The sequence below is a fragment of the Vulpes lagopus genome, chromosome 6 (genome assembly GCF_018345385.1).
Source record: "Vulpes lagopus strain Blue_001 chromosome 6, ASM1834538v1, whole genome shotgun sequence".
NCBI lineage: Eukaryota > Metazoa > Chordata > Mammalia > Carnivora > Canidae > Vulpes > Vulpes lagopus.
This window is the reverse complement of record NC_054829.1, coordinates 9,125,186-9,351,798: the sequence shown is the minus strand read 5'-3', so window position 1 is coordinate 9,351,798 and position 226,613 is coordinate 9,125,186. Positions and strand designations below refer to the sequence as shown.

General features: G+C 49.6%; 1 protein-coding gene across 6 annotated transcripts; it reads right to left on the bottom strand.

The window, feature by feature from the left end:
• Positions 1-35,325: 35,325 nt before the first annotated feature.
• Positions 35,326-151,521, bottom strand: CLMN (calmin). 6 transcript variants are annotated; one of them, XM_041760135.1, is made up of 13 exons: positions 151,347-151,521; positions 77,124-77,185; positions 72,090-72,185; positions 69,463-69,546; positions 64,201-64,293; positions 62,225-62,415; positions 59,840-60,033; positions 58,358-58,440; positions 55,465-57,126; positions 51,828-52,024; positions 47,983-48,043; positions 47,276-47,346; positions 35,326-45,185 (listed from the first exon to the last, which is right to left on the bottom strand). In XM_041760135.1, exons 1-13 carry the CDS (start codon positions 151,426-151,428, stop codon positions 45,017-45,019), a joined length of 3,045 nt encoding a protein of 1,014 aa, XP_041616069.1. In that variant the 5' UTR covers positions 151,429-151,521; the 3' UTR covers positions 35,326-45,016. The 6 variants fall into 6 exon arrangements, with proteins under 6 accessions (XP_041616069.1, XP_041616071.1, XP_041616067.1 ...); XM_041760137.1 differs by lacking the exon at positions 151,347-151,521 and adding an exon at positions 131,396-131,503; XM_041760133.1 differs by lacking the exon at positions 151,347-151,521 and adding an exon at positions 127,837-128,248.
• Positions 151,522-226,613: the final 75,092 nt, after the last annotated feature.

Sequence of the window (226,613 nt, the reverse complement as noted above, 5' to 3'; positions counted from 1 at the left end):
CCCCCCCAATGCTGTAACATGGGCTTTATTAGGAAAAAAAAAAAAAATTAAATGCAGAGAAACTGTACCGCAGAGGAGACGTGGGAACAAGGACCGTGTTGCACACCTGCAGCCTTCACGCTTAGCACCTACCGCGTGGTTAGAGACCTCGCTGCTACGGGCCGCCAGCGCCCTGGGGGCTCTTGGGCGCTTGAAAGTTGGCCTGTCCCGGCTCAGATGTGCTGGTTGGGACTCCTGCAGGTGTTCTTTACCCCGGGGAGGTGGGGAGGGGGGATGTAGGATATCGCACACTGATCATTTATTTTTTTTTATAATAAATTTATTTTTTATTGGTGTTCAATTTGCCAACATACAGAATAACACCCAGTGCTCATCCCGTCAAGTGCCCACCCTCAGTGCCCGTCACCCAGTCACCCCCACCCCCTCACCCCCCGCCCTCCTCCTCCCCTTCCACCACCCCTAGTTCGTTTCCCAGAGTTAGGAGTCTTCCATGTTCTGTCATTTATCTTATCGAATACATGTTGAAGTGGTGATCTTTGTGTACGTTGGGATGAACATCAGTTTCACTCGTTTCTTTTTCTTTCCTTTGTTAAATGGGAGTGATGGAAGCATTTTAATGTCCTGCGTGGCCCGCATTTCATTGCGGTTGGACAGGCGGCTCTAGGGCTTACAGGCCTGTGATAAGAGTGTGGGGATGCCTGGGGGGCTCAGCGGTTTAGGGCCGCCTTGACCTAGGGTGACCCTGGAGACCCAGGATAGAGACCCACGTCCGGCTCCCCGCAGGGAGCCTGCTTCTCCCTCTACCTGTGTCTCTGCCTCTCTCTCTCTTTCTCTCTCATGAATGAATAAATTAAATCTTTAAAAAAAGGGGGGGGGGCAGCCCTGGTGGCTCAACGGTTTAGCGCGGCCTTCAGCCCAGGGTGTGATGCTGGAGACCCAGGATCAAGTCCCACGTTGGGCTCCCTGCATGGAGCCTGCTTCTCGAGACCTCTACCTGTGTCTCTCGTGAATAAATAAATAAAATCTAAGAAAAAAAAAAAAAAAGAATGTGGACCCTGTGGGATGGGCGAGGTAACTGCACCCATTTTAACCGCTGGAGAAACTGGTTCACCTCCAGCAAGCAAGCAGCTAATGGTGAACAACGGAGGTTAGAACCGCACCCAGGTCGTCTGGCTTGGGGACTAGTGTGCTGTCAAAGCGGTACTCAGATTCGGATCGTTTTTCTACCGTAAATTGGCTTGAAGTTTCACCCAAACTTAGACCATGCATAGGCAAAAACGAGGAAACAGAATGCCCTTGGGCAGACCTCCGTAAGAGCATTTCTTGTATGTTAAGCTTGTGGACAACAGACCTCCCCAGGAACACATATTAAGGCTTTGGGGAGATAATGCTCCGTGAGAAGGATGGCTTCTCAGGGTGAAGATAGGCTGGGATCCACTAGCAGTGGGAGTTTGTGGGCAGGTAAAACTTCTAGCCCCTCCTGCTGTCTTTTCAATCTGTCCAGACTAGCTGGGCTTCTCCATCGGCAGGTTTGTCAGACTTTGTTCACTTATTTTTTTTTAATTTTAAAAATAAGTGGCACATACATATGGTTCATCCATCAAACAGCATAAAAGTACATGTAGTAGAAAGAATCTCTTTCCCACATCTGTCCCCAGACAGGTAACTGGTGCTTCTTATTCTTTTGCAGAAATTTTTTATGCATCTACAAGCCAAGGCTTCCTCATTTACAAAAATGGTAACATGCTATACATACCTACCATACTTTACTTTTTTAAAACATAATGTATCAAGAATATACTTCATAGCAATATATACAGAGCTCCTTGCTATTTTTTTCAGTCACCATTACATTTATGCTGGGGTGTGCCATAATTTATTTAACCAAATCTCTATTGGTAGACATTTAACTTCTGGTCTTTTGCAATTAAACATTGATCCACTTGGAACTGATTCAGTATATGGGATAAGGGATGCATCCAAATTATTTTTCTTTCCAGATGGCTACACAGTTTGCCACTTATTAGCCATTTGTTGAAGAGTTCACTTCTACACTCTGCATTTTGTTCCAATGATCTATCTATTCATGCTCCAGTTGCTGGTTTGTTTTCAAATCTGGAGACATATACTCTTGTAAGGGATAGAGTTTCACACTTTGTTTGGATCACTAGAAATCTTAGAGCTAATATTTCAGCCCATGGTAAGCAATAGTACATTACCATGTGGTATGCATTTTCTGTGGGCTAATTTTTATTTTCTCTTTGCCCTGATTGTTTCCATAGTTTGTTTTATTTTTTGGGAGAACAGGCCAGGGTATAAATATACCTTTGTTTAACACTCTCTATTTGCAAGTAACAGAGACCAACCTGAAGTAACTTCACCAAAAGGGAAGAATTTTATCATAAGGCTATAGGAGCTTCTCACAAAAGCTGGGAGCAGGAATACAGCTACAGCAAAGAATGAGACCCAGGAGTTGGAAAGCTTTCAGGAATTCAAAAGTACTGTCTGTGTCCTTCTTCTGTGATTTTTTTCCCTCCGTATCTGCTTATCTGTGTATCTTTCTCTGCTATCTGGTTTCTCTCTGCTTTTCCATCTACACAGAAGAATACAGTCATTCCCCTATTCAGCTAAAAAGTCAGCCCAGTGTGGAGATCAGAGCCCAAATAAAGGAAGATGGGGTGCAGTCCTGCAAAGTCAGGTGGCTGCTTATATATACAAGGGTACTACACAAATTAAAAACTCTGTTGAGGAAAAAAAAAAAAAAAACCTGTTGAGGATAATGGAAGCCAGATTTCTCACTGTTGGAGAATGGGGTTACAAATACAGAAAGTGGAAAAGCAAGGAGGCTTGAGTGGTCAGATTGGAATTGGAGGTACTGACGTGAACTGGAGGCTTTCAGTATATATTAAAGTATACATATGTATACTTCCTAGCTCTGTCCACTGAAAGAGCATTGGAGCAGGAGCACTGCAATAGCCAGAAGATCACCTAACACCTGGATCTAAGCACTATTTGCCCCTAAAACGAAATGATGAATCACTGAATTATCCTGAAACCAATATTGCACCGTATGTTAACTAACTAGAATTTAAATAAAAATTTGGGGGAGGGGATCCCTGGGTGGCTCAGCGGTTTAGCACCTGCCTTTGGCCCAGGGCGTGATCCTGGAGTCCCGGGATCGAGTCCCACATCAGGCTCCCTGCATGGAGCCTGCTTCTCTCTCTGCCTGTGTCTCTGCCTCTCTCTCTGTCTCTCATGAATAAATAAATAAATACTTTTCTAAAAATTGGGGTGAAAAATCACCATTTGGCAATCATCAGACAAGAACTGCCAGTGTTTGCTAACTCTAGTGGGTAAAAGTTGGAGAAGGAATGGGAGAGTTACATAAGTTCAAAGCGTCTCCCCATAAAATTCTCATGTTAAAACAAGAACATTACAAAAGAGAACCTAGCAGAAATCACCTTACTCAAGTATACAATGTTAACTATCATGCAAAATGTCACAGACACACCCCCACTAGTGGTACATGGTGCAGCTATAATATGGGCTTTATTGGGGGATACTTACATGCAGAAAAGTGGCAGAGTGCACAGGCAAAGCATGACTATTGCGTGTGTACCATGTCAAAGTTTCCTGCAGGATGAGGCCTGCTCCAGCCAGCCAGGGATACGACAAATAGAGCCATAGTCCAACACAGAAAGTGGGCCTTACCCCACACTGCATTACATATTTATGTGTCAGCCTAGTTGGGGTGGAGAAAGTCCTAGTTTCTTCAGATAATAAGAAATATATCAAGGGCAACCCCAAAATAGAGTGCTAAGGAGCAAGCTTACGAAAGACCAAGGTCTACTCAGAAGACCCTGGGAACAGCCTTGCTCACCAGGAACACTGACCCTAACCCAAGGTCTTGTCTCTCCACAGACCTGCTCTGTCCAGCTTAGCAAGCTCCTAGCTCTGCTACCAAAAGAGGGAAGGAAATGAGCTTCCGGGGCCATACAGATTTGTCTCCCATCACTCTCATTGCCAGTGATGTGACAAATTAACATCAGGTGCTACAGTATCGCTTCTGTAGTCTTGCTGCCAAAAATGGGTATCTTGAATCTTATGAGGAAGCATCAGACAAACCTGAGTTGAGGGACAACCTACAATATGACTGGCCTATATTCTGGAAAATTTTTAAGATTATGAAGGTCAAAGAAGGACTAAAATCCAGTTTCAGAATGAAGGAAATTGAAGATCTATGACAAGTAAGTACAATGTGTAATCCTGGTTTGGTTTGGATCTTTTTGCCCTAAAAGGTATCCTTGATATAGTTGGTGAAAAGTGAATGGAGTTTCAGGGTGAAGGGCATATGGGAGTTCTTTGTACTTTTGTATTAATCAGGGAAACAGGAGATATATATATATATATATAGAGAGAGAGAGAGAATTATGAGTTCTTTTAAAAGATTTATTTAATAGAGAGAGAGAGAGAGAGAGAGTATACTTGGCAGGAATAGCAGAGGGGAAGAATTGCCAAACAGACTCCTCACTGAGCGGAGGAGCCCAACATGGGGCTCAATCCACGACCTTAAGATCATGACCTGAGCCAAAACCAAGAGTTGGACGCCCAACCAATTGAGCCACCCAGGTGCCCCAAGAGGAGTTTTTTTTGTTTGTTTGTTTGTTTGTTTTTTTTGTAATAGGAATTAGCTCACCCTGTTATAGAGGCCAAAAAATCTCATAGTCTTCCATCTGCAGAACCAGGAAAGCTGTAATTCAGTCTGAGTTCAAAGGCCTGTCCAAGGGCCCAACTCCCAGGATCCAAAGGCCTGAGAACCAGGAGCTCTGGTGGCCCAAGGCAGAAAATGGACATCCCCACTCAAGAAAAGAGAGAGAATTTATAGTTCTTTTGCCTTTTTGTTCCATTCAGAACCCCAGTGGATTGGATACCACATTGGTGCTGGTGGTGAAGTTTTTGCTCAGTCTACTGAGCCAAATGTGTCTTCCAGAAACATCCTCACAGACATAGCCAGAAATAATCTTTTACCAGTTATCTAGGCATCTCTTAGGCTAGTAGAGACATAAAATTAACCATCAAAACTTTCTTGCAACTTTTTTTTTAAATTATTTTCAAATAAAAAGTGAAATTAAAAACAAGAAAAAGAAATGACACTAAATAATAAATAAAGAATCTGCAAAAGACCTACTGGAACTAGTATAAGAATTTACCAAGATCACTGGATATATATGTTAATATGCAAAAATCATTTATATTTCTATAAATAAACAAATCATTGGCAATTGGAATTTTAAATATAATGACATCAAAAGATATGAAGTATTTAAGGATAAATTTAACAAAATATGCACAAGAATTTTACATTGAAAACTAGAAAACACTGATGAAAGAAAGTAAAGAAGACCTAAATAAATCAAGGGGTGTACTATGTTCTCAGTATCATAAAGATGTCAGTTCTCCACAAACTAACCTATAGATTCTATGCAATTCCAGTCAAAACCCCAGCAGACATTTTGGTAAAAACTTATAAGTTGGAAGATGCAACTACCTGACTTCAAGATTTACTTTACTATAAGGCTACAATAATCCAGATGGTATGGTAATAGTATAAGGACAAATACAGATCAGTGTAAAATAACAATATTTTAAAAAATCTGCCCCTTATCAATGAAAATAACTTCAGTTGAACAGAGGCATTTTCATCTTCAAAATGACTTCTGAACACCCCATCATTGTAGAGTTCCTTAGTGTCTTCACCTTGCTCCACACTTTCCCTGTCTCCTCTTTGGGGGCATTTCTCTTCTTCCCTTGGGGTCTGAGGGTAAAACTTCTCACCCTCCAACCTCTTAGAACAACTTATTGTTTTTTCTCTGGTATAACACGGGCCTCCCAGAAATAGTCTAAATTGATCTATTCCACATAAATACACATGCTCCTAAAAACCAGTGACAGCCCCTACTTTCTGAAAGTCAACAAGCCTCAGTCCAATAACCACATCTCCACAGCTAATGATCCATCAACCCCTAGACACTCCGGTTTCTGAAAGTCCAGCAATCTCTGAACTCCACACTTCCCAATGCCTGTTTAAGATCAGCAGTTTGCTCTGGTCATAAAGACTGTGCCAAATACAACTCTTCATCTCTCTTAAGCCAACAATAAATTCACTCTTTAAACTCAAACATTGAGAGGTGGCCTCTTCCTCAAACAAGTTTTAGAGCTTGCTGACATTCATATCTAGCAAGGGCTCACCCACCCCCATCAGCTTAGTCAGAGTATTTCTCTCCCTGCCAGGACAGTTCCTTTCCTAAAAGGAATTCTGAGTGTCAGCTCTTACAATGTTTTCTCTCACGTTATTAAAAACACCCATTTATTCACTAAATATTCAGTGAGCACTTCCTTTGTAGGAGACACTATTTTGGTGCTAAAACTACAGAGTTGAAAAAGTAGACATGGTTCCTATTCTCATGGAACTTACCTTCCAACAGGAGAAAATATCAAATAATACCAATAAAACTTGATGGTTGCCATAATGACAGACACATATGGATATGGGGCCCTACAATAGGGGAGCCTAACTTAGTCCATGGGGTCAAGGGCATTCTTTCTAAGTAAGAAATCTACTTATAAGCTGAGATCTGAAGTACATGGGGTCAAGGGCATTCTTCCTACTTAGGAATTTCTTACTTAAGAAATCTACTTATAAGTGAGATCTGAAGTACTAGTAGCCAGGTAAAGAGGAGTATGATTTCTAGGTAGAAAGAACAGGATTCCCAAACCTAGAGGCAAGGAGGCATGGCTCATTCCAGGAGCTGAAAGAAGTACAGTATTGACCCACACATAGAGCAACAGATGAGGAAAGAGGAAAATGGCACCAGAACACAAAGGAACTTGTGTATCATGTTAAGGAGTTGCTGTTTCATCTCAAAGATGGAGAAGCCATAGAAAGGTTTTTCAGCCAAAGGTGATAAGGTCAGATACATACTGTTTTTTAAGTTAAAACTCCAGCCTGTGTAGAAAATGGAAAAGAGCAAAATTGGGGTGTTCATTTGCAATAATGTAAAAGATGTGATGGTGTGGGACACCTGAATGGCTCGGTCAGTTAAGCGTCTGCCTTCTGCTCAGGTCATGATCTCAGGGTCCTGGGATCCAGCCCCATGTCAGGCTTTCTGTTCAGTGGGGAACCTGCTCTCTCTCTCTCTCTCTCTCTCTCTCTCTCTCTCTCTTTCTCTCTGACATTTCCCCTGTTTGTGCTCTCTTTGTCTCTCTCTCAAATAAACAGATGAAATCTTAAAAAAAAAAAAAAAAAAAGATGTGATGGCTTTGACCAAGATAGCCCTAGAGGGGAGAGAGATATAGCTGAATTAGAGATATCTGGAAGGTAAAAATGTACGTGTTTTACTCTCCTCTTTTATAGTTGTGGTTTCAAGCTCACCGAGAGTCTGTTTCCTGGAAAGTAGAAGGTGTGATTTGGACGAAGCACCTGCGGGGATCAGAGCTTTGCTATCCGAGCAAGGGCTTGTTACCTCGATGAAGATTAGCAATCTTCACCTCAAGGTTAAACTTTTGTTGTTATTTTACTCTATTTTTTTAATCAAAATAAAACAGCTAAACATAAACCTTCATCTGTTCAAGTAGCATTATCAGATGGAATAAAATGTGGAGAAAAATACGGCAGTCAGGCACACTCCATACCTTTTCTCACTGTCCCAGATCGTCAATCACTCCTCTCTTTAGACTTGAGTAAAATGAAATCAATATCTCTTGGCATCTCCTTTTTCAAGAATCACTTTTGCTCAATCATGTCATTTGCCCTCACATCAGTCCTAAATCCATGAGGCTTGTGGAATTTAGAAGAAAGAACCCCAACCTTCAAATATTATTCAGGACTCTACCAGGGAAAGTCACCCAAAACTACCCTCCACTCTTCTCAGCACCCTGTATAGCTGCCCTATAGAGTTTCCGTGTATTTTCACTCTGACAAGGGAAAATAAAACAACATAAAGACTACAGCCATGTCGTTACCCTATCAGTGTCACAGTAGTATTCGATTGACTCCCCCCACTCATTGGATGACAACTTTCCCATATCTTGGCATTAGCTCTTTGTCACTTGGAAAAAATATATACTACACTCTTAATTTATGTTGGATTGTTACTAGTAAACAACATTCACACAGCATTAGTACTTGCACAAACCAATTTTTAAAAGAGCTTAGAAAGATAAAATCAGGTCTACCAGGATTTTTTTTTTTAATGCAGTTAAACAGAACTATAGAGCTGAACAATGATTTTAGGTAGATTTATTATTCACTCCTTCTTCCTACTAGCATTTGCTTACCTATTCTCCTAGACCCACCAAACTTATCATGGGTTCTCCTTCCAGTTCCCACATTCCAGAGTGTCTTCCAGCAGTTCTTCTGACAGCTTTCCCATACAAGATGAGCCAAGCAAGTCAGAAAAAGGCAACTGCACGGGGTAGCTCCTTGCTGAGGTCTGAAGATTGGGTCCCCCAAACTCAGATGTTGAAACTCTAATTCCCAAGATGATGGTGCAGGAAGTGGGGCATATGGGAGGTGATTAGGTCATGAAGGTGGAGCCCCCAGAGGTGGGGTTATGCTCTTGTAAAAGGATCCCCATAGAACTGCTCGCCCCTTCCACCACATGAGGACACAGCAGGGAGTCAGTGGTCTCCAATCAGGAAGAGAGCTTTCACCAGAAGCTGACTGTGCTGACACCCTGCTTTTGGACTTCCAGCCTCCAGAATGGGGAGAAATAAATTTCAGTTACTAGTTGTGGTTTGTGGTATTTTGTTACAAGATCCTGAACAGACTAAGGCACTCCCTATGTACATCCAACATCTGAAGCACTTTAACATATTGAATATATTAGCCTGCTAGAGATGCCATAACAAAATACCACAGATGGGGGACTGAAACAGCAGAATTTAATCTTCTCACAGTTCTGGAGGCTGGAGGCCTGAGATCAAGGTGTCAGCAGGGTTGGTTTCTTGTGAGGCCTCTCTCCTGGGCTTATAGATGCCGTCTTCTCCGGTGTCTTCACATGATCTTCCCTCTTCACACTCACATCCTTGGTGTCTTTTTGTGCATCTACACTCCCACTTCTTATAAGGACAGACTGGATTAGGCCCATCCATGTGGCCTCTTTTTACCTTAATCACCCTTAACGGCCCTGTCTCCCCCTACGGTCACATTCTGAGGTTAGCAATTAGGGTTTCGAGGTCTGAATTTGGTGGGGACACAACACAGCCCATAACACTCCACAGTGCTTCTGTTGTCACTGGGGTCTCTGGATGCATGAAACGGCCCCCTAGAGGGCCATCCCAAGCTGAGCACTGCTGGGAGCCACCATCCTTGCTTGTTGAGTGTCCACTTATGACCTTATCCCTCACCAAATAATTCAGAGGAAAAAGAGAGGCTGTTGGATGTGAATCTCTTAGATTGGATCATTCCACTGCTCAAAATCTTTTATTGCCCTCATCCAAACTTTTTAATGTGGCATTCAAGCTCTCCCATAACCCAGCTTCTACTAGGGTTTCCCCCTCATGTCTTGCTCCCTGATTTGCTCTGTATGCTCTGGGAACACTGATCCCCTGACCCTGCCATGAAAATCCTCTCCTTTCCAGAGGCAGGATGCCTGGGCTCCTCTGTTTTGAGTGGAGTCTGTAACATAGTTATTTGACAGCTATTTGTTGGAAAGCCTCCCTTGTCCTTGTCTGCAGTGCTCCTTGTCCTTCAAACTTTATGCAAATACCACTTGATCACATCACCGCCCCTGACTCCTCTCCCGCCAATAGAGGTAATGCCCACCCTTGGTTTTTCTCACAGCAATTTCACCCCTGAGTATACAGCACTGATCACATTGCGTTTTCTCCCCTCTCTGCCTCCCTACCTTCACCCCCGGCCCCATCCCCACTAAGCAGAGCTTCTTGAGGGCACAAATAGTGGAGTTTGTGTCATACTCATCTCTGTCTCCACAGAGCACACAGAGCATAAGTAAAAAGGAAGAGAGAGGGAGGTGAAAGGAGGGAAAGAGAGAAAAAAGCCCAAGACTGTGTGATTCCCTATGATTACAACACATATTCATTTAACACACCACTTTTGAGTTATGAAGATCCCTTCCTCTGTTTACAGTTTAGCTAAACATGCCTTCTTCATGCAGTTGCAAGGCAAGTCACACCGTATAGTAGCTACCGCAGGAGGTAGTGGCCCATGTTTTATGTAGCATGAACACATATTGTTTTGTCTGTCCTGGTGCAGCACATGCTTTCTTTCTTTTTTATTTTTTAGATTTCATTTATTTGTCTGAGAGAGAGAGAGAGAGAGAGAGAGAGAGAGAACAAGCATAGCAGAGGGAGGGGCAGAGTGACAGGGAGAAGCAGAGTCCCCACTGAGCAGGGACCCTGATGTGGGGCTCCATCCCAGGACCCTGGGATCATGACCTGTGCCAAAGGCAGATGCTTAACCTACTGAGCCACCCAGACACCCCCAGCACATACTTCCTTAAGTGGTAATTCCTTTTCCTGCAATCCCATCTTCAACAGTGTCATTCTCCCAGACTGCCAGGCACGGACCCTACCCCTGATCTCAGAGTGAGACAGTGTGAAGGCTGGACCAATCACTCTTCACACTTCTCCTGGCCACATGACACCACCACCCTGGGATTTTTCTGGATTTTTCTGCCTGGAATTGGTGAAGATGAATTCCTTTGCTTTACTAGTCAATGTGTTGTAAGTGTATAGTCCTGGAAGCTGCTGGCAGCCACGTTCCCCAAGTGTGGAGATGAATCCATTCAGGAGAAGCAAATGACACACACACAAAAAAAAAAAAAAAACCAGAAAAACCAACATGAGAGATGGAAACAGGGAATGGAGGAGGAAGGAGAGACAGACAGAAGGAGACAGGGACATTGTAAGGTATCCTTAAAACCAGCTTCATCCCATTCTTGCCCCAATATTTTTAAAGCCATTCAAATTGCATTTCTGTCCTTGCAAATAAAAGGATTATGAAAAATAGTAAGCTTGAATTTTCTTTTTAAAAAAAGATTTATTTATTTATTTATTTATTTATTTATTTATTTATTTATGAGAGAAGGAGAGAGAGAGAGAGCACACAGTAGGAGACAGAGGAGCAGACTCCCACTGATCAGAGAGCCAAATGTGGGGCTCCATCCCAGGACCCTGGGATCATGACCTGAGCCAAAAGCAGACACTTAACTGAGCCACGCTGGTGCCCCTAAGCTTGAATTTTCATTGATCCTTAGCAAATTTTCCATAAAATGTGGTAATAGGACAGTATATAAAGTGAAAGAGGGGTCAGGCTCTGTCTCCAGATAATCAAGATGGGAATCCAGCTCCATCTCTTACTAGATCACCTTACTAAGACTTCAGTTCTGTCTTTCATAATGTGTAGATAATAGTACCTATGACTTGGGATTGCAATGAAATATGTGTAAAGTGTTCACATAATCAACATCCTGCAAGTTGTAGTTATCATGAATATTCAAGATGTGGGAAGAATCATTGAAATCAATTCAATAAAAGCGGCAACACATACTTTTTTTTTAAAAAGATTTTATTTATTTGTTCATGAGCAACACAGAGAGAGAGAGGCAGAGACATAGGCAGAGGGAGAAGTGGGCTCCCTGCAGGGAGCCCAGTGTGTGACCCGATCCCAGGATCCTGGGTGATGACCTGAGCCAAAGGCAGATGCTCAACCACTGAGCCACCCAGGCGTCCCTGAAGGAGCAACACATACTTGAGTATGTCTCAAGTATGGTGATTCTTTACCCTCATAATCCCATGCTGGGCACCCTAGGAAATGAGAGAATTGCACATGGTCTGTGCCCTCCGGATACTGACGATCTCCTAGGTGAGGGAATTTTCAAAATTCTGAGATGCTTCCTAGAGAAGCAGTGTGTTTCGGTGTCTGACACCTCAGCAATCAGCCCCTGAGAGCAGGAAATGTGTCAAATCCTCTTTGTACCACATGCACTTTGCACCATTCTGGGCACAAAGTAGTAGTCTAGTGGAAGTGTTCTGGATGAATGAGCCCCAAAGTAAAAGACACCTGTTCTTTGGAAGTCACTGTCACCAAACTGGCTTTTGAATGGACACCAAAGATTATGAAGCAAGCTAGTGATAGAAACAAAATCAGTCCCACCCCAGGTTTCAGCTACAATGTTCTCAAAGTGTACACACTTTGGAGAGCTTGATCATCTGCCAGGGTAAGTGCGAGTTTTTTAGACTGAACTATCCATGTTTTGTATTTCTCCCAGAAGTTTGGTAACTGGGCAGCAGGAATGTTTCTTCAATATCCCCCTCGTCACCTCCACCCCAACTGCAATCTCTTAGTAAAAATCCACGAATGTGTCAAGAATATGCAGCTCTACTCAGAATGACATTTGAGGCTTCCCCCCAAAATGAGCTGCCTCACCTTTGACTATGCCAGGCCTTCTCAGCAGCCCCGGTGCTTCATCTGTGCACTATTCAATTGTGCTGTGGAGCATCTTCTCAGGGACCATTGGTGTCTTTAAAGCTACAAAGGCCTGAATTGGTGCTTCCAGATAGGCTACAGTCCAGTGGCTTGTTGAAGACAAGCTGTTTTCTTAGTTGATTGTTTACTACAGCTTGTCTGTATTGATTAATTTCTTGGGGTGACAATCAACCAAAACCAAAGCTAGCTACTTTATTTTTTTAAGAGTTTATTTACTTTTTTTAAGATTTTATTTTATTTATTTTAATATTTTAATTACTTATTCATGAGAGAGAGAGAGAGAGAGGCAGAGACAAAGGCAGAGGGAGAAGCAGGCTCCATGCAAGGAGCCCAATGTGGGACTCTATCCCAGAACTCCAGGATCACGCCCTGGTCCGAAGGCAGGCGCTTAACCACTGAGCCATGCAGGGATCCCCAAAGCTAGCTACTTTAATTGATAAGGGGATTTTGGGGGGAAGGATACTGTTCAATCCTACAATGGATCTCTGTTATATAAGAGGGAGAGTTGAATAATCCAAGGGGAGGACAGGAAGCATGACCGGTGTGAAGCTCATGCACCATCTCTCTGGCATTCCGCCATGGATATGTCTCAACACCCATAAATCTAGATTAAAATTCCAAATGCCTGGGAGGGAGAATCCAATTGGCCCAGCTGAGGTCATGTATCAAGTCTTAGACCAAGTGAGAGAAACAAGGCTGTTGAAATAAGTCATGGAGCTGTCATGCACAGCATAGTGACTACAGTTAATAATATGCTATTGCACATTTGAAAGTTGCTAAGAGAGTAGATCTTACAAGTTCTCATTACAGGAAAACACATTTTGTAGGTGTGGATGGTGATGGAAGTGAATGGTTTATTGTAGTGATCATTTTGCAATATATACAAATACCAAATCATTACGTTGTACCCCTGAAACTAATGTAATGCGCTACATGTCCGTTACATCTCAACTTAAAAAAAGAAAGAAAGAAAGAAAGAAAGAAAGAAAGAAAGAAAGAAAGAAAGAAAGAAAGAAATATGGCAGTCCAGAGACTGCCACCATGGGCAGGTGTCTTCCTTTCTTGTTGTTTCTTTAATGGATTACCACAAATAGTTATTTTTGAACCACAGAAATGTATTATGTTCCATTTCTGGAGGTCAGGAGTCTGAAATCACTTTCATTGGGCTTCAAGCCAAGGTATTGGCAAGGTTAGTTCCTTCTGGAGGCTCTGAGGGGGGAATCCATTTCCTTGCCTTTTTCTGCTTCTAGGGGCTGCCTGTGTTCTTTAGCTTGAGGTTCCTTCCTCCATCTTCAAAGCACAACATTCTGCTTCCAACACTACATCATCTTCTACTCTTCTGGAGTCAAATGTCTCTCTACCTTCCTCTTAAAAGCACACTTGCAATTACCCCTAGCATTTACCTGGATGATCCAGATAATCTTTCCATCTCAGGATACTTAATCTCATCTGCAAAGTCTCTTTTGCCACATAAGGTAACATTAGTAGGTTCCAGACACGGTTATCTTTGGGGGCCAGCTTTATTTGGCCTACTACAGGGAGGCGGGAAGCTTTCAAAGAAGGACAGGTGGACAAATAATCCCTAAGATACCCACTACTAATATCACTTGATGACTTCGTGTGATTGCTGGGCCCCAGCCGTTGTGCTACATACCCTATACACATTTTTTTTAAAAGATTTTATTTATTTATTCATGAGACACACAGAGAGAGGCAGAGACATAGACAGAGGGAGAAGTAGGCTCCCTGTAGGGAGCCTGATGCAGGACTTGTCCAGGACCCCGGGATCACAACCTGAGCTGAAGGCAGATGCTCAACCACTGAACCACCCAGGTGCCCCTACCCTACACACATTAATGCATTTAATCTTTAGTACTGGTTTAAAAGTTACCATTATCTCAGTTTTACAAATAAACTAAGGCTCAAAGAGACAAGGGATACAGAATATCAATAGAAGGCTCTGTAGATAAGGGACACAGTCACATACCGGTTAGTAATGAATCTGAGATTTAAATCCAAGACTGGCTGACTTCAAGGCCTGTGGCACTAGGCTTAGATTGCTAGGCTGTGCTCCTAAAAAGCCAACCTGTGCTATTTCCAGGTGCATTGACAGGTGGGAGCCTAATACATGCAGGGAGATTTGTTAAGGCAGATTCTTGAGTCAGCAAAGCTTGTTGGCAACAGTCTTGGCATTTTCTCTTCTCTGACAACTTTTCCTCAATCCTTCATACTGCTTCCCAGTATAAATTCAGTCTGTCCTCCAGATTTCCCTCCCCTAGATGAAAGCACATGCTCCAGATCCACCCAACTTGGGTTAAGTGACTGATTCACATCTAAACCTAGGCAATAGGGAAATGGGACCCTATTAAACGTAATTTTGGGACATAATTAAATACATAAATTGGTACCGTCCTAGCCAGATGTGTAGTCGACCCACATCTACATGTTTTGGGACCTATCTCCTCAGGCCCCATTTGTAGACAGCTTATTAAAAGCAAGTAGTAAATAAGACGTTGCAAGGTGTTAATAGGTAATAATGGCCTGTCATCTCTCTCAGGTGTATGTATTAGTAGCTGAAAGCGATTGCAGCAATCACAATGATTTTGACTCTGAAAGGAAACATCACAAATGGTACTATTTCCAGTATTGACAGAGCCTGGAGCTAAGGTATGTGTCTGGGGTGGGGGAAAGAGGGAGCAGGGAACAGAAGAGAGAAAGAAGTATTTTAAGGTGAAGGAGTTTCTAGACTCTTCACACACACACAAAAATCTTCCCATGGTGGGGGCAGGGCACCGGGGTGGTTCAGTCAGTTAGGCATCCGAGTCTTGATTTCCGCTCAGGTCCTGATCTCAGTGTCCTGGGATAGAGCCCTGAGTCAGGCTTTGGGCTCAGTGGGGAGTCTGCTTGAGGAGTCTCTCTCTCTGCCCCTGCCCCCCTTGTGCTCTCTCTTTCTCTCTCATGCATAAATAATTTTTTAAAAACCCCAAGAAGCAAAACTTTGCGTGGGTAAGAACCACCTTTCCACACTCCTAAGGCTAATCATAGACTTCCCACATTTGCTGTTGACTGTCTGAAGGCCTTAAACCCCAAGTCCTTGTGGGGCTCAGCAAAAAGGCTCAGCCTTTTTTTTTTTTTTTTAAAGGTTTATTTATTTATTTTAGAGAAAGAAAGCAAGAATGACAGGGGCAGCAGGAAAGGGCTGGCACTAGGAACCAGATAGGGCTTTGGGACACTAGAACAGCTATAAACCAGAGTCAGCAAGGTTCCCAGGATCTAAAAGATGTTGATGGGGCTGGGTCTTAGAAGATTCAGTCTGTCATGCAGGACCCCATAGCAAATGAGGTTCTCAGGAAACATCATGACTTCACCCAATTTTCCAGTTTGTGATACAGTTCAACCTGGTAAGGGAAGATATTTGGATAATAATTTGGGGCTCCAAGTTACGTGCTAGAAAAGGCTGAGCAGAGTATCCAAGTTCCAGCCCAGTAGGCAAGATTCAGGGCCATTCTTGAATCTTTGCTTAGAGAACTAGGAGGCAACCGAGGCTGTGGGCAGAAGCCCAGAAGCATTGGTTGGAGAAACAAGCATGGAGTAAGAAGGAAAGTTGCAAGTTGGTGGCAAACAGGGGCCACAGACTGGTCATCAGGTGTGAAGCATCCCTAGTTACAGCAGTGCAGCAGCCCCCCCCCCCCCCCCCAGCACCTGACTCACACAAGTGCTCAGCTGGCGGTATATATGGCTTTCTGAGAGCCTGGTCTCTGCAGTATATAGCTGTCAGCAGCACCCAGCACCCAGCACCACCAGCTTCTACGTGGTTTCAGAGTGCCTAGAGTGAGATGCCTCTCCAGGAATGGCTTTCCCCAGCACCTAGATGATGCATTGCCAGCAAGTTCCACCAGCAACTACTCTGTCATCCAGTAAGCCACACCCTGCTCTCTAACAATTTCTGGTTGTCAGTCCTCAGCTCTTTTTACATCTTCAATTCCTCTATCCTTTAGAGCTCTCTTTACTTCCTGCTAGTCAACTCCTTGTGACATAAATCCTTACTATAGTTAATAATTATATTAAACTTTCCCTTTATCTTTGCTTTTTAAACATTTTTAAAAAGATTTTATTTATTTATTCATGAGGGACACAGAGAAGCAGAGACATAGGCAGAGGGAAAAGTAGGCTCACTGCAGGGAGTCTGATGTGGGACTTGATCCCAGGACCCTGGGACCATGACCTGAGCTGAAGGCAGACGCTCAACCACTGAGCCACCCAGATGTCCCTTTGCTCTTTTTTTTTTTTTAAAGGTTTATTTATTTATTTTAGAGAAAGAAAGCAAGAATGACAGGGGCAGAAGGAGAGGGAGAGAGAATCTGAAGCAGATCCCTCACTGAGCGCGGAGCCTGATGCAGGGATTTGATCTCACCACCCTAAGATCATGACCTGACTTGAAACCAAGAGTCAGACACTTAACTGACTGAGCACCCCCATGGGCCCCTAAACTTTCCCCTTTCAAGTGTTTCTGTGGTTTCTGTCTCCTCACTGAGTGTTGACCACAGAGCCTGGGCATGGATTGAAATGTAGAGTATGGCCTATACTATGAGTACCACCCAGTCTCCTTTCCTTTTATGTTATTAGTGGGGATGCCTAAAGGAGGTTCACGGACTCCAAGAAGTCTTTGCATAGAATTCAGGGTGTTCATGAAACAGAATAAGAATAAAAAATCTTTGTTTTTAACTAACCTCTAACTGAAATTTAGCATTTCCTTCAATTACAAATGTAATATAAGTGACGACCACTCTAAGTTACAGCAGTGACTAGACCTGTTGCCATGCTTGCTGTTAATCCAATAAGCACAAATGCAAATATTTCACAACTATTTTTAATGTAAATATTTTTAAAGGTTTTGTTTGATTTGTTGTTGTTGTTTTTTTTTACTTAAAGTTTTAAGAATTCTGAGAAGCAGTTTCAATAGATTGCCAAATGGATCCATAGCCTAAGAAGATTAAGGGCCTTGTTCCGGTGATGGGAGTTTCAGGCAGGCACACAGGGAGCCAACTAGATGCTCCATTTCCCAAAATGCCTTGTAGCCAGTGTGGCCACATGACCAACTTTGGCTATTGTAATGCACGCAATTTCTGGGTCATACCCCTAAAATGAAGATGTTCTCCTTCCCTCTTTTATCCCTTTCCTGGGGCTGGAATAAAGACATGGTGGCAGGGAGCTGGATCTGTCAGGTCAGATGAGGTACTAGAAGCTGCATGTTGATTACGCAAGACCTACAAGATAGAAAAAACTTGGAATCCCATCTTGGAGACACTGTAAAAGCCTAAAATTCTTAGGTGAGAATTAGGACCTTGTTTACAACACTAGTCTTTGGGAGTTTGTCCCTGAATCAATATCCTCATACAAAAAGTCTGTGAAGTGTGGAGAAAATCTGGACAAAATTAGAAACTGAATCCAAATTGTTTGGGCTAAAACCTGCTCTCTTTGATGAGTCTATTTAGTAAGAAAACTGTTATAAAGAGGGAGGATGTGGGCAGCTGGACTTTAGCTGTTTCTGGGTGAGAAGCTAGCAGGCCCTTGTTCATCGTGGATTCCAGTGTCCACCAAGAGTTCATTCTACTCATCCCTTGCCTGGGTCATTTGGGCAATTTCCAAGTATGATGCACATTACATTTAGTCCAAAAGAAGGGATTTTTTCCCCCCAGAATTCCATTCTTTTGTTGCCTCATTCATCCACTAATGCATTTCTTCCTTCATTCTTCAACAAAGGTTTTGGGAACACTGGCCATGACCATATTCTAAGATTCCCCTAGAGTGTGGGGACATAATGGCAAATAAATTGGCGTCTGATTGGCAGATGCTCTTGGTCCAGTGCGAGAGCAGGAGACAGAGGTAAAGTAGGTGTGGTGATATATTAGTGCTTCAGGGTTGATTAATGGGCAACATCGAGTGGACTAAGTTACAAAGGTTCTGATTTAAGGGTTAATGATCTTAAATGCAATACAAGTTTTTCTAGTAATCTCTGGCATTTTGCTTAATATGAAGACATTCAATTACCTAACTTTTCTAAAAATGGAAATGAGAATCTGAAAAGTCAACAAACGAGGACTGCATTTTTAAGATATATAATAGTAATAATAATAAATAATGTGGATAGAGCACTTTTTATGTGCCATTGAGTATGTCCATGGATGGATATTAATCCTGTGCCTGATTAGCCCTTCTCCCAACGTTCTGTCTTGATTAAAGATGCGGCCCAGGTCCAGTTGGTGGCTCCTTATCATCCATTCCAAAGGTGAATTTGAACTTCCCCTTGTGATTCTGTTTCCTCCTCTTTACACTGCCACTGCCCTGGTGGTGAACTTCCATTTCTCTTCTGAACCCATTCCTATAGCTTCCCAACCAAGCTCTCTCCAAGTCTTTTTTTTTTTCTCCAAGTCTTAACTCACTACAATCCACCTTATGCTTTGCTTCCAGAAGATTGTTCTCTTGTCTCTGCCCTGCTTCAATGCTCTGAGCATCTGCAGGATTTTCACTCTGGAGTTTAAGGCCCTCAAGAAGCTGGTCCCCGCTTATGTAACTTCTTGCCCTGACATCTGACTCAGCTTTAGCTGCACCGGGCTACTCTGTTTCCTAAACACATGATGAAATGTCACGCCTCTATGCAGGTGTCAGTGCTGTTCCCCTCGCCCAAAATGCCCTTCCTGTTTTTCGGTCCCCTTAGAAATCCTACTGCCCCATGTTTATCTCACCTGCCTCCTCCTTTGTGAGGTCACCCATGTGACACCCAGTGCCCCGCTGCTGCTGTCCTTGCTCCCTACAGCAAAGCCAATGTCTTCCTTCTCTCTACTGTCAAGGCACATTGCATACACGCACACTTATTTCAGCACACACCCCAGAGGGTGGTTCATCCTTGAGCATCTTTTCAATCTACTAGACAGTAGTTGCTTGAGGCTTTTTCCAGTTCAGAACAAGCAGTCTGGCCTGTGTGAGGCACACCTGCTCTGAACAAAAGACCTGGTCCATCGTGGAACTGTCACATCTGACCATGTCCTTTCATTGGCTTGAAATGCTGGACAGGGATCCCTGGGTGGCGCAGCGGTTTAGCGCCTGCCTTTGGCCCAGGGCACGATCCTGGAGACCCGGGATCGAATCCCACGTCCGGCTCCCGGTGCATGGAGCCTGCTTCTCCCTCTGCCTGTGTCTCTGCCTCTCTCTCTGTGACTATCATAAATAAATAAAAATAAATCTTTAAAAAAAAAAAAAAAAGAAATGCTGGACAGCTGGGGATTAGTGAGAACACCACTGGCCTCTCTTTGTCCTTGCCCCTATTCACCTCTCCAATCCTTTCTAGAAGTCCATTCCTCTCTTATCACTTAACTTCACTGCCATCAAATGATTGCAGCTTTAGGTAAAGCAGAGTAACTTCTCCTAGACCCTAAAATCTTGGTCCTTCCAAGGGTCCGCAGGTCACCAGATGTCAGCCTGGGCCAGGGCCTAGGATGGAGCACTTGGGTGGCTCAGTCCATTAAGTGTCTGCCTTTGGCTTAGGTCATGATCCCAGGGTCCTGGGATAGAGCCCTGCATGGGGCCCCCTGCTGGGCAGGGAGCCTGCTTGTCTTTCTTCCTTTGCCCCTCCCCTTGCTTGTACTCACTCTCTTAAATAAATAAATAAAATAAAATAAAAAGTAACCCTTCATCTAGGAGATAGGAGGGATAGCATCCTCATGTTAATTATGTTTATATCCCTTAGAGTCCAGCAAGGTGCTCTGAGCCTGACATTGCTTACAAAACTCCCAAATTAAATTCAGGATGAAAATAGACAAAGGTCCATAAAAAGTACAAAACCCAGAGATAACCAATTCAAAGTACATACAGTAGATGGAGCTATATATTTCATGGTGATCTATTCTGTATTTCATATATCATGTGAAATTATTAACATTTTGGCATCTATTAATCAGTTCATACTTTTTTGCTTAAATATATTAAAGCACCATGGGGACTCACTTGCCCTGGTTATCCTTGTTAGCTATACATTGTCAAAAAAATGTTTAATTAAAGAGTTTCCCTAAATTGTACTGTGATTGAAAGCAACAAGTAATAGACATTATTAAGAGTCAGAGATAAACCCTAATGTAAACTGTGAATCTCGAGTGATTACAATGTGTCACCATAGATACATCTCTTGTAGCAAATGTTCCACTCTAGTGGGGGATCTTGGTAATGGGGAGGTTAAGTACTATGGGGGGCACAGAGGGAGCATGGGAAATCTCTGTACTTTCCTCTCAATTTTGCCATGATCCTAAAACTACTCTTAAAAAAAAAAAAATGAAACCTGAAAAAAAAAAAAAAAGAGCCAGGATACAATGACCATCTTCAAGACCCTATAGGTAACAGTGCAAAGGACAGTTACATTTCACAGAAGGGAGGTCAACTCTCAAATAAAACGGTCAACTCCCTTGCAATCTTAAAAAAGAAAAAAAGAGATATACTTTTATAAATATATTTCTAAAAGATATTTTCTAAGTTAATCAAAAATGTATGTGAAAATGCCCAAATGTGGTGATGTTCTGTTAAAACTGCTGTATTCCTAGTAATAATAATTGGCGCAATATTTTTGGAAATCAACTTGGCAGGAAACATAAAAATAATCACTCCTTGAACTAGTGATTTTATTCCTGGGAACTTTTGCTAAGAAATACTTCAAAAGGAAAAGGTTAAATTCATGAAGTTGTTTATTATATCATTTTTAAAAAATCATAGTAAAATATTCAAAACAACCCAGATAACAAACATTAAGATAGTAACTAAGCAAAATATGCTTAGTCCATCAGAATGATGGAATATTCTGCAGCCATTAAAATATGTATACAGACCATATAAAGATATGAAAAATGCTTGAATGAAAGGAAGGTTGGACCAAATATTTTCCAGTATAGTCTTATACATGTCCTCTGGTTAAGCTTTGTAAAAATTTTATATAAATATAAACAAGGGGTGAAGTAAATGGAAAAATTTAAATAGTATGTGTATTAAGTGATTACCAGCAGAATTGTGTCCTTTAAAATATTTTTTGTTGTTATAATGGGTTTTTGCAGTTAAAAAATTCTGAATACTAACTCCATTCTTTCACTGCTAGATTGAAGCAAGCAGAGATTTGCTGAGATTCACAAATTTATATCTAAACAGAAAGAATAGCATTATACTTAGTCTTGGAAAGATCTTTTTTTCTTTTTATTGGAGTTCTATTTGCCAACATATAGCATATCACCCAGTGCTCATCTCGTCAAGTGCCCCCCTCAGTGCCTGTCACCCAGTCACCCCAACCCCCCGCCCACCTCCCTTTCCATTATCCCTAGTTCATTTCCCAGAGTTAGGAGTCTCATGTTCTGTCTCCCTTTCTGATATTTCCCACTTATTTTTTCTCCTTTCCCCTTTATTCCCTTTCACTATTTTTTATATTCCCCAAATGAATGAGACCATATAATGTTTGTCCTTCTTCGATTGACTTATTTCACTCAGCATAATACCCTCCAGTTCCATCCACATTGAAGCAAGTGGTGGGTATTTGTCATTTCTAATGACTGAGGAATATTCCATTGTATACATAGACCACATCTTCTTTATCCATTCATCTTTCGATGGACACCGAGGCTCCTTCCACAGTTTGGCTATTGTGGACATTGCTGCTATCAACATCGGGGTGCAGGTGTCCCGGTGTTTCATTGCATCTGTGTCTTTGGGGTAAATCCTCAGCAGTGCAATTGCTGGGTCGTAGGACAGATGTATTTTTAACTCTTTGAGGAACCTCAACACAGTTTTCCAGAGTGGCTGCACCAGTTCACATTCCCACCAACAGTGCAAGAGGGTTCCCCTTTCTCCACATCAAATTGGCAAAGAAGAAGTCAAACTCTCCCTCTTTGCAGATGACATGATACTCTACATAGAAAATGCAAAAGACTCCACCCCAAGATTGCTAGAACTCATACAGCAATTCAGCAGTGTGGCAGGATACAAAATCAATGCCCAGAAATCAGTGGCATTTCTATACACTAACAATGAGACTGAAGAAAGAGAAATTAAGGAGTCAATCCCATTTACCATTGCACTCAAAAGCATCAGATACCTAGGAATAAACCTAACCAAAGAGGTAAAGGATCTATACCCTAAAAACTACGGAACACTTCTGAAAGAAATTGAGGAAGACACAAAGAGATGGAAAAGTATTCCATACTCATGGATTGGCAGAATTAATATTGTGAAAATATCAATGCTACCCAGGGCAATCTACACATTTAATGCAATTGCTGTCAAAATACCATGCATGGACTTTCTTCAGAGAGTTGGAACAAATCATCTTAAGATTTGTGTGGAATCAGAAAAGACCCCGAATAGCCAGGGGAATATTAAAAAAACAAAACAAAAACAAAAAAAAAAAAACAGAGCCGGGGGGCATCACAATGCCAGATTTCAGGTTGTACTACAAAGCTGTGGTCATCAAGACAGTGTGGTTCTGGCACAAAGACAGACACATAGATCAATGGAACAGAATAGAGAATCCAGAAGTGGACCCTCAACTTTATGGTCAACTAATATTCGACAAAGGAGGAAAGACTATCCACTGGAAAAAGGTCTTGGAAAGATCTATTTTCCATCAATAGTGCACATATTTCTGCCTTTAATCCTATATAAATTAAATCACTAGACTACATGATCTTTAAAAGAGGGAGAAATAATATTTTATTAATCTGTTTTCTTCAGACCTTGCGCAGCAGTTGGCACATAGAAGATGCTGCATACAAAGTCTTCATAATCTGTATTCACAGAGCAAGTGGCTAAGGAAATTCCTAAATATGCTGACACTAAACGTTCTTAGTTTGTATCTGTGAAGTTCAAGGATGCCCTGTGATTTACTGCACCTAAACTAAGCTAGGGAGAGTGTGTTCAATGATTGACCTTCCCAATGAATGCCCACTTGATGTAGTCCTAGAAATTGGTCCCAAAATGATCCAGGGAGATGAAGTATCCCTCACTCTTATCTTTATGCAATGAAGAATGAACTTCTCAGATTAGGAGGCAACAAAAGGCTCAGGATTCCTTGGTTCCTTCTGATTGTCCCCACCCCATAGGTGTGGGAAATGGCAAAGACCAGAGAAACACCTGTACATGGAGTTTTATGAAGAGCAAGACTCATGAAGAGCACGTGTCACAAGTCACTTTTCTTGCATCTTATTGGTCTGAAGTTCATCACATGGCCATGCCTAGCCACAAGGAATGCTGGAAATGGAGTCTTTCCTAGGCCATTTGATGTCCCGCCATCTAGAACTAGTAGTAAGGTACAAATAATAGTCCACTATAATGGGATAGTTTAAAGCTTTTTATTATGGAAATTTTTAAGCCTATATACAATGTATAATAAATATCAATGTACCCGACATAAATCTTCAGCCACTGTCAACACTTACAAATCTTATTTCATTCCCACACCCCTCTTCCCCACCACTACCTACTTTTCATGGATTTTAGAAAATTGTGCTAAACATACATAATATAAAAGTTGGATTATTTTTGGCATGACATTTTACCTATAAATATTTCAAAATGCCTCTCTGATAATGACTTTTTAAAATATAATCACAAAATTACCACAAAATTACCAATAATTCGTCAATATGACCTCATTTCCAGTCCATATTAAAATTTCCCCATAGATATAAAAAAAATCTTTTAACAATTCATGCAAATCAGAGTCCAGACAAAGTCCATACATTGCATTTGGGTTATATGTCTTCTAACTCTCCTCTATCCTGGAACATCTCCCCACACCCACTTTTTTTAATGTCATCAATTTGAGCACTTGGTGTTATTCTATATGTTGGCAAATTGAACACCAATAAAAAAATAATAAAAAAACAAAAAAAAAGAAAAAAGAAAAAAAATGTCAATTTATTGGAGACACCAAGGCATTTTTCCTGGACAATAATATTCCTCAATAGATTTTTAACTTCTGTAGAATCCGGTTCTCATGAAACAGTCCTTAGAATAAATTTCTGGAATTTCCTGGTTGAAAACTCATGAGCATCTTGTTCACCACACCCGCAAGTGAGAGTGTTTATCAAGTAGGCTCCCACTAGTCGAGAATTATCCTATAACATTCCTCACAGCTTTGGTGAATGCCAGGTGGCATTTGAAATTATATGCTGATTTAGGATGTGTAAAACAGCGCCTCAATTTGCATTCTGCTAATTTAAAATGTGTAAAGTAGTACTTTTAACTTACATTTCTTTAGTTGTCATTTTCACCCATGTGTTCCTTTAAGATTTGTTGTTGGCCTTTTCTGACTTGACTCTTCAGATCTCTCCTCTGGCAAGCAGTGTACCTCCAACCCCTCGAGGTAATTCTGTAATAACTTCCCGTTATAATCATGGTTGCCACTCATCTTTGTTTTCATGAAGCCAAAAAAAATTGAATAGATTTTATTGTATAGAGCAGTTTTAGGCTTAAGGAAAAATTGAGCAGAAAGTACAGAGAGTTCTTGGGTATGCCACTCCCTGATGCTACAGGTTCCTGATTTTTAAAATCTTGCATTCTTGTGGTACATTTGTTATAATCGACAAATCTTCACTGACACATCATCATCACCCAAGTCCGTACATCATGGTAGGCTTCACTCTTTGTGTTGGGTAGTGCTGGGGGTTTTGGTAAATGCATAGACATGTACCCACGATTACAGAATTGCATAGAATAGTTCCACTGAAAATCCCATGTTCCACCAATTCATCCTGCCACTCTCCCCTGTGAACCTGGGCAACCACAGATATTTCTCTGTCTCCATTGTTTTGCCCTTTTCAGAAGGTCATTACCATAGTTGGAATCACAGGGTGTGTAGCCTATTCGCACTGGCTTTCTTCACTTACCAACTTACATTTAAGTTTCCTCCCTGTATTCTCATGACTTGATAGCTCATTTCTTTGTATCGTGGAAGAACATCTCATTGTATAAATGTATCACGGCTCGTTTATCTATTCACCCTTAGGACATCTTGGTTGCTTCCAAGTTTTGGCAATTATGAAGAAAGCTGCTAAACATCGGTGTATGGGTGTTTGTATGGACAGAAGTTTCCATTCACTGGGGTACATACCAAGGAGCATGATTTTTGGATCATATGGTGAGACAATTGTTAAAAAAGAAAAAACAAGTCCTAATTGGAGTCTTTTGCCCCCCACGATGGCAAATGAAGATTTAAATACAGTTTCAACCTCTTCCAAGAACCTTGTAGAAGTGCCATAAACCCCTCCCCACATTTCCCGGTCAGCAGTAGTGACTCCTCCGCATGATACAAACCCTGCCTTCCTTCCCTTCCCCCAGCAAAAGAAGATGTTCTGGCTGAAACAGTCTTTTCTTTTCTTCTTCTAGTAACTTCTTGCATCACCCTCCTTCCTATGAAAACATTCCGTTTTGTACAACTCCTCTGAATGTCACTCTACTTGCTGGATGGGCTGTTGCCCGATTCTGGAATCGCTTAATAAAACCAATTAGGCCTTCAAATATACTCAGCTGAATTTTTTTTTTTTAACACTGTGTTTAGCCTTGTGGAAAACTGCTAAACTGTCTTCCAAAGTGGCGATACCATTTTTATATTCCCAACAGCAATGAGAGACTTTCTGTTGCTCTGTATTTTCACTGGCATTTGGTGTTGGCAGTGTTCTGGATACTGGCCAGTCTAATAGATGTGAAGTGCTGTCTCGTTGCTTTAATTTGCAATTCCCTAATGACCTATGGATTTGGGCATCCTATCAAGTGCTTACTTGCCATCTGTTGGTAGGGTATCTGTTCAGATCTTTTTTTTTTTTTTTTTTTTTTACTTTCTAATTGGGTTGTTGTCTTACTGAATTTTAACAGGCTGTTTTTGTTTTTGTTTTGTTTTTGTATATTTTGGTTATGAGTCCTTTATCAGATATGTCTTTCAAATATTTTCTTCCAATCTGAGGCTTGTGTTTTTATTCTCTTAATGATCTTTCAAGGTTAAACTTTTTATTTATTTTATTTTTTAAAATAAATTTATTTTTTATTGGTGTTCAATTTGTCAACATACAGAGTAACACCCAGAGCTCATCCTGTCAAGTGCCCACCTCAATGACCGCCTTTATTTTGAGATAATTGTAGATTCACAGGTAGTTGCAAGAAATTGTAGGGGCCAAGGACAAGCTGCTCCGAAATGTTCTACTTTGGCATATTGTTTATTTTATTTTATTTATTTATTTTAAAAGATTTTATTTATATATTCATGAGAGACACAGAGAGAGAGAGAGACAGAGACAGAGACAGAGACATAGGCAGAGGGAGAAGCAGGCCCCAGGCAGGGATCCTGATGTGGGACTCGACTCGGGGTCTCCAGGATCACGCCCTAGGCTGAAGGCGGCGCTAAACTGCTGAGCCACCTGGGCTGCCTGGCATACTGGTTATTTTAAATAAAAAGACACTTAAGAGACAGCCAGTGCAAGGAGGACACTCAGAACTTCCTCCTTCCTCTTGAAAGCAGGAAATAAATGTCCCATGTGAAAGGTACCCTCCTTGGACCAGGAAGCAGAGACATCCTTATCACCAGAAGTGGGAAATTTAGAGCCAGGAAGGCTGAATAGACAACCCCATGTTACTTCTTACTAATTTACTGCCCTGGTCTAAACTAGAATTCCCTACAAAGTAGAGCTCTCAAAGTTCAGCATACTCTTTACTCAGTTTCCCCAATAGTGCTATCTTGCAAATCTGTAGCTTATATATCACAACCAGGAGGATGACATTGTTACAGTCTAATACAAAACACCATGTGGCGGTGACAGGCACCTGACTTGGCAGAGGCAGCAGTAGTGGAAGTTTGCAAAATTGAGCTCCTGTCGCTGAAAGGGCATCAGAGGGGTATCCCTGGTGCCTTTCCCTGGGGCTTGAAGGGGCAGGATAAGTGCAGAGATTTTTCTCATCCAACTTGGGTATTGCTCTTGAAGCTTAAGCTCCAAATTCCATTCTCTACCTCTGCCAACAATCCTATGAGCGAGCCCATATCCCATATTGTATTTACTTATTTAGTTGATATGGGGACGAGAATGCACAGCCTTTGATTATACAAACAATAAACAAACAAAAACTCTCCAGCATCATGAACTACCCTATCTCTACTCTTTTCATTTGCTTCTTTCTGCTTCATTGTCCAGAGTCCATTTCTTTTGCTTGGAACTAAGGATTTTGACCGAGCAATATCCTTAAGACCCAGTCTCTCTTGGACCCCAAGAAACAGAGGTGAACTTTCAAGCACCCGTGTTTACAGGAGTTTTGCTACAAAACTATTCGTGGGAACCAAAAGAACACAGGTGGCCATCTGAGACGATACCAGATTGCTTCTATCAGGGAGTGAACCCATGGGACAGGCAGCCGAGGAGCAAGCAGGGAACGAAAGACACTGAATTTAGAAGAATGATCATCAGCGTGAAAATCTCTCAGCACCAGCCCTTCCTTTGAGGCAATAATCAAGATGCATATTGAGCTATAGCAGAAAATTAGATTTTAAAGAGACCTCAGGGTTAAAACTTAGATCTTCTCATCTGTTTCCTGCATGATGCCTTGGACAAGGCCCTTGACATTTCTCAGCCCATTTCTTCATCTATAAAATGGGGATGATAGTGCGCCTGGGTGGCTCAGTGGATCGGTTAAGCGGCCGACTCTTGAGTTCAGCCCAGGTCATGATCTCAGGGTCCTGGAATCAAGCCCCGTGTTGGGCGCTGAGCTCAGCAGGTAATCTGTTTAGGACTCTCCTTCTCCCCTTCTTCCTTATTCTCTTTCTCCCTCTCAAATAAATAAATAAATCTTAAAAAAAAAAAAAGATAAAATGGGGATGATAACAATCTACCTTCAGGGTTATTGCAAAAATTGAAAAAGAACATCAAGGGCCTGACAAACTTCCCAGTTCATAATAGATACTTAATAAGTGGTCATTGTTACTGGAAAAGAGTGAGCTAACCCCATTCCCCAAGTTGGACAAGGGGAGGCTGGAGCAGACACAATAGCTCCCTCTCCACCCAGTGTTCATTCTCACCTCTTCTCTGACAGGTCCTTCTTTTGCATGAGGAACAACAGTCTTAGCTGCAGAACAGTATTTCCCAACCTCCCTTGCTGCCCAAGGCTGGTCACATCCCACAGTGTCAGCCAACAGGATTTACATGGAAGCCTACCAGGATTGTTCTACTTTCTTCTTGGGGCTTCCTTCTGTTGTCCTGGCACAGAGATGGGAGGCTGGGGCTGCAGAGACCATCTTTTGACCAGAAGAGACCATGAGGGCAAAAGTCACGTGCTAAGAGTTACAGAATAGAACAAACCCCGAGACACTGGTGACATAATGGAGCCACTGTACCTCAGGACCTCCTACTTCAATGGCCTGTGGGGAAAATTAAAGCCTGTATGGTGAGGCTCCTGTGGCCAGGCTTCTACAACATGCAGCTGAATGGATGTCCTAACTGATGTGGAGACCCTACCTACCTGGCCCACCAACCCCCCGATTTGGCTTTTATTTTATTTTTTTTAAGGTTTTATTTATCTATTCATGAGGGACACAGAGAGAGAGGCAGAGACACAGGCAGAGGGAGAAGCAGGCTCCATGCAGGGAGCCCGATGTGGGATTCGATCCCCAGACCCAGGATCACGCCCTGAGTGAAGGCAGGTGCTCAATCACTGAGCCACCCAGGTGCCCCGTGAATTTGACTTTTAGTAATGACTTTAAACCACAGGTCATAGAATATGCCGGGGAGAAAGGGCAGCCTAGACATTCATCCCACTTTTCACATACACAGTAAAGGTGAAAGCTGTTATTATTTTTTTTTTATAAATTTAGAAAAGCTGAAGTTTTGCAAAGCACCTATGTGATGCAGTGTCTCTCTCTGGTTTGAGGTCTCATTGGTCCCTGGAATGCAGCGCTGGCCACCATTTCACATGCTGTACATAAGAGGGCATTTGGAGATTTGCCCCCCACTCCCCTTACCAATTGGTGTCCAGGGCTTTAGGAGTTTTTGAAAGAGGGAAAGAAGTCTGATTTGGTTCAGTTCTGTCTGGTGCTTTGATGCTGCTGGAGGGTGTAGGCTGACTGAAGCCAGGTACTCACCTGTGCCCACATGATCACAGCTGGACAAGATCTCCTGCACCCCTGGCAGCCATAGGCCCTGGGCAGTGTCTTGCCTTGGCAAGTATTCTTCTAGCGGCAGGTGGGCCTACCTGCCAGGGCTGTGCTCAGTGAAGGAGGCTTGAAGCTAAACTGGTCAAGGCCACTTGCGAGAAAGTGCTTACAATTCTGTGGGGGGAGGAGAAATTTCTTTCTACCTTTCAAGGTTCTTGCATGAAACAGATTAAAAGGAGAAAAAAAAAAACCCAGTGTATAATTACTTGCGCACAGAGGCCCAATAGTGAAATCAGGACCTAAAGAAATGACCCAGGCAGGCAGTTTTTATACTTTTAGACAAAGAGAACATGTTTGCGAGGAATTGATGGGACAAAGAAAACTTAACTTTGGGAGGTTCCATTAGTATGCAATTCTAAACAGACTTTGGGCTGGTGTAGTAAATTAGTAAAAAGTGACTCAGGTTGTCTACACAGCCTTCCCGGCTCTAAATTTCCCACTTCTGGTGATAAAGCTGTCTCTTTACCTGCTGGTACAGGGAGGGTACCTTTCACATGCAACATTTATTCCCTGCTTTCAAAAGGAAAGAGGTAATTCTGAGTGTCCTCCTTGCGCTGGCTGTCTCTTAAATGACTTTTATTGAAAATAACCAAAAGGCACATTTTTGCGCAGCCTGCAATTCTTTCGCCAGCCACTTTCCAGAACACTTGGGCAGCCCTGCATGGCGGGGATGGGCCTGATGGGTGCAACCCCTTCCGATGTGAGCTGTAGCGGGGGTGCTTCTTCCCCTTCTCCTCATCACCAAATCACCTTTCTCAATCCAGTTAGACCCTCAGTAGCAAAAGGAATAGCACATGCCTTTAGGAAACAGAAGAACACCACATACTGGCAAGTGCCTTGTACCCTCACAAGCCAACTGAAAGTTTCTAGAAATAGACCAAGACACTGTGATGTGGAAGTTTAGGTAAGTGGTATCTATTTAGTTAATAATTGCTGTGGTTGCATAAGACAAAGACAAAGGTTATCATTTCCCTTTGGAAGGCGGAAGGTACAGTTGGTTTACGGCGATGCTACGCAAAGTGTGAGCCCTGGCTTCCTGCATGTCCTTGGGCCTCTGTGAGGGGAGTTCAGAAACTGAGAACATTGAGATACTTTTGGGGGATGTGATAGCATCACCGTATGTCCACTGAATCTAATAACAAAAAATCGGGGCTTCTTTTTTTTTAATGTCCTTTTAAAATTTCAGTTTTTGCTTATTAATTTATACCATATGGTACAAAAGTTGTTCTATGACAGATTGGAAATACATTTTTAAAAAATGTCCTTTTCCCAAGTAGTTTGGGAAGACCTTGCTGAGAGTTTCTCTCTGTGGACTTTGACTTTAGGGAACTCTGTCCCCAGGTGGGCAAGGCTCCAGTGCACGATCCTAGGCAAGCTCTGTCTTTGGATGCACATTCCTATTAAGAGTGCCAAGTGGGACCCTCTGAGGGTCTCTGGGGACTGAGCTAATGCTTCTTAGCAAGTAATTTTGCCTAAAATGGCACCTATGTGATTTGAAAGCTAACTTTATCTAAACCCCAACTCCAAATAGACTATCATAAGGGGGAGATTTAAAACTATGCTCAGCCTCTAGTTCTTCCTGTGGTCACTACACACAGGCCGGTCTTTCCCCCAGGGATTCTCTGTCCGTTGGCAGAGGTGGAGCACGCTCTGTGAATTACTTCTGCCCTTTTACACCAATTTCAGTAGCTGGGGCATTGCTGCCCAGGCCAGACAGACTCATAGTGTGGAAATGCTGCCGTCTGTTGAGGACATTCACAGCTGTCTGGACATCCCAAGGGTTATTGCAATGATAACCAAAGTCTGCAAGTGATAAATATTGGCTGGATAGGGGTTGAGTTCTAAGAAAATATAATTGGAGCTTTGACTCTTTTTTAAGAGGGACAGACATAAGGACGCTATTCTCATAACACGACTCTCTGCCCTTGGGTCATTTCTTGGGGCTTTTCACAGACAGTAACTCATTTCAATCCTCACAGTGGGCCTGTTGCTATTTCCATTTCACATCTGAAAGATCTGAGACCCCAGGGATGTTAGAGACCTCCCTGAGGTCTCTAGGAGAGCTGACCCCTGGCACAGGGTAGCAGGAGCAGCTCTCCTATCCAGTTTTCTTGCCTGTGGCAGGATGTGGGCCTCAGACCAGAATCCGGGTGGCTGTTGTTTCCCTGTGAGCCCTGTCGGGGAGCAGCCATGGATCCCAGGCCCCAGGCCCGCTCTTGTTGGGGGGCTACAGTTAGGGGCACTAATACAGTGGATGAAGTCTCGTGGCCCTAACTTCTTATTCGAACTCCACTGGGCAGCATGTGAGTGAATTTATTTTATCCAACCTCAACCTTCACATGGGCAGGACAGGGCCCCCCGCCTCCTGGGATATTGTGTTTGATGATGGTGTAGAGAGTCTCTACGGCCCTGGATGAGCTCAAGGAATGGTAGCTAATGGTAGCTGTATACACCGCTTTGCTCCTCAGCTATTCGCTGGCTCCTTCAGGGGCTGGACTTGACCCTATTCCTGTCCTTATCACCAACACTGAGCCCGTGTACCCCAGGACGCCTTCCATGCAAGAGCATTTATTTTATTTTTTTTTTCATGCAAGAGCATTTAATAGAGAAGCTGTACACACGCGGCCCAACTGGACAGCCAGGCCTCAGGCAAGCGTCACCAAGGCTACTAGCTGCCTGCCCCCTCCTACATGCCCCCTCCTGTTAGAAGTCTCTTTAGTTGAGTGTTCAGCCAAAGGACACCTCTCCGGACTCCCTAGCAGCCGTGCTCATGACCAAGCATGGTGATGGGAGGCGAGGGGGTGCGTTATGTGGCTGTCCCACGGAGTCTTAGCAGCAGGGGTGTCTGGCCTCTGCTCCTTCTGACCTCCTACGGCACAGAACATGCATGGGCCGTGTGGAGGCTGCTGGGGGCACGGACAGCATTCTGGCTCCTGAGGACAAGGACGGCAGTCTAGGGACGATGCCACTAGAACGCTGGGGGCGGCAAGGACAGGGAAGCCACCCAGCCAACCCTGGATTGATGGTCTCTCTCCTAAAAGAGACATTAGAACTTGGATCGTATCCGAGCCAGCACTTGTGCGCCTCTTCCGTCAGAGGCAACTCAAATTAATCCTAAATGTTATAACAATTCATGGGAAGGAAAATGTCACTCCATCTTTACATTTGACCTTTTTTTTTTTTTTTAAGATTTTATTTATTCATGAGAGAGAAAGAGAGAGAGAGGAAGAGGGAGAAGCAGGCTCCATGCAAGGAGCCTGATGTGGGACTCGATCCCAGGGCTCCAGGATCAGGCCCTGGGCTGAAGGCAGCGCTAAACCACTGAGCCACCTGGGCTGCCCACATTTGATCTTTTTTATGGCTGAGTCACGCTGTTCAAAATAAGGTAGGACGATAAAGCTGAAACATGACTATGCGCAGCTGGTTATAGGCCTTGGCGAGCCAAGCGCAGGATGTGCCTTCCTGGCACGTCCCCCCACCCCACACCAGGCTTCTCAATGGGGCCAGTCTGATGTGTATCGAGTCTGCATTTTCTCCTTGCCTCCGTTCAAGCAGGGAGCAGGCTCCTCTTGATGCCAAGGAGTTTAGAGATTAAAAATGCAAAGACAGCAAGGTGAGAAGAGGGAGGGCCCACGTGGGGGGCAGGGGGCGCAGAGGTGGAGGCTCCCTGGGATGCTGCCGGCAGTGGCTGGGTGGTGCCCTGGGGACCTGGGATCCAAACCCCACTGGAGATTCCCCAGCCTCAAGGAGGGACAGTAGCAGAGCAGCCAAGGGGCGGTCGGGGCTGGGCCACATCCAGAGTTGACATGAGGGATGAGGGATGCACGCACTGAGGGACGAGGACCTTTGGGCAGAGAGAGAGAGAGAAGGGGCACATCTAACAGGCATCCTAACTTAGCATGCTCCAAATTCAGGCTTTAAGCCTGCCCCTTCCATATCCCCCTACCTGGGTGCACAGCACCCCTGTTGTTCCAGCCACTCAGGCTGAACCTTGGAGTCTTTCTTGACCCTCTTCTTCTCTCACACGCCACACCCAATGTGTTAGCAACTCCAGAGGGTCTGCTTCCAAAATGCAATTGAATTTGGGCACAGGGCAGCCCGGGTGGCGCAGCGGTTTAGTGCCACCTTCAGCCCAGGGCCTCATCCTGGAGACCCGGGATCGAGTCCCACGTTGGGCTCCCTGCATGGAGCCTGCTTCTCCCTCTGCCTGTGTCTCTGCCTCTCTCTCTCTCTCTCTGTGTCTCCATGAATAAATAAAATTAAAAGAAAAAAAAAAAGAATTTGGGCACAGCTCACCACCTCGGTCCATAGCAGTGTCCTCTCTTCCCTCCCCTGTCACAAAGGCCTCCCAGCAGACTCTGTGTGCTCCCCGTGTCCCCCCAGCGTTTATTCTCATGGTGGCACATGTAAGTCACATGTGCTCCAACCTTCCAGTGGGGCCCTAGCTCACTTGGAGCAAAAGCCAAAGTCCTTACGACATCCTACAAGGCCCTGCCTGACCTGATCCAGTGAGCTGCTACCTCTCTGCCTACCCTCAACCCACTGCTTTAACCACACAGGACTCTCGGGTCCTGTGAACATGGCCATGACCCTTAAGAACACGGGCCATGGCCCCATCTCAGTTCCTTTGTAACTACTGCTCCCTCTGCTTGGGGAGCTCTCCCCAGACATTCAAGGGACTGTGCCTGCATCTCCTTTGGGTCTTTAGTCAAATGTCCCTCAAAGAGGACTTCCTGACTATTCATACTGCCCACCTCCCCACCTGCTCCCCCTTCCTGACCTTTCTTCTAGACCTCGATACATATGTGACATGCTGTAGATTTTACTTATTTTGTTCGGGTCTCTCTCCCCTGACTTAGAATGTAAGCTCCAGGGGCATCTGCGTGGCTCAGTCGGTTAAGCGGCCGACTCTTGATTTCGGCTCAGGTCCCTATCTCAGGGTCCTGGGATCAAGCTCCATGTCTGGTTTTGCACTCAGCAGGAGTCTGCTTCTGGAGTCTCTCTCTCTCTCTTTCCCTCGGGCCCTCCCTCTGCTTGCTCACTTGCTCTAAATACATCTTTAAAAAAAAATCATGTAAGCTCCATGAGTACAAGGACTTTGTTTCACTTACAACTGGATTCTCAGCAACCAGAACAGCACCCGATACCTAGTTGGTGTGCAATAAATATATTGCACTACCTTAATTTGGTCTCTCTTTGCCTCACTCTTGCGACCCTGGGATGCACTTACCCCCAAAATGATGTATTAGCATATAAGCTTTACTCCGGCTCTGCTTTCTGGGGAGCCTGGGCTACTAGAGTCTCTTGCCATGGCCCAGGTGGTTGGTAAGAAATAGATCCAGGTTCAGGCAGTGTAATGACACAGCCACGTGGCTGTGCCACATGCTACTGATCTTCTGGGAGGTTCATGTGCAAAGACTCAAGGCGAGTGAAGAGTCAGAAAGGGCACATTCCCAACAATCCCTACAACTCAAAAGCCAACTGGCTTCATTTTCACCCTGGCCACAGAGTCCTCTTGGTTGGGACACGGGAAACATGGTGCAATTTTTGACCAGCAATGACAGCGAAACGCAGGGAAATAAAAGTCATCAAGGAAACAGACAGTTCATGAAATTTATACTTAAAAATTTTAAGAATACAGGTGATTTTCCAAGACCATTCATCATAGCACCGAGCCTACTATTCCTTAATAGAAAACGGTCAAATAGCAAATACTCCAGTTAATTTCCCACAGGTATAAATTATGCAAATAGTCATTTATGTCTTCATTTACAATAATCAATAAATAAGAGTGCACATTCGTACAATTTTTTTTACAAAGATCCCTTTTTACAAAGCTACGCCTATATATATATATATACTAAATAGACAAAATAATCCTTGTTCTACAAAATAACATTTCACTTTTTTTTCCCAGTAGTTCTCTTAGAGCTCTCAGTATCAATAAAAATGTTCTGACATTGTCCGTGAAGCTTAAAAGAAACTATAGCACTGAATCTGTTAAACATATTACAGAGCTTGGAACAAACTCGTATCACCACCCAACAGAACAGGCTCTGAAGAAACCGTTTCCAGGCTTAGTCATCTGTCCGGATGACATTCGGCAGGGAACAACCATTTCTCCTATTTGTCTTTGGCTGCGATGCAAGTGATGTGGGCACTAGGTTATGGTGCAATTTCAGGCACAAAAGGCAGGCCTCCTCCTCGGGGCACCTGCCCCGCAGGTGCTGTGCCCACTCAGGGCCACTCTCCGCAAACGTGCCAGCCTTTGGCTAACGGGATCCAATGTTAGAAAGCAAATAGCCCAACTTGAGTGGGATTTCTGTACCTGTTAACTCGGGAGTCTAGGGGAAAGGGGGAAAAGATGGGAAGGGTGGGAAGATCCAGTCCACAGCTCTTTGTTTCTACGGCTGAACTTTGGCACATGGGATGGGTTTCCTTGGCAAACTGCCTCCGACACAGACTTAATTTAAGGAGATCAGTTTAGGTCCAGGAGCCCTCGGAAGCAGATCTCCCCCATCCCACTCTAACTTTCATTTCTCACCCCTAACCGACTATACTTTTGTTTTACCAAACCCTTTCCGAAGGCACCTTTATCAAACAATAAAGCCGAAAGCAACGTTCTGAGTTTGGGGTTTCACTTCCAAATACAGAGAGATGCACTTATTTTAAGCAAAGAGGTCAATTACTGAGATTAAAAAAAAAAAAACTACTTTGTTAACCCTTGGGTTTTTAAAGCTAGGAAGGACTTTTACAAAGACTTTCCGACTTCTGACCCAGAGAGGTAAATGAATTATTCAAGGTGTCCCAGCAGGTGAACCAGAGCCGGGATGTGGGCCAGTGTTGTCCTACTTTGGAACAATGTCAATTCTCTAGGTTACAGAAACTCCTAGAGTTTCCTTTAAAGAAGTGGTTCAATCCTTGCAGGACGTTTAGGAACGGAGGCCTTTGTGGCTGTTCTTCCTCATAGCACAGCCCTGCAGAGGATCCGCTCCCACCGACTCTGCGTGGGGCTAAACGAAGTGGTGGCGGCTACAAATGGAATAAACCAATCAAAATATATTTCCGTTTTTGCAACAATGCAGAAGTCACAACTTTTAAAATTAACACAAAGGAAAAATAAACATTCCTATCTCACAGCCCAACCAATTATGGCTTCATCCGAGAATCCAAATCCCCCATCCCTATTTTATTTATTTATTTATTTAAAGATTTTATTTCTTTAACAGAGAGAGAGCAAGAGAGAGAGAGAGAGAGAACACAAGCAGAGGAAGCAGCAGGTAGAGGGAGAGGGAGCAGCAGACTCTGCAGGGAGCCTGACTCAGGACTCAGTCCCAGGGCTTTGGATCATGACCCGAGCCTAAGGATGATGCTTAACCAAATGAGCCACCCAGGCGCCCTCTCCATTCCTATTTTAATTATGCTCGGCCCGGCCCAATGAAATGTGTTTGTGTTTTGAAGGACAGTGAGCCTAATTTCCTGCTCTGAAAAAAAAGTATGTTGGAGGGCGCCTGGGTCAGTGGGTTGAGCATCTGCTTCTGGTTTTTGGTTGAGGTCAGGATCTCAAGGTCATGACATGGGAGCCCGACCTCAGGCTCTGAGCCCCGTGCAGAATTTGCTTGAGTCTCTCTCTCCAGCTCCCTCTGCCCCTCCCACCACCTGCACCTGCTCTCTCTCTCAAATAAATAAATACACATATTTTTTAAAAGTGTGTGTTGGGAGTGGAGAGGTGATTAGCGGGGGCAGGGGGAAGGATGGGTAGTTCATCGGTGGCTGAAATTTTTGAGGTTAGATGCTGAGATCTTACTGCTACAGTTTCTTTGTGGTTGTGAATCTGCAGCCATAGGCTAAAACATGAATCGGGGGCATCTTCAGTCATTTTTACACGAGCACGAAGGAGACATTTAAGCGGTTTTGATAAGGAGTTGGGAGTGCTGTGCAGAAATTTAGGAGCAGGGAGAAGGATGCGTGATGGGGCCACCAGACCAACCAAGTCCACCACCTTCCCAGCTCTGGGAATCTCCACCCTCAGTTGCAAACTTGGCCAAAGTCTCAAGAATCAGAAACTTATTTTAGGGCATAACTTTATCTTCTAAGCAGTGACTTCCAGGGTGAAACTGAGCATTTGAAAACTAACGTCCTCTATGTTCTGGGCTCTGGCACTCTCTGGCTCTATTGTGATCTCATTTTTCCTCCCTGGGCTTTAGCTTTGTCTCTGCAATAACCTCCCATGGTGGTCCTGAGGGTCCAATGAATAATGGGCACAAAGTGGCTTCAGTTTGCTAATTATTTATTTATTCTTAAGGAGGCTCCACACTCAGGGTGGAGTCCAATGCAGGGCTGAACTCACGACCCTGAGATCAAGACCCAAGTTCAGACCAAGAGCCAGATGTTCAACTTCCTCTTTAAAAGCCTGGGATTAGATTTGAGACAGAGCAGCTGGTGGGGATGAAAGGGGGCTGGAGAGGCTGCAAGAAGCTCTGGTCAATGGAACATAAGGAGAGGAGGCGACTGCAAAGCTTGGAGAGGAGGGGAATTCAGAGCAAGGAGCCACTTACTGGACACTTACAGCTTGTGGCCAACTTGCAAGGAAGCCTGATTCATTCCACAAGTATGTACGGAAGCTCTGCGCTGCACAGAAGACACTTAGAGACCTACATGATCATCTGGATACCAGGTGACAGAGCAGGGCCTCAAACCTAGGTCTAACGATTCCCAAACTTGCACTTTTTGGATCCCACAACACCTCCAGAAGGAGGAGGAAAGGAATCCTGATGGGTTCAGTGAGACAGGCCCCTGCAGGATGAAAGCTAGACCTGGCTGCTGGGTGCCAGAAATTTCGAAAGCCAGCAGTGGGACCAGCCCCTGGATGGTCGAGTAGCGTTGTGTTTAAGAACAACGTGGTCAAACAGGACAAAATCCTGGTTGTCTCTTCCCCATACACGAGAACGTCTTCTGGCTTGTTGATAAGACAGCCCTGGGCCGACGAGAACTCTTGCCTGATGCATTTTCATCAAGCTCCTCAGAACCAAGTATAAACACACATCAGTCGTCTCCCCGGCTCTATGGGGCCTGCTGATTCCAGGCCAGGCCAGGGCGCCCGGGAACTCAGATGGTCCTCCGGCGACTCTTGGAGAAGCAGGAGCTCCAGGTCTCTAAGCCTTGGCCCGATTACTCCCTCACCCAAGCTCACCCCAAGCCCAAGTGGGAGAAATGACAAGGCCTGCCGGCCAGTGGGGGGCTCTGAAAAATCGGAGCAGGGAGGGCTGAGCCTCACACGGAGCCTGAAGCCACGGTGCCTGCACTCGACAGAAATGGAAGATCTGGGTGCAAAATGCACCCCAAGCCCATGTTCCCAGGCACCTGACTCCTTTCCCCCAAGCCGTTGTCCTTCTGCAATGAAATGCCTGACAAAAGCAGAGTCGAAAGATGTGTAGACTCAACGTCCAGCAAAGCAGCCAGGTCTCCTTTCTTGGCTCCCTCCCTTGGCTAAGGGTAAAGGCAACCTCGGCACCAATTTTCAGCAAATAAGCATGATGTCACCCCTGCCAGCTCCCAGCGTTCAGCATCGCGCCCTGGTGCCTGGACTGTGTCACCGGAGCCACCCTGCTCGCCAGCTGGGAGGGCCAGACCAAGAACCTACTATTGGGTGGCAGCTTCTCACGGCGGCTGCATGCCCAAGATGTTCAATCATCCCCTGGTGGTTTCAGCAGTGATTAGGCAATGTCAGGGAAAGAGAAAGAGCCCAGCTGGACCTTGGAGAGCTTTATGTGCTGGCTTCCTGGCAAGAGCATCGCTGAGAAGGTTCTGGCTTGAAACTCCAACGCAACTCACTTTGGGGACTCCAGGATGTGAAGCTGAGTACAGGTGGGTAATTCGGCAGAGATCCCTGAGGAGGATCTCTAAGTGGGGTGGTGGGGGCACATCTCCAAACTCCAGCAGGCGTTCCAGAGATTGAAAAACTGAGCTTGCGGGAAAAGCATCATGTCACGTGACTGCATTCTAGTGCCCTAACCATGGAAAGGGACTAGTTCTCATCAAAGCAGCTCTGGTGGTTTCTGACACTCAGTAAGATACATTCTTCACGTGTTTACTCTGATTCGTGTTTGAGAGATTAGCTTCCTGACATTGGGAGTCCTGGGAAAAGAGGGAGGAGCAGGGTAGCTTCAGGATGCAGTTGTGTAGAGAATGTGATTGGGAATCAAGAGGACCATATTGGGGTCACTAACTAGCAGTGTGACTAGTCACATCCCCTTCCTGCCCTTCAGTTGTTCTTGCTGCTTGGATGACGTGCTAGACCCTCACGAGATTCCTAAAGCTATAGAAAACTCTAGGACTTATAAAGACAGACCAAAGAAGAGGCCTCTAAATGCTTCTGCCTCCTAAAATGCTCTCCCCTTCCAAGGAGCGGGCATGCACTGTGTGGGGGAGAGGGCTGGTGGCACTTCGCTGCATCCCAGAAAGGGAGAAGCGGCATCCAGGTGGCTGTCCTGGGCCGTGAAGGTGTACTGCCCGGCTCCAAGTCCTGGTGGGAACCCGTCTTCCCACGGAGGCCACGTCTGGCCAGGACAGGACGCTGCGCTCACCAGGTTCCGCACAGCTTACCAACAGAGAGGGAAGACCCTGTTTGCTGGCAAACATGAGTGGGGACTGCTTGTTTCCTAAATGTTTCCACAGGACACCTCAGACTAGAGCTCGTGGAGAGTGGGAGATCTGAGTGTCTGGGGGCAGGGGATGAATGAAGAAGCAAGGAAGGAAGGAAGGAAGGAAAGATCACTTCTTACTTGGGGGGTTCAAGTAGAGCTTTCAAGGGCCATTCCTTCCTCTCTGCCAGCTGGCATGCAATTATGTGGAGGCACTGGCCACAGCTCAGCAGGATGGCCACTGCCACAGCCCCAGCCGGGCTCAGGGTGGGCTCACAGACATGTGCACCGAACAGGGAGCCACCCAACAAAGCGGCAAGAAGGCTCAAGTGGGATCTGTGGTTCAAGATGGTGTGCTCTCATGCCTCATGAAAGCCCATGAAAATAATAGCAAAGGAATGAAGATAATGGGATGGAGAGGGGCTGACAGTAGGCGAGAGATGCCAATCAATGAGTAGCGGGGCAGAGGACTTGACCACCACACACTGGCAGAGGCATGCCATGGAGCAGCCTCAGCTGCAGTCCTACTCCACAGTGGAATCAGGGGGACCCCAACTCGGGAACACCAGGCATAGGAAGGCAGGAGCAAATTAACGAGTCTAAGTACTGACCGTGAGGAGACCGCCTGCTTGGGTCAGGACACAAACACTCAGGTATATGATAGATCTCCAGGTACAGCTCTAGGGTCTGTGCACTGCACAAAGGTGCTTGGCTAAGGGAATAGCTGGGAGTTAAAATCTAGTCCCTGCTCTGCTCCTCAAGCCTTGTCCTAGCTCAGGTCTACATCTTGCTGGAGAAAGAGGCAAAAAATGCCATCTGCCAGTAAGCCAAGTGCCTATGGGTGGCATCTGCCCAAAGGGGCATCTTTCTCTAAGTCATCCACCCAGAGGGAATGCCTTTTATTGAAACTGCATGAGGACACTACATAGGCCAGTAGAAGCTCTATGTATGTCCCTCTTTCTCAGGCAGGAGAGACGTGAAAATATCTTGAAAGAAACACAATAAGCCCTAGAGAAAAGACCTGAAATTGATATGTAGGGTACTCCCATGAAGGGTCCAGGTGCTAACCTGGTGACCATACAGAAAAGCCCACCGGTTGATACACAGAGCTTCCAATTTGTTTTCTGATGTGTCACTCTTTAATATGAAGAGATCCAAAGAACCACCAGGTATTTGAAAAAGCCTGTAATATGAACAACAGAGCCTGAGACTAACCAGGAGAAAGGGAACTTAGAGTAAACATAGATAGCACAGAGGAGCAGAAAAGAATTTCCCCAAACCCCCTGTCAGGAACATCCACAGAGAAAGAAGAGCGGCATCCATGAAACAAGAACATGACACAATAAAACAGGAACAAGAGAATAGCAACAAAACATCTGGAAATAAAGCATTAAATATTCAACCAGTACACGAGAAGATAAAGCTGAATGCCTCTCCCTGAATTCTCCTCATGAAGAATATAACTAAAAAAGATAAAAAATATTAAAGGATTATAGCCTGGAAGGTCCAACATTGGAATAACAGGTGCTTCAGAAAGAAAGGATGTGAACCATCGTAAAAAAAAAAAAAATCCACGAAGTTTCCCACGAGAACCCAGCATGACATCACACCACCTTTGGTGAGGACACGCCACCACCAGAACAGCTCAGAGCACTAAGAAAGGGATCTTGAATGCTTCTTTGGAGGTAGGGAGAAACCCAAGTCACATCTAGAGGCTTAGGGATCTGGATGGTGCCAGAAATCCTAACAACTATGCTGGGTGGGGGCAGTGGGAGGGAGTTATTCTTACGAGCAATCCTATACCCAGCTACCCTTGGGTATGGGCAGAATCAAGGCATTTTAAGGTATGCAAGATCTTAAAATATTTACGATATTTACTTCCCATGTTACCTTCCTCAGGAAGTCACTAAAAAATGTGCCACACCAAAAAATAAATAAATAAATAAATAACCCAAAAAACAAAACAAAGATTATCAAACCAAGGGGGAAAATTTTGGCAAGAAAGGGCGTGTTACCACAGTGCACTGCTTGGCTCAGGCATGAAGGGTCCTTATGCACGCACGCTGAATGGACATGCATGGAATGATGTGATGTAGCCACATCAGGAAAACAAAGTGGGGGATGGAGAGGGGTGAGACCCCCATCCACTGTAAGAGTAAGTTGGAGACATTTCTAATTTAAAAAAGCAAAACAAGTATAAGCATGTTTTGTAGAAAAGCAAAGGCAAATAATAAGAAACAGCTAAAAGGGTTGAAAGTGTTGCTTCCAGGGAACCAGACTTAGGGGACTGCTAGTTTTCATTAAAAGTCATATAGTATTTGTTTCTTTATACACTGTGAGTAAATATTACTTGGATAGGAATTAAAAATCAATTCTTAAAAAAAAATTTTAAAAACCATGGGTTGGTCTTCCCTGTAGGCTTCTCTATCCACCTTTTATATCCAACTTCTTCTTCCATATAAGCCTATACTCAAATGAGATTTTTTTTTTTTTGCCTTTAAAGAAGAAATTTGTTTACAGCCAACTGGAACCAAATGATTTTTAGGCATCTTGCCACTGGGTGGTTTTAAATAATATTACATGTTGTAATGGGTGGGAGAAGCAGCCTAAAGAGATTTTTCTGAGCAAGGTCTAGACTTGCAAAATGAAATATTTGGGTTTGGGTCGGCTCCTCCCTGGTCTTCTAGAGTCTAGTTTAGGCAAGGGCTGCGTGGTGGCAAGGGTTCTGACACATCACACACGTGCTCTCTACTACCTGTACCTTTGGGTTTTCAGTGATGCCAAGGAGCTCATTAATTAGCCCATTTTCCATGGGATGCTTGGCCTTCAAGATGGAACCGCTCCAAGCTCCCGGCAGCTTTCGACTTGGAAGGCTCAGATTTGTTCTAAGAACTAAGAAGGAGAGAAGGCAGGCTAAACCCAGAATGGGATTTTGGCTGTCATCGATTAAAACGTGCTACGTAAATTCCGTGGACCATGCTGGGACTCGGTTAAACTTGAAACGCGCTGCCTGAAATAAGCAAGCGTCTTGGCTTGCTAAGAGAGAGCTGGGATTTCTGGAGGAGGAACAACTGGCGGCGTGGCAGCCGACAAGCTGTCCCTACCATCAAGGGCACTCCAAAAGTCACGGGGGACGAGTGTGAAAGTGCATGCAGCTTCCTCATGGGGAAAATAGGAGTACAAAGCAAAGGTTGTCGCTGGCCCCAGTTTTTGGTTTTGTTTAAATGAGGACATTTTAATCTAATCATTTAGTTTTAGTTTTAGTTTTTTTTTTTCCTGGGACCTTCATGGGCCCAACACGAGTTTCCTCAAAGAGGTGGCAGCTCATGGTGGCACAGGGCGCCCTTGCAAGTCTGTTCCTGGTTGGCTGCGTGGCCTTGGTCAACCTGCTTTGCCTCTCTGCGTTTGGCAGACAAGAGGCTGTCTGAGGCCTCTCCTGACCTAATGGTTTGTGATCATTTGAGTACCACTTGCAGTGGCAGGAAAGATGGGAGGAGGGTCACCATGGCCCTGCATCTTGGAGGGAAGTGGGAGCTGGGGGGTTCAGGGCAGAAGGAAGATGGGAGGGTGGGGAGACCACACAAACTGCCTGTTCTGGTCTACTTCTCGGGGTACCTTCCAGAAAGTCTTTTCAAGAATCCCATCATGACCGACCACAAAGGATGCCCACGCTGTCGCAGGTGTACGTAAAAGGCAGGTGGCGGCTGGGCCACTCCCAGCTTGAACAGGAGCCCGGACTTATTCTGAGCCCAGCCACTCCTGCGCTCCTCCTCTGGGCTTTTAAGGAGCTTTTGGCAGACCCTGTAGGGCCTTGGAGACTGGCGCAGAGGCCTCGGGAGCCATCAGTAGAAGCTGGGGGTGCTGGCGAGGCAAAGTGGGAGGGATCCCAGGCCCTGGCCTGTGTCAGCTGAGCTGAGAATCTAAATTCTCCCCCACTAAGAAGTCATTTGAGAGGGTTCCATTCGTGGCAAATATTTGAAAATCACAGCTTTAACCTCAATTGAGCCGATGCAAAAAATTTACATCCTACCCTTCCCAGCTTCCCCCCAAAAGTAGGCTGACAGAGAGTGCATCACAGCTCACTACACAGCCCCCACGCTTCCCTCGGGCCTCCCGTTCCTGGACACGCGTTCCTGGAGCTCGCAGCTTTGTGCTGCTCGGATACAACCAACAGCCAGATGAGAGCAGGTGCACAGACCCCCAGTGCCTTCACTCAAACCCCGCTCTGGGAGGAGCTCGGGGCAGTTTCCTTCCCAGGGGATGTCTCCCCGTCTTCCCCATCAGGAGGACCCTCCTCCATCCCACCCTTAGAAACCTGCGTGGGGGGACGAGCCACGACCCAGATTATGGCTAAATATGCAAAGATGCTTCATACCTGACAAAGCAAGGCACTCAAAAGCAAACCCCATCTAACGATACAGCCAAACACACACCTGAGTTTCGAGGACGCAGCCGAAGAGGAGAGCATGCTTGGGACTTACAGGACACAAAGGACACCGTGGAGAAGTGGGGGGCGGGGGGCTGCTTCCCTGAGGCCCTCAGCTGTCTGCAGAAGCGCCCCTTCCGAACCCGAACAAAGTGAAGTAAAAAGAGCTCCCTCCCGCCCCTGGTCAGGGGCCTGTGGTTTTTATTATGCAGACGCGCGCATCAGAGTCTGTTGACGTCCAGCTGTGGGAACAGCAGCAGGCAGTACACCAGAAGCCAGAGGAAGAGAATAAAATACATCAAATCCGGCTGCTGGACAAACTGCGTCAGAGAGTCGCTCTGTGGGCTCTGGCTCTCCGGCAACGTGGCTTCACCCGAGTTATTGGCCTTCCTGCAGGAGGAAGACACAGGCAGGGCAGTTATGAGCAGGTCCTTACAGCTGGATGGCCGCCCCCCTGCCTCCCCAGAGGGCTGAGGGCTTCCCAGGGGGCCGCCCAGCGCTCTGCGCTCTGGTACAAGCTCAGTCCAACTGCACCACCCTAGCAGGGAAAAGCCGTCAGCCCCATGCCGCAGATGGGCATACTGAGGATTGTGGGGTGCAGTGGCTTTGCTTGCTCAAGGCCACACGATGACTAAGCCCCCCAACCAGGACACCTTCCTTTATGCCGCAGTGTCCTGAAGGCAGAGCTACATACTGACAGCACTCTGCTATCCTTAGTGACAGAGGGGGACGTGGTAAGTCATCTAAAGGAATAGAGTTCCCTGATTACAGATCATTTAAAAACAGCCATTGGAGACAGAGGCATGCTCTACCCCCCACCACCAAGTTTTTCTTTTTGGCTTTGGGATAGGACCTTGAAGATAATGGCCAGTTTGACTTTGGTCAGACTCATCTTTCTTCTTTTGTTTCATAGAAGGTGGTGTCAAAGCGACGTTTTGCTTTGGCTTGGTTGGATAAGGTCCAGAAGGATGCGGTGGTGACCGACCACGGCTCCCAATTCCCACAACGGAGAGGGATGGGGCCATAATCTGATTGGAAAGGGGTTGGGGGGGGGTGTGCCTGGGTGGCTCAGTTGGCTAGGCATCCGCCTTCAGCTCAAGTCATGATCTCAGGGTCCTGGGATCGAGCCCCATGCCAGGCTCCCTGCTCAGCAGTGAGTCTGCTTCTCCCTCTGCCTCTGTGATCTCTCTCTCTTTCTCTCAATTAAATAAATAAAACCTTAATAAAGAAAAAAAAGGAAAGGGTTTGGGGACCTCTGCTTAGAGCTGCATTTATAGAAGCCAAGAATGTAAGCTTCTTAGGGTCATTTGGGACGTGCGGTGGAGATTATGACAGAGAGAACCACCTCATCCCTGAACTATCTCCCGATGCAGACAGAGGTGAGGCCAACGGGGGATTAAACGTTTGCCTTTTGGTCTGGAAACGGATTCACATAGGACAATGGACAGAATTTTTCTTTCTTCAAACCTTTTTAAAAAAATTTAAACTATATTTTTTATTACCAAGCTAGTCAATGCTCAAAAACATGGAAAGCAGGACTGCATTTCTCAACCTTCTAGTTTCTTTTTTTTTTTTTAACCTTCTAGTTTCAATTTTCAAAATCTCTATCTCCTAAAAGTGAAAAGCACTACTTTCCTAGGGAGGATGTCATGTCGGGTGGATAATGTGAATTAATATTTCCATTTTACGGTAGGTGAGGGAAATAGGTCTTGCCTCTTTCTTAAAAGCCAGACGGGAAGGCTTCTAGGGATTTTACACTCAGAGGTGCTGGGCGATATTCAGAGAGGCTTTCCATTCCAATAATCTAAGTCCTTCCAAGCCAACTGAAATCCGGGGCAAATAGTTAAAAAAAAAAAGTCAGTAAAATTAAGTGATTTGGTCACTTTAACGGGGTCGGGGGCATCTCAGGATTGTCAAGAGTTAGTGAGAGTTCTCTGGTCTCCTGTGTTCTAAATGGGCAGTTTTACAGCATTTCAGCAATATCAGACTGGGCCATCTAGTTCTCCAACAGCAAGAAATACTTTCATAGACATCCTGGCATGTTTGCACTCCCTCTTCATGTCTGCTCTGATGCCATAAAACTGTAAAATCAGCTCAGTGAGCTTCTGAGTATTGTACCTGCAGTGGCGACACAGAATGAACACGTTGTCAGGTGCTACAACACGGGAGAGCACGCACCGCAGCACGTCACTACTGCCCGGCTCCACCCCGCACGGAGTAAATGCACCTGCAGCCTCGGCCGGCCGGGAGCACTTTCTGCACCTCGTCCCCCCCACCAGGGTCCAGCAATTTCCACTCTCCCTCCTGCTTTTATAGCTCATGCATTTGCCCTGGAGCGGGGCTCTTCCGCATTACCTCAGACTATTACTATTACCATCAACAAAGGAGAGCTGGAGGGGAGCCACCCCCACCAGGTAGGCTGCATAGTTAAAAAAGAAAAAAAAATTAAACCCCACAAAGCTGGGAGTGGAGCCACCAACCTGGTTAACATTCGGTTTCTTCGGTCATCCAGATCTGCTGCGTTCCTCAATTGAACATAGCTAAAATGATCCTACAGTGAAATTTATAAACAAAACCCCGCAACCCAATTAGTAAAGATGAAATCTCTGAAACAGAAAATAAAATGATTTTAAACACACAAAGCCGAGCACGCCATGCTTGTCTCAACATTGCAAACATTTTAGTTCCAAAATCAAACTGCTAACTGATGATCTACAGAGTTCTACTCTCTCCCCCCACCCCTGCCTAAGTGAACCAGAGGGGTCCCGCCACCCACCACCCGAATCGGGGTGCAGACCACGGTGCTTTGGGTCCCAACACACCCAGCACTAAGGAGCTGCTACTGTAAAGTGGATCCTCCACCTCTGTTCCGCTTCTGTCTTTGAGGGCGATCTTCCTGGGTGTGTGCGCGGGGGTTGGGTTGGGGGTCTTGGATGCATTTTTTTTTACGACAAAGAGGCCTTCGGGCTTTATGATCATCACTTTATTTATTTACATCCCCTATTGCCCAAATTGGACATCCAACTGGACTACGCTTAACGACAAGGTTTGAATTTGCTTGTCTTCTATCCAAAAGTATATTTGATGCACATCAGTAATTTCAAAGCTCTGGGCTGAGGAGGAGGAAGGATGGAAATGAATTGATTAGCAGGGGCCACGCAGAAGAAGAAGAAATTCACATACTAACCGATTCCAAAGACCTGTTAGTATGTCGTCGAACGTAAATGCTGGAGTCACTGTGACTAGTCCTGAAAAACAAACACACATGTTGAATTGGTTGCCACCAGGAGCTCCTCACGGCTCAGTCGTACGGTCACCCCCATCCCAAGTCTCCCACAGGTGGATTTAGGCAAGCTAGGAATTCAGACCCAGCAACGGAAAGGAGAAATTTTATCCAGTATGCCCAGTTGGGGTGGGGTGCGCTTGCAAATAATGGGATGGATATTAAAGATACACTGTGGCCTCATCTACAAGAGAAAAAAAAAAACAGTGAGAAAGAATTTTAAATAGAAAACAGACCACGATTTTTTTTTTTTTAAGTGCCAGGGCTTCAGGGAGGGAAGGGAGGTCTTTCTCCAAGCATCCTGAGATCTGGGAATTGCTGGGGGTCCTCTGCATGCTAATGGCAGATCTGGGCTGAGACCCGCTACCTGGACTCCGTCTCTAGGTGCTCCTTTCCGTGCAGGATGCTGCTCTCTGCTTGTCTAGCTCTTGGGTGCACCATCTCTTTTCCTTTCCTGCGCAAGGAGACTACTTTTCTGACCGTATCGTTGAGGCTGATGGGCAACGTGTCCCTGATGATCTGCTAAAGCTGGTTCACCCAGGGCTGAGGCAAAAGACACCCAGCCAGTGGCCTGGGCTCCTGATTCATTGGCAACCTTAGCCACACATTTTACATCTTTGATCAGTTTTCCTTATCTGCAAAATGGGTCATTGTTCCCACCTCCACCACGTCATGGAGCTGCGGTGCTGGTGCTGAGAACAGAATACTCCAGGTACCAGCGGCCCTGTCTGGTGCTCAACAGGAGAACTGGGTGTTGGGTGTCAGACGTAGTCATCTCAGCTTCCTTAAGGTAAAGCTACCATGTGGCATCCGGGGATCCAAGAAAAAGGCATGTGACCCAAGAGTGTATTTCCAGGGAATTCATCATTGGCAGCCTTGCTATTCCTGCCCACTGCACTGCCTTCCTGAAACTTCACCGACCTCTTCCCCTGCCTTGGGCATGTTTCCAGCTAACAGGTACTGAGTACCTATTATGTGCCAGGCGCTGGGTGAGGTCCAGGGAAATTTCAGTCCTGTCCTCAAACCAAAGCCTGTGCTAGTTTTCCCCCAGCAAGTACCACAGCATAGAAACAAAACAAAATGCACCGCAAAGGAAAAAGAACCTCGAGTGCCTGGGACCCAGCACTGTCCCATGAGCATCGATCAATTCATGGAAGTACCTGGAGATGCAGGTGGGCCCCACTAGTATTTTCTAGTAAAAAAGCACATCTGCATCAGGAAGGGCTCCTGCTCTTCCCCTGCCCTCTCTTGGCACACTTTCCCATAGGTGGTTTCTGTGTTCTAGTACCATCCAGAGGAGGCTCATCCAGGTATGCCTCCTCAACTTCATCCTCTCAGCAAGCGTCATCAAGAGCCCTACTGTGTGCCAGCACGGGGCTCGGCACTGAGGGCCCGGCTCCTCGGGAGCCCAGGCACCGCAGGCTGAGAGGGCAATTCATCCATTTATTCATCCACCTGAAGAAGAGTTTTCACTAAAGGCCAGCTGCAAGCCAGGGGTGGTGCTAAATGCCAGGGCTGTGCTGCTGCAGGCCCTCCCTGCCCCCAGAGAGCTGCCTCACCGTCTAGGGTGAGAGCAGATGATAAATACGGCCTCACACGAATGATCAGAGAAATGACTATTTCGATAAATGCCACGAAGATAAAGAGTAGGACTCTTTATATGTTCTAAGAACATATAAAGGGAGGATTAAAAATAGCCCAGAGGAATCTAAGAAGGCTGCCTGGAGGAAGTAGTAGTCGAGCCGAAACACAGGGAAGTAAGACAGGGAACAGGCAGGGGACAGAGGGTCCTCAAAGGCAAAGGAGCTTGGGAGGCATTCAGAGATTTCAATGAGGGACACCTGGGTGGCTCAGTGGTTGAGCATCTGCCTTCGGCTCAAGTCATGATCCCGGGGTCCTGGGATTGGGCTCCCTGCATGGAGCCTGCTTCTCCTTCTGCTTGTGTCTCTGCCTCTCTCTATGTCTCTCATGAATAAATAAATAACATTTAAAAAAAAAAAAAAGATCTCCACGAAGGCCAAGGTGCTTGACAGGTAAGGCAGGTGACCAAGAGTAGATCCAGATGCATCTGGAGAGACAGGTGTGAGAGGTCCTGCACGCTCTGAACAAGACCAGCGGGAAGCCCCAGGGGTGACCGGGTCAGCGTACGGCCAGGAAAACATGCTCTGTCCGGCGGGGAGGTGCCCAGGGCTCAGCCTTGTTCAACAGCATTGGGCCAAGCAATGACTTCTCTGAACTCACTTTCTCGGCCATCAAAGGGGCGGTGGCACCTGCTATGGCACAGGGGAGGGGCTCCAGGGGTCCTCGTTCCTTCCCTCCAAGGAGCACACCTCTGCGCCACCTGCTTGCAGAGGGCATGTGGCTTTTCCCGCAGCGAAGGTGCTCTGTACTCTGTAGAGCTGTGCCCGGGGTGGCCGGGAGGCCGTGGCGGGGGCACGCTGCTTGCTCTGGGCACATCTGCCTGCAGAGTCGTCAGGCGGATGCCGGGAAAAGCCAACCGTCCCACACCCACCCAGAGGACCTATCCTTTTCGACATTTACCCACTTGCTTTTCTCATCTTCACTGGGACGGGTTTCGCGGGTGCATCTGCTGCAGCCGGTACGCACGATGCTCAGCCAGTGCTCCCCCTGCTGCCCCCCGACCCCCCCACACCTGCCCAACACGTCCAGAGGTGCCTGCTGTTTGCTCAGGCTGTTTCTTCCACCCGGAATGCCTTCTCTCCTGCTCCCAAATCCCAGTCCCGCGCTATCCCTCGTGCTGAGCTCCAAGGCCATCGCAGCCCCCAGGCGGCCTGACCCTCTCCACCCGCCTCTGAGGGCCTCCGAGGTCCGAAACCTGCGCTTGCCTCTTGAACCCAAGGAGCAACCCTCACGAGCCCAGCACAGCAGAGGGGGCACACCTGCATGTCATCTCTTCCCCAGGGGACCACCCCAGGAGCACTGCCAACGACCTGCTCGGGGAGGAGACGGGAGCCTGGACCACCTGCCTGCTAAGCCACGGATGTCTGCCGGACGGTCCCCTCCAGGCCTCTGCAGGGACAGGGACTCGGGGAGTCCCGGTCGAAGTGGGCGGTGGTGTTTCACTGTGCCTCGCCCCTCACCTGGGCCCCCATCTAGGCTCCTTTTGTCCCCTGCAGCGCAGGTGCAGAAGCAGAGCGCAGGGCAGGTGGAAAGCAGGGCCTCCGTGCCCACTGGTGATGTGCAGTCCCTCCCACCTGCCTAAGGCCCCGCTGTGAGAATTCATGGGGGGACTAGGGGAAAGGCTGGAAGCATTCAGGCATTAAATTCAAGGTTCAATAATGACCTTGGTGGCCCTGAATGATAAGGGGGAGAAAGCAGGATCTGCCCTTCAGCAGCTCAGTGATCTCCCCGGGGCGACTCCAGCTCCCCGCCGCGCCCTCGGGAGCGCCAGAGCAGATGTGCACTAGAAGCTTCCTGCACGTAGTTAAAGCCCATGATTCTCTTGCTTCCTCCTCCCCTGAGGCCACTCAACCCTCCTCACTTCCCTGGACCCCCATTAATGTCCAGCTTCTGTGTGACATTCGTGAGGATGAATCTGCCTCTGGTCCCGGCACAGGACCCCTCGGCCAGATGAATTCTGTACGAACTATGAAGCCGTGTTTCCCTTGCTGTCTGCTCCCACCCCTGGGCCCCCCCTCACTCCCCTGAATCAGAAACCAAGAATGGAACAAGTTCAGGGACTAACTCTCTAGCTGGGTCCCCAGGGTAAGAAGATAGCAACACAATACCTGGAGAGGACTTTGTGGTCACCAGTGTCTTCTTCTAGGTCATCTGAGGATCGGACGGTGCCGGGTGCTATAAATACTGAGCTTTCTACGTGGTCCACATGCTTCCTTTTTTCCTTTTTTTTACTGCTGATTGATTCTCCCATTACCTTCTCTTCTAAAGAGTTTGCTAAGGTTCCAGAGTTTTCGAATTCCTGGGCCTTAAGGACAAGACAACCGGAATACAAGTCAGCCTTTCTCGCAGTGAGGTCACGTGCCTGGCGCCCCACCGCAGCGCTCCGCTCCACCTGGAGTCCAGGAAACTAGGGTGTCCCTTCCGGTCCTGCCCGACCTGGGGTGTCCTTGCAGCACAGCCTGCCGTGGCAGAGAAGCCCACCCGCACTGGGGCTCCCTGGGCAGAGGGCAAAGGCCACAGATTATAAAAACAGCATGGATTTCAGAGTCACTATGATCTGGTTTCGAATCCTGAGTTAGTCACCTTATGCAACCGACTTTATTTCTCTCACCCTCAGTCTCATCTGTCAAATGGGTATAATAATTATCAACCTTCTGGGGCACTTGGGTGGCTCAGTTGGTGAAGCATCTGCCTTTGGCTCAGGTCATGAGGTCCTGGGATCAAGTCCTGAGTCGGGCTCCCTGCTTCTCCTGCTGCCCCCTGCTTGTGCTCTCTCTCTCTTAAATAAGTAAAATCTTTAAAAAATAATCATCAACCTTTTTCTCACTATACCACGGTGTTTCCCATAATGGATGTCCTGTACAGTGGGCAATGCAACCATCACCCACTTAAACAGAGGAGCGGATCCTGGAAGCCCAGTGGGCCAACAGGTGCAAAGGTGGCCCCTGAGCTGGGAGAGGTACACACACAGGCAGACCTGTAGCTTGTGGGGTGACAGCTTCACTGTGCTTTTGGTGGCACAGAGCAACATCTCTAGCATTTATTTGACAAGGAAGATTCTTTGACCGATGTCCACACCCAGCATTTGGAAGCCCATTGGCAATGTTTCCGAGTGAAATTAAGAAGCCGAGGAGCATGGGGGTTGTTGGAGCCACCTCCCGAGAGTCCCTTAAGGGGCTGGAAGAGTCTGCTCAACAGGTGTCAGAATACGAGTAGAGTGGCCAGCTGGTCACACCCCAGGAGAACAAGGCTCCGAGCAGGAATTAAAAATGCTCCTGAAATGCTGGTCCTTCCCCTGTCACCCACGGGCCAATGCTACCTTTTCTGCAAGGTGAAATGAGAAGAGGACCTTTTTTAAAAAAAAAAAAAAAAAAAGACTAAGAGAACAAACTTTCCATTTTCTAGTGCTGTTGGAAGATTTCTTTTTCCTTTTCCTTTTGTTATGTTTTAAAGAAGAGCCAAGTATCAGAGAAATGCTCCCATGTCATCTTATCTGCCCAGAGGCAAGACTCACAGGCCCCGCCTGTCATCCTGGGCCACAGGCCATCCCTCTGCTCACCCACAAGACTTCTAGGGGTGCTTGGGAGCAGTGGGTGCCTGCCCATTGGATGGGTGAGAGCCGGAGGGGGCAGGCCAGAGCCCAGAGACGCAAACGGTGGCCCGCCTCATCCAGGGGTGAAGTTCTCCCCAAAAGCTCATGCTCAGCTCAGCGGAAGGTAGATTCAAACCTACATCTCCCAATCTCATTCCCAGCCCAAGACTCGTTCAGCCACACCCCAAATCGCCTGCCCACAGGCACACATACCCACACCACCTGCTTTCGGCAAATGACTTCTCTCTTTGTAAAGCAGAAGAGAATAAAGTGACATGTCTGCATTTCTGAGGCCCCATTCGGTCTGCCCAGGGAGAGGAAGTGACCGGCTAATAAGCCACATTACATAGCAGAGATGCAACTTAGGCTTCTTTCCTGCCACCCACCCAGTCCCCTTTCTTTTGTCCTAAGAGATCTTTTGTCCCTTAACAGTCCGGCGAATTGCTGTAGCTGTTGTCATGATCCGCCAACCTGGGGATCCCAAGACCTGATCTCACTGCAGGACATTTCTACCCCACTGGATCATGGGGTCTCCTGCTGGAAAAGCCTGCTTGGCTGGGCTGGCTTCCAACAAGTCACAGACAGTGGGTGGGTGGTGGTGGGCGCCCAGGACCGGGTTCCTCTCCCTGGGGGCAGGAGGGGCAGATGGCAGGTGGGTCCTGGCACCTGCAGGACTACCCTCACTTCTCTTCTCTGTCCGAAGACCGACATAATAGGGGTGATCCCAAAGGGCCAACGGCTCCTGCGATGCTTGCTTCTAGCTGTCACTGTCCGAGAATTCTGCTCCACCCAGCACATTTTCTGGGGTTGGCAAACTGGTAAGAGCAAACTTCCACTTCTAACCTATCTAAATCCTAAATGTTGGGGTGCCTGGGTGGCTAAGTGGTTGAGCATCTGCCTTCAGCTCAGGGCATGATCCCTGGGTTCTGGGATCGAGTCCCGCATCGGGCTCCCCACAGGCGCCTGCTTCTCCCTCCACCTATGTCTCTGCCTCTATGTCTTTCGTGAATAAATAAAAATAAAATCTTAAAAAAAAATCCTAAATGTTTTAAGACTACTGATAATGCCCCTTTCTCTTGCAGCCCTCCAGATGCAAGGATTTCTCATTCCCCTGAGCACCTTTCAGCCCCTCACTCAGCCTTGACTCTCCCCTGCCATGAGCCAGAGCATTGTCTTTATCTTGGGGTTCACTTTACCCTACATCCGCCTTACACCCCCACACCACCATGCAATCCACCTTTGTTTCCCGCGCTGCAAGCCCTGCCAGGCTGCTCTCCAGAATTTGAAGATTAATACACAGATGCTCATTCTCTCCTTGGAGAGAAAAATCACAAACACCAAACCAGGGTAGCAGAAAAGTAGAGCGCTGTCACGTGTCTCTGACTATGGAGGAGAAAGCAACTGTTCTGCCTAGGGAGAAGCTGGGCAGGCTCCCGGGAGGAGGTGTTGTTGGCATTGGGATTTGAAGGGGCACAAGTGTTGGCCAAGTGGTGCCTGAGTGGGGCAGAGCAGAGTGTGGAGTGCCCGAGAGTCGGGCAGGGGGGTGGGGGGAGGGAAGCCAGTTTGGCTGGAGGGGAGGGGAGGGAGAAGACGGCAGGGGCCCCTGCACCCTCTTGCTGCCCACTCCCATGGCCCCTCGAGCTGCTGAGCTCGGTGAACTGGGAGCACCAAGCGGTGGCAAAGCATGTGCCCAGCTGCGAGAACTTGGAAGTGCCTGTCCCCCACTTCCAAGCACAGGAGCTAGATAATTATACCAATGGGCCACCTTCAAAAATCAAGGCTGGGGTCAAAGGTGAGCTCACATGGTTTTCTCAGGCCATCGCAGGAGGCGGGGGCTAAGGTTCACTGAGCACACGCTAGGTGTGGCTACCAGTACCCCAGACAATGACCACGGCTGCTACCTCTCCTGGCCGTCAAACATGACCCCCTTCCATCCTCTTGGCTGCCCTGTGGGCAGGCCCGGGAGGCCCCGAGGTACTAAATCTCAGGAGTGCTCCTCTGGGGTGCTAGCCCCGGCCTTGCCCGAGCCGGACTGAGGGCCTCCTTAAAGTCTGGCCCGGGCCGCCGGGCTGCTTCTGCTTCCCTGTTCCATGGAGGGGGACAAGTAGAGTCCTGGGGCAGGACTCAGGGTTCCCGAACCTGCCATCGAGTACCTGATGGCTCTCCACTGGGGCACAGCCGTTGGCCTCCCCTCGCTGGCGGTTGTCTGGCAGGGACAGGGCGGCAGGTTCTGCGGCCAGTGTGGCATCCTCCACACCCCTGTCGGGACAAGGTGCTGCGGGGATGCTGGCCTCGGGGACATCCTCCTCCGGCCCTGAGAAGCTGCAGCTACTCTGAGAGGCCTCAGCCTCCGCGGCCTCCTGGGCCTCGTCCCTGGCCCCCACGGCACACGGATAGCCCTCCGGCTCCTCGAGCTCCAGGTCTTCATTTTTCAAGTCCTCCACACCCTCCGCATAGGCCTCTAAAACCGCAGCCAGGGGCACCTCGTAGTGCGGGTAGTAGAACAGGTCGTGGGGGATGACGGAGATCTTGGACAGGGGCGGAGAGGGCTTGAAGTCCAGGCCCTCCTCGCTGCGGCTGCACAGGGTCTCCAGGCTGTCGCTGCCTCTCAGGGGGTCAGGGGGCAGCTCCCCCTCTGGCTCCTGCGGCCCCGGGGCCTCCCCGTTGTCCTCGCCCCGACGGCGCCGTGGGGACTTGCGCTTGGGCTTCTCGTACACCTCTGGCTTTTTATCCACCGGCGCCTCCCCTGGGGCTGGAGAGGAGCCCTGGTCTTCCTGCCCGGGGTCCCTGTGAGGTTCAAGGCCATTGGGCCTCTCTGGGGACTCGTCCAAATCTTTCCTCTGGTGCACAGACTTACTCCTCCTCTTCTCCGGTTTCTCAGCGTGATCCTCCAAAACCTCGTCCTCCGCTGGTTTCTTCTCATGAGGAGAAGGGACCTCATTAAAAGCCTGGCTGGTCGAGGCGACATCTATGAGGTCGCTGCTAAATTTAGAGGTTTCTAAGGGTATGCCCTCAAAACAGTCTTCCTCACCCATAGCTTCTACGGTCAGCAGCTTGACCTTGAAATCCAAGGAATTGGCCATGATGGTGTTGTCCTCAAGGGGTGAGAGGGGACAGCTCTCCTCCCCTGGGCTGCTGGCACCCTCTGGCTCCCCGTTCCAGGATGGAGAACTCTGGGAAGTCTGCGAATGATTGCTCTTGCCGTCCGCCAAAGAGACGTCACCTGGGGACTCAGAGGCTGCTTCTGCAATCTTGGGGGCCTCCTGTTGCGACTTTTCCTCAGCAATCTCAACTGCCAGGAGGTGCCCATCCCGCTTCAACGAGTCCTTTGTCCCTCTCGGGCTCCCTTCAAAGCGAAAGTCATGACTGTAGAAAGGATCCTTACTGCAGGAAGCGTCCTTGAAGGTGTCAGCCTCAAAGTGCACGGTTTTCTTGATCGGCAATGAGTTGGACCTCCGGCTGTCCTTTCTCGATGATAAAATGGAAGATTCTGGAGACGGGTCGTTGGTGCTGCTGGCCTTACCTGGGTCCCCTTGCAGGGCCTGGTCGATGATCTGGTGCATGAACTCGGTGGTGCTGTCTGACAGCGCACAGCCGGACACGCCATCCTGGAAGCTTTCTTTCACGCTCTCGGGCTTGTCACAGACGAAGACTTTGGAGGGTGGTGGTTGGCTGGCTTCGTGGTTAATGGTGTAGGCTCGGTCCCCGTTTTCGGTCAGAAGGAAGACCGTGCTCTCTTGTTCAGAAGGAGTCTCTTTGATGCGGACAAAAGTGGATTCAATTGGAGCTTCTTTATCCAAATCCGTGAAATCCTCCTGCGAAAACACACAGGGCATATCGAAATCAGGGGGGCGTTGACATACAGTGTGCACCCCCGTCTCCTAAAACAAAAACCTGAAGTGGAAAAGCCACTTCAGAACTCAGGCGAAGTGTTCTAATTAAGAGACACAGATGGTTGCTTTGGCTGAAATGTGGAGACACCAGATAAGCTGAAAAGAATATGTTTTTAAAAGCTATGGATACGAAGAAATGCTTACTTTGCTTCTGTCTAGTACTTACCACTACCTGAACTCAGAGAATGTATTTGCTCACTTGTTAACTGTTTTGTCTCTCAGAACGACGCCGTGCGAGGTCAGGGACCTCATGCATTCAGCTTACTGCTGAGCCCCCCTCTCCCACCCCCGAGGAAGCAGCGGGTGTTCAGTAAATTTTTTAAAATTATTATTATTATTATTTTTTGGTGTTCAGTAAATTACTAGTGAATGCAATAAAGATCTACTGTTACATTGTTGCTGTCACTAATATCATCTCAAGGTTGGGGACAGCATGGGTTGCAGGCTCAGTGGAGCTGTGACAGCTTCTGAAAGGTCTGATTCCCCTCCAAGTGTAGTCTGGGATTCTGAAAATAAGAGGGCGTGCTTCTGCATGATCATTGTCTTGTATCCTTTTTCACATTCTGATAAAACGCAGTAAGCTGCTAACATGTTCCGGCCGACATCGAGAAGATCGTGCAGCCAATCCGTGTGCCAAGCAGGCATCTTTAACCATCTCAGTGAAGTTTGGTTTCGGGGAAGATGTTTGCAAGAGGTATGGCTGTCCAGCTTGCTATCTGCTTATAAATGGAAAGCGCCTTATCTAGGATCCTGAAATTAAAATGTGCCAAGACGGGGATCCCTGGGTGGCTCGGGGGATCCCGGGGTGGCTCAGCAGTTTAGCACCTGCCTTTGGCCCGGGGTGTGATCCTGGAGTCCTGGGATCGAGTCCCGCATCAGGTTCTCTGCATGGAGCCTGCTTCTCCCTCTGCCTGTGTCTCTGCCTCTTTCTCTCTCTCTCTCTCTGTGTTTCCATGAATAAATAAATAAAATCTATTTTAAGAAAATAAACAAAATAAAATGTGCCAAGGCAACGCTCAAGGGAACTTGAGATCCGGTTTTGATCACTACCGCTCACTGCACAGAACCACACAGCCCGAACCCCAGCTTTGTGTGGTGGCCAACAGATGGACACGTACGCTTTCCGCATCGAAGTTAAGGGAAACAAACCTACCGCTTCCAACTCTGGGAAATGTTCCAGAAACTGTGCCACGTAAGTCACAATAGACTGCTCGTCTGGCGTGTCAACCATGATGTCTGTCAAGAGAGACACAAGAGTTGGAAGGACGGTGAATATGCGATTTTTTAAACAGAATCAGGGGATGCTTGATGGAGAAGAGTCCCACAGATCTTTGACGTTTTCCCTTTATTTTATACTTGAGGAGATTTAAACCCGGGGGGGCTGAATCACTTGACTACAGTCTCACATCTGTCTGATGAAGAGCGGAGCTGGGATGCAGAATCCAGAGTTCCTCGTCCCCAAGACCGTCCGTCACTCTCTGCTGTCCGAATCCCCCCACTGGGAGCAGTCAGCTCCCTGCCGACCCCATCAGCGAGTCTGCGGAGCCAGGCCCTCCCTCCGTCACTGCTGGAGGGAGTCCCAAACCAGCCCAAGCTATGCGGAAAACAATCTGACAGAGCCAAGTGCCTTAAAAAGGTGCGCACTTCCCGACTCTGGTGTTCCACCCGTGGCGTCCGGTCCCAAGGGGCATGATGTGAGATGCACACTGGGCTCTACGCAGCAAGGTGTTCGCTGCATGTTGTATGTAAACGTGACTACACCCAAAACAACCTCATGTCCACCAGGGGTAGGAGACCTAAGTCAATTTTGGTGTGCCCACCGGATGGGCCATTGTGCAGCCATTAAAACTATATAACAATGACATGATAGCAACAGGTAAGGTGCTGCGGTCATAATTACTACAGTAAGTTAAAAAAAAGCAAAATATAGACATAGGTGATGGGGATGAAGAGCACTGAGCAATGGTCAGAATAGTGGAATCACTGGATTGTACACCTGAAACAAATACAGTGCTCTATGCTAAGTATATTGGAACCAAAATGAAAAACTTAATTAAAAAAAAAAGCATAATAAAGAACCACAGTTGATCCTTGAGCAACACGGTTTGAATTGCACAGGTCCCCTCATAGGCAGAATTTTTTTTTTTTTCAGTAAATACTACATAGTCCTATAAATGTATTTTTTCTTCCTTAGGTTTTTCTGAATAACATTTTCTTTTCTCTGGATTACTTTATTGTAAAGAACACAGTGTCTGATACCTGTAACATACAGAGTTAAGTGTCCATGTCGTGGGGAAGGCTTCCAGTCACCAGTAGGCTATTGATGGTTAAGTCTCTAGGGGGTCAGAAGTTATACGTGGATTTCCAACTGTGCGGGGGGGGGGGCAGTCAGTAACCCCAACCTCTGCACTGCTCAAGGGTCAACTATGTAGACAGTTGATCTCAATTATGTAAAAAAAAAATTGTCATGAGACACATTGAAAAATACTAAGGGGTAGGAATATAGGAAATAGCAACATGACTTCATTAGATTTTTCTGTATTTTCCAAATTTTCCTACATGTGCATGCATGTATTACACACGTCACAAAAATAATTAACAGGGAAGAAAGAGAAAGAGCGAGAACCAGCACTACCTTCCGGCTCCAGGAGCCTGGGAATGTGAAGAGCCTCGTGTGCGATGCTAAAAGCCTTCTCTAGGTTTTCCCGCATGGAATCTTCCAGAGCCTGCTTCATGTCAACCAGGCTGGGGTCGATGGCCTTGATCACGGCCAGGAAAGCCATCCCGCTCCTCCAGCTGCCTGCAAAGTCCTGCACCGCCACGCCATACCTGCAGCAAAGCAGCCACGGTGCTTTGAGTGATGCAGGTCAGCCAACGGCCTGGACTCCCCTCCACAGTGAGCATGTGGCATGGGGCAACCTGCTGGCCTCTGAGCGGGGCCAGGAGCTGCCGACTCGAGAGGCACTGAGTCCTGGGAGGGCTGGACCAGACCACCATGTCTCCATTTCCAGAGAAACAGAATAACATTAGAATAATATAGAATAATAAACTAGATGGACACCTAGGTGGCTCAGTGGTTGAGCGTCTGCCCTCGGCTCAGGGCGTGATCCTAGGGTTCTGGGATCGAGTCCCACATCAGGTTCCCATGGGGAGCCTGCTTCTCCCTCTGCCTGTGTCTCTGCCTCTCTCTCTCTGTGTCTCATGAATAAATAAATACAATCTTTAAAAAGATAGAATAATAGAATAGAAAGGCGAATGCTGCACCCAAAGGCAGATGAGGAGCTTATGTTCCCAGATTCCCAGGCACGTAAAGGAGCAACTCTCCAAACTGTGCACTTTTCAGTGATGGTCAAAATAGCAAATCAGGGGATGGAGCCAGAAAGATCCAAGCTCACATCCCGGCTTCCCTCTGTGCGTCCCCAGTGCTGTGGCCTTGGGCAGGTCCCGTATCCTCTCGGGCCCTCAAGCTCCGCAGGTGTAAAATGACAACACCTCTCTGCGGCTGTTGGGGGGAAGCGTTAAGGTTCTGCCCCCAAGAACGGCCACGTGTGAGATCAGCCTAACGTGTGGCACACGTCGCCCACAGAAGCCACCAACTAAGCGGCAACTAATGTTACTATTCACATAAATAGCATTAAAATTCTTATTTTTATTTTTTAATTTATTTTTATTTTATTTTTTTTAGCATTAAAATTTTTAAAGCGAAGGACAAAGATAACCCTGCCTGGCACCCTCTGCTTTAGAATCCATCCCCTGCGATGCTGCCGATCTTCCAACTGTGGTCACTGACCTCTCTTAAAAAATAGTTTTATTTAGAAATCACTTGAGATTCCCAAGAAGCTATAAAAGTACGGAGGGCGTCTCTCAGCGTATCTTATGTCACGCAAGTGGATCGCCAGAAGCAGGGCTGCTGAACCCAGTCCACTGGGATCTCTCCAGTGGCATTCCCGTGGGGGGGGGGGCACATCCCACGACGCCGCTCCATCAAGTGCAGACGCCGCAGCGACCGCCACGACGGAGATCCCGAACTGTCTCACCATCTCAGGAACACACGTTCTCCTTCACCTGGGAGGGACCGTCACCCTCCCTCCTGACTGTGCTCTCTCTTTCGGTTGATTTCTTTTTAAACCACATCCAAGGGTTGTCTACACTGATCAACTCTATCATGATCAAAACCCCAAAGATCCAACTCTCTCCTATCTTCTTTTTTTCTTTTATCTTTTATTTCCATATACCGGGGAGAAGGGATCCGATGAGTAAGTGCTTTTTTAAGGGCTGGTACCTCTCAAGGCGCTTTCACGAGCTTGCTTCACTTAATCTTAACTGTCCCGAAAGGCTGCCATTGGTTAAGTTTACCGTCTTGCAGATGCGGCCGTGACACACCAGGAAGGGCCCCCAGTGTGTGTGTGGCGGGGCTGGGTGGCCCCACGGCCCCACAGAGCCCCAATGGCTCTCATTACACGTGGCCTAGCTTTCCAGACATCCCTGCCCACGGCGCAGGCCCCAGGGGCTGTCAGCTGGCTGCCAGTACAAGACCTGATATTAAATTGCAGAGACCCCAATTGCTGGCACGGGGTCACAGAGCAGCCCAGGACCTTTGCTCCAGCTCACCTGTCTGGGTTTTGGAAAGGCCAGCCCTAACCAGGCACGACACCGCCTTTATCATTACTGGTGATTATTTAAGTAGGTACAGACTCTGAAAGATGCCCTGAGGTGCATGTGATGAGGATCCAAGAGCCTTTCTCACTCTGGCATTTAATGGGGTGAAGCCCCTTTGATTTGTACTCAGATCGTCCTATCCGTTTCCTGCAAACCAAACAGTGTGCAGATATAGCTTTGTGTGTCCAGAAAATAAACTGTATGGTGCTCTCTGCTCTCGGAGCCCATATGAAGCAACAGGCACATAATATATGCCGGTGACCCCTTCCCCTGCCACCGCCTCCCACCCAGGGAGGCCCCCCACCCTCTGCCCGACAACAGCATGTAGTTGAGGGGAGGGGGACCGGACGGGATGGCTTACTTCCTCGTTTTCCTCTGCACCCACGCCAGCAGAGTCCTGATGGCCTTCCTCTGATCTTTCACCGATACCGCCATGCTCCTCTCTGCGGTGGGCGTGGGTGGGAAGGAAGAGTCTGAGTCTGTACCCCCTGAGCCAGGTGACAGGCTGGAAGATGGAGAGTTTCTGCTGAGATTGCCCGTGAGCTCCTTAATCTGGAAGGAAAATGGTATTTCAGGCGCTGGAGACAATCCCGGTGCCAACCCTCCTCTGACCCAAGGCCGCAGGGAGCCTGGCTGGAGGGACCAGCTCACACCCAGCTGCTTCTCCACACAAGGACAAGGAAGCACCTGTGATGGTCGGGCTGTTTTATGTGGCTTGTGGTCCATGCAGGCATTCACAGGAAGCTCCTCTCTTCCTGGAGTCTCTCTCTTTTGGCGCTTTGGCCATGCACACACAGTCTTCCTCCCACAGACCCGCTTCTGCATACCCCTTTCCTCTCATGGCCTATGGGCTCCAGAATGCATGATGCAGTTTCAAGCCCCATGCCTGTGTTCATCCTGGTCCTGCTGCCCAGATGTTCCTTTGCTCCATCACCCAATTTCTGGCAACTCGAAATGTGGCCCCTATCGTGTGGCTCTTGCAAGAAATGCAGAAGCCCAGGCCCTGCCCCGGACTTACAGAATCAGAATCTGCATTTCAACACCACCCACGGACAACCTATATGCACAGGGTAGTTTGAGAATTGGCCTAACGCACTCCTGCTCATCCTTCAAAACCCAGCTCTGGTGTCACTTCCTCCGGAAAGTTTTCCTCACTCACATAGTTGCTCCTCCTCAGCATTCTAGCAACACTGCTCATACTTTGATCAGAACCTGCACCACACAGTCCTATAACTCGGGCCTGCCTTGTCCGTGGTCCCAGAGAGTCACAAGAGGAAGAGTGTGTGTGTGCAGAGCCTGGCACATAGGAGAAACTCAACAGACATTCACTGAATGAATGAATGAGTGAGTGAGTGAGTGAGTGAGTGAGTGAGTGAAGAGCTGGGAGGGACTTAAGGCCTTGACTTTTTACACATTTTCAGAGTGTTTCCAGCATCCATTGGAGAGTTTAAAAAGACACATTAGTACCTGAAGCCTGTATATAACAAGGGGCTTTCCTACATAGCTGACCACTGCTCCCATTTCGCAGATGTGGAAACAGAGGCTCAGGGAGCCAGCCTTTGGTTTTTTTTTTTAAGCCCAAGGCTTACACCCTGGAACTGGATCTGTTGTCTCTAAACCTTGCTTGTACATGCTCCTCTCAGCAACACAAGCACTGGGACAAAAGCCGCAGCAAATCACCTCTCTGCAGGTCACTGTTCCTCTCGGCAGGGCCAGTAAATAATAAGCCATGACTTTCTGTTTCAGAAAAGGAGATTTTTAGAAGACGAAATGTCAGCTTACTCCCTCCTACTCAGGGGCAAGAACTCGAGCTGGTTTTAAATGCCGCCCTCAGACTCCAGCCACAGATCCTGTCCTTCCCTATAAAACCCACGTTTCCAAACCCAGGCTGACGTTGCCAAGGATGGAGAGCACGGTCTCAACCTATCACGTATGCCTCTTCCCGCAACCCTCTCTCATTCCGGCTCTCTAACCGTCTCTGCTGTGCATGAGTCACTTTAGGATAACTCCAAGCTCAGTGTTTGGTCAGAAGTATTTCCCTGGTTCTTGTGATACTTTATAACAAAATTATTTTCTGCGATAAATATTTAACTCTCTAAGTCCCAAGGGGATGGCTCGACTCCTCTGGAGAACCGGAGCTCGTGTCACTATATTAAAATCACAGGGACCCACATCAGTGGCAACCAGATGGCCTCTGGTGTTTTTCCAAGTAACAGAAAAGTCAAAATCTGTCGGAAACGAGATCTCACGGGGTCCCTGGACGTGGGCCCACGCTGTTCCGCGGGCACTAACCAGGCTCAAGGAGATCATTACTGTGTGTCATGGAAATCACTTTACCTGGAAGAAGAGGATTATGTTCCATATCAGCCCAAGAACCAAAGAGGGGTTGCCATCTGCTATTTCTGCTGCGTCGATGCTAACCAGTTTTACCTGGAGAGAAGCAATTTATGAGCTTAACACGGGGCCGTCAAGTAGGTGCTGGTTTTCCGATGCCCTCGCGGGCCTGTTGCTCTTTCTCATCTGTGTCATTTGGGGCTGCCCAGGGCCCCTCAGGGACCCCAGCATGCAAAACGTATGCAGATGAGTTTCATAAACAGGTACATAGTACTTACCAGGGGCAGACACTACCCTAGGCTCCTTGTACGGATTGACTCAGTTCAACCTCACAACAACCCCACAACGTAGGTACTTCTATCATCTCTGTTTCAGGTGAGGAAATTTCACCGAGGCCAAATGTCACGCACCCGGGACACACAGCCAGGAAAGGGCTCAGTCATTCTTTTCAAGGGGAGATGGTAAGTGCCCACTGGGTCTGTCTGTATGCTACACTGATGCCACCAAACCTCCAGATTTTTTTTTTTAAAGATTCTATTTATTTATTCATGAGAGACACAGAGAGAGGCAGAGACACAGGCAGAAGGACAAGCAGGCTCCCCGCTAGGAGCCCGGTGCAGGACTCGATCCCAGGACCCTGGGGTCATGACCTGACCCAAAGACAGATGCTCCACCACTGAGCCACCACGTGCCCCCAAACCTCGAGATTTAACATATTTTTGGACAAACACAGAGCACTAACATAAGCAGTCACGAAGCACAGATGGATAAGACCGTTACCATTGCTGATTAGAAATAGCATGTTGGGGAGGTACCCAAGTGGCTCAGTTGGTTGAGCACACAACTCTTCATTTTGGCTCAGGGCATGAGATTGAGCCCTGTGTGGGGCTCTGCACTGGGCATGGAGTCTGCTCAAGATTTCCTTTCTCTCTCTGCCCCTTCCCGCCTCCCTCCCTCATCTCCCTCTGTCTCTTTCTGGGGGAAAAAAAAAAAAGAAATAGTGTGTGTGGGGATAAGGCTTATACCCTGAGTATCTGCATCATTACAAAATATCCTGCTTAAAATGCATCTATTATAGAAACCTTTAGGGGATTAACGTATTTATTGAACTATGTTCTGACCACAGGATGATGCATTCAGTGAATCCCTAAGGCACTGGTTTTCTTTTCTTTTCTTTTCTTTTCTTTTCTTTTCTTTTTCAGTTGTTTTTATTTTTAACTGTTTTAAAAATATTTTATTTAAATTCAATTTACCAACATGTAGCATAACGCCCAGTGCTCATCCCATCAAGAGGCACTGGTTTTCAAAGTGTGCTCTCTGGGCCAAGGGCAACAGCATGGCCCGTGATTTGGTTAGGATGCAAATTCTCTCCTAGTCCCCCTGAATCAGGAAGGCCGAGAGTAGGGCCCGGCCACCTGCCTTTGAACCAGCGCTCCAGGTGGTTCTCTGATGCGCACTCAGGTTTGAGGCCCACTGGCCCTCATTTTATCCTGCAGAGTCTGAGCACACAGATCGGGCACCTGAGCACTTCTGTCAAGGGTTGGAGATAAACTCAAGAGTTTGGGAGCCACACTGGCCTCTGGCACATTTGCTTCTTCCTTCATAATTCCTTTACAAAAGTAAAAACCATACTTCAGGGGCAGAGGAGAAATAAAGGCGGTCAAGGTCTCCTCTCAAATCCACCCTGCAAAGTCCTGCCAGGAGACCTGGGAAAGCAAGCACGAGGAGGGCATCTCGCACAAATGCTCCTTTCTCCCTTTCCCTCGGGTCTTCTACAACTGTTCCACCCTCATCTCAGATCCTATCAGTTTGTCAGGGGTTTCCGACAACCCCACCTGTAGGGCCCGGCTCTCCTAACCGGGGGAGAGGCTCCCGAGCTCCCTGGCTCAGGTCGCTCTTGCAGAGGGTATATGACTCGCTCCTCGCCGGCAGGCTGGAGCCAGGATGTTGTGAATAACACGGCAGATCAAATTCAGGCCCAGGGTTCCCTCCACACCTGTCCCCCGGGATGGATCACCTGCCATGGGCGCCCTGCTGTCTCCCGAGCCCCTGCGCTGACAGCCCCCTCCGTCCCGGAGGCTCATGCACTCGTCCGGGTGTGGGGAGATTAAAGCGGTCAAGGTGACCATCTCTGCCTTCACTCCCACCTGGAGGAAGCTGAGCATGGCTCTTGGAGCTGAGCTTTATGGGAAACCTTCCAAAGCCAGAAAATGATAGGGCCGCCTTGTCGGGAGACACTGGTCCACACTGGTGACCAGCCCCAGAGGGTGACTGAGGCCAGGCCTTCCTGCCTTAACTGTGGCTTCCCCAGTGCCACACCTGCACGGGGCTGGTCCTACCTGCACGGCCCACCAGCCTGGCTGCCCACTGCTGGCCACTGGTGTTCATCCCTAAGGGATCGTGACCACCCAACCCCCCCCTCCTGTTTGCCCCTGGCGTGACATGCACCTTGCTGTCCACGTGAGGCCTCTACCATCAGACCCTAAGCTCCTTGAAGGAGCCAACATGCTTCTAATGCAGCTGTGTGTCCCCAACACTGAGCACAACCCCAGGCCCATGGAAGACACTTGGTCAAGATGCCCCCAGGGGCTGCTGGAAGCAAACCCACTATCTACGGTGCCTACATTCCAGGCCCATCAAGGCGGGGCAGCTGACGCAGCAGGAAAGTGGTTAGGGGTCAACCAGCAGGGAGGAAGAGCGATGAATATTCCAGGCATCTGTTCTAAGGTTCTATGTTATCAGAGAAACAATGGCCCCTTTGGGATGAGAGGGGACACTGCTCGGTGCTCCCTTCCAGGAGCAGAGATGCAGGGGGCAGGGAGGTGGTCAGAGCAGGTGTTCACAGAGCCCTCGCCCAGGGCCGGGGCACTTGGTTAAACTCCACCGGGCTGGGCACACTTGATCCTCAAGACTCTGAGCTATGGCGTGGTGCTTTTATTATTTCCATTTTATAGATGAGGGAACTGAGGCCCCGAGAGTCGGCCTAATTTTCCCAGGTTGGAAGCCTGACACGTGTGCTCCAGGACCTGTGCTCTGAACCGCACAGAGGCGCAGAGGCCAAGGTGAGGCCAATGCTGGGGACAGGCCAGCCATTTTCATGAGTATGTGATGTACTTTTTGAAAAAACAGCCTGGGGAGCCTAAGGTGGTTAGGCTGGTTGAGTGTCCGACTCGTGATTTCAGCTCAGGTCATGACCTCAGGGTCGTGGGATCAAGCCCCATGTTGGGCTCCATGATCAGTGGGGAGCCTGCTTGAGATTCTCACCCTCACCCTCTGCCCTTCCCCGCCCCAAGCATGTGCCCTTGCTCTCTCTCTAAAATAAATAAATCTTTAAAAAAAATCCCAGCTTTACTGAAACATAACTCACACTGCATTCCATTCACTGGCGTATGGTATATCAGTCAATGGTTCTGGCTTACTCTTGGATGTATGCACCACCCGTCACCACAATTTGAGAATATATTCATCACCTCAAAAAGAGAACCCATGCTCTTTAACTATCACCATGTCCCCCACGAACTTAAGCAGCAATGAATCTATTTTCTGACTCGAAGTTCCCCAGCGTTGGACTTTTCATAGTAATGGAATCAAAGAATAAGCGCTCCTCTGTATCTGACTTCCTTCACGTGGCATCATGTTTTCAAGATTCAACCATTTGTACCCCATTCTTTTTTCATGGCTGCATAATATTCCATTGTGTGGATAGACCCTATTTTGTTCATCCATTCACTGGCTGATGGATACTTGAGTTGCCTTCACTTTAAAAAAAAAGATTTATTTATTTATGAGAGAGAGAGAGAGAGAAGGGGGCGGGGTGGAGGGAAAGAAAGAATCCTAAGCACATTCCACACTGAATGTGGATCCCAACACAGGGCTCGATTCCAGGACCCCAAGATCATGACCTGAGCTGAAATCAAGAGTCAGCCACTTAACCCACTGAGCCACCCAAGGCAAGTTGCCTCCACCTTTTGGCTATTGTGAATGATGCTGCTGTAAACTGCCCTATGCCTTTTGGCTGCCACCATCTGAACTTCCTCCTGTGTCTGGAGCTTTCCCCACAGTATGGCAGGCGGAGCCTACCTCTTTCAGAAGCCAAACGTGCTTTCCCTCCCTCTTGGCAGTGGAGACATGGGTGGGATCCAGGCATGGGAGCCCAGGCCTTCGACTCTCAATGTGTAATACTGAGAGTTCAGGCGAGGGGCTGTGACGGGGGCAGGAATGTCCTTCTCCCAGGGGCAGTGGCAGCCCTGTGCACACGGGTCCCTGTCTTCTGGGGAGGCAGGCTCTGCAGTGGTCCCGGCACCTCGCATCCCTGGATTCCCTCCCTGACTCCTCAGTCTAGCAAGACGTTCTGTGCGCTACTCGGCATCCCTTCAACACTTTCCTTTCCTGCGTACGGCAGCCAAGGTCAGCCTCTGTTGCTTACCATTAAGAACCCCGGGTGAGTCACACTTGATGAAGTTCTACTGCACACGCCAACACGCTGGGCAAGCCGAGGGCTTTTTACCTCTGGTGAGACTTAATGGAAGAGGAGCTCTGGAAATTTCATCCCTCCAAGACCATCTCATCCCACTTTTTTTGTTGTTGTTGTTTTGTTTTGTTTTTGTTTTGTTTGTTTGTTTGTTTTTCATCCCACTTTTGAAGGACATGAAGCAGAGCTCAAAACACAGAGCTAACAAATCTAGAACGTTACTTGCTAAGAGAAAGCCCCCCCCCGCCCCACTGCAGCACGCTCTCTGCACTACGATTCAAAGGGATAAAGAAGAAAACGTGAACTGCTGATGGCCGGGGGTCCGGCCTGCTGGTCTGCCCTTCCCATAGCTGGGTGCCCCTCAGAGTTGGCGGCCAGATGGGACAGGGAGCGGCGGGCAGGGAGTCAGGGACCATCCCTCCAGCCCAAGGATTACCGGAGTGAGTCCCACTACATTTCAATTTCAATTTGACCAATTGGGGATCCCTGGGTAGCGCAGCGGTTTAGCTCCTGCCTTTGGCCCAGGGCGCGATCCTGGAGACCCGGGATCGAATCCCACGTCAGGCTCCCGGGGCGTGGAGCCTGCTTCTCCCTCTGCCTGTGTCTCTGCCTCTCTCTCTCTCTCTCTCTCTCTCTGTGACCATCATAAGTAAATAAAAAAAAAAAATTTAAATTTGACCAATTTAGCAGGGTCCCCCTTGGCACGCTTCTCCTGTGACTGGCACTCAACGTCAAACGCTGCCCCCCTCCTCGCAAGAAAAGCGGTGTCACCACGATGTGTTCCAAATACTTACATTGCTATCTTCCAAAAACTTAAGTGCTTTCGCTATGTTGTTCAACCGGAAAATACGATGGGATGAGGATTTGTACTCGTGCAGCTGGAACACAGAACAGAGCAAACCCGAAGTGAATCCGACGGAGGTGCTCAATGCCCGGCGGTGCGGTGGGGTGTGCCTCTGTCTTTACCTTTTCCTCATTAGTCTCAGGAGAAAGTTAGGGGCTTGCAGCTGAACCCCACCCCTTCTTTCTGGTCCTTGGGACTTAATTCACTGGAGTTGGTGAGTGGGGGAAGGGCGCCCTGGCAGGTTAAACAGGGGACAGATTTGTCAAATTTTTCTCTCTGACCCGGCTCCTGGCCTAGGTGTTCTTCGTCCTCCAGAGATCTCCAGGGACGTATTCTCCTGGCCACACTGACAGTTTTGTCAGGCAGGGAGCATCAGCTGGGGTGTCCCCACAGCTGCTAAATCATCCGACAAGTCCCTCCTGCCAATAGCAGATGTTTCTGTTTTCTGCCAGGAGCCTCGTGGACAGTTGTCCCAGGTTGGAGAGAGAGGCAGACAGACAGACAGGCAGGGGGAGAGAGAGAGACAGATTGAGACAGAGAGAGGGAGACACAGAGAGACAGAGATGGAGAGAGAGAGAAAGAGAGAGAGAGAGATGCTTGCTGGAGCTAGAACTCTGACAACGGTAGCGGAGTATCCCGAGGAAGCTCCTCCTGACCTGGAGCTACTCCAGATGACGGTTTACATTACAAGGCAAACCAGTGGTGTCAGCTCCGCCAGCCGGGAACTCCAGCCAAGCCAGTGGGTAAGCAGTGGCCTGCTCTTGTCTGGGCTCCAAAATCAAAGACCACCCCCAACAGAGGCCCAGCATGGCCATGATATCTATCAACCAGGGGCCTGGACGCCAAGTAGGAGCTGGTGTTGCTGGGAACACAGAACAAGGAACCAGGATATACTTTTTCAGGACACCTGTTGGGGACTGTGCTGCTGACTCGTTGTCAGACCCACTAAGGAGCCAAATGCTATTTTTACTGCCACAGGTCCACCCTTTGTGAGAGTTCATTATGTGACTTGGTTCAGTCCACTCAACACCCCCCCCTCCCCCACAATAGTAGCTAATGGAAATTCCCATTTTGCTTTTGGGAAGGGTCAAGGGGCATGACAAGCTTCTAGCTACATTAGATCTGAAAGTAGGACGGGCTCTTGACTTTAAACCTATAATCAAAAGTCAATCTGGAGAGGTCCACACTGGCTGAGCTCTGGGCCAGTAGACCTGTGATCCGCGGCTGCGCCTTTGACTTCGCCACAATGGGGCATGGAGGCCACATCAAACGCTAGACTGTAGTGTGTGGTTTTGAGACATCACCAACACTGGCATTTTGGCCAGGTCACTGTGCCCCCTCAGTGGACATCTGGCCACGTCAAGTGACATTTTTGGCTACCACACCTAAGGGTGCTACTGGCATCCAGTGTATAGAGACCAAGGATGCTGTTACCTACTCTGCAATGCCTAGGACAGCTCCCATGACAGAGCTGTTAGACCCAAAATGTCAACAGTGTTGAGAACCCCTGCTCTGGGAAGGGGAGAGAGAGAAGGACAGACCTGTGCACAGCAGACCCACACAGCACGGACAGGTATGGCGGAGATCCAAAGTGGAATGAACCTCGAGCTCAGCTGGTTCAGTTCAATGTGTCCTATCGTGGTCGCCCCTTAGATGAGGTCTCACTTTCCAAGACCACAGTCAACTGTGGTCTAAAGCAGATGACCCTCCTTCTGACGTGCGGTCAGAGAGTTAGTGGTGGCCTCACGCTAGGTCACATGCCTACGTCATTCCCCTCACTTCCTCTCATCACGTGGACATGATATCGTCTCACATCATCCCAAGAAGGGTGAGGAGAGGACAATAAGGTATTTGGAGAGAGGGAGAGTCCATATTCACATAATTTATTCTTAATTTAATATATTTTTTGACATCCACATAATTTTTATAATAGTATGTGGTTATATAATTGTTCCATTTTATTATTAGTTACCCTTGTGAATCTCTTACTGTGAATCTTTAATTTCTGAATTAAACTTCATCATAGGGATGTGTGTATGGGAAAGCACATAGCATAGATGGGGTTCGGTACTGTCTGCAGTTTCAGGCAACTGCTGGGGGTCTTGGCATGTATCCTCTGCAGGTAAGGGGGAATGACTATACTTATAAGAAGGTTCTAGAAGCCAGCAGTTGTTTTAGCCTCAAGTGGATAATATAATTTAGTTAGTAAGATGCCTTTCTCCTCCATCTTCCTGATTCTTGGCTATTGTTCTAGTTCATGTAACAGCTGGAGAGCTAAAGTTTAATGATCTAGTTTCAATCTTTACCCTTTACAGACTCCCAGAAAACACCGAGCATTTATTTATTTACATACTAAAGTATATTTACTTATTTTAAAAAAAGGACACTGCTTAGTTATACCTGATTCTATCAGTCTTGGGTCACTGAGAAAGGAATGTCACCCTTCCACGTTTCTGGTCACAGGATCACGCATGGCCAGGTACGTGTAGCTATATCCAAGGGTGTACTGAACGCAAACCTCCAGCAGTGTTTTCCTTTGCATTTTATGCCTTCTTGACCTTTCCGTGACATACGTACCAGATTTCGCCCAGACAGGACTTCTAACAAAGCCATTAGGATTTTGCCATCTTGTATATCAACGAATAAATCTTTCACTTCTAGAGGAGGGTTGCACTGTGGAAGAAGGAGAGGAAAGAAGCCCATGAGTGGTCTGTGTAATCCACCAAACTGTACCCGAGCGGCAGGTCTCCCCCAAGAGACGACTTGCACACACCTAGATCTGTGTACAGGCAGCCCCTGGGGCAGCCCCTGGGATGGAGGGTGGGCTGGCAAGCCGTGGAGGAGACTCGGCACCAGACGGCCCATCACTCAAGTGGCCCTGAAGACCCTTGGGACCCTGAGATCTGAGGACCCCTTCCCCCAATCACACTACATCCACACTTCCCCCTAAGGGGAGGAAGAAAGGGCATGTCTTGATCATAGCCCTCCATAGAAGAAAATAATTCCAGCAGGACTCCCATGAAATTACCCTAGTATAAGCCCTTCACTTCAAGTCCTCAAAGAGGCTAGGTGACATGCCCCACGTTTGGTCAGATCAGCTCTTTAGTACAATCAGTCCTGGTTTTTTTTTTTCTTCTTTCTTTTTCTTTCTTTTTTAAGATGTTATTTATTCATTCATGAGAGAAACACAGAGAGAGGCAGAGACAAGGCAGAGAGAGAAGCAGGCTCCCTCTGGGGAGCCCAACATGGGATTCTGGGACCCCGGGATCACGCCCTCAGCCGAATGCAGATGCTCAACCGCCGAGCCACCAGGATGCCCCAGTCCTGTTTCTTCATCAGGACTCACTGGCTGCCCACAGGGGTTATGCAGACCTGTGCCACGATGGCAGGACCCTGGGCCGATGATCCTCTGGGCCTCGGTGCCAGGAGTTAGCAGGACTCCCTCGCCTCCAACACCGCTCCATCTCTCTATATGACCTTCCTGAGGTGCCAGTTGACACTTCGTCAATATTCAGTCCAATTCTGGAGACTTGGGCAGATGTGGGACCTTTGGTAGAGGAAGCTGGGAAGGTGGCTAGCGTGTGTGACTCAGCTGTGGGGCACAGGAGCCAGCCAGACAGGCCGCTGGCCCACAGAGTGGCTAGATGGCTGGGTGAGGAGGAGAATCTATTCCTCCCCACCGGGTTTGTAGGCCTGGTAGGGACTCACAGGTTGGGAGGCTGATTTACCTGTGTATGTTCATGTTTATATGTTTAGCCACAAAAGTCATACGTGCCCATTATTACAAATCAGACTCATGACAATTTGATAAAAAAAAGCCAATGAGCATTCTGAGTATCACTCCCGCTGTTCTTGCACAAAATCCAGGCTACTTGAGGTGAACCAACGTTTTCTCAAGATGCGCTTTTTACCTGTTCTGCTAAGAATCAAGGGAGTTAGACGTACCTGAGTTCAAATCCAGGCTCTACCCTCAACAGGGACCAGGCCTGGGTATTTTCTTTAATCTTCCGGGGCCTGTGTGTCCTGGTCAGCAAGGTCTCAGAGCACAAGGGCTAAAATGAAGTCATATTGTGCAGGGAAGGTGCCTGGCACTGCACCTGCCTTCCCAGATCAGTGCGTCCGTAAAACCAGCTCATTAAATGGCTTCTTTCCTACAGTGTCTTGGGGTTCCCCCTGTAGGTAGGCATTTCAGCCTGGGAGGTGTACGTTTCCCGGCCATAAGTGGTACAAAGGACATGCCCTTAGCACAGGGAACGGCCCTGAACTACTCTCTCTCTGCCCTATTTGCTTCTCTTTCTGGGTTTCCGGGGTCGGCTCCAGTTCACTTAAGCTCCTGCCTCTCCCTGAGGGGAAGAGGCGAGTCTACTCACATGACCAGGGTGTGAAGGAGGCCTGCATGGAAAGAGCTGGAGGCTGCCCTGGCTTTCCTCTCTGGGCCTAGACCTGGAGAGATCCAGTGTCTAGGTGAACTGGCACCATGCTGTGTCCACCAAGAGTCTGGCTGGACGTGTGGCCTGGCGCTCCCAGGGCTGCCTGGAACTTGTCAGTTGGATGCTCCTGCAGGGGTTTTCCAAACTGTGTTTCCTGGAACCCTAGACTGGAATGGGAGCAGCTTCGCAGTACCCTGTGGGGACCCAGGGGTGTTGAGGAGTCAGATCCACTGCACCCCTCCCTCCCTGCTTGGATCAGAGAGGCTCAGCTCTCCCTGGCCTTACTTTAGGCCAGCTTGGTAATAGCTCTTTCAACACACTATGATTAGAATTTATACTGTACAGAATCTCGGGGAACGGGCTCCAGAAACGCGCATTTTAAATTAGCCCTCCCCCCAGCATGAATTCTCGGTTGACCTTTGGTAGTGGGGCTTTTGGCAACATTAGAACAGGTGGGCAGGGTGCGCTCTGTGCTCCTGGGTACGATGAATGAGGTGTTCACATAGGAGACAGGACTTGGGGCGCAGGTGGCAGCTGTAAACCAGCCAGAGGCCCGGGAACGTGGAAAGTCTGAGAAACACAGAGGAGTTGTGGTCCGGGCACCCTTTCCCTCCGGGAAGGCCTCCTTCCCACGATAGCTCTGGAGGGTCCGCGTGTTCTTTTTTATTTTTTTTATTTTTATTAAGGAAGGTGGCATTTCCTTACCCCTTATACGAGCCCCCTGACCCCCAGTTAGTCCGAACGCAGACCAATTCCTCCCACAGGTGCACAGACAAGAGATCTGCTTCAGGGGCTGCAGACTTTGAACTGAAAGGCCAATTATTTTCTTTGCAAACTCCCACAGCTCCTTGGGCACATTCCGCTCGGAACAGGATGGCATCGGGTTACCGAGGCTCTCGCGGAACTGTTATTCCTGCTAACGCGAGGCAGGAAAACGTGACGCCCCAACAGAACCCCCCCTGATCGATGGACTAACAGATTTCCAGTCACCAGCCCTGGCCGCCAAGCCTCGCTCGCGAGCCGAGCCCCGAGAGTAATTTCCACCGACGGCGTCTGCAGGAGCCTCGGCGGCAGCAGCAAACGGGGCCTTGGCCCGCGTCCACGCGGCCCGATGGCAGCAGGAGACATTGAACCCGCTCCAGCGAAAACACGGCGCGGGCCCCAAACGTTCCGCGGGCTTCATGGGATCGGTATGGCCGGGTAAACAGCACCCCCAGGGCTTTCTTCATGATCTAACTCCTTCGGTAAATGAAGGAATTATTCCAGAAGCCCGAGACTCCGTAAATATCTCTGACAGCCTTCAAATTGTAGTTAAGCCCGAGTCCCCGAGGGGTTCCTGGGTTTCCTTGACATGAAAGGTTGGTCTTGAAAGTCTCAAGGTTGGAAACAGGGCTGTTAATTTTGCCCTGTTTATTAGGCATCGGTTTCAGGTGCTATCTGATTTATCCCCCGAGCGGGGCTCCCCACCTGCCCCGAAGACGGGACGGGAGCCCGGCCAAGGGACCATCCCTGATCCAACAGGCGCGGACCCAGGCCCGGCTGAGGCCGGCGAGCCAGGGCGCGGGCATCTGCTGCGTTACCCTCTGTCCTTGCCTCTATTTATTTTTCAATTAAAAAGCAAGCAAGCAAGCTGCCACGGCGACAGGAGGAATTTCCAGCTACCCCGACACACATCAGGCATTAATTTAGGAGTTCCGCGAACTCAGATTGGGGGAACGGGTTTTCCTCTTTTTTTTCCCCCCAAAAAATAACACTTGGCTTTATGAGCCTTGCCGAAAATGCACCAACAGTCAAAACAACTGGCAAGTGATTTATAACGCTTTATCCCGGGCAGCTCGGGAGCCCTCCTGGGTCCGGGGGACCCCACTGCGCAGGTGTGGAACCGAGGTGTGGGTGGTCAGGGCCTGCTCGGGGGAAATCGTGCAGGCCCAAAGGTAAACTGCACGAATTGGAATTTTGGTCAAGAGCTGCACTTCCGAAAACCACAATTATTTTCTTGGCCATATCATGATTTCCTCCATGAACCTTTCTTCTGGGCTAACCCTACAGGCAGGCAGTAGTTGCTCTTGTACCTTTTAGGAGTACAGGAGAGAAGAAACCCCACAAACCCGGCCTCCCCGAAGTGGAGGGCTTGAACACTACCAACTTTACCCGGAAATGTGGCCGGCCACATCTAGCAGGGGATCCACATAGCGGGATTTAAGAAGAAATGATGGGAGGGAAAGGAATCCTGATGAATCCCTGTCTCTTGGAGAGAAAACTCTCTCCTCCCCCAGTCCAGGGCAATGTTCCCTATCTTGGGGGCTAACTGGTGTGAGTGGAGGGCTCGGAGGGCTCAGGCTTCCGCACCGTGCTATTTATCCACTCTACGACCCCCCCTCTCCTCTGGTGCTCATCCTTGTCTGTCTTTCAGGAGCCCATTCAGCCTTCACGGTGAGTGTGCACGAAAAGCTGGCAGACAAAAACGCAATTCCAAAGTGCCTGGCCACAGAATGTCAGAAAGAAAGAAAACGGGGAAAAGAAGTTGAATGCCAAGTTGAATATGCCAGAAGAGCTTCCCTCGTGGTTGCAGGAAAACCATATCGGCCTCAAAGCTTCTCTCCTCGTTGGTAATGGGAGGGGTAATGAGGGTTGTCCCGGGGACGGAAGCCGATTGTGACGTGCTAAAGCAGGGTGCCTGATGTGCCCAAAGGGGGCAGGTCATATCCTTGGTAGGTAGCACCATTATGTGATTAACAAGGGAATCTGGCTTTGCTAAAAGGTGTTGAGTTCTTGCATAAATCAATCCCAAATACCTACAGATGACGGCTCTCATGCCGAGAGTCCCCTCCTATCCCCCCAGGACTGGAAGCCCAGCTCTATCCCCACCCCAGTCCCTGCATCCATGGAAGCCTTTGGGGTGCTCGATGACGAATGTCTCCTCATGTTTGCTCATTGATTCCTATTTAAAGATAGATCCTCTCCTTCCCCACTGGACTGATCGCCCCATGAAGGCAGAGCCATGTCGTACTTATGTCTGGGTTCCCGACACAGAGCCTGACACTTGGCAGTGAAATACACTCTTATGCAAGTGAATGCACGAATAAACACAGAGCCATCGCTTCCCCCTCGCCGCACTCCCGAATTGCACACCGGGACAGACCAATCTCTCACTTAACAAGAACCCAAGCGCCCTGCTTACCTTCTCTAGATGTAGATTTACCCATCGCGTAAAGGTCCTCTTCTGCACATTTTCTCTCTCAACTGAAAACAAAGAAGTGCTGTTAGCTGGATGAACTGAAATCCGTGCAAAATGCTGCCCTACTCTTCCCCAAGGGGGATCCAGGTGGGCGGCAGGCGGACCCGGGAGATCCCCTGTGGAAGTGAAGCCCATCCCAGAAGGGGGTCCCCATGACTTGCATGGTGCCTAGAATCCATTTCTTTCCAGCCCAACTCCATAACCTCTTAGCGAGAATAAATAACCATGAATTCAGACACACACGTGTTCTCTCAGATAGGAAAACAGGGAGCACCTGCCCAATGTCATATGACCAGCAAGGTCATTCCCATTTCACAGATGAAGAAACAGAGGGACAAGCAGCTAATACGCAGCCAAGCTGGGACTTGGAGCTGGATCCCGTGTGTTTCCCACTTGCTGCTGAGCTCTGCGGCCTTAGCGGGCTTGGTGCCCTAGGACCCGGACCACGGGTGGAGATGCCAGCGCCTAGGTCTGGGTGCTCGCTGGCCTGTGGCAGCAGTGTCCCCCCCCCCACCTCCCACCGCAAAGCTCAAGCTGCTACACCCCGCAGGAAGCTTCCTTGAAATGTCTGAGCCAGATGACTCCTGAATTACTAAGTCCTGGATTTCAACATATTGGAAGAACGTATCACATATGCTTAAAATCACTCCACGTTTCTTTAGCCATAAGTAAATGGGAGGCAATTTATCTCTTGGGGGAGCAGAGGGGCTACGGTTTTCTGTAACGACTGTGGTTCTTTTTCCCTCTCAGTCTCATTATTAGGTAGATAGTGGTGCCCATAAATCAAATTTTAATATTGTGGCTTTCAATCTTTTTAATTGAAGAGCCAGCAGACAGTAATTATGCACATAACTGCTTTTTTTTTTTTTTTTTTTTTTACTCATTTTCCTCTTCTTCTGAAAGGAAAGGTCACTTAGCAAGCAGGCATAGGAATTAAAGATCTAATTCCAGTAAACTGTGTTTTGTGGGCAGAGAGAAGGAAAGGAAAAGGACTTGAAAGAAATGAGGGAGGGAGGGGGCATCTGCTGAGGGCCATGAGCTAGAGTCTCGGAGCTTTCCAGAAGACTGGAGAGCACGCTGCCCCCAGGCCCCACTTGGGACCTTTCTGCCAGAATATAGGTGTTGCAATAGCTCAGCGGCCGTCCCTCTGTGGACGGCATTTGGCAGTTTACGGTTTTTCACTGTGACAAGCAGTGTGGCAGCGAACATCCTTGCACAAGTGCCCTGCTGAGTGGTTCTTTGTGCACAAGCGTATGAATATACGTCTCATACCTGACAACTAAAAGTGGAACTGCAGGGTCTTAGTGGTAGGCACATTTAAAATTTTAATAGCTACTTCCAAATTGCCCTCCCAAAAGGCCGCCCCGGTTTATACTTTCACCCCCACCTGTCTTTAAACAAGTTTATGGGATTGTAAAGTATTTACACACACATTCAAACGCTCAGGCTGGTTTCTCCATATGGCTTCAGAGAGAGAGCAAAGTACGTCCCCTGAAACAGAAGTGCATTCAGTGAAAGCCTGAGAGAACCTGGTTCGGACTGTTGGCTTAACGATGCGAAAGGGTATAAAAGAGGAAGTGGGTGTCTGTGAGTCTATATATGCCTCATGTATCCATCCCCGCATCCATCTGTCCATCCATCTATCCTTCCATTCATCCAACCAACCAGCCAACCATCCATCCTCCCCCCATGCATCCATCCTTCCATTCATCCATCCAAACAACGATGTATCCATCCATCCTTCCACGCATGCATGCATTCATCCTTCCATCCTTCTGTCCATCCCTACAACCCTGCATCTATCCATCCATGCATCCATCCTTCCATCCAACCATGTATCCATCCATCCATCCATCCATCCTCCTCCATGCATCCATCCTTCCATTCATCCATCCAAACAACCATGTATCCATCCATCATTCCACCCATGCATGCATTCATCCTTCCATCCTTCTGTCCATCCCTACAACCATGCATCTATCCATCCATGCATCCATCCTTCCATCCAACCATGTATCCATCCATCCATCCATCCATCCATCCATCCATCCATCCATCCTTCCATCTTCCCAGCTGATATTATCAGTGCTCATCATAGGATAGGAACTATGCCAGAGCCTGTGGGTAAAATCAAAGATAAAGAACACATTCATGGAATCTGCACTCCATGAATTCACAGCCAAGAAGGAGAGAAGGCATGGATGCTACAAAGCACATCGGCAAGGAGAAATAAATCAGAAATTTCCAGGGCTGGGATCCCTGGGTGGCGTAGCGGTTTAGCGCCTGCCTTTGGCCCAGGGCGCGATCCAGGAAAGTCCCGGGATCAAATCCCACGTCGGGCTCCCGGTGCATGGAGCCTGCTTCTCCCTCTGCCTATGTCTCTGCCTCTCTCTCTCTCTCTCTCTCTCTCTCTCTCTCTCTCTCTCTCATAAATAAAAAATTAAAAAAAAAACTTAGAAATTTCCAGGGCTGATGGGGATGAGTGGAGGTAATTTCAGACCCCAGGGGATACCCCTCCAGGGGCCCTGAGAGGATCCCACAGTAGAAGTGGGACATGGAGGGGCTCCTGCAGGCAAGGGCAGTCAGTGTCCCAGCCCTGCCCTGATCCACAGCCGACCTCTGGGAGGCTTCATTTCCATTCCAGCCACAGTCTGTGGGAGAATCTGAGCACAGATTAGCTTTGACAGCAAAGCTGACCCACGGGAGGGCAACGTGATGACTGAAGACAGCAGGGGACCGTGAGACTAAATCACAAATAACAGATGAGTCCCAAACTGAAATAGGGTATGGAGACCATAATTTCTGGACCTGAAACTGGGACACATTGCTCAATACACAGGAGAGAAAGAGAGAGGCTGTGAGAATTTAGCCTGCCCCAGAACATCCACCCGAGAGCCACACACCACTAGCTGTGCGACCTTGGGCAAGTTCACGGCTGTCACTGTGCCTTCGCCTCAGTCTCCCCTCTAGAGGTGGAGGATAACTGTGCCTTCCTCACAGGCATGCAGGGAAGATTCGAAGGCATCACCCCCGAAGGCTTCCCCGACAGCTGCTCCATGAGGGCCACTTACCTGGCCTCACAGTGCACCCTGGACCTGCAGTATTTTGTCTGGTGTCTCGACACAAGGGTCTGATGTTCTTTCATGACCTTCTCCATTTCCAAATACCCACCCCCATCCTGCAGGCTCTTTCTACTTCTGGCCTGCCAAGACTCCATAAACTTTATATAGTTTCCATAAATCCAGTGCCCCCTTTTTTCCTCGGCATCTATCACGTTGTAAAGGTGTAGGGAACTATTTCTCTGGAAGGGTCTGGCCTTTTCACGGAGTGTTTGTGGGGCCCGGTATGGGTTTGCTGGGCAACAGTAGAGCAATAACAGTGCTGTAAAAGCACCATCCCCAGGTCTGCCTGGCTGGCCGGGGTGCCCAAGCGCTGGGGCAGGGTGGAGGACGAGGAGGGGGAGGAGGAGCTCACCAGGCCTGGGACCCAAGGGACAGAGAGAGAGAGAGAGGAAGGCTCAAACTTCGGGCACAATGCCACCATCCTGAATCCCCACCTCCCCACCCCCGACCTGACTCTGGCCCCTGCCTTGCCAAGAACCGACAATTTCAGGGGCACCTGGGTGGCTCAGTGGGTTAAGTGTCTGACTCTTGATTCTGGCTCAGGTCATGATCTCAGGGTCATGAGACTGAGCCCCACATCAGGCTCTGAGCTGACGCAGAGGCTGCTTGAGAGTCTCTCTCTCTCCCTCTGCAGCCACCCCACCCACCCCTGGCTCATGCGTGCTCTGTCTCAGAAAAAAAAAAAAAAAAGACAATTTCAAAATGCGACCTTCCTCCCTTCTCAGGAGTCAGGAGCCAGAGAGAGGGATGCTGGCTCGGGATGAAAAAAAAAAAAGGAAAAAAAAAAAAAAGCAGGTTGATGTACACTAAGGCCTCCCTTCCCTATATCCACACTTCCCTTAAACCTACTTCCTATATAACATTTCCTCTTTCACACTTCTGCTCTTCCCCACCCATGAGAAAGGCTTGATGGCTTATCTATTTATAAACATAAGCTCGTTATAAAAAAAAAAAAAACGACCATAAACTACAGGAAAGCATAGTGAGATCTCAGTACACCCGGAGATCACCACTACTGATAATTTACAGACTGTCCTTCTAGAACCACACGAGCACACGCGCACAGCTAAAGCACAAAGATACTCACGTAAACAATTTAAATACGGCCAGCGAATGCCTTGAGGTTTCTCAAAGTATGGCCCACAGGTCACTCGCTCTACGAGCTTCTGGGGTGAGCGTTAACACGCAAATTCCTGGACCCCATCCTAGACCTACGGACTCACTCTTTCTGGGGTCGAGGCCTGGGAACCTGCATTTAAACAGCTTGGTGCGCGCCAGTGCTGCACACTTTGAGGGCCCGGGTCTCACTGGGAAGAGACAGCTCCTGGCTATCTCCAGGCGGAGTGTAGAGGGCAATGGGCACGTCGGCTGGCGGAGAAGGAGCAGGCCACGTCCACAGGCTTCACCACAGACCGAAGACGGGGACACAGGGACGGTTCCCAGGCTTGCCTACTGGCCACGGGCGAGGAGTCCTTTCTTTTTCCTTCATTGTCCAAAGGGCTCTTCCTGCCACTGCTCTTCCAGTGGCTTTAGTCCCTGAATTCATACGTATCTCTGACTCCCCAGAGAGATGAGCTGGAATTTACTAGAAGGACCGCAGACCAGAATTCCCACAGGGGGCCTGCATTCAGAGGGAGCGTTTCCTCCCAGCTTCGGAGGCAGTGCCTGGTGAGAGGAGGGAGGCAGCCGGGCGGGCTGTTCCACCTCCACCTCCGGGAAGTCCTCCAGCTTTCTGGCTGCCCTTGCCTCACACCCCTTGCACAGGTTGGAGCCCCCCAAGGCCGAGCTCTCAGCCTGTGGTGCTCGAGCAGGGGCGCCTCTGCCCCCGCGGGACACCTGGTAGCACCTGGGGAAGTTTGGGTTTTCATCCCGGAGCAGAGGGTTCGACTGGCATCTAGTGGCTCGAGGCCAGGCATGCAGCCCTTGTGTGCGTGGCCGGGGCTCTGGGCCACCCAGGCAGCTCCCCCCACTGCTACCGACTACACAGAAAAGCTACAGCAAGTGAGAGACCTGCTGATACCCTCCCTGAGGGCCTCTGTCTACCCATCCGTACAATGGGGATCACAGTACCCACGTCACGGGGTTGGGAGGGTCAGATGCATTCGAACTGGCCTCACCCGTCACAGAAGGGCTTCCCCGTGGCGAGGGGAGTGGGTGATGCACTGTGGGTACCCCTCGGGTCACCAGGTAGCTGGGGAGAGTGTGTAGGCAGGTGAGAGATCAGGGGCAGGGGCGGTGACGAAGGGCCTTCCAGGGGCTCAGCACAGGGCAGGGCACACGGGGCTGCGGAAACGCAGCTGTCACCATTCCCGTTACCCACCACCGGCGGCCGAACGTTTCTGAGGCTGGCAGGGAACCCCCTTCCTGTGAAATAGGAGAGGAGCCGGTGGTGCCCGTCCGTGCAGGTGTGTGAGGGAGCGCAGTGACCGGACCTACCCGTCCTCGCTGTGCACGGCCCCTCGTGGGCACACGCATGGCCCTACGTCCTTTAGTCCTTTAGCAAATCCTCCCAGACAAGCTCCTTTCCACCAGTCGACCTGGCCGTCGTGGAGGCTGGCTCCTTGCGGTCGGGCCAGTGCGCAGGAGGGGACACCAAGTGGCCGCAGGGAAGCGGGGGGTGTCACATACCCAGGCCTGGGAAGGCAAGATCACCCGGGGCAGAGTCCTGGCTACGGCTGTCCCCAGTGGGAGAGTCACCCTCCCCTCTCTGTCCGGGAGGGAGGGGAGGGCAGGGCGTGGGAGGGGGCCCACACTGTTCCACCTTCACTTCTGCTTTCTGCAGGGGCAGGATCCAATGCGCCCCGCGCTGTTTCCCGGCCACAGCCACAGCCACAGCCCCCACTGGTGACAATCGCTAGGGGCTCCTCTGATAATAACCCGGTCCAGAAAGCCTCTGCCCACCCTTCCAGCAGCAGCAGCCTGAGATGCTTACACATACCCCGCCCCCCCATTCTTGCCAAATATTTTTTCTTCTCCGCAGCCCAGACTGGCTCTCCTCCGAAGTGGCCTCCTTGGCTCACTTTGGCTGTGCCACCCTCCTCCGTCGCTCGGGCGGCCACGGGGACCTTTCAACAGAGATGGACACACAGCTCCCCCTCTCTGGTCACCAGGTGGCCTGCCGCCAGCCCGTGCAAGGGCCCCTCGTGCCCACCCCACCCCGTACAGCACCCAGAAAAGCCAGCACTCCGGCAGCCCCCGCCCGCCCCTCTAGTCCTGGGGCCGCTGGACCCCCGGCAACCCTCGGCCACCCCGTCTGGACGTGGTTTTGCTCCTTTCCCGTCTTTCAACACCTCCCAGCACCGCAAGCTCATTACATGGCCCCATGCTGGTTCACTTGAGAAATAAAACTCAGAAACAAATTAAACGGCAATTTCTTTTTAAACAGGAGAGGGGCCAGGCTTCGGGAATACCAGGCCAACGTTCCCTGGTTCCGACTCCTGGGGGCCACTTCCCCCCGCCGGCTCTGGTGGTATTAAAGCCAAGGCCTCCGTGTGGTTTGTCCCAGCAGTGATTTCGCATTTAATTTCCTTTGTTTTTCCTCCCCGAATGTTTGCTCTGACCTGCGTCCCTTTTATCAAGACTTTGGTAATAAAATGCAAAACCCTCCTTGGGACCACAGGCCAAGCAGCTCGCCCACGCGCTGCAAATAAGGGTGCAGAGAAGAGCTGGTCACCCTCTCTCCGGGTCCCCTGCCCCCTGCTCTCCCGTGTCCCTCCTGCAGCCCGGGGACGCACTGGGGACATCGGGGACGGAGACTGGGTAACCTGGCCCAGCCGGTGCAAACCGGTGGTCTCCCCAATACGCACCCGTAGAGACTCCAATAAAACTGCCAAGCTCACTCTAACTGGGGACTCCAATCCAATTCTCTCACAGGTCCCAGAGGCCACCAATTAACATACCACGTCCTGCCCTGCCGTGCCCCCGCTCCTCCGCCGCTCCAAAGAGCTAGTCCCAATTACACACCAAATTAAGTTTTAAGCTATATATATATATTTAGGCTGGTGCCTGTAACAGAAATAAAAAATAAACCCGCTCTAGTTTTTTCTGTTGAGTGATTCTGTATAACCTCAGCGCTAAACCTCAGTCCACTTTTATGATGACGGGTGACGCCAGCCAGCCATAAAAACCCAAGCATAGGAAAAGGGATTTTTAACATCCACCCCGATGGGCAGGCCAGGGTGACCCGATCAGTGCAGGCCGACTGCCCTGCCGCGTCCGGCCGAAGCGAGATGGGGCCGTACGCGGCCCCGCACAGATCATGCACGTCCCCATGCAGGTGGCTGACGGCGAGGACTGCACTCAGCCACGGACGATAAGACGTCGACCGCGTCCGAACAGGTTCTGTAAGGACGGGTGGGGGGGGGGGTAGAAAGGGAAAACAAGAAAAAAAGGAGGAAAGGCAGAAAAATGATCTCTTCACACAGCACCGCGAAGCGAGGCTCAGGGATCCCCGACACTGAAATCCCCGGGGGACTGAGCTCTTCTCCATAAATTTTGATTTTTTTACACAAGCATTTTCGTGAAAGTATTCTGTTTTCTGAATACCGAGCAACTCCTAAAGCACTGTTTTCTGAACCACATTCTGTAGATTATTATTTCTCATGGGCCTCTCAAAAGAGGAGCCCAAGAAGTCTGGGAAATAGCAGTATAATAAAGGCTCTGATAAGTCCTGCAATAAAAAAAATTTTTTTTTCTTTAAAGTGGTGTGAACCAAGCTCATTTGAAGGCAGACCCCTCTTCTGGGTAAAACTGATCACAATTTCCTTGTAGGAGCCTGCTCTGGAGACACAGATGTTCGTTAATGGGGACGCCTCCACTGGGTCCTCACAGTCAATGAATTGGGCAGCCTCACATCCTGTGACAGAGACTACCATGGGTTTGCCAAACTCTGTTTCCTTTTCCTCGTGGGCGCTCAGCCAAACTACACTTCTCAGCAGCCCCCCCCCCACCTTGCAGGTGGTTGACTGAGTTCCAGCCAACAGCACGTCGGTAGGTCCAAGGTACGCCACTTTCGGACAAGACCCACACAATTATACGGGGGCGATCCCAAGGACACAGAGGATGCCACAGCCACAAGGGGGAAGGAGTCTGGACTCCTGAGTCTCCCATGGACAAGGGTCACCTGGCAGCGCCCCTGGATGAGGACTATCACTCTTGGGCCCCTGACTGAGTCAGAAACACGTCGTCGCAGGCATCGTGGGGTTGTGGCTGAGAGCTGCCCACCCTAGCTGACACCTGTCGTGAGCGAGACACGGGCTCCCCGGGAGGAAGGGAGGGAGCCAACATTACCACGTCTCCCCCGGCACAGTGAGAATCACCTGACACCTGCCATATACTGTCCCAGCTACCCACCCCCCAGGGGAGCGACACCGTTTCCTGCGTGGACCAGGACACCGTGTCTCAGACAGGGGATGGGACTTGCCCCAGCCTTGGCGGTAGAGCCAGGAGAAGACTCTAGTGTGGTCACCGCAAGCCCAGACTCTCCCCGAGGCTGGCGCCGGGCTGCTCAAAGCCCCTTCAAAACTAACATTTTACCGAAGATCCTTCATGAAGAACCTGTTGCGGGATCCCTGGGTGGCTCAGCGGTTTAGCACCTGCCTTTGGCCCAGGGCGTGACCCTGGGGTCCTGGGATCGAGTCTCGCATTGGGCTCCCTGCATGGAGCCTGCTTCTCCCTCTGTCTGTGTCTCTGCCTCTCTCTCTCTCATGAATAAATAAATAAAATCTTAATTAAAAAAATGAAGAACCTGTTTCGTGCCCATGTTAGCTCAACTGCGGAATAACGGCTGACCTGGTGTTTTATCCCCAAACAGATCTTAACAGGCCTACTAAGAATTAGCTCGACTGCTTGGGTTCAGCTATATATATATATTTTAAAGGAGATTGATTAAAAACATTCCACTTCATACAAATGACCTTGATTTGCATTTTGGAGCACATCTGCCTTTAATAAACCCCACACCTGCCCTCACATACCGATGTTTTCAGCCAACGAGAATCTCGGTTGAGTATTAGGGTCACCCATTGTCCCAGCTCGCCCAGGACTGACGGGGACCCCAGGACTTGGGACGTGTTAGTGCTAGAACTGGGAAGGTCCCCGGCAGGCCGGGATGAGCTGGTCCGTCTGGCCGGTAGACACGGTGGGAGCAGGTTCTCCAGGGGACAGCGGCCGGGAGGCGGAAGGCACGGGGACACCCCCCGCGGGAGACACAGACAGCGAGAGGCAAGGTGGTTAATATTTGCTTTAAATGCGAGGACTAAAGCAAACTGTGAAACCTCCATTTACAGCTTTCGCCTGCCAACAAAAAGTGACACCAGCGTGACTTTGAATTCCTACTCGGAGCAGGAGAGGCAGGGCTGGAACCTGCGGTTGGGGGGAGGCCAGAGGTGTGGGATCCTCCCCCAGATGGAAGCGTTACCAATGCTTCGTGTTAACTGGCAGGAGAGAGGACAGGCTGCCTGCGCCGGGGGCCAGGGACTGAGCCGTGCCAACGCGACAAAGACACTTCCCACAGCACCGGGTCCTTTTAGACACACATTTGCTTGAAAGCAGACAAAAGTCATCTACTGATGTGAGCCACCCCAATGGACACACTTGTGCACATCCGTGTGAGCGTGCAGGCATGGCCCTCCCCGTGACGAGGTCCACCTCCAACCCCCTTTGGGCACCTGCAGTCCCCAGGGTCACCATGGGGATTTTATCAGGACGAGGTCTCCCGTGTGGCACGGACACGCAGTTCAGACCTATGGGCTGCACTCTGACACTGAGGTCAAGGCTGCATCACTGTCACTGGGTACGAATCCTGCAGAATGGCAAATTCCAGTTCTATAATCTTAAAAAATAATAATAATAAAGAAAAAGAAAAAAAGAAAGAAACCCACTGAGATGAGACACGTGATTCTCAACCTTGGCCGCACACGACAGTCACTTGGGGAAACTCTAAAATAAAGGGATGCCTGGGCTCCACTCCAGGCTAATTGAATCCAAATCCCTGGGGGTGGGGCCCAGGCATCTGCATTTTTAAAGCTCCCCAGGTGATTCTGACACTGAGCCTGGGCTGAGAGCCACTGCTCTAGGCCAGGAGTTGGCAATTTTTCCTGTCAAGGGCCAGACAGTAAATGTTTCAGACTTCGCAGGCCATATGGTCTCCAGCGACCAGTCAACTCTGCGGTCCTGGTGGGAAAGCCGCCAGGGCGGCACATAACCGGGCATGGCCGTGTTCCAATAAAACTTTATTTATATGAACAGGCAGCGGGCTGCAGCGTGCCAAGCCCTGTGCTGGACTCCGCAGGCCCCACCGCCAGACGTAAGCAGCCATCCCAGGTCTCACTGGTGGCCCGACCTCACACCCCAGCTTTTAAAATTCACTTTGGGGCTTCAAAAGCAGGGGTTTGTTTGCATTCTATTTACTGTCATAGGAAAACAAAACAGCAGGGGCAGGGTGGCTAGGGTGGGTGGAGTGGCAGGCACGTGGGAAATAAAAGTCGAAAAGCTGGGGCGCCTGGGTGGCTCAGGCCGCTGAGCCATCCAACTCTGGGGTTTCGGCTCAGGTCATGATCTTGGGGGAGGTCGTGGGATCGAGCCCCTGTGTCGGGTTCCATGCTCAGCGGGGGGGAGTCTGCTTCGGATTCCTTCTCCCTCTGCCCCTCCTCTCTCTCTGTTTCTCAAATAAATAAAATCTTAAAAAAAAAAAAAAGCAGCAGAAGCAGAAAGGCTGAGTGTTTGATGCCTGCAGATCAGAAAATGCCTTCTCTCGGGCAGCCCGGGTGGCTCAGCGGTTTAGCGCTGCCTTCAGCCCAGGGCACGATCCTGGAGACCCGGGATCGAGTCCCATGTCGGCCTCCCTGCATGGAGCCTGCATCTCCTGCATGGAGCCTGCTTCTCTCTCTGCATCTCCTTCTCTCTGTGTCTCTCATGAAAAGATAAGTAAAAAATTTTTTAAAAAAAGAAAATGCCTTCTCTCCTTCCATCACCAAAAACAGTAAAAAAATGACATCTGGGCAACCAGACTTTGACGTGATTCTTCCCTTTGCTTTCCTTCCTCAGCAACCGGCCTTTCTCAAGACAACTTGATCATACCCCTCTTCCCTCACCTCACCCCTACTAAATGTCCCCTTTGTCTGAGGAACCCAAAAGAGCAAGAGGAAAAACCACCCCAGACCATCATCATTGATTTTTTCTCTTTTTTTCTATGAAGCTTAAATGGAAATAAGTTAAAAATAAATCAAATAGGCTACCTCCTCCTTGTAGGCAAAATTTCTGAGTAGATTAAATTTTGTTCAAGGGCAGGAATCTCCATTTTCTTCTGCCTCGCGAGGAATCCAGAATCACTCTGCTCATCAGCCATTCAGGAATCTGGTACTCTGGCTGGAGATTCTTTTTTTTTTTTTTTTTTTAAGATTTTATTTATTTATTCATCATGAGAGACACACAGAGAGAGAGAGAGGCAGAGACACAGGCAGGATCACGCCCTGGGCCAAAGGCAGGCGCTATACCACTGCGCCACCCAGGGATCCCCTTTTTTAAGATTTTATTTATTTATTCATGAGAGTCACAGAGGGAGGCAGAGACACAGGCAGAGGGGAAAGTTGGCTCCCTGTGCAGAGCCCGATGCGGGACTCGATCCTGGGATCCCGGGATCACGACCTGAGCCAAAGGCGGATGCTCAACCACTGAGCCACCCAGGTGTCCCTCTAGCTGGAGATTCTTAAATAAGATTATTGAAGGTAGCTTCCCAGCCAGCATCGGCATGAAGGCAGTCATCCGGAGTCCACCTGAATGCTCCTCAGGATGAGAGGCTCAGCACTTCTGCAAAATCAGTCTTCCATGATCTTACCGCTGTTTTTTGGGGGAGAAAGGGCAAAGCCAGTAGGGGTACAACAGTTAGGGAAGTGACAGGAAATAATCGGGCTTCAGTGCGACATCAGGCAGGCAGGCCATCAGTGTCCCAAAGACACAGCACGCTACCTGGAGAGGCCAAATGTTTCCAGTCTTTCAGATCTCAGCATTTTAGAAAGAAACTAAAAGCACGCAGGTAGGCTATAGCAGCTGATTCTCATAGAAAGCCTGGTAAATGGTTTTCAGGCTGCTGGAAAACCTGGTGAACTGGAAGGTTCTGTTACTGCTCTTAAAAACCATTATAAGTCCTCCATCCGGATAGGCTCTGACAACCCTCCTGGTCACAGATTTCCTCGGGGTGGAATCTGTATTTGAAAATGAATCTGCGTGTTTATGCGGGAGGTGAAAACACAGGAGTCCACCAAGAGAAGGGACAGATCCTACCCCTAGCAGATTCCTGAACAGCTTCTTACATGAAGGGCAGGGGCCACTGCAAATCCTCAGGTTTTCCTCGTTGGGGGCAACCAAAATCTCAGAGCCAGCGGAATTTCCTTTGTTGCTCTGCTGTCAGGAAGTTCTTTATTAAACCCCAATGCCAAGTTTCGCAGAGGAACGGAACCACGGCCCAGGTAATCTGGATACTAACTTCCACCCAATTTTCACAAAGATATCATGTGATACAGACCCTTTTGTTGATTTTCTTTTTTTTAGCTGTTTTGTGAATCAGGTGAGCCACCTTAAATGTTTTTGTTCAACGAGGCAGGGTATACTCAGGGAATGAATGACAGGTGAATGGGGATCTCCGTTGGTAGAAAGGGTCTTGTATGTCACTGTTGCCGCTGCTGTGCACTGCGCCACCCCCAAGTGCCTTGCACACGAGTACAGATGCTCGTCGAATGAGTGGGAAACCCCCCTACCATCTGCTCCTTGCACCTGGCCCCCACTACGCCCATTCCGATGCAGCCTGGATCACTCACCTTCCAACCGCCACCTGCACCGCTAACCTGTCTGTCTAACCTCCCCAAGCGTGGCTCTAGGAAAAAAAAATCTAGGATATCTCCCTTTTTTTGTACCCGCCCTCTGAGACTCCCGCAGTCCCTGCTCACAGGTTTGCTGGGGCTGCTCCTGTGAGCCACAACCTCAGGTAGATCCAACAGGACAGGAACCCAGAAAGCCCAGGCGAGGATTCCCAGGAACTTGGTGTGGGGACCAGCTCCGCGGAGCGCTGGGTTCTATCGGAGGGAGTCTGACCTGGAGTCCGAGTCCACGGGGTTGTTCGGGGGCACTGAGCTGCCACAAGGGGATCTCTCCCAGGATGGCATTTTTCAGGCACATGTTCAGGAACGAGGAGGGCAAGCCTGACTGCGTGACGCCCACCACCTGCGCACAGCGGCCGAGGGCCACATCTGGCCCGCGTTACCAGGTGGCACTTGGCTTAAACGAACGGTCAGTTAAGGAGCTAGGGGGTGAGTACAGGCTCCATCTGGCTGGCCCCTGAATGGAGGGGGTGGCGTGGTGGCCACCTGCTGCGGGGGAGGCTCAGGGGCGGAAGAGTACAATCAGGAGAAGGATGGAGCGGGGCAAAGTGTGCAAAGGACAGTTCTGTTCTGGCCTTTTCCAGAGGCCCTGCTGTACCCAGGCCTTTGGATTCAGTGGGACTGATGTATTTCTCTCAAAGTAAATATATAAATATTTAGCTTCATCATGCTCTCGTGGGTTTCTGAGGGTTACAGTTAAGAGCATCCTCACTAATTTCTTCAACAAAGTACAAAGAAAGAGATGAAGGAAACCTATGGATGAAGGAAGGTTTAAAGGCTTAGGAGACCCCAGGTGATTGCAATGGAGGGCCCTTGGCGGGATCCCAATCCAAACTTTTATTTTTATTTTTTTTAAAGATTTATTGATTTATCCATGAGAGACAGAGAGGGAGAGGCAGAGACCCAGGCAGAGGCAGAAGCAGGCTCTTTGCAGGAGCCCGATGCGGGACTCGACCCCAGGGTCCCGGGATCACGACCCGAGCCAAAGGCAGCCGCCCAACCACTGAGCCACCCAGGCATCCCTCCAAACAAACTTTCAAAGACCAAATCATTGTGTTCTGTAAGTTTAAAACCATAGCTAAACGAAATTCTCGGAAAACCGTAGAATGCCGAAACGAGAGCAGGAAGAAATAGAGAATTTAAATAAATCAACAGATGTTAAAGACCAACAACCAAGAGTCCTTACCGCGAACATCCCTGATTCCCATTTTAGAGACGCACTGGCCAAGCCAGGGACAGGTCAGGTCACCCTGTCTGGTAAGAACCGGAGCTGGGGTTCACACCCAGGCCTGACTCCAATACCAGTGACCTAACCTTGACCCTGCCTCCTGACCTTGCCCCTGACCGACTCAGACTCCCCAGTAAGCCAGGACGGAAATCATTAGTTAGATATTCTAAGTCGCTCCAGTTTAGGTCACCGCCTCCTGCCACGCTGCCTGCCACCTTGGCGGGTCCCTCTGCAGATGGACGCATATTTCACAAATTTTACTGAGCTCTTCCGCCACCGACCACAACTCGGGCGAGGGAAGAGCCCTAGGTTAATAAGTCTAGAGCTGTCAGAGGACTTCCCTGTGGGGACAGGCCAGCAGGTGGAGAAAGCTGCAGGAGAAAGCTACTGCAGCTTTCACTAGAAGCTTGTCTGTGTATTTTATCTTCCTAACCATGTGCATATATTTGGGAGAAATGTTAAGTTTTACTTAAAAAAAAAATTGCTACGTACGCAACCCCGTGCACAGTGCAACGTTTCTGATCTTCTGTCTTTCGGACCATTGGGGGAAATATTTACAAATGTAATATTCGACAAAAGGATTTTCTGTTCATAAAATAGATAACCTGTAACGGAAAAAGTTGGAAAAGTCAATAGGAAAAAATTCTTCCAAGACAGCTTCTTTCCTTTCATCTTTCCTTCTGCATGGGTTTGAATTTTGCTCGCTGGTTTTAACAGCCTTTTGACCGTATTATGTGTGCAGGGCAGTATTCTGTGTGTGGGCACTGCCGGGTGCCGAGCCGGGATCCTTCCTCACTTTTCCTAAATGGTGGTTATTGCTGCCATTCTTTTTTTTTTTTAAGATTTATTTATTTATTTATGAGAGAGAGAGAGAGAGAGAGAGAGAGAGAGAGAGAGGCAGAGACACAGGAGGAGGGAGAAGCAGGCTCCATGCCGGGAGCGTGACGCAGGACTCGATCCGGGACTCCAGGATCAGGCCCTGGGCCAAAGGCAGGCGCCAAACCGCTGAGCCACCCAGGGATCCCTTATTGCTGCCATTCTTATTATCTTGCTCCTCTTCTCCATCCCTGCACACTGGCTGGGCGGGGGGCGGTGGGCAGACAACCTGTCTTTTCACGTATAGGCACAAGGAACCAGACACATTCAAACCGGCGGGGAACCGCACAGGCCTTCACAGTCCCGGATTCCGAGCCCTGGCTGCACCAACAGGATGAAACCTTGTAGCTCTCTCCTTGGAAGAAGGCGCGTGTGGATGCTGGGCAGCTTTGGGTAGGCTGCAGCAGACAGTTCGATGCCTCCCCTATAACCGTTTTGCTCTTCTCAACTATTAGGACCCTTAATCTTGAGTGAGCAATTTGCCTAGTTTAAAAATGATCATTTTCCAGCCTCCTGGGCTGATAGGAGTGGTCCTGGGACAAAGCCTGGCCAATGAAGTTGGGGGTTTGGGGGTGGACGTTAGGGTTGGGGCTTCCAGGAATGTTCTGCAGAGGCGTGCAGAGAACACCGGGGTGTGCCCCCTTTGCCTCCTTCCTAACCCTCTGTCTTCTTGTAATGGAGCATGAGGCTAGAAACACAAGAGCCAGTGCTAAAGATGGTTGGACCATGGAAGGAAATAGATGGTTCCATGGTGGCCCTGCCGGGTCCCTAACCGGCCATAGGCTGCCTATCTCTGGGCTTCCTGTTGCAGGGGATAGATGAATCCTCTTGGATGAAGTCCTAAAGTTGGGTTTTTGTTACTTGCAGCTAAACACAATCCTGAGTGGTACCGTACACGTTCTCTTGTTTTTATAAACCCCTCAGAACCCCGTCGGTGCTGCCTCAACCACATCCCCACTGTTGGCAGTCAGGCTAGCTGCAATGTTTCTGGCTGCTAAAAATACTTTAGTAATGAAAATCCTTTTGTTTATTATGCATAAACACCCGTGGGTTCTTACATCTCTACAGCACTTGATAACCTGCAAACCTGTTTTGCACACACCCCGTCCCCAGCGCAGCCAGAGGAAAACGATTCGAGACAGAACAGCTCAGCAGCCACACGATAGGTAATGGGGCTCCCCATCCATGATGTCTTTGCTCTGTGTCTGTCCCCCCTACTCCTACATCTGAGTTATGCTCAAAAAGCCATCCAACTCCAGTGAATCGTGGCTGCTGAGTCTACACAAGAAATGAGAAACAATTACAAAAGGCGAGAGCTAAGGGATGTGTTGTCCAGGTTCGAAACCCCGCAGCTGAGCCCTACGGGAGGGCACGATGCCAAGCCAGGAAGCCTTCCTCTCACCGCAGGGTGCAAAGAATGAATGAATGCAAGAGTCTGAGGCATGGGGAAGGATGTGTCAAGACTGTATATCGCCCGGGAGCCTCTGAACAACATGGATGGGGGGAGTGGACTAGAGTCTCAGAGATGATGAGCCAAATGTTTTTGTGTGTTGGGGGATAAGTTGGTGGAGTGGGGGGGGGGGGGGATTGGGAAAGACGGGTATTAGGAAAGGGGGCAAAGACTGTGAGATCTTGAAAAGGCATTAGGCTTTTAACGACAATACAGGAAATCTGCTCGGGGGACCACCTGGAACCAAACATCACCCCCTCTAACCTCTGGGTTTCCTGCGCGCACTTTTTATTTCCCATGTGGTAAGTGCACTCGGCATCTGCACGAAGTGATCCCATGTGTGTGTGTTGGGGGGGAGGGGGTGTGGAAGAGCCAAAGGCAATGTCCGTCTCCTGGTTCTTAGATAGTGGTGATAGGACCACCACCTGGCACCTTGCATGCTGTAGAAGCTTTGCACCTCCGCACCCCATGGTCATTCTGCGAATGGGATCCAATCATCCTGGCTGCAAAAGGAGTCTCAGTCCTCACTGACTGACCCTATAAACTAAAAGAGGCTCATCTCCCAGTCAAGTGGTCTTTGCAATCTTCCGTAACACACTGGGTCCCCACCTGTGCCATGCTGAACGTCTTCAAGTTTATAAATTGAACTCATTTGCTAGAGAGCAAGGAGGGCCCGGTGTCCAAATCACAGAGATCATCTATCACACCCCTTGATGGCGGGAACCAGGAAGCGCAATGTATTAAGCTGTGTGCACTGTGCCGGGCACCCGCCAGGTGGCTGTTACCATCTCCATTTTACAGATGACTAGAGAGAGGTGGAGGAAACTTGTGCTCAGGATCGCACAGGAAGAAAGAGAAATGCTAAATGTAGGGAGCAGGACGCCTGGGTGGCTCAGTGGTTGAGTGTTTGCCTTTGGCCCAGGGCGTGATCCCAGGGTCCCGGGATCGAGTCCTGCATCGGGCTCCTGCATGGGGCCTGCTTCTCCCTCTGCCTGTGTCTCTGCCTCTCTCTGTGTGTCTCTCATGAATTAATAAATAAAATCTTTAAATGTAGGGAGCAAATTCACTCTGACCCCAGAATAGGAGAATGGCAGAGAAATCGCTGGGTCTTTGGTGGGAGCCCCTCCTCCCACATTCAATCTTCTCCTTCAGAAGGAGCAGCTGGAACCCTTCCGGACTTGTGGGTTTCTGAGCCACATTCCTTGACGTTTGCTGTTCTCAGAGCTGCAGGCCCCGGTTCTCCGCCCGGGTCCGAGGGCCAGAGCCAGGCCCGGGGGCCCTTCACGCAGAGAAGCGTTTTCTGCCCTTGGCCCCTGCAGAAGGGAAGGATTAGCGAGGCAAAGCCCAACTTGATTGAAAAATAACTTCCCTACAGGCTGCTTTATGGCTTTGCACCTCTTCCAGCTCTGGCTGAGTCTGGCCCCGAGACCGGCGGACTCGGGGTGGTCTTTCCTCCTCCAAGGAGCCGGAAATTAGCAAAGGAACGCCAGGGGGTGCTGGACAGGCCATCTGAAGTAGGGCAGCAACTTATTAATGTTTTTTAAAAGTTTAAAAACGAGTAGCCAACTATAAGGGGGCAAGGCAGTCTGGCTCCACTGCTTACTAGCTCTGTGACGGGGCAAGGGGCTGCCCCTCGCCGTCCCCATCTATAATGTGCGTGTGTATGTGCGTGTGTGTGTGTGTGTGTGTGTGTAGGGGGGAGTTGTCTACACCACCGTGTGGTTGGCATGGGGATGAAATGAGAGCTGGTGTTTATAAAGTGCTTACAACTGACACATGGTCGTGCCTGCACATGGGACGGCCCCAGGCCTGTGCCAGAACGAGCACATTTATATCCACCAGACCAGCCAAAGCCATGAGTTCCAAGCAGGGTAGACTCTGGCCTTGACCAAAGAGAGGCCTGGCCTTCATGCTGGGCTTCTGGGAGGTGATCTATGTCATATGCAGTAGGAGTGTGCCTGGAGAGGGCAGGGCTGAGCACAGCGGATCTTAGTGCAGGGCTGGCCATGGCCCGGGAAGGCCAACCGTGTGATTTATTTACTTTTATTATTTTTAAAAAGATTTTATTTATTTATTCACGAGAGACATGGAGAGAGAGGCAGAGACACAGGCAGAGGGAGAAGCAGGCTCTCCGTGGGGAGCCCGATGCAGGACTTGATCCCAGGACCCCGGGATCACGATCTGAGCCCAAGGCAGATGCTCAACCACTGAGCCACACAGGTGACCCCCAACCGTGTAATTTAGGGTGGTCACACGGTATCAGCTGGGCTGGAGACTGAGTTCAACAATGAGAGTAATCAGTCAATCAATCAATTTTGCCTCAATTGTGCGTCAGCTTCTCTGATGGTGATGCTCTGTGTGTACCTCACACATCGGTGCCAGGAGAGTAACGTGAGTGTAAGAGCTCTCCGTGGGGATTGGGTCTTTCTAAGGAGTTATCAAACCAGAGGGTGAACGTGCAACTGGTGTCAGAAATGTGGCCTGTTCCCCTCAACCTCTGCAGTCTGGTGACCCCGGGCAATTTCTACAACAGGAACCCTCCTGAGCTTCACGCCCACTGTTGCCCCCAACCACCCAAACTGGAAAGGGTGAGGAGACAATGGGAGCTTGTGCGGGGCACTAAGTGAAGCGCTTTCCAGAGGCCAGCTCATGGGTGCCTCAGTCTACACATCTGTCGTCATAGCCAGTTCTGGCTGGACTATTCTAAGCACTTCACCTAAATTAACACTTTTAATCTTAATCCTTCTACCCCTGGTGACCAGCACAGAGAGGTCAGGTAATTTAGCCAGAGTCACACCTCCTGGACATGGGCGATGCTGTGGTCCGAGCCCAGGTGGTCAGGCTCTGGCGCCCAGGGTGCTGAGCCCCCACCACCAACTCCTCTGTGGTCAGGGAAGGACTGCACGATGCTCCCTACGTCGTTTTACACTCAATCGTATTCACGAAACAGCCTATCTGATCAGGTGTATGCATGTTTAGTGGGAAGGAACTCGTGCTGTGTTGTAAGACCATGACTCTTGCCCAAGGAAATTGTAACCAGTCGCTTTGTGATCTACGAGATAATTGCAGTGCTTGCTGCTGAGAACGTGCTGTCTTTATGAACACGGTTTTGCTCCCTGAGTAGATGCTGGCTTGGAGGCATAGCCCACCTGCTGTGCCCAGGGGAGGGCATTTGCTCTGTGCTGGCCGAGCACTCCCTGTGCCCCCAACACCTCTCTTCTCGCCCATCTCTCAATCACTCAAGACACTTAAATGGCCAGAGCACACCATGTAGCTCGGGGCTCAATGTCCCTTATTCAGTACAGATGAAAATGAACAATGCACTGGACACAACATGTGTCTTTGCTGGTCTGCGAGAAAAACTGCCAAATACAGGTCCATAGCCTGCTGGATGGCAGGAGAAGGACTCTGCTGGGGGACCGGGTCACCAGCCTCAGCAATGTCCCCGGGTGGGAAATGAAGCTGTAGCAGGGACTTGCAGGTCCTGGGAGACCCCACCAGGCAGAGAAGTGGGATAACAGTAATGATCATAATAACGAATGGTGGGTTCTGAGACAGGCTAAGCCCAGCTCCACGGTGGGGGGGGGGGGGGAGGAGCGGCGCTCGGTGAGAGCCCTGAATGCCACCCAAGGGCTTCCTTTGGACCAAATATACAATGAGGCCGTTCTTCACATGGGCTCCTTAAATTAGAACGTGCGATCTTTCATCCTGGGGTGCAGTCTACACTGGTTAGAATCTGAGAAGTTCACCAAAGGCAAAGGAGGCAAGAGTAAAAGAGATGATTTATACTTTGTTCATCCAATTAAACAATTGTCCAGAACCCGCTGCCAGTTGCGTCTAGACAAGGAACCATTCGCTACTGTTTTTATTCATTTTCTGTCTTCGTTCTCTATAAGGAATGGATTTTAAGTCATTCTCTTGGATGTGAAGGACGCCAACCCTAAATGAAGGTGTCTATTCATCGACAAAGACCCAGCACCGGCCATTTAAAATATTTGGTTAATAGAATAACTATGTGCTTAAATGTTAGACATATTTTAACCTGCACCTCATTAATTCACATTAATCTCCTTTAATTCACTTGAATTATATAAGGGGTGGATAGGGAGAAGGGAACTCACATTTCCAGAGGCAAGCAGTCAGCTCAGAAGGCTCATGAGCACCATCTTGTTTAATTCTCAGGGTTTTTCGACGCTGCCTCCTTGCTCCCCTGACACTGCCAGTGGCTCTGAGGGGTATGGAGCTACCATGTCCTATGGGACCTCAGATCCTAGGCCATGACCATGACCCTACCACACATCAGAACCCAGCCCTTCTCAGTCACAGATTGCCTTGGAGGATGTGGGACCCCAGCTGAGCCAATGAGCGTCTTCCCTGGGAGCTTAGGACTTGGGTCTACCGAGACCACCAGGGAGATCTCTCTCTCTCAGGACTGGAGCTGTGATTTGAACATAAGGGTTCATGGTGGTCCTATTTCCCACTCAGTGGTGGAAGTTGATCCAGAGAATAAGGAGGGAATTTTTTTAAGGATTTAATTAATTTATTTATTAGAGAGAGAGCAAGAGAGAGAGCAAGTGAGCAGGGGGAGGGGCCAAGGGAGGGGGACAAGCAGATTCTGCACAGAGCCCGGCACAGGGCTCAACCCCATGACTCCAAGATCATGATCTGAGTGGAAATAAAGAATCAGACACTTAACCAACGGAGCCACCCAGGCTTATTCCCAAGAATGCAGAGAGTGAAATCATGGTTGATGCCTGAGTCCTGGTTTCCTTTACTCCTGGGCCCGGGCTACATCCCTGCCTGGTCAGTGATCTGATCAGTATCTCCTCCTTGAAATTCATAAGCAGATTTACTCCCGTTATCACTTAGGTGAGTTCCAGTTAGGTTTCTGTCACCTGTCACCAAGAGTCCCAATAGGAAGGCAGCATCTCACCAATGTCTTCATTGCTTGGGATGCATGCCCAAGGCCATGCTGCTAGAAAGTTTCCCAACTAGAATCTGACCCACAGATTTCTTTATATTTTCAACATAACCTTGGATATGTGCAACAGAAAGAACAGTCTCCGTGACTAACGTTACGGGTCATTCTGGTTGGAGAGTGGGGTGTCCTCAGAGTCAAGCACATAAAGGCATCTGCAGGGATGGGCGGGCTCAGCTCTCCATCCTTTCCCATCAAGTCCCCCCCAACCCCAAGTCCTAACCCCCAGTACCTCAGAACTGACCCTACTGGAGATGGGGTCTTGACAGAGGTAGTCGTGTTAAAATGAGGTCATGGTAGGGGGCAGTGATCCAATATGACTGGCATCCTTGAACACACACAGGGAAGACTCAGTGAAGACACAGGAGAACGCTGCTGTCTACAATCCAAGGAGAGAGGCCTGGAACAGATTCAGACCTCATGACCTCAGAAGGAACCCACCCTGACGGCTCGCTGACCCTGGATTCTGGCCTCCAGACCTGTGAGAAAATGAATGTCTATTGTTAAAGCACCGGTCTGTGGCACTTTGTTACAGCAGCTCTAGAGAACTATTAGACTCTTGGAGATTCATCCTTTCCATCTGTGGAATCATTAAAACAATACCTGTGGCCCCGCAGTGTCTGGGGGCGGGGGTGATGAGAATTAAAAAGTAGACATCACGGCGACAGCAGTATCACATGCCTTCAGGGGCGGCTACCTATGTTCTAATAATGCTCCCCCCTCCCCAAGAGCTCCAGGAGGTTCTCTTTCCTTTGCCAGTTCTTCAAGGAATCCCATTGTTTCCCTGACAACCATGTTCTGAGGAGGTGACACACGTCCATCTTTCCTGAAAAGACTCGAATCTGAAGGGCTTGCAGTAAAGCCAACTGGGTCTCTTTGCACCAGGGACAAAAACTTCCAGGCATTGGCTCATCCCAAGAGAAGAGGGAACGAAGGGTGCATGGTTCACTGGATACGCCCAAAGAGCCCAAGGTGGAGGGAAGGATGACCTCAAGCACCAGTGGGTGTCCATGTGGCTGACATTAACAGGTACTGGCCAGAGCCCTTAGGCCGCCCCATAAACACAGTGAGCCTTGGAAAAGAAAAGTCCTAATAGGAAATATCTCTGAGGAAAAGGGAGCATGTGGGGGCTGGTACTCACAGGGAATAGAATGCGTCTCGTGTGTGTGTGTGTGTGTGTGTGTGTGTATAGTATAAGAAGGGTGTGTGGGGAGGTGTGTAATACATGTGGGGTGAAGGGGGTGTGTGTGGCCTGTGATGTGGTGTGTTCAGGGGCTGTGGGGGGCCCAGAGGCCAGAGAAGCCGGGAGGGTGGGCCAGCCCAGGCCCTAAAGGAGAGGGAGCCGCAGGGAGCACCTCCTGCAGGCAGCAGGGGGAGAGATGAGGAGGGTGTGTGTGTGTGTGTGTGTGTGTGTGTGTGTGTGTGTGTGTCCGGCTGGGAGCCGGAGAGCTCAAGTGCAGGCTGGACCCTGGCCATCCACCGGCTCCCCCGCCCAGGCCTGACCTCAGGCCCGGGGCAGGGAGGAAACGCTGCATGGAAAAGCCTGGCAGGTGCCAGAATGAACTCCACAAGGACGGGGAAGGACACCCGGCCCCCACCTCGGCCCGGGCCCCCCTGGGGTTTCAAGAAACATTTCAGAGGAAGCGAGATGGCTGTGGTTCCCACGGAGCCGCTGGGAGCGGGCCAGAAAACCAAGATCTTGATCTGTTTGGGGATCCTGTTTGTAATACCTCACTGGAGGGGCTGGGCAAGAGGTGTGCATCTCGCCCCCCTCCTGGGTGAGAGCTCCCCCAGGTGAGAGCCCCCCCCAGGCTGCCTTATGCCTCTGAGCCCTCCCACCGGTCTGCACAGCACAGGTAACCCGGCTCAGTACCCACATGTGCTGTCGAGCTAATTAAGGACAAAGGAATCATGTCTGACCTGCAAACCACTGAGGACCTAAACCCCTCAAAGGCTTCTTGTCACTCAGGGCCACCCCCGTGCAAACACATGTCCCCCGGCCCTGGCCCCGCTGCTTGTTCAGCTGCACCCATCCTTTCGGCTCCCCACTCCCACCCTGGACCGTGTCCCCTTCGCTGCTGCACATCCTTGCAGCTCCTAACACATCTGCTTGCCATGGCTCTGGACCCTTGCAGCTGCTTGTTCCTGCTGCCTGGAACACCCTCCCTGCCCTCCTCCACCCAGCTGTCCAATCTCCCTGGATGCCCACCCTGCAGGTGCCTCCTTTCTGCTCCCCACTACTGCAGCACCCAAAATTCTGTCACTAACGGCTTCCTCATCCCATGGGTACCTGGCACTTGGCCTCCCTCCCTCTTTCCTTCCTTCCTTCCTTCCTTCCTTCCTTCCTTCCTTCCTTCCCTCAGTCCTGCATGTAGTCATTCATTAAAAGAAGGAATCGAACAGAGAAATCAAATGAATGAATCAAATATTTGTGGAAAGAATCAAACACTCATCATATTGCCTACTACGAGTCCGGTCCAAAGAACACATTCCCAGCCTTCAGGGAGCTCATGCTCTTGTCACACAGTAAGATAGACGTGTGGGGATAATGACTAGTATCTTGCAGTCTGTCGTGTGCTAAATCAATGATACACATATTGGGGGCGAAAGAAGCTAGGGCTAGAGGCTAGAGAGACCACGGGAGGCTTCCTGGAGGAGGTGGCTTTGCGTCAGGTCTTGAGTGATTGATTACATGATCCAGTTTATCCCTACTGACCAAAGAAAATACAGTTGGTTCTCATTATTCAGGGCAGTTATGCTCTAGAAAGTCACCACGAACACTGACTTAGCAAATACTGAACTATTATTGCTGCAGGAGAAATACAGGGTTAGTTTCCTGCAAACACCGGGCCGCGACATTTTTGTTGACCAATCAATCCACACCTGGTTTCAGGTGTATTTCTGTCCGAAGTCACCGTAGTTAGCATAGAGTGGACTCTTGAACAACACGGGTTTGAACTGTAGGAATCTATTTATACGCAGATTTTTTTTTTCCAGCAAATCCAGTACAGTACTGAAAAGGTATTTTCTCTTCCTTATAATTTGCTGAACGACATTTTTCTTCTCTTCAGCTTATTTTATTATAAGATAATAGCACCTGATACATATAACATACAATATACGTGTTAATCAACTGCTTAGGTTGCTGATAAGGCTTCCCATTAAGGGCAGGCTATTAGTAATTAAGTTGCGGGGCAGGGAGGAGGAGCCCCAAGTTACAGTGGGATTTTGATTGCAGGAGGCATGAGCCCCCCCCAACTCCTGTGTTGCTCAAGGGTCAACTGGATATTGGTGACTCATTAACACTGAACTCCTGACCAACAGCACCATAACTCTGGCCGAGACAAAGCTTACGTAATGCAAGCATTTTTCCCGTAAGGTAGGTCACAGCCTTCTTGCCCGTTAGCATGGGGGGGGGGAGCGCATTTTAAACAGCCAGATCACCAACAGAAAGCACAAAAATGCTGAAAATGTGGCATTGACTGTACCCCGAAAAGGACACTTGTTTACGGGATGAGAGCCGAAACAAGAGGACAGACTGTCACTTTGTTCTGACTCAACTGGGGCCACGTGCCACTGGTTGCGTATCTGCAAGGGACCAGGAAAGGGCCACAACTATTGATTTTAGGGTTACAAATAATTGTAGTGAGTGTGTGAACTGCAAAGATGAGACAAGTGGCTAAGGAGTGTCGACTAGAATTAACAGCATCCCCTTGTTACGTTCTCAAAAGTTTGAGTCACCAAGGTCCCCAAGCCCCGTGTCTCTATAGAGGGACCAGGCAAAGCACACGGTGGCTGTTGGTCAGGGTGGCTCTTCCAACTCTGGGCATCCGTGGCTGCCTACGGGTGTGCTGCCCCATGAAGGTCTGTGAGGGTCCCCACTGCCCCCCCACTGCCCCCCCACCCGCAGCAAGGACCCGGAAGCCATCACTGCCCTGGCCTCGGAGGGCACCCATCAACATCATTCAAAGAAGGGATGAATCCTGACAACCTGCTTCCTCTCCCAGATGCCTTTTCTGGGAGTTTCTCCTCTGAGCATTATGTTCAGCTTATGGCTCAGGAGAACCAGCATCAAAAGCCCAATGGGGACACCTGGGTGGCTCACTGGTTGAGCATCTGCCTTCAGCTCAGGTCGTGATTTTCGGGTCCTGGATCGAGTCCTGCGTCAGGCTCCCCACAGGGAGCCCGCATCTCCCTCAGCCTGTGTCTCTGCCTCTCTGTGTGTGTCTCTCATGAATAAATAAATAACACCTTAAAAAAAAATAGATACTGGCTGGGCCAGTCTGTGTCCCCAGACACCCCAGGAAGTCAACATGCACTCTGCACGTGTCTCGCTGAGTCGCGTGGGGTGCCTGCAATCCAGTGTCATCACCTGTTCAAAGGCATGAAAGCCATTCTCAGAGTCAGGCTCTGGGGGCCTCTCTGGAAGATGACATTTCTCAGGGCCCTGAACATGCCCCGTGCTTAACCCAGTTTTTGGCCTGGCTACTGAACACGGAGCTTTTCTCTAACTGTTCTGCTCACCGGAAAGCCAACCCCACCTCCCTCCATAAAAGACAAATACATTTCAGTGACCAGAGGACAGCTCAGCAAGCCATGGCCTGAAAAATAATCTAGAACGAGCAGAGTGTCAGCCGAGAGATATCCACTTGGTATTTATTAAGTGCCTAATAAAAATATAGATACCAGGGACGCCTGGGTGCCTCAGTGATTGAGCGTCTGCCTTTGGCTCAGGTTGTGATCCCGGGTCTTGGGATCAAGTCCCGCATTGGGCTCCCTGTATCGAGCCTGCTTCTCCCTCTGCCTGCGTCTCTGCCTCTCTCTCTGTGTGTCTCATGGATAAATAAATAAAATCTTTTAAAAAGATAGATACCATTTCTTGAGCTATTGCTGTGCGCCAGGCAGGCACTGTGATAGTCCTTTATCCAATCTTGCTAAGTTCGAGGTGGGTGCTACTCTTTAGCCTCTTTATCCAGATGAGATTGGGCCTAGGAAGTCTGGGAATAGGCCCTGGGACATACAGTTGGCCCTTCTGGGAGGTGGAAAGCAAACCCGGCCCCTAATCACCATGCAGTGGGTGCCATCCCGGGCTCCGCTGCTGGCAGTGGACATGTGGCTCCTTGGGACCAGGTACCTGGCAGGACTGCGTGACCCAGATACGGATGGGAGAATGGTGCTGCCACACATATCCAGAGAAAGGGCCGTGGTGCGACCCAGAAAGAGGAGGCCGGGAGATCTGCTCTCTTCACCCCAAAGTCAGAATTCAACATCGAAGCCACAGCATGTATTTGCAATGGGATCACAGATCCCATAGAGTAACTGCATATCCTCGTTGGGTGGCTGGGTGGGGGGCGGTACCAGTGTTAGGAACCAATGTTTGTATCTCCCCAGAATTCATATATTGAAACCTAACCCCTAAAGTGATGGTTTTAGGAGGTGAGGCCTTGGGGGATGATTAGGTCATAAGTGTGGACTCCTCATGAATGGGATCAATGCCCTTAGAGAAAGGGGCCCCAGAGGGGCACCTGGGTGGCTCTGCAGCTGAGTGTCTGCCTTTGGCTCAAGTTGTGATTCCAACTTGGTTCGAGGATCGAGTCCTGCACCAGGCTCCTCGCAGGAAGCCCGCTTCTTCCTCGCCCGGGTCTCTGCCTCTCTCTCTGTGTCTCTCGTGAATAAATAAATAAAATCTTAAAAAGGGGGCGCCCAGAGAGCTTCCTCATGAAGACACAGCAAGAAGGCACCGTCTATGAACCAGGAGTGAGCCCTCACCAGACACTGTGATCATAGCCTTCCAGGGGAAATGGATTTCTGTTGTTCACCAGCCAGTCCGTAGGAGTGCGTCGGAGCAGCCCGAGTTGACAGAGCCCGACGGGCGGTGAGGTGGCTGTGCGGGTGAAGGAGGAGACTCGAAGCAAGTCTCGATCTGAGCCTCGATCTCCTGGAAAATGGGGGGAATCGCTGTGCCCACCTCATGGGGCTGCTGTGACAACTGAGTGAGCTCATGTCATGAAGGGCTCAGGCAAATGCCCACGAAGGTGGGTTGTCACTGTCCTTGTCACCATCATCACCTGGCCCTAGATGGCAAGTCCACCATTCCCAATGGGGCCCTTTGGCAAAGAAACCTGTTAATGACTGAGCTGGGCAGACGCCAGCCTTGTGTTTGGTGGTCTACGCACGCACCTGCATCATACTTAACCAATCCTCACCCAGGTTGATGCGTGGCGGTGGGAGGTCTGGGACCCCTGGGCCAGAGCTGGCCTCCACACCCCACTCTTCCACTCCAAGCAGTCTGGCATTAGGACAGTTCCCTTCAAATGCCCTGTCTTTATTTTTTTTTTTAAGACTTCATTTATTTATTCATGAGAGACACACAGACAAAGAGACAGAGAGAGAGGCAGAGACACAGGCAGAGGGAGAAGCAGGCTCCATGCAGGGAGCCCGACGCGGGACTCCATCCCGGGACTCCAGGATCACACCTGAGCCAAAGGCAGATACTCAACCCCTGAGCCACCCAGGCATCCCCAAATGCCCTGTCTTTAAACTTGGGAAGAATCACGAATCCACCACGCTCAGGCCCCATAAATGGCTGGTACTTTTACAGAGGCTTAGAGAGGTTCAAGTCACATCCCTAGAAAATTCGGCTGGAAAGATTCACACCCTGGCTTCCCAGCACCCATGCATTCTGCAGGTCAACCTGCCGCTTCTGTGTGCATGTCTGGATTAAACACAGCGTGATGGGTAATTTTATTGCTGAGTTGATTAGGCCATGCCCCCTAGTCACAGGTTATTCTGGATTGTTTTCTGTGAAAGTAGTTTTCTGGATGAGATTAATATTTAAATTAGTAGACTCTGAGGAAAGCAGATTACTTTTCATGGTGTGTTTGGGCCTCGCCCAATCAGTTGAAGGCCTTACTAGAATAAGAAGTGAGCTCCTCAGAGCAAGATGGGATTGGGCCAGCAGACGGCCTCAGGACTTGACGTGCAGCTCTTTCCCGGTCTCTGGCCTGCCAGGCTGTGCTGCAAATTTGGACTGACCTGTCTCCATAATCGTGTTAGTCAATTCTTTAAAATCAATCCGTCTCTCTATACATGCCCTGTTGGTTCTTTTTGCTCTGGAAAACCCTGACTAAGACACACAGGTATGAACAGGGGAGGAGATACACTACCTGCGTATCAGACCTCCAATCTGCAATAATTTGCAATCACCGCATCTCATTTTCACTTCTCAGTGAATCATACTTCAAGCTGCTGGCTGGGATCACAAAAGAACAAGGCATTCTTTTCCTGCTCAGACACATACTATTGAACATACACCTTCCAATAGCCTGGGGTAGGCAGAAGGAGGAAGGGCCTCCCTGTGACATCCTCTAGCCTCGAGGAAAAAGAACATTCTGGTTTAATGACTTTGATTTTGAATATAATCAGATTTTCTCTATAGCAACCAACTCACAACACGAGCCTCTTGGCAGCTCCAAGGCGCGAGCAGCCAACTCCCTGTGGAACGCATCTCACACGCAGGCCATGGGCGAAGCTGCCGCTGGCACATGAAACACCAGAGTCCTGCATGGGACAGTCACATCTAGGCCTCAGCTGTAGACCAGAGTGAAGGGGGAGCCCGTCAGCTGCTCCAGGCCTGTGGTTCGGCACTCTATAGGTGTTCTTGTAAAAACACGCTTCCCCTCTGATTGGTAGATCTGAAAGGGGGTCAGATGGTCTGACCCTCAGGACCCAGAAGGCTTTATCCCAGCTCATGACACATGATTAAGGCTAGAGTGCTTTGTGTTCATTTCTTGATTTCCAATTCATCAAAGGGCTTCTTCTCATGGTCCAACTGAATATTAATGTGGCCTCTTGACTCGTCAAAAGGTGCCATCAACCTGAGCCTCTGCCAGGCTCCCCTCCTGGATCCATGAGCCCAGCAGCCTACCCAAGAAGGTCCATGCTTCCCTCCAAAGTGTGGAGACATTCCCAGGGGGCAACTGTATCTCCAGGTCCCTGTATCTAGATAGGGTCAATGTCATAGAGTTCTGGTCAACGGGATGGGGTGGAAGGATGTGTGTCGCTTCCAGCTTGGCCATAACACCCTCCCCTGTTCTCTCTCATCCCATGCACTGGTTATAAGGTGGACTGTGCATGAGTAAGAAATTAGCTTCTGCAATGGCAGCCCAGTGAACAAGAGAAGATATCTGCAAGTGATATACCTGACAAGGGATTAGTAGCCAAAATATATAAAGAACTTCTACAACTGCACACCAAACAAAATAAACTATCTGATTAAAAATGGGCAGAATATCTGAACAGACATTTTCCCAAAGACATGCAGACAGCAAACAGACTCATGAAAAGATGTTCCACATCACTAATCAGAGAAATGCAAATCAAAACCACAATGATACATCGCACCTGTCAGAATGGCTAGCATCAAAAAGACAAGGAATAATAAGCACTGGCAGGGATGTGGAAAAAAAGGAACTCTCTTGCACTGTTGGCGGGAATGCAAATTGGTACAGCTACTGTGGAAAACAGTATGGAGGCTTCTCAAAAAAATTAAAAATAGGAATACCATACGATCTAGTAATTCCACTACTGAGTATTGGAAAGAAAACAAAAACACTAATTTAAAAAGATATATGCAGGACACCTGGGTGGCTCAGTGGTTGAGCATCTGCCTTCAGCTCAGGGCGTGGTCCCAGGGTCCTGGGATCGAGTCCCACATCAGATTCCCTGCGAGGAGCCTGCTTCTCCCTCTGCCTGTGTCTCTGCCTCTCTCTGTGTCTCTCGTGAATAAATAAATAAAATCTTTTAAAAAACCCCAAAAGACATATGCACCCTCATGTTTACTGAGCATTATTTATGATAGCCAAGATATGGAAGCAGCCCATTCACAAAGAGGAATGGATAAAGAAGATGTGGGTTATTTATACAATGGAATATTATACCATAAAAAAGAATGCAATCTTACCGTTTGTGACAACATGGGTGAACCCAGAGGGTATTACACTAAGTGAAATCAGACAGAGAAAGACAAATACCTTATGATTTCACTTATATATGGGATCAAAAAAACAAAGTGAATAAAACCAAACAGACTCTTAATTACAGCAAACAAAATGGTGGTTTCCAGAGGGGAGGTGGTTGGGGGGATGGGAGAAATAGATAAAAGGGATTTAGAAGGACAAGCTTCCAGTTATAAAATAAGTAAGTCACGGGGATGTACAGCATAGGGAACATGGTCAATAACGTAATAAGGTTGCATGGTGACAGATGGCAGCCACATTTATAGTGCTGAGCCCTACAGAATGCACAGGATTGTCAAATCAGTAGGTTGTACACCTGAAACTAATTTCACACTGAACGTTGATTATACTTCAGAAATAAAAATAATCAACTTTTAGCTTTTGCTATGTTAAACCACTGCAGTGTGTAGGTTTAACTGTTACAGCAGCTAACACAGGCTTCCATTTAATGTAAGTAAACAAAACCCAAGAAGGTAGGATGACTTGGACAGGCTCACGCATCCAGCACAGGGAGGGCTGAGCCCAGGAGGCAGGTCATCCATGGGACCCTCCCCAATGTGACGTGCCACATCTCTTTGCCAAGCCACAGTCCAGACGTCACTATCTTTACTGACCATCTTCCCACCATCATCATCTAATTCAATGTTTTTAATAAAAAAATTAATTCCTCATATCTGCTAAGTGCCTTACTCATTTTTAAAAAATATAATTCAGATGCCATTACCTATTTAAAGTAGAGGTCAGTGGTTTTTAGTGTGCACATGGAGTCCTGCAAACATCACAATCTAATTTTAGAATATGCAAAGGAAATTCTACACTCATTAGCAGTCACCCCTCAACCCCCACCTCCCCAGCCCCAGGCAGACACTAATATACTCTCTCTCTTGATTTAGGACATGTCATATCAATGGAGTCTTAACAGGTGGCCTTTTGTGATTTGCTTCTTTCATTCAACATAGTGTTTTCAAGGCTCATCCATGCTGTACCTTGAACCATGCTTCATTCCTTTTTGGCACTGAGTAATATCCCATGGACACCATGTTGTTTACCCACCGGTCAGCTGATGGACATCTGGGTTGTTTTTATGTCTTGAGTAATTCTGCTAAGCTGCTGTGAACATGCATGTGCAAGCTTCGTGCAGATGTATGCTTTCATGTCTTTTGGGTAAATGCCGAGGAGTGGAACTGCTGGATTTTTACGGTAACTGAAATTTTGAGGAGCTGCCAGATTGTTTTCTAAAGCAGCTGCACCATTCTACATTCCCACCGGCAGTGTCTGAGGGCTCCAATTTCTCCACATTCTTGCCAACACTTGCTACTGTCGTCTTTTTTTTTTTTTTATTTTAGCCATCTAGTGGGTGTGATGTGGCATTTCACTGTGGTTTCTCAACCATTTCCCTAATAACTAATGATACTGAGCATCTTTCCATGTGCTTATTGACCATTCGTACATCTTCTTTGGAGAACTGGCTATTCAAATCCTTTGCCCATTTTTAAAACCGGGTTGTTTGTGTTTTTATTGTTGAGTTAGAGGAGTTCTTTATAAATTCTGGATACAAGTCCTTTATCAGATATATGATTTGCAAATATCTTCTCCATTCTCTGAGTTGTCTTTTTGCTCTCTTTTTTTTTTTTTTTTTTTTTTTTTTTTAATTTTTTTTTTTTTCTTTTTGCTCTCTTGATGGTGTCCTTTGGAGCACAAAAGTTTTTCATTTTGATGACACCTGTTGCATTTTTATGTTATTCCTGATGAGCTAAATTACTCTGAACATTGAATCCCAGAACAATAGCCGTGTTCTCCTGTCCTGTCTGCAGAGACCACATCCCCGAGAAGCACAAGGACAATACCACAGATATCGGGCACCCCCTCCCTTCTCTTACATCATTTCAAAAGGATATTCTACTTGGGAACAAAGCTGGTCTGAAGATACAAATGACACCCACGCAACGGAATGCTATGCAGCCACTAAAATCACGCTGCAGATCTACAGCACGGCAGACTGTTTCAAAAGCTGAGAGCAAGTATCAGGGAACAGAACAGGAACAGGACACAAACCTCTTCCTAATTTCTGCCAACTGAGGCATAATTTGGCATAATAAAACATGCAAAAGCTAAGTGTATAGAGAGCCCCACGAATTTTAACACATGTATATATCTGTATAACCACCACCCAGACCAAGAATACAGAATATTTCTATGACCCACAGAGCTCTCCTGCGTCCCGTCTCCGTCCATATCCACCTAGCCCTGGCCACAAAGGTAGGTATGATTGTGACATTCATCACCATAGATTAAATTTGCTTGTTCTGGAACTTCATATACATGGAATCACATAATACATCGTCTCCGTGTCTTTTTTTTTTATTGCTCCATTAATGTTTTCTATATTCATCCATGCTATTGTGTGTATCAATACTGTGGTCTTTTTTTTAAAGATTTTATTTATTCATGAGAGACACACAGAGAGGCAAGGACACAGGCAGAGGGAGAAGCAGGCTCCATGTAGGGAGCCCGATGCAGGACTCGATCCCAGGACCCTGGGGTCACGACCTGAGCTGAAGGCAGACACTTAACCACTGAGCCACCCAGGAGTCCCAATACTGTGGTCTTTTAACAAATTATTACTACCGTGTATTATTTCAACTAAAGCATGATTTTTTTATCTGTTCTCTTGCTGATAAGCACTAACCCTGTCTTATTTTAAAGAAAAACATAAATATTTGAATGGAAAAAGGCATGGGAAGGAAAATGCCACAATGTCAAACAGGGATCATCCTTGGGTAGAGTGAGGTACTCAGCCCACTGGTAGTGAAGCGGCAGGAGGGAGGAGGAGGCCACTCTAGGGAAATGGGGAGGTGTTAACGTAACGCCAGCTGCTGGAACACATAACCCCCAACCTCAGTGGGGGCCTAGGGACAACAGTCGGCCATCCGTGCATCATTCAACAGAGCTGTCCTGCCCACCTACTATGTGCCAGGCCCTGTGCTAGGGGGCCAGGAAACTCAGGTATTTCAGCACTAAACTCATCAGATTCTGTGTGCTCCTTGACGTCTGCGGCAGCATTCAAAGCGTGGAGTCTGGTGGATAGAGATTCAAGTTCACTGCTACAATCACCAGCCATACGTCCTGCATCAGTTCATTCTTCCTCAATTTACCAAACGGCTCCATCAGGCTGTGTGCCCAGCCCTGTCCCCGATTCTGAAGAACCAGGCAGACACAGCCCTGCCCGCGCGGGGTTCATATTCTAGAGGGAGAGATGAAAACCCAAACTCAAACTAATCAATAAAATAACTGTACATTGTTCATAGGGCTCCCAGGGATAAAACCCTAGGGCCAAAGTATTGAAAACCTTCCATTATTTTAATGTAAATTTGAATACACATTCACTTGGCTCAAAATTCAAAATGTATAACAAAAGTGAATAATAAAATAATAAATAATAATAAGATCATAAACGAGTGAGCTCCCCCAAAATAAAATAAATAAATAAATAAATAAATAAATAAATAAATAAAAAATAAAAGGTGAGCTCCCTCTCTCCAGCCAGTCAATTGCCTTTCCCCAAAGCAAATAATTTAGTCGTGCCATGTGTGATTTCTTCCAGAAATATTTTAGACTTTTATAAACAAATGCATATATACCCATGCCACCTGCCCCCAATTTAGCATACTCCAATGGACTGGACCCTGAAGGGTGGGGAGGAGTCAGCCTTGCAGAGGGTAGTGGGAAGAACATTCCAGAGAGAGGGACCAGCCTGTGGAAAGCCCCAGAGGACGTTCAGACCCTGTGGACATCTGGGCGGGCTCATCCATTACTCACCCCTACGTGGGAGGATCCCTCATCTGGTGTCGGGCCATGTGCTTATCAGCGAGGGGGAGGCGGCAGCATTTATGAGACTACAGTTCACCTGTAACTAGGAGCTGCCCGTGGCCGACTTTGTCATCTGATGGGGGCCTGACACCCCGATCTGAGGTTGGCTCACCCCTAAATAAGTAATACTCCCAATGCAATGAGGGGTGGTCAGAAGGAACAGCCCCGAGAGGCTCAGGGGTCTCTGTGACAGGTCGGTGACAATCACCCTTGTCCTGTGCGCCCTACGCCCATGGGAGCATCTGGGGAGGGTCATGGCCTTGAATGTCTCAGCCCGCCACAGGGGGGTGGGGAAGCAGGGCAGGGAAAGTGCCCGTGTATTTGACCTGTGGTCCTACACATCCTGCCTCCGCCCTCACCTACCCCATCTCCCCCTCCTACTACACACCTTAGGTCAATAGCAATAAAACAGCTAACAATCTCTCGAGTCCTCACTGTTTGCCAGAGCCGGTCCTACAATCGGCCACTATAGGATCCTCCCGAAACCTCATAGATGACGCCGGCTCCCTCGGATCTCAGCTGTTCAACCAGGAACTCTCCACCTGCTCTAGCTGTGTTACCCCTTCTCTGTGTGTTTGTGGCAGACCAAGGCGAGGAAGAGCCTTGCCCCCTGTCTCTGGGTGTCATCATTTGGGCTCTGGCTTGCCCACCAGTTTCAGGCTATCCTTCATCACGATTCTTCTATTTCCCAACTACTATCATTTTTCGTCCCCTGCACACCCAGAGCTCTCCCTCCCTCCTCTGGCCTTTCTTGCCTCTGATCTGCTTGGCAATGTCTGTTTTCTTTCTTTTGCCCTATCAGGCCCCACGCTGCACCAACTGTACCTCACAAACTTCCCAGAACTACGTGGCATGCCCAGGACCATGAAGTCAGCTGGTATTTTAATTGCCACCCCCACCCACACCTTGCACTCATGGCCTCGTGATTAGCGGTCACTGTGTCATCACGTGGTGGTAGCACACTCACCCCTGCCCAGCACTTCCAGGGCTCCTCAGGCACATGGTCCTGGCCACTGCCTGGGAGGGAAGCGTGTCCTGAGCCCCCAAGGAGCTGGGCACACTCAGCATGCTGCCTCAGAAGGAAGGCTCCAGCCTCGTGTGGCTCCTCGGAGGGGACACTCTGACCGCCTGCTTCCTTCTGTGTGTGTCCTGCAGGATCACTGAACAGTCCCTTGTTGGTTCAACATTTACGATCCCTCCTACGGGCCAGACAGCAGTCTAGGAGACCATAAGATGGGCAACTACCTTACAGACGAGATAGACAAAAGTCCCAGACACATGACACTTCAAGCCTGGTATGGAGAAGCCAACAATCCATAGCATAAATGTGTAAAATGTCTACTCTGTTAGGAGGGGATAAGGTTGCTAAAGAGAAAATATTTTTTAAATCGGGAAGGGGGACGGAGATTATGGGTGGAGGAAGGGCAAGGGGTGGAAACGGGTGGCCAACGGGTGATTTTTATTTTCCCCAATTTATATTTAAATGAGTTCTTGTGACTGGGTGATGGGCACTGAGGGGGGGCACTTGATGGGATGAGCACTGGGTGTTATGCCATATGTTGGCAAATTGAACTCCAATTAAAAAAAAATATGTAAAAAATAAATAATAAATGTGTTCTCAATCTGAGCCGACACTGCTCCCAGGGGATATTTGGGAATTCCTAGACGTGTTTTTGATGGTCACAATTGAGGGGAGGGTACTACTGGCATCCAGAGGGCACAAGCCAGGAAGGCTGCTCAGCATCCTACAGATGCATGGGGCAGCCCCCACAATGACACGGAATCCCCCAGCCATCACGTCCACAGCACTGAAGTCGAGAAACCTTGGTTTTTAAAAAAGATTTTACTTATTTATTCATGAGAGATGCAGAGACACAGGCAGAGGAAGAAGCAGGCTCCATGCAGGGAACCCCACATCAGGCTCCCCATGGGGAACCTACTTCTCTGTCTCTCGTGAATAAACGGGTAAAATCTTTAAAAATACATACAAATGTACACTGTCTAGGGAGGGCCTTACTAAGAAGGTAACATTCGGGTAAAGACCCGAGGGAAACAAGGAACACCAGATTTGTGTGATCACACACACACCCCTGAACAGACTCTGACAGATACCAGGCTCCTCATATAGGTTTTCTTGGTGAGACTCACCTCTACATCCTTGTGATTAGCTCAGACCACAAGCACTGAAGGGACGTTTAGGACACAATAAAATAAATAGAGGAATAAGGAACTGTTTGTCAAGAAAGGTGAAAGGACAGACAGAAAGGAGAAGCTCCAGGAGTTCGGGCGAGACAGGGAAGGGACCCCATCCCCGGAAACCCTTCGAGAATTTCCAAGCCCTCCTCCCCCCACCACAAAGCACCTCTAACTTAAAAAGATCTGGAAGAGAGAGCAACCAAATACAACGTGCAGCCCTTGTCTGGAGCCCCATGTGAACAAGTGGCAAAAAGCATTGGAGCTCTAAGAAAAGTTCTGGGGGGTCAATTTTACCATCCCCTCCTGGCAGGTGGAAGTTGGTGGGGGAACCTACACCAGGGTCCTGAACAGGTTCTTCTGGTGCCAGGAATATGGGAACACAGGAGGGAGTGGCTTGTCACAGCGCCGAGGCCCCTGCTACTGGGACCCTTTGTTCCTTTCCTGGCGGAGCAAGCCCCTATAACCACGGGCTGGCTATCTGGGCAGGCATCCAAGGTGGCCTCAGAATAAAATGGACTGTGCCAAGAAGCCTTTGCCAAATGCCCAGAAGCCTCTCCCCGTCCCATGCCACCGTGAACATCTTATAGACAGGGACCGAGGCCGGGCCAAAGAAGAATAACCAAGTGGAGCTATCAGGCTCCTGATTAATTTACATTCTGGCAACGCAAACACATCAGGAAGAAAGACTTAGATGCAAGCTCACGGCTCATCTGCGACCCCCTTTGAATCATCGCAAGGAATGGCACTTCATTGAAGCAGTCACTGGGACAGAGAAGGTTCTCGATAACTAAAGCTTATCTCTTAATGATCCAAACAAACTCCTCTTGATGGAAACCTTCGTAGACACGCTTATTTCCCTTCTGATGTTTCAAATACAAAGCAGCAGACCCTGTGGAACAGCTGTTCAGGCCGGGCCTAGAGAAGGTCAGGCTAATCAAGAGAAGAGAAACAAAGGAAAGACCGAAATAGGGAAATGAGGGCAAAATCCAGAGAAGCAGGTTGGCAGAGGAGAGTCAGATGGGGTGGGGGACTCAGATGGCAGAGGACCCAGATGGGTCTCCCCCAAATCCAGAGGATCAGTGAGTGACCATTCACTCATTCATTCAACAAACCCTGAGTACTACCTCTGTGCCCAGCACTGTGTTAGACACAGGAAATAACAGGATGAAAACGCACCATCCTTGCCCTCCAGGAGCTCGTGGTCTAGAGGTGAAGAAGCCCAGCTACAAGCTCTGGTGGTGGTAAGCTCCTAACCCCCTTGACTGGGGGAATCAAGGAAGGCTCCCTGAGGAGGTGATGCCTGGTGGCACTACGGATATCCATGTAGGCACTTCCCTGGACAAAGTTCTGGGGCAGCGTGGCACTGCCAGCATCAGTAGGACACCTCTGTATGCAGGGATCCCTTGGGCTTGCAAAGGCAAAGTGGTCTCTGCTCAGAGTTGCTCCATCAGGCCTGGAGGGAAATAAGGTGCCAGGTGCTTCATGCTTCCACAGGTGTGATCTACTAGTCCACAGAGCCAGAATCAAGTCAATCACTGGGAAGCAGTTCTGACATTTCTTGTAATCTGCTACGACAACACTCCTTGGCTTGAGATTCAGATGGTCCCATTCAATGCCATCTACGTAGGGAAAGTTGGAAGCAAGTTTTAGAAAACCTGACTTGCAATCTCCCATGATCCTTTGTGACAACGTGCTATTCTGGCCAACACTGGCAGATGAAGGGAGACAGAGAAGCGGTAGGCACCTGCTCCACCATCCCCAATTTGCCAAAGAATGGCTCCATTCTCACCTGCTGTGGGCCACACCTTTTGGACTTGGCTGTGTGTCCCTCCCCGATCATGCAGGGTTAGTAACTTTCCTCAGAGCACCAGCTGTATGGGAGGTGACAATATGTGAACTGGGTTCTGAAGGATGAATAGGAGTTCACCAGGCACAGCTGCTGGAGAAGAGAATCTCCAGGAAACAGTATGTGCAAAAAAAAAGCACAAACCAGTTTGGTTCTGCAGGAGCAGGGGAGGGGTAGAAGGCAAAAAGCAGATCTTGAATGGTTTTTCTTGTACTGAGATTTGGACTTCTTAGAGAACCATGGGAAATGGCCAGATTCAGGCTTAATGCTTACGAACGTCACCCTGGCAGCAGCATATAGAGAGGAGACAGGAACGGGGGCTATTTAGGAAGTACGATGAATCCAGACACGAGTGATGGGGGCTTGAGCAAGGTCAGGAGCTAGGAGTGAGGCAGGGAGGGTCAGATCTGAGGAAAGAGCTGGTGATTTGTTCAGAGTTGACAGCAAGGCAGCAGGGAGTAAGGGGGGGCAGGCTCCAATGGGCAGCTGAGTCCAGTATGCTGGCACCAGGCAAGATCCCACCCCAGGGGCAGAGTCAAGACCCCGACTTCCAAGGCATTTCCCACCTGGGCACTGGCAGCTTTACAGTCCTGAGAAGGGGCGGCCAGACGTACGGGAGGCCAGAACAGCGCCCTGAGGGGCACAACCCGGGCAACTTCCAACAACCTCTCCGCTTCCTCTCTGCGTAAAGCCCTCTGCTCAGCAGGTCTAGCCTGTTCTTTGCTGGAGCAGGAGTGGAGTGGTCACAGGCAGGGCTGGCCGAGGGATCACCCACCACGGAGCCCACAGCCTTCGTGTACACAGCATGACACCAGGACCAGGGGAGGAAGAATGACCCCCCCCCCCGCCCCCAGATCACAGAGCGGAGCTGAGCCAGAGCAAATCTTGAGGCTTCAACTCCGGGGCTGTTTTCTATTGCAGGATGCCTTGGCTTTCGGAGTTTTGTGCTGGGTGGAATATTAAACCCTTAAACTCCCCATCCTTAATGGGTGCCTGAAATTAAACCCATGAGAATCACTCCTTCAGGGACGCCTGGGTGGCTCAGTGGTTGAGCGTCATCCTTGGGCTCAGGTCATGATCCCGGGGTCCCCGGATCGAGTCCCGCATCGGGCTCCCTGCAGGGAGCCTGCTTCTCCTCTGCCTGTGTCTCTCCCTCTTTCTCTCTCTGTGTCTCTCATGAATAAATAAATAAAATCTAAAAAAAAAAAAGAATCACTCCTTCAGGTCACTGAATTCTCTCAAGAAATTTCTCAGGAAATGAGAGCATGAAATTCAAGTGTGTGTGTGTGTGTGTGTGGGTGGGTGGGTGGGTGGGGGGAGAATGAATCAGCCCGGGAAGGCAGGACCCACGTCTGAATGCTGGGGTTTCGGGGAAACAGTACCGCTTCTTCTGTGCTGTTGACACAGGGCCTGGTAACCACTAAGTGAACGGGGGAACATGCCTTCCCCCCTCTGGAGACATAAGACAGGACCCATGAAGTCCAACGGAGGAAAAGGTTAACAATGACTGGATGAACTGAGAAGGTCTTTCAGAGGAGCTCACACTGGAGCCTGGTATTAAACAGGACAAGAGGGATCCCTGGGTGGTGCAGCGGTTTGGCGCCTGCCTTTGGCCCAGGGCGCGATCCTGGAGACCCGGGATCGAATCCCACATCAGGCTCCCGGTGCATGGAGCCTGCTTCTCCCTCTGCCTGTGTCTCTGCCTCTCTCTCTCTCTCTCTGTAACTATCATAAATAAAAATTAAAAAAATAAAAAAGATAAACAGGACAAGATGTGGGGTGGGGGCCTGGGGGCAGGTGGATTGTCAGAGAGGGCGCACGGGTGACTGGGTCCCCGGGTAAATGCGAGACAATCTCCGGGATCTGTGGCTAAGGCATAGGCTCTATCCACGCCCAAGGCAGGCACCGCTAATGAACCACGGCACGCTTTCCCACTGATCCCGGATTTGACCTCAAAACCCTCTTGTGCTGAGCACTCCAGACAGCCGCTAGCAATCGATCCACGTGGGACCACGTGATGAAGTCTTCTCGAGATCTCTGATCCGTGGGAGGAGGAGGAGAGAAGACGAGGCAGGCCTGGGGGCCAAGGGCCAGGCTGAAAAGCTTCTTCCTCTGTCTGGTGGTGATATGCAGACACTGTCATTCATCAGTTTAAGTCATCCACGGTGTCGTGGCCACGCTTTCTCGAGAGTCCTTATCTCTTTAAGAAACATACTAAAATATTTATGGATGAACTGGTGCAAGGTCTGCAATTCACTCTGAAATACTCAGTCCCAGACAGTGAGGCGGAAGGATCTAGAGGGGAAAGGTGATATCCATGTCACAGAACGTCATTTGTCCATAAAAAAGGAATGAAGTGCTGACCCATATGACAACATGGACAAAAACCAGACAGTATCATGCAAAATGAAAAAAGCCAGACACAAAAGGCCACATATTGTATGATTCCATCTATATGAAGTGAATATAAACCCATTTATTCATTTATAAACCCATTCATTATATAAACCCATTCATTTATTCTATATCCAGAACAGATAGAAAATGAATGAATGGTTACTGGGATTGGGGTTGGGGAGGCATGGGGGAGGCATGGGTAGAAACTACTATTGGGCAAGGGGATCTTCTTTTAGGGTGATGAAAATGTTTTGGAACATGAGAGAGGTGATATAGACGGACAACAATGTAAACATGCTAAATGCCACTGATTTGTGTACTTTAAAGATTCATTTATTTGAGAAAGAGAGAGAAAAGATATGAGCAGGGGGAGAGGCAGCGAGAGAGAGAGAATATCCAAGCAGACTCCACGCTGAGCACAGAACCCAACACGGGGGCTCGATCCCAGGACCCTGAGATCACGGCCTGAGTCAAAACCAAGAGTTGGACGCTCAACTGACTGAGCCACCCAGGTGCCCCTGATTGGTACACTTTAACGTGGTGAATTTTACACACTTCACTAAAAAAGGGTTTTGCTCCCAAATAAACATGTTGCTTTTCCAAATTAAAAAAAATCATAATAAAATAAAACATGCAGGAGCTAATAAACGCGTGAAGATGGAGAGTCTGCGGTGGGAGGAGCCCCTTCTCCCCCCAGGCCCAGGAGCAGGGTGCCGAGAAACAAGGCGGGAGGCCTGCCTGGGTGGCTCAGCGGTTGAGCGTCTGCCTTTGACCCAGGGTGTGATTCCGGAGTTCTGGGATCCAGTCCCGCATCGGGGTCTCTGCAAGGAGCCTGCCTATGTCTCTACCTTCTCTCTGTGTCTCTCATGAATGAATAAATAAAATCTTAAAAAAAAAAAAAAAAAGAATGAAGGAAACAAGGCGGGAGCCTCCCTGGATGCAGCCCAAGTCACATGAGTCGGTGCCTGGCAAGAGCGTGGCTCTCTGAACTACCAGCTACGGACGCTGCGGTTAGCATCCTCAGTATTAAGACCCTCCTAGGCACCTGCTAGACTCTGAGCTGGAGTCGAACTCAGAATTTCTTCCTCCCCAAAGGAACAAGGACAAGAGAGAACGCCGTGGAGAAGGCTTTAGCTGACCGCAGCAGAACAGGAGGGGCGGAGGTGTCCCTGGTTACTGACCAAACGTCCCCAAGTTGAGCGGGAGGTGTGGCGCTTTCCTGTCCGTCTGGGGCTTGGCTCGCCGTCCAGGAAACCACCTGCTACAGGACCGTGTTCAATGGGAGCCCAGCAGCCTAGCGATGGCTCCGTAAACAGATTCCTCCTCCCGCCCACACCGATCTGCATGCTACAGCTCCTGCCCTTCTCAGAGCTGCCTGACAACCGGGACTGCGGGCTGCCTACGCCAAAAACACAAAACCCGGCCACCCACATCCTCCCTGGAAATGTCACTGGCCAGAGTAGCCGCCTCTCACCCCCAGAGGCTCCTGGTGACAGGCATGGCCAGGACCGATCGCTTTTGCAAATAAACATCAACCCAACCAGAATGCCGGGCGAGGGAGGGGGAGGGAGGCCCCAACAAATCGGGGTGGGGGGGACACGGAGTGCTATCACCCTTCTGAAAAGCAATCTGGTCTCTGTCTGGGGCCCCAGAAATCAATTCTCATAGCCTGTGACCCAGTATATCTACATCTCCATGTCTGTCCTAAAGGATCATCAGAAATGGGGGTGAGAATCAGCGTGCAAGGAGATTCACCATCACAGGACGCATAGGAAGGAGTGAAAAAGCAGAGAACCGAATTGCAAACGGTGGCTACAGACATCATGATTCTACTGTAGCCACAGAATAATGTTCACCCGACATTTCAGACCCGGGAAAACTCTAAGAGCATAATACAGAATAAAAAAGAAGCGTCCAAAATTATATGTACAATTGGCTGAAATCGCTACGGGTGGCTAGGAGCATTTATCTCGAGGTCACTGGGTCCCCACGGCTGGACGTGTAGTCACAGGACTTCGCTGAGCCCTGCCGCCAGCCTGTGAGGAAGGAACCACAGGCCCATTTCACAGGTGAAGGGGTGGAGGCACAGAGAGCACACATCATTAGTTCAACACCACTAGGCCCTACGATCACTAAGCAGTGACTTTGGCACCAGACTGCAGGTCCAGAACGCAGCGTGTAATGACATCTAATTTAAATTAAATTTAAAAAACTTAAATGACATTTAAATTAAAGCCATCAATGCATTTTACAGAAAAGAAAGCCCGACGAGCAAATATATCAAAACACTAATGGTAGCCATCTCTGCCTGGTGCCATTTGGGATGATACTTGTTTTCAAAGATCTTTATATTTTGGGTATTTTTCCATATTTTATCCAGGGTACAAGGACTACTTTTAAAACCGGAAAGCATGCTATTTTTACAAGGCTCCAGAGATTTCATAACCTTCCCCAGAATGGTTTAAATAACAACAACACAAACAAAGACCAGTAATGCGAGGAGGCCTGCCTTCCCAGGACCCCACCCACCCCGACCCCTGGGCAGTAGGAGCCATAGCCCTACACATTGATTTTCCTTCCTGGGAGACTGTGCCCTTGACTTTAAATAGCTTCAGGTCAAGAGCGTGAGAACAGCTCCCCGCTTCTGCCCTCTCGGGGGGTAGGGAGGACCCTCTGCACCTGCTCCCTGGATTCTCAGGCTGGTGGCAGGGCAGGGCGGGTGTGGTCACCGAATTCGTGTCCCCCACTGAAAACACCAGCCCTCTCCCAGGAGCCGGGATCTGCTGGGAGCTGGCGAGACATCGTCAAGGATTATTAACACAAGCAAGCTTGGGAGGGCGAGATAAGGCTGGGAAAGGACAGGCCTGTGGGAGCACAGGACACCAGCAGGGGCGTGGGGACAGGAGGCCCGGAGTCCCTGTGTAGTCTGTGTGTCTCCAAGGGCTTGGCTAATTCAACCCCAGCGCCCCCAACCAGCCATCGAACGTGATCCGACAGGAGCAAGCACGGAGCAGGAAAATGGGGTAGGTGAGTGACACAGAGCAGAACGCAGCTTTGCACGTAGCCTTTCGTGGCTGTGAGGACAAAAATAAATGTATTTGAGAGACGATTCAAATAAATACATAAAACGACAATAATGATGTCACAGAGAAAGGGCTGGAAGATAGCTTGCTTTCCTTGCCTACCCCCACCCTATACTCCCGCGATGTCTCTAATTTGTTTTTAAATCAAATCAAATAAGCATATACGTCTCTGAAGCCCTCCTGGGAGGCCTACCAGGCTCCAGTCTTCACTGGCCTCTTTGCACCCAAGGCCAGGAGCAGTTTCCAGGGGGCTCTGAGTGCCTGACCTTGAGGGCCCGAGGAAGCCATAGAAACCCCAGCGCCAGCGCACAAGGGCAGAGCCAAGCTGGTGCACTGCCTCCAACGTGGCCTCGTCTGGTTTGTGAAATGAATAAATAAATCCGTGGCAACAACAAATCCCCTGGCTGAGCTTTTCCCTGAGAGGCTGAGCGGGCTCCAGGCCGCTCCCTCCCTCCCTAGGGCCATGAGACAAACCTACGGTCTTGAGAAACCTGGTGTTGGAAATGGTAAGAAAGGAGACAGTGGGAAGAAAAAAAAGGGGGGGAAAGCCCCTTTCCCTCTTTAGTCTCTCCCCTAATGCTGCACCTAAAGCTTGCAGAAAGCCAACAGGGAAGGAGCCAGTCCCAGCCCCTGCTGGGGGTGGGGGGGGGGCAGCCACAGACAGAGGAAGCAGGTGCTGTCCACACCTGCCCTAAGAATAGAGGGGGTGGGTGCTGAAGGGGAGGAGGAGGGGACGCACCCCTCCTAGCAACCCCCTCCCCAAACAGCCAGGAGAGTGGTCAGCCTCCCGGCTGAAGAACTAAAAGTCAACCGAAAGTGAATTCTAGAGGGATCTGCTAAGCACTTACTATGCTCCAGGCCCTGGATGAGGCTACAATGATAAGCAAGGTGCGTGGCCCCTGTTTGCCACGGGGAAGTGGGTATTAATCAAAAAACTCAATCAGAGAGGGGCACCTGGGTGGCTCAGGGGCTGAACCTCTGCCTTCGGCCCAGGGTGTGATCCTGGGGTCCCGGGATCAAGTCCCACATCAGGCTCCCTGCATGGAGCCTGCTTCTCCCTCCTCCTGTGTCTCTGCCCCTCTCTCTGTGTCTTGCATGAATAAATAAATAAAATCTTAAAAAAAAAAAAAAACACAGGATGTTTCTGGAAGAAGAGCCAGGTGCTTGTCTGGCCTACATGGCATAGGCCGTGCACACAGCCAGCGCTTAGGGACCTATGGGAAGTTGACATAAGCTGACCAGATGGAAGGAGAGACCCTGGAGGCCGACCCGCGTCCCCATCCCAGCTCTCCCTCGCCTGTCCCTTCTGAGCAGTATGACCTTGTTAAGTTACCCCATGGTCTATAAACACACGCAGAAAGACACTTACGTTCAAGTGCCCGTGGAGGAGGAGAACCTAAGTCCCCGTACGGCTCGGTCTCCACTTGCACGTTGCCTCCCACCCACTCATCCCCCATCCGGGAGGCTGATTCTTCCACAGGCTGCTTCCCGGGCCACCCTGGTCCTCTGGCCGCCCGCCTGCCGGGTGCTGCCCGTGGGTGAGGCTGGCAGGACAGCTGGGCAGGGCAGGGGCAGACGACTGATCCCACAGCCGCCACCCTCACCTCCCCAGCTGTGCTTCTGGCCTGGGCTCCATTCATCCACCTTGGCCCATAGTTCCTGCTGGGGGGCCCTCGCTGAGCTGTGGCTTTCTGGGGTTCCTCAGGTTCCAACCCTCTCCGTGCCCTCAACAGCTCCCCGCTGCTGTGAGTCCCCCACCCCCGGGTGCTTGCACGTTCCCCACAGGGGCCCTCCTCCTGCCCCCGCCTCTGAAACAGCCCTTCTTCCAACGCTGGACTCACTTCTATGAGTCTCCCTGCTGGGCTCCCGACTGATCTAAAGGCCTGTGACAAGCTCAATCCATTTGGTCCCCACAGAAGGGTGGAGGACACGGTGGGGGTGGGAAGTATGCTCAGGCCGCAAGGCTCACAAGCCGGTTAGCTCAGTCTAACGTAAGGAGGCTGTGGCTGGAGAGGGCAGGCAGGAGGCCACGATCCCTTCTGGGGCCAGAGCGATCTCAGCGAACGCCGCACCTCCGTCAGGTGCTGAAGATGGGTGGGGGACTAAGAGCCTTTACCCCCCCAGAAACAGCCCAGCGGAGGTGACCCACGTGCAAACAAGTGACCGGGAGACCCTGGGCAGAGCCGGGAACCACTGGGGGAGGAATCGTGGGTTCCATCAGGAGAGGCTTCTCGGAAGCGACGCCGGGCTGGGCCTCTTTGAACGTGTAGGAGTTTGCTGGGCTGAAGGAGCATTCAGGGAAGAGGGGAAGACGTGAGCAAAGACAAAGAGAGGCGAGGCCTGGCGTGGCAAAGGTCAGCTTCTCGTGTGGCCCAAAGGACCAGGTCACTGAAAGTGACAGCTGGCCATGACAGAGGAGTGACCCACAAACAAACCCTTGCCCTAGGATGTTTGCACTTGCTCGTTCCTCTCTCCAAGGTCCTTTTCACTAAAAAGCTTTGTGTAGCTGCTACATCTCATTGTTCATCTCTTCAGAGGCTCCCTCTGACCATAAAGAGATGAAACTGTAGAAGTTTCCCGTTGCTGCTATAACAAAGCGCTGAATGCAACACAAGTTCTCTTACAGTTCCAGAGGTCAGAAGTCTGAAATGAGTCCTATGGGGCCAAAACCAAGGCTCTATTCTTTTGGGATGTACTGGGGCAAAGCCATTTTCTCTTTCCAGCTTTTAGGGGGCCACCCACATCCCTTGGCTCGCGGGCTCCTTCCATCTGTAAAGCCAGCGACAGTTGGTCAAGCCTTTCTCGAGCTATGTCACTGGCTCCAGCCTCTTGCCGCCCTCTTTCACTTGCAAGGACCCTTGGGGCCTCATGGGGCCACTCGGATAATGCAGGATCATCCCCCCATTTAAGATCCTTAACCACATCCGTAGAGGCTCTTGTTCCGGGTAAAGCCACATGTTTGCAGGTCCCGGGGATGAGAATGTGGACACCCGTGGAAGGCCCACTATCCGACTCCCACACTCCCCTCTCCCCTCACCCAACACTTTCTCTTCCCTTTGTCCCTCTTGATTTTCCTCCAAGCACCTCAAACATCCAGATTTGGATTACCTGTGCGCTTGTTTATGACCTATCTCCCGCACCAGGATGTGGGGCATTCAGGGCCCTGAGGTCTTATCCGCCCTGCCCACCTCGTGTTCCGGCACCTAGAACAGCATCTGGCATATAGTACATGCCCACTAAAGATGAGCTGGAAGGACCAGAGGGCAGGCAAAGGAGGCCCACCTGACAGTCCAGCCTTGGCAGCTCCCCACACCCATGCCCCCCCCACCCCCCGGAAGGGAGCAGTTTTGAAAAGCCTGAATCTCACCTGCATTTTTGCCTCAGGTGGGCCACTGTCACTGAATCCAACCTCCTCCTGGAGCCACCCAAGATGGTGCCCTAGACTGCCATGCTCTGGGCTGAGGGAGGAGGGTTCATAGTCCGGGATCTCTGGACAGAGAGAGGAGCCAGCCCTAGCTGCGGGCCAGTTTGAGGAGGAGCCAGCTGGGTGAATGAAAACAGCTGGACTCATGCATAGCAAGCAGGTGCCAAGGACAAGATGGCACTGGGCCCAACAGCAGAGGGAGAATGGGGCAGGAGGGCATCACAAGTCTGGGGCCCAGGCGTCTGCAGGCACAGAAGGAGTGGCCTTAAGCAAGCAGGAGGCCAGGCCCGGTCCCACCCTGGGCTCGAGGGAGCTCCTGAGAAGGACAGACGGACTTCCCCAACCCCGGCTAGGGCCTGATTCTCATTCTGCGCTGGGCTCCACCAGTTAGGGGGCCAGCCCCGGGTACAGGTCATAGACCCGCCGACTGTCACAGAGATTTCTGAGATAATCTAGTCCTGGGACAGTAAATCCTCCACCCTGCGCAAAATCCTCCCAACCCAGCACCACGGCATACACTGCTCCTCAAAGCCCACAAGCCGTCCCACCGAGCCCAGACCTGGCCCCAGCCCTGATCCGGGACCACTGGGAACAGGCAGCAAGGGCCAACCCTCCACTCCCCAGGCGAGGAAACAGGCCCAGGAGAGAAGGCCCGGGCCGGCAGCTCCACCCTCTGGCTGGCCAGCTTTTTAGGCTTCGGCAGACAGCCTCCGTCAAGCGACGAGAGCTCCAAAATGAGACTATCAAGCCAACGCTCCTTTCATTATGTGAATTATTCATGAGTTTTGAGAAGTTCCATTTCCATCGAGTAGGTTGAAACGGAGACAAAGGAAGCGCACATGGGGTGGATGTGTCTGCGGGGAAGGCAGGGCTGGGAAGAACGGAGGAGGGCTGGAAGCTCGTTCTTTAAACACGAGTTTTCTTGTTGGCAAAGACTCAACATATTGTTTGTAGAATGATCAGCGGCTACTCCGGGACTAGGCGAAGTGCAGGGAGGGAGAGCAGGGCCCGGGGTGGACAGCTGCCCTCGGCGGCCTGGGGTCCAGCCAGGGGTTTATGCACAGGCCACCTGCCCCCTCCCCTCTGCTGAGCGAGCGTGGGAGTGGCAGAGAAGAGGCACCCGGCGGTGGCTGCGATGCTGAGGGCCTGGGGCACCATCTCCCACTGGGAACCCCTGCTGCAACCCCCCCACCCCTAAAGGAGGGCAGCCTTGTTCAGAGGCAGGACAGCAGGCTCCCTCCTTCCCCAAGGAAGAGGGCACGGCGGGTCCTGACATGGAAGGGGACTGGTCCGCAGGGCAGGCGGGGTAGGGGAGGCCACGGCCACGGTTAGGACAGGTCAGGGGGAGGACAATCTGCTGCCGACAGAAGTGCCAGGCCCTTTCCTGAGTGGATGCGTTCAGTGTCCTCAAGCAGGCCTGGCACTAGGCCGATGACGGAGCAAAAAACAACGCAGAAGCCCAGAGAGGTCATGCAGCTGGCAGCTGGCAGGACTGGGGTTCACAGCACCCCGTAAACTCGGTGTGAGCGACAGCCCCCCCAACACGTGCAGTAGACCGACAGTTCAAATGGAAACATCGCCGTGACCTCACCTCGATCATTCCCAATGGGCACAGCCCACTCCCCCACCTGCACCAGCATCCCCCTCCGCCTGGCATGCCCCCGCCAGCCCCTCTAGCTACTGGGCTGCTGTGCCTTCAAGGAGGCCCCAACCTAGGGGGTCCCCCTGAGCCCCCGTAATGGGTCTGCCCACCCTGGCCTGCTGTCCTGCCCCGCTGTGCACACCGTCTGTCCCTGCACAAAGCTGCGGGCATCCGGGGTACAGCGAGGGAGCCCTGCCCCTGCCCCTGCCCCCGCCCCTCGCTGCCTGGGCTCAGACCTCAGCCCGCCTCTCACTGACCATTCGACCCAAACGGGAATGACAACCGGGTCACTCCAGCGCACAGAAAGGCACGGAGCTCGGGCCACTACAGAGGAAAGCTTGGGGGGACACCAGAAAGCTGGGGGCTTGGTCCCGAGGGCCCATCAGACTTAACTGCTGGGAAAATAGGTCCGGGTGGCTGGATCTTGGGCATCTGCAAAGCATATGCTCTCCGAATGGTATTCCCTGGGGCGTCCCCTCCATGGCCAGAGGCCATTTAGGGAAAACACAGCAGGAGTAATAAATACGGTTACCATGGGGAAACTGAGTGCCCGGGGGAGTATACACACATCGTCGTGTTTAAGTCTCACAACAAGCAAGAGCAGAAGGACTTGTGCTCACTTCACAGACAGGAAAACTTAGACCAAAAGAGCTCTGACCCTGGTCCAGGGCCCCACAGCCAAAACATGACAGGGCTGGGAGCTGCGGTGGAGAGCAGGGGTTGCCTCTTCCACTCCAAACACCCATTCTCTCTTCCCTGTGTGGACCTAGAACCCCGTTCTTAGGTGAGCACCACACACTCTGCTTCCCGGCCTGCCTCCAAGTTCACTGCAACTGTGTGAGTACGTGCTGGCCAATGAGATGTCAGCAGAAATGCCAAGAAACTTCCGTTATCAGAGATCTAGCATTCACCCCTGCTTGACCTTTATTTATTGTCCCTTCTGCTACCCGCTGCGTGAAACACTAAGGGCAATGGCCGGAGCTCCAGCAGCCGCACTGGAGGGGGAGGCCAAGAGCCAAGACAGCGAGATGGCAGTGCAATGAGCTAGAGGAAGCCTGGGTCCCTCAGATTTCAGGATGCACACTTGCCACACAGCTTTGGATCGCCCGTGCAGAAATGCACACCAGTTTATGACACTGGTATTGGGGTTCTCTGTAACTCACAGCCAAAACGAACCTAGACTGATCCAGAAGCACCCCTAAGTCTGTCTCTCTCGGAAGTGGAGAAGGCAAAGGCAGGCCAGTTAGCGGGCTCCCAGGGAGGGCTCTGGGCTTGGTGCCTGCTGGGGGCCAGAGTGAAAGGGTGGCTGCCAGGCTCCTACCTGTGGTTCTCCCTGCAGGTCTCACTTTACCAAGCTTGAAAGAAGTCTGTAAAGTCTCATTTACAAGGTAAATCTATGCCCGGGGCTCAGTGGGGTTCCTGTGGCTTTTATGAGGAAGAGATTTCAAAGATCAGTTTAGAAAGTTCTTATTTACATCAACGGTCACAGAACCAAGAAAGGCCACTTTTGTGCAATGTCCTATTTCAACGGACACGCCAGCATCACGAAAACAACCGTGATAAAGTGACCGTCAGCTCCTTAGCGGTCCCTCTCTCTCTCCCTCCCTCCCTCCACCTACCTTTAAAGCCAGATTTATTGAGGCATGACTTACATATAGCAAAACTCACTCTTTTCTCGTGTACAGTCCTACAAGTTCTGATGAATAAAGTTGAGGAGCCCTCACATTCAAGATACAGAATGATATCACCCCAAAAAGTTCCTTTGTGCTCCACGGTAGTCAACCCTCTTCCCCACTCCTCAGCCTCTGACGACCACAGGTCCATGTTTGTTGTTGCTGTTCTGGCTTCTCCAGAATGTCGTATAAATGGAATCACATGTAGAGCCTTCAGAACCCGCCTTCCCTCCCTTGGCACGTCTGTGCAATCCACCTGAGTCATGTGCACACGCGGTTCTTCCTTTCGCGTGGCTGAGCAGGGCTCCCCTGTAGGAGGCACCATGGTCTGGGTATCCATTCACCAGCTCAGGGACATGTGGATTGTTTGCTTTTTTTTTTTTTTTAATATTTTATTTATTCATGAGAGATACACAGAGAGAGAGAAAGAGGGAGAGAGAGACAGAGAGGCAGAGACACAGGCAGAGGGAGAAGCAGGCTCCATGCAGGGAGCCCGACGTGGGACTCGATCCCGGGTCTCCAGGATCACACCCTGGGCAGAAGGCAGGTGCTCAACCACGGAGCCACCCAAGGATCCCGACATGTGGATCGTCTCCACTTTTTGGCTCCTGTGGATAGAGCACACGCGCCTAGGGGGGAATATACATATATATAAAGAGAGAGAGAGAGAGAGCTGTGTGCTTGAGCATGTTTCTGCTTCTCCTGGGAAATACCCAGGAGGGGAATTACTGAAGCGGAGGGCAGTGTATGTGTCGCTTTATAAGAAACCACCAAACTTTTCCAAAGCAGCGGCACCATCCTGCATCCCTGCCAGCGGTGAGAGCATCGCGGGTGCTCCCGGCCTCGCCAGCCCTTGCTGAGAACTACCGTAAGGCCACAGCGTTGTAGACGTCAGTGATCATCCCCGCCCCGCCCATCGGACCACCACAGCCACCGTGTCCAGCTCCCGACCGGTACCTGCCTGCGGCTCTCTCCTCTCCTCTCCCGCCGCCCCTCCCCACAGGTTTGGCACCCCAGCTAACCACAGAGCACGAGGAGGAGCCTGCTTCTCTCTGGTTATGGACAGAAAGATGTGCCTGAGGGAGAACGGATGGATTCTGTTCAGCCTGTACCAAGCAGCCCCCCAGTTTCACAGGGGCTCCCTCTGGCCACCACGATCTTCTCCCGCCGTCTTGTCTGCCACCCTGGAGTCTGGCTGGGTCACATTGCTGTCACCCAGGAACCCCAGACAGGGGAGGGTCAGTCGTGCAAAGGAGATGGAAACCTCAGTGAAAGCAGTGTGACCCCCCACCTGTCAGCCCCCTCCCCGAAAACACACGATCTGTATGACGGAGAAAGCAGCTTTCCACCCAGGCTAAGGTGATCTTGGGCCTAAACACTGGGGCAAGTGTAAACCAGGAGGCTCCATTACAGGTGAGCAGACACTGTTTTGCTCAAAAAAGGTCCATTAGGGCAGCCCGGGTGGCTCAGCGGTTTAGCACCGCCTTCGGCCCAGGGCGTGATCCTGGAGACCCGGGATCGAGTCCCACGTCGGGCTCCCTGCATGGAGCCTGCTTCTCCCTCTGCCTGTGTCTCTGCCTTCTCTCTCTCTGTGTCTCTCGTGGATAAATAAAATATTTGAAGAAAAAAAAAGGTCCATCAAAGGGGCACCTGGGTGGCTCAGTCGGTTAAGCATCCAACTCTTGATTTCAGGTCATATCATGATCTCAGGGTCCTGAGATCGAGTCCCATGTCCGGCTCTGGGCTCAGCAGGGAGTCTGCTTGAGATTCTCTCTCCCTCTTCCTCCACTCCTCCCCCTGCTTGCTCTCTCCCTCTCTAAAACAAATCAATCTTTTTTTTTTTTTTAAAGGTACATGTATACCTGCAGGGAGGGGCAGCCGACTTGGCACCAGCAAACCTAAATAAGCATATTCAGCCTAAGCCCCGTGACTTGGGTGTCATCATCCTCACTTTGCAGAAGAGGAAAGAGAGCCCAGAGACACACACAATCACCTACTTGGGTTTGCAGCTGAAATGGCCAATTTCTAAGTCCATCTGGATTTCCCAAATCCAACATATCTTTGGAAGGAAACTTGTTTTATTTTATTTATTTGTTTTTAAAGACTTTATTTATTTATTTATGAGACAGAGAGAGAGAGAGGCAGAGACACAAGCAGAGGGAGAAGCAGGCTCCCTGCAGGGAGCCCAATGCGGGATTCGATCCCAGGATCCCGGGATCACGCCCGGAGCTGAAACTGCTGAGCCATCCAGGCATCCTGGGAGGAAACTTATTATAAAAGCTCCTATGTTACCACCAGGTTTCAGGCATTTTAATGCCTCATAAAAAGCCTTCCAGCACCTTCTAGAATTCATTCATTCATTCATGCAAATGTTTACTGAGTGCCCTCTATGCATCAGACACTGTTCCAGACATTTGGGACACATGCACGAAAGCAGCAGACCAAATCCTGCCTTGGCAGAAGTTATGGCCTAATGAGCCACTGCGCGGAGCCAGATGTGGGTTACCCAGGGTCTTCCCCGTGGTTCCCCCAGGCCCTCTCCCAACCCCAAGAGACTTGCCCAAATCGGGAGTGAGCAGCCAGGGAAACTCAGAGCCCAGAGAGAATATTCTGAGTTCCTTGGTGCCCAGCACCCAGTGAGATCCACATCAGAGAGGAGGTGCTCGGAAGCTGGAGCAAGAGTGCACCCTGAGCACACAGCCATGCTGTGGGTTCATTCTGGTGTTTGCTGAGCACTCTGCACTGGGGACAGAGGGGAGCACAGCAGGGCCCATGCCCGGGGCCGGGGTGGGGATGGTGGACAGACTCACACCTCCTAGAGGAGAACTGTCAACGCTCACTAGGGGGCAGAGGGCTCGGCGCTGGGGTGCCGGAAATAGCAGGTAGGGAATCACGGAAGGCTGCCTGGAGGTGGTGAGCGGCAAAGGTAGATAGATGGGGCCTGGAGGGAGGGGCATTCCTCACCCAGGCTTCATTGGATCGTCCCTGCCCCTGTGAGGAAGACGGGCCAGCCATTTCAAACCTCCTTCTCAGGCGAGGAGACCGGGACCTGGAGGCTGGTCAGGGTCCCATGCGTCCTCGGCCACCCAAGACCCACAGCTGCTGGTTTGGGAAGGGCTGCTGTGTTGGGTCTGTGTCACACACATGGTGGGCATCGGCTAGTCTGCACCACAGTTCTGAGAACCCTGAGGGACCCTTCCCTCCTGCCCCGTGAAGCTGATGAGCACAACCTGGACTGGGAAGGGGAAGGGGAAAGGGGCAGAGCACCTCACGGGCTGACCTCACGGGCCGGCAGCTGCTGGAGCAGGAGGCGCCGCTGGGCTGGCCTGGGCCCTTCCGGAGGGAGAGCTCATCCCTCCGAGCTCACCCCTCCGTGGGGGGTGGGGGGTGCAGGCAGGCACTTAGTGTGAATCGCTCCCAGGAGAATCAGCTTCACAACTGGTTTTTCTAGGAAGTGCCCAGGGAAGTGAGTTTGAAAGGGACCCAGAGCCCCACTCCCCAAAAGAAGGGCAGTGGCAGCCCCAAGTTCAAAACTCACCACAGATGTTGACTGAGAGTCACAGAATGTTGGACCTGGTCATCATTTTCCAGGGAACCCATCCTGGGAAAAGATCACCCCAAAGTCGAGGTGGCCGTCCGGAGCGGGATGCTCGCGGAGGCGCTCTGTGGACAGCAACTGCACCTCTCTCAGGAGGGCGTTGGTTAAGAAAAATCCAGCGGGGGTGCTCAGTGGGGCATGGCATGGCCCCGCTCTGGGCACTGCCAGGCTGGCTCCAGGCCAGGCCCTCAGAGGTACCTTGGGCCCCCCAGCAAAGGCCTCCCGTCACAAGTCACAGCAGTGTGACAACGAAGTGACAAGAGCCGAGACGCAGTGTCAAGGGCAGAGGGAGGCTTCATCCCACACGGGGTGCCGGGGGGGGGGGGTAGGTCTCCCCAGCAGCCCTGGATGAGACATGGCAAAGAAGAGCTAAAAACCAAGTCTCAAAGGGGTGACAAATACAAGTGTGGAGATAGGAATTCATGAAAAAGACCAGAGGGATAAGAAATGTGTGGGAAATATCAGAAAGGGAGACAGAACATGAGAGACTCCTAACTCTGGGAAATGAACTAGGGGTGGTGGAAGGGGAGGAGGGCGGAGGGTGGGGGGTGACTGGGTGGCGGGCACTAAGGGGGGCACTTGATGGGATGAGCACTGGGTGTTATTCTGTATGTTGGCAAATTGAACACCAATAAAAATAAATTTATTATTTTAAAAAATGAAAAAAAAAAAAAGAAAAAGACCAGAGGGATGACCCAGAAGTCACAGTGGCAGAAGTGTGAGGGCGGGGACCCCACAAAGTGGTTAGATGACTTCTATAACCACGTGAAAACAAACCCAGCAACTGCCACAGAGGAGTACCCCGGGGACAGCCTTGCTGACCACCCTGCCCTGTCGTGCCAAGTGCTCCCCCCCGCGTTATCGGTAAGGCGGGCACTGCTGTCGTCCCAGCCCAGATGAGGGCACAGGCCAGGGAGGTCTGGGGGCTCTCCCTGGAATCCACGGCTTCCTCGGCCTACCAGGGCTCTGTTTTCAGACAGAACTCTCTGAGGGCAGAGCTGAGCCCTCCCTCCCTCCTGCCCTGCTGTCTGTCCTACACCTGGCCTTTTGTCACCACCACCAGCCAGGATGGCCCCACCAGTTTAGTGAATCACCAGTTTAATCCTCTGACCCCAGGTTCTTTAGATCTGAGCCCACGGAAGGGAACAGATGGAGCAGTGAGGGAGCCAAGGCCATTAGAGACTGGGTTAGAGGTGGGTACTTAACCCATCTGCTCAGAGGCCTCTCTCTGACTTCTCGGGCGCCACGTACACAAAGTCAAATCTTTGCCTCCAACCTGCATCCCAGGCCTGCGGGACACAGGACAGGTCAGGACCACCCTACCTGACCTGAGTGCACGGGCCGCTCAGCTGCCTCTGAACACTCGTCACCCACCGTCATGAGGATGACACATGTCAGCTACTTGCCCGATATCCTCTTATCTGAACTACCCCACGAGGAGGGCAAGATTCCCTTCTATCTTATAGACGAGGCGTTCGAGACTCTGAATGGTGAGGGATGACTCGTCCAGGGTGGCAGGTGATGCTGAAACAGCATTTTGGTGATGGGGTCAGAGGTCAGGCAGGAGAGGAGGTCGCGCGGGAGAGTCTCAGGGGCAATTCAGAAGGGGGCTTGGGACCCAAAGATACAGCACAGGAAGAGGAGAAACGCAGGCCCCAAGTTTGTAAATCAAAGCCCTAACAGGTCCTTAGAAGTCCTAGTCCAACCGACATCCGCTAAGTCAGAATAGGACACGAGCCACACAGGTTAGGTTGCAATTTCTAGGAGCCACGTTATAAAAAGGCGACACGGGTGAAATGCACTTTAACAAGGTACCTTATTTAACCGACTCTATCCCAAGTGTTCCTCATTCTGACACGTAAGCAAGATTTAAAGACCATTAAGATGTTTCACATCCTTTTTTTCCTCTCAGATCTTCAAATCTTGTGCACTCTTCACACTCCCAGCACATCTCCATCTGGACTAGACACAAGTGACCCAGAGCCACAGGGGCGTGGTGGCGACCACAGAGGACAGCACCCATCCAGGCGGTTGGTGTACAGTGCAGATACGGAGGCCAAAGGGGGGACAGAATGAAGCCAGAGCCATGTGCTTGTAAACTGCACTGTAAACCGGTCTGGGTGGGGGGATTGGTGTGGCTCAGTGGAAAGAGCACAGGTTTTTGGAGCAAGAACTATCCAAAGCTAAATTCTGGACTATAACTAGCTGTATGACCGTGAACTTTGTACTAGACCTCCCTGGGCAGCAATACCCTATAAAAAAAATGAGCACTTCCCCTACTCATAGAGTTTACATGTAAATGGAACAGAAATACCCAACAGAGTTCTTTTTATTTTTTTTTTAATATTTTTTTTAATTTATTCATGGGAGACACACAGAGAGGCAGAAACATAGGCAGAGGGAGAAGCAGGCTCCCTGCGGAGAGCCCGATGTGGGACTCGATCCCAAGTCCCCGGGATCATGATCTGAGCCGAAGGCAGACGTTCAACCACTGAGCCACCCAGGCGTCCCCACCCAACAGAGTTCTTGGCATGTAGTAGGCAATCAATATGGAGACATAATGGTGATCTAGGCGGTGAATATACTGCCATCAGCATCTACATTTTAATCCTCCCCAACACAGAAAATGGCACTTGAACAGAGCAGCCCCTCCTGGCTAGGGGTGGAGGGTGCAGATCTGCCTGGGCTGGGACAGGGGCAGAAGAGGAAATGAGATGACATGGGAAGAGGAGAGGACACACCCCAGGGGACTAGAACCTCAGTGCTTGCTGTACCCCAAAGCTCACAGAGGACTAAGACAAAGGCCACCCAGCTCTGTGGCCCAGCACCAATTAGTGTATTCTCAGTGGTGGGGGGCATGTCTTCAGAGCTGAGCCGATTTGAAAGGAAGTGAATCACAGACCTTTTGACCCCTCTGACAATGGCCCAAAGCCCCATTGGCCTCGCTGCATGGAAAAGTCAGAGGCTCTACCTTCAACTCCAAAGATATGCCCATCTTCCCCTCTTCCATCTGGCCAATTCCCATTTATTCTTCTCGTTTCATTTGAAAATGTCACCCAAAAGTCCTTCATGGTACCTATGGGGGGGGGCTCACTTGCTAGACACTCACACTAGCTCCCCATCACATCATTATTCTATCCCAATGGGACCATGCATGGGGACTAACTCCCTGACACAGAACAGAGATAGGTCTGTATCTCCCTGGTGCCTGGGAAGGTCCTTGACCCCAAGGAGACACTCAGCACGTATCTGCTGGATGTTGTCCTTGCAGAAAGTTCACTCAGGAACCAGAAGGGATCTGGTTGGTCTGACATGGAGAGAAAACAGGGAATATTCTAGAAAACAGAAATATAAGCTCTAGCTTCTGCATCTGATGCAATCATGTTCCATGGAATAATCCAAAAGGGTCATGCATTGTTGCGTCACCTTGCTGGATTCTTCCAACAGCTGGAGAGTACTTGGTTATAATGGACACAATTCACAGAATGACTATTACATCAACTATTGATTTTCCAAGAGCGGCAGAGCTGGAGCTTCATATCAAAGAGTCTTTTGAGTGAGGGGCACATGTAGTTACCACGACTCTTCTGTGTACACAAGGGGCGATGGCTCTGGAGGAGCACGGCTCCCCCCTTCATTTGCATACATGTCACCCTATTAGTCTCAAATGGATGGTTACCACTCCTGGGGAGAAATGTGGAGGGAGATTTTGATTGTCACCTGATTAGCATTTTGTGGGCTCACTCAAGGATGCTAAACCACCTACAACATATGGAACGGCCCATCCAAGGAAGATCATCTTCCTCCAAAGACCAACAGCACCTCCCTACTAATCACTAGAGAAGGGAGGGGGGGAAGGAGTTAGAAAGATCACTAGATTATTAACAAACACCCACAGACACTGCCCCACTCTGGGCCCCTTTCTCACCCAGGCTGCACCAGTCACCTTCCGAGCACCCCAGCACATTCCTGCCTCTGCACCTTGGCTCACGCCAACCTCCTCACTCACCTAGAAGGTCATCCCAGCTCATCTCCACCCACCCGTCCTAAATCCCCTCTCAACACAAGGTCCTACTACCTACACCTTTCTGGATGGCTCAACCCCAATCATCTCTCCCAACCCCAAAGGATGCCAGGCCTCCAACGAGACCACTCGCTTAATGTTTGTCTGTCAACTAGTGCCCTGTGGTCCTCACAACATGATCCCAAGTACAGACACCAGATATGACCTTTAAAAATGGACTAAGTGATCGATCCATTCCCATCGTTCAGTTGAATGCCTATCGAAATCCCCACCACCATACCAAAATAATAATGATGATGATGATGATGATGATGATGATGATAATGATAATAATTCCTTGTTTAAAGAAACACTTATTTAAAAGGACCTGATGAGCATTGGGCACTTGGCATTCATGACTTCACAGAATCCTCCAAACAACCCTGAGAGGGTGACACTATTATGAAAGTCACATTACAGATAGAAAGGATCAAAATTCCATAGGGACTCATAACCTGGCTAAAGTTCCACAGCCACAAAGCGAAGGAGCTAAAATTCAGGGTCACGTCTGGCTTCAAACATCTCTTCCCACTGTAGACCAGGCAGGCTCTGCTTTCTCTGGTCTTGTTCTTATTCATCAACTGTGTTTCCTCAATCGGGGCTGCAGGATAGGAAAGCATCATTTCAGGGGGCCTGGAGGGTCATGTATTGATTCTGCCTTTACTGGTTATCTCTGAGTTGCTTCCACAGCGCTCCTCCTCCTGGGTAATCCAACCCACTCAAAAATCTAGAAGATCAAGTACAGTCGGCCAGGCAGTGTCTGATGGGGAGGCTCAGGCAGGATAATCTTTAATCTTGCCGTGAAGAATAGCTTAACTTTCAAAACTTGGCACCAGCCAATTCTCCCCCAGGTAGCCTGGGGCTTTGGGCTTGGGATGTTTTTATGAAAGCAGGCAGGGCTCCAACATCAAACAATGTAGAGACCAAACAACCGTTCTTCCTTCACTGGTTGGTTTTCTCTCTTGAGGAGCCATTGTGCCCCGTGGGCAGCACAGGTGACAGCTTTGCATAACGCCCAACAGCAAGTGTATGATGATTAGCACGGGGTAGGAGGGCAGACAGTGAAAACCCCACCTGCCCTGCCGAGAGGAGCTTTTAGCCTGCCAGGTGGGGATTTGAGACCTGGGAACATCAGTGGCAAGTTCATCAGAGGTGGTCACTCTGTCCCTACAGCTGCACCCCACCTGGATCCCAGACCCCCAAGCCTCAAGACTCCAGGTAACCAGAGTGTGTGGCCGAGAAAACAGCTACCAGGTGTGACCGAACCCCTCTAGCAATTTCCCTGATCTCCCTTGGTAACCAGGACTCAGCAGCAGTCTCTGGAAAACAGTCAAAATGGAAGGGAATGTAGCCAAGCAAGTGTCCTCACACTTTGAACGTTCAAGGCCAGGTGAATGTGGCTCCTGCTGGCTCTGGCTGTTTGGAAGACCCTTTTGAGAGGCAAAGGATGGACTTCCTGCAGAAGAGGACTCGGGCTCCCACTCATAGCCTTCTAATTTCAGTCCATCTCAAAGTCCTACTAAAACCCAGAGTAAAGGAGTCTTGTTTGTGGTGTGCACTATGTATTTAAAATATTAATCCACAAGGTTGGAGAGAACAGAAGGAGGGAAGACAGCAGCAAAATCCCAAAGGGTGGAGACAGGAGAGACCTGTGGTCACCAACTGGCATCTCAAGAAATCCACCCCTTAATGTGGCAGCGAGGAAGGACAAAAACAGCTCACTTTACAACCCAGAAGTCCCAAAGGTTCAGGAATTAGTGGTGACAGGTATCTCTGGAAATGGGGTTAGGGTGGGGGATCGCAATGAGATAAAGAGCCCCCTTAATGCCCTCCCCCATGTCTCCTTGCAGGTAATGGTCCCATCCTCCATCAGGCCTAAGACCAGAAGTTTGTTCTCTATAAAGGATAAAACAGAATGTCTGAGTATGAATTGAGCTGACAATGGCACAGTAAGTGACTTTACACACTGGATACAGAGGCACTCCTCGTCTCTAGCCCCTCTTTCTTCTTCCAGCTTCCAGTGCCCCACCTTTCATCCCCAGCACCCTGGCCTGGATCCCCCAGACAGAAGACTGTCTCAGTCTGACCAGCCAGGAGGAAAGACCTAATGATCCTGACATAGGGGTTCTGTGATACAACCCAGCAGGGCACCCAGCAGAGAGGCACCCGGCCAAGAAGCCCTGCCCCCTGTGCTCCAAGCTTACAGTACACTTTTCAGTTCCCAACTCTTAAATATGAGAAAACAATCAAGGACTATGGGCCAGCTAAACAAAGAAGCCTCTAATGTGAAAGCTCCAGGCCAAACCAATCCACACACATAAACAGAACAGCTGATGTAACACACACACACACACAGCACATCCAATGGCTCTACGCCCTTTGCTCCAGCAGCTCATGCCATCATCACAACTCTTGAGGCAGATCTCAAGATTATTACTTTCATTTTACAGATGAGGTGTTCGAAGAACAACGAGGCTAAGTAACTTGCCCAAGCTCACAAAGCAAGTGAGTGGCAGAGCTGGGATTTGAACCAGGCCATTTGGCTCTGTGCTCTCAGCTACTGCCTTTCAAAGCACCACCTCAGCTGTCACTGTGCATCATTAATATGCCCAGTGTGTAAAAGGTACCACAGCCCTGATATAAGACTTCTCCAAAGAATAAGAAAGAGCTCCTGAAAATAAAAAATGTGGTAGATTAAAATATACAATATAAAATAGATGAAATCGCCCAGAAAGTAGAACAAAAAGCAATGAGGATGGAAAATAGAAAATTAGAGAATTAGAGGATTAGTCAAAAAGAACCAATATCCAAGTAAAAGGAGTTCTAGAAGATTAGAGAAAGCCATTAGCAGAAATCATGATTAAAAAAAAAATAAAAGAGAGGATCCATGGATGGTTTGGCGATTTGGTGCCTGGTGCCTGCCTTCAGCCCAGGGCATGGTCCTGGGGTCCCAGGATTGAGTCCCGCATTGGGCTCCCTACATGGAACCTGCTTCTCCCTCTGCCTATGTCTCTGCCTCTGGGTGTGTGTGTCTCATGAATAAATAAATAAAATCTTAAAAAAAAAAAAAAAAGAAAATTTCTCAGAACAGGACATAGTTCCAGAAGGAAACGTCTTACTAAATGACCAGCATGGAGAGACCAGCAACCAGGCAGGCCACTCTGAAGTCTCAGGGGACTGGGAACAAAAAGAGGATCCTATAAGTTTCCAGAGACTATAAAACAGGTCATACAATACATAAAGAATGACTTCACACTTCTCAACTACAACCCTGAAAGCTAGAAGACAATGGAACAAAGCTTCCCATACTCCAAAGGAAAATGACTTTCAACCTTAAATTTGATACCCAGCTATCCTAGCAATCAAGAATCAGAAGAGAACAAATTCATTTTCCCAAGGGTAAGTTCTCAGAAAATTCATCACTTAGGCAAGATGTGCTCCTGGATTCAGGAGACTAAGCCAGAAGAAGAAGACAGGAAATGGGAGATCAAGCCCACGAGAGAGGTGAGAGAGGTCACAGGGGACAGTAACAGAGGGCCCAGGTGACAGCCAGGTCCCAGGTATGGAGAGTAATGAGTCCAGACTGGAGTAGACCTAAGCACCCTGATGTACTCAAGAGGAGGAAACTGAGAAAATTTATCTGATGCAACCAAACAACTTGAAGGGCTATCCAGAACATGAGCAGAGTTTGGGGATGAATTAATAAGCCAATATGCCAATAACAGACACTTTCTAATTCCAAGGAAACCAAAAGTAGACCAGGAAGGGAAAAGTGATCATAAGTTACCACAGGACTCAGCTCTGAATAGTGCTGACCTAGTCATAATGACGCAAACCTCAATTACTAACTTTACCAAAAATATGATGAAAACATATCACGTAGTTGGAAGGATGGGAAAGAGCTGAAGTTAGAAGAGGTAAAGAGGAGACTTATAGCCTTATCTTCCACAGTCAGAAATCAGATCCTTGAACCAAAACATCAAGACAAAGGAATATATGCATGTTACTCAGACACATGAAGGAAAAATACCAAAACCATCTGAAAAAAAAAAATCAATAAGAGATTGGCCCTGGGAAAGAAGGCAATAAGGGAGAACCACTGTTTTTCATACAAACCTTGGAAATCCATAGTTATGTATGATTCAGAAAAGGCAAAGGAAATGGAAACATGTTGAAGAATGTGATGTCACTGAATATTCTAACAACCAAAAGAAGGTGGGATTTTCACTAAAAAGATGTTGCAAGGCTCAGAGATCTACATACTAAAGAAACTAAAACTAAAAACCCAGGTCTGCCAGAGCCTGGAATCTATACTTTTGAGTCTACATTCACATATCCAACAAACATACACTGAACACACCCTGAGCCTAGAACAAGAAGCAAGGCCCTGGGACACAGTGGTGGACAGGACGGGCCCCATTGCCCAGCCCATTGAGCCTTCTGGTCCACCAGGCCAAACCAGCAGTCAACAAGCCATCACTGATAACAAATCCCAGTACAGCAGTGCTCACCCCAGGGAAAACGGTCTATCCAAAGGGTAGCTCTTGACTGATTCTGGCCACCTCCTCTGCTCGTCCATCACCAGTCCCGTGGCATCATGGCATCTAGTTCCCCACATCCTCCTACAGGTAAGCCATTTCGTGGCACCCGCCCACAGCAATTCCGGGAACTTGACAGGCCATCATCCAGGCCTGCCAACACTGCCACTGGTGAAGGCCCTCAGCTTATCACTTTTTGTTTTGTTTCGGATCAGTGTCAAGTTCAAAGGCCAGACCAGTTCTCCAAGGGAGAGTTCCACACAGTCCCTTGTGTGCATGAAAGGAAAGTGAATACCTCGTACAGCCTGGCTCCCAACAAGTGCTGGGGGGTCTGCAGGGCCAGGTAAGTCTCAGATGCCACAGTAGGACATGAAAGCTCATGCCTTAGCTCTGCTGACCTCCCCTGGGCCTCAATGTCTGCATCTGTAGAGGGGATATAATGCTAACCTCAGGGGTTTACAGTAGAATTAAAGGATACAGTGAAGGTGACTGTGCCTTATAATCTGCCACTGCCCTTATCACAACCCATGATGAGAATGATAGGATGGTTTCCCACGGCTGCCTCCGGTCAGTTCCGCCATAAGGTTACAGGGATTTCATTTTGTCAACCTCTTAGAATGGGATCCCTGTCCCTACTCTTCTCAGCTCTGCCCCTGGGAATCACCAGTCGGGAATCATCTGTTAGGGATCTAGACTTGATTTTGTCGCAGCGTGAAGAACCTGGTAAGTACGTGACCATAAACAGCTGAGTCCCCCTCCAATAAGGCTCACTACCCAAGGCTGGCCGGCTTCTTGTCCAACACCCTTCAGCCTGGTCCAGCTTTCTTCCTGGGTTACAAGTCAACTGCCTCCTCCGTAGCCAACTGGGCCTTGAGCCAGTGTTCACCAACTCTCTTCCCTCCCCCAAACCTAATCAGTGCCTGCTCTTAACACCCCCTCCCCCCAACTTATTCCATCTTCCCTCGCTTACTTCTGATTCCTGATTCTACCACTTGTTAGCTCATAGCTTGGCATCCTTGCTCAGCCCTAGTGTCTGGGGGACAGACAATAACACCCACACGGGGGTTGTTTGGAAGACATGTACAGTGTCTTCCAGAAAGTGGCCACCTCCCTTATGTTTCCCATAATCACATCAATGCCCTTTAATCAATTATGACAATCCTTGACTTGGGGGATCCCTGGGTGGCTCAGCAGTTTAGCAACTGCCTTTGGCCCAGAGCGTGATCCTGGAGTCCTAGGATCGAGTTCCACATCAGTCTCCCTACATGGAGCCTGCTTCTCCCTCTGCCTGTGTCTCTGCCTCTCTCTCTCTCTCTCTCTCTGTGTCTCTCATGAATAAATAAATAAAATCTTTAAAAAAAGAAAAGACAACCCTTGACTTAGTTGATTCTTACACATCCTGTACTTGTACTCTCTGCTACACTCTTCACAACAATGACACTCCAAGGTAGCCTCTGTTACTCAAGTCAGGGCTTCACGAAGTCAGCCTGACAATGAAGGGGCCACCTTCAGCTACACTGCCTCCTTCGTTGTACCATGTTTCAGAAGTTACTGAAGCATCTGATTGTGTTTCATCCTTGTCTTATAAAAATAAGTAGAAACAGAAAAAAAAAGTCATTACCAGTGATTACTGGTTTCATAGACTTAATACCACGAAGATGATGGAGCCAGAGCATCTTAAGTCGGGAGGTGCCCTTCAACTAAGGAAGGAAGGGGGAAATTGCCAAAATAGTAGAGAACAGGGGATCCCTGGGTGGTGCAGCGGTTTGGCGCCTGCCTTTGGCCCAGGGCGCGATCCTGGAGACCAGGGATCGAGTCCCACATCGGGCTCCCGGTGCGTGGAGCCTGCTTCTCCCTCCGCCTGTGTCTCTGCCTCTCTCTCTCTCTCTGTGACTATCATAAATAAATAAAAAAAATTAAAAAAAAATAGTAGAGAACAATATGGCGGCCTTCAACCATGCTTCAACTGTGAGGCTTGATTAGAATTTTCTCTGGGAATTTAAGTTCCTCATAACTTATATGTCTAGCCTTGGACTTTTAACGTTACCAAAAGTTGAGAATTGCCCATAAGGCAAGACCCTAAGGATGTTCTCTTGTTTTCTAAACAGACTTGAATATTTCACAAGAAGTAAAAGACTGTTTCAAGTGCCCGGGACTAGACCTGTTCTCGGTTAATAGCATTTCTAAAAAGAACACGAGGATTAGAAGGGAGGTGTAACAGCTGCCAGAACGCGTTAAATCCCAGGGTTTACCCAACAGGATTTGTACCTGGAGGCTGCTATGATGTCACCCTCTTCATGCCACAGCCCTCCCCACTGCCCCGGCCCCGGAGCAGAGACAGGGCCCCGTGACACCATCCCTGGGGTCATTCACAGCCCTGCCGGGATCTCAGATCACACCTGTGGCCTGTGGACTCCTGGATGGAGCCCTTTCTCCTGTCTCCTGCTCTCTCGCCCTGTGCCAGGTAGCCTCCCCAAGCTCCACAGCCAAGCGGTGGCGGCCCTGTGGCCAGAACCCTGGTCTCTGCACTCCTAGCCTGGCTCGATGCCACCATCTGGATGTCCACCAGGCTTGACAGCTGCTTGCAATTCATGTGTTAGTCTTCTGTTATTGCTGTGACAACTTACCACACACTTGGAGGCTTAAAACAACACAAATTTATTATCTTTCATTTCTGGGGGTCAGAAACCCTCGATGCATTTGACAGGTTTATAACTGAAGTTATCAGCAGGACTGTGTTCCTTCTAGAGACTCTCCCGGGAGAATCCATGACCTTCTCTTCTCCAGCTTCCAGAAGCCAACCGCACCTTTGAGCTCATGGTCCCTTCCAGCAAGGGCATCACTATGACCTCTGTTCCCAGTCACCTCTCCTCTCTCTCCCTCTCTCTCTGAGCCTCCTGCCTCCCTAAGGATGCTTGGGATGAACTGCAGCCAGCTGGATAACCCGAGATAATCTCCCCATCTCAACACCTTTTCACTTATTCACACCGAGTGAGGTAACATAACCCCAGGTCCTGGACATTAGGACGTGGCCCTCTTTGAGGGTCCAGGGCTCATCCTCCAATAATTCAGCAAACAGTTCTGAAGACCTAGTCCGTACGAGGGGCTCACAGGACAAAGATACATGCACTCCTCTCAGGGATCTGCACATGGGGGCTCCCGGAGTTCAGAGGAGGTCGCTGGGATTTCTACCCAGGCAGGTGCAGGTAGGGCTCGGGGAGGCTGCTCTAGGCGGGGTCGTGGTCATCCTCTGCAGGAGTCCTGCACACAAAGGCACAGGGTGAAGGGAGGAGGGGCCTGTGGTGCTGCAGCTGGGTCGGGTTCATTCCAGGAAGGACAAGAGAAGTGAGGGAGCCAGAGCACACAGCACAGCTTCATCCTGAGGGCAGAGAGGCATCTTGCTAGAAGATCAATACGGAGAAAGATCTCTGGGGTTGCAGGCATGAAACAGGATCAGAGGTGCTGGAGGCAAGAAAAGACTGGTCCCGGCAACCGAGGGGATGGATGTTGGCCATAGCAGGCAAGAATGGAAAGGCGAAAGGAGAGAGCAGGACCAGGACTGACGTGGAGGTGAGGGAGGGCGACCGGAGGGTGCCCTGGAAGGGCCACGCTCCTGCACCACCAAACTGGCAGGTTATCTCCATGCCCCCACCCCACCCGCCGCCCCAGTTCCCAGCTAGAAGGCCTCAGAACCCTGCTTTTTAAGTATGTCATACCATAGAGGATTAAAAATAGTTTAAAAGAGGAGAGGGATATAAATATCGCAAAGGTTCCTGCCTACATGGAGAGCCCCCCAGGAGAGGGAAGCAGGAGTGGGGCACGGCGTCATTGGAGCCCTTCCAATGAGACCTCCAGTCCTGCAAGACTGGACAAGTGACTCCAGGGCCTCTACAAATTCCCCAGGGTCCTCCCAGGCTTCTCCCCATCCTGGTCCTGGGGGGTCTGGGGTATCATCTCCTGAAAGCAGTGGATCTCAGTGCTCCAGAAGGCCAAGAAGGAAAATTATCAGACGCACAGGCCACTCCTGGGGCCCACTTCCCCGTACACCCCACACCCCAACCCTGGTCACAATGCGACCCAAGAGCCCATACCCTGCCTGCCACCATACACTCCCCTACTCCCTGGCTTCACACCACAGATACAGATTTGCCATTACAGCCTATTCCCTGTCCCCCCAGGACCCTCACTCTTAATGATGGATTGGGCCTCCCCTCACCCCCAGACTCCTGCAGTGCCCGCCCTGAGCACCCTTGGTCCTAACATGCTTATCTCAGCCTCCCCATACTCATGTGTCTGCGTCCTGGGGCCTCCTGGAGTGGCCCCTTCACCCCGTCACGCCGGCTCCCAGGATTTCAGGAGGACGCAGCACCTGCAGTTTGGCTGAATGGCCAGGCTTCCCGGGGGCGAGTGTTTTTCTAAGGCAGGGCCAGAACCCACCTTAGGTGTGCATCACCCCTCTGGAAACAAGGCTGGGCCTGTTACACGTGCAACAAGTGTCCCCTGCGAATGTCATCACGAGCATCTCCTCCTTGTCACGTGCTGAGTCTAGATTCAGAAGGAAGGCCCCCGCCACCCTACAGGAAGCCCTCTGGGTTCCCACATTCCACAGAGTAAATAACCAAATAGTAAATATTTTTGGCTTTGTGGGTACTTCTTTGTCACAACTACTCAACTGCCACCTTAGTACCAAAGCAGCTGAGGACAACATGCAAAAAATGAGCCCCGCTGTGTTCTAATAAAACTTTATTCGCAACAACAAGCAGTGGGCCAGATCTGGCCCGCAAACCAGAGTCGACCAACCCCTGCTCTGATGGAAAACAATTCATGGAAGAAAAGGAGGAGACAGACCAGTTGGGGGGCGAGGAGCCCCACCAAAGATTCTTTAAAGCCACGCTCATGATTTTTGATGCTGCCTCTAATTCCTTCTATGACTGATGCAATCTACCACCGTAAAAAAGAAAAGAAAAAGAAAAAGACGCAAGGGAGGGGGTGGGAGAAATCAGAAGAGGTTTCTATGGGAACAGGGAGTTCACTTTTCATGGTTCAATCACTAAAAAGACAATTACTTTATTTCTCTCACTTCCCCTCTGAAGCAGGGCAGGCGTGACCTCCGGCTGCCTGGGCAGGACTGTGCCCAGTGGCTCAGCTGTTCTAGTCACAAATTAAATGCCAGAGTGTTCCACGGGTCAGGGAGGGCAGTTAATGTAATCTAGGCCTCCTCGGCAAAGGGCCGCTTCCCCAGAGCTCGGTCCGGTCAGGAGTTCGGCCTCTCCCACGAGGCTGCACCGCCGCAGGTGGCTCTGGGCTGCTGGGTCGGAGTCAAGGCCAACTGGGGCCGTGGCTGCTAATAAGTAACCCTGCGGTGACACTTCTTCCTAGGTCAGCCGCCAGCTGACCAAGGGCCCCTCTCGGCCCTGACAAACCTGTTCGCTAGGACTCTCGTTGTACCTGGGCTCTGACCCCTCTGGTTGTCAGTACAAACTTGCACCAGGGGAGGCAGGATGCCCTAGTTTGCCCTGACTGTGGATGACGGGTCACTACACCCCCCTGGGCACCTTCAACTCCACCCAGCTGGTTCAGAGCTGGTGTCCCCGGCCCTCCTTGGGCTTTTCATCGAGACTGTACTTGATCAGCCACCAACAGCTCAGCCAGGAAGGTGCACCACTTACTGCGGCGTGCTCCTACAGCAGACTTATCAACTGCAACCTCTTCTACAGGGGACCCTTAATGGGGCGGTGGGGAGTCTCTAGTGCTTGACAGAAGAATCCAGGAGCGTGACCAGCTGTGCTCAGTGCTGCCCACGGCTGCATGCCGGCTGCCCAAGTGGCCAGGGACTGGCATTCAGGTGCCTCTACGTGGGCACATGCCATCCAGGCCATGCCACTCTTCACACTACCTTCCAAGGGGCCCATCTGAGCCTGAGCGTCCAGCGCTCTGATTTTGCTGTGAAGATACTAAGGCACAGCCAGGGAAAGAGATTTCCCAGGACCCCACAGCAAGTTAGCAACAAAGCCAGGACCCAGGCCAAGGGCGTCAGCCTCCGGGTCCTGGCTATGGCTCCCCCAGATGCACAAAAGGCTCCAACCAGAAAGGCCCCTGGAGAAGAATCCATGCCCCAGGTTATGGGTGGAGCTGGGACCAGAACATGGTCCTTGGGGGGCAAAATCCAGAGCTAACTAAACGCCTGTAGCCTAACTCCGACAGAGAGCCCAGAAAAAAAATGCTCTACATAAGGATTTATCCTTTAGAACCAAGTATACAGACCCGGGCTGTGGCCCTCAAGGACAGCAAGTTCCTACAGGACAGGAAGCCTCTGCATTTGATTTTCTTTGACTTCATACAGAAACCTCCAGCACACAGGCTGTGCCCTCTGGGAGCTGGGGGAGGTGGAAGCAGGAATGGTTCCTCCTTGATGCTGGGTAACCCGGGGCCATCTGTGATCCCTCTGCTGTATCCCCAGGTGGTATAGGTATGGGGATGAGAGCCAGGAGGGGAGGGTGCTGGGGGCTGGGAGCAAGTAGGTAGGTGTCAGAGAGAAGGCTGGCTGGCATCTCAACCCAGACCACAGAGGATCTCACATGCCGGGCTAAGGGGCTTGGACTTGATCCCGTGAGCCGGTGCAGCCCAGCATTTTTCACATGGCGACGTCCATGGTCAATGATGCTATTATCCTGGGATGGACCCAGTTGCCTCCCTCCACCCAGAGCTGGATCAGGGGCCCTCCTGAAGGGATTAGCAAGGGCATGTGTGGGGCGACTGAGTGATGGGGAGATTGGAAGAAGTGACATAAGACCCAGAGCCATAAAGAGGTCACCAGAGAGTCCAGGCAGGCATGGGGAGGGCCTGCTCCGGACCTGAGCCAATGGAATCAGGGGAGGTGGGGGTGGACAACACCGCGAGGGCTGATCTTTTTAACCACACAGGCACTGTCCTGGCCGGAGCCTGCCATTAGGATTTCCATGCAGTCACATTTTTCTGCTCAGCCCTCAAGGCCGGACTCCGACACCCCTCCTCTGACCAGCCTGCTCTGCTCCCCGCCAGGCGGCTTACCGGCTCCTCCCTGGGCACCCATCACATGTGATTCCCAGAGCTAGTGCCACAGGACACGTGGGCTCGGCCTGACCCGGGTTCACATCCCAGCTCCGCTGGGAAGCCCATGACCTCAAGTCACCTGACCTCTCTCCACTTCCGAAGCCAGCACCCACCTCAAAGGCTGGTGGAAAACCTCACGGGGGCAGTTAGAGCCGTGCCTGATGCACGGGCTGCTCGGTCAGGTGAAGCGCTTCCACCTCTATCTGGCAGTTGATTCCAAGCACCCCAAATCGCAGTTCCTGTTCTGCCAACCCCAGGCGCTGTGGCTTCGCAGCTCCTTCTGGCTGAGGCAGGGGTGTGGACATAGCTCAGGGAGTAGCAGGCAGCAGGGCCCTGCTGGTCCCCCCAGAGCAGCAGAGGGGACCGCCTCCCGTCTGCCTGGGCCTACCCAACTCCATCCATCTACCTCCGGCTCTGGGTATTGGGTCTTAGCTGTGCTGCTCTGAAGCAGTGAGGTCAAGGTGCACGACATTAGATGGAAGAGGCGCCAGAGCAACAGGGGACCCCCAGGAGCCGAACATCTGAGCCCGTCTGGCTGCACGCTCCTTTAAGGCAGGAATCAGAACCAACTGCCCTCCTTGTTGTCTGCATGTGTTTGTTAAACAGAACAGGAAAGTACCACAAGGGACGCCTGGGTGGCTCAGTGGTTGAGCATCTGTCTTCAGCTCAGATCATGATTCCGGGGTCCTGGGATCAAGTTCTGCATTGAGCTCCCCACAGGGAGCCTGCTTCTCCCTCTGCCTGTGTCTCTGCCTCTCTCTGTGTGTCTCTCAGGAATAAATAAATCAATAGTCTTTTAAAAAGGGCGGGGGGGGGGGGAGAAAGCAGACATGATAGCCTCATCATGGGAAAGGCACCAGAGCCCTTGGGACCCACAGTCGGGCCAAGAACCACAGCACAGAACGGTTAACTGACCGCTTCTAGGCTCAGTTCTACCCCACAAAGCTCCAAGGAAGTAGGGTCACCAGGGGGAGGCTGCCAGCATCCTGCAACTCTGTTGTCTCCTCTCCGAAAAGGTCAACAGCTTGGGTGGGTCACCTCCATTTCCTTGGAAGGGACCCCATGAGGGACCCCGTGCTCTCCAGCAGCGAGCCTTTCATTTGCAAACGCTTCTACGAGCCAGCAAAGTGAATGTATCACTGAGGGCTTCATCTGCCCACGTGTCAGCTACGGCAAGCTGAGTGACAGGCCTCCTGGGAGAGACCATGCTTTCTGCTGAGCTCGCCCAGTCTCCAAAGACAGGCCAGGAAGTCTTCGTCCCAGCGTTCCGTGGGGGATGACCTGATGACATCACAAACATACCTGCCTGGACTCCGGAACCCCCACAGTTCAGGGCCATGGATAAAGGCTTCAATGAGCAAATGAGCAGAGGCCAACATACCTCCAAGTCAACTTGGAAGCCGAGGTAGGGAGAAAGATGTAAGCGTGCAGGTATGCTACTGAACCGTTCTTCCTGGAAATGCAGGGTCCTCAAGACTGACATTGTGGGGCAAGCACCTGGTCCCAGGACCACAAGAGTGAAAGGTGTGTGAAAAGAGTAGGACCGCCTGACTCTAATAACAGCAGCCACCACCTGCAGATGGACGCTGGGCATGCTCCTTGGCCCCTATGGTTGCAGATTCAGGAAATCCCACCATACCCAACCTCCCATCACCACGACAACTGTTGACCACCTGTGCTCTAAGCAAGCACACACCTTTATTCAAAAAAACAACCCTTCTTCCTGGACTCCTCCTGCCTCCCTTGACTACCACCCACTCGGAGTTTGGAGGAACAAGACTCCCGCCCCGCCTGTGGCCCCAGCAAAACCGACCAGCTGGTTTGGGCAGATGCTCAAAGCACAGCGAGCGGCGCCTTCTGGACTCAGTCCTTTGGTTGGGACTTCCTGAGTAGCACAGAGATGTGGAGGGAAGAGTAAGCACCCAGGCCAAAGACAGGGAAGCCAAAGGAAAGCGGAGAGAAGACGGATTCCTGCCCCTACCTCTTCCCCCTCTCCTAGTTCCTCCTCAGCAAAGCTGGGCATGGCAGCAAAGCCACAGGCTGGCACCTACACGGTACAAATGCTCCCCTACACCGCAGGGACGAACAGCCTCACAAGAGCCCCGAACTGCAAACAACCCAACTGTCCCCCACCAATGAGCAGACCAACAGAGAGGGTTGCACCCGTAGGCAGAACTGTCTTCACAGCAACAAGGAACCGCGTGTCACCTGGGTCCAGGGCTGCGAGATGCACATGCTGACCACCAGGGAGCTGTTTCAAGTAGTGAAAACGCTCCACAAGTGGATTGTTGGGATGTTTGCCCAACTCCGTGGACGGGCTAAAAATTACTGAACTGTGACCTTAAATCAGGTGAATTCTATGACATCTAAATCATACCTTAATGAAGCCATCTACAAAGGTACACGCTCAAATGGTAACTGGCATCGCCTAAAAGCGAGGCCAGTTCACTGGGAGCTGAGAGGAGAGCCCATTCCGTGAACACCCTACCCAGCCTTCAGGACCCATCCCAAACTGTCCCCATGTAGTGAAGGCCTCCTCTCAGAGTTCCAGCTGCAACTGCTCATATGGCTGAGCCTCCCTTCACAGAAGTCAATCCCCTCTACACTGGGAGCTGAGCTTAGAGGAATGCAGGGAGTTGATGCACTAAGAATTGGTTAGCATGTGTTTATTAACCACCCACTGATTGCCTCACACACACACACACACACACACACACACACACACCCCAGGACAGCCCAAACCGCATGCCATCTCAGCGAGGGATACTAATTCCCACCCCCAAATAGGATGTCAATTCTGGGGCAGCAGGATCGGGACAGGAGGCTTACTATCAAAAGGGATCATCTGCAACATCTCCAGCCTGATCCTCCTCCTTTGGCACAAATCACAGCCAAAGGAGATCAGGGGAGCCCAGAGCAAACGCAGTTTCCAGCGTCCACTGCACTGGCCCCCCACCCCACCCCACTTCAGGTCACCTCTGTTTGCAACTGTCCTTGCAGAGCTCAGGGGTGGGAGCAGGTCCATAGCACTGCCAGGAGACATTCTATCAGGTATAATGTTTAAAGCTGATTGCCTGGCCCCCCCCCACACACACACACACACTGCCCCACTCCACCCTGCAGGCTGGGGATCCCCACCCTCCAGCAGTAAAGGCAGGTACCCAGGAGGGGGGCACCCACAGCCCCTTCTTCTCTCTGCCTGGGTCTCCCAGCATCCTGTGCAGCGCCCCCAACCTTGGAATCTCTAGAAACCCAAGCCTGCCCAGGAAACCGCGAAAGAAACTTCTCCTGCCTGGCCAGCCAGGTCCGAGCGCCTGCAGACAGGCCGGAAGTGGAAGTCCGTCAAGTTCTACAAAGCCCACGTATGAGAAGGGCAGAGGCTGGAAATACACCTCCGGGAGGGGCGGCTGGCTTGGGGGGGCGGGCTGGGGGGCCCCGAGGGCGACCCGGGTGACTCTCTCCCTTTACACACTGCTGCGCTTTCCAAGTTTGCACAAAGAATAAACTCTCGAAAGGTTAGCACGCCCCGCGCGCGGCGGGAGCCACCCCAGCCCTTGTTTCTCTTTCTCCCTTTCTTTCACCTTTGGGTCCAGGTGGCCGCGCCCCCACCCTGGAACCCCCCCCCCGTGGAGCCGCAGGCCCGGGGAGGGGTCGCTCGCTGCAGCCTGGTTGGCCCGGGGCTGGGAGCGCAGCACCCCCGCCCCCGGATCCGCGCCCCCGGGTCGCCCCAGGTCGCAGCCCACCCCAGCAGGCGCCGCCCCCTGCGTCCACCGCCCCAGCCTCAGGGGTCCTGGGAGGTGCAGGCTCGCGCGCACACACACACACACACACACACGCACCGCGCGCGCGCAGTGGCACTTTCTCCTCCGTCCCCGACCTGGGCCACTGGTCCCCGAGAGCCCACACGTTCAAACTTGGCCAAACTCGCAGCAGCGGCTGCAGGGGGGTCGCGACGTCCCCCCCGCACCCCAAGAAGACGGGGCCCCCACCCCGCACTCGCACGTGCGCCGGCCCACCCCCGGCGACCTCCGGGGCGGCAGTGCCAGCCCCCCCAGCCCCCCAGCCCCCAGCCCCCAGCCCGAGGGCGAGCCCAGCCGGGGCAGGCCGGGCCGGGAGCTCGGGTCGGGTGGGGGGTCGGGGTGGGGGTCGGGGCTCCGGGGCCCCCCGGGGCGGGGGCGCGGGGGCGCGGGGGCGCTACCTTGCAGGTTCTGGACGCGGATGTCGCTGATCTGGCCGATGAGCTCCTCGCGCTGGAACCAGTCCCACTCGTGCGCAGCCATGAAGCGCGGCGGCCCGGGGCGCCGGGGCGGGCGGCGGGCGAGAGCCTGGCGGGCGAGGGCGCGGGCGCGGGCGCGGGCGAGGGCGCCGCGGAGCCGGAGCGGCGGGCGGGCGGGCGGGGCGCGCGGGGCGGGGCGGGGCGGGCGGCGGTGCGGGGCGCCGGGCTGGCGCTCACTCCCCCATCCGGGGCGGGGGCGGGGGCGGGGGCGGGGGCGGGGGCCCCGGGGGGCGAGGGGCGGGGCGGGGCGGGCGGGGGACGGAGGCCGGGCTCCCGCAGGTTGCTTTTTTTTTATTCCGCCCCCCCCCCCGGGTGTTTGTTGGGTCGCCACGGGGCGGTGATGATGCGCGGGGTCCCGGCCCCCCCAGATTGTGATCTCAGGGGGCGGTGGGCGGGGCGACGCGCACCCCCGGCCGGGGCCACCCCCCTGCTGTCTGGCCTCGGGTCCCCTCCCTCCGCACCATCCCGAGGGGAGCGAGGCCAGGCGCCCCCGCGGGCACCCGGGGAGTAGGGGCGAGCGATGGCAGAGCTGGACTTGGGGGGAGTCCCCGTCGTCCACCTGCAACTGGGGACAGCCGTCGTGAGAAGGACTTGGTTCCTGAGTTTGAATATTGGGAACCTTTTCCCTGGGGATCCCGTGCGGAGATGCCCCCCCCCCCCCAGATTCTGGGAAGGAAGAAGGAAGGAAGGAAGGAAGGAAGGAAGGAAGGGAGGAAGGAAGGAAGGAAGGAAGGGAGGAAGGAAGGAAGGAAGGGAGGGAGGAAGGAAGGAAAGAAGAAGGAAGGAAGGAAGGAGGGGAGGAAGGAAGGAAGGAAAGAAGGAAAGAGGAAGGAAGGAAGGGAGGAAGGAAGGGAAGAAGAAGGAAGGAAGGAAGGGAGGGAGGAAGGAAGGAAGGAAGGAAGGAAGGAAGGAAGGAAGGAAGGAGGGAGGAAGGGAGGAGGAAGGAAGGAAGGAAGAAGGAAGGAAGGAAGGAAGGAAGGAAGGAAGGAAGGAGGAAGGAAGGAGGAAGGAAGGAAGAAGGAAGGAAGGAAGGAAGGAAGGAAGGAGGGAGGAAGGGAGGAAGGGAGGAAGGGAGGGAGGAAGGAAGGAAGGAAGGAAGGAAGGAAGGAAGGAAAGAAGAAGGAAGGAAGGAAGGAAGGAAGGAAGGAAGGAAGGAAGGAGCAGCCCGCACCCCTACCTCCACCGGGTTCAGTCCCCTGAAGCTCCCAGGTGACCCTCTCTGAGACTTTTACTGAAAAGGAGTAGGGGCCTTCCCGGGAGGGGTTTCTTCACTGTTTCTATTAACTCTTGAGAGTTCCAGGGTCTTGTCTTGTTTGGGGCTTATGAGTCCTACTGCAGGACTCATGAGGTTTTTTTTTTTTAAGATTTATTTATTCAATTATGATAGACAGAGAGAGAGAGAGAGAGAGAGAGAGGCAGAGACACAGGCAGAGGGAGAAGCAGGCTCCATGCTGGGAGCCAGACGCGGGACTCAATCCCGGGACTCCAGGATCGCACCCTGGGCCAAAGGCAGGCGCTAAACCACTGAGCCACCCAGGGATCCCCAGCAGGCAAACTTCTTAACTGGTTTCACGAACACTGGAAAAAAAAAAGTGAGGTCCTGGAATCCTGGAATTTACTTTACCCAAGGCTGAAGAGTGAGTTAGGGGCATGAGGTCCAAGCCCCTAGCTCAGGGCTTTGAGCCTTTCCTAAGTGCTGGGACAGGGATACGTGCACACACACACACACACACACACACACACACAGAAGGCCTTATATATGGGGTGTTCCAAGAGAAAAAAAAATGGTGGGCAGGGCTCCCTGAGCATTTAAATATAGATTGTGGGGGATCCCTGGGTGGCTCAGCAGTTTAGCGCCTGCCTTTGGCCCAGGGCCCAATCCTGGAGACTCAGGATCGAGTCCCACATTAGGCTCCGGCATGGAGCCTGCTTCTCCCTCTGCCTGTGTCTCTGCTCTCTCTCTCTCTCTCTCTCTCTGTGTCTATCATGAATAAATAAATAAATCTTTAAAAAAATAATAAAAATAAATATAGATTGTGTTCATCCCTGTTCATGCTACTGAACTACTAGAAACCCAGATGGATGGGCTACTTCCTCATACCTATGCAGCCCCGGCAGGTAAACAGACCCTGTGGTCTGGAGGCAGGGCCATCAGGTGAGTGAACCTACCCTCAGAAACTACCCAAGAAACAAAATCATACAGAAGTGACTTCCAGAACAGAGAAAATCCACTGGGGTAGGTAGCTGGGATGGGGAAGGGGATCTAGGGAGTCTTCCCTGAAAGACTGACCTTGGAGCTGAACCCAGAGGATGAAGGGAGCCACCACTGGCCAAGCAACTGGAGCCGGGGCAGTGGACACAGGCCCCCCCAGTGGCTTCCTGTGTGCTGCCCATTTCTAGGTGCCGGGACACCATCAGGGACAGGACCTCACAGCCCAGTGAGTTGACCATAACTGTGGGGAAGTTTAACCAGAGGATGAACAGGAATATAACGTCAAGGTGCGAAGCTCTGGATTGCTTTTTCTTTCTTCATGTTCTGTTTGCCGTGTTTCTCACCAGGAGCATAGATTTTTCTAATCAAGCAGAAAACCAATAAGCTCTCCTTGAACTTCTCAAGACCCGTTCCAACCTCTCCTCATCTGTGGGTCTAGACACCCAGTGGAGGCCAGTGGAGCCAATGGGTAGCTCAGAGGTGCCTGGGCCCATGCCCCGGGGCTGGAGGCAGCAGCTGCCTTCTCCTTCACCGGGTCTTCATTTCACACTCCAGGGAGCAGAGTCTGCTTCTGTGTCCTACAGAGCTGGGTGCTAGTAGCCAGGCATCACTTAATTTTGCCCCATCTGCTAGCCATCTCCTGTTTTTACACTTCAATTTATTTCCCATAATTGCTATGGAGAGGGGAGTGAGGCTGAAAATCATTTTCTTTACGAAGCAAAGAGCCAAGAGAATCAGCCTTCCTGTCCATCAAGAGGCGGGGCTCAGGGAGCAGGAGGCTTTAAACAATGAGGTGCCGGTGTCAGCTGCAGGGATGGCCTCTTTTTCACGATACAAAGATGACTGTCCTGTGCATGGAAGGCTGCATGGTTTGAGGAGCATCGTGGAGGCAGTAACAACTCCCTGGCAGAGAGGGGCCACGATCACCATTAATTGAGCATCAGTGTGTACTGGATGCTGCTGCAGAGAAATTCTTTGTACCAGGGGATAGAGAATTTTAGGGGATTTTCAGGATGGAGTAGGACCCCGAGCTGACTCTAAGCACAAGGCTGGCCCCTACCAGGTACTCGAATATTCAGAACTAATGTGCATCACCCCTCTTTCCTTCATTCTTTCTGGACTCCGGCCCTCCCTGACTGTTCCCTGTGCCACCGCCTTGCCCATTAATCCTGGTTTTATGCTCTTCTACCCAGGATGTGGAGTTACAGGTTCTGCCCACACCCCAGTCACCTCGAGGCCTTTGCTCACTCTGTTCCCTTTGAAATGCCCTTCCCCTTCCCTATTCTCTGCACTTCCCCTTTACCTAGCACACCACCGCTAACTCTTGTTCACCTCAAGAGAACCTCCTCCAAAGCCCCTAAGCCCAGCTGAGTGCCCATCTTATACGATTCTCATAATATTCTGTACAGGCTTATGATATCCCATGAACCCCTATCTTAACACATTACATTATAATTCTGCTTACTTGATGGTTTCTGCACACAAGCAGAAGTACTCGAGGACAAGGATGTCTCATTAATTTCTCTCCCTGAGCACTTAGCACAGTGCCTGGCACAGAAAGAGGTTTCGATACTGAGTGGATGGAGGAATGAAAGGCTCATTATACACCTGAACTCACAAAGCAAGGACCAAATGACAAATAGCTGATCCCAGGTCACTGGGCCTGGGAAAACTTCTGGAAAGGCAGACCAAAGAATGTTTGCATACCGGCAATGGGCAAAGCACATGTTGCTGGGCCCCAGGCAAGTACCACACTGTGCCTTCCTTGGGTGGATACAGCCTCCTGGGTCTGGAAGTCCAGCTGGGAGGGAAGGGCATGTGACTTCCATGGGGGTTTAGGCTATTTGCCTTCTTGCCTGAATTAACAGTACTACTTTTCTTTCGCACTTTTATTTTTTGGGAAGGAAAAGTACTCTGCCTGAAGGCTTGGCTTCCCGGGAGTTTCCAGAAATGAATTTTCTAGAAATTGCCCAATTCCACTAGAATCTGTGCCATTGTTTAAAACTGACTTCTGCCAAGGGAAAGGACATGGAGTCAGAGAATCTCAAAAAAAAAAAAAAAAATCCCTGGATAAGACCTCAGAGATCAAGTCCAACATCTCTCCTATGTAAGGATTTCTAAAACATCTGGCCCAGTGATCTTCCTGCCTCTGTTTATGGGGATGAATGACTTCAGGCAGATGATCTGGACCGAAGGTTTGCATGTCCACATCATCCCAGGCACACTTTGGGAAAGGATAAGAACTAAGATAGCCTCAGTGTACCTCCCACCCCTTGCAGGAGAAGGGAATGGTGAGGGCTCCAGCCAGGAGGAGGCTGTCTTCTCTGGTCATTGTCACGATCCCTTATATGTCCATGGCACTTGAGGTTTGGCCAGCTTATCTTCGGCCAGTGCTCATTGGACTTCACAATAACCTCATGAGGCCAATAAAGCAGGGTCATTTTTAGGTGGGGCTTAAGGCTGCTCAGGTACCGTCCAAGGTCAAAGAGTAAGGCAAAAGTAGACTTTGAACTGTACTTCTCACTGCCTGCCCACATCCATCCCAGGCACGCCTGGACTTACACTATGGACCAGACAAACACTTAGCAACTTGGTATCAGTCGTATGTACCTGTGTATTGTCATGTTCACACGATATTTTTTAAAAGACTTAATCATCAGTGTATACAAACTGTTGGGGGGGGTGCCTGGATAGTTCAGTGGTTGAGCATCTGCCTTTGGTTCAGGTCGTGATCCTGGGGTCCTGGGATCGAGTCCCGCACTGAGCTCCCCGCAGGGAGCCTCCTTCTCCCTCTGCCTGCATCTCTGCCTCTCTCTCTGTGTCTCTCATGAATAAGTAAATAAAATCTTAAAAAAAAAAAAAAACAGTTGGGGGATTTCAATTAAGTCTAACTAAGAGGCTGTAGTGGATCCTAGCGAAATTCACCAATGACAATTCTTCAAAAGGACCAAGAATACTTCCTAGGCAAGGGGTCTGCATTATGATGTCACAAGATGCACTGTAGTGTGAACACCCCCAGGCTCGTGTATTCACTTAACTAGCATTGGTTGAGTATCCTACCCGTGGCCTGGCCCTGCGCTGGGACCCAACAGTGGACAAAAGCCAGAATCTGCCTACAAGGAGGGGGTCCCTGCTCAGGGCTTTGGGCATTGTCATAAGAGGATCCTTTGGAGGAGTAAAATGGGTCAGACTGTCCCTTTCATCGTGGTGTAGAGAGGGTCAGAGGTGTCAGTCTCAGACAGGTGTGAGGTGGTGGCGGACCACACCAGCTGTTTGGGTGGTGAAAATGACAGCACCTGTGACTGGCACAGACTATTGCAGTGCCTGTCCGTGCGCTGGACATGTAGTAGGTGCTCAGGAAGGGGTAGTGTGGGCTGTGGGTTGTGTAAATAAACAAATTATTCTGAAAACTTCACCAAGCAGTAGTTCTTAAGACTTTCTGAGCCCTTGGCTCCCCAAAAGAGGGTCTCCTCTGGGTCTTAGGAATACCAGATGTTTACCTGTCTGCCGATTTTTTTTTCCTGATAAGTATTTCCCCCTGATTGCTACCTGCCCCCAGGAATCCTGCAGGACATGATGCAAAGGCTGGTGGCAGAGAGAGATGCTGAGACACGGAAAGAATCAGGCTCAAGCAAAAAGGAGGGAAGATATATGGGGCAGTGGACAGTGGGTGGACAGTAATGGTCTGAGCTGTGTGACTTCAGGCAAGTTCTTAACCTCTCTGGGCCTCTCTGCTTTCATCTGTGAGATGGGGCCCAGAGTCCCTACCTGGCAGGCTTGCTGTGAGATCCAACATAGGCATATAGAAAAGAGATGCTTCAGTTAAGATTTTTCAGTAAGATTCTTCAGTAAGATTCAGATTCATTGCTAAATAAAATGAACCACACTCAGAAGAAAAATTGCCCCTAGAACTTGGGAGATTACCTATAATGTAAAATATTAATGTGTTCTCTGGGATTTTATTAGTTTTCTTGGTATGTGTAGGTGTTGATGGGTGGTTAAAAAAAAAAATCTGCTTCCCTAAGTAGATAGCACCGGATGTCCCAATTTCCACAAATAAAACCCTTCATTTCTTCCAGGTTTGAATAGTCAAAGGCTGCTTCCCTGGAGACAGTGCTGCTAATTTTTTTTCAGGCATTAGAACACTAAGGACAGTAGATTTTCCAGTTAAGCAAATGGAACTTGTGAGATGTTAGCAATGTAAAGATGTGGGGTTATGGACAGAGCCAAAACACCCTATATTGTTGTTTGCAATAACCCTCCAGAAATATATATAATTTTTTAACATTTTGGAATCAAAAGCAAACTTTGTTGATGATAATAACAAAGAAGGGGGATTTAAAAGCCAAAACTTGGGGATCCCTGGGTGGCTCAGCGGTTTCCCGCCTGCCTTTGGCCCAGGGCGCGATCCTGGAGTCCTGGGATGGAGTCTCGCGTCGGGCTCCTGGCATGGAGCCTGCTTCTCCCTCTGCCTGTGTCTCTGCCTCTCTCTCACTCTCTCTCTATGTCTATCATAAATAAATAAAAACAAATCTTTAAAAAAAATTAAAAAAAAAAAAAGCCAAAACTTGGTGCAAATAAAATCCCTGGGCCAGCCCCTCAAGCCTATGTTCCCAGACCAGCTAGTGGATCTCAACAAAGTTATTGTGCATCTCTTCTCTACCCTGCAGTTAACAGCTGCGGAGAGCTGGCTACCTGCCAACGGTTGTGTCAAGTGCTCTGCATCATCTCATTTAATCCAACTACCTTTTTAAGGAGGTACTATTATCCTCTTTATGGTTGGAAACTGAGGATAAAAGAAATTCAGTAATATCATCAAGGCCACACAGCTCGCAGGTTAACAGAGAAGGGACTTGACCCCAAATATTTTGCAGAAACCAAGTCTGACCTTTCTGCTCCATGTCAGCAACCACCGACCTTTTGGAACTAACCCAGGCCACCAAGTGGAACCGTTCATCTTAGAGATTCACAGGTATTTCCACTGCCAAGCCCTGTGCATCTCAAATGGTGACTCATCTTGTAAGGAACCCTCAGAGTGGCTCGGCTGGAACAGTACATATTTCATACTATACAAATGGATTTGAGCATGCAGATTCCAAAGGAGAAAGGGCAAACGTCTTTATCCAGGCCAGCAACAAGTCCTGTCTGGTTTAGGTGATCTCCCGAATTCATGCTTGTAGTTAGTGTCAGATGTTGACTTTCCTATGTCTACAGTGCTCTGCAGGGTCTCACTTCTCCCTAGAACACCCTCTGCCCCGTGCTATCCACCTGTTCCTTTCACTTCCTCAAAAGAATTGCTCTATATGCAAGTTTCCTGGCCCAGCAATTCCATTGCTGGTCTATACTGAGCACAAACGCTCTCAGATTCCTTCAAAATACGTGTTAAAAAGCATTCATAGCGGCTTTACTCTTAGTAGCTGAAATAACCCAAGTGTTGACCAGGAGGAGAGCGGATAAATCATAACATTCATCAATGAAGATGAAAGAACAACACGGTTGAGTCTCAGAACCATGGTGTGGAGCAGAAGAAGCCAGGCATTGCAGGATGTATCCTATGGGATTCCACGGTAAAAAGTTCAAGAACAATCTATGGAGTTCCAAACCACTCCTCTCTGTGGTGATAGAAGGTCAGGGTAGTGGTCAGCCTGGCAGGGAGGTGGTCCTGGGAAAGCCATAGGAGGTCCTCGGGGGTCCTGGACATGGTTTGCTTCTTATACGGGTCCGATGACATCGTGTTTATTCATTACATGACAGTTCACCAATTTGTACGTTTTTCTGGGGATGTTTAATAAAGCGTTAAAAAAAAAATAAAAGCACAGTCCTGCCTCCTGCCAAAGAGCACATGCTCCTTGCTCCATCTGGAACTCAGCTTCTCTTACCCTTACCCCGGTGGATTTCTGCCTGTTGTTCAGATCTAGCTCCGCTCTTCCTTCGTTGGGGAAGCCTTTTCCTGCTGTATCCATCAGTGTTGGCTGCGTAACAAACCATCCGGAAATGTACTGACTTACAGCAATAATCATTAACTAACTGGTGACTCTATGGTTGCCAGCTTGGGTGTGTCCTGTGCGAGCCTCACCTGGGCTTGGTCACGTACCTGCACCCTGGCTGGGCCAGACGGTTCTGGGATGGGCTCACATGTGGGGCAGCTGGCACAGTGTTGGTGGGGGCACCTCAATCCTCCTCCATGTGACCGACCTCTCCAGCTGGCTAGGTGGGCTTGTCACATCACGGGCTCAGGACTCCGAGGGCCACCAAAGGGGGCCAGCCTCAGTGCATAAGCTCTTCTTAAGCCTCTGCTTGTGGCACATTTGCTAGTGTCCACTGACCAAAGCGAGTATGGAGTCAAGTCCAGATTCAAGAGCTCAAAAAATAAATTCCATCTCTGAACAGGAGGAATTATTCAGGCTAGGTCTTTGTAGCATTCCACCACTGCTGCCCTTCCCAACTCCTCCCAGAGAAGAACCTCCCTGTAACCGATCCCTGCGATTTCCCTCCATGGCACTCACCCCCCTGTAAATGACTATTTATAGAGCGGGGTTGTTCATCATTGTCCTCCCTCACTTCCCTACAAGTCTGTACACAAGGGCTGGTGTGTGCAACTCATGCCCAGAACAGTGGCTGGGACACGATGGGTACTAATAAATATTTGATGAAGGAAGTTGAAAGAAGAGAAGGGGGAAGAAAAAGAGAGAGAGAGAGGGAGGGAGGAAATGAAGGAAGGTGGTTGAAGTCCTAGAAGAAATGGAGGGACTCCTTTGGCAGAGGACACCCTGGGCCACCTCTGAGAGGCTACGTGCCCACATATCATCCACCCCCCAGATTCACTATTCTTAACTTTTGCATCTTCACTCACCCTGTCCCTCCCACTGGGCTGCCCTCCCACCCCCCTCCTTCTGCTTGCCCAGCCCTTGGATCATTCAGGGGGCAGCTCAAAGTCTGCCCATCACCCCAGCAAACTTCCCCTCCATCCCCTCCACCCGGATATCCGCATGCCTGGCATCCAATGCCCACAGTGTCATGAACGCATCTTACTTCACAATTTCGATCGAACACCCCGCCAGCCCCATGGGCAATCTAGGGTGGCTATACCGATGTTTCCGAAACGGATGAGAACTTTGTCTTGAGGGAAAAGCTCTGGGGCAGGTGGGAGGTAATGGGATTTGAAAGAGGCCCTGGAGCTGGGGGGTTGGGTTACTAGCCGTTTGCCCTCACAGATGCGAAAGCCAGAGAATCCGGAGTTCTGACCTCTGGGCTATAGCAGACAGAGGGTAGCCAAGGGGACCGGGAGGAACCTGCCTTCTCCTGGTTAGCAAGGGGCTGTCCTGGGATGATGGGGCCCTATGGCAGACCTGCAGCGGCCAGGGCAAGGCTCCTATGGGCAGCGCACAGCCACGTATTCCAAGGAAGGTCAGGGCAAGCCCAGCCTATTTGCTCAGAGAAGAGATGAGCCTGACTCTCAAGAGGCGAAGGGACTTCCAATGCTACACAGCAAACTAGGGCAGCCCGGGGCTGCCGATCGAGGCCAGCGTCCTTTCTGTCGCAGCCTGTCCCTCCTTGCTGCCTTCCCAGCCCCCCACCCCCTTCCCACCTCTACACCCAGCTTCCAGCCATGTCTGTGATCAGCCCAGGGAACTGAGACTGGTTACTGAGAAGGCCAGTTCCCAAGGCCCCCAGGGAAGGGGCCTGGCTGAGGGAGCAGGCGGGCTACGCATGGGGTGCAACCCATAATCAGCCTTTGTCGCACATCTGTGACCATCTTTAGAATCACGCTTCAATAGAAACTGCAGGGTGAGTGTGGGTGCACTAGCTAACTTTAACCTACACCCTAGGGGCTGGTGTTTGAAGTCACACAATCATGAATCCACAGAACAGAGAGCTTCGAATATGGCTTTGCTAAATTGGCACCAAAGGGTTTGGCTAATTAGCATAGGAGATGTTGCAAATGCTTTCTCATTGGTACAATGAGCTGTGTGCAGGAACTGTGGTCTGCAACCAAGGCCACGCGAGGCCTTCCTCTCTCTGTGAACCAAATTCAAGGATCCTGTGAGCCCAGGGGTCTCCCAGGGGAGACCACAGCTCTGACTGGGCCCTTGTCACCACTGAATGGGGATCCTGAGACCAGTAGAAACCTGGAGACCCTGTCTTCACTTGGGGTCCTGCCTTCATTAGGGGTCCTGCTTTTGGAAGAGGGTTGCCCTTGCCTGAGAGCATCATGGGCCTTCAGGGTGCTTATCAGATGCCTTGAAGGATAGAGCATGCTCCTCTTTGCATGCTTAGTATGTGCCAGGGACAGTTCTTGACACCATTCATGTATCACCTTGTTGAAAACTCACCACGGCAAGTGGGTGAACTGTGGTATACCCACACAGTGGAATAGTATTCAGCGGGAAAAGGGAAAGGGAAGGATCGGGGTTTCGAGCCACTAACAAGCCATGGGGGACACTTAAATGCGTAGTACTGAGCCCATCTGGAAAGACTGCTTACTATAGGTTTCCACTGCGTAACATTCTGGAAAAGGTAAAACTACGTGGCAGTGGAAAGATGAGCTGTTGGCAAGGGTTACTGGTAGGGGGAGCACAGAGGATGGTCAGGACAGAACGATTTCATTCTGTTGGCCACCGTGATGGTGCACACGCGTCATTGCACATTTGTCAAAACACGGAATGCAACACCAAGAGTGACCCCGAATGTGAAGTATGGACTTCGGGTGACAGTGAGGTGTCAATGCGGTCCCACCGAGTATGACTAACACACCTCTCTGGTCAGGGGTGATTTGGGGGAAGGCTGTGTGTCTGGAGGGACAGGGGGCATATGGGAAATCACTGCTTCCTGCTTAATTTTGTTTGAACCTAAAACTTCTCTAAGAAATTAACTCTGTTCTAAAAAAAAAAAACTCCCCGGAACCCTAGAGCCCCCATTTCACAAGGGAAGGTGCAGAGTGGGTAAGTCCTTTCACGGAGGCTTCACAGGAGCTGGGATTCGAACCCAGGCTGTGCTGTCTGATTGCAGAGTGGTTGAGATGGTCGGAAGGAGCCTACGAATGTCCCTCCCTTGCTTTGTGGCCTCCATGGCTCCTGCTCTGGACCAGGAAGACCAGGCTGGACCCTCCAGCCTCACCTCCTCGTTCCCCTGCCCACTGAGCTCCTGCTCCCAGGCACACCGGGTGACGCTTCGCTCAGCATCCTGGACCACTCGGGTCATGCTCTGCTGCCCTTCCGTCCCCTTGGCCACCACCGTCCAGGTAACCCCTTCCTTCTCTCTCAAGACCCCACTCAGAGGGGACTCCTGGGTGGTATAGTTGGTTAAAAGTCCGACTCTTGGTTTCGGCTCAGGTTGTCACCTCCGGGTGGTGCTCTCAGGGTCCTGAGATCGAGTCCCACGTCAGGCTCGGCGCTGAGCACAGAGTATGCTCTGCCTCTCTTGCTTGTGCTCTCTCTCTCTCTCTCTCTCCTTCTCTCAAAATAAATAATTAAACCTTCAAAAACCAAAAAGCTTCACTCAGACCTCACCACCTCTACAAAGACAGTGAGACTGGACAACCTATACCCTTTGAGACAGACCAGCCTGGGGTCCATCCTCACCCTGCCTCACTTTGCTATGTGACCTTGCACAAGTGACTGGACTTCTCTGAAACCTCAGTTTTCCTCATCGACACAGTAGGACAATCAGGTTTCCTTCCTGGATGCTGTATGGGTCCACATACAGGCACCTGCCGTCTAACAAGAGCGCGAAAACACACACCAGGGGATCCCTGGGTGGCGCAGCGGTTTGGCGCCTGCCTTTGGCCCAGGGCGCGATCCTGGAGACCAGGGATCGAATCCCATGTCGGGCTCCCGGTGCATGGAACCTGCTTCTCCCTCTGCCTGTGTCTCTGCCTCTGTGACTATCATAAATAAAAATTTAAAAAAAACCCACACACACCAGGCGCCTGCCATCTAATGGGAGTTCGAAAAATGGTACTCACCTCCAGGGAGCTCTTCGTGACCATCCGCAGCAGCGCTGGATCCTGTATGCACGTACTTCTGTACTGGTAACATCCATCTGAGTTTATCTGCAATTTTAAGAAGCCCCTGATACTCTCCCGCAATCCTTGGCCTTTTCCTCTGAGCACTTCTCATAAGCTGGCATTGCTGATGTGCTTCTGTTCATTCTCCTTCCTCCCTGCCGCTGTTGCTGCACCCCAGATTTCAGCCCCCTAGGGACGGGGATCTGGTCGGTCCTGCTCATCGCTGGATTTCAGCGCTTAGAATGCCGCCCGGCACCGGGGAGGCCCCCACTTAAAACCGGCCGGGGAAATGAGTGAACAGTTGAATCCAGGAGCATCTCCTGCATTAGCGTCAATCTTCAATCTCCCACCAGCCTGGCCCCATGGCCCGCATGGGTGTTCGTCCAGCTGTAGAACGATCTTATCGATAACTTTTTTTTTGCTTTGTTTGATTTCTTTTAAAGATTTTATTTATTCACGAGACACAGAGAGAGAGAGAGGCAGAGACACAGGCAGAGGGAGAAGCAGGCTCCTCACAGGGAGCCCGATGCGGGACTCGATCCCCGGAACGGAGATCATGCCCTGAGCCAAAAGCAGACACTCAACCGCGGAGCCCCCCGGGCGTCCCTGTGTTTTGCTTTATAAGATCCAAGAGTAGAACCAGTGCATCGGGTAGCTTGCGTGATGCTCTCCGTGGAACTTAGGCAGGACTGATGAGCCATGTATAACCTTTGTCCTTCTCTATTCCGTGCTTGCTGGAAGCCCATCCAATCCACCCCCCACCGCCCCCCACCAGCCTCAGGGAATCCCTGAGCCCTGCAACCCAAGGGAACTGGGTCTCCATTCAAATGTCCAACTTCTCTGCTTTTACAAGTTGCAGTTTGTGTGCACCTAATTTGCTGGGTTGCTGGAAATGCACACGGGCGTGAAATAGCACACAGGAGAAGATGGCTCGGGGAGGGATTATCATGTTTCCCAGGGTTTCGAGGTGAGGCCTCACTACGAGAAAAATCTGTAACCCCTCTCCTGACCCACAACCCTGTATAAACAAGTGGGCTCTACTTGCCACCCGATACCTTTGTCAGGAGGATCCTGAGTCCTGGGAGGTGAGAGAGGCCAGCCACTGCCACACCCCCGTGCCTAATTTGGGAAGAAAAGGAGCACAGACGCCCTGAGAAAAGTGACCTTTCCAGTTGGGGCATGTGGCCAGGCTTGCTAACACCTCGCCATTACAATTGATGTTCCTCTTAATCAGCAGTGATGGGGGGATTGTTTCTTAAACGCTGCTAAATACAGTGACGGGTCCCAGGTGAGAAGGGAAAACTCTTGCTAATTCTCTGTCTGGATGTTCCGAAGCCGGAAAGGGTTTCTGGCAGCCCCTACCTGTGAGGAGGACCTGTTTCCTGACGTTGGTTGACGTGCATCTGGAAACTAAGAATTGTCTGCACGTTGCCTGTAATTTCCTATTCATTTTACGTGTCCTCCTGCCCCCACAACTATTATTTTTTAAGAAAAGCAGAAATTAAAGCTTCATACCTCTCAGGAAGAGTGAGGGGGCGGCCGTATGCCAGCATCTGGTGCCTTGTTCACCCCAAAAATGACTTCAGGTGAATCCACGTAATACTCCTTCAGAGGCAAAGCAGAACCATCTGCAGAGCTCAAGGGGCCTAAGACTCATTGAGGGATTCCACATGAGGCCCTCCCGGAGGGATGCAGCATCCCCGCTGGGTGACAATGCATCAGGCTGTTCACTCTGGATGCGTGTCACCGCCCCCAAACTGTGACCACCATCATGAGTTCAGAGCCACATAGACCTGAGCCGGATTCAGCGGGGCTCACCACCAGCAAGCTCTCTCTCTAGCTTCTCTGAGGCTCAGCTCCCGTCTGGAAAATGGGCTGGCTGTGGGATTAAGAGAAGCCGGAGGCCTGCATGGCCCACCCCTTTTCCTGGTGGAGGAATCACTTCCTGGACTCACAGGAGCAGCCAGGGACATCTAGTCCTCCATCAGTTCCAACTGCACCACCATGCATGACCCGAGGGGTGGTCTGGATCGCATGGGATGCCCACGGGCTGTAAGAAGAACAGGAGCTGGGTGCCCCCGGGCCAGGCCCACACAGCAGCATGGAATCAATACCGCCTTCCCTTCAGATCATGTCAGTATTTCCATTTTATGGACGGGGAAGCTGAGCCCCTGAAGGAGGAATGTACTAGAAACGTGTTCATTTTCCCCGTCCAACATTGATTCCCCTCCTGCTGATAAGAGTGCCCTGACTTCCTTGAGGGGACTCCCCTCCTCTTCCTGATGGGCTGGAGGTAGGATTCCCAATCAAGGTGCCCACATCCTCAGCCCGTCAGAAGCTCTGTCTCTCAGTCCCTGCAGTTTCCATCTCATGCACAGAGATGAAAGCACTAAGGATGGCTAAGGCTAACTTGTCCTAGGGAAGAGGGTTGGGGGGGGGAGGTGTGAGGAGACCCCATCCGGGGGGGGAGGTGTGAGGAGACCCCATCCGTCCCTCGTTGGTTCTTGCTCTCTGGCCGCCTCCTTTGCCCCATTGTCACCCCCAGGCAGTCTTATTCTACCTCCAGAATCTGGTCTTTCACTTTCCTTCCAATTCGAGGCCCTCCTGAGCCTGGCCTCTTTTGTGCACATGAGCCAGATTGGTTTCTGTTGGTCGTGCCCCCCAAACGCCAGCCTCCACGAGAAGTGACACTTCCAGGCACACAGCTGATGAGCGGCGGTGTCCGGTCGAGGACCCCCATCAGCCGGCTGCTGGGCCAGTGCTCTTCCCACCCCTCCAACAGGCTGGCCTGGGGGGTCCTGCCACGGGGAGAGCCTTCTGATTTTGGAGAACGGCATCGGCACAGGCTGGCGACAGGAACCCATGTGGCCTCGTTGCCGTGGAGCCGGCTGGGAGGCTAGGGTGCTGGAGCCGAGCTCCGAGGGCGTCCCTCACCCTCTTTAGTCGTATTTAATGGGATGTCTTTCCCGCTCTTGCCAAGCAATACCACCATGGATTTTCACAAGCAAGAGTAGAGACCTTCCTCAAGTGGGTCTCCTCATTTTCCTTAGTAACGGTGTGAAATGGACTTAGCCGTGACCTTCTGGGAGAGAACCAGTCGCTTGCAGCCCAGCTTCCAGGGCCCGAGGCGGTCTAGAGCACGGCAAACACCAGCCCGGTTTGCAGTCCTGCATCCTGCCCCTACCCCTTGGGCAGGTCACCCCCCACGCCCTTCTCCGCAGCGGGCACTGGGCCAGACCAGGGCTGGGGCAGAGGCTTCAGAGTTAGGGACGTTCAGATTCACCTTCTCACCCTTTCACTCAACGCACTTCCTGTGGGACACAGGACAACGTACTGGAAACTGCGACTGTCAGTTCCCTAATCTGCACAAGGTGGAATTAATATCTCCTTCCTTTTTTTTTTTTTTGTTTTGTTTGGTTTCCTTTTTTTTTTTAATTGTCTACCCAGTATCTGAACTCCTGCCTTTATGTGAAAAATCCTGCAAGGTCTGAACCCTTGCTGCACATGCCCGTGGGTGCTAAGAAGTCCAGAGGCATGTGTTCGCCGCACCCATCCCTCCTACACACCTGGACCTAAACTTGTCCAGTCCCTAGAACCCTTCTGAGATTTTAATCTGGAGTGAGGGAGGCAAAGAGGAGGGTAAGTGGGGAATTTATTTTAGAGGCAGCAGCCGCAGCAACAGTTACTAGAAGCCGGGTGGGAAGGGGATGCTCTGTGCTCAGCAGCCTGTTTGCTTGGCCCCCATCTGGTCTCCCATGCCCGTCCCTTTGCAGGTCGATGGATCTGAACTCCTGACAGCTGGTCATCCAGCAGCCCAGAGCGGCTCGAGGTGGATTGTCTGCAGCAGCGACAGCCAGCCTCTTTCTTCCTTGCCCGTTTCCTCCTACAGAAGCTCTAAGCTGTAGATCCTCTCCCAGACTTCCCTGTGGCCACATGCCCAGCCCTGACCAGTGAGATGACCGTAGAAGGGTCTCTATTGGAACACCTGGGTGGCTCAGCGGTTGAGCCTTCAGCTCAGGGAGTGATCCTGGGTCCAGGGATCGAGTCCCACATGAGGCTCCCTGCAAGGAGCCTGCTTCTCCCTCTGTCTATGCCTCTGCCCTCCTCTCTGTGTCTCTCATGAATAAATAAAATCTTAAAAAAAAAAAAGTGTCTCTTTCATCTCATAGGCCCATAGGGGTCTCCAGGGAAATATTTATTTCCCTAAAGAAAGGTGAGCTGCTGTGGGTAAGGCCTCTTTCTTCCTAGCCATAGATGTCACCACTGTGACCATGCCATGTGCAGAGAAGAAGCAGAGGCTGGCTTTGTGGGTATGGAGTCAGTGCAGTTATTCCACAGTGCCCCACATTTGGGATCTAATGCCCGGGATCTAATCTTAAAATACTGAGTTATTTTATCTTTGAATTTGTGTTTTGTAAGTGAAGTCCGATGAGACAATGGAGCATGCTTTGGAGGCATGAAGCCTTCGTTCACCACTGGTCCTGCCTCCTGCTGCCTCCTCACGTCTCAGGAGGGGTCTCGGCTGCCTGCTGCCCACCTCCTGCTGCTCTAGGCCACTCTCCCCCCCAGTCACCACATGTCAGTCCCGTGATTGGCAGGGAGAGGAGCCCAGCAGCCAGCGTGCCCAGTTGGGGCGGGATGCCCCTGGCCACCTGGGTCTCATTAAATAGCAAATAAAAACACCGTGACGGGTCAAGAAAGAGACAAGAGAAAAAAAGAAAATGTTTTATATTTTAGTACTTTCTATAGCACTTTTATCCTGCTTTTTTTAAACAACTGGCCCTTCGTTCTCATTACAACTGGGCCTTGCTGATTATGTAGCTGCCCCTGGCTGAGATGACGGGTTGGCGGTGACAGACACAAAGGATAGAAAGAAACTGGATTCTCCATTGGTTGAGCTGTTAAACCAATTCTGGAAGAGCCCCCTGCAGCTGTTGGCCGAGAGAATTCTCTTTATTGTTTGAGGCACTGTCAGGAGGACATCTTGTTACTTGCAGCCAAAAGCATCCTGACACAGAGTCATTTTATTTTCTACTCTCAGGATGACGCACGAGGGCCCCCACAGAGCAGCTGAGTGACAGCGCATGAGATAACCGCGTGCACAGACGTGTTGATGCTGAAAAGTGAGGACCCACTCATACCGTCGCCAAGCAGCCGTTAGCCTGGACTTCTTCTTAACAGCAACCATAACTTCACGACTCATTTTTATTTTATTTTATTTTATTTTATTTTATTTTATTTTATTTTATTTTATTTTATTTTATTTTATTTTATTTTATTTTATTTTATTTTATTTTATTTTATTTTAGTTCAATTTGCCAGCATATAGCGTAACACCCAGTGCTCATGCCGCACGATTCACTTTTAAAGTGCCGTCTTATAGGATCCTGCTGTCAGTATTACTTTCCTCACTTTTCAGATGTGCAGTGTGAGGCTCAGAGAGGTTAAGTCATTTGTCTAAGGCCACACAGCTCCTAAGCGTTGGTGGCAGAGATCAGATCCATATTTCACGGCTAGAAAGACAGTGGCCTTTGCACTACACCTCGGTCTCTCTTGTTCCTTCACCACTTCCTCCTCTCGTCCCTGCTACCTGCTGGGATGCCTCTGTGTGCCCCGTGCAGCTCCGGGGGTCACTCTCTGGCTGCCCATCTTCCTCAGGACTCTTTCCCTGAAGTTGCTGCTGGGACAAGACGGCAGTGTGAGCATCAGACACCAGCAGGCCCTGTAGTTTGGCTCAGGGCCCTGCATCCCACCAGGGTTCCCTCTGCTTCGTTCTCACGCCCAAGGAGGCCTTCCGCTGGCACGTCACTGACGGCCGTGCCCTGTGGTCAGGACCCGGAGGGCAGAGGCCTGATGCCCACCTCTCCGCCAGGTACAGCTGCAGCAGGTGCGAGAGAGCCCGGAGCCCACGGGTCCTTTCCTTACCGGGCTCTGGAGCTCGCTCTCTCTCCCTCGCTTACTTCCCCAGGCCCCCCACTTCCTCTTCTCCCAGACATTCCGAGAGTCCCCTCTGGCCTGTCTCCTGGCCGCGATGGGTGCTGGAGCCCAAGCTCTGGTCAGTGGAAACCCTTGGAATTGTATCTGCCGTCCCGTGGCCCCGTGGGACACTCTCACCCCTGCCGCCAGGAATGCGTCTCTGGGGCGGTTTGGGGGAAGCCAGGCGGCCCTTAATGGTAATAGTCCTAACTGCGGCCAATTTTCGGTAATTGGTGGCATTTGCCGGGGCATTCCTGCCTGTCGCAGCCGCTCCTTTATGCCCGCTTTGATCTCTACCAGTCTCCAGGAGAGACAAAATGCTGTTGTCATCTCCAATTACCGCAAGGGGCAGCGCGGCCTTGACCTTGCCACCGCGTCCCCAGCCTGCACAAGGCAGCAGCAGCGGAGGAGGGAGGATGGGTGGTGGGTGAGGGGAGCCCCCAGCTCCCTTCCTGGGGGCTGGGGCCTCTGGAACCCCAGCTGACATTATGTGTGACGGTGGGACTCCAGAGCAGAGAGCCTGGGGGACCAGGGGGGCAGTGGGGAGGGATGTGCTAGCAGATAATAGAGAGCGCAGACCCCAAGCACCTCTGTGCCAAGCACATCCCTTCCCTCTAAAGCCCTGAGCGTGTCCTCTGCCGGGATGTATACTTATCCCCCTTTTACAGAGAAGGATGCTGAGGCTCAGAGAAAAGCCATGGCTGGTGGATGGGGAGTGGTGGGAGGTGCAGGGGTCCGACCCAGGTCCACCTGGCTCTGCTCAGAGATCTTTCCACCTTGCCCAGCTCCTGGGACCTGCGGGCGACGCCAGGCTCCATCTCCCCCACCAGGCTCGGAGCTCCTCGAGGACGGGAATCAGGTCCCATTCGAATCCGTGCCTCCCGCAGCTCCTAGTGCAGCGCCGGCCACGGTGCAAACCCAGCCTAGTGGAGTCGAGCGTGGGGACAAGTCCCTTGTCTTCTTTTTTCCTCTCACGCTGACTTGTCAGGGATGTCATCCAAGCTACTGGCTCTAAGACATCGTGTGTAGCCTGACACCTCCCACGTTTCTGTCGCATGGATCCACCTGCCTATGTGATGCCTCCACCGGATGTCTAACAGACACCTCCAGTTCACTCGGTCCCAAACTGATCTCCTGGGTTCCTCCCCAGCAGGCTCCCCCTGCAGTCTTGAAGATCTTCGTTTTTGGGTGCTCAGGGATATCCTGTCGGTATGACTTAAAAAAAAATCCACAATCCAACAGTTTCACCCCACCTTCACTGCCACCACCACCTCTCACTGAGATTATTGAAATTGCGTCCTCACTAATCTCCCACCATCTGTCCCTTGCTCCCCCCGCTGCACCGCAGGCCAGCGCAGCAGCTGGATGGATCCTGCAAATACTTAATTCAGATATTGTTGCTTTTCTGCTCCAACTGTCCAGCTGTCCCTCGCTTCCCCATGGGGAGATTTACTGGGGTCATTGACGTAGTGCCCGGCATCCCTGTAAAGGGACTACAGCCATCAGTGGAATGGTTAAGGCCCATAGCGTGGGCCATGGAAGCACAGGATAGGGGGATTGATTCTGACGGGTAGAGGAAGGCTTCCAGGAGGAGGTGTCATTGGTGGCTAAGCTTTGAACCCTGAATCATGGTTGACTTGGGAGCACCCTGGTGAGTGTCCCCTGAAGCCTGACCCCACCGAAGGATCTAACCCAGCTTCTGGGCGAGCACAGGTTCACATCGCCACATGTCTCCGCTCCTTCGGTGTGCTGACACTGGGCAGGTTCTGAGGGCTCGACATCCTTGCTCCCTTTACGAAACATATTCCAGCCGGGTGGACAGACAATTGGCAAGTATCCAAATGAGAAGGCTCTTTGGGAGCAGCACAAGCGGTATTATTATTTACTGTGCAAAAATAAATACCTGCACCAGCTTTTTCCTGACACACCAGCGTAAGCTCGAAAGATGCAGATAATTTTTAATAGTGGCTTGAACTGATGGAGGGCCACCTCCAACTGCCAGAAGCCCAAATCAGCAGCAGCTCAGCCCTAACCCCCCTCAGCTTTCTGGGGCTCTGAGTCCTATGCGTACTATGTGAAGATATCTCTTCCTCCCCATGTGGTCCTACAAGGTAAATCCTATTGTCTATGTTTCCCAGGCCCAGGGAGGTGAAGCCACTTGCTCACAGTGGCACAACCAGCTAAGGACAGTACCTAGATCCGTAGCAGTGCCCGCTCTCAGCCACGACCCCCGGCCACCAGCCCAGGAGGCTCACTGAGCCATAAAGACATCACATGAAGGTCTCATTCTCTCAGGGCTGATTGAGGGCCCACCACCTCTCATGTTGTAGGTGGTCTAGGTGGGTGAGCACCAAGGTGAGCTGAAGGGCTCATTCCTGTGGGTTTGTACTGCCCCGGAACCCTCTCCACCCCCACCTGCACTGCCTGCATTGCCATCCCGGCCGCCGGGCACACACCCAGAGACCTTTGCACTGCAGTTGGGAAAGTTATTTAACAAGAAACTTTCTGCATCTTTCTTTTTCTCTTGCCAGAGGCTTCTGCATACATAATTCTGCAAATTCTGCTGTGCTATTTCCTTATAGAAGGCTAAGCAATTTTTATTCCTGGTCCTCTTTCTATTTCAATTCCCTCTAAATATTTCTGTGGTCACTTCCTCCTTCCTTTTTTACAATGATATATGTTTATAGCTATGTCTACACCTGTATTTATAGTATGTAGGTGCCATTCTGCTGCCTTCATTTCGTCATTTCAGGAGGAGGCAGGGACCCAAAGTTCCAGGCAAGGACTGTCTGTTTATCCACTTAAGTGACCTCAAAAATAATTCACAGCAAGCAGGTTGGTTTTGATGGGATGCTTCCACAAAATCAAACACCAGACCCAGAAGCGTGTGGTAATACTCAAAAGTGCTGAGGGAGCTGTGGGGGGCACCTGCGGCCCCAAGGCCCCCCAGCTCTGTGCAGAGGACCTGGGTTATGTGGTGGAAGCCATATGGGCTTCAGCATCAGCAGGCTTGGGATTGATTCAAAGCCTGGCTCTGCCAGTTTCTTGGGCAAGCTTCTTAACTGCTCTGGCTGCCGTTTCCTTGGTAAATAGTGATGACGATGATGTTTACCTGGCACGGACTTGGGAAGATTGATGTCATAAAGCCCACAAAGGGCGTAGCACAGAGCCGGACACATAGTTGGCACTCAGCCCCCTCTGTTGACTGCGGGTAGACTCTGGAATCATCAGGTGTGTGGGTGGCGTTTGGCAGATGCACGGAGCTGCACCGACGGGTTGCTGCTTCCTGCCTGGGGCATGTTCTCCTGCAGCGGGGGCCCCAGAAAGGCCTCCCTGGGGGATAGGTGAGCAAGTGTGCACTTACGGGCCCCGCTAGCTCATGCCCAAGCACTGTCACGGTGAAAAAGTATCCCCCGGGGCTGGGTGACAGCTTGTGGATTTTGCAGATTCTTTGCTTCCGTTTTCTCCCTCCCCGACCCCAGCAGCTAGTTGCTTTGTGTTTTTGTGCTAGTCCTACCGGGTAAGCAGGGGAAAGGATATGACCTTTGAGTCAGTCTTTTCCTCCGTGTGCCAGCAACATTGTGCATGGGGATGAAGGCAAGCCCACACCAAATATTTACTGATTCCTAGTTAGTGCCAGACACTGTGCTAGACACTGGAGATCCAGTAATGAAAAGACAAAGACCCTGCTCTTGTGGGGTTTATATACTCTTATGGAAGGCGGCAGGAACAAATGCATATATAGTTAATAAAATGCCAGGGGCAATAAGAGCCATGAAGAATATAAAGCAGGGCAAGAGGATAAAGAGGAATGAGGGGAAGGGGTGGGGTTCTGTGGATAGAGTGGCTAGGCAAATGTCCCTTCTTCACCCTCTGAAGAAGTGACACTTTTTTTTGTTTCTTTATGATTTTATTTATTTACTCATGAGAGACACACAGAGAGAGGCAGAGACATAGGCAGAGGGAGAAGCAGGCTCCATGCGGGGAGCCCGATGTGGGACTCGATCCCTGGACTGGGATCACGCTCTGGGCCAAAGGCAGATGCTCAACCACTGAGCCACCCAGGGATCCCAAGAAGTGACATTTGGATAAAGAAGAGAATGAGGATGTGAATCATGTGTTGGGGCGGGGGGGAAGCTTTTCTGGCAGAAGGTAATGATCCAGAGATGACAAACTGGTCAGCTATTGCCACAATAATGCCACATAACAAGCATTCCCAAACTCAGTGGCTTAAGACAACAATTATTTATTTTTGATGATGCCTCTGCAGATCAGTTAATGGTTGGCTGGTCTGGGGTGGCCTCAGCCAACCTTGGCTCCACTCTGCAAATCCGTGTCTCTCATCCTCTTTGGATCAGCACGCTAGGGAGGCCATGTTGTCATTTTGGCAGCAGGAGAGCAATAGGGGAAAAAGTGGAACTCTGTTAGAGCTTAGGCTTGGAGCTAGCACACTGGGCCTTCTACCCATCCTTCATGGTCCAGAGCACATCACACGGTCAAGTTTAACACCAATGGGGTAGAGAAGTAGACTTTACCTCCGGCGGGTGCAACTGCAAAGTACAGAGAGGGAAAGGTGAAGAATTGGGAACAGTGGTGCTATTTACCACCGATGGGAAACAACTTTGTGTGTTTGAGTATCAGTCATAGACCAGCCATAGGCTGGAATGGATGAAGAGCAGAGAGGTTAAGATTTGAGGTCAATGACCCAGACAGGGCCGTATCATACATGGCCTTGATCAGAATTTGAACTAATGCATGTGATGAGAAGCCACCAGGGAGCTATTAATCTTTATTTGAATTTTAATCAAAGTAGGTGGCACCGAATAAAGTACACAAAAATGAAGTATACACATCAGTGATAAATGTTTACATAATGAAAGGCGAGTTTTGCCTATTTTGAACCATATATACATGGAATTAGTAAAGTATTTCTTTGTGCCTGTCTTCTTTTGATCAACCTGGTCTGCAAGAGTCATCCATATCCTTATATATAGCATTTAGGTTCTTTTTTATCCCTGCCATCACTATATGCTATGCCATCATATGCTATATCTTAATTTACGTATCCATTCTATTATTAATGGACATTTGAATAGTTTCCAGCTTGGGCCTATTAATAAAAATCCTGCTAATATTTTTGTTCATGTTTCTTGACACGCATGTAAGCATTTCTATTAGATACATACCTAAGAACATGTATCATGTATATATATATAAATATGTATATATATCTAATGAATATATATTGAATATAATGGATATATATAATATATAATGAATATATATTCATTATATATTATATATATAGTCTTCTTCCGTAGAGTGGCCAAAAAATGTGATTCTTGGACATATGTACTACAAACATCTTCCATTTTATTTTTCAATTTTTTAATTTTTCAATTTTTTAATTTTTTTCATCTTCCATTTTATAGTTTGCCTTTTGGCGCTTTTTAAAGTGTCTTTTGGGGGCACCTGAGTGGCTCAGTGGTTGAGTGTCTCACTTCAACTCAGGTCACGATCCCAGGGTCCTGGGATCAAGCCCTGTACTGGGCTCCCAGCTCATTGGAGAGCCTGTTTCTCCCTCTCTCACCCCCTTGTGCTTGCTCTCTCTAGCATTCTCTTTCTGTCTCTCTCTCAAATAAATAAATAAATTCTTAAAAAAAAAACAAAACAGTGTCTTTTGGTGACCAGAAGTTCTTGATTTTAATAAAATCCAATGTATCAGTCTTTTTACTTGTAGTTAGTATTCTTTGTATTTGGTTAAAGAAATCTTTGCTTACACAAAAATTATAAAGATATTCCCCTATGTTTTCTTTAGATGCTTTATTGTATTATTTTTAACATTTAAGGACTTGAACATATTTACTTATTTATTTATTTAAAAGATTGTATTTATTTATTCATGATAGACACAGAGAGGCAGAGGGAGAAGCAGGCTCCCTGCGAGGAGCCCGACATGGGACTGTATGCTGGATCCCAGGATCACAACCTGAGCCAAAGGCAGAGGCTCAACCGCTGAGCCACCCAGGTGTCCCAAGGACTTGAAAATATTTAATGAATTTACACAAATCAATAAGAAAACAACAGGCAAGCCTATTTTTTAAACTTTTTTTTCCAAGATTTTATTTTTAAGTAATCTCTATACCCAACGTGGGGCTCAAACTCAAAACACTGAGATCAATAGTCATATGCTTTATTCACTGATCCAGCCAGGTGCCCCCAGGCAAACCTATTTTTTAAATGAATAAAATTATTGAACAGGATCTTCACAAAAGAGGACATCCATTGGCCAATAAGCCCATGAAAAGATGTTTCATGTCATTAGTCATTGGAGAAATGCAAATTCAAACTATTTGAGATTGCTCTAACACACCCACAAGTGTGGCTAAAATGAAAAAAAAAAAAAAAACAGAAAATAACAAGTGTTTATAAGGATTTGCAGTGACTCCCGGCAAGAGTGCATATTAAATACAACCTTTTTGGAAAACTCTTGGGTGCTTTCTACTGAAGCTGAGTGTACACATATCCTATCAACATACACATCAGATGGGCCCAAGTAGAGGGTCATCCTACAGATTTGTTGAAGACATAAAAGCTAGGGAAGGAATGAGAATTCATTCCAGATTAGAGGAGACTGGAAAGACATGAACACAAAATGCAAATTGATGTTTCTCATGACCAGACTCTATGATGACAGTTCTGTTTCTTGCTTTATTGCATCGGCTAGGACATCATCTGAGAATTACAAGCAGATGAGTGGCATGATATGATTTGCTGCCTTAAAAGATGACTCTGGTGGCTGTGTGAAGAACAAATGGGCAGAGTTTGGCAGGAATGAGGCAAGTTAGGAGACTGTTGCTCATTCAGGCAAGAGATGATAGTCAGGTGGACCAGGGCAGGTAGAGAGAGGAGAGAAACAGAATCCAGAGGTATTTCAAGGGGACTGCCAAACAGAATGTGCCAATGTGAAGTATGAAAAGGAGAAAAAGGAGAAAAAGGAGAAAAAGGAGGCAAGAATGATGATGCTAAATTGTTGGCTTCAACATTTGGATGAATGATGCTCTCATTTACTGAGATGGACGAGGCCAGGGGGCTGGGACAGGCTTAAGTGTGATGAGGTGAGCAGTGGGAATCCAGAGTCTCAAGTTTGAAACATTCAAGAGAAGGGTGGGGTGTCAAATAGGCAGTTGGGTTTGTGAATGTGAAGCTCAGAAGAGAGGACAGGGCAGGGGAGACATCTTTTAGAGCCATAAGGGTAAAGTGATATTCAATGCCTTGAGAATGGATGGGTCACTAATGGAGTGACTGTAGGAGAAGAGGCGGAAAGATGAGGAGAGAGAGCAGGGAAGGCAGGATCTGGAAAGAGCGGTCAGCTCAGTGGGCAGAAAAACCAGGAAAATGTGGTAGCTCAAAGTAGTTGAAGAAAGGGTTTCAAGATGGAGGAAATTGTGATCAATCATGTCAAACGCTGCCAAGAAGATGAGGATGAAAGTGGACCTTTGGATTTGGTAAACTGGATGTCTAAAGACTATTGACTCCAAGTGAGACTGGATAAATGACGTCCCTTCATAAACTGTCAAGGGCAGGATTTGGTCAGGGTCGGACACATGTTGTGTGTCACTCAAAGTACTGGTTTTAATGGCCTCAGAAACTTTGGGGTTTGTCAGAGTCAGGGCACCCAGGTGGTTGGCTGTGAAGACCTGAAGTGAATCACATTCTTGCTACCACTCACCAGTCTTTATTTTTAGGTGAATAGGGAAGAAAAATCTAGATTTTTTTTTGCAGAGCAAGTCCCCAGCTCCATTTCAGCCATCAAGGCCTCCTTAAAACTCTCAGCAAGGGTGGTAGCTTAGGGCAAAGTTCACTAAGGAGGATTTTGCTTCCCTTACTAGCACGTTGATTGGTTGATTACTTGCTTGGTTGGTTATTTTTTTAATTTTTTGGTGCATTCATTCATTCACTCATAACTTCTTTATTCAACAATCCTTGCTGAATACAGGCACTCTAGGGCTTTGTAAAAGTAGAAGACCTGGTTCAAAGTTGTGCTGGGGGGCGGGGCATGACAGCAGATAAAGGCCATGTAGTGGACAGGACTGGTGCCAGGACAGAGCCAGAAGAGTTGCTGTCCGGAAGCAATACAACGAGAGAGGTGTCAGCTTCGTCTGGGGAGGTTGAGACAACCTTCCAAGTGAGGCCAAGGGCTACCTGGGGCTTGGTGGAATTGGTCCAGTCCCCCACACTGGGAGGGACCCAGGGCAGATGAAGCAGTAGAGGCAAAGGCAGGAAAGTGCAAGGCATTTGCAGAGCTTAGACCATAAATGGAGAGAAGACTTGCAAGAGTTGGAGCCTGGGCGAGTAATGATAGTAATTACTATTAGTAACAATAGTGCTGGGTAACATTTATTCAGTTAGTTGAATAGCGACATTTATTGCATGGTTGCTGTGCGCTAGGCCCTTTTCAATGGAGAGAACACTGCATCCTGTAGGGTTTAGGCAGAGCTATTTTATTCTCCTTTTCTAGCCTGAGAGGATGGCTCCAATGCACAGACGCCCACATTCTAGAATGGGTGCCAGCCCGCCTAGGTGGAACTTGCAAAGGAGGTTGCCGACCACGGATCTCAGGACCTCCATCTGCTTCTCCCAGAACATAAGGGAGGCCAGAAGATGGGAGGACTCCTTCAATGAAGTGCTCCTTGTACATGAGCACTCCCTCACCCCCACCCTTAATCCCCTCCTCCAACCAGGGACACGTGGGTGGTGCTTTCCTCTTCCAGGCTCCTTGGTGGGGGGACTTCAAGGAAGCAGCGGAGAGCCTGTCGTGTGTCTTCCACAGCCTCGGAGACACAGTGGGCTGGCTGACTCATTCTTAAGGACTCTCCAGAGCTTTGAGAGGCTGCCCGAGTGGCTTTGGCAGCCTGGAAGGGGGCAGCGTAAATGTACTCACGTTGAAAATGGGACAAAGGGTGCAGAAGCGTTCCCCGGGGACCATGAGGCTTCTAGCCATTTGCTTCCCGGCTGAGGGAGGAGAAGCTGGAACTCTGAACAAAGTTAGGAGTTTTGATCATTATATTGAATGAACACAATATTGACTATAACGAGACAGGAGACCGCTGTGATGATGATGATGATTATCAGTGAGATCCTTCCAGGGTGAGCAGACAAGCCAGGAGGCCTGCCCAAGATTTCATCAAGGGGCAGAAACTAACCCCCGAGAGCAGGTGTGGACGAGGCTGTGGAAGGCATGCTGGAGCGGCTTAGCAGTCTCACCTTTAAGCCCTGCCCTGCCATATGATGGAACAGGTGCAGACCTGCCTCGTGTCCAATGAGGTCAGTCCTATTATTCTTACTGGTCTACAGATGAGGAAACTGAGGTGCAGGGCTGAGGCACAGGGTTTTGAGAGGATAGACTGGAGGTGAGGAATTACAGTACAGGACAGGAGGATGAGTCTCTCCGCCAAGTGGAGGAGGAGGTAAGAGCTGTTCCCTAGTTCCCAAGACAAGCAGGCTGTCCTCCCCGATGTTACGTGAAGTGGCTTGGGAGGGAGGAGGCTGGTGGAGATCGGGGCTGGAGATGGTTAAGCCCTCCACCCAGAGCTGGCTCTGGGGCTCCCCCTGGATGAGACCCAAGGCAGTGCAACAGTCCTGGGGTAGTTCTGGGTATGCAGACCCTGCACTTGAGATGGAAATCTCAGATGGCATTCAGGAGATGCCAAAGGTCAGAAATTTACCACAGATCAGGGGCTGGAGAGAAGACAGATTGCGGGAGGATGCCCAGACTTTTGCTTCTGAAAAGAAGCAAGTTTCATGCAGGTGGGGAGAAAAAGCTGGGGGAGATGACACAGTGGGAAAACCCTGGCCCAGAACAGCTCCACAGCACCCCCTTCTCATGGTACAAGTTGCCTTCCAGTTCCTTCTCTGCCTAGCTGTGTGGCCTCAGGAAACACCGCTCTAGCCTTTGGACACCCTTCAGATGTTGACACAGGTTTGGAGAGTAAACCAAGGGCCCATCCCTAGAAGCTCCCCACCCCAAGGGTTGCTTTGGGCCCTTTTACAACAAAAGGGACAGCCCCACCCCCCCACCCCCCACGCCTGTTGGCCTCCACTCCAGGAAGCAACCTATAGGTCCTAAATGATAGTCCTTATTTGTTTAACATTTTACTGGCCCCACCTGGCTCCAGGGGTATTTACAGGTGTCCATTATAAGACAAAAAAAGCCCCAGACTAGGCCTCCACCATCTACAACAGCTTTGCACATCCGCCTTCCTCTCTGGGAGGGACAAAAGAACCCTGTGTGGCCCAGGGTGCAGAGGATGAAGATTTGGGTAGGCCTGCAGTCCCAGCTGTGCTGATTACTGCAGCCCTCGGGGCCCCCCGGGCGAGTCACTATGTCCCTCTGATGAACAGTTTTCTCTTCTGTGAAATGCGTGTGTAATTCATACCCCCGGGGTCTTAGGAGATGGTTGTGAAAACCAAGTGAGGTAAGAAATAGGGCTTCACAAGTGGTCAAGTGCGTGCACAAAGACCTGGATATTATTTTCACCCTACAAGTACCTCCTTCTCCTCTTGTTATTTTCCTGTGGTTCTCGGGTGGGTATGAATAGATTCCGTGCTGTCTAGGGGTGCAGGACCAGAGCACTGGGGGGAGGTATTCTCAGGCCCCTTTCTGACTGGCTGTTCTGGTCCCCTAGCCAGTTCAGGGAAGGTGGCCGGGTCAGCATAAGCCACACCCAGGGCAGATCCAACAGATGTGACTTTGAGCCCAGTGCGGAACCTGCAATCCTGGAGCACCCTGGGAGGTGATTGTTACCTGTGAAATGCCTTGTCCAGACTCATGCTGCTGGTAAGGAGCAGAGCTGGGATTTAAAGCTGGCTCACACACACACACACACACACACACACACAGCCTGCTCACCTTAGCACCCAGGCTCCTTCCCCTACTCTCCATTTACCAGCATCAACAGTACCCCCCTATCTGTCACTGTGAGGGATGACACCACAGCTGGTGGAGCTCATGGTGCTGGCAATCCAGAGCATCTTATTCAAGAATCAGCTTCTATGGGTATTTATTTCTCAGACAACTGATTCTCCTTTGAAAATCTTGACCACTGTTTTGTTTGCTTGTTTTTTGTTTGTTTATTTGTTTGTTTTGTTTTGTTTTGGTTAAAAAGCTTTTTAAATCATATTATGCATGTCCCTCCATCCTGAACAGAATACAGACAACCATCAAGTTTATAATAAACTTGATTTCCAATGCAAAGATACTGCATTGAAATAATGTCAAACAAATCTGATTTTTCCATAGAAAGAGTGTCATAAGAAGGGACAATGTCCCTCACCAAGGGTCCAAAGCTGAATTTGAATAAGAATGAACACAAATGATGAAATTTAATTAACTAGCTGGTGTGTCCTAATACCTTAGTGCAGTGCCCGGATACCTAGTAGGTACTCCGTAAACCTTTGCTGAATTAATAAAAGAATGAATATATACTCAATGACACAAAGCTGTAAAATAAAATATAGCAATTGATAACATTTCATTACTATGTTTCCTAGGAGAGGGACCAGGTGCCAGGGAACCCTGAGATACAAGCTATGCAGGGGCTGGAAAAATTATGTGGAGCTGGAGGGAAAGGTAGCTCAGTCTGAGAGCAAGACTAATTTCAGATTTTTCTATTTCTTCTTGAGTCAGTTTTACTAGGATGCGCTTTCCAAGTAATCTGTTTCACCCAAGTTGTCAAATGTATCAGCATAAAGTTATTCATTATTATCCGCTGAAACTTTGTAGCATGTGTAGCAATGCTCCATCTTTCATTCCTGGTACTGGTAAGCTGCGTTGGTTTCCCACCCCCCCTATCTTTTCTTTGTCAATCCAACTGGAGATTTATGTTTTATTCATCATTTCTTTTTTTTTTAATTTTTATTTATTTATGATAGTCACAGAGAGAGAGAGAGAGAGGCAGAGACACAGGCGGAGGGAGAAGCAGGCTCCATGCACCGGGAGCCCGACGTGGGATTCGATCCCGGGTCTCCAAGATCGCGCCCTGGGCCAAAGGCAGGCGCCAAACCGCTGCGCCACCCAGGGATCCCTTATTCATCATTTCAAAGAAACAACTTTCAACCTTGCTGATTTTTGCTGTTGTCTGTTTGCTTTTGGTTTCACTGATTTCTATGCATCTTTATAATGAGCTTTGTTCGAGTTCAGTCTGGTCTTTTAGACTTTAAAACTTTGTTCTTTTTATAACATAGGCCTTTAAAGGTAAACGTGTTCCCATAAGAAGTGTTTTAGCTGCATCCTACATCTCTCACTATGTTATCTTTTTTTATGATTCAGGTTGTAATATTTTCTAATTCCCTTGGTGTTTCCTCTGTGACTCATGGGTAGATGTGCTGAGGAAAATATAAAAATGTTAAATAGAGAAGGATCAGTAATGTTGTTTGGAGCCATAGTGCCGCCTGAAGTAAAAGGAAAAATCATAAATACTGATCCTACCATTATTTAAAATTTTGGTGTTTTGTTCCTCATGGATTTTTTTTTTTGCATTAATTTTGATTTTTTTTAAAAATATTTTTTGTTTTTTTTTTTAAAAAGGCGATTTGTTGCCTTAAAATATTATCTATTGTGATGACAGAGTTTGTTGGTGAACCTTTACATTTTGCCCCCAAGGTGAGTGAGTGCCTCACTTGCCTTACCCTAAACCTGACCCTGGTTCTATCACGTATCAATGGAGTGACTGTCAAAATCTCCAACTGTGGGATCCCTGGGTGGTTCAGCAGTGTAGTGCATGCCTTCAGCCCAGGGCAAGATCCTAGAATCCCAGTTGGACTCCCTACATAGAGCCTGTTTCTCCCTCTGCCTGTGTCTCTGCCTCTCTCTCTGTATTTCTCATGAATAAATAAAATCTTAAAAAAAAAAAAATCTCCGACTGGGATTGTGAATTCATTTCTCCCTTTAATTCTGTGAATTTTTGCTTCACTTGCTTTGAAGCTTTACTATTCATACATGCATTTTAAGGTTATTATGTTTTTTTTTAATTTATTTATTTATTCATGAGAGACACACACAGAGAGAGAGAGGCAGAGACACAGGCAGAGGGAGAAGCAGGCTCCATGCAGGGAGCCCGACGTGGGACTCGATCCTGGGTCGCCAGATCGGGCCCTGGGCCAAAGGTGGCGCTAAACCGCTGAACTACCCGGGCTGCCCTAATATGGGTTTTTTAATGAATTGATCCTTTTAACATTATGGAATGTTCCTCTTTTTCCCTGGCAATACATCCGGTCTTGAACTCTACTTTGTCTGATATGAATGTATCCACACTAGCTTTTTTGTGCTTAGTGTTTCCATATTATGCATTTTTTCCATCATTTGAATTTCACATCTACTTATTTCATTATGTTGAGAGTTCTCTCTTGTCAACAATGTCAAGCTGGGTCTTGTTTTTATTTTTTATGGTTTACTCTTTGATCCATCCAGTTCGACAACTGCTATCTTTCAACCAGAGTGTTTATTTTATGCATAAAGGAATTACTGATATGGTTGGGTGCAGGTCTTCATTTCCTACTTTTTTTTTTTTGTCTTTCTCCTTCTGTTTCTTTATTTCTCCTTTTGGGTTTCCTTTTGCGATAACAGAATATTTTTAGTGTTCCATTTTAGCATTTGTGTTACTTCTTAGTGGTTACTTTAGGTATATAATGTGCACTCTGAACTTACCACAGCTCACCTTGAATTAGTATTACACCATTTCATGTAAAATGCAAGCATTGCCATGAAGGGCAGAAATCCATTTACCCTTGTCCTGTCCTTTGTGCTTTTCCTGTCATATATTTTACTTCTTCCTAAGTTATAAACTCTACAATACACTTAAAATGTTTTTGCTTTAAGTGCTTATGTGTCTTTTAAAGAAATTAAGAAAAAAATCGTCATTATATTTACTATAATACTTAACATTCCTGGTACTGCTCTTTCCTTCCACGAGATTCCTATTTCCATCTGCGTCAGTTCCCTTTAGCATGAGAAATTGCTTTTCCTATTCCTTGCGGTGTGGATCCACCAGCAGCAAATTCTCTCGGCTCTTGTTTATCCGAGGATGTCTTCATTTCCCTGTATTTCTGAAGAAACCGTACTGGCTACAGAATTTTAGGTTGACAGACATTTTCTTTCATACTTGTGAAGCTGTGAATCCATTGTCTTCTTCTGTCATCCTGTTTCTACCGAGAAGGCAGCTGTCACTCCCATTATTGTTGCCCTGTACTTAATTTTTTTTTTTTTATAATGGACGCTTTTAAGATTTTCTCTTTCATTTTGATTGTGATGTGGATTTCTTTCTATCTTTTCCTGCTTGGGGTTTGTTGACATTTTCAGGACTTGTAGTTTGTCGGAAATTTGAAAAGAAAAAGTATGGCCATGATTTCTCCTTGTCTTTTTTTCTGTCCCCTTATCACTCTCTTCTTATGAGACTCTGGATGAGCTTATGTTAACCTGCTGGCTAGTCCTACTAACAGCTATTTATCCAGTTTGAATAATTTCTATTGTGTTTTCTTCAAGTTCATTGATCGTTTCTTCTGTTATGTCCAATCTGTTTTAAGCCCATTCAATATAGTTTCACAGCTTTCCTGATGTGTAATTGACATATAATAAATTAAACATACTTGAAGTGTCAACTTTGAAGAATTTTGATATATGTAAACAACCCACAAAACCATCATACAATTAAGAAAATGGATTTACTCATTACCCCCCAAAATTTCCTTTGCTTCTTTGAAATCTATTCCCATCTCTCACCCTCCATCCCCAGGTAGCCACTGGCCTGGTTTCTGTCACTAAAGATTAGTTTGCCTTTTCTAGAATTTTATGTAATCAAAATTGGACAGTATGTGCTGTTTTTCTTTTCTGTCTGGATTCTTTCTTAATGGCATAATTATTTTGCACCTCACACATGGTGTTGCAGGGGTTGACAATGAATTCTTTTTTTTTTTATTACTGAGTTGTATTCTGTTATATGGATGTACCAGTTTGTTTATCCATTCACCTATTAATGGACACAAGTTATTTTCAGTTTTTGACTATTATAAAAAAATAGTCTGCTGAGAGCATTCATGTATTGGTCTCTGTGTGGAAATAGACTTGCATATCTTGTGCATAAACTCCTTGGACAATGGCTAGATCATACATAAGTGTGTGTTTAGCTTGAAACCACCAAAGTGTGTTCCAAAATGGTTATATCATTTTATATTTCCACCAACAGTGCAGAGAGTTGCAGTTGCTCCACACCCTTGGCGATACTTGGTATAGTCAGCCTTCTTCAAGGAATGAAGAGCAGCAGAAATGATAAATATGTGAGTAAATATAAATTTTTCTTCTTTTAAAGAATCCCTTTAAAAGGGACTATGGGGTGCCTGGCTGGCTTAGTTAGTAGAGCAAGTGACTCTTGATATCCGAGTCATGAGTTCAAATCCCACACTGGGTAGGGGTCCCACTTTAAAAAAAAAAAGATAAATGTTCAAAGGAAAAATACTAACAACATAGTATGCAGCTTATAGCACACATAGAAGCAAAAACACTTGACATATTAGCACACAAAGGCCAGGAGAGAGGAAATGGAAGTTCACTGCTGTAAGGGTCACATACAGTATATGAAGCAATATAATATCACATGAAGGAAGCATGCAATAAGTTAGGAACATATGCTATAACCCTAAAGCAACCACTAAAGCAAATATAGAGCTGTAGCTAAGAAGCCAACAAGAGATAAAATGGAATCATGAAAAATACAATCCAAAAGAAGGCAGAAAAAGAGGACAAAAGGAACAAAAAACAAATGGGACACTATCAACCAGCATGACACACTTGATATTTGCAGACACTTCACTCACAGATGGCAGAAAATACACTCCTTTCAAATGCACGTGGGATGCACATCAAGGCAGTCTGCATTCTGGGCTACCGACTAGGTCACCATATGTGCCTTTGGATTCCAGGTATATAAAGTGTGGTCTGTGCCGAGGGAATTAAATTGGAAATACCCAAAAGATATCTGGAAAACCCCACAATATCAGAAACTAAATAGCACACTTTTACCTAACCCAAAGAAGAAATCAAAAGGGAAACCAGAAAATTACTTGAACTGAATGAAAATAAAAACACGACATACCAACATTTGTAAGATGCAGTTAAAGCTGTGCTTAGTGGAAAATTTATAGTACCAATTGCCACTAGAAAAGAGGAAAGTTCTAAAAGCAATGACCTAGGCTCTCATCTGAAGAAACAACAACAGGGAAGACAAATTAAGACCAAAGTCAGAAGCAAAGAAATAATGAAATAAATTAGAAATTAGTAACCTTGAAAACTGAAGAGGAGAATGATATCAAATGCTTTTTCTTTGAGAAGAAAATAAAATGACGTGTTTTCTATTTTTTTAAGAGTTGGATCTCCTCCCATTTTTGGTGGCTTTTCAGTGCCTTCAATTTTTTTTTTAAAGATATTATTTACTTATTTGAAAGACAGTGCACACAATTCAGGAGAGGGCAGAGGGTGAGGGAGAAGCAGACTATCCACAGAGCATGGAGCCTGATGTGGGACTCCCTTCCAGGACCCTGCGATCATGACCTCAGCTGAAGGCAGACACTTACCCAACTGAGCCACCCAGGTGTCCTCTTCAGATGGTTTTTAAAAATGTGTTGTCCCTGGGCACCTGGGTGGCTCAGTTGGTTAAGCAACTGACTTGACTTCTGCTCAGGTCATGATCTCTGGGTGATGAGATCGAGCCCTGCATCAGGTTCCCTGCTGGGTATGGAGTCTGCTTAAGACTCTTTCCCTCTCCCTCTGCCCTTCCCCTCCCAGCTCACACATGTGTGCTCTCTCTTTCTAAAAATAAATAAATTAAATTAAAAATAAATAAAAATGTGTTGTCCAGAGATTTTAACTGTTAGAATCAGAAGGGTTAGCCTGATGAAAAGGAATTCCCATGTAATGTAGCGGGAACTTCATCTCACTGTTTCTCACTATCAGTGCGCCTCCTCGTGGAGCCTTGCCTCCTACTTATTGCTGTGTCTACCTGTCTGTGAACCAGGAGATCAGACAACTGCACTTGTGAGAATTGTGTAAAAACAAGAGGAGGCAGTGAGTAAGGTCCCTGAGTCTCAGCTCCAGAGCCTCCTTTGCTGACTCCTTGGGAGGCCATGTGACTCCATGAAATGGAGATGAGTCACCGAGTCTGACCTACGTCCCAGGCCTGGCTCTGCCCCTTAGCTGTTGCACGACCTTGGGTGGTCACCTTTCAGGACTGTTTCCTCCCCTGTAAAATGGGTTAGATACGACTCTCCGGTTTGTAGCAGGGATAAGAGGACACAATATAGTATACGTGCCTTGCATGGGCTCGGCACGTAGTAGGTGCTCAACACAAATGACCTTCCTTCTCTATCCCCTTTCCCTCCTGTCTGAAGAGCAGCTGTTGACTTAAGTAGTCATCATATAATTAAGTTAGGATGTTTCTAGGTATCAATATACTCTGAGCCAATTTGCTTTCTCATTTTTTCTTTAATTGTGTGTTTTAATGAATTGTAAAGGGATCAAAGATTCTATTCAATGTTGCAAACACTTAGCCTTTTGCTTCTAGTTTGTGTTATATACTCAGGATGAGTGTCCAAGAGCATGTCAAACAATAGTGGCAGCGTGGGTTTCATTCAGGGGTTGGTCAAGTCCATTTACTCTCAAGAAACTGTGTAAAGGGCTGAGGCACCAGGGTCTAATGTCCTTTATGGGCAGCTTCTAGGCAGATGTGTGGATGACTCACCTGCCTTGGGTGAAGCGTGGCCTCCAGCAGACAGAACATTGTCCAGCTGCCTCCTGCTGAACAGCTGGTTGACTCAGCAAAGGAAACACCAGACCTCCCAGCTTCTGGCCTCACACCTGTCTCCTTCACCACCTGCCCCTGAAAACTTAATTAAATTCAAGCAGGGCTAGGGAGTCCCTGCTCCAGGAGTGTTTTTAGGAATTATCACAGGCCCTGTTCAAAGTGTCTAATGTTCTCAAGGAGACAGGATGAGGGGGTTAAAGTTCTGTACATCCTAGAATCCAGGCCTAGGAACTCTGTTAGGAAAGGAAGAGTGGCTGGGTAGAGGAGAGTTCAAATCATATGTAGCAGATGTCTCCAGAGGCTGGCAACTGCCCAGTCATTGTCCAGGCATTCATTCACTTGTTCATTCATCCATTCATGTACATTTATTCTTTTGTTTAACCATTAAACAAGAATTTCTTGAGCACCTACTACGTGCCAGACGTACTGGGGTTGCTAAGGTAAGTGTGATAACCCAGCTTTACCTGCTCAGTACCCACTCCCCATTCTTTTGGTGTCACTACCTTGATTTTGTGTAGGGGACAGTCCCACCCAATGGAGATAGCCTTGATTGGGCTGTCATCTAGGTGGGGCTGTCCTTCTGTAGTCCAAGAATTTCCCCCCCAGAATTGGAATATTGAGCAGAGTGGCATGAAGATGAAGGGTGGTTTGTTATTTATAGCACTTGAAAAGACCCTACATCTGTCCCTGATACCTGGATCCCTAGGGATCCTCACTCCTTTCTGAATCCAGGGTTTGCTTTTTTTTTGAATTCTTCAAGCTCTCCCAAATTCTCCAGATCAATTGTTTTTGCTTAAGTAAACCTGTGTTTGTTTCTGTTGCTAGCAGCCCCAGAATCCTAACATATTCTCTTCCCTCCAGGATCTCAGTCAAGTGGGATAGACAAATAAAGAAATGATTTGGGTTTAGGATACCCTGGTTGTGATCACTCTGGGGGGCCTGGGAGCCCAGAGGAGGGGCCCAGATTAATTTCTTATCCTGGGTTCTCTCTAACCAAAGAGCCTTGAAGGCTACCCAAGGGTGTTGTAGTTTTCCATTGCTGTATGTAACAAACTACCCAGAGCTTTCAGCTTATAATAGAGATGCATCAGTATTTCATGAAATTTGTCCGTGCTTAGCTCGTGGGTTCTTGCTTACGGTCTTCCATGCTGTCTGCATGTCAGAATTTAACTGTGGGTGGAATTATACGAAGATTTTACTCTGTAAATGTCGAAGATGGCTCACGGAGCATGATGGCATGCCGGTTGTCAGCTGGGAGAGCAGCCACAGCTGTCAACAGGAACACCCAAAAATGGGGTCTCATGCAGACTTCTTACAGATGGTGACTGACTTCTGAGAGAGAGACCATTCTTGGATCAACCCAAGGGGCCCCAGTGCATGCTGCATAGCCTCTTTAAAAAAAAATTATTTATTCATGAGAGACACAGAGACAGAGAGAGAGAGAAAGAGGCAGAGATACAGGCAGAGGGAGAAGCAGGCTCCACGCAGGGACCCCGATAGGGGACCCGATCCCAGGTTTCCAGGATCACACCCTGGGCTGAAGGCAGCACTAAACTGCTGAGCCACCCGGGCTGCCCTCTGCACAGCCTCTTAAGACCTAGCTCTAGAGGTCCCAGACGATCAGCAATGTCACTTTCTCTTGGTCAAGCAAGTCACCAAACCAGCCCAGACACGAAGAGAGGAATTAGACTTCCTTGCCTGACAAGAGGGTGGAAAAGCCACACTACAGAAGACCACGTGGGAGGAGAAAATCTATTGTGGCCGCCTTTGGAAAAGAAGATCTGTAGCACCAGGCAATCCCCCTAGAACATTCCTTGGGCTGCTAACATGCCCCAAATAGGTGGCAGATGCTTGGTGTTTGATCCTGAGTCTCTCCCAGATGTCAGATATGGCTCTTTGGAAATACCAGTCTTCAGCGTCTCTGGGCATCATCATGAAGCTCTGTAACACTCTCAGACCAAACTGCTAAGTTTTAGCTCCACTCTCTTCTGTACACTCCTCTCCCAATAATGCTGTAAGGGAGGTTAAATTAAATCAATTAAATTTCTTTATTCCAGTCCCTTGCTGTGAGATTTGCACTCAGGTCTGCAGGCTTCCATGCCTGAGTGGGCTTCCCTAGGAGATGCTTTATCATTGCCATGGGAATGGGAAGGCCTGGGGGTTAAGGAAGATCCGGGCTTAGGGTGGGTGCTCCACAGAGGCTCGTTGAATGAAAGAATGATGAATGCATTAATGCATTAATTAATGAACAACCTGGCATTCTGTTTAGCACAGTTTGTGGACCTTTAACAACTCAATTGCACCTCTTACTCTTCTCATATTCCTGACTTTCCTGGAGTCCAGGTGGGTGGAATTCAGGTCTGCTTCAAATTCAGGTTGCCAGGAGCAGCAGCAGGACTCCCCTTTCCGCTGCTGTAGCACCTGGTCCCTCCCTCCCTCCCCCCCATCACTTCCTCCACCCAACAGATTGAGGCTCTCCTCCCCTCCCAGCTTGCCCTAAGAATGTGGGTGCAGACGCCATTTCTCGAATGCTCCATCATCTCTGTTTACATGGCTATGACAACTTGAGACAGACCGCAGTCTTACTCTTGGCGTAACCCCCAGGGCCCCGAACTGTGTCTGACCCGTAGGACAGTGGCCAATAAATGTTTATTGGATGAATAAGCAAATGCACAAGTGTTCCAAGTGAATGGTTTTGGAAAGCACACAAGTGTTGCTCCAGTTCAGTGACAAATGAACATTTGGCTTCATCTGGGGGTTCGTTCCACTTTGGGGTCTCGGGTCGTTTCAGTTCAGGGTTCCATTGCAGAATGTGGGGTTTTGTCCCTGCAGGGCTGGGTCGCCCATCCGAGTTCTGAGGATGGATGACTTTCTCAGGGGCCCCGGGACAACCCCGCAGCGCTGCTGAGGCCCTGCTGGAGGCACCGCGTACCCTGTGCACACTGTGACCTTGATCGAGGCCCCTCGCCGGGGCGGTGGCGCTGGTCCCAGACAATGCACAATGCGCTGCTCGGTCACAAGCGCTCCATTGACGGGCCCAGGGCAAAGAGTCATGAGGACTCTTTGTTCAGGGGCTCATGTGGGGGCTGCTTGGCCGCCCACACAAATATGCAAAGGCTTCCTACCCTGCCTGTGGAGAAGGCCCACCCGGTCACCCTGGAACTAGAACTGGAATCGCAGAGGAGAAGGAGGGCTGGGGAGAGGGGGACAGACCCCGAGCTCGGCCGCCACCACTGGGGCGGGACCACATCCCTGGGATCCCCTTCCATGCAGCCGCCATGCACACAGACTAGGTCTTGAAATTTGTTCCCAGGCAGTAAACTGAGGCTTGGAGAAGTCGGAGCGCTAGACCGAAGCTCCAGGAAGGCGCCGATCCTGAGGACTGCAAAGCCCCAAAACAACTGGAATGCAACACTGTGACCCTGAGAGCAATGATAACGGAGATCGTGGAAGGACGCTTCTGCTTGCTTTGGAAAACAAGGTTGCATGAGTTTCTCATGGGAGCTTTGCCGGAGGCAGGCCAGGTAATGGCAAGAATGTGGGCTTGGATCCCCACAGTCCCAGGCTCCCAGCCCTGCTGTTTCCTATGGCTGCGTGACCCTGGGCAGATTGTCTAACCTCTCTGTGCCTGGTTTATAATAGTACCCACCTCCCAGGCTTGTGAGGATCGAGGGAGATAACGTGTGTTCAGCCCATCCAGAGCCAGGCTCGTGGGTGCCTGGTCATGGTTTTGTCCTCGCTGTTGCCAGGTCGCATGTGGTGACTCACACTGAGACCCTCAGGTCTGTAATACAGGTGGGCCTCAGCAGAGCCAGGTCGGCATCTCCCCCTCTGGGCCTCAGTGTCTCCATCGGTGAAACGTTTGGGGGCAGACAAGTTGGACTAGAGTGGGCTTCTCACCCTCTAGCATGACTGACATTTGGAGCCACATACTTCTTTGTTGTGGGGGACTGATGTGTGCATGCAGGACGCCCAGCCACATCACTGGTCTCCACATACTAGATGCCACTAGCACACCCCGTCAGGCCTGCCAGTTGTGACAACCAAATCTATGTCCAGACCGCGCCAGATGTCCCTGGAGCAGAAAGATGAGGTTATATTCTTTGCTCATCCAAGCCAGTGAGCAGACTGAGCACCTCCCATGTGCTCAGTGCTCTGCTGGGTACTGCAGGTGGCATGACCCTGCCCCCGAGGACTTCATCTTCAGATCGGAAACTGTCAGTAAGCAATCACACAAGAAACCAATTCTGCAAGCATTCACCGGTGCCTATCCCATGCCACAACCTAGAGGATCCTGGGGTCCAAGGGGAGACGTCACCCCCTCCATAGAGCCATCCGATTCTCCTGCTAGGTTAATGCCTTCCTCTGTGCTTCCAGACATCATCTCCCCCAGGCTCCCAACAACGGTTGCAGATGATTTTTACAGATGGGGGGTTGGGGGCTCAGTCAGGGATGGGGAGGGACTCACCCAAGTCCTGGGGTGTAGAGAACCCCAGCTCCGATGCTCACTGACTGGGCAGCCTCTGAGCTTTGCTTCTCAAACCTGTACGAGGGAGATAATTACACCTGACCCACGGTGTTCCTGTGAAGTGTTAGCGAGGTGACACAGAGCGCCTGGCATGTAGTAGGTGCTCAGCAAACCGCAGCCATAACGATTGCGGCTGTCATCCCTCAGGATGCAGACGTAGTTGTCGCAGGGGGCTTGCCAGGTAGGCTGGCCTGGGCAGCCTGCAGACACCAGCATCCTGAGCCTGCTGCGGAGCTGGAGCTGGAGACGGCCTCCTCTCCCCTCCACTCTCCCGGGAGCACCTGGGACAGGCACCCGACCCCCACCCCACCCCCCCAAGAATGGCAGGTGTTTGAACTCTGTGGAGGCAACAGTGCCCACTACTGGACAGTCTGCAGAGCTGGGAGAGGGGCCCAGTCGCCTTGACAAGGCTGGGGCCCCTGCAGGAGGGGCCCGGGGACCTGGCTGGCTTGCCAGATCCTTCCGGCCAAGGAGCCACTCACAAAGATCATCCTGAGCTGGCCCCTTTCCCAGGTGAATCCTTTTGTGCGAGCCGGAGGAGCCACATCCTGCCAAGGACTGCCTTTCTCGGTTCAACCGAGTTCATTCTTCCATTTCTCTGACTTAACTCTAGCATCTCTCCTCTCGGGGGACACAAAAGTAGAGGGAACTCTGGACAAAATAGCTGAGTTTTCATCTGAACCGCTCCCACTGACTTCCTGGCTCGAGGAGGGTAAGGGGTGGCTCCACATAGCAGACGGAGCAACGGAGAGCTGACCTTGACCCCCCGGAGGTGCCGGGCCCTCGGGAGAGGCCCGTGCAGGTGAGTAGCCGTTTCTGCTGGGAAGCTTTTCCATCACAGAAAGGGGTAGTGTTCACCTTTCTCTTGCAGCCAGTATTTAATAAGGTTGCCATGGAGCGGGCGTGAGCCTGGGTGCCCAGGACTCAGAGAAGCCTCAAGAAAGGCAAATATCCACTCAGATGGAATTTCCACTGGAAGTGATAAGCTTCTCCAGTCCCCTGATGGTTTCCAAAGAAGGTGAGGGTGTAGGGGGGCTCCTTGTCCACTGTCTGATGTCAGGATGGCCAGGCGGGAAGGAGTCGTGACTCCTTACGTGCTGTCGGATGCAACAAGCAAATGCGACCCTCGCTCTGGGAGCCGGACTTTATCACCCAAGCACGGCGGAAGGTACTTAGATGGCCCGAGGAGTGACCTGTGTGCTCTCTAGCTGTCCAGTTTCGAGGGGCTGATCCATCAGACCCCAGCTTCTGTCTGCAACCAGGCGGGGGGTCGCTAAGTTGAAAGGAGCGGGGGAGGCAGGTGAGAGACCTGGCGGTCTCAAATGCCCTCATCCCAGGTCTGCAGTGACTGGGACCCTGGCAGGGGCATCTGATTGTTTCCTTGCTCTCTTGACACTTTCCCTGCACCTGTGTATAAATGGAGAGAAGGGCCATGTGGTTGAGCCCGAGTACAGAGCAGAGGGCGAAGAGATGGCCCCTCTCCTGGCATGGTGACCTCTCCGTGTTCACACTGATTTCCTCTTCCCCTAACCTCAGGAGAGAGTCTGCATCATCGGTTTTGGGGAAGCTTCAAGAGATGTAGAGTGTTTATTTGCTAAAGGTGCCTCTCCACTCTCTTCCTGATGACAGGATGGGCTGTGGGCATAGCCAGCTGATGGCCCCCATGAGGTCCTGTCACTCTCGGGGTTTGGGGACGTTTGGCCAGCCAGGCTCCAGGCCCTGGAACGGATGCTGTCGTCCTCTGTCTCCACTTGGGGCACTTGGGGCACTTGGGGCGGGGGGGGGGGGGGGGGGGGGCTTCCCAGCAGCGAGGATCCAGCTCTGCTCTCACCCGCACACGAACTTTGACCTTTGCAATCCTACTCTTGCAGAAATTTTGAGACAGTTGAAGAGGACAATGGGTGTCAAGGTCCTGGCACTGTGGCTGCTCAATAAATGGCCGTTCTTTCCTTCTCTCTCTCTTCTGCCCTCGGGTCCATTAGCTTTCAGTTTGCCTCCAGTGACATAAATAATAAATGACCTTTCCCCTTCCAAGGCTTATCAGTCTTTAGACAGCCTGTTTTTAAATAAATAAATATTACTTGCAGATTTCTCATCCTTTCTCTTAAAAGGTTTTTTAAAAAAAACCTTCAGTAATATTAGAATTTCCCATGGGGACTAAAAATCACATTCATTGCATCAAAAGGGGTAGTCTCAAACGAGGGGGGGTCATTTGCCCCCCTCCCCAGGAGACATTTATTGTTGCCACCACTGGGGGATGGACGCTATGCTGCCCGGTGGGTCAAGGCCAGGGCTGCTGCTGAGCATCCTACAATGCACAGGGCAGCCTTCCAACAACACAGAATCTGGCCTCAAATGCCATTAGTGTCAAGGTTGAGGGACCCAGGTCTAAATCAGCAGCCACAAGGAATGGGAGCCTCTCCATTGGAGGTGATGGCCATGGCCAAGCCACCAATGCTCTGGATCGCCCTGCTCCTAGGAAGATCTCTAAGAGAGAAGTTTGCATCCGCCAAGTCCAGAAACAGAATTCCTGAGCAAGTAAAGTCCTCTGCGTCCCTCCCTGAGCGTTTCCAGACTCTGGGTGTTGCAGGAAGAGTTGGCCTCAGTGGTCAGAGGCCAGCCACAGACTGCTGCTTCTCTGCTCTTATGCTGTGTGCCACCGGGCAGGCCGCTTAGCATCGCTGAGACCTAAGTAGGTCCACGTACGTCAGTGGTTCCCCAAGAGTGAGGTGATTTGGGAAGCCTAGGGGTGATTTTTTTTTTAAGGATTTTATATATATGTTCATGAGAGACACAGAGAGAGACAGAGACACAGGCAGAGGGAGAAGCAGGCTCCATGCAGGAAGCCCAGTGTGGGACTCGATCCCAGGACCCCGGGATCATGCCCTGAGCCGAAGGCAGACGCTCAACCACTGAGCCACCAGGTGCCCCTAGAGGCAATTTTGATGGCACAGGGACTGTTGCTTTAACAGCAGACCATGACATGAAGTCATCTTTCCCTTTTCCGTTTGCTTCCAAATGTCTGGCTAAGTCAAGGACAGAACCTCTGCTTGGTGCTGCTCTGCCTCTAACGCCTCTTTGACTTTCACTGATCTCCCTCCTTAAGCCAGAGCAGCCAGGCCCCAGGTTCAGAACGATGGACCCATGACCTCCTGTCTGGCTGGAATTTGGCACCCTGGGCTTACGGTCCTCGGGTTCTTTGTTGTGGCTACAGTCTTTTACAGCAGGCACTGCTGGTTTCCCATTTTTGGTGGTGAAGTAAAGCTTCCTTTGAAAATGAAGTTTAGAAAAATAAACAAGTGGACTTAAAGATAAGTATTCAGTAAATAGCAGCATGGGCGGTACATGGAAGTGGCGGGTTTGTGACGAGTGTTCGAGAATGCCTGGGGTTTGCATCCCAATTTTATAGCTTTTTATTTTATTTTTTTTTATTTTTTATTTTTTTTAATTTTTATTTATTTATGATAGTCACACAGAGAGAGAGAGAGAGGCAGAGATACAGGCAGAGGGAGAAGCAGGCTCCATGCACCGGGAGCCTGACGTGGGATTCGATCCCGGGTCTCCAGGATCGCGCCCCGGGCCAAAGGCAGGCGCCAAACCGCTGCGCCACCCAGGGATCCCAGCTTTTTATTTTATTTTATTTTATTTTATTTTATTTTATTTTATTTTATTTTATTTTATTTTATTTTATTTTATTTTATTTTATTTTATTTTATTTTATTTTAAAGTAGGCTCTATACCCAACACGGGGCTTGAATTCACTACTCCAAGATCAAGAATTACGTGCTCCACTGACTAAGCCAGCCAGGCGTCCCAAGAATGGCAGGGGTTTGGAGCTCAGTTGTTCAGCTTCTTCATATGGAAAGGAAATAACAGTCCATCCTCCTGGGCAGTTGGGTCGGGGTAACAATCGAGCAGCATGGGGTAGGGGAAAGCACTTGTTCCTGGTCCACTACGCACCTGCAAGGTGCTGCTGTCCATGTGACCTTCTGCAAAGTCCCCTGTCTCAGGTTTAGGGTTGCATGTGCCTGCTTATGCTGTCTTGCTTATACCATCATCCTGGCCTGGGAGTCAGGGTGCCTGTGTTTCAGCCCTAACTCGGGGGGAGGGGTCAGTCCCAAGCGGGAGCAGATGTAGTATCCATATGCCAATTGGCTGATCCTAAGATCATAGTGGGTAGAGGGTAGAGCATGAAAATAGGGGTGCATGCCCTGCCTGTGAGCATTCAAATTCAAACATCTAAAAGATATTGTGAGCTGCTAGCCAGTCAATAAGACTTGACCAGCAGGTGGCTGGTTTGAGACCCCTCAACTAGAGCATTTGTAGGGCCAGTTGGGGTAGACACCCAGCGCCAGGTGAAGCCTCACCCTTCTGCACGCCCATCCTTCATATCCATACTCAGGAATAGGCTAAGGAAGGACTCAGGAAATGTTTACTCCATTGAGCAGGGATGTAGTGGTAATGCCACTGAATGCATTATCTGAGGATCCTCTTAGGGATTGGGAGTCTGTAAGCTAAGATCATTTCAAAGGGAAAAGGTCTTTGTATTAGATGATCAGTTCCTCTGGAGTCCAGGAGGTGCAAATTACTTTTTTCATTGTCCTCAAACAGATAACTGTGATAAGCCTTGAATGAAGGAGATAGGGAAAAAAAAAAAAAAAAAAAAAAAGCATGTATTTAAGCCATAGAAAACCCAGGGACAGTCAGTGTTCCTGCTGGGAGGGGACATCTGGGCTGAGATGGTGGGGGAGCCCAGATTCACGTCTCCCCACATGGAACCGGCTCGCTCGGGGCCTCCGTCCTCTGGGTGGGATAGCAGGAAATACAAATGCACCATTTCCATGTGTTACTTCTCTCTGCAAGTCCCTGTAGATGAATTTGCAAGTTAAATGCATTAGGTTACAGCTGCATCATATAAGACAAGCAACCTACGTCTTATGAAGAGTGATCAACCACCTGTTAGGAGAACTTTTAAGGACTGCCATACTAATAACATAATAATAAAAAACAATAATATAAATATATGCAAATCCTATAATAAGCATATACAAATAATACAAATTTAAAAAATCATAATATTTTTTGCCTCATTACCAAAAATCCTCTTCTATAATTTCAAATGCCTTGTTTTATAAATTTGGATACTCATGCACACATAGAGTTACCAGATAAAATACAGGACACTCACTTGTATTTGCATTTCAGATAAACTGTCTAATTTTTGTCTAAGCATACCACAGGCAATATTTAGGAACACTTCTATCGAAAGAGTAACACTAAATACTAAAATTCAAAGGTGGGGCACGAGGGTGGCTCAACCAGTCAAGCGTCTGCCTTTGGCCCAGGTCATGATCTCAGGGTCCTGGGATGGAGCCCCACATTGGGCTCCCTGCTCAGCGAGGAGTCTGCTTCTCCCTCTACTGCTCCCCTTATTTGTGTGCTCACTCGCTCTCTCAAATAAATAAAATCTTTTAAGAAAATAAAAAAATAATAAAATTCTAATGTAACTGGGCATCCTATTTATCTGCTAAATCTGTTATCCCTGTGGACACACATATATGTTTGTGCGTGTGCCTGCACACACACAAGGACCCAGGTACAGGTACACAAATACGTGTGCGGGTACACAGAAGACGGGTGTGCAGTGCCTGTGGCTCCAGATGTGCATGTGCGTATGTGCACGTGCACAGACACGCGGAGACCCCCATGCAGGCACCGTCGCCCTCCCATGTCACCGGGCGCAGCTAGGTCCCCGCCGCGCATCTGGCGCTGCCTCCTGAGGCCGGCTATCCCCGTGGCTCTCCAAGACCTGCCCCAGCAGGATGGTCTGTGCACTGTTGAGTGGTCCCCAAGCCTTTGAGGGGCCTGCGCTGGTCAGGAGTCCCCAGGCCTTTGAGGGCCCTGTGTTGGCCAGGGATCCCCGGGCCTTTGAGGGCCCTGGGCTAATTGGGGGTCCCCAGGCCTTTGAGGGCCGTGCACTGGTCAGGGGTCCCCAGGCCTTTGAGGGCTATATGCTGGTCAGGGGTCCCAGGTTTTTGAGGGCCCCGTGCTGGTCGGGGGTCCCCAGGCCTTTGAGGGCCCCCCGCTGGTCGGGGGGTCCCCGGGCCTTTGAGGGCCCCGTGCTGGTCGGGGGGTCCCTGGGCCTTTGAGGGCTGTATGCTGGTTGGGGGTCCCCGGGCCTTTGAGGGCCGTGCGCTGGTCGGGGGTCCCCGGGCCTTGGAGGGCCCCGCGCTGGTCGGGCCGGGGCCCGGGCCGGTGGGCTTTCCGGGAGCAGGCCTCTTCCCCGGGCTCCCCAGCGGCTCGTAGCCTGGTTTACGGCCCGGGCCGCGCCGGGGGGCCTGCAGCCTGGATGTTGGGAGGTTTTTATTGGCGTCTCCGTGGAGATGGGGGCCGTGGGGGTCCTTCAGGCCTTCCGGAGCCGCTTTATTGGAGCCGGCCGTCCAGACGCGCTGGGGAGCAGCGATTTCCAGGGGAATCTGGTTTCTCCGCCGGGCTCGCACCCCGTTCCCTCCGTGTTTGGCTTGGCAGCGCCTGGCCTGGCCTGTTCAGATCCTCACCTCGTGCTGGGCTTTGTGGCCGGGGTGTGGGTGAGGTGGCGTGGGGCAGCCGTCCCCCCACGGCCGCAGGACACAAACGGAGCTTTGTGTCTGGGCGGCAGGTGGAAGGCCGAGAGCCCCGGCCCTTGCAGGGCGGAGAGGAAATGCTCTGGTGTTGGAAGACATTAAAACACAAATAAAAACCACTCCACGTCCCCTGCACCTCGGGAGCCCAAGCCGGCTTGTGAGAGAGGATTGAATGGCCGGGTCTCAGGGACTGCCAGCTCCTATGGGGCCCGGAGTAGGAAAAAGGCGGAGGGGATCTATATATTCTGCAAGGAGATTTAAATTAAAAAGAAAACTCCAGGGGGAGTTCAGTTCCCTCTTAGCTCAAAAGGAGCAACAGATGGCAGGAGAGTGGTTGGCGGCTGAGCCAGGAAGGAAGTGAGGTGGGAGCATGGGCCGCTCCCAGAGGGTCCTGTGTACCATGTGGCCCTTCTTCCAGCTTGGTGGCCCCCACACCGAATGAACAACCAGCCTACTTAACATAAAAGATTCAAGGTTGGTATTATGGACTGGATCGTGTTTCCCCAAACTCCGATGTTGAAGTCCTGCGCCTCCTGGACCCCAGAATGTGATTGTTCGTAGACCGGTCTTTAAGGCAGAATGAGGCCATATGGGCATGACCCTGACTCAATCTGACTGGTGTCCTTATAAGAAGAGTAGACTGGGACACAAACACACACCCAGAAGAGGCCTTGCAAGGACGCCGGGAGGGGCCAGCTGTCTACCAGCCACGGAGAGGGGAATTCAGAAGAAACCAGTCCCACCCTCACCTTGACCTTGGATTCCTCAAGACTGTGATGAAATGGATCTTTGCTATTTAAGCCTCCACTCTGCGAGCTTTGTTACGGCAGCCCTTGTTACGGCAGCCCCAGCAGCAAACCCAGTTAGCACCAGGAAGGAAGTTATCAGCAGAACTTTTAATTGAATTTTTTGAAGTAGGCTCCCTGCCCACCGTGGAGCCCAATGCGGGGCTTGAACTCACGACACTGAGCATAAAGCCAAGGAAAGGTGAGCTACCCAGTGAGTTACTGTTGTGAGCAATGGGCACGCAATTCTGGGACCTGCTGAGACACTGCAGCGCTGCTTATAACTGTCCCTCCAAGGGCCACCCATTCCTCATTCATCGAGGGTTACCCTGGGCATTGACTCCAGGGCTACTCTAGGTGCTGGAGACGGATGGTGGCCAGGCCAGAGACATAGAAGATGGTCTGGTGGGGTGGGGGGGAGGAATGTCTTCCCAGCGTAGCCTGAGGGATTGGGGCGGGGGCACCAATGGCCTCTGCTTATCAGTTGCATGACAATCTCTCACTGCCCTGGCCTCCCTTCCTGCAGATCAGAACAAAGTCCTAGAACCTCTAGTCTCCTTGCTCTTCACTAAGACCCATTTCCACTGCCTTGCCCACCCACCTTCACCTCTGACCTTGGTTCCACACTTGACCCTTGGATCTGCTGACAGATTGTCTCTCCAGCCCTCACTCTGCTCTCCCCCTGGGACAGGAGTCCTCTGCACGCTGAGGACCTTCATCCTTCTAGACCCTCTTTCCCTAAGCCCCTCAGAGTCCCTGTGTGAGTCCTGTTGTCTCCCTTAAGACTGTGAAGTTGTCTGGGGACCAGCCCCATCTTAAGGGAAAGCTCTTCCCTCCCTCCTTCCTGAATTTGTTGACTAATCACTGTGCGGTGGATGCCGAGGGCCTGCTTTGTGCCTAATGACACACCAGGGGATGCTAAAATGAGAAACTTGGGGTCTCGGCCCCTGAGCTGTTCAGTCTCATGGCAAGAGCTGGCCCTGCCTCACTTCCTTTGCAGATACTGGCCATCCCAGGCAAAGCCACTCTGCCTTCTGAAAGTCGAGATCTGTCCTGTCACCAGTCACAGGTGTGGGGAGGAGCCCTGGGTGAATGTTCTGGCTTTGCTTCCTTCAGACGGTTCTGTGAGGCGTTTTGGATGCCTCTCTGAGGGTCCCATGCTTTTGGGCCTCCATAGGTGTGATGGATGTGTAGCACGATCCTGAACATATCTGCCTTACCAGCATTGCCAAGGGACAGGACGTATCAGGGACCCCAGCGGTGGTTGCACGGGCAAGCTGCCTTCTTTAATCTGATCATTTCAGTAGCAAAGCTCTTTTTTTAAAAGAGCTATCTGGTTCCTAGATGTGCTTCTCAATTGTTTCTGAACACAAGGAAGCGGAAGAGAGGTGTGATTAATTAGCATTCCCCTGAGCTCCATTCATAGGGATGAATATGCGACTATTTTTTTTACTTTTTATTTTTAATCAACTTTACTGATCTATCCTTTACATACAACAAAGTGTATAGTTGGACAGATTGTGACAAATTATGTACCCCAGTGATCACCATCCCAGTCAAGACAGAGACTATTTCCATCATCCTTGAAAGTTCCCTTATGCCCTGTCCTAGCCAGATATCCACACCCACCTCCGCCTGGCAACTTCCAATCAAATTCAATCACTATGGAATAGTTTGCTTATGTTGCAGCTTCATGTGTATGGAAGCATCTAGAATGTTCTGTTCCAAGACTGGCTTCTTTCCTTTCTTTACCGAATCCTATTCTTTAGGATAAGTCTTTATGCAGTCCTATGGTTTCATTCTCTTGGTTAAGGACCTAGGGGTAGGATTGTTGAGACTATGGCAGGTTTACACTTAACTGTGTAAGGAATTGCCAAACTGTCTTTCAAAAGTGTACTCTTGGTGATCTACTAGAATTCCAGGCACTCCCTCTATTTCCAGCACTTGGTATTTTCAGAATTTTTTATTGTAGCTGTTCGAGTGGATGTATAGTGGTATCTCCTCTGTACCATACATCCATATCTTCTTTTGAGAGGTATCTGTTCGAGCCTTTTGCCTATTTTAAGAATCAAGTTGTTTGTTTCCTTATCATTGAGTTGTAGGTGTTCTCTATGTGTACTGAATACAAGTCCTTTCTCAGGTTGATGCATTGCAAATATTTTCTCCCAGTCTGTGCTTTGACTCTGCAGTTTCTTTCTTTTAAAAAAAAAAATTGTTTTTGTATTCATGAGAGACACACAGAGAGAGGCAGAGACACAGGCAGAGGGAGAAGCAGGCTCCATACAGGGAGCCCAATGTGGGACTCAATCCCGGGACTCCAGGATCAGGCCCTGGGCTGAAGGTGGCACTAAACCGCTGAGCCACCCAGGCTGCCCAAAATATACTTCTCTTTGGTGCACATTAGTGGTTTGTTGTTTTTTTCCCCTTCATATTAAAAAATGTTGAGAACTATTTAGAGATCCCACCCAATGTTCTTACCCATATTTTTTTCTGGGGGAGTGGGAGACTGCTAGTGTTTGTTTGTTGTTGTTATTTTTTAAAGATTTTACTTATTTATTCATGAGAGACCTAGAGAGAGAGAGACAGAGACATAGGCAGAGGGAGAAGCAGGCTCTCCATGGGGAGCCTGATGCAAGATTTGATCCCTGGACCCCCAGATCATGCCTGAACCGAAGGCAGATACTCAACCACTGAGCCACCCAGGTGTGCCCTGCTAGTGTTTTTAATGTGTGATTTTAATAGAAATGTCTATTCAAAATCATAAAGAAATACATGCTTCTTATTTAAAAAAATCAAACACTATGATCAGGAATAAGTTAGTGACGCACTAACGTCAGTCAACTTCAGCTTTTTGGCAGTAAGCCACAATCTGATATTTGGCCTTCACTTTGGCTTAGCTTTGAAAGGTCAAACAGTTGATGCCAGCTTCAGTGTAATTTCTGGCATCCCTGAACTTGTATGTGATCAACAATCATGTGATTGTCTCATATCTCGTTATCAGAACAAGAGCAGTGATATGAACAAGGCATGGCATTCAGACTTATTAACTGCTAAACATTCATTTTGAAGTATTAGCAGGCCTTCATCTAGAAGCCTGGAGTGAAGATCTCTTTTGTTCTTTATATATTGAAATGTTGTCAATTAGTTGAAATAAAAATGTGCATTTGTTTTTGCATAAGTGTGCTGCAACGACCATGTGTCAAAGTTGTTCACTTTAGGCATGAAAATGACTATGAGCTTCCAAATAGGTAAATAAATAGGGGAATAGCTGACAGTCTAGTGGTAGGAGAGAGTGTGTTAGCTAGATAATTTTAGGAAAAGCATCATATCCTTATGTTCTTTTGGGGAACCAAAATGTTATAAAACCCGACATTACTTGAAAGTGATCTCCTCAGTGAGATGGGACCCCTCAGTAAAGGAAGCACAATACATCCCATAAAATGATGGTCCCAAACTACTCTTCCTGCACTCGTCAGACCTTAAAATTTCGCTATTGTTTTAATACAAAATTGTCATAATAGTTTTTCTACAAAATGATACAAAGCTTTCATCTCTTCTTTGAAAATTCTTTTAAAAATAGACTTAATTTTATTAGAGCAGCTTTAGGTTCACAGATGGTATAGAAATTTCCCATATACCTCCTGTGACAATGGGATCTTTTGAAAAGCAGAAGGCTTTTAAAGTAGTAAATTCTGATTGGTCAATTTTTTTCTTTAATGGTTAGTACTTTTTGTGTTCTAAGAAATCTTTCCGATCCCCAAGGTCACAGAGATTTTCTTCCATGTTTTTTTTTTTTTTAAGAGTCTTACAAAACTGTTAGCTCCCACCTTTAGGTCTATGATTTATTTGAGCTAATGTTTGCATAGGGTGATGGGTACTGCTTCTTGGTCTTCTCAGCAAACAGGGCTAGGATACCTGTAATACTCAATGCTTCATGAGTCATACTGATATTTCTAAACCAAATCATTTTTTTTTTAATTTTTATTTATTTATGATAGTCACAGAGAGAGAGAGAGAGAGAGGCAGAGACACAGGCAGAGGGAGAAGCAGGCTCCATGCACTGGGAGCCCGACGTGGGATTCGATCCCGGGTCTCCAGGATCGCGCCCTGGGCCAAAGGCAGGCGCCAAACCGCTGCGCCACCCAGGGATCCCTCTAAACCAAATCAAAACCAATCAGAGTGTTTTGTTTAGTTTGCTTAACTTCTTCTCTATCACATCTCTTCTTTCTTCTGCACTGAGCATCTCACTTATCAAGGACACACAGGTGTTCACATTCAAATATCCCACAATTCATTTACATGATCTCATGTGCACGTCAGTCATGATAATATTCACACAACCACCACCAATTCTCGTTGCTGACTATAGTTAAGAATGTTTTTACATGTGCTTCCCGCTCCTCTCCCGAAGGTCCTATTGCAGTTGTCCTGTGGCTCTGTGGTCAGAACATACAGCCGGTACATCGATATGTACTCATATGCTCCATCTTCACTATGTTCAACTGGGGGTGCCTCCCTACTATTTTGATAGTAGCTCGTTCTCTAGTCAATTTCTTCAGAAAGAGGGTGCCCACGTGGCTCAGTTTGGTTAAGTGTCTGCCTTTGGCTCAGGTCATGATCCTGGGGTTCTGGGATTGAGTCCCAGATTGAGCTTCCTGCTCATCAGGGAGTCTGCTTCTCCTTCTCCTTCTGCTCCTCCCCTGCTCGTGTCTCTCTGTGTTTGAAAATTGGTTTTCTCAAATGTAAAATCTTTGGTTCGTATTTTCTCCTCTTGCATATCTTGACTAAGTTATTACATTGTCTGGTATAAATTGTTGTTGTTAAATTTTTATACAGCAATTCAATTTTCTTTGCATGTGTAAGTCATATGCTCTTTGTCCCTGAGCTCCCAAGGGACTTTTTCTTTTTCCTTAAATTCTGTGGTTTTAGAAGACTTAATCAGGTTAATGTTCTTAGGTACACAGCGTTCTCTTTCGATACGAAGGTCCAGATATTTTTCTTTTCATGAAAGTGGTCTTGAACTTTGGTTTTTAGTGCTTTTTTCCCCATTTCCTTGCTTTCGTTTTCTTTTTAAAGGTGTCCCATTATCCATATGTTGGATCTTCTCTTTTTATTTTTAGTATTTGTCACTGCCTTTCAAATCTTTTTTTGTCTCTACTTTTATTTTTAAAATGAATCTACTTTTAATCTATTTCCCTTCAGACATTTTCTATGCTGCTGTTTGCAATTGTTTCTTCTAGTTCTGTCCTCATTTCTAAAATGATTTTTTTCTTCTACTTCTAATTCTTGAGTTCTGTCTTCTAATTTGGTTTTTGAGATACACTTTATATTTTTGTGTGTGCTTTGTAACATATTAATGACTTTTGGCTTTTTTTAAAGATTTTTTTATTTTATTTACTCATGAAAGATACAGAGCGAGAAAGAGAGAGAGGGGCAGAGACACAGGCAGAAGGAGAAGCAGGCTCCATGCAGGGAGCCCGACGTGGGACTCGATCCCAGGTCTCCAGGAATACACCGTGGGCTGCAGGCGGTGCTAAACCACTGCACCACTGGCTGCCCTGACTTTTTTGGCTTTTTAAAAAATATATTAGGTTTCCATTTTGATCTATCTTTGTAAGCACGTCTTTCTGTTATACCTCGTTGTCTGTGGGTTTCTAATTCTCCTTGTTCTCTAAGTATTTTCTTATAAATACTCAGTATAGAATTGTCCCTGATAATTTTTGAGTGTTCATTTGAATATTAATACAGTTTTCATGAACTTTTTTTCTGGGGGTTTCAGCTTAAATAACTCTTCTAACTTCACAGAACTCCTTCTGCTGTTTTCTTTTTTAAATCTTTTTTTAAAAGGTTTTGTTTTTATTTAGTTGAGAGAGAAAGAGAGCATGAGTAGGAGAGGGGACAGAGACAGAGAGAAGCAGACTTCCCACTGAGCAGGGAGCCTGTCTCAGGGCTCGATCCCAGGACCCCAGGATCAAGACCTGAGCCATGAGGATCCCTGGGTGGCTCAGCGGTTTAGCGCCTGCCTTTGGCCCAGGGCGCGATCCTGGAGACCCAGGATTGAGTCCCACGTCGGGCTCCTTGCAGGGAGCCTGCTTTTCCCTCTGCCTGTGTCTCTGCCTCTCTCTCTGTGTCTTCCATGAATAAATAAATAAATCTTAAAAAAAAGTAAAAGGAAAGAAATGAGAAGACAACTAGCCCTCCAACTAGGGAGGCAGCTTCTAGCTATGGGGTTCTCATAGGAGATGGGCTTGGGCTCTCACAGGAGATGGAGTGATGGAGTCCTTTAGGTGAATGTATCTTCTGAAGCCCACATGTACTGGACTGGAGCTGTTTGGGGCTTCCTATTGACACAGGGATGAAAGTGCATTGTGACTCTAAAATGTTTGCCAATCTGATTAGGATCGCTGTGATTATGGCTTCATTCATCTGTTAGGCAAATATTGGGTGAGCATCTGTTAGGGCAGGCCTTGTGTCAGGGGCTGGCCCCTAGCTACAGACAAGACAGACTGTGTGTGTGCTCAGGGAAATTCCAGTTCTCTTCTCCTCATAAAATTGAAACTTTATGCACATCAATAAAAACATCTCCAAGCCTCTAAAGCCACAGTGTCTGCTGTTGGGAACAATGACTCAGTGAGTTTAACCTTGTTGAAAGTAGAACAGGAAGATATTTGGGTTTCTCTCTTTTAAAATGCACATACAAAACAAACAAACAAAGTATGGCATTTGCATCTGGGTTTCTGGTTTTAATTTTCCCCTTTGGGGCCCAAGTCAGATCCGAGTTTCTAAGGAAGTTTATCCGTGGGGGGAGGAGAGTCAGGATTTTATATTGCATGGAGCCCTTCCTTTTGAAGCCCTCATCTGGAGTGGGCATTATCTTCTGCTTTTGCACAGATGTTCCTGTGACCTCCAGACTGGCCCATCACCGAGGCCTGACTCTGTCATGAGACGTGATAAGCGGGGCCAAAGGGTCACTTTTACTGTTGAGGAGAATGCGAAAACTCCACAAGCAAAAATGTTGATTATCTGAGAACTTGTTGGCAGGATTTATAGCCCTTGGGGAAGACGGGAGGGTCATCGAAGTTCAGTATCTTGGTTTCCCTATAATTAGGGAAGCAGGAGACTCCAAAATAGGATGAGTTTATAAAATTGTGTTCTCTGGGAGGTTTGAGTCCTGAGATGATTCAATTCACCAGAGCTGTTCAGCCCCACCTCTGTGTGCCAGGCACCAGGCTGAACCAGCAGTCCCAGCTTTTATTTATATTTAAAATATTTTTTCTGTATTGGTTTGAGAGAGAGAGAGAGAGAGAGAGAGAGTGAAAGCATGAGTAGGGGAGAGGGGCAGAGGGAGAGGGAGAAGCAGACTCCCTGCTGAGCAGGGAACCTGACAGGGGACTCGATCCCAGGACCCTGAGATCATGACCTGAGCCCAAGGCAGATGCTCAACCAGCTGAGCCACCCAGGTGCCCCAATCCCAGCTTTTAAAGGCAGGCTGAGCAGGGGAGGAAACTCACATTTTTTGGTCACTTTCCCTGGACCTGGTGGAGCTCCCAGCAGTCCTCACGGTGACCCCAGGGAGATACAGGTGAGGGAATGAGGGCTCTTGAGGGTTGTCCGAGGTCAAATGTGGTAAAGACAGGGCTTGGGCCAGGGCGTTGGAGTCCATGGCCCCCACCTAGAAAGTACGTAGGCACGGGGACCACCAGCCTCATCTCTAGTCTCATTTGTCCACGAAAGTGTTGGGGACAAGTGAAAATCTTACAGTAGCAGATCCCTGGTCTCTGGCTTTAAGGAATCTGAACAGTCCAGCCGTTTTCATATGATTAAATTAAACCAAAGGTTGAGGTGGCGCAAGAAAAGAATCATTTTCTGGCACTAAGCATGGGTAGCTCTGTAAAAAAGGCCGAGAGACACCTGGCGTGTTAAGGCGTCCAGAAGTAGGACTCCGTTTGCATCCTGAAAACCTGCTTCTCCCTCCACCTGCCTCTATCCTTAGCCCTTATCCTTATCCAGAGCTCCATATACCCATCCTGCCCCTCTCACATTTTCTTGGCTTCACCTGAGCACCTCCCCTCCTCCCACCCTCCAGGGAGCCTGGCTCTGCCCTGGGCCAGTGTACATGTTGGAAGGGAGGCTGGGCTAGTCCCGGCCTCTGGCCTGGAAAGAGTGTTTGGGGGGCTCCAGTCTCCCGTTTAGTGGATCTGCGAGTCTGGCTCTTGTGCATTCAGAGTCTAAACTCACCCTGTGTCCCTCCTCTCTGGCCTGGACTCTTAACAGCTCCCTGCTGCTTCTCTTAGCCCTGAAACCTCCCTCAACAGTCGGAGGGGCCTTGTCAGAGCATAAAGCCCACCATGTGTACCTCCTCGAGCCCCGCCAACGGCTCCAGCCTAGAGTGTGGAAGAACTGAACCCCTCCTGCAGCTACAGGGCTGCACAGCACCTCCTGCCAGCCTCCCCAAGAACAAGTCCTGGAGGCCCCGTATGTGCCAGGCACTGGGCACTCAGTGGACAGACCAAAGTCCCCATCCTCCCGGGGACTATCTGGCGGGAAGATAGTAACAACAGGTGAAACCATACATCAAGGAAACCATGAGCCTAAAGAGAAATCCTACAGACCAAGTAAAGGATCTGCTGTGTGATGGGGATGGCATCAGGAAGGCCTCTGGGACAAGGACAAGGGGACAGTCAGGCAGAGACTCAGGTGAGGGGAGGGTGTGAGCATGGCTGAGTTGGGGACCCAGGGCCTGGGCCACAGTCTACTTGCTCTTCCTCAGGTCCACTGAGGGGCCGTCCTGGGTCCTTGGAGCAACTGCTTGCTCTACCATGGACCCTCACCCCCAGGGTTCAGGACACTCATACCTTTGTGTTATTCAGGTCTTACCTGGATCAACACCCAGAGGGGCCTTCCCCCTTCACCTCGCCTGCCCCGCTGTGTGGATAAAACAGTTGAGACTCCAAGCCGTGAAGAAACCAGTGCAAGGTCAGCTGGCTGCAGGCATCTGGGCCACCATCTGGAACAACCCCGTCTTCTCCACCCCCTCGCCCTGGTTGCTGAGTGCTGTTGTAGGGTGATTGATGCCACCGAACACCTGAGGTCTCCATGTTATGTGGGCCCTGCCCTCTTAGTGACCCTGTGAGCAAATCTGGGTCATTCCCAGCTCCTTATCCCTCACCAGAGCTTTCCAGCTTCCAACAGTCTACAAACCCTCCTCCCTTCAGCCTCTCCATCCCAGGAGAAGCCTCAAAACCCAATTCACAGAAAGAAATGAAGGTCTCCTGGGAGTGTCCCTCCCGCCTGGTGGATTAGTCAAGATTCTCCGGAGAAACCAAACCAAAAGGATGTAGATGTGGAGCGAGAATGAGATTTGTTATACAAAGGTGCTCACGCAATTTTGGAGGGAATCGAGAAGTCCTGAGACCTGCGGTTGGCAAGCAGGAGACCCAAGCTGGTGGTGGGCTTCCTGTCCGAATCCAAAGGCCTGGGAAGCAGGAGGGCCTGGCGTCCGTTCCAATCTCAGGCCAGAGGCTCAAGCAGGCAGGCAGGGGAATTCCTTCTGACTCAGTCTTTTGGTCTATTCAGCTCTTCAGCTGATTAGAGGAGGCCCACCTCAGCAAGGAGGACGATCCGCTTCACTCAGGCTACCGATTCAAATGTTACTCTCACCCAGGAACACCCTCACAGACCCACCCAGAGTATTTGGGCACCCGGTGGCTCAGTCCACTTGGCACAGAAGTAGCCATCACAGCTGACCTCTGCACACCTACAGCCTATGTCCAGGAGTGGTCCCTCGTTCCTCGCTCACATCTGTCTTAGCAGAAAAGGCATGACTCCTCTAGTCTGGGGCCAATCCCTCCCTCTGTGTTCTGGGTCTGCTCCAGAAAGCAAATCAACTAGCATTTCGACTCCACGTTACTTAAGATGGTCGTGTGGGTGAAAGCCCAGCGTGGGAGGGGAAGGCGATAGTTCTGGGAAGGATGTCCAGAGTGTGGGTTGCGTCCTCAGATGGACGGCCAGACAGGCATTCCTGGGAAGCCCCGCACTCTGAGATCTCCGCGAACACCCCTCCAAGCCAGGCCCTCCCTGCATGCAATCACTCTTTCTCCCGGACCTTTCCAGAGCGCTGGCCTGCTCTCTGCAGGGAGCTTCCCTCTTTGATCTTCATGTCAACCAACCCTCCTGGGTCGAGCAGGACTTTCTCACTGTGGGTGTCAAAATCCCAAATCAAACTGGTTACAGTAAAAATGAGGGTTTATTGGCTGATGTAACCAGAAAGTTCATGAATGGGGCTGGCCTAAGGACTAAAATAGTATCACTGGGCCTCAGTTTCCCTTTGTCTGTCACACTCACACACACACACACACACACACGCGGACCCCAATGTCCCCCACTGCTGTCCTCTGTGTGTAGAGCTAGTTTTTTCCCACTGTAGGTGATTTTTTCCGTGTAGTAAGGGGGAGAAAGTGTCATAGCTGCAGGAGTCCAGGTGTTTGTCAGCCCGGCTCAGCCACTTGAAAGTAGACCTTCTCTCTCCCACCTTCTATCTTGTATGTCCCAGCAGGGGATTGGTCCTACTTGGTCACCCTGTATGATTACCTTACTATGGCCAGTGAGATGGGAAGCTCCTGCTTGTCCAGGCCTGGGTCATGCGACCACCCCCTTGGCTGAGGTACCAGACTGCATGAGAAGCACAGGGATGGAGAGCGGAGCAGTTCAAGGAAGGAAGGACCTATTTTAAGAAGCAATGGGAAGGTGTGCAGGGCAAATAAAAACAGCAGAGGACCCCCTCACCGCCTGGTCTGGGGGTGTAGGATGGCGAGACTCCTGGCTTTCTTAGACTTATTTGTTTGCATCATTTTTGTAATGTTTTTTAAAATTTTTATTTTAGAGAGAGTAAGCGAGAGAGACGGAGAGAGAGCTGGGGAGGAGCAGAGGGAGAGGGAGAGGGAAAGGGAGATAATCTCTGGCTGACTGCACTGAGTGCAGAGCCCGACTCAGGCTCAATCCCATGACCCTGAGATCAAGACCCTGAGCTGAAACGAAGAATCAGTCGCTCAACCGCTAGAGCCACCCAGACGCCCCTCGGCTGTGCCATTTTAAAATTCTATCAGTGCTTGCTTTGGCTGGTTCTTTTTCTATTTACTGTTTGGTGAGGGTTCTAGTACCTTGCTCACCTCCGTGAAAGGTGCTAGAATGCAAACACATGCCAGGACACACAAGCAGATGTTGCCAACTGGGTGTCTCATGTGGAGTCCGTGTGGCCTCCCCCTCGGCTGCCCTGGGAACAGCCACATCTCCCCACCTGTTTGCCTTTTTTTCCTGAAGTTGGCTGAGTTTCCGATTCCACGCATATGAATTCAGCCCCTACTAGGTGCCCAGTGCTTTCCCATCTGTTATCCCCCCTGACCGCTAGGTCACAGCTGAGGAACCAAGGTGGAGAGAGGGGAGTGCCTGTTTGAGTCTCCTAGGGCTGCTGGCATGGAAATACAGTCCTGTAGAACTCAGAGGGCCAGCCATCCAAAATCAGGTATCAGCAGGTCTAGTTTCTCCTGGGCTCTGTGAGGGGGAATCCATTTGGTGCTTCTCTCCAAGCTTCCGGTCATCACCAGAAATCACTGGCATTCCTCACCTTGTAGATGCTTGGATCCGGCCTCTGGCTCTGTGGCCACATGGCTGTCTTCTTGTGTGTCTTCACATCATCTTAGAAGGACGGGGGGCATCTTGGAAGGACGGCGGATATACTGGGTTGGAGCCCAACCTCCTCCCAATGTGACCTCATCTTAAACTGAGGACATCTGTCAGGACCCTCTCTCCGAAAAAGGTCACACTCTAAGATACCTAACCCCCAGATTAGAACTTCAAACATATCTTTTGGGGGCAGGCGGGCCCAATTCAACCCCTAACACCTACTGGGCAGTGAAGTCAGCCCCAAATCCAGAGCTCACCCTCTTCCTGCCTGTAGGTGCTGGTAATGACGAAGGGCATTCTCAGGAGGGAGGCTGCTTTTGCAGACCATGCCTTACATTTTGCCATTTAAAATGCACAACAGTCCTATGGGGTAGGCCCCTCGGGTCCATTTTACAGACAAGGAATTCAAGGCGTGGCGCGGTCAAGTGCTCAAAGGCGCACACCTCCTTAGGAATGGAGGTGGGTCTGAGCTGGTTTGTCTGACTTCACATCCACTCCGCTCAGAGCTCCACCTTGCTGAGTGGAAGGGCACAACACAAGCGTTGATGAAGTGCCATGGAAAGCTCCGGGGCAGACGGAGGCCAAACTGCCTGCGGATGGTTGGGGTAGGCCTGGTGGATGGAAAAAAAATCTAGAAATCCTTCCTAGAGAAAGTGACACTTCAGCTGGGCCCAGAAGGATTGGTCAGATTTAGTCGTGCAGAGGTGACAGGGAAGGAAGGATGTTTTGGACGAGGCATGGAGCAGAAGCAAGACCTAAAGGCTGGGAAGTATTTGGGGGAACAGAGGGGTAGATCAGCCTGTCTGAGAGGGCCACATTTTCCTGTCGGCACAAAAGGATCCGAGGCAAACAGTGTGTTCATATTTACCCTCCAGGATGCCCCCCGTTCTGGTGGAAATTGTTCCCAAAGCTGCGTCCCCTGCAGGAGCAGGGGACAGCCCAAGGAGGCAGCATAAGCCTTTCTACATGGGACCAGCCCAGGGGTGCCCATCGGCCTCCTCCTTGGCATGTGCCCACAGCCAACCCCATCCAAGCCCAGAAACCAGAGAGCTGCGTAGACGCCTGTTCCTTCTCGTCCTCTCCAGAAGGCCCAGCTGAGATCTGCTTTAATCCACCCGAGTGAAAAGGTTTCCGGTGTGTTTACCCGGTTGCCATGGGTTTGCTTTCTGCGTCAGGCACCCGGCCTGTCAGACATGACAATTGAATAATATTTTTATTTTTAGGCACGGGTCACCAAGTCTTTTCATTCTACTGCCAGGCTCGCCTCCGCACCGGAGCCCCAGGGAATTGGGCCTCCGGGCGCCTGGGCAACGAATGGCTGTGGCCGGAGGCAGGGTGGGTGGTGTTTGGCCTGAGCTGGACCCTGTCCTGGTCAAGAAGACCCATCGCGGGGGGGCCCATTTGGTGTCTTGGCAGCACCACAGTAGCTGGTCTTGGCAAAGACCTGGGGGCCGTCAGGGCCGAGTGCTGGGGTTGGCAGGTGGGTGGGTGGACCCGCTGTGGGTGGTGGCACGATGTCCACATGGCTGATGGCATGTGGCAATGGTGGCGGGGAGCAGGTAAGGGGTCAGGATGGACAGGGAGCCACGGGATGCCCAAAGGTGCGTTGTAGGCTTTAGGTGGAGGCGGGAATGAGTTCTCAGGGGTCCAGTCAACGTGGGGGGCATTCAGAGGTAAGACCCTCCTATCTGGGGCCAGATACAAGTCGGGCAGGACCTGGGGACAAAGCAGAGTTCCTTGCTCTTTGCACTGTTGACATTCGGGGCTGATTATTTTTTGTGGGGTCCGCCCTGTGCGCTGTAGGGTGCTCGGCAACATCCCCAGCCTCCACCCACTAGAGGCCGGTCACACTCCGCTCACGGTTGTGACATGTGACAATGTCTGCAGATATCACCAGACGCCCCTAGGCCAGCGGGGCCGAGTCGTCTCTGGTTGAGGGTTAGTGGGAGCTGAGGGGTTTGGAATGGGGGCAGATGAGGGCAACTGGCACTCCTCGACTGGCCCCACACTAGCCAGGGCCTTTGGGGGCAAACGACACTGTTCCATCCTGGCTAACATACCCAAGAGGCATGGGGATTATTTGGAATAAAGGGTGTGGAAGGAAGGTGACTACAGAGGTAGGGACAATGAACAAAAATACCAAAAGGGTGGAAGATCTGGCTTCAAAATGGGTGGAGACCAAGGCAGCCTCAGTTTCCTGATCTGTAATGGGAATAATAGCTGTACCTGCCTCACGGCAGTGAAGGAGGGGTTACCTCTGGGGGTTAGCGCACACCTGACACGTGGTGAGCGCCACGGAAGGACCAGCCCGTGTAACCATCACTCGTGTCACTTCCCTGTTTGCTACCTGGCTGGTGGCCTTCCCTCACCTCCACATGGCCTCCGCCTCCACCCTGCCCCCACACACCTGCCAGCCCCACGCACCTGCGGGCCTTTCAGAAGCTAAACCACTTCAGGTTTCCACTCAGCTGAAGGGAAGGCCTGGGGATTTGTTTTCAGGGTTCTGCTGATACTATCTTTTTTTTTTTTTAATTATTTATTCATGAGAGACACAGAGAGAGGCAGAGACACAGCAGAGGGAGAAGCAGGCCCCCCGCGGGGAGCCCGATACGGCACTCGATCCCAGGACCTGAGCTGAAAACAGACGTTCAACTGCTGGACCACCCAGGCGTCCTGCTAAGTGCTTTTAAATATTAGCTCATTTAACATCCACAGTGACCCTAGGAGGTGGTGTATTAGTTTCCTATTGTTGCTGTAACAAGCTGCCACACCCCCGGTGGCTCAAGATAACACAGATTTATTATCTTAATAAGATTAATAAGAAGTTTGGGGCCCCTGGGTGGCTCAATCAGTTAAGTGTCTGCCTTTGGCTCAGGTCATGATCCCGGGCTCCTGGGATCGAGTCCCACATCGGGCTCCCTGCTCAGTGGGGAGTCTGCTTCCCCCTCTCCCTCTGTCCTACCCCCTGCTTGTGTGCTCTCTCTCTCTCTCTCTCTCTCTCAAATAAATAAATAAGACCCTTAAAAAATTAACAAGAAGTCTGAAATGGGGCTAAAGTCAAGGTGTCAGCAGGGCTGTGTTCTTTCTGGAGGCTCAAGGAAAGGATTCATTCCTTGCCTTTTCCAGCTTCTAGAGGCTGTGTGCACCCCTTGGCTTGTGGCCTGCCTTCCAGCAATGGGGATAAAAGAATGGATGGATAGACGGATGGATGGACAGACAGATGGATGCACTCCAGAAAGCCTTGTCTCCCAGGCTTTCTTCTCCAAGGCTAGGACAACTGAAAAGCATCTTTCTCACCCCCATCCCCAGAGCTGCTGTTTCTTCTCTCTCCATCAGCGTCAGGCCCCTTCCCACTTGGCCTCGTGGGTGAGAACCATTCTCTTTCCAAACCTCCCGCCGAACCAGTCCCCTCCAGTTGTGAGAAAATAAGTTATGTTGCTTAATCACCAGCAACGTCGGTCAGGGAACCTTAAACAAAGAGATTAGTTCTGCTTTTATTTGTTGGTACAATGGAGAGCATGAAATATTTAACAGCATCGTAATGCGGAACAGATGGGAAAGATACTGCCTTCCGGGACCTCTCCTCTCCCACCTTCCACCAACAGCCAAAACCAGGCGGCCCTTTAGGACAATTTATGGGCTGGAAGGCAGCCAAGGGACTGCTTGCCCAGAAGCCTCAGGTACTGGCCCGACCCCGACAGCACCTACTGGGTTATTCATCAAAGGGGATCAAGTTTCAATCTTGCGAACACTGGGCATGCCTCAGTGGACCTAGATGCTACATCAGGTTCAAGGCCTCCTTAGCTTTATGCAGTCCTAAGTGTTCAGAGAGTCTTTTTCCTCTGGTGCAGATGATATCATGGAATTTCCACCCATAAAATCCGAAAGCTGGAAAAATCCCCGAGGAGTAAACTTTGATTTGGGTCTGTGCTGTGCAGTCTTGGGCAGGTCTGTAACCTCTCTGAGCCTGTGCCTCCGACATTGTGAAGAACGAGAAGAGCCAGCTGGAAGTCACTGGGGACCTGACAGAGACAATGTGTGTAAGAGCCTGCTGAGAGGCACATAGTAGGTGCTCAAACCGCTCTCAGGCCCAGTGCGGGAGCGACCAGGGTTTGAACCACGGGTCCGCTGAGAAACATACCACATGCGACGGTGTCTGGATCTGCATCCCACATAGAATTTTAGAATTTGTGAACTGAAAGGAATCTTGGGGTTTATTTGGACTAAAAGGGTGCAAAGCAAAGGCCCGTAGGCCACGTGCAGCCTAAAAAAGGTGCACACGCACAGGGTTTGCACAGGTACTTTGCAATTATTCACATTACTTGCCAGTAAAAAGAAAAAAAATTTTTTTAAGATTTTATTTATTTATTTATGAGAGACACACACACACACAGAGAGAGAGAGAGAGAGAGAGAGGCAGAGACACAGGCAGAGGGAGAAGCAGGCCCCATGCAGGGAGCCCGACGTGGGACTCGATCCCAGGTCTCCAGGATCACACCCTGGGCTGAAGGCGGCGCTAAACCGCTGAGCCACCGGGGCTGCCCCAAAAAACAAATTTTAATATTAAAATCTAAAATCTTATGTGATCTCAAAACTGTCAAACGCAATAACCCAAAGCTCACACACCCACATGGCAACAGCAAACCTGTTCTCAGGATATTTTTTTATACGTGGTCTCGTCTCTCCTTTGCATTTCCTGGCTGGGCTCTGCAGGCATGTGAGTTTGTGAGCCCCAACGGAGAGCAGTCCTCTCGCTTTTCGAGACAAATAAGGTTAAGAGAAGGAATCCAAACAGGCCCCACCTGTTTGGAGACCCCACCACTGCTGTGGTCACCAAGCGATCTCGGAGCTCTGCTGAGGCCAAGCCTCGGAGTCCGTCTTAACCCTGTGCTTTGGGCAGTGATTCAAGTAAACCTACCAGGCACCTCTGGACTGAGTGATTTTGTCCAACATCCTCCAATCCTGCTGTATTCTTCACCTTGAGGCTTTGTTCTTTCTTTGGTTCCCAATAAATCAATAGTCTTGGGGGTTGGACACAATAATGCCTCTGACATCTATTGTAAGAACCAAATGAAATAAGTGCCTAGCAAACTGTGACGATTACGTTATCACGTCATTAAGCCCAGTATGCATTACTCATAAAATAAATGGCTCTCCCCCTGACGTCCCCCACCCCTGGATAAACTCGGGTTTTGCTATATGTGAAAATGTAGCTTGTGGGAGGAGTTCTGGTAACCCAGACTACACACTTTGTGTTTGGCCCCCTGGGCCCTTGGTCTGGGTCGGACATGCCTTTCAGCAAAAACATGATTGTAAGAAGATGTTTCTTTAATTAAATGCAATCTCTTTCTTTATAGCCTCCATATTACTGACCCCCTCCCTGACCCCAAAAGGCAAGACTTGCTGCGTATTCAGATGCTGGCTCTGATTGCTCCAGGCCCCACCTCCTCCTGACCTCACCCACCAAAAGGCTCATTAACCCACACAACAGCCTTTTTCTTTTCAAGCTCAGTTAAAAGAGAGAGAGAGAGAGAGAGAGAGAGAGAGAGAGAGAGAGAATGTGAGAGAGAGAGAGAGAGAGAAAGAAATGTCCATTCTCTTTTCCTTTCCCGCAGTAATCCTCAAATTATGCACAATATCCGGAACAGAAAAATGGCCCCAAATTTAATTTTCTGGTTTCTGAAGAGACTTAATCAGGCCAGAAGTCCAGAGGGAATCCCCAGGGATGTGCCCCAGAACTCTGGTGGGGCTCCCAGCCTAACGCCCCAGCAAACACAGTCACAAAGGCCGGACAGAGGGCCATGTGCGTGTGTCTGTGTTGGTGTGTGCCTCTGTGCATGGTTTGCAGGGAAGGTAACTGGGTGTGGTGTGTGTCTGTGTGTCCGTGTGTCCTGTGCATGTCTATATGTGTGCATCTGTGTGTGTGCAGGTGTCTCTATGTCTGTGGTGTGTGCAGCTGTGCACGGTCTGTGTGGGGAGTACGTGGGTTTGTATCTGATGTGAGCATGCACACATGCAGGTGTGTGTGGGATGTGTGTACAAGCGTGTGTCTATGCTGCATAGGGTGTGCATCCATGTGAGTGTGCACAGGTACCTACATGGCTCATCACACATGGCCCCAGCAGGAAAGATTAACCAGAGGCTCTACCCTGAGCTTCCCTGGCACCGCTTGTGTGCTGTTGCTGGTTAGGTGAGTGACAGCGTAAGGAGGATTGACAACCTGTAGGAATTCTCCAGAGCAATTCACATCCAAGCCCCCACTTGACAGCAGAGCGGGCACTTGAGTTCCCTGGAGACACGGAGTTGGTGGCCACTGCTGGGGCTGGAAGCAATTTCTCCTGACATCTAGTCCAGTGTGCTTTCTCCCTGGTCCCCTTCAGGGGGGTCAGGGCCAGCCGACAGGGAGTTGGTCTTCCAGAAGGATCTGGCTGAGATCCAGGGGTGAACAGCTTAGATATAAGGAGGGGCTGGGTAGGGGGTGAGAGTTGCACAAGCAGCATCCTTAATCAGAGGTTGACAGATGCTTCTCTATAGGGCCAAATAGGAAATATTTTAGGCCTTAAGCTCAGAGGCAATTAAAGATGCTATGTAGGAACTTATATAACCACTCCACATATGACCATTTAAACATATAACCATTTAAAAATTCAAAAACCATATTAGGGCAGCTGGAGTTGCTCAGTGGTTTGGTGCCTGCCTTCAGCCCAGGGTGTGATCCTAGAGACCTGGGATCGAGTCCCACATCAGGCTCCCTGCAGGGAGCCTGCTTCTCCCTCTGCTTGTATCTCTGCCTCTCTCTGTGTGTCTCTCATGAATAGATGAATAAAATATTTTTTTAAAAAATAAAAATAAAATAAAAATCACGTTAATCTTCTTGAGCTGGGAAGGGAAGTTGTCCCCTACCCAGGGACCGACTGAGACCTGGTCATTGGTAATCCATTTTTCCTGGAAGAACAAGGGACTGGGAATACAGATCTATGTGGATGGTAGGCAGTGGTCAGCACTGGGGACTAAGCTCCATGAAGGCAGGAGCTTGGGTTTGTGTTTTGTTCACCCTTTTATCTATACCTGGCATATAGTAGGAGCTCAATAATATTCTTCACTTAAATATTCTTGACTCGAGGATGGTCAAGGGCTTGAAAAGCTCAACTTTGGGGATGGATAACAAGGAGGTTCGAGGATGAGGTGTGTGGGTAGCCCTTTTGGAGGAGATCTCATGTGCGAGGGTATGTGTGGGCTCTCAGCCCATCTATACAGAAGATGCTCCTAAGAGTCGGATGGGCAATCCCACAGCCTCTTTCCCCAGCCACTCCAGTGCCTTTTCATGGCCAACACTGAAATGTGTCAGGGACTGGGTGATTAACCTTATAATTTAGTTTGCAGACTTCAGGACATCAAGTCAAGGCTGTGAATGAACCCAGGGAAACAGAGAGCACAGAAATGGATGGAGCATGGAAATGGAGCACTGGCTAGTGAGACACGCCGCTAGGTGTGCACCTGTTTATGCGAGAGGTAGATGCATTCCACGGAGTGGGAGCTGCTACTGTTTTCATTTGCAAGCTTCAATATGGGAATAGAGGTGTGCCCCGATATTACATATTTAACGGTGTGGACTGTTGGGTGCTCCTTCACCACCCACTAAGCTCCTTTCAAGATGCCCTCCTGTCATGCAGAGGATAAAGCTAAATGACATTTCCTGACTCCTTTGCTGCCAAGTTGCTGATGTGACCACGGAGTGGCCCGCTCAGATTCTCCCGCACGGTGTGCAGTATGGAAGAGAGGGACACGCGGAGACAGCCTGGCGTGGGGCCCCTGTGTGGCCGCGGTGGGTGGCAATGGAGATGAGACTCTTCAGGCAGCAGCAGCCGTGGCTTCCTGGTTTGGCAGCTTTTTGCAGAGTGGTCCTAGGGCGAGATATTCCTGGAATCTCAGACTAGACTCTACTCCTTTAATCCTTCCAACAATGCTGTGAGTCACCTAATACCCCGTAATTTACCTTTTTCTCCTTAAACTAGTTAGAGTGCATTCTGTTGTCTGCAATGGAATCCTGGCTGATTCTAGAAGCCCCCTCTGCAGCAAGGAATTCCCAGGACCCTTGTAAGTGCAGAGGGGACACCCCGGACCCCTAGGAGCAGTTTCGAGACAGCACTTTGGGATCAAACTAGGTATCCTACAAGCTCCAAGTTCAGATGGCTAAAACAAGATGTATCTTCTGAACCGCCCAGCATGATGGAGGAGACTGGGATGGAGTTGAATGCACAGCTCCCAAGCGCTGTGCAAGCTCTTTGCACACACTGTCTCGCTGAACAAACTCCCAACCACATCCCTTCGCGCCGAATATCATTCCAGACCACTGAAGAGTTTCCCCAAGTTCACTACCTTGCAGATGTGGTTACTGGAAGCCAAACACAGATCGGGCTGTCTCCAAGCCCACTCCTAGAACAGATCCAACCCCATTTTTAAGGGAGCAGTTTATGGGTAAAAGAGAACCCTCACGTTTTCCCCCCAAGGCCATAAAAATCTATATTTAAAATTTTTTTCTTTTATTTGGAATAATTTTAGAAAAGGTGCAACCGTAGCACCCAGTTCCCATATGGCACTCGGCTGGTCTCCTCCGATGCTAACATCTTATATGACCGTGGGACACATGTCAAAACCAAGAAATTCACACCAGTGCAATGTTATTAAGGAAACTCCAGACCTCATTTGCGTTTCATTCAGTTTTTCGATAATGTCCCTTTCCGGTTCCAGGATGCAATCCAGGATACTGAATTGCATTTAGCTTTTTTTTTTTTGTCATCCCATCACCTTATTCCAAAGCAAACGGGCCTCAATTATTTGCACATGCTCCAGGACAGGAAACCCACACTCCCCACACTCGCTGTGAGAAAGGCTGTCGCAGGACAATTTGGAGCAATTTCCTTTGACGTCCACTGGTAGCGGAGCCCTCCTGTTGGAAATTGGCAGCAGAAGGCCACGGTGAAGACCCAGTGGGAGCTGGAAGCAGTGGCCGAGCAGGATGCACGCCAAAGCACAACTGCACTCCGGAATCCCCGCCACAGAAGCCCCGAGCAGGCTGGGGTCGCTCCCCCTGAAGCCTGATCGAAGGAAGCAGGGTGGAGAAAGGTCACCGCAGGAGCAGTGGGAGCCAGGGCTGGCAAGACGGTGACAGATGAGGCCAAGGCCAAGTAGCTGAATAACGTTCTCACCCAGGGGTTTCCACGAAAGATGATGAATCTCTCCAATTAGACGTGTCACGGCTGGGCTTGGAAGCCACAGATGAAAACAGAGGGAAGATAATTACTTCCATAGCAGGGCTGGTTGTGAAAAAAAATCACATACTCCTAAACATGACTTGGGGAGCCTGGTGACTCAGTCGGTTGAGTGTCTAACTCTTGGTTTCAGCTCAGGTTGCGATCTCAGGGTTGTGAGATCGAGCCGCGCATCGGGCTCCGTGCCAGGTGTGGAGTCTGCTTGAGATTCTCTCTCTGCTTCTCCATCTCTCTCTCTTTTTTTGCTTCCTCTTGCTCTCTCTCTCTCTCTCTTTTAGCCAGAAGTATAAGAACTCCATAAAGATTTAGAAACTATGATTTTCCCACTGAGATCATGTTTTAACACTGAAGTTTCTCACCCAGGGTTTAATGCCTGTTGTGGAAACAAACACGTACAGCCCACAGTTAGTAGAAACGATGCACCGCACACTTTCATGTTCTGCAGATTAAGGCTTCTTTAGAATCAGCTCAACAGGCCAATGTCATGACCTACAAACACCTAAAGGGCAGAGTATCCTGGGGAAAGAAGTTCTGTCTTTCTGCACAGCATATGTTTTGTTTGGGGGGACAGCTAATTAGAAGTTGAGGAGCCCCCTTAACCCAGGCCACAAGATTCAGGAGGGTTTCTTCGAGGGCCTTGGGTGCTACTCTAAGGCGATAGCCAGTGGGTCCCAGGATATGTGATGGACTCACAAGTTTCAGGAAATTTCTTGTAGTGAACAAACACTGTTTTTGCTGTAGTCTGGTGGTGGAGAGTCATTCTGTCCTTCGACACAAGCAGCTACCAGCTGGGGCACTGGGATCCTCCTTGGTTCCCTTGCTAGTAAGGCCGACCTTACTATTTATTATATTTAAATAAATATAATATTTATTATATTTATATAAATATATATAAATATATATTTATTTATATAAATATAAATATTTATAGGACCCCCTCCTAGCAGAACAGACTCTCCCATCCACCTCAGAGACTCAGAGAGCGATGGGAATGGTGTTGAACTCCAGGGCATGTGCCATGGAACCGGATCCTGCATCAAGAAGATTCCAAGTCCTTCTCACTCACCAATCTGGACACCATGGAATCTGAAACCTTGCCTCAATCTTTCACCAGCCACTTAAGGAGTGAGGGATTAGACACACTTTTCTCATTTGAGAGATCTTCTCTCTCTCCTCTCGATACATGACGGGAGTCTCTTCAGATAACAGAGTGGGAAAAGCATTACAAGCTTTGTTTGAAGTAACAGCAGATTTTTAAAATTTGGGGTTGGCGGGGGTGGGTAAATAATGCAAGAGGCAAAGCCGTTCTGTTTGAAAGCCTTCTCATGAAAAAAAAAATTTTTTTTAATTAAAAAAAAAAAAAGAAAGCCTTCTCATGGAAAGTGTTCTAAGCTGAAGTGTATGCTTTGTAAACAGAAGATTCTGGATGCATATTCCCCTTTTCTTTGACAAGCCGTGGCCATTGCCAGGAGGCTTCATTAACAGGTAGTGGATCTGGGGTTCACCGCTGGTTTCTTAGATCTCTCCTTGAAAGTAGGGACAGCATCTTCCCTTCTCCTCATCTGCACCCTCTCTGGGTACAGCCTCCAGTGCATTGTGGGTCCAGAAGCTAGATCCCCTGACCTAAGAACTCGTTGTTAAACAAACCATCAATGTGGGGCTTTGATCCAAGGGGTGGGACCGAAGTGTTAGAAGAGCCTTCCATTATCTGCCTGGTGCCTGTCTCTGTTTTGGGGCTTCTCTCTACTCAGTGCATTTGGGATTTTCAAAATCCACTTGGCTTACCTGCCCACCCCCCCCCGCCCCCCTGGATTGCAGCCCACGAGGTCTGGGGAGATGCTGGCAATATTTATGAAGATACTGATGTTCCCATTGGGCTGAGAGCCGCTATCACCTTGGGGTCAACCTCTGCATAAACAAGGCACTGACTCTGCCCAAACCAGGCACTGACTCTGCCCGGAAATCAGAATTTACAAATCAGCCAGCCCCAACCACATGCCCTCTTTCTCCTCATAACCTCTTCAGACAAAACCCCTCGACTTCAGAAAAAGATTTTCCAAACCATACAATGCTTCATAGACCAAAATAGAGATTTTTATTTCCCAACATAAAGCAGATACATTTTTTAAACACATAAAGCAACAACAGAAACACCAAGTTGTCTTTGAGGACACAGCTACTTCCAACCTGAACAACAGAAAGGGGCCGAAAGCTTCAGTGTGACTGAAACACAGTACTGAGAAGAGACTAGAAGAGCCCAGGCGTCCCTCCCTCTGGAGCAGGGAAGGCTCTGGGCTGGTTGTGGACTTGATATGAACCAAGATAAAACACATATGTTCCAGGACACTCGTTTGGCTCTGATACTGCTTGCTTTCCCAGAAAGCTTAATTTATTGCAAATGCGTGTTTTACAATCACAAATAATATGATGAGAATGGATATGGTCCCCGTGAAGACTGTTTACATAGTAGAACATTCTAAACAGTGAAGTTAGTTTCTTTTTGATGCCAAAACCCACTTATGTGGCATCTACACATACATACACACACACATTCCACCAGGCCCGTTGCCTGGTCTACACTGCGTTAACCAGACCAGCCCAGTGGTGTAAACAGCTGGTCAATATCAGGTTAGTGTCACCAGGTCTTTGGGGGCAACGATGGCAGAGCTTTGCTCCTGATGACTTGGCTGAGGGTACAGAGAGCCCAGAGAGAGCCCTGGCCGATGCCTCCAGGTGGGGTTTTGTAGAGGCCTGGACCCTCCCGTGGGAGCAGGGACAAGACATACTAATGAATCCATAAAGCTCACATGCTTTGGACTAAGAGGGTTGGTCTCTTGGACTTGAAATGGAGGGGGAAAGTATTCATTCCTCCAAATCTGGTCCTAGAAACTTGTCATTTTTTCCTGCCTCTGGCACCTAAGGCACTTAACAAATTCTATGAACACCAGTGGCTTCTAAAACACAAAGACACAGACAGACACACAGGGCAAGAGAGACGTGGGTGAACCTAGGACCCATCAAACTAAGTCCTCTTTCACAAGCTATCCCGAGAGAAAGAAAGAGTATCACCTCCAGACCAGCTTTAGGAAATTTCCAGATGGCAAACAATCCCGGGGGTCAACTGACATTCCCCTCAGTGTGAACGACAGGGGACAAACAGGTGCTCCCATTAGACGTACAAGATGCTGTTATCAGGGGAAATGTCCTGGGTCTGGCACAGTCATCCGGAGGTTGCCAGAGACCATGGTATGTCTGTTTTCCAGAAGCCCAGGGCTGGGAACCAGGCTGCACGTCTGCTTCTGGGCAGATATGTGTATTGTGTACATGATACCACATTCACACAGACACACCACATTCACACTCATACACACACACACACACACACACACACAAACTTCCTCTGTCCACTTCTTCCTTGCCAATAAGACTTCTAGACCATGTGTGGCCTTGTCCCCTAGGGAGAAAGTGACTCTTTTTCCCCTAAGAGAAGAGATTGGAGAAGCTTTAGAGGCAGCAATGTCACCAAACCCACTCTGCCACCTGCCCTGTGAGAGGTGGCTTGTCCCTGTTCTTCCAGGGAAGACAAGCACCTGCCCCCAACCTCTGGCCCTCACCCTGGTAAAACCTGTCCTGATGCCAGTAAGAGGTGAAGAATTCCCTAGAGAGAGTGGGTATGGGGGAAAGCCCTGCAGCCCCTGGGCCAAGTGTCACCCTCCGCGAGCTAACCGGCCGAAGCAGCCACAGCCTGTGGCTACCAAGAACAGAAAAGCAGCTAAGGCTGAAGTTCCATGGAGAGGCCTAGAGCTCACAGTCTCTTTCAAGTCCCGATCGGGCCACTTGCTGACTCCCTGGTTGCTTTTAGGCAAGCGGCTAACCCTCCCTGTGCTCCAGTTTCCACGAGATCATGACCCATGATGCAAGCTTTTAGAAGGAGTCAGGGCCTCAATGGATGTTTCTTGTAAGCCCTCAATGGATGTTTCTTCCCTCTTCTTCTCATCAGAACAGGAAGTGGGGGTGGGGGGGCCTGCAGCCCTGATTGCTGACCTTAGGAGTCTGCAACCCTGAAAGGAAGCCCGGGCCCTTTGGGGAAACAGATCCCTCCGTACAATCGCCGTCCCATCTGGGCAAGGTGGTTGGGTACCAACCAGTGAGCACGGGTATGTTCCCATGACAACCAGCAGGCAGCACGAGGCGGGGGTGGGGTGGGGGTGGCGGATGCCACATTGGCTGACTATTCTCTAAGGCTCTGGGAGCTGTGCAGGAAGATCTGTTTTTAGGCTGTAGATTTTGTTTTTTAATTCCCTTTTCAAAACAGGTTCCTCCTTCTTCACACCTTGACAGACAGAAGGCATTTCTCTTGTAATTGAAACTGGGGGAGAACTGAGGGCTGGTTAAGTTGAATCTGGCCCTCTGCCGGGGGTGCCCGGGGCTGTCAGCCCGTCTGTGGGAGCCACCTGTGGATGTGTCCCTGCACCCGCTGTTCTGATCTGCCAGAAAGTGGGGAACCGGCCTGGAAAAGCTCAGAGAGTGCCTCTTCCTGGGATTTGCACCCAGGAGTGATTCATGTTCCAGAAGTAATCAAAGCAAATATGAATTTCCTGGGCTACTTCCAGACACAGCAGGGTTAAAAAGCTTGGCCCAGGGTGTCAGGGGCAGGACAGGGGAGGAGCTGCCTCTGCAGACCCTGGGCAAGCAGGGGCACGTGACATATCTGCCTGTCCCCAAGTCTTACCAACAGGTGGGCCTGGAAGTGCCCTGAAGGCGGAAGGAATGCCCGTAATACCTTGGGGAGGGTAAGGACCCAACGGACCCAGGGAGCCCTGCCAGCTGGTGGCGCAGGTGGTGGGCAGAGGTGGTCCTGCTCTTGCTCCAGTGATGAGCACCTCTGAGCCCTGGTGGCAGAGCGTGAGACCAAGACATGGAAGATGCAGGTATCAGAGGCAGAGACACCTTAGTGCCCCCTGAATCCACCCTACCCTCTTTCTTGAGATGCCTGTTTCCTGGGTTCCTTGCAGTTCAGCTTGCTCATCCTGGCTCTTCCTACCTGGAACCCAGATGAAAAATCGGAGGTAGAGCAAGCACCTAGGGCCATGAGGTAAACAGGAGGAGCAGGAAAGAGAGCTACAGAACCCTTGGCTCTGACATCCCTGAGCTGAGCAGAGGATGCCAACGATTACCTGGCTCGATTTCTCAGGATGAGGTAAAAGCAAAGTTCCTGGTTAACCCACAGCTGGTGGGAGGAGGGATTCTGAGACTCAGGGCTGAATCTGGGGATTTCCCACCACCATCTTCTGGGAATCTTCTAACATCTCAGGCAGCATGGGGATTCCAGGGCTAACTTCCCCTTTTATGGTTGTGGGGAAGCTCACCCGAGGTCACCCAGCTGTTAATGGCAGAGCTCCAACTGTGCCCCATCCAGCACTGCTCACTGCTGTCACTCTGTCACCTGATGCATTGAGACCTATCCCCAGCTCTGGAACTAACTGCCTGCCTCACTGGGTGAACAAGAACTGTCGGGACCTCAGTTGGCTCACCTGTACAATGGGCACAGGTTGGAACAGGACAAGTCTATAAAAGTCCCTACTACCAACAGCCTGGAAAACCAAGTAATTTAGCATTTCCTACTCCATTTTGCTTCCCCTGGAAGTTCTATCGATTCATCGATTATCTGATAATTTATCGATTATCTGCTTTCTGGGCTTAGCTTGTATCACTCACCTACAAAACTAAGGAAAGTGATTTTTGATTGGGAACATCCTAATTTTAAAACTAAAAAAACAAAAAACAAAAAAAGAGGAAGAGGCCAGAATTGAGAGTTCTGAGGGGATGGGTAGTATCAGGTGCAAGGAGGTCAAACAGGTTTTTCTGGCATGACAAATGGATTGGCAGCAGCTGCCAATGGTTTTGAGAAGGGCTGTGAGGTCCAGTCCGCCTGGAGAGGGGCAGGAGAAGAGCTCGGTAATCCATTACCAATGTCTGCCGTGGACACAGTAATAGAAGTACCTGCCGGTGTATTTTGTGCCGGGGCCGTGCTGAGCTCAAAGCTCATGGCCTTGTCCCTCTCCTGTGCTGCTGCCCGGGATTGGTGACAATCAGACTGGGTGAAAGGAGTGGGGTCGGGGGAGGCCCACTGGAGTAGCTGAGTTGCCATGAGAGAGGGAATTAGGGCCCAAGTCCAGCTAGGCCAGGGACACAAGAGGCTTACTGGACGTCACTGTGCTACAGCCTGTGAGAGCTGCTCGTTAGGATCCAC

Excerpts from the sequence above, each read along its gene's own strand:
- CLMN (XM_041760133.1), bottom strand. The coding sequence starts at position 128,197 with ATGGATACCCAGACCATGGTGCCTCCTACAGGGGAGCCCTGCTCAGCC. Across the intron at positions 60,034-62,224 it reads GTGCAGAGGAAAACGAGGAA|GTATGGCGTGGCGGTGCAGG; the intron begins GTAAGCCATCCC and ends GCTTTGCTGCAG. Across the intron at positions 48,044-51,827 it reads GACCACAAAGTCCTCTCCAG|GACTAGTCACAGTGACTCCA; the intron begins GTATTGTGTTGC and ends TTTGTTTTTCAG.